Source organism: Pantherophis guttatus, chromosome 1 (genome assembly GCF_059756535.1).
Source record: "Pantherophis guttatus breed Tessera chromosome 1, ASM5975653v1, whole genome shotgun sequence".
In the NCBI taxonomy this organism is placed as follows: Eukaryota; Metazoa; Chordata; class Lepidosauria; order Squamata; family Colubridae; genus Pantherophis; species Pantherophis guttatus.
The window spans coordinates 301070162-301358519 of NC_142063.1; the positions used below are offsets into that span (position 1 = coordinate 301070162).

At 38.1% G+C, this 288358-nt stretch overlaps 7 protein-coding genes and 3 long non-coding RNA genes across 28 annotated transcripts; 4 read left to right on the forward strand and 6 right to left on the reverse strand.

Annotated features, from left to right (window-relative positions):
* Positions 1-22487: 22487 nt before the first annotated feature.
* Positions 22488-37002, reverse strand: UTP25 (UTP25 small subunit processome component). Its single transcript, XM_034427720.2, has 12 exons — positions 36785-37002; positions 34682-34721; positions 33518-33752; positions 31895-32086; positions 30623-30711; positions 29726-30136; positions 29227-29446; positions 28023-28225; positions 27057-27239; positions 25387-25499; positions 24417-24662; positions 22488-22752 (listed from the first exon to the last, which is right to left on the reverse strand). Exons 1-12 carry the CDS (start codon positions 36892-36894, stop codon positions 22506-22508), a joined length of 2289 nt encoding a protein of 762 aa, XP_034283611.2. The 5' UTR covers positions 36895-37002; the 3' UTR covers positions 22488-22505.
* LOC117671667 (uncharacterized) lies at positions 28413-35572 on the forward strand. Its single transcript, XR_004592968.2, has 3 exons — positions 28413-28450; positions 32323-32387; positions 35493-35572. It is a non-coding gene; the product is annotated as an uncharacterized LOC117671667 (long non-coding RNA).
* Positions 37003-39623: 2621 nt separating the features above from the next.
* Positions 39624-50088, reverse strand: MRPS10 (mitochondrial ribosomal protein S10). Of its 3 annotated transcripts, none has more exons than XM_087883214.1 (7): positions 49344-50088; positions 46965-47023; positions 46785-46857; positions 44892-45031; positions 41758-41866; positions 41341-41430; positions 39624-40336 (listed from the first exon to the last, which is right to left on the reverse strand). In XM_087883214.1, the coding sequence occupies exons 3-7, from the start codon at positions 46842-46844 to the stop codon at positions 40250-40252; spliced, it is 486 nt and encodes a 161-aa protein (XP_087739340.1). In that variant the 5' UTR covers positions 46845-46857; positions 46965-47023; positions 49344-50088; the 3' UTR covers positions 39624-40249. The 3 variants fall into 3 exon arrangements, with proteins under 3 accessions (XP_087739340.1, XP_034283610.1, XP_087739339.1); XM_034427719.3 differs by lacking the exon at positions 49344-50088 and adding an exon at positions 48597-48720; XM_087883213.1 differs by lacking the exon at positions 49344-50088 and adding an exon at positions 48483-48656.
* Positions 50089-52366: 2278 nt separating this feature from the next.
* On the reverse strand, positions 52367-145606 carry TRERF1 (transcriptional regulating factor 1). Of its 12 annotated transcripts, none has more exons than XM_034427709.3 (16): positions 145427-145606; positions 78562-80143; positions 77408-77457; positions 74564-74717; positions 73686-73937; positions 71787-71831; positions 70648-71017; positions 69527-69593; positions 68183-68322; positions 65777-65880; positions 65188-65263; positions 64959-65047; positions 64234-64347; positions 62841-63041; positions 59807-60015; positions 52367-58204 (listed from the first exon to the last, which is right to left on the reverse strand). In XM_034427709.3, the coding sequence occupies exons 2-16, from the start codon at positions 79933-79935 to the stop codon at positions 57883-57885; spliced, it is 3567 nt and encodes a 1188-aa protein (XP_034283600.2). In that variant the 5' UTR covers positions 79936-80143; positions 145427-145606; the 3' UTR covers positions 52367-57882. The 12 variants fall into 12 exon arrangements, with proteins under 12 accessions (XP_034283600.2, XP_034283599.2, XP_087739341.1 ...); XM_034427708.3 differs by lacking the exon at positions 145427-145606 and adding an exon at positions 145042-145251; XM_087883215.1 differs by lacking the exon at positions 145427-145606 and adding an exon at positions 145042-145195 and having other exon boundaries at positions 77408-77454.
* Positions 145607-146380: 774 nt separating this feature from the next.
* On the forward strand, positions 146381-157858 carry LOC117671664 (uncharacterized). The gene is made up of 2 exons (XR_004592967.2): positions 146381-146650; positions 157657-157858. It is a non-coding gene; the product is annotated as an uncharacterized LOC117671664 (long non-coding RNA).
* A 7690-nt stretch (positions 157859-165548) lies between these two features.
* On the forward strand, positions 165549-230995 carry UBR2 (ubiquitin protein ligase E3 component n-recognin 2). 3 transcript variants are annotated; one of them, XM_034427700.3, is made up of 47 exons: positions 165549-165951; positions 171315-171574; positions 173556-173634; positions 174644-174757; positions 181784-181914; positions 182881-183019; positions 187452-187514; positions 187969-188089; positions 188876-188983; positions 190922-191010; positions 191950-192048; positions 194399-194562; positions 194648-194747; positions 195175-195303; positions 196728-196911; positions 200224-200285; positions 200520-200630; positions 203299-203364; positions 203802-203924; positions 204061-204124; positions 204471-204595; positions 205618-205670; positions 207413-207515; positions 208401-208449; positions 208935-209089; positions 209180-209282; positions 210158-210267; positions 210361-210441; positions 211806-211987; positions 212345-212544; positions 212940-213033; positions 214334-214495; positions 215771-215868; positions 216111-216189; positions 217486-217634; positions 217732-217787; positions 218369-218465; positions 220210-220277; positions 220569-220704; positions 221497-221584; positions 224199-224329; positions 224886-224994; positions 225503-225559; positions 226842-226919; positions 227231-227401; positions 227953-228054; positions 228656-230995. In XM_034427700.3, exons 1-47 carry the CDS (start codon positions 165874-165876, stop codon positions 228795-228797), a joined length of 5262 nt encoding a protein of 1753 aa, XP_034283591.1. In that variant the 5' UTR covers positions 165549-165873; the 3' UTR covers positions 228798-230995. The 3 variants fall into 3 exon arrangements, with proteins under 3 accessions (XP_034283591.1, XP_034283590.1, XP_087739350.1); XM_034427699.3 differs by lacking the exon at positions 191950-192048 and adding an exon at positions 192118-192216; XM_087883224.1 differs by lacking the exons at positions 165549-165951; positions 171315-171574; positions 173556-173634; ... (1 more) ...; positions 181784-181914; positions 191950-192048 and adding exons at positions 182566-182680; positions 192118-192216.
* A 2007-nt stretch (positions 230996-233002) lies between these two features.
* On the reverse strand, positions 233003-245394 carry PRPH2 (peripherin 2). The gene is made up of 3 exons (XM_034427705.2): positions 244663-245394; positions 238786-239032; positions 233003-235131 (listed from the first exon to the last, which is right to left on the reverse strand). Exons 1-3 carry the CDS (start codon positions 245241-245243, stop codon positions 234907-234909), a joined length of 1053 nt encoding a protein of 350 aa, XP_034283596.1. The 5' UTR covers positions 245244-245394; the 3' UTR covers positions 233003-234906.
* Positions 245395-248977: 3583 nt separating this feature from the next.
* Positions 248978-254411, reverse strand: TBCC (tubulin folding cofactor C). The gene has a single exon (XM_034427706.3). The coding sequence runs from the start codon at positions 251569-251571 to the stop codon at positions 250519-250521; it is 1053 nt and encodes a 350-aa protein (XP_034283597.2). The 5' UTR covers positions 251572-254411; the 3' UTR covers positions 248978-250518.
* Positions 254412-254687: 276 nt separating this feature from the next.
* Positions 254688-263258, reverse strand: LOC117671661 (uncharacterized). Its single transcript, XR_015731537.1, has 5 exons — positions 263142-263258; positions 260212-260304; positions 258071-258145; positions 257531-257592; positions 254688-254825 (listed from the first exon to the last, which is right to left on the reverse strand). It is a non-coding gene; the product is annotated as an uncharacterized LOC117671661 (long non-coding RNA).
* On the forward strand, positions 262930-288147 carry BICRAL (BICRA like chromatin remodeling complex associated protein). Of its 4 annotated transcripts, XM_087883225.1 has the most exons (13): positions 263461-263523; positions 271319-271367; positions 273082-273130; positions 273582-273650; positions 274386-274467; positions 275321-277012; positions 278134-278224; positions 279815-279915; positions 280739-280800; positions 280905-281050; positions 281224-281318; positions 282843-282945; positions 284234-288147. In XM_087883225.1, exons 6-13 carry the CDS (start codon positions 275735-275737, stop codon positions 285037-285039), a joined length of 2682 nt encoding a protein of 893 aa, XP_087739351.1. In that variant the 5' UTR covers positions 263461-263523; positions 271319-271367; positions 273082-273130; positions 273582-273650; positions 274386-274467; positions 275321-275734; the 3' UTR covers positions 285040-288147. The 4 variants fall into 4 exon arrangements, with proteins under 4 accessions (XP_034283592.2, XP_087739351.1, XP_034283593.2 ...); XM_034427701.3 differs by lacking the exon at positions 274386-274467 and having other exon boundaries at positions 262930-263523; XM_034427702.3 differs by lacking the exons at positions 263461-263523; positions 274386-274467 and adding an exon at positions 269944-271217.
* Positions 288148-288358: the final 211 nt, after the last annotated feature.

The window sequence follows — 288358 nt, forward strand, 5'->3', positions numbered from 1 at the left end:
GGGATGCTATGCATTTGATCTCATATAATCAATTCTAAAAGAACAATAATAGTCACATTTCTATGTCAGTCATCCATTCAAATTTATGAAAAGTATGCTGTAGTGGCAAGTAATCTTGATGAATATAACTTTTTCAGAATAGAGAGTTAGCTGTCTTTTCATGTACAAATATCTGCATTCTTTGCACTAATCTTCTATATATATAAAAGCCAAATACCACTCACTCTTCACGAAATCTCCAAAACGGTAAAGCCTACAAACTTGAAATTTGGCATGTATGTTCCTCTTGGCTTCTACGTGCTCTCTGAGAAAGGATTTTTTGAAATGACCATCAGATCATTACTATTTCATATACAATATTATATTCACACACTCTGATGCTAAGGAGTTAGACGTTCTACTCTCCCTCCCCACCTGAAAGAAACTCTGTCCCAACTGCCAATTGCCTTATATTAACATGCTCTGATGCTACCCCTTCGGTAAACCGGCGTTGGTGTGGCCAGCACGTGACTCATCCGGCCTAATGGGCTGGGACATTCTACTCCCCCTCCCCCTCTGTTCCAGCTGCCAGTTGCCTTATATTAACACGTTCTGATGCTATGGAGTTACATATTCTACATTATGTTTCAGCTTTAAGTGTCAATTTATGACACCCGATCACATAGTTTTGTAGTGAAGCACGGGCGTCCAGCTAGTAAAGTATATAAGAAATACAGAAAGCTACACAAACAGCAAGTTTCTTGTCCATATAATTTGACCTTCTCCAACCTGGCCTAACCTTAACTGCTACATTTCAGCTACTATCTGTTGGAAGATGACAGTAGCCTAATATACAGTATAGTAATTCTAGATACCCAGATAGAAATAATTTCTGTCAATTATAGTTGATCTTTTACGCCCATTACTATAGACTCATTTGAAATTTATGTTTTATTAAAGGCAATGGCATTACAGGTGCAGAACTCTCATAGAGAAATACATTCTAGCCTTAACCATTTCCATAAACATTGCAATCTGAATTTTATCTACCAAGAAATACATTATAACAGATTACACAAACCCTACTGTAAAGAAGTAGTTCTGGTAGTTTGCTTTGCACTTTCTTTATCTACTACAATTGAAATCAACCTGAAACAACCGGCCAGATATGAGACTAGTTCTCCTGAATTTACATTCACTTCCCTCCTCCGCTTCTTTTTTTACTGGATTTTGAGGCTATGGTCAAAAATGGTTTCATTATTTGTAGGTTGATAAAGTATAAATAATAATAGTGGATTATAATATTTCAAATAAAAAGTAAAGTTTTATAAGAACAGGAACAAAATTGCATGAAATTTTATGCTGGAGAGATACTTCGTCCATTTCTTGTTCATGTCTATTTAATTTGGAAAACATTGAAAATAATTCCAAAAACGTTTTCCATAAATAAGAAACACACAATTTCTGATCTTCCAAACTAATTTCATCTTAATAGTAAGCAATATCATGCTAGCCTTAGCACTAGGCTTATTAAGTGAGCAGAGGCTGTTACATCATTAGCGGAGTGCATTCAAACTTAATGCATAACAAGCATTTTTTTGATGTTTAAAGAAAGATGGAGAAATGATAAGTTCTCCACACACTTTCTGTTGATTACCCTCCATTATTAAATTGGTTATTTCATTAATTCATCACTTTTATGCAAATTATTTTCTTCAAACTCAATTAGCTTAATACTGGAGTTATAGGCTAAAGTGGGAATTGAAAAGCATCTCATAAAGTAATGGCAAACTACTTGTATATTGTTATACAAATAGGCTAAATAATATCTCAAATCCAAACTCAGTTTAAGGGAGACTTTACATTTAAGTTAACATATGACATGGGGACATTGTAACTAAGGTTTCTAGAGCCATCCTCTTTCTGTTAACATGAGCATCTTTGTAAATTATTTAAAGCAATAGTTTGAATGTAAAGATGGTCTTAAGCAGTTTCACTGAGAAGCTGTGAAATGAATTGTGATAAAAATTGTGTTTAAATCTGATAAAATCTGATTTAAAAACCTCTCCAAAATCTTGCTCAAAAATTATTAGACTAGTAGTATGTGAACAAAACAAAAAATAGGTATTGCAATTTATTGCAAAACTGGATTCACAAATAGATATTTCTTGAAAGAAGCATTTTTCTAATAATTCTTCAGAAAACCTGGTACTGAAAAGCTTGACCCTAAAAAAAAGTTTAACATTTAAGAATCTACAGTATACCTTGTAGGGAATGTTTTCATTCCATATGTTGCCTAGAAACTGCTATATTATTTATAACATTTTTTTTTCCTTTTTGCACTATATTTATTTTCTAGAAGGGTAGCAATGACAGCTGGGCTCACAAAAAGGTGTTGTTCTGTTTTGTTTTTCCCAGAAAGTTAATTATTGTTTTCAACCTTTGAAAATTCTTCTGTTAAAGAGTTTGTCCTTTTTAAAATATCTTCCTTTACACTTAAATATTTTCCTTTTGATAACCAAAAAGAAAAAAAATAGATGAACGCAAACTTTTCCAATCTTTACAATATAAAGTGTGTTTGTCTGTGGGTGGGTGAATGTATTCACACACTTCTCCAGCTTTTACACTTTACCCAGAGAATTTCTCATGGCATTTGAGTGCCATGCAGTAGTTGTGGGAGGAAACATATTATTGTAGCTCTATAGGGGAGGGATTATGGTGCCTAAAAGTAAAGGTACTCTGTGGGGCTCCATTTCCATCCCACTGGAACTCTTTATTTAAGCATAGAGAGGGAAAAGTATTAAAAAGCACTAAGAGGAGTTCTGTCTTTACATCCCACTGAGCACGTAAAGAAAAGTAGACTTGTTTAATCAGCAGGCAAAGAAAAACATTATTTTTAATCAACAAAAATATACCCAATTTTTTTCTGCCTTTAAACTGATGGTTCCAAGACAGCAGTGGAATAATTATTAAATCTGCAAAAATTTTAACAAAGTGATCCTAAACAATATAAGTTGCCAAAACAGATATAATCATTGTCCTTCTTCAATATCCTTTTTTCATTTTATTCCAAACATGCCTTTGTTCTTAGGAGTCAGTTTTAAAATTTAAAATAGAAACATATAATCTGAGACCGCAAGGTTGCATGTGGCATAGCCACAAGATCCTTCTCAAAAATTACCAGTGAATTGTAATATATATAATGAGGTAGAAAGAAGGAATTATTCAATTTGTTTACAACAATCTAAACAATATTAACTAAATATTAACTAAAAATATTGAATTATATTTAAATATGATTTACTTTTTGAAGTAAATGTAGCTCAGTTTTGATCTGGCCTCATAGCTACTCATAAAACTACCCTTGAAAAGTTCTGATGTCTGTTCAATCTATCTAAGTGTCTTACCTTGCAATGGAAAATTCTAAATAATGCAGTCTCAATTTTGTATTGCTATTCATGTTTTTATGTTAGCTATTAATTCTACAGAAATATTTTTTTTCATGCTATTTCCTAACCTCTAACATGGAACCCCACTTTATTTCTTTCCTTGAAGATCACCCAAAAGCTGTTACTAGCTTTTCTGTGAAGTGATTATATTCAATTTTATCATACTTTTCACACCACTATCACCATCCCAGGTTTTTTTAATAGATTTTATTTCCAAAGTTCTCCTTATTTTATTAATTTTGTCAATTTTAATCAATTTTCTGATATACCCCCTAGACGTATGGCCTCTTTTAGTATAGAACACATTAATTTTTCTCATTTTAACTTTGAGATTTCTGGCATTTGGATATAAAGACATGTGCATTGCAGTTCTCTTCAGGTGCAGTTTTTGTTTTTGTTCAACGTAGAAAATCTTTAAAACATTAGAAAGATTAATAGTTTTAACCAAAATAAGACTAAAGAACATTTGTTTTCTTTATACATTTGTGTTTGTGCGCCTCCATTTTATATGTGTGTGTTGTTTGTTTGTTTGTGTTGTTTGTGTGTGTCTGTGTGTATGTACTAAGCAATTCCAATTAGTCAAATAAGTCATTCTGTTCTTAATATTTGGGAACAATTGCCAGAATATCAAAAGAGGAGGTGTTTCATTATTATTACTTTTGTTTTTTGCATTAGCTTACCTACCAATACATGAGCCTTGGTGGCGCAGCAGACTAAAGTGCTATTAAGTAGCACCAGCTGCCTGCAATTACTGCAAGTTCAAATCTCACCAGGCTCAAGGTTGACTCAGCCTTCCATCCTTTCGAGGTAGGTAAAATGAGGACCCGGATTGTGGGGGCAATAAGCTGACTTTGTATAAAAAAGAACACAGCTTAGGGGAGGGCGAAAGCCCTACTAAGCAGGTATATACCAAAGTATGAAGGCTATTGCTTAACGCATTGTAAGCCGCCCTGAGTCTCCGGAGAAGGGCAGCATATAAATCGAACCAATAAATAAATAAATGAGATGGTTGACTCAATCATTCTCATAACATGTACTGAAGCAAATACTGAACCTGCTAGCCTTCTCATTGGCTTTAGTCTGATTTAAATACCAGCCAATCTGTATGCCTTGTCAAAAACACAAAAATAGCAGCACATGAAAAGCAGAAAAACACTCTGACCCATACAATGATTTGAAAACAACATCTGTCAGTTACACAGGCTGACTCTCACATTGCCATGTGTATACATCTTTTCCCAAGCCTAGTTTTAGGATAACTTAATAACTTAAGACTTAATAATTAAGTCTTATTAAGACTTGTCATTTCCAGTAGATCTGCTAGTTCTATTCTAACCATAACTTGAATCTCTGGATACCACACATATGTTTATAGTGAGAGTAGTGAGAATATGGCTCTGGCTCAGTATTTCTGCTTCTTCTATTTCAAATACAGATTTTACATGAAATGCAGAATGATTGAAAAGTAGCTTTATCTTTTGGAAGCATGTTGAAATTCTAAGAGATGATCACTGACTCATAAATCTAATTCCAATGGCCACTCTACCAATAGCAAAATCACCGTACTAGCCAGGGGTGGGTTCTACTTACCTTAACTACCGGTTCGCAATGGGGCTGCATGCACGCTCTTCTGCACATGCGCAGAAGCGTTCTGATGACGTCAGGATCGGTCGGCCGAGCCTCCCTCCGGTTTTATTACCGGTTCTATAGAACCAGTCCGAACCGGGGGCGACCCACCACTGGTACTAACACTCCAGTTTCACTTTTTCTCTAGAAAACAAATTCTGGAAGAGAGGTATAGATTACAAGTAGTATCAATTTGATAGTTAAGGTTTAATTAAAAGAATAAAAGCTGTTGAAGTAATTGTCATATTAAAAGGCCAATGGAGCAGTTGTTTTTCCTCTTAGGTACATGTTTTACTTCACAATAACATTTCGTAGTTTATGGGAAAGGAAAGTTCTAATTTATTGACGTAATAAATCAGTAGGACTCAGAATTTTCTTTGGAAGACAAAAAAGCTATTTTGTTGGATGAAGCTAATACAATACAGAGAATTCTGGAGAGAAAGCATTACGCAGAACACTTCACCTAAATTATGTTACCCATAGCAAAAGTAATGATTTCTGGAGGCAAGTTGAATGGTGCCAAAATGAAAGGTGCCTCAAGGTAGACATATATTTTTTAAAAACAAAAATTCTGACTGTTATATAATGCCCATTTCCTCAGGTACATTATAAACACACCATATAACAAAAGAAAAAAAGGAGGGAAAGAGGAGAAAGGGAAGAGAGAATTTAATATGTGCGAATATAAATATTCAGTCTTTGCAAGCCACAATAGTCAATTAAATAAATAAAAATATTTTAGGTAGGAAAATATCATGCAGGTTATGGATTAATATAAAGAGTGTCCATATCCTACTGGATATTTCTCTGGCGTCATTTAAAAAGCTCTTTCAAGTTAGTTGGGCTATAGCTAAAATATTAAAGGCAAGGAGAGCATGAAAAGAAAGAAAAGGAATGCCCTATTAAAATTAATGTGATTAATAAAGCAGTAGCACTTTTGCTTAGCTCCTGTGAAGGCTGAAATATTGAACTGGTTTAATGTACAGCAGGGGGGTGCTGCACTTACATGGAGCAGGCAAAGTACTGTTATGCTGCCATCTCTTTGTGTACTTCATACTGCATATAATACTATCCTGGAGATATCCAAGGAGACTAATATTATAATTAATCCTGCCTGGGTAGTTAAGGGTCCAAATAAAGGAGATATGGTCCAGGGGTGGATTCTACTTACCTTTACTACTGGTTCACAAGGGGCTGCGTGCGCACGCTGTTCTGCGCAAGCGCAGAAGCTTCTGCACATGCGTAGAAGCATTTTGATGATGTCGGGGTTGGTGGGCGGAGTCTCCCACTGGTTTTACTACCAGTTCTATAGAACCGGTGTGAACTGGGGGCAACCCACCCCTGATATGGTCCTAGGTGATAATACCCTCTATAAATGAAAAACACAAAGATGGGGTGAGATTATTAAATCATTTTGTGTTAAAAGTGTAAAAAATTGTCATAACTCACTTTTTAAAGAGCTGTTGTAACTCTGAATGGTCATTTCCTTGTTTCCCTGAAAATAAGACATCCCCTGATAATAAGCCCAATCGGGCTTTTGAGGGCATGCACTAAAATAAGTCTCCCCCAAAAATAAGCCCTCCCCAAAAATATTTAAATGCAGAGCTGGAAATCAGGTAAGATGGCAAGAGGAACCCCATCTTGCTCCACACGCCCCAAAATAATAAGACCTCCCTGAAAATAAGACCAAGCACTTATTTCAGGGTTCAAAAAATATAAGACAGGGTCTTATTTTGGGGAAAACATGGTAAATGATCTGTTGTAAGTCGAGTGGTGGTGAGTGCACCATTGGAAATCTTGAAAGACCAGTTTAGAGATGGATCTTTATGGAGAATAATCTATTTAGGTGGTTGCTTAGAAGTTGTAAATATTTTGATGTACCACACTCATTAATTGCATGTTTGATAGAATAGAATTTGCTGATAAATCAAAGGACATACATTAGGATTAATAAAACTGATATAGAGTTAATATAAAAGGGAGATGAATGACAGTCTTCCTTCAACTTAAATTGAAACCTTAAATAATATAAAACAAAGGCTCAGTGGTAAGTAATGACATCATTCATCTTATTGAATAAGTTAATTCAGAAGTACAGTAATTCATGATGAAAGCTAGTAAAAAATAAATTTGATTTTATTTTCCATAGGAGGTTCTACATCCTATTAAAATACAAGGTATTCTAATGTGATTGTTTATTATTACCTAATCACTTCAAAAAATACTGTCTTTTTACAAATTTGCTCTTATTTTCCTATCTGATTTATACCATTTCTCTTGGCATTGATATAGCTAGATATCTATCATCAGAAAACATTTAGCTTTCAAATTTAATACAACTGAAATTAAGCAACTTATTGTACCATTACTTGTTTATATGAGTACATAATAGCTTATTTTCAAGATATAGGTAGTCCTCAACATACAGTAGTTCATTTAGTGACCATTCAAAGTTACAACAGAACTGAAAAAAAGTGACTTATGACCATTTTTTTACACTTACAACTGTTGCAGCATTCCCATGAACAAAATTCAGACAATGACAACTGGCTCATATTTATGGCTTAACAATTTTATTTGACTCATATTTATATTACTTAGGAAATAAATTCCTAAATACGTAGTCTTTTTTTAAGTAACAAAAGATAGAATTATTAAGGATTGTTCTATCCTTGATGCATGGTGGCACCATTAATAAGACTGTTACCTCTGAGAAGACTCACTGTCTCCCAATTTAACCACTGTTAATGTTCCACAGATAACCATAAGGATAAAACTGAAATTATAAAGGAATGAACAGTAAATACCCTCCTAAATTCCATGGAAACAGAGCAAGCGTTCAAACTACTGGGCATTTCATCATTTTATTTAACAGCATAAGGAATTTATTCATTTCACTGCATTACACTTTTTTTTTTGGATCTTTCACAGTTAGTGGTATATTTTTAAAAAGTTAGGATTTCACATAACTTATTTATAGCTGGCCTATTTTGAAAGCTTTTTGGCAATAATGTCATCAACTCAAAGAGTCTCCTAAAGGGGAATTCAGCATTGTTGTTTCCTTAGGTATTATTTTAAAAATCTCATGGATATTACAGAGTACTGCCATTAATTTAGTTATCTGTGAAGAAATTAATGAACTCTCTCAATAGCATCCAATGCTAATATCTGTGACACAGTATACAATTGCTGAATTGTAACTTTCACATACCATTGCTTCACACACCCTCTTAGCACAAAATCAAAACTGGTAGCTTTATTCAGGCAGATCTCCCATTCATTTTGTCAAACCTTGTGAAATGGCACTTTGAGCTTTCATATTCGGTTTTGAAATCTCATTATTCCTCTAATTAAGTTTAACAAGGTGCTACTAATTAAGTTGTGCCAGCACTATGGAAGAGCTGATTATAGATTGCATTTGGCTTTGTTATCCAAAACTGCTGAAGCTGAGCCCACATTAATTAGAATTGCAAAGTCAGCTGAAAGAAGGAATATCTGGAAGTATTTGAGGTCATGTAAAAATAAACCAAGCAAGCACTGAATTTAGCTCTAAAAAGCTAACATTGACAATTGTATTATCATTTGACTGGTTGATATTCATAATTTTTTCCAGCTAAGGCAGATCACAATTCACATATCATAGTCTAGATTCCAAACGCTTAATTCAGCAGTGATGGAAAGTATAGGCTTAAAAACAGTGACAAAGATGAGCCAATCCTTCCTTCCAACAAGGACTATACAACCTGACATTGAATCACTAGTTTAATCTTTTAAAAGCAGATCCTCATATATAACAAGAAACAACCAAATAATGAGGCCAACATGCAAATTTGACTCTCTAACAAACTCAGATGTCTAATTAATTAATTAATTAATTAATTAATTAATTATATTTCATCAAGCATGTATTTGATAACAGATGTAAGTATGAACATGATTATGAATACATGAAACGGATACGAATAAAAGGGAACATTAGGACAGGGATAGTAGGCACGCTGGTGCGCTTATGCACACCCTTTAAAGACCTCTTAGGAATCGGGTGAGGTCAACAGTAGACAGTCTAAGTTAAAGTTTTGGAGGTTTAGGGAAGAAACAACAGAGTCAGGTAGTGCATTCCAGGCATTGACAACTCTGTTACTGAAGTTGTATTTTTTGCAATCAAGTTGGAGGTATTCTGTTGTGAGCAGAGGAGTGGAGGACTCTTCTTGTGAAATATCTCTGGACTCGTTCGATTGTATTAATGTCCAATATGCAGTGCATGTTCCAGACAGATGAGCTGTATTCAATAATTGGTCTAGCAAAAGTTTTGTATGCCTTAGTTTGCATTTCAATATTACCGGAGAAGGAGCTACGCAAGATTAGATTAACAATTCTTAATGACTTTTTGGCAATGCTGTTACAGTGAGTTCTGGCACTTAGATCATTTGAGATGAGTACTCCAAGATCCTTGACAGAGTGATCTAGAGGCAAGAATACTTTAGAACATTACTATACAACACTAGAAGATGCTTATCGGTCTTTACCATGAGCAGCTGTGGGACACTCTGATCATTGCATGATTCACCTTGTACCTGCTTACAGGCAAAGACTTAAAACCATAAAACCAACAATTAAATCAGTGACGACCTGGACTGAGAAGGCAAAGTTAAAGCTACAGGCCTGCCTTGACTGCACTGATTGGAATGTTTTCGAAAATACCTCTGCAGACTTAGATGAACTCACAGAGACTGTAACATCATATGTCAGCTTCTCTGAAGACCTATGTGTACCGACCAGGAACTTGTGAATATACAGTAACAACAAACCTTGGTTCACAGCTAAACTTAAGCAGCTACTTCATTCCAAAGAGGAAGCCTGCAGAAAAGGTGATAAAATGCTGTAAAATCAGGCCAGAAATGTATTAACAAGGGAGATCAGATCCTCGGTAAACGAGGGAGCTTTCCTGGATCCACCGCCATGGAGAGGTCGCAAAGGTGCAATCTGGTCCAGTGCCCCAGATGCCGCCCTATTCCAGGCAGCCACCAGGGACTCAGCCGGACTGTGGACAAGGGAGTCAGGTATCTCCCCAAGCTCCTTCTGGAACCCTTCAGGGTCCATTAGGCGCCTGGGGCGGAACCACTTAATCGGTTCCGCCTCCCTGTGATGGAGGAGTAGCGTCCTGAAGTCTAACCTAAGCAGGAAATGATCTGACCACGACAAGGGAGAATCATCTATACCCCTTAATTCCAGATCATATCTCCACTGCCCCGAGAGAAACACCGGGTCAAGTGTGTCCCATCCCCCCATGAGTCGGACCCTGAACTACTTGGGTCAGGTCCATGGTTGTCATGGAAGCCATGAACTCCTGAGCCGCATCTGAGGATTCACCAAGTGACGGCAAATTGAAGTCTCCCAGTACCATAAGCCTGGGGAACTTCACCGCCAGCACAGGCAGGGCTGTTGTAACGCAGCTGGGAGGCAGGTACATCAGCAACAAGCCCAACTGAACCAGAGTCCAACCTCAAAAGGAGAAACTCACACCCAACAATCTCAGGGGCAGGGATCCTGAGAGGGCAAAGACTCTTCCAGACAATGGCTGCCACTCCTCCACCCCTTCCCTAGAGTCGTGGCTAATGCAATAGCTGGAACCCGTCTGGGCACATCTCTGAGAGGGGCACACCCCCCTCCTGGCCCAGCCAGGTCTCAGTTATGCATGCCAGGTCAGGCCCCTCCTCCAGGATTAAGTCCCGAACAAGGGGGCCTTGTTAACAACAGATCTGGCATTAAACAGCAGCAGCCTGAGGCCAGGGCCCTGACATCCCGAGTCACCAGTTATACGAGGCGAGCCTGGTGAACCAGAACCAGAGGGGCCGGAACAAGTAATCGCTTTGAGACAGCGAGTCCTAGTTCCCCGAGACTGGCCTACCCCTTGGCTCCCGCCATATCTACCTCTCCCGGTCATAACCGCAATACTCCGGCTCTCCAACACCCCAGTGATCCCCTCCCCCACCTCAATGGTCCCCCTCCTCCCCTGCAGGCAAGGCACCCCACTCATTCCGAGCCGAGGGTCATATCTGAGCCCCCATCTTCTTGGTTGTCCTTTCGATGCTCAAAATGATTGCTCATCCAATTCTTCCATAGGGGGCCATCTGGTGTTATTTGCCGACCAGTGGGAGGACACCACTTCGGATGCTTGGGTCAGGAAGATGGTGAGGTCAGGCCTCTCCCTAGAATTCCTCTCTACCACCACCACCCCACTGAGGCTCTTCATCTGCTGTCCTATGTCACAGGATCAGACAAAATGGCATCTCATTGAATTGACCATAAAATAACTCTTGGACATTCAGGTCATACAGCCGGTTCCAGAGGGATAACACGGACAGGGGTTTTATTCCCAAATGTTTGTGATACAGAAGCCCTTGGGGGGATGGAGGGCAATTCTCAATCTCAAGGCTCTGAACTGTCACATTGTTTACCGACGATTCAAAATGCAATCACTCCAGACCAACTTGGAGAGCGTCAGACAGGGCGACTTCCATCAGTGGACCTGATGGAAGCATACCTTCATGTCCCCATCCTGCTAGCCCACAGGCAGTTTCTCCGCTTCTGCTTGGGAAACATTACCAATATCGGGTATTACCGTTTGGCCTGTCCTCCACCCCCAGGGTGTTCACCAAGCTGATGGCCACACTAGCGGGCCATCTCCGAACTCTGCCTATAAGAATCCAGTTTTATCTGGAAAACATACTCATCCAGTCCAGTTCTCAATCCCTGGTGAGGCAGGACCTGGATACCACTATTTACTTCTTTAAAAATCACGGCTTTTCCATAAATCTGGCCAAAAGCCATCTGGTCCCCTCTATTCGATTGCTGCATCAGGGGGCAATCATAGATTTGGTGGAGTCCAAGGTATATCTTTCCCAGGAGCGCCAATCCAGTCTGAGGTAATTGGCAAGACGTGTCTGGACAGAACATTCAGCTTCTCTGCTGATGCTATCACAGCTCCTGGGAAAGATGGTGTCCTGCTTTGGGATCACACCTTGGGCTCGACTCCACAGCAGGGCTCTGCAGTGGTTTCTCCTTCTGTATCAGAGGACTCGCAAGAGTACAACCCCAACCAGAGTGCAGGTTCCACCAGAGGTCCTCGTCTCCCTCAAATGGTGGACGTCTGATGCCATCTCCAAGGGATGCAGGTTCTGAGAGCCTCATCGTCTAACTCTGACAACTGACGCCAGCCTCTTCAGCTGGGGAGCTCACCTCGGATCACACATGGTTCAAGATCAGTGGACTCAGGAGGATCTAAGCCACAACAGCATGGTTATGAGAACCTGTTTCTGAAGTTATCTCGCAACAGCAGTTGGATTGTTGCTGCTATAACAGCCTCCCTGCTTTGCAGCAATCTCAGGGTTTGGCCGTGGAGTTCCTCAGACTTCTAGTCCTGTGTTACTTCAACTTGCTGTCCCTGGAATGGGACTCTGAAACAGCTCAGGACTTCATGGCCTCCATGATAGCCTTGGGCCTCACCGAGGTCATCCATGGCTTGACTCAGGACAGTGGTCACACAGTAGATGTGGTTTTCTTGTTAAAGCAGTGGCAATGTGATCCGAGAGAGGAGCTTTTATTGGCTCCTCTGTCATGGTCAGATCCTGCTGTGGTGCCTTGAGATTCTCTTCTGCTAATTCCCTCCACAGAGAGACTGGACCCATTCAATTGGTCTGACCCTGGTGACTGATGGAACTAACTGGGTTTCAAAGGGAGCTGAGGGAAAAACATGATCTGCTGCATGGTCCTTCAGAGCTGATAATGGCTGCCTGGAATAAGAGGGCAGATAGAGCCTTGGACAGAATCACACCCATGTGGTCTCTCTTAGCCCATTGTTTCCATTACTCCCCATGGTTCACTGAAAAGGATCAAGAGATGCCTAGAGAACCCCTGGAGGAAAACAAATCTGACCTATCATGAGCTAGAGCCACTAGCAAGGCTTACATTGCAGATATAAGAGTGGCACCAATAATTTTCTACAGTCATTGTGTCTGCAGAATACTGACCGGTGACCCTATTTAAGGTTACCCAGATTCTCTGGGAGCCTAGAGGCCCAGGGCTGAAAAAAGGAATTTTCTGTGTATCCGGAGGATAAAGTTGGCTGGATTCATTCCCAGTTGGATGCCAAGAATGATGAAAGTCCTGTGGAGATACCTGGGGAATGGATTTACCCAATTAATCTGGGAACAATTTAATACTGTTGGTCATAAGAAAGTGAACAAGCCAAGAACTTGCTGAAGGAAATCAGTCAAGGAAAGCTCTTGAAAACAACAATGGTAAAGGCAGAGCATAGAAAAGAAACAATAGAAAATCAATTTGTTAATTGGGAGAACAAGCCAATACATGGTTAATACTTGAAGGATATACAAGCAAAAGCTGATAAAAACCTCACATGGAGCTCGTTAATGTCAGGCGTGCTAAAGAAAGAAACCGAAGGCTTTATTTTAGCCTTCAAAGGCAGGCTTTGCCAATTAATTCAATATGTAAAAAACAACAAATGTTCCTTTTGTAGAAAAAGGATGAAACAATTAACCATTTGATTAATGGCTGCAGTAAATTTTCAGACTACAAGCAGCATCATGGCCAAATTACCAAAACTGGAAACTTTGCCAGAATTTTGGATTTGAATGTAGTAAAAACTACTGGGACAATTAAGTTGAGAAGGCTTTGGAAAATGAGCAAGTTAAGATCTTATGTGGGACGCTGTGGCTCAGTGGCTAAGTTCAGTTCGAATCCCTAGTACCGTGTAACGGGGTGAGCTCCTGTTACTTGTCCCAGCTTCTGCCAACCTAGCAATTCGAAAGCACATAAGAAATGCAAGTAGAAAAATAGGGACCACCTTTGGTGGGAAGCTAACGGCGTTCTGTGCACCTTTGGCATTTAGTCATGCCAGCTGACCATGGAGACATCTTCGGACAGCACTGGCTCTTTGGCTTTGAAACAGAGATGAGCACCGCCCCCTAGAGTCAGGAACGACTAGCACATATGGGCAAGGGGAACCTTTACCTTTACTTTAAGATCTTATGGGATTTTTAAGATTCAAACAGTTGCCTTGTTCATAACATGCCTGATATAACAGTTATTGAAAAGAAGGCAGGCTGATCTATTGATGCTGTTATTCTGAGTGTTCCTAGAATTGAGAAATGATTTTTAAAAAATGAAGTATTGCAGCGTTCTACAACCTTTCCGGCTTTGCAGACTTGTGGGGAAGGGGATGGTTCCATGCAAGTGGCAGGCAAGCACACATAGCTCCATTTGCTTGCCCAAATGGAGCTGCATGCGCATTCTCGCCCACCACTTCTGCAGCCAGGTTCTGAACAGGCCACAGCCTGGTACTGGGTTCCAGTCTGGGGATTGGGGACCTCTGAAGTATTGGGAATCACCGATCAAAGTTGAACATCATTAAGTTTCACCAGAGTTAGATTGTAAATCTGTAAAACTACCCACACATAATAATTCCTGCTCACCAACTACTTTCAGATTGCTAACTGATATAAAAGCCAATGCAAATGTTGGAAGAAATGTCCCTGGATTGTTCCCAGTCACCGATGCTGAGAAGAAACAGACATGGAAGCAACTGCCAGAAAGGGGATCCTTTAATTCAGGAAGGCAAGAAAAGTAGTGACACAGCTCAAGCCATCCTGGCTTGCAAGCAAACTTGGAAGTGTGACTCTGAGCCATTTATGCTTAATTCCCCTTTGAAGCTCCTGCATCTTGATGTGTTTTGATGTGTTTTTGATTGCCCTGGGTTTTGTTTTCCTTGGTTAATCTTGGTCTCAGGGCTTTTGTTTTTCCTGTCCTAGGATTTAATCCTGTCAGGGAGGCAGGAAAAAGGGAGTTTCTGTTTACCTTGGAGAGTTTATTTTTAGCCTGATTCCCCTTATCTTAATGGCTCTACTTAAGTGTTCCTTTCAGCAGTTGCTTTTGCCTAGGGTTTTCTTAAAGGAGGAAGGGCTGGCTTGAGTCTCTTGGCACTGTTTTCTGAGGTTTCTGGTGCTATGAGGTTTCTGGCACTGTCCTTTTGGGGTATACTTCCCACACAGCCCAACAGCATCTAGTTAAAAACAAACTTTTTCCACCTGAGCAGAAAGGAAACTGCCAAACAGTTTCCAGGCACAAAGATTAATGGACAAGATGACTGGAAAACTGCAGAAGGAAGACCAACTTGATACCATGAAACATCTATCTATCGCAGGTCCTTGGAAAATTAATAGGTGGATGAAAATGCAAAATCCAGTCTAAACATCTGGCTGGAGTACAACTAATCATAATACCACATGTGAAAAGTATCAATAGTCACCAAGCTCTGTGACTATTTTTAGCATCCTTTGTTCCCCTAAAAACTTCAGCCAAACAAAACCAAAAAATAAAAGGTTGACTTAGCTTTTCATCATCTGTTAATCTGTGATTAATTGATCCATTCATTTTGAAGCCAAACAAAAGCATCTGGAATCTTTCCCTTTTTGGCTGCCAAGCAACTGAGCAGCTGGCAAGGACCACAGAGACAAAACCTTCTTGATGAAATCGCTGCCTCTCCCAGGAAAACAGAGGAGAAGCATAAAAGATTTAAAGCAAAATAGATCAGATTTATTTCTGGAACTCTTCAACGAAATACAGGGGTTGACTGATTGGTCGGTGATAATGGCAGACAACTCATTGCCCTAAAGATTGCAAGATAAGAAATGTTTTTATGCATTTTCTCTACTGGCCCATTTTGTGGCAAATCCATGTTCTTCCTCTAGTGAGTACAGAGATGCTTGATAAATGTTTGCAGGTAGCATAAGAATAATGGTCTATTTTATTAATTGTATTGGTTAATTTAGTTATGAAATTTATATCCCACCTTTTTTCCTCTTAAAATCATGTGATTTTAATAGCTATTAAAAATGGAAGCAATAGTCTTACAATATTACCCATCATGCTTCTACCTTTTGGAGCCAATAACATTAGGCAAAGCACAGAAAATAGTAAGCCAAATAAATTAAAGGATGAGTTAGAAAAAAAACCCCACAATGTTTTTTTTTCCTATTTAATTTCAACAAACATTTCAAAGCACAATCAAGAAGAAAAAGAAAACATCATACCAACCATCCTTGTTTGCAAAACCGTACAGCCAGCAGCATCCAGGGCAAACTGTGATGATGCTAATTACATATGTGCAGAATGTCATTATGTAAATGCTGCCAATACATTCTTGCAATCTGACATTCTGAAATTACAGGTAGTCCTCAATTTATGACAATTAGGACAAGAACTTTGTGGTTGTTAAGTGAATTGTGCCCAATTTTATCACCTTTTTTGCCATGGTTGCTAAGTGAGTCACTATAGTTGTTCAGTGAATCATATTTTCCTCCTTTCTTTGTCAGAACCCTACTGGGAAGGTCACATGACCCCAGGATGCTGAACCTGTTGGAAATACATGCTAGTTGTCAAATGCCTCAGTTTTGATCATGTGACTGTGGGGATGCTGTGATGGTTGTAAGTGGTAAATAGTCATAAGTCATTTTTTTGTGTGGTAACTTCAAGTGATTGCTAAACAAATGGTTGTAAGTTGAGGACTACCTGTATGGTATGCATACATTACTTTATATAGAATAGAATAGAATAGAATAGAATAGAATAGAATAGAATAGAATAGAATAGAATAGAATAGAATAGAATAACAGAGTTGGAAGGGACCTTGGAGATCGTCTAGTCCAACCACTGCTTAGGCAGGAAACCCTACACCACTTCAGACAAATGGTTATCCAATCTCTTCTTAAAAGCTTCCAGTGTTGGAGCATTCACAACCTCTGGAGCAGTGGTGGGTTTCAAAAACGTTTACTACTGATTCTGTGGGTGTGGCTTGGTGAGCGTCGCATTGCTTGGTGGGTGTGGCTTGGTGGGCATGGCAGGGGAAGGATACTGTAAAACCTGCATTCCCACCCCACTCCACGGGAAGGTTACTGCAAAATCCCCATTCCCTCCCAATCAGCTGGGACTCGGGAGGCAGAGAATAGATGGGGACGGGGCCAGTCAGAATCTTTACTACCAGTTCTCCAAACCACTCAAAATTTCCGCTACCAGTTCTCCAGAAGTGGTCAGAACCTGCTGAAACCCACCTTGGAGGCAAGTTGTTCCACTGATTAATTGTTCTAACTGTCAGGAAATTTTTCCTTAATTCTAAATTGCTTCTCTCCTTGATTAGTTTCCACCCATTGCTTCTTGTCCTATCCTCAGGTGCTTTGGAGAATAGCTTGACTCCCTCTTCTTTGTGGCAGCATTGGAACACTGCTATCATATCACCCCATGTCCTTCTTTTCATCAGACTTGACATATCCAGTTCCAGCAACTGTTCTTTGTATGCTTTAGCTTCCAGTCCCCCAATCATCTTTGTTGCTCTTCTCTGCACTCTTTCTAGAGTCTCAACATCTTTTTTACATCATGGCGACCAAAACTGGATGCAGTATTCCAAGTGTGGCCTTCTTCTTCTTCTTGTGCCATATCCGTCATCAGACGTTGGCGATCATGTTGGCAATCCTATTTTTGTCAACAGCCGTATGAAAAAGTGCTGCTGAGTGTGGCCTTACCAAGGCATTATAAAGTGGTATTAACACTTCATGTGATCTTAATTCTATCCCTCTGTTTATGCAACCTAGAACCGTGTTGGCTTTTTTGGCAGCTGCAGCACACTGCTAGCTCATATTTAAATGATTGTCCACTAGGATTCCAAGATCCTTCTCACAGTTACTTCTATTGAGCAAGGTACCACATATACTGTACTTGTGCATTTTGTTTTTCTTGCTTAAATATACAACCTTATATTGCCAGTTGGGTTTTTTAATCTCACATTTCTCTTTTTGAGGATGGGATAATTTCATCCAATCACAACTTCCTTGGTTTTCCCTTCCTCTTTACCATTTACTCTTTCTGCATATATATTTGTTCTGCAATTTGATCCTCATTCATTCTGTGTACTCTTTTTCTACTGATACTCATTTTTGTACTTCATTCATATATATGCAGCATCCATTCATTCTTAATCCTAATTCTCACTGTTTGTCACACACATTTCTTAAGTAGCTCATCCCTATTGCATCCAACTTGCTTCATTTCTTGGGAACATACCCAACTCTTACTTCACTGTAACAAAGTTGGTAATAATACACTCTTTTACTTAGCCATTTGTACTTCTTTTGAGAAACATTTATTCCTCAAAACAGACCGCATGCTGTCTGCTTTCTCTTTCTCTGAGCAATTGTGCCAACTTAAAATGCCTCTAGCTATTTTCTCATCTTTAATCATTTTACCAAAGTATATACATTAATTCATCCATTTGTTCTAATTTTTCATTTTCAATTCACTGCATTTCCATTGTCAAACACAATTACTGGTGTTTGATATATTAATTTTTAGACCCACGTACCTCGTTGCATTATTCACTCTAACATTTCCTGGAGATCATTTAGTTTCTCAGCCAACAGATGGCATCACCTGCATACAAAGTATAGGCACATTCATATCCTAACTTACATACTGTGTTTCCCCGAAAATAAGATCCTGTCGTATATTTTTTTGAACCGTGAAATAAGCGCTTGGCCTTATTGCCATGAGCTCAAAAGCCCGATTGGGCTTATTATCAAGGGATGTCTTATTTTGGGGGAATCAGAGTATCACTAATATCATTGCAAGTATCCCATATGCTGTATATTTATCCATAAGTTAAACAAGCAAAGGGACTTCATAAACCTTTGGTTTATTCCTGGCTCACTCCTGGGCTATTCACTACATTACATTTGACCATATTTTTGCTCGTAAGTCCTGTATTTCCAATGCATATAGCTCATACTGCATTTCAACATTCAAGTCCCATGTTTTTGCAAAACATTGCATAATTCAATAGGATGGAGATGTTTAACAGCTGAAATTTATATTTCTACTATATAATAATTTTTCCTTACCAGAAGTGATTCATCACAAACACATTACTCTGCACCTAACAGTATAGAACATTTCCTATCACCACTACAGATCTACTTCCGATCTGGCTCCAACATCATTCAATGAACAGTTCCTGAAACCAGAATCCTTTCAGGGATTTTATCTACCTCATGTAAGCTTATAAAGGTATTCTCTATGGATTTTGATCGTTTTTTTCATGGTGAATGTAATAAGAGAGAAACCTCAAGTGGGACATGTAATATTCACTCAGATCTGAATGACATGCTGTTATGTAGCTCTCTTCCCTGCTCTTAAATTACTGTTAGAATTAATGTTAGTTAGATTTGATAACTTTAAAGAAAGTTGGTCTCCCTCCTGTGCATTTCTTCCATTATGGCAATACCCCTTGTGGTTCACAGGAGAATAATTTCCGGATTCTTTAAAAATCTCAGCAATATTCCTTGTGATCATGGAGTAAAGATAAAGAATAAATGTAATGATTTAGATCGGATAAACAGACATCTGGAGTAAAATTTATGATCCTATGACACATGAATCAAATAAAAATATTCCAAAATGCAAAGCAATAAGAAGACAAAATATCTATTTGCTGATAAGCTTAAGAAGAAAGCAAGCAAAATAGCAAGAGATGAAAAATTGTTCATCTTAATGCTGATTTCCAGAGAAATTTTTTTTAAAAAGACAAGGATTTATATTTAAAGAAGCAGTGCAAAGAAATTTTGAGATCGCAATCGAATGGGAAGGACAAGATATTTATTTAGAAATTAAGAATGGGAAGAAAAAAGAAAGTAAAGCAAAGGTTTAATGGAAAAAATATAAAATGATGGTACAAATATATGGAATAACTGCACAGGTAATTCTTGAGTTACAATGGCAGCTGGGACCAGAATTTCTGTCGCTAAGTGATACAGTCATAAAGCAGTGTCATGTTAGCAACAACAGTCCCGGCAGTCCTGGTTGCCATAACTCTGGAACTGTGCAGATCACTAAACGGGAAGAGGCAGGAGCCCCAGGCAAGCAGGGCAGTGGGTGAGAGCTATGGGAAGAAGACTGCTGCAGGCCGGCGCTAGGGAGAATGGATGGGTTGCAAGTGGCACTCATAATTTGATCATGTGACTACAGGGATGTGACAACCACCAACTTTCAGGACCAGTCAATAGGTCTACTCTTTTAAGCACCATAACCTGTGAATGGTGTATGTGTGTATGTGTGGGTGCGTGTAAAAAAATGTTAAACAAATGGCACTTATAAAGGCTTGCTTACTGGAGTTGTCATATACATTCTGGTAAGTGAAAATACTGTAACAAAAAAAGCTGCAGGAGTTGATAAAATGCCAGCTGCTTAAAGCCTTGCAAGATAATGCAGATGGTTACTAGTGGTTTGTAAGCAGTTAAGGAAAACACAGCAGTGACTAAAGGGAACTCCATACTAAAGGAGTTCAGACTTCCAAACAATTGCACTTCTCCCATGCTAGAAAAATAACACTCAAGATTTCATAGAATCATAGGGTTGAAAGGGAACTTCTAGTCCAACTCTTTGCCCAAAGCATGCTATTTCGGACAAATGATTATCCAATCATTTCTTGAAAACCTCAGTCAGTGTCCATTGTTTAATAGTTCTCATTGTCAGGAAATTTGCTTCTTGTCCTACCTGAAGTGCTGTGGAGAATAAATCAATGTCTTCTTCTCTGTGGCAGCCCTTCAAGTTTTGGAAGGTTGCTATCATGACTCCCTTCAGTTTCTCTCCATTAAGATAAACATATCTTTTAGCCATTCTTCATTGACTTTAATCTCCAGACATCTTATAATCTTTGTTGCTCTTCTCTGCATACTTTCCAGGGTCTTTTTTTGTATTGTGGTGATAGACCTCCACACAGTATTCCAAAGGTGGCCTCACTGGTGTCAGCTATTATGGATTTCATACTTACTAATAAGAGTGTAGAGATTGTAGGAACTTTTGAGAGTTCCTATGACTATGTCATAGTAGGATTCACCAAAATGCAGGCAAGGGTAATTGAATAAAGACTACTGTTCTAGATTTTAAAAGAGCGGACATCAACAAATTTAAGAGAAAAAATAGGAAGGTTTCTATGGAATATGCCAGAAAATAACCCCCCAAAAGGGGTTTTCTTGAGGAGTAAAAGGAAACTCAACGAAATGGTTGGCCCACTAATGGGAGAAGATGGCAAGATAGCAGCCAGCAGGGAGGAAGCAGAATTGCTCAATTCCTTTTTTGCAGCTGTCTTTAATTTTTTTAAAAATAGTCCAATCTGTCAAAAACAGCACGGTGGGAGACAGAAGAGGAATTCAGGTTAAGACAGGTAAGGAATTGGTTAGAAAATTCCTAGCTGCTCTGAATGAGTTCAAATCTCCTGGACTGGATGGTTTATACCCCAGTATACTGAAGGGGCTGGCAGGTTCCTGACATCAATAGCTGACAACTTTTATTAAGAGCCGTGTTGCACAGTGGTTAGAAGGCAGTACTTCAGGCTACTTCTGCTGGCTGCCTGCAATTTGGCAGTTTGAATCTCACCAGGCTCAAGGTTGACTCAGCCTTCCATCCTTCCGAGGTCGGTAAAATGAGGATCCAGATTGTCGGGGGCAATGTGCTGATTCTGTAAACCACTTAGGGAAGGCTGGAAAGCACCGTGAAGCGGTATACAAGTCTAAGTGCTATTGCTATTATCCAAAAGGTGGAGGAGGAAACAAGTTGTCAGGAACCTGTTCAATCTCCCACTACAGAATTTGTTTCTTAGTTGATATCTAAAGTCCCCCATTACTATACTGGTTTTTCCTGGATGCAGCTGATTTACGAAAAGTTCATCTATTTCCTCTGCTTGGTTGTGTGGCCTGTAGTACACACCTATAGCAAGGTCCTCTCCTCCTCCTGTTATATTCATCCACATACTTTCAAGAAGGCTTTCATTGTTGGCATCGTGAATTTCTCTATAAATGTATCAATTCTTTGCACATAATATAATTCCTCTTCTGTTTCTTTTGAACAAATTCTATTCTTCTAGTCATTCAAACTAGCAATTCTTAAACTTATATTTAAGAATCACCCATCTCCCTTGCAGAGGAATCCTGTACAGTGTACAACAAAATATTAAAAACATAACAATAGTATATAAAATTTAAAAGAGGTAAGGAATGTTAAAATTGATTAAAATATGGTGAGAGGCCTTCAGGGCACTAACTAGCCCGATGACAGCATGTTCTTCTATGTTCCCCAAGCAAGCATGGCAGAGCCATGTTCTTTTGACTTTCCTGATTATCCTACAAAGCTGAAATTCTAAAAATGGTATTATGAATTTGGCATTACTACTGTAACATGAAGAAACTGACACTTTAATAACATTTTTTCATATGCTCTTTAAAACCAAAAGAAACTTGTTCATAATTTCTCCTTTCAACAGCTATTTTAAAGGAATGCAGCCTGATTATTAAACAGATCAGAAATTCACTTGAATTGGATTCATTGTTTATTTTATTCTGTTCCTCCTGTGACAAAAAGGTGCACATTCTTGGATGACTGAAGCATTTGTGCTGCCCGCTCAACACCCACCACAGCGGCCAACTTCTGGGCATCATATTTGGAGTAAAATGCAGTACAAGTCAAGGTAGCCTCTCCCTCCATGCCTGCTAATTTTACCATATTGCAGATCTCACTATAGAAATGTGGATAGGTTGGCAGTTCATAAAAAATAAGGTTCTTGATGCCTCTAATGGAATACCTGAATAAAAAAACAACATAATACATGATTCCTCAAAAATATAAGCAGTATTTTTTTCTAGAATTTAAAATAACTGCACCTTAAATTAAAAAGATCAGAGGTCACAATGCCAGAGCCAGCAATTCCAAAAACTACAAACTCTCCCTTCCTTCCTCATTCCTAGCTAATGTTTTGTTTACAATCCATTTTAGCATTAAGGAAGTTAAAGATACAACACTGAAAAATAGAACTACACTCTAAATATTGGCAGGATTGGGCACCCCATCTCCTGAAGACTGTGGAACTCTTGTCTTTTTACCCAGTTGAATCCTGCTGTCAAAATACACTAAAATATTGTCAATATGGCTACACATTTCATCATCTTTTTTCAAAATAAAAGCTAAATAACTACTCTAAGTCTACACTAGGCTTCACTTTACCACTTTGCTATTAGCTTCCTCAAACACATTCAAAATAGTCAAATTTGCCACTGCTTTCTGCAGAGACGAAACTACCGTTTTTTATAGTTCTGACAGCGATTGTTACCTCAACATGTTTTGGGTCCACATGGTCCTCATCTTTGCCATGTAATTTATTCCATGCCAGAACTGAGGTCTATATTCTGTGAGTAACACAGGCTTATATCAATATCAGTTTCTTCTCTTCCATCCAAATCTATTGGATATGCATAGCGTCCTCAACATTTCCTCAATTACCCATACTCTGAGATCCAACAAGAGAGTCATCTCTGGGTTCCATCCATAAGAGAGTGCCATCTAGCAGGACACAGGAGGAAGTACTTTTCTGCCATGGAGCCCATGTTTTAGAATATTTCCCTCTCCTCGTTGGTCACAAGGCATTAAAAACTTGCCTTTACTATCAAGTCTGGGTTCCTAATTCTGTGGATGAGCCTGCTGTCTGGTTATACTGATTGTGCAGTGTTTGATTATTCTCAGCTGTTATTTTATGGTGTCTAATGTTATTTATGTTTTAATTATTGGCTATGTTTTTATTTTGTTTTATTAGCTGCCTAGAAACATGCGTATGAGATGGCTGATCATATAAATATATTAAACAAATAAATAAACTAAAACTTGCTATGCTGTGTGGTCAAACAGTAAGGTTTCATTTCAATTTAGGAAAGAAAACAATTTTTAACTTATCATTGTATGTTTGCTACTAGAGAATTTAGGACTGAGAAATCCCCAGGATGTAATTAGTCTCAAACATGCTGTCCATGTGCTCTTCCACTTTCAGCAAACTGATTTAGAAAGTGACAAATACATAATATGTCACACCAATACTATAATCACAGAATAATCACTTATCATCTTTATGATTCACAAACCTCTTTAGGAAACTGACATCCATCTAATTTACAATGTTGGTTCAAGATATAAAAATGAATCACACAGTGTATTTTTATCATTGGGCAATAATTTCTAGACTATATTTTATTTAGCACTGAAAAAAAAGGAAGATTTATATCTAAGAAATATTAGCTTTTAACACATTAAGAATTGAAACTGACTGTAGAGCCTTTGGGAAGTTGTCTGTTCTTTATAAAATGCCATATAAATAAGATAGCGAGAAATAATATGACAATTTATTTGAAGTAAATATAACTATAATTTCCCACTTTCCTCTTATTCTGAAAGAATGGACACTATGTCAATGCAACTCACCTTTTATAAAAATGGAATCGCTCTGTGATAATTAGAAATTGTTTTTCTCCACTTAGGAATAAATGCCTTGCCCTACAAATGCCAGATTTACTGGAGTATTCACAAATGTGTGCAAAATTGAGTTCTTCCTTCTTGAAATAATTCCGAAGCCGCACATAATCAAAATAGGATGGAACATAGATGAGTGTGTGTGTCATGATTGCATCCCGATACTCAGGTAACACTTTGTCAATGAAAAAGTTAAACCTGATCAAGAAATACAAATGATAAACTGGTTGGTTTCAAAATTTAACTTCCCAACTTCTAATTCATATGTAATTTTCAGAATTCTCAGCTGGAAGTACCAAGGCAAATCTCAATTTAACTGGAAGGCATCAGACTGGAGAAAAAGCAGATCAAATATGGAACAAATGCCAAATATTTTAGTCTCCACTTATTGTTATACATCAGGCCTCTCACTTTTTCTCAAATGCAGTGCCATATATTTTGTCAAGCAGGATCAGGAAATTAAAACTTCAAGAGGTAACTGGGCAGAAAAAAATGCTCTGGTATAGGGGAATTCTGTTCAGGTTTCCTCCCATTCCCCAAATTGCATCAATTGGCATTCATTGTCCACTATGCAAGCCCCATTCTCATGAGTTCTGAAGGCAGAGGGATCACACTTTAGAACTTTTTAAATAGGTTATTTTTACTACTGCAAAATTGAAAACTCCATCCCCCACCCCACCCCCATATCTGCTAACACCCTCTTCAATATGTGAATGGCCTATTTTTTTGTGTTAGAAATCGTTCTTCCTGTACAGGACAATTTATTATTATGTAGCCTAGCAGCATTCAATGCAAGCAATCCAGACCTTTATATTATACAACATAACAATTATATTTTAAAGCATCAATATTTTCTTGCACAGTACACTCCAGCAAATGTGTAGCTGCTATCCATTGCTCAGAGCATTAAAGAAGTACATACCTCGCATCTATTACAGAAACAGAGCTGTCAGCTTCTAGCTTCCGAAAAACATGAGGAAGCTGTACTACAACATGACTAATTGACCCTGTCAAGGGTACGATCCTTACAGCTACCTGCAAGACACAATTGAATCTGTGAGATAAAAGTAACATTAGATTGGAATGTTACATCCAAATATTCGGTCAAGAAAATAAGAAATGGTTTGATAGAATAATCTAATTTAGAAACTGGCATCTAACAATGACTTGTTAGATGTCTTAGAAGCAAGCCAGCAAGATATGGTAAGGCTGATAGCCAGTTATCTGGTATTAAGGTTTACTACTGCTTATGAACATGGGAGTCTTTACTGAATTGCCATTAATATTAATTACTAAGTATTTATAATTCTCTGAGAATTTGTCAAATCTCTTTACAACCTTTTCAACTAGAGTGTAATGGTGAAGCATAGCATTCAAAAAACAGATCAATAATTATCTACTAGGTGGGAACTATAGGAACTGATGTCATTCACATCTGAAGATCATGAGGTAGGAAATACTGCTTTACATAATCCTCAATAGTAGGCATGGCTTCAGATTTTGTTACTTCTCCCTCCTAAGATAAGAGGAAAGAGATTTTCTTTGCAAACATTTCTATTTTGCTTGTAGTACTAAACTACTTGAAATATTATAGTAGTTAATGTTTTTTACATCTCTATTTAGCAGCTATTTTTCCACTGTGAGAAGATGCCAAAACAAATAAGTTATGTTGCGCAACATGTAAATGGAATTTATTGTTCTCAGATGTGGTGACAGCGATCAATTTAGTTGGTGTTAAAAGAGTTCTGATCAAATCAGGAAGAAATGATCTACTGTATATCATCAATCAGCACAGTGGCATTTGTTGAATATCAGACGTAGGGAGTAACGAAGAAAGTGGGCTATCACATATTTTATTCCTATGTGTGATCTGGCTGAATGTATATGAGTTACCATTATGGGATACAGAAATTCAATAGCAGGACTCTTCCCTGTCTCCCACAGCGAGCTGCTGCCACGTCTCAGAACTGCTTTTCTCTCCACAGATACTTTTGTTCTCTCCTTGTCAAATTTAGGTGGAAAAGTATAAATATGGTTGTCCTTGTAGAATAATTATTTGATCTCAAGGGCACTATTTGTGATCCTTATTTTACACAAAGGTTTGTTTTATATAAGAAAGTTGGGATGTTGAACCAGAATATTTGTGCTAAGAGAGGATATATAAAACCTACGTACAATATCTCTTTTATAGATAGTAAATCATAAACACAAAATTCAGTATCAGTTTAGCAACACTAAATAAAAGTAGCAATTCACAGAAAGTTCAGATTGTTTGGGAACATTAAACCACGTGAATACAATGCACACAAGTTTCTGCAGTTTTCTTGGCAAGTTTTCAGAAGTGGCTTGTGATTGTTTATTTCCTAGGTTGACTGGCCCAAGATCACCCAACTGGCTTTGTCCCTATGGTGGGACTAGAATTCATGGACATCCATTTCTAGCCTGGTGTTTTTTATCCACTACACCAAACAAGGTTTCAGAAAGTTTTATACTGGTCTGAACATTTCTTATTACTACTTCCACTTTTAACAATACTTAATGGTTATACTCTTCCAAACACTTCAATGGCTACTGTTACATCAGTGAACTAACCTGCCCCCTGTAATTGAAGCAATGCTTATTGAAGATAGAACTGATCTGAGGATGATGGAGGGCACTGAAGAGAAGTGTCTGCCGATAATACTTGGACCAATTATTCAGACTGAACATTCGTACTCGTGAAAAATCCACCCCATGAGATTCCAAAGGTAATAGATTCATGTGGTTAATCAGGTGCTGCAAGCAGAATAATGGTTAAAACATAGTAAGAATGTATCATTCTATTTCAGTGTACAGAAAAAGGAAAATGAAGAACCTCTCCCAAAGTCCATGTATTGCATGAAAGAGAAAAACAATCTGAATAGTTGTTTGGCACATTAAATTAGATAAGCACAACAACAGCTTTGATGGTTTAGACTTCACCTACTACTGCAAAATGTTTTAATTTTTTTTTCAGACTTCACTTAATCAACACTGAAGACGGCATCTAAAACATTAAAGACATCTATTTCTACAAAATATGCTAGTGTCCACAGTAGTGTTTCTCAACGTTGGCAATTTTTAAGATATGTGGATTTCAACTCCCATAATTCCTCAGATAGCAAGAAACACTAGGCTATATAAACATGATTTATGTTAATGCAGTTTTGGAAAGCGTAACAAAATACATTTTAGCTGGTGCTATTGATCCTCAACCAATCAACAAAAAAACAATCTAGAGTAAATAGGGAGAGTAAAAAGCTTTTTCTATTTTTCCATGTTTCCTATGATTTTCAGCAGTATTGTGCAGACCTCCTCTCAGTCCCCCATGAAAGCACTCCCTATAATTTTCTAGCACCAAAGCTTTCAGCAATGCTTATGATTACGAATATATACATTTTCAGAAAAATATTAAGGTGCATTTCATTCAAACGAAAAACAGTTAAAGATCTAAAATCTAGCCTCTGTGTGAGGCATTTCACATCTGGTTGTTATAGTTACACAGCATATTCTGGTTTTAAAAAAGTGAAAAGGGATTACCAAAACATGTTCCCAGTTTTGCATCAGGTAAATGTCAGCTTCATCAATTATAAGAATTTCTATTGAGGAGAGGAAATCATAGTCTCGCTTGTTCTCCCCTTCAGCTCCTATCACTGTTCTCAAGCCAAGGGGAGACGCAATGATAATGTCCGAGGAGTAAAACGGGGCATACAACCGCATGCTCTTCTGAAAAACTGCAACACCTGTTCAGATGCAATACAAACATATCAGCCAGTCTCTGATTATATATTTAACCACAGGATTCTTCCCTACAATATCCCATAAGAGTTAAGGCAAATTTCTGCATTTTGTGATGGGCCAAAGGGACTCCAAGAAGCTACCATAGGAACAGGCAATCTGAGGCCCTCCAAACATTCTGGAACAATTCCCATCTACACTGGTCAGAATGGCCTAATGAACTGAGGAAAGTATTTAAAATATCTGGAAGGTATCAGGTTATGAATCCAGTCCTCAAGAAGCTACTGATTTATCCAATTAATGCCCCTTTAGGAATTTTACAGTGGATGAGCCATCTTTAAGGCAAAATGTTAAAAAGAAGGTTATAATGAAACCCTTTTAAGAATGACACAAAGCTACCCTTTTCCCCTAAAATAAGACATCCCCTGATAAGCCCAATCGGGCTTTTGAGCACATACACTAAAATAACACACACCCCTGAAAATAAACTCCCAAAAATATTTAAACCCATGTGCAGCCAGCCCCCGCCATTTCCTCTGGTTTCCTCCATGCGCCCCAAAATAATAAGACCTCCCCAAAAATAAGGCCAAGTGCTTATTTCAGGGTTCAAAAAATATAAGACAGGGTTTTATTTTTGGGGAAATGCGGTAGATTCAAAGATTACTCCCTCAGAAAAATCCAACAAAAGAAAAAAAAACTGGATGTATTCAAACATTATTTTAAACCATAATAAAAGAAGTTGGTGCATGCCAGTCATTCCTCAAATAACTCAGTTATTTGAACCTGAGATCAGAAACCAGATTTCTAAAATCTTGTTTAAAATTACCTATGAATCTTGGCTTATATATTATTTATTAACATTTAACCAGATTTCATTTTAACTGTAACTTCTATTACTGTACCCAACAAACAGAATACAAAGTAGAAACAATCTGTACCGGCAGAGTACAAACTATAAAACTGCAACCACAGCAATATCGAAAGATATACAAATATTAAACATTACCTATTCTGAAATGGTCATCAATGTTTCCAGCAAAGGTGGCTTCATAATCTTCAGGCCTTTTCAGATTTGGCGGCTTCTCTTCTGGGTCTGAACCAAATTCCCCCTTAAACCGTTTTTTATTACTTACATCAATTTTCTTTTGACTTGCCGATTCAAGGAGGGCAATTAAAATATGTACTACACGTAAAGCAGATTCTCGGAAGGGGACCACCATCAACACCTTGTCAGGAAAATGCAAATTCAATTATTCTATTATTTAAATTCATGACATTTTCTTAACTTTGGGGATGGGGGCAGTTAGGGGAAACTGTAGAAATTCTTATCTATCACTTTCTTTTTAAAAAAGTGCTATATTCTTATTTAGTGTGGTCTGCAAGGATACTGCAAGTCTATTTAGTTGACTGCACTGTCAGCTATCTGCAGTGGAGACTCTCATTTTAAGATATTGATAAAGGTATGGTTTCCAGGTGATGAACATATATTAAGGGTATTTTTTCACCTTTGGTCTAGTGAGACCTTGATCCCTGAGGGCATCTTCATCCACTCCAGCTTCTTGGTCCCGTCGCTTGGCATTGTTGCCAAGCACCTGTGTATTAGCCTTCAAGACATGGTTCAAGGCATGGAGGCAATAGACATGCCGCAATTCTTCCCCATTTTTTAAAGCAGTCCTTCCTGGGTAAAACAAATCCTTGTATGAATTCATAATGCAGAAGAGCTCTTTTTGCAGCGGGCTAAATAGCTGGTCTTTTGATTTTGTCTGAGCAGAAAGCAATTGTCTGTTCACTTTTGGCCAAGTTGACTTTAATGGCTTGCAAAGATGAAGATGTTCCAGATCAACTTCTTTACTTGGATTAATCACTCCAAATTTTTCCAACTTGGAAGAAAAAACTAATTGACCCAGTACTGGCCACTGAAAGAAAAAAAAAAATAAGGCAACAGAACTTTAGCCTAGCCTCTCCTGAACGATGAAACCCTGAACTGTATATTCAGGGTATCCACAGGGAGTGGTCGAAGACATCAAGGGTGTCAACATAGTATCTACAACCAAGCATCCAAAGCCTCACCAACACATGTAAAAAGGGCGTTGTTTTTGATCCCCTCCCTGTAAGACACTCCTGAACCCATTCATCTCCTTGCAACCTCCTGCATGCCTCAAAAATAGAGTGCACACTCTGAGCCCCAAGGCTGCAAAAGATATTCAAAATAAGATTCCACGTTATAACAATGTGGAAGAACAGGGACATTCACAAATAATAAGGGCATTAATCATATCAGTTGTATTTAATACATTTTTCCCTCCATCCTGTCCCATCTATTTTTCTGGAACCAGCTTCAGCAGCTACTCAAAGAATAAGAGATCCTCTCCTGATTTTGAGAAGGTTCAAGGATATATTACCTCAACTTGGCTGGTCAATTTTGAGCACACAACACTTTTATCTATTTCTTCTTGTTCCAGCTCTTTATCCATGTGGCATTTAAATGGATCTGTGTCAAGAAATAAACATATGTTTCTGACTGACTATTTCAGAAACTGAAATTAGGATTTAGTTTGCAAGCACTCAAAAGAAGGTAGCAAGTGAAAAAGATGATTAGATGATTCTATCAATTATTCCAAACTATCAAACCGAAAATGCATTATATAGCTCAGGGTTTCATTATCCAACTAGGTAACATCATCAATGCGAGTGTGCCCTCCCCCACATACACTGGCAGGGCAAGCTAGTGTTTATAAACAGGCAGCAAACCCTGAGCTTGAAGGATTGGGTGGGATCCCTTGGACAGAAATCCTCAAATTAAAGGGAACACAAGAGAGTTGGGAATTTCTCAAAATAAGATACTAAAGTATAATTATACACCATTCCAAAGAGTAAAACAAATGAACAAGTGGCAGTTTAGCAAAATATGAGATGTTCAACTGAGCTAAGAGTTAAAAGGGATATGTAGAGAAAACAGAAGATGGGGATAATCATCAAGTAGGTGATTGTGGGTAGAACCACCAGCTGAAGGGAAGTGGAGTGGACCCACCAAGGTGAGTAAAGAGACATTCCAATTTAGAGCTGTTCATGCAGGGGAGGAAATCTTTGAGATTAAACCCTTAGGTCTCTGACTGCCATTTCTCAAGGGAAGACAGAAAGTCTGGCAAGATTCTTATAATGTAATGATCAACAATAAAATCTTTGTTTGGGTCTATCCATGAGTGGTTCTGGTTACTTGTGCTAAGCACTGTCTCAGTAAATAGCTATTGCAAATAGTTATGGAAAGGCTAACATACAAAGGGGGTTTAGACTCTCAAGTGAAGCTAAAAGCAACAAAAAGGAATTATTGGCTGTATCAGTAGTAAAAGAAAGAAGAGGTGGAACCACTGCTAGAAGATAATAGAATTTTGACAGGTGTCAACTCTTACTTTGCCTTTCCCAATTATATTAAAATAGAAATAAGCAGACAAACTGACAAAAACAGTAACCCAAGGTAAATAAAGGGATTGTAAAGGACTGTCTGGTTTATATGAAGAAGTTTAAGTCTCAAGGACTAGACCACTTAGCAAATGTTTAAGCTCCAATTCATAAATTGCAGAATCTTGGTTTAAAAAATACACAACTCAATTGACAAATAATCGTCTTTCCTTTGTGTTATTTTTTAAAAAAATCAAAGACAACTATGACATTACCATCTGTTACTTTTGCAGAAGGTGTTCTTTCTTTGACATTTGCAGCACACTCTTCATCGATAAAATTGGTTTCCAGATTAAACTCAAGTTCAAGTTGGACATCTGTACACTCTTCAGCAGCTTCACACTGTAAATCCTGAAGAGCATCCGAACCTGTAGGCTCCTCTTCGCTATTTTCCATTAGGGATGTTTCTTTATTTAGAACAAACAAAAAGAAAAAGAGAAACAGGTTGCATTTGTTCAAGAGCCAATGTCCATGATTGGTTTGAGATCAACAACTTGAGGTTCCTTTTAGAAAGTGTAAACTTCCATTTAATCTTAAATTACTAGTTGAGAGTGAATTACAATAAATTAATGCAACCGTGATAATTCTTAAGTCTTTTCCTCTAAGAAATTATCTTCCTCGTTTTCTGCCTTCTTCCCTTTAGACCAATGTTCATCAATGGAGACATGAAAAATGAATTGAACTACATCTCCCAGTATTCCAAACATTGTAAGTATTTCCCTTATAGGCTCTGGAAGGTAAGAACTATAGTCCAACGCAAAGAACCAGGCTATACAGATCGCCTTCATATTAACTAAAGTTAACAAGACTTGTCTATGGAGATTCTCAAGCAACCAGGTCATGATTGTCCCAAAGGTGCTTTTTCAAAAGGCAATAGGAAAAAACAAAGGAAGTCCAGTTGCCTTTGAAAAAGCACCTTTGGGTACCAGACTTTTGAGATGCAAAAGTCTAACTAATCACTGCACGGGATGAAAGAGTTAAAGTTTTCTGTATGCCTTAGCTGCCATCTAATGGATTTTAAAGCCCTAACAACTAGAACTAAACAGGGATTGAATCTGTTTTATTATTATTATTATATAGGGCTATCCAGTGATTATTACACAGGAATAAAAAATACTAAGAACTTATTTTTATCAAGTAATAGTCATCCATATTTTTGTACCACAGATCTCATAGTCCTATTATTACATATACCTCCTAAATAATATACCCAATTTCTCCCTTTCAAGCTATTTTAGTGATAGGCACAAATATTAAAAAGCAAACCTTATTGAAAAAAGTGCAATTTAAGTATAAATACGCACTATTTTGCAATGCTTGTCTTAAAATACTAATTTTCAATCCTCCAATTGGTGTATTGATAAGGAAGAAGCCAATTGTTGCCTGCCTATTGGAATTTCTTGGAAATAAGTGCCTCCTATTATTGAAATGAAGGAAAATGCCCTTTGTCAGATTTAATAAAGTTGATTTATTTGGAAAAAAATCACCATAGGAATCTAAGATACTTCGTTGTTCTCTATTCCATGGAGTTTCATATAATTAGCTGCAAGCAAACCCAGAATTTTCCTGTTTCTTGCAATATTTCATTTTTATCTTAGAACACATTGATCTATCCCCTCTGGGATGGTTAATCCCTTTACAGAAATAAATATGTTAAAATAGAAAGTGTTCTTATGCATCCATTTAGAATCCCTTAGAAACCACCATATATAATAAACCAAACCAAACCAAACCAAACCAAACCAAACCAAACCAAACCAAACCAAACCAAACCAAACCAAACCAAACCAAACCAAACCAAACCAAACCAAACCAAACCAAACCAAACCAAAGAATACCTGATTCTTGGTGAGGCACTTTTATTTTGTTGCCGTCATCCTCCATTTCTTTCTCATCCCCAAGCTCATCCACTTCTGGATCTTCTTGGGAACTATCTTCTGATTCATCTCCTTCATCCTCATTGTCTGAACAGACAGATGTTTTTAATGTGGCCAGTAGTTTGTGATACACTGGGATTTGTTCTGAATCACTTTCCACATCATTTTCTGAGCTAGACTGCTCAGAATTTTCATTCTAATAATGGAAATGGAAAAACATTCCAGTACATACATGAGACAATATAAACACAAGACATTCTACACAAGTTTCACAGGATTAGTAGCCTGTGAGAGGGATAACCTGTAGTGTTCCAGATGTTGATGAAATTCAGCTTTCAGCAGCAATACTTGCCAATAACCAATTATGAGAGATGCTGGGAAGCCATGTCTGGCCTTTTCAAGCAATTTCAAAACATTCTTGAGAGAGAATTTGCAGGTCAAATCAAAATTCTTTTGATTAACTATGATAATACTGATCCTAGACCATCATGCATAAGATCAACTCTCAGGAGTCCTAGGATCTATTGCTTATTCCTGGAATCCCTAGACAAGATAAGAATAATGGAGCTGTTCTCCAAGAAGGCACTTAGACAAAAATAGGCAAATCTATTTGTAACTATTATTTTTTAATTGTCATAGGCAAGCTCTACAATTAATAATTCAGCCACAAAGAACAGTTTTCTCCATTTAGTCAAAGTTATTTTCTCTGACATTAAAAATACAATTTTTAAAAATTGTTAGAATTTAAAATGATAAAAAATATACACTTCGAAGTGTTTAGACACATGTGATCCTGGAACCCCAGAATGTATAGCCCTGATTATAGCAAACGTTGCTGAGAGAAGAACGGAAATGCCCTTTGAAATTTCTGTATTATTAGTACAATAAAAATACAAAACTGTAAAAAAAAAAAAAGTGCAATTTATAATGAAAAAAAAAAGAGAGAAGATTTTGCCATCTGGCATGAAGACAAAAAAAGCAAAGATGGGAACCTTTTACTTTATTAATTGAAAATCTTATTTACAGAATTAGCCAAATAGTGTGCATTATAAGTTTCTTATTAATGCTATTCATTAGTAATATAATAAAACAGGCAAATATGATAAGAGATAGCAATATTCCTACCAGTTCACAAATCTGAGTTGGTTTTTCTTTCCCAGAAACCCTGAAAAGAAATAATTTAAATTAGTTCCATTTCATTATCTGATAAACCTAAAAATATTACAGGTCATAATAACTGAAATAACGAAGAGAATGCATATTTTAGCAAATTAAGGAATTAATAGCATTGAAATGCATAGTGCTGTATTATATGATTTTATCTTCTGACTGAACAACAATGGCCTTCAAAGTATGGGATGTCCACTATATGGTTCATTCACACATGCTGCTTCCTATGGAGCAAAGATGACCTACTAACCATTTGAAAGACATATTATCACAATATTATCACTAGCTCATCTCTAGCTGTTGCTGAATCAATCTGAAATTGGCTTCACATGTTCTGGTATGAAAGTGACACAAAACTTCTCAAGCAGACAATTCAGAGCACACTGAAAAGAAGCCTCAGGAAGACATGGTCAGGGTCAGCAACTTCCTAACTCCCACGTGGCCAGAACACTTGCTGCCCTATCCAATTTATCATATTTGTATAGAATATGAATTTGACTCTGGGCAGTGTACAATACTTAAAATAACCCAGTTCCTGATCATTGCACCTCAATGGTTATTTCATCAGTGTCAGTGAGCTTTATAAGTTTATTTCCTGGCAAGAACTCTTAGGATTAAGACAAACATAATGCTTCTAATGCTTTCTCGAAATGTTAGAAATGCCCAAAATTCCTGAACAAAATGATAGTGGAATGAATGCCCTATAACAAGAACCAATGCTTTGATCATACATTTTCAACAGCTTTAGATCAATCTACTTCTTTAGATCAATCTACTTCTGCAAAGATGAACCACTACTTGCCAACCCTCTCAACCGCCCTCAAGACAGAGCACAAGCTGAGACCCTGGGAAACCAGGGTTATATGGCCAGGGTTAGATGGTTCCTTAGTAGCCTGCAGCAGTCTGGCAATAGTGAGATAAGATTCAACTTCCAATGCAATTGGTTTTGGGGCAGAGAAGGAGTGGTGTATCTCCTCGTTACCAGAGTGCAGTAGGTGAGTGGTCTATGAAATTAAGGATATTGTAGCCATCATTTCATAGAGCAGTATTCTCAATTTTTTTCCACTATAAATATCACAAACTTTATTTAGAATATACTTGCAAGTATCATTCAACAATAAAAGGAATACCGTTTATTGTTTTGTAAACAAATACATTAAATAAAGTGCCCAGGGCTCTTTGGGGTTAGAATAGAATAGAATAGAATTTTTTATTGGCCAAGTGTGATTGACACACAAGGAATTTGTCTTGGTGCATATGCTCTCAGTGTACATAAAAGAAAAGACACTTCATCAAGAATCATAAGGTACAACACTTAATGATCGTCATAGGGTACAAATAAGCAATCAGGAAACAATATCAATATAAATCATAAGGACACAAGCAACAAAATTACAGTCATTAAGTGGAAGGAGATGGGTGGTGGGAACGATGAGAAGATTAATAGTAATGCAGACTTAGTAACTAGTTTGACAGTGTTGAGGGAATTATTTGTTTAGCAGAGTGATGGCGTTTGGGAAAAAACTGTTCTTGTGTCTAGTTATTCTGGTGTGCAGTGCTCTATAACGTCGTTTTGAGGGTAGGAGTTGAAACAGTTTATGTCCAGGATGTGAGGGGTCTGTAGATATTTCCAAAGCCCTCTTTTCGACTCGTGCAGTATACAGGTCCTCAATGGAAGGCAGGTTGGTAGCAATTAATAAAGTGCAGTTATGTTTTCCTTAGCCTACACAATATGCTGGCATTTTATGCCTACCTGAACTAAGCCATTCCTGGGTCCACAACTAGCAAAGACTTCTGCTGACAATGAGTCAGGGAAAAGGCAATGAAGACCAATAATGAAACAGGGAAGGAAAGGGTGTTCTCGTCCAGACGGGTATTTAATGCCTTGCTACTCGGAAGAAACTCATACAAACCCTGCCTGCTTCTTTGACAGAGGAGGATGCGGAGTGGAGAAAGGGAACGTATCTCAATGGGCACAAATAAAGACTCCGGGGAAATGATGCAATGGGCGCCGTCAGCTCTCGGCTCAGAGGCGATTTTAGAACCCGGCCGGCTTACCGATCATAAAAAGGGTGCTCCTCCCCAAAATCCTTGAGATGCTTCTTTTGCTTCTTGCTTAAGTGGCTGATCAGCTGCTGGCGCTGCTGGCGAGCTTTCCTCTTCCCCATCTCTGTAAACTTCCTACTCCGGCTCCCACGTGGTTCCCTTCCTGCAACCTTTTACGGCCCTAGCCACGCAGAGTCAGGTTCCTCTTGCGACAGACTCCTCCCCAGATTTGGTTGCCGTAGAAGTCAGGCTTGCTGGGGAATTCTGGGAGTTGAAGTCCACACGTGGTTAAGGTTGAGAAACACCGGCTCTTCTCCCACAACGACGACAGTGGGCGGAGTTTGACTTGGGTCTTTCTCCAACAAGAATTGGGGTTTTCTTTTCAAAATGCTGTCTTTTTTTAAACCCTTTTAATAACCTGTAATATGAATTGCCTATGCACACATATGGAAAAGCATGTATAGGGTTGTGTTGTAAGTGGATGTCTGGTCCGACCCAGCGGAGCTCTGAGACTAAAAAGCTGAATATTTCAGGGAATGCTGGCTATCTTATTACGAAGCTATAGATGTTCTGGGTGGGCAGAATATATTAATTATTGATCGATGTTTGTGAGGAATGAGCTTGTCCAAGAAGCTATCTAGAAGTTAATGCACTTCTGGAATAGTGAGTGATATCTTATATGATGTTATGTGTGCTATTATGAGTGCTATTTTATATGACATTATGGCTGAGACATATGATGGTGCGGGAACTGGTATGTCAAGTGTAACGAAGAGAAGGAGTAGTGGTGACATGATAGTGGTTTTCCAATATTTGAGAAGCTGTGACAAAGACGACGGGAATAACCTATTCTCCAAAGTACCTGTTGGCAAGATAAGTAGCAGATGGAATTTATCAAAGAGAGATCCAACTAGAATTTCCTTGACAATTATAACAATCAGTGGAACAGCTTGCCTTCAGAAATTGTGGGTTCTCCAACAGGGGAGGTTTCTAAGAATCATTTGTTTCTGTCTCCTGCTTGGGCAGGGGGTTGGACTAGAAAACCTCTAAGGTCCCTTCCAACTGTTATTCTGTATATTACAAACAAAAGAAAGTTAACTAGAAGTGGACTTCAAAGATAGTATATAGGTCAATGTTTTCCAGCCCCAGGTCTTGCAAGGTGCTGAACAGCAATTTCCATAATTCTAACCATTGTGATAGTAAATCTTGGTGCCTTTGAATTAGAATTGTATACCAGTGGTCTGAAGGGCATCAGAGCAGGCAGAACAATTAAAACAAATTAAGGATCTTTGTGGCATTCACCAGGTGCCAGGGAAATAGCAATCCAAGGATACGTAAGCCAAGTGTCCTGCAGGGGGTAGTGCTTGTGGTGGTAAGCCCCACCCTCTTTCTGGAATTGATGTGCTTTCAGAGACCAAGCACCATTTTGGAGTTTGGTTTGTAGGCTGAACTGCAGGAAAGGAAGTTTGCTTTCTCCTCCCACTTGTTGGCATATTTCTGGTAGTGCATTGTCTCCTTTGGCAAGTATAGTGATTGGTTTTCTGTCATTTGTATTCTTTTGTATTTGTTTGCTGCCCATGGCTTAAAGCTTATAAAATGGGAATTATTTTGCTGATAAATAGATCCTTTAAACTGAGTATCTTTTTCTGATATTTTACCATACATTGATTATTGAGCTGCTTTTATATCCTACTGCAATTAAAATCACTATTGGAGATTTACTATATAGAAAAAAATAGCCATCTAATAAAAAAGTACAACTGATATATCATAAAACACATTAACATACATCAAGAGCCAATTTTGAATTATACAAAATCAGCACAAAAAGCTGAGTTTATCCAGATGTGATCAGGGAACTATCATTTTCCTAAATGTGATCAGGGAACTACAATATTATAGTCAAGAATGTTCCCAAAGGTCAGCAGTGCTTCTAGTTTCATTCCCCCTTTTAATTCCTGGATGTGAAGGAGTATGAATTGATTTTCTTGGGATGATTTTGTACATTGCACCTAGATAGTTTTGTGGAGCAAGATTAGCTGACTGAAAGCCAGTACAAGGTTCAAGACACACTTCAACAACTAATATCAGTTAACACATGGCTTCTTGCATTCTGGATCAATGGTAGCTTCTGCGTGGTGTTTAAAGGCATCTCCACATAGAGTGCATCACTATTATCCTAACTGGGTGATAAAGCCATGAATTACTACATCATGTTGCATTTGGTGTTAGGTCATGACTTGTGCATCAGCCAAAGCTTGACAAAGGCTGTCCTGGCCACAGATTCCACTTGCTGCTCTGAACAAGAGCTGGGAGTCCAGAAAGATTCTCCAAGGTATATTAAGAGGCAGCACTAACACTGACAGAGAACTTTGATGGATAAGTGGCACCTCCATCTTGCTTGGTTTCAATGTCAATCTGTTCCATCCCCACTAGACTTTAACATTTCCAAGTACTGGAATAAGATATTAACAGCATTTCTAATCCAGGGCTCAAAGGATAATACAAGAGTAAAATAAAAATGGGTTCAAATATGCTATCTGACAATTCTGACACTATATGCTAGACTACGATTATTTCTTTATTTATTAGTTGAATTTAGGTTTCAGAGAAATCTATCAGCTTTCTATCATGGCTATTCTAAATGTACTTTATGTTCTGCTTCCAAAATTTACTTCCTACCGGTACTTCTTGTATGTGTAAAGGATGCGTGTACATTTTTAAAAATAAAATTTCAATCTTGCCTTTTGATTAATATCACTTAAAATAACTTTAAAATATTAAGATACAATAATGATACAAAAACATTATTCTGAATAAATTATCTAGAAACTAAGCAGCAAATTAAATATTTGTATAAAACCCCCGATTGTTTGGCTTTTAATGGCTGAATATAGAGGTTTAATGAATACAATCATGGGTACAGAAAGTATATATGGAACTTAAATGATTCAACATGTCAAATACATACAAATACTTCCATCCTCAGTTTCCTAACATTGTAAGTGAATTACAATTAATTCCCTATTGAAAATGCTCTAAATGTTTTCAAAAATATTACATAAAAATATTTCAGTGTTTATAGTTAGTGATACGAATATTACAAGTTTGATGGTTCTCTCCTCAAGGCATCTATATAGGAAACAACTGGAGCAAATTATCATTTCAAATGTTGATAAACAATTTGGTATAACATTTGTTTTAATAATATACAGGGACATGATCATTTTCAACATCTTCAGCCAAATTATGGTGCAGATGAAATGTCCACTTTTTTTTTTCTTTAATTGCTTCTGAACCAATAAGCTTTCATTGTAAAGTTCAAATACTTGTTTTGGTCAAGTAATAAAGATTCCCTGTAAGTACCCTGATACAGGGCTCTTTCAAAATCGGTTGATTTTATAAAACAATTATGGTATTTCATGTTGATTTCTTAATTAACCCATAGGGAAATTAAAACAAAAAGAGTCCAGGTTTTTATGAAGTAATTGTGGTTTCTTCTACTTCAGGCAGGACATCCCAAACAGGTTTCCGAATATGATCAGGAAGTTTCTCTAATTTGGTCTAAAAACAATGAGAAATATATAGTTACATGCTCATGTTGGAATAGTTCATAGGTTCTCTAGGTTAAATTCTGTAGGTATTTTTTAAAAGCCCAACACAATGTGTGAAGAAAGTAGCAAAAGACATCTGTTTTAGTAGCTGATTAATATTAAAACTTAAGAATTCAACATATTTTATATTACATAAACAAGGAGACTGTTTTGTTTCCAAATCCAAAGCAAATCGTCCTGTTTTAGAAATTGATAGATACTCCTCAATTTACGACAATTTGGACTGGAATTTCTGTCATAAGTTATTATGATCGTAAGTCAAGTCAGATCCCATTTTACAATGTTTGCAATGATTGTTAAGGGAATCCAGCTTCCCGAATGGACATTTTCCCCCGGAATTGGGAAAAAAAGGGTTGCGCTCATGTGACCGCAGGATGCTGCAACAGATTGTAAATGCAAGTTAGTTATCAGGCACTTGAATTTGTGATCATGTGACGGCAGGGGTGGTATGACACTTGTAAGCCCAAGTATAGATCATCAGTCACTTTTTACAAAGTCACTGTAATTTTGAACCATCAATGGTCATAAGTAGAAGACTACTTGTATGCACTGCCCCCCTCCCTGCAGCTCCTAGCCTAGTATAGTTTATCAATCTCCCAATCTTCCCACCATATTCCTGCCCCCCCACCCCGCTTGCTTCTGTTGTTGTCTCAGTGTGGCATTCTCCTATAGAAACACACAACTGCTCTTCCATCCCCTGCCTTTCCTCAGCTGCTGACAAACTTGTATTCCTCCCCCCACCTCACCATTTTTGCCCAAATCAAAACAGCTGTTTTTATTGTGTGCATTGTGCTTCCAACACAAAAGCAAGCAATTGTGTGCATGAAGGAAAACACTCAGAACAGGTATTTTTTTGGTTTGAGTCCAGGCCACTCTAAAATAACTGCTCCATGCATAGAATTTGTGTATGAAATATTTTGCATACCCCTATAAACAGAACAAAATTAGCAATACCTTTTTGACTTCCATGGCAACCCCTTCTGGTAGATTTCGCTGAATGTATTCCAAGTAAACATTGGCTGTGCTACCAGTTAAATTCTTTAACTGAAATAGAAAGCACTCTTATACTTTTTGGGTAACAATAATGGGGGGGGGGGAGAATCTGCATGTACAGGTAGCATTAGGTAGCAATTGTAAATAGTGTCTGACTTAATAAGAGATTTCTCCTAGCTTGAATCAACCTGTATTTTCTTTACATTTACTTAAATCCAGAAAATCAAAATATAAAGCCTAGATATGACTATAACTGCCTATCATAAGTTAACAAATATCTAACTTGTTGAGAGAAGGTATATACTTTTCCAAAACACTGTTTTCTGTGTGTTCTATGTACCTATTATTTTTTAGTTGAACATGCAACTGTTTACTTACCTCTATATACTGATAATGTGTTCTCATTTCATATTGAACTCTGTGCTTCTTATAAATGTGTACTGATTTCAGAAGTGTTAATCTTTCTATCTTTCTAGGAGGCTTTTCTCTAAAAAAATAATAACATTTTAATCATGTAGACATAATCTATTTCTGAAATTACAGCCAACAATATAAATAACCGCAATTATTTAGAAAGTTGGAAAAAGAAAAAACAAACAAAGATGAGCCTTCATCTGGAGTACAGATCTTGGAAGTAGGCAACATACAATGCATATAAATGAAAAGATAAAACTTCAAACACAGGTAGTCTTTAATTTATGGCCGCATCTGAGCCCAGAATTTTGGTCTTAAGTCATTGCAGTTGTAAGTCAAGTCCCCATGACTAGATTTGATGGTACAATCATTATTATCATTATGATGGTCGTTAAGCAGGCCACCATAACTGTTAGGTGAATCACATGGTCATTAAGCAAGCCATCTGATCTTAAGTTCTGAATCCAGCTTATCCAATAGGTGGAAAACAACAAAAAAGTCACAAAATGTGACCATGTGATTGTGGGACACTGCAACTGATCGTAAATGTGAACATAATTGCTGGGGTCATGTAGCAGTTATAACATTAAGAACAGGGTATAAATTGAGGATTACCTGTTATGTCAAGATACCTGGGCTGGCAAACATCAATTTTATTATTTATAAAATTCTATTTAACTCAATTGTGATAGAATGGAAGTTGACTTTGCTTAAAGTTTACTTTGAAACAATTACTCAAACCGCTTATATAACATCAAGACTTTTATTTTAGCTCATAAGCATGCAAACAAAAGTTCACATAGCTTAATTAGTCTTAAGACTCTTTCTAAGGCTCTTTCCTAAGACTTAAGAGGAGTTCAAATTGGCTCTACAACAGCATTGGTTGCTCTGGTCAATGACCTCTGTAGGGACTAAATGGGAGGACTGTCCCACTTTTAGGCCTCTCAACAGGGTTTAATATAATCAATCATTATATCTTTCTTATTGATGAAAGGAACTGGGAGTTGAGTGCACTGTTCTGTGGTGATTCTACTCCTGTTTAAGCAAGTGGTTTCTATCATGGGTTAGGATTCAGATTCCTGGGAACAGTAATGTAGAATACCTCAGGACATGGGGCTTTCCCCATATATTTTAAAACATCTACATGAAATTGCCAGTGGTTTGAGTTGAAATGTCATCAATATATGACATTAATTATGCCCACAGTCTGGGGTTCAATTCTGATGAGCTCAAGGTTGACTCAGCCTTCCATTCTTCCAAGGTCGATAAAATGAGGACGCAGATTGTTGGGGGCAATATATTGACATTGTAAACCACTCAGAGAGTGCTATCAAACACTATGAAGCAGTATACAGGTAGTCCTCAATTTACGACCACAATTGAGCCCCAAATTTATGCTACTGAGTTTTGCCCCATTTTATGATTTTTCTTGCCACATTTGTTAAGTGATTCATTGCAGTTGTTAAATTAGTAACACCGTTGTGAAGTGAATCTGGTTTCCCCTTTGACTTGGCTTGTCATAAGGTTTCAAAAGGTGATCACATGACCCCGGGACACTGCAACCGTCATATATGTGAATGTACATCCGAATGTAAATCACATGACCATGGAGATGCTGCAATGATCTTAAGTGTGAAAAATACTCATAGCTCACTTTTTTCAGCGATGTAACTTTGAATGATCATTAAGTGAACAGTTGTAAGGCAAGGACTATACATATAAGTCTAAGTGCTATTACTAATTATACATTTTTACTCTAGGCTAAGCTGGAGGTAATATAAAAGCCCTAAAGTGGTACCTGAAAGATCTGAATAGGAAGAAAATAAGCTGAGACTAAATCCTACCAAGTCAAATTTGCTAGTTGTCCATAAACATCTAGATAACGTAATAACACTGGCTCAGCAGTTGCACCTGATGGAACCACATTCATCCCAAAGGAGTTTGTTTGTGACTTGGGGGTTCCCCTGGACTTTCAGCTCCTGCCTATATAGTAGGTGATAAATGTAGTCAAAGCAGATTTCACTGAGCTCCAACTCTACTTAGACCAAGATGTCCTAGTAACAATAACCCATGCCCTGATCATTATTTGGTTGGATTACTGTAACAGAGTCTGTGTGGCTACCCTTGGGGATGACATAAGATATTATAACTAGTACAAAAGGCAGCTATTAAAACAAACACATCAAACCAAGGAGCCTTGGTAGTACAGTGGTTTAATGCACCCTGTAATTAACACAGCTGCCTGCAATTTCTGCAGGTTCGAATCTTACCAGGCTCAAGGTTGACTCAGCCTTCCATCCTTTCTAAGGTAGGTTAAATGAGGACCCAGTTTGTGGGGGCAATAAGCTGACTTTGTATAAATATACAAAAGTATGAAGGCTATTGCTTAACGCATTGTAAGCCGCCCTGAGTCTCCGGAGAAGGGCGGCATATAAATCAAATAAAAATAATAAAATAAAATAAAATAAAAATAAACTTGAAAACCCCTATTTTGAAGCCACTTTCCTTGCAAATTTCATGAAACATGGGTAGACAGCCGACCTTGTCAGTGGCTCTCTCATTTTATCAAATAGCTTTCCCCCAGAGATACAGGTAGCCCTGATTTTAAAGGGAGTACACAAGCAGAGCAATCTTTTTCCAATCCACGTTTCACTTCGTTTAGTTTACTTTTATAGGCATCCATGGTGCTTATTATTATTTAAAAAAACATTTTAATTTTGGTTATTGCTGTGACCTTCTATCTGCCTACAGTCTTACAAAGAATGAAGCGGGATATAAATATGAAATAAAAAGTAATTCATAGGAGCACTTTGCCCCAAGCTGATTCTGGAATCAATTACACTGACAGGTTGCAGGCTGTCCTTCACTGGACATGCTAGAAAATCATGTTAGTATTCTTTAATTTGGGAATCTCCAACTGAACATGGAATAATGGCTTAAATGGTCCATTACAATTGTGCTCTTCCAGTTTGATTTTTGTTCTTTGGACAACTAGTGGAATTAGTGAAAGATTTGGAAATACGTAATGCAGTGAGTTGGTCTATTTGAGAATAAAACTCTAGAAAGACTGAGTAAGTATAAAGATCAACAGTACTTACATTTTTTCAATGGAGAGACCAAGTTCTTTTGCAGCTAGAACCATGAAATATTCATAACTGTCCAACACAGCTCTATCATGCCCCTTAACTAAAATAGCCAGTCTTTTATATAATATATCTGGCTCATCAGAAACAGATACCTAGTTTGGAAGCAAAGAGAAATAATTTAGCATCAGCATTCTAAAGGTGTCACTCTGAATACAGTTATTATGGTTTAAATATAAATTATCCAATACATGTTAAAATTACTGTATTTTTCAGAGTATAAGATGCACCTTTTGCCCCCCTAAAAGGGGGTGAAAATTTAGGGCATCTTATACACCGAATGTACCCCGCCCATCCACTGCCCCCCACCCTTTGGCCTGTGCCTCGCAGCAGTTACCTCCTTGCAAGCAAACAGCAAGAAAAAACAGCTCCTTTCAGCTTCAGCATAGACTAATTAGCACAAGTTGATTAGATCGGCCTCCCGACTCTCAGCTGATTTGCTCTCAGCTGTTTTGTGCAGAACTCTGCTGCTTGCTGCAAAGAGGTAAATTGCTTGTGCAGATTTTTTTTTCCTTGTGCTAATCAAGCTATGCTGAAAACAAAACTGAAAGTAAAGCAGGCTGTTTGCTGCAACGAGGCAAAATTAGGCAGAGGGAGATTTCTTTTTCTTTTTTTTCCTCACCAAAAAAGGTAAGTGCAAGCAATGGGAAATTTAAGGCAAAAGAGGAGAATTCAAAATTTTAAACATAAAAGAAAAAAGGAGAAAGAAAAAGGCAAAAATAAAAATGGGAAGAGAGAAAAAGAAAAAGAAATGAAAGAGAAAAATCTTATACATGTTTACAATTGAAATATGAATGGTAGTAAGAAATAAATGAGAAATCATGATTGTAAAAATGAAATCAATAATAATTGGAATATTTGTCTTTGTATTTTTGAAATCTAGACAATGATTAGTTTTTATTTTTTTATTTTTTTTAGAAATATGAATAAGTATAGACTGTAACAATTGAAATACCTTTAATGGTATATGGTGGTGAAAGTAAAAAGGATTAAATTATAACTTGGATAACAGCTAGAAAATTTTTAAATTTAATTAGGGAAGTTGTAATGATTGAAATATTTTCAATTATATATTGTGAGGAAAGTAGAAATGATTAAGTTGTGATTTGGAGGATTATATGGGCAAAACTATGTGGGTTATTGGGAGAGTTTAAGATGTGAAAAAGAGTAACATAAGAGGAGAAAATTATTTGGTTTATTATTATTGGTAAATATAATTAATTTGTAAGAAATTGGATTGCATGGAAATGATTGGAATATTCATGTTCATATTGATTAATATACAAAAAGATAGTTATATAACTAATTGATTTATATTAAAATGTTGAATTTGTATTAAACAATTGTAATATTACATAATTAACCAATGTGAGGATGGATATAAAAATAGATGACAATGGGAAGGGGTATAATATAGAATAGAAGGGAAAAATTGAATTTGATTAAGATTAGAGATGAGGATGAAGGGTAATATTGGTTTTTTTAAAAAAATAGATGAGGAATAAATATGGCAAAAGGGAAATATAGAAATTGTAAATTTAATTGAAATGACTAAACACTGTTTAAATTTGTGAACCAGCCAAATACTCTGTTCAAAGAAAATACATTGTATGTTTGTGTGTGTGTGTGTGTCTAAATATTTTTTTAAAAACTTAAAAAAAAAACCCCAAAAGGTAGGTGCGTCTTATACTCCGATGCGTCTTATACTCCGAAAAATACAGTAAGTAATTGTCATTCTCCCACTTTTTTCTGGTTATACAAATATAACTCAGATCATAGTTTAGTTTTTTTCTTCCAAATCTTTTCTTAGTTGCTGAAAAATTATACACTGAAAATCATCACACATACCAACTGATTCGTTGCGGGCTGTTGAGTATTATTGTTGGCCCTTGAAGACTGAATCCACATCAAGTGATTATTTCTGAAAAGTAAAAGGGGAATCAGTTTGAGTTAGTTTGGAATTGTCATTGGTCATAAAATCTGAAACCACAGCTTTAATATAGCATTAACTCAATGTGGCAAACTTACTTAAGAAAGGTATGTTGCTTTAATGGAACTTTGCCTGCTACAAGAAATTTTTCTGGCCCCTAAAAAAAATAAAAAGTACATAGTTAATATATTAAGTGTACTTTGTCATTGGTAGTTTTCCAGAATTTGATCTGAAGCTACAGATTTTTTAAAAAGGCAAAAATGGAAAAGGGAAACAAGATTAGATTATTGATATTAAAGGCAATAAATATCTACAAACCGTCTCTTCACTTGATTATAGAATCTTTAATATATTTTGTTCATGGTCAACACTGCTTCAACAAAAGTTTAACTGAGATGGGTGGTGTAGAAATGTGATGAATAGATGAATAACTAAACAAGTCTGAAGTCTTGCATTTTGAGATCCAATGGGTCTCTCACCATCCATTCAGACCAAAAGATTTCCTTTTTCAGGAATACATGATTTGGCATCCATGTGTGCTTAGTTCCTTCTACAGTAATATAATTTTTCACTAGGAGTGAAACATTATTACTTCACACACAGTAACAATAGTTTTAGAGTTTATAGTTCTATTCATATAGAAGTCAGTCTTTAAGTAGTCATTTATAGAAGTGATCTCTTGATATGTGGTGTGTTATTACATAGCTTTGAAAAGCATAAGCATAATAAACAGATCATTTTTTTTAAAAAAAAAGTCAGCCTAAAGTCAATAAACAGATCTTTTAAAAAAAGTCAGCTAAATGTCAGCCAGGACTGATAAAAGCCACATTGAACTTGCTAGTAGGTAAGAGAGCATTAATTATGCATGTGTGTATATTTTATAAAAACATATAGCTAAGCTCAGTTTAATTTTGTTAAGTTGGATTGCAAAATTGTCTAAAAGGAATCTATGGACCTCTGAAAGAATAGTCCCTAGATTCCTTTAAACTATTTTGCAATCCAATCCAATCTAGTCCAATTCAAATAAATATAAACCATGTTTAAAATCAATCTAAAGGTTGGCAAGTTCAAAATTCTGCAGTAATTGCCAACAAAAGGTTGAAACATTTCAGTTGAAGATTCAAATCTATGAGCCCCTTTTATTATTATCACCAGATTTATAGGAGTTCAAGGTGATGCATATTGCACCTCTTCCCCCACTTTTTCCCACAACCACCACCCTGAGTGAGAACTGGGGTGAAAGAGGGAGACAAGCCCAAGTCACCCAGTCAACTTCCTTGTCTTGAGAGTAAATTAAATCTTGGATGTATCTCTGATGCTAATCTAGCAGTGTAACTACTGCACTCTTTTGACTTAATACAGCAGCATACAAGGTTTCCCCTTTGCTAATGTGCCTGTAGAACCAATCTAAGTTCGATTAGGCTAAATTTGCCCCATAAACAGCACCAAAGAGGTATTATTTAAAGCTCTTTAAGTGCCAGCACATTACAATTGCTTGTTTGAAATGTAAACACTCTATTTGGCGTTCTCTGCTTTTTGTGGTAGAAGCAGGGGCAATTACCCGGCCACTCTTTTCCAGCCAGATGCCGGTTCAGATGCACCGAACTACAACTCACCTTCCCAGCCGGTCGAGTAAGATTAATAATCTTAATCTTAAACCGCGTAGCCGGCAAAGGCTGGTATATAAATTTGCTCCCATCCGCGGAAACCCCCTCAAACGCCAAAATTACCTGCCATAGCCGGCTTAAAAGAGTCAACGCCGCCCGCGCCGCCATCTTGCCCGCCCTTCCACAACTTCCTCTTGCCAAGATACCACGGAGTTTCCCTACTCAGACAGCTAGAGCGGCGTTTTGCGCCAGAACTAGAGCGTCGGTTTCGGACCGCAGGAAGCTGATTTACAAAAGTGAAAGCAGGGGGCAGTAAGTCCTCCTGGTGGGCCGGAAAGGGTTTTTTTTTTTTCTAAGCCGTTTAGAAGCTCATCCCTTTCAAGAAAAAAGACGGTGTAAAAAAGATGATCATTGACGCAAAGAGCGCCAGTTACTGTATTTTCCAAAACCCCGGGGGGGGGGCGGGGGCGGCGACTATTCTTAATTTATTTATTTTTTGCAAATGCTTCCAGAAGAAATAAACCTGCGCTGCAGGGAGTGTCTCAACACAAACCTGCCTGGAATGGGGCGAGGCTTGAGAGACGCACCATTCGGTGACCAGGTTGAGCGACTGCCGCCTATAGACAGCGGGGCAGCGCTACTCAAGGTTGGATGACCGTCCTGGAGTCTATTCCAAGGAGTCTGTCCGAGAAGGGGACGCTAAGAGGAAAGGGGACGGGGGGGGATCTCCATTTTGCCACACGCAGAGACCAAATGCATAGTCTACTCGCCATGGGCGTGCATAAGTGCACCAGCGTGCCTACCGTCCCTGTCCTAATATTCCCTTTTACTTACTCTTTTCATGTATTCAAATTATGTTTATCGTTTTACCTGTTATCTTATATATGCTTGACAAAATAAATAATAAATGGGAGGGCAGCTCATGAGGTTAATACGTCCCAACGCCCGGACTCCGGGGCAAAGACGAGGCTGCCTGCCGTTTCCGATCGCGCTTGATAATGGTGAAGCAGCCGAAGGTCTCGTGTGAACATCTTCCACAGTGAAATCACCTTGTAGATCGGTCGCTCATCCCAACATCTTAATAAAAGGGTTGAAATTATCCCGTAATCGACCGTGATTGGCGAAATGTTTCTTATCAGGATTGTTGAACGCTGCTTTACAGTGCCGCCCTTGCATTTCCGCCCAGTATTGAACTCAAAAGCTTAACATTCAGGTTGCAGCGTTAAAAAGAAAAAAACTGGCTAAGCTGGCGCTTGTACAGCCTGCTTGCCACGGTCTTCCTCTCGCCGCTCGTGTTCAGCTGGTAACGCTTGGATTCAACTGTACTTCGTTCAATTGCGGGACGCGACCAATTGCTTTGTGCAAGCGATCGGTTTTAATCATGCGAACGCGCAACCAGATCACAAAACATGATCAACTATCTTTCTGTGTACGAGACGGGCGCCCACGTGGAGTTCGAGGACGCCGGAAGAAGGTGGAGCAGAAAGCCGCCAGCTGCGTTTATAGAACCTTTCCAGTAACTTCAGAAAAACACATCAAACGTTCAATGTTTTTCACGCTTAAACAACTTTAAGACGTGTGAATTATTGCTCTAGAATTCCCCAGCCAGCATTCTGGGAGTTGAAATTCCACACCTCTTAAGGCTGCAAGGTTTGAGAAACTCAGCTATACCAAGTCACTTAGCATAGGTTCCTTAAGTCATATAATCACGAGGACCTTCTTTACGTCTTAATTCATTAAAAATACTTTTGATCCTTTATTTTACTTTTTCAATTAACCAGCTCCCTCATTAAGCGCTATGTATATTACATATGTATATATCCCTATCCCAATACACACACACAGCTTTTTGAGGTGCACAGAATGGATTATACTAGGCCAAAACTGTTACATAATCCTATATAGATCTGTCCACAAATTGAAAGCAGTTGGTAAGGTGGTTTATGAGGGGCGTTTGTGAAAGAATGTTTGGGTTCCTTGGCCTTGGAAGTTTGAGGGTAGACGGAACTGGGATGCAGAGAGAAAAGAGGGCAGGAACTGAGGATATACATTGAGGGTGCAATTGGCAGTTGAAGTTACAAGCAACAATCTGTGGGTGGGTTGCATTAAAAAAAAAAGATGGGATTATTGATTGACAACTATCCTACCATCCAGTCCTTTGTATCTGCCCCTGAAGCCAGTTCACTGGGTGGTTGGTAGCCCTGGGTTCCTCCTGCTGCTGCTGCTGCTTCTGAACACAAGATTGGCTTGTAATAAACCTGATCCACACATACACATGATCTGTTAATGAATGAGACAGCTGACTTTATCTGAAGTGGTGTAGGGTTTCCTGCCTAAGCAGGGGGTTGGACTAGAAGATCTCCAAGGTCCCTTCCAACTCTCTTATTCTATATTCTCTGTTTTATGACTTGTATATATTGAGACCTAGTGGACCAAAGGGGAGAGGGTATGTGTTCACTTGGGCTTCATGACTTCAGTGATGGGGGTGGTTGTTGTCATCTGGGAGACCTCAGTGGCTTTTAGTGACTCTGCTTCAGAAACAATTGGATGTGAGATCCTTATGGCTGAAGCTGGGTTCAAAGGAACTATTGAGCTGCTGCACTGTCCTCCCTCCTATGCAGCCTCATCCCTGTCCAAACCATTGCACTTCCAGGGATGGGTTCCACTTACCTTTTGCTACCGGTTTGCAATGGGAGCGTGCGTGCGTGCTCACTTTGCTTGCGGCACTTCTGCGCCTACGCAGAGCGTTTGTGATGACATCTGGGCGGAGCCTCCCACTGCTGTTACTACTGGTTCACAAGATCCGGACTGAACCGGTAGCAACCCACCACTGCTGCATTCTAACCCTATGTTGTTGTTGTTAGTTGCGAAGTCGCAACCCCACAGACAACGTTCCTCCAGGCCTTCCTGTCCTCTACCATTCTCTGAAGTCCATTTAAGCTCACTCCTTTTGCTTCGGTGACTCCATCTATCCACCTCATTCTATGTCGTCCCATTCTTCTTTTGCTGTCAATCTTTCCCAGCATTAGGCTCTTCTCCAGTGAGTCCAACCCTCCTACATTGCCAGTGAAATCCCAAGGCTGTTAGTGCTTGGATACTTCAACTTCCTCCCAAGGGACCTGAAATCAGGAATAGCTCAGGAGTTCATGGCCACCCCTAACCTGACCCAATCATTGAAGGCACAACACAATTAAGGTTACACATTTTGTAACCTTGCCTATTTTGTTTTGAACAGTTGAAATGTGGAGGTGAAAGACATTACTATAGGAAAGGCTGATTTTTGTCTTGCTGGTGCTACTTTCCCTTCCCCGGCAAAGTAGGGCCTTTAGACTTGATCATCCCAGGTGCCTAAGTTTGGGGGAAGCTTGGGATTTTCCCTGAAGATCTGCTGGGTCATTTGGGTGTGGTTTTAAGTCTGGAATAGACAAATTATAGGGGCCTTGAATCAAATTCTTCTTATAGGGCCTCTCGCTGTACACTATAGCTTTGGTTCTCCAAGAAGCCATGGGAAATAAAGCCCAAGTGTGAGTTCTGTTGGCGAAATGCAAAGAGCAAGATGTAACAAATAAATTCTGGAATCCTTTTTGCTAACTTTACCAACAATGGCCATACTTCACTATGTATATGTGTTGGAATTTGAATCACATGACTGGAAGGAAGAGCGCTTAGATTGGTGTACAGTATTTAATAATTTTCTGAGTTTCTGCCCTATTGTCTCTTCCCTAAGGATGCAATAGGGATTTTTTCTTTTTCTAGCCAACTTCAAACTCTCTTTTGGGGGGGGGTAGTCTGCCCCTATTTGTATCAGAATTTGATCCTGTTCAGGTTCAGAAAAGTGCTGTTGACTCCCTTAATTTCACTATTCTGCAGTTTCAAAATATGAAACCAAACAATAAAATGCTGATTCATTTATTTAAAAGATTTTTTCCCATCACATGAACATTTTTTTAAACAAAGTATATCTTATCAAAAGTATAAAATACTGTTTCTCCCTGCAAACTCTTACAGAATCCCTTTGATTTTACAATTGCCTGTCAAAAAAAAAAAGCTGTATAATCTATACACAGTACTTGCTTTTAATTATGTACCAGGTACAATGCATGCCTCATTCTACCTCATCAGACAAAAAGGAAATTGCCCCCTCCCATGTAATATATTATGAAATTAAGCATTTAGTGCAAACCTGACCCAATTACATCCTGAAATTAAATCACATGCAACTCAGGTGTAATTAAGCCGTAACAGGCAAACATTTTAATATAAAACAAAATAAAAATGATGTTAAATGTTTTTAAACCAAATATTTTTACACTACACTATACCTCAGAAATGTACAACTTTTTTGTAACAATCAATCAGCAGTTAAATACTTCTGAAAATAAGATTTCTCCATTAAAATATATTTTCCTTTTTTCTTAGGTTATGTGCACTTTTTAACTAATTCGTTACTGAAATAGCTGTGATAAACACAAAATTTCAGTAAATAGAACCTCCCCCCACACAGATTTTCTGGCAAAATATTGAAGCATATTTCAACAACAACATTTTTATAGAAGTACCAATATTCTTTCTTTCAAGGATTCTTTTGCGATTCCGTTAGGTTAAAATGTGCATTTTATGACATCTCTGTATATCCAGAGTATGCTGGATAGAGGACGGAGTAATTGCTTTACATAATTTAAAATGAAACCATGCATTATCAGGTTCATCATGAATTAGTCCAATGATCAATTGCAATGCCGTCAATTTTACCAATACCTTCCAGTACATTGTAAGAATACAATCCAATGGCACTAGTGCTGTGGTTATAAATCTAAAGACATAATCAGGAACAATTTTATATTACGGACTTATTCTAAGGAAACTTAGAAATTTATAATATCCTGAAAGAGCCTCCAAGTATGCTGGATGAAAATTTTGAGACTCAGCCTCACCTCATCTGATGGACATAGCTTGAGGAATACTAAAACCTAATGTTATTTAGATGAATAATGGCCTGATGCTTAATGAAGGTAATGACCAGCTTCTTAATGAAGGTAAAAAAAAATCTGGCTTATAGTTTTATATGAAAATAATACAGATCAGTTTGGAATTATCTATTGTGAGTTTTGCACTGTTATCAAAGTGCAAAAAAATGGGCAGAACCATTTTGGGGGATTGGTTTACCTCACTCATGCTGGGTCAATGGCAGATCCCATCAGGCAATGAATTTCAGCTGGTGGGATCCAGAAGAGCCTTTTCTGCTATGGCCTCTGCTCTTTGGAACATCTTGCCATAGGACATAAGATCCAACCCTTCTTTTTAAGCCTTCAGGGAAAGCCTTAACACCTGACTATGCCAGCTGGCATGAGGTCCTGAAGATGGTTGATGCATCAAGAGGAAAGGCAAACCCACCTCTCCTCTCCAAATTCATGTTTTTCAATTTGTTTTAATGTTTGTAATTTTAATCTACTTTTATATTTATAATTGTCAGATATTTGTATATTTTATCTTACTTCCACTCATGAGTCACCTTGAATTGCAAGATGGGTGGCAAGTAAATTTGATAATAATAATATTTTAAAAATAGTAGACAAAGCAGATAATAATAAAATCTGGCAATGGTTAAGAGTAGGAAAGTTGAAGAAAGAGACCTAGAAGCTAATTCTAGCTGCACAAGACCAAACCTCAAGAACAGATACATACAACAAATGCATTCAAAGCCAAAGTTGGGAAGTCCTGCTTCTGCAAAGAAACTGAAGAAACAGTGGCTCCCATGGTTAGCTGCTGCAAGACGATTGCACAGGCTAACTACAAATAACCTCATGACAAAGTAGCAACAATGGTGCATTGGACGATCTGCAAAAAATACCATTTGCTTGTTTGCCTGCAAGCAAGAACTGATGGGACCATAAAAGAGAGAAAGTTATAGAAAATGATGAAGCTTTGGGACTTCAGAATTCAAACAAACAGACAAACGAACGAACAGAAAGAAATCTGAATTTCAATATTAGCAAAGTGAAAACTGTTAAAACATTAATTGTGGTTTTTATTTTGGTCATATAATTAAAATGAGAATCTTAGAACATAAACACAATATAGGTCTCCCAAACTTGGGTACGGATATTGGGCTTATTTTTATTTTCAAACCTGCCATACCCCAGACATAACAACTGTCTATAACAGAGATCCCCAACCTCTGGGCCGCACCCCACTAGTGGACCATGAGCTGTTTGCAACTGAGCCACGGAAATGGGTGAGCATGCACACACATCCCACTTGCGTGAGCAGCAGGCAAGCACATGCATGCATGCTCAATTTAAGTGAGCACATGTGCATGCTGCGAGCCTAAACAAAGCTGTATGCATAGCACGCGTGCTGTCTGTGCGCATGGGGAACCATCCCTCTCCCACTCACCAGTCTGCAAAGCCAGAAAGGTTGGGGAATTCTGATCTATAAGAAAGACGAAAAAAGTCTGGATAGTGGATGTGGCAATACCCGGAGACAACAGAATAGAAGAGAAAAACTGGAGAAGATGATAAAATACACAGACCTGCAAATAGAAACAGAACGACTGTGACAAAGGAAAGCAAAAGTAGTTCCAATAGCAATAGGCTCTTTGGGTCAATCCCAAAACAACTGGAGCACCACTTGAACACCATTGACAAAATTACCATTGGTCAATTGCAAAAGTAGCTTTAACTCAGGATAGCTTGCATCCTGCAACAATATCTTTATCACCATCAACCATCCACATCTGCCAATCCCAGGTTCTTGGGAAGGCCTTGATAGGTTAAAAAAAAAAAAGCCAAATCCAATATAAATATCTACCTGATTGTGCAATGAAGCATATTAAACAACTCTCTTCAATTTCTTTGTTAAAGAATGAATACATATCAGAAGAAGAAACCCAACAGATAGCTTGCACTTCACAGCCTACTGACTAGTTAAAGGAAACTTTTGGTGTTACTGATAATTTCAACTTGGCTACTTTTCATGTGGTGCATGTAATCTATAATTGGACACAGAACTGATTTGAACACAGTAATTGCCTCATCTAGAACAATTATCATTGGTGGCCATGGCTAACAAAGCTTTGAAGAGTAGGAACTTTAGGATTTGGCCATATAAAATTGACTTTCACAAAAAATATCTTTAAGACTTATCAAATTATCAAATACTATAAATCTGGCTCTCATGAAAATATCCATGACTATGCAAACAGAATAATTTCACATAACTTTGAGCTCTTTGTTCACTGATAAATTATGCTACAGAATTATATTAAAAACTGAACCCACTCCTGATGTTGAAAGAGTTGCTTAGCTAGGATATTCCAAATCTGACCAAACTGATCCATGTAATCATTCTCAAACACAACACGAGAGGAAGAGAGGGGGAAGATTTTGGTCATTATTGGTTTAGCGCAAGATTATCATGAAACACTACTCTGTGTATATTAGAAACTAATGTAACAAAATCAGGAAAGGGAAGAAACAACCACAATTACTGTACTGGATGAGATTAAATTTGTACTTAAATTTGCAGCCTCATGTATTGCTAAAATAGCAACATAAAAACAAAAATGAAAGAAATCTGAATTTCAAAATAGTTATCGAAGTGAAAACTATTAAAACATTAATTATGGCTCTGTATTTTGGTTGTACAATTAAAATGAGAAGCTTAACACATAAACACAATGTAGGTCTCTCAAACTTGTGTAATGTTATTGGGCTTATTTTTAGTTTCAAACCTGTGAGTCTATAAAAGACAATTTTGGGGGGCATAAAAAGTGCAATGTTCAATACGTTTACACTAACCTCACCAACAAATTATACACTTGGCAGTTTTAAACTCTTTGGCAATGACCAAAACCTGCATGGTTCCATCTAGGTTTTGCACACACTTTCATGATGATATATAATTCAGTTTACAAAAGTGAATGGAACTGCACCAAGGTTTGCGTATTCCAAGTTATGTGCATTCTGCATCCACAGAAGCCACATAAAATTTATGATCAGAGACCATAAAACCATTCTTTTCCATTTGGACGAATTTTAATAAATAGATATATATAAGCAGATTTATTCGAAGAGGACCTTTTTCTCCTCTTTTTTCTGTGAGAAAAATTTTGACTTGCATCTTTTCAGGAGAACACTGCCGTGAAGCTAAAGATAGCATATTATACCTATACTTTCAAAGACAACTGTTTAGTAACTGATTTCCTGTACAGATTGGCTATGCTTCCCTACATTAATCATTAATTTACATGCAATCCAGGAATCTTATATGAAAAAGTGGTGAGTTTGCTTCAGCCATTCTGTCACTGTAAAATCAAAAGTCTATCTATAATCTCTTAGATATTCCTACGTTCACTGACCTCACTGTTCCTTCTGAATCTCCTAAATTGGAAGCGCTGAAGTATGGATTATGACTACGGGAACTCTTGAAAAGAAACAATTGTATACATATTAGATTTGGTGATAATAAAAACTTTTGCTTGGAGAAATTATCTAGTTCAGAGGTGTCAAACACGTGGCCCACAATAGGCCGCAGAGTTAGTCTGCGGGCCATCATGGAGACAGTGAGGGACCGGCCCCTGCTGCCCCGGCCCCGGCTACACTCACCCAGTCAGCCGCAATAACCAGGCCATGCCCACTTCGGCCCACCAATGGCAAACAAAATCCCGACACAGCCGGCGGCAGGATCGAGTTTGACACCTCTGATCTAGTCATTCCTTCTGGTTTCATGGTTGTTTCTTCCTTCCAGATCCAAGTAAAGCAGAACAGGATATATTATCAAACTGCCATTTAAATCTTGTTAGGAAAGACAATCAAGACCTCCTCAGAATTTTCATTTGGTGTCAAAACTTTGGTGTGAGAGGAAATAATTGAATTAGATTATCTTGATTATAGGCCCAAGCAGAAGAACCATATTAGGATGCCCTAGTCCAAAATCGCCAGATACTAACAACTTATTCCATGTCCATCTTGGATTGAAGATGCTGGTATCACTGACTTGTTTTTGCCATCCCACAGTCCTATTGCAGGCTTTTTTGAAGCCAGAATTAACAGAGGTGAACAAAAGAAAGTCTCCTGCAGAATTGAAAGAATATGATGTTTCTTTTGAAAGTTTTAAGATATATGGATTTTTCAGAATATTTGATTCCAATATATTACACAAGATTCCTTTAGAAAACAACAATTCCCATCCACTTTTAAAAAAGAAAAAGAAAAGAAAAGAAAAAAGAAAAGAAAAGAAAAAAGAAGGAACATCACACAAGACAGATGTGTTCAGCCAGTTCTGGATTTAAAAGAATCTAGCTATAGAAATAGTTTGAAATAAAAGTGAACTAAGAAATATAGTCTTTTCACTGGAGGAAACTGATTTCATCTGGTATCTGTAATGTTACAGATGTGGCTCATTTTGTCTACAGCTCAACATCATCCTGAAGCAACTCTGATTCTTCTTCATCCAGTAAGAGGCTGGGGTTTATCACTTCAGCACTGTCAATTACTTCTCCCAGTTCCTGTACAACATCACTGCCAAGGTCGTTTCCCTGTTCGACTTGCTTTATCAAGTCTAAATGATCCAGGGGAATCAAGCTGTGTCCTGGTGATCCAGCAGTCCTTGCAATTGTGGCTGCCATTTCGGCTGCCACAGCAGCCTTCTGGGCTTTCTGCCTCTGTTGTTCTTCCTGCTGGCGGTGGGTCTTCATATGAGCATTGCGACTTTTGATTTTGAAAAATATCCTAATACAATATGAAAAGGGAGGGGAGAAAAGGGAATCTGTATAAATTACAGAAGTATATTACATTTTCTCCAAGAATTACACTTCCTCTGGGGAAGAAGGGGCTGATCCTTCACTGCCATTCAGATACAGGTAATCCCCGGGATATGAGCGTTCGAAGTTACACGATAAACACTCCCAGCCAGTGCTGAAATTCAAATTTTTTTACTACTGGTTCTGTTTGCAGATTAGTCAGCTGTTTCATAACATCCTGTGTGGGCGAGGTCCTAGCTGTGTGCCCATTAGTCTTTTGTGTTGTAACGACCTGGGTAATGGGTTGTGTGGTAGCATCCTGAGCTCTATTGTTGTGACATCCTGAGTCCTGTGCTGCAACATCCTGGGTAGTTGGCTAGGACCTCGCCCACACAGGATGTTACGAAACAGCCAACTAATCTGCAAACATCAATTCCATCAACTAATCAAGATGTAATAACACAACCAACCAACCCGCTTACAACAACAAAGCCAGCACTCCCCGCCTCCCCACCAGTATTTATAGAGAGAGAGCATCTCCGATCACGCTTTCCTCGCACAAACACGAAGCCGAAGACACCAGTCTGAAGATGACGAGTGGGACCTCGTCGAAACGTCGCCAAGATACTCTCAATCTTACACAGGAAAAGACCCGAATACGCCAAGACTTGCATACATGTACCTGTGAAAATCTACGAAAACAAATACATACATACATACATACATACATACACACACACACACACACACACACACACACACACACACACACACATATACACATACATATGTATACATATACACACACATGCACACATATCTATATCTATCTATACACACGCACACACAATAAATACATAAATACATTGACTCTGGTACTGGCATAAACAAAAAATTTCCGGCTAAGCATATACTCACAGATACATTCTCTTCATTCAAATCCTGTTGCCCAAATAGGGAGATCCTATACATTTGAAGTCTGTGAGGCTGAAAACTTTCAAGGGCATACTTTGTTTCTATTTATAGCTTTAAAAACAGAATGCTAAGGAGTTTTCTACAATATCACCCAATAGGGCTGTAAAACTAATGTCTCTTGCTCCGCTTCCTTAAGCTTCCTTTAGCAATCAGCTAAAGATGCAGATCTCAGGTTAAAGTAGCATAATCCTGAGCAAACCTCTGGTATGCAGTAAATAAAAATTGTGGTTTGGAAATAGCATTGGCTGGATTGACATGTCATGTTAAGCTAAAACCACATGATATACAGTATAAATTCCACCTCTATCTCAAGCCAAAAGAGGGTTAGGTTTGGTTTATGACATCTTAACACAGTCTAAATTGTACACATTATATTTTACCACTCTATTATACAGTGATTTGGAACAGTCTTCTGCATCCTTGTTGCTTTCTGGATACTTTAGAAGTACAATTCCCAGAGTTCCCAGCAAGTATGATTGGGTACCTGGCTAAGGCTGCATTAGGCTTAATCTTATTCATTAAGGCAACTTCCTTACTTTGTTGGGAAGTGATTTTCACTGAGCTTTCTACATAGAGAATCACGGATTCTAGTTTCTGTGTAGACATCTTTACTTACTTGCCACATTCTTTACAGGGGAAAATTGTAGGTGGATCTGTCTCACCACTTGTTGTGCTATGAGCTGGGGAACTCTTGACAGAGCAATAGTCATTCTGAGAATTCGACTTCTGTTTAGTGCCAGAGCCACCACAGCGGCTTTTGACCACAGGATTTGTACCACCGTGAATACGTGCATGGCCATTCAGGGCTTGTCTGGAAGTGAAGATCTAGAGGGCAAATAAGTCAAAAATAGGTTTTCTGAATTAAAGTTTTTTTAAAAATCTGTAACAGTGATACTGAGTTCCTCAAATGGTATCTTGCCTGTTTTCTTAATGAAAGATAATTTGTTTTGAACTTTTTATTTCTGACTGGCCAGTTATATGCATGAAGACAGCTTCACCATTCATCCTCAGCACAGCTTTTGAACGGATAGTCATTTAGCTATCTTGGCTAACAGCTATGATCAAAACCACATGCCTACAGAAATCACCCACTCACACCTTCGTCAAGCCAAATGGCCAACAATGTCTTTACAATTACTGTGAAAATTTCTAAACTAATATCCATGACAGAAGATATCAAAGTTATACTTCACTTTTATTATTCATAAGGTTAATCCCAGGCATAAGCTAAACCAGTCCTAAGCAACTTTTTTTAGTTGCTTGGAGCCACATTCAACTTTGGAGGAAAGAAGGAAGAACAGAGCAGTTGATGGGGGCTTTGCGGAATGAGAGAACTCGCCCTAGCCTACTTGCCATGGCCAATTCACCACAGTTAACTCACCATGGCGAATACGCAGCGGCCAATTCGCCATGGTCAATTCAATGTGGGAGAATTCGCCATGGCCAACTTGCCTCAGGACAACTCACTGTGAGACATTTCAACAATTCAATTTAATTATTTAAAATAATTAAACATTTATTTTAATTTTTGTCATTCACATTTTATTTTGTCCCTCCTTTGGCATCCTTGTTGTGGCCCTGCCCTCTGAGCCTGTCCCATCGGAGGAAGAAAGCTCCGAGCATGAGGAAGAGGAGTCAGCCAGGCCTCCCTCTCCAGGCCCCTCCCCTCTGGCACTGTCTCAGGTGCCGGCCGAGGGAGAGGAGATTAGCAGAGAGACAGGTGGCTCGGATGAGAGCGAGGGAGAGACATCATTCCTGGACGCACGCCTCCGAAGGCATGATAAACGATTGCAGCAGCTCAGGAGGCGTGCTAGGGATTAGAACTGAGTCACTGGACCACACCCCAGAGACTATATAATAGAGGGTGGTGACCAGTGATCCTTGTGACGAACAAAACTAACCTTGGATAGTCACTAAAGCCTCGTTCGGAACTGCTGGGAGGAATATTTATTGTTGTTGGACGTTTGGAAGCTGAGTATTTATCTTTCTGTTTTCTGTGGAAATAAAAGCACTTGGCAGACGGCGTGTATATCGCTGCCAAGTTGCAGATAAAGAGCTGGGTGTGTTCCAAGTGCTTCCTTAACCCTCGGCTGGCTGTGTTTGTGTGTGTGTGTGGACGGGGACAGATCAATCCTTTTAAAAATTATTTTGACTATTTCTTCAATGTTAGTGTAACTCTTGTCCTGCAGTGAGTTGTCCCATAGTGAGTTGGTCATGGCAAACTGTCCCGTGGCAAGTTGTCCGTGACAAGTTGACTAGAGTGATTTGACTGTGGCGAGTTGGCCATAGTGAGGTGTCGCCATAAGCTAAGCGGGGAGGACTGGGGAATGGGCAGGACCACCTTTGGGGGATTTGGTGGGGATTGGTTTATTTTTATTTTGTTTTGTATCTCATTCCCCTTATTCACAGCTCTATGTGAATAATATTACAGGATGAATGTAATAATTTAAATATGTTTCTATTACAAAATGGCAGGAAAGTCTCCTGCTGTTGAAATTTTGTTATGTAGTTAGATGAAGACACAAAAATGGAATTTAGAAGCCATAGGTCTAGCCTAATTACAGAGTAACTGAAGTCCTGGGAACCCCACAATATAGTTAAAGTACCATATTGGTTGAACATGAATTAATTAAAAAATTAATTCATTAGTCTTCTAGAACTACATGTTTTTCTTCCTTGTTGAAAATTATTGTGGAATTGGGATCGTAGAAACACCCAGGAGCATAGAAGAGTTCAGAGGCAGATGCATAAATAAATATCTTAAACGTATTTATTCATATGATAAATCATATTAACTATGTACAACAGAGATCAAGTCTCATGAGGAACAAACATAAGAAGAGAGAGATGGAGAGAGAGCAAGGTGGAAAAGGTTGGAGGGGGTTTTATACTCAGGGTAAGCCCCTCCTTTCCACATAGGGGTGGAGACACTCTCTGCCTCCACTGGTGTCTATATGACACATGTGCCAATGGCTTGCAAATACTTGACAGTTATACATCACATTTTCCTAAGAGTTTAGAGTGGCTTATATAAGGATCTTCCTTTATTTCATACACCCTCTGATACAAGTTGGATTGTATATGTGACTGGCTCAAAGACTCCCAATATGTTTCCATGGGTTTCTGGTGTCCTACATCTGATATCTTAAGGCCTATGCCACTCTGGGCATCAATGTAAGAGATTTTGCATCCAACATCAATTACTGAATGCATACTGTGAAGTCAGAGAACTGCAGAGATTAGCTGCATCTGTATCCACACACGTCTGCATGTGTGTATTAACATATTATTAATTTGATTGGCTGCAGTCCACCAGATGTTTAGCCTGAATTTGACAATTTTATCCACCTATCAAGTCCTTCCCAAGGACCTGGCATAGGCAGCTGATGTTGTTTGATGGTGTTAAATTTATCACTGCAGATTGTTAAGATGCTCCAAGAAAAGCTGCCTTTTGCAATTGACAGATGGTGATTTTGTCAATGCCTATGGTGTCCAAGTAGTACTCCAGATGTTTTGGGATTGCATCCAAGGCACTTGTTACTATTTGTGTTATCACTGCTTTCTTTAGCCACAATTGATTCCTTTCTATTTACAGGTCTTTTTATTCTGTTACCTTATGTGTGTATTACTGTATTAATAATTACACTTACAGCCCCACAGTCTGGCATTTCACAGATAAAAGAGGTTGCAGGTAGCCCAAGGCTTGGCAGAGAGGGAGAGTTAACGGGTGATGCAACAGCAATAGACGGTGGGTCAGGGGAATTCTGAATTTCTGTATCCTCTTCTTTTACAGATGCTTTTTCTTCCTCAGTTTGCTCTTCACCTTCCATTTCCTCATCTTCACCACTTGTCTAAAATTCAAAGACATGCTAGATGATAATGGAGTAACAGTATAAGAAACTCTTAACTGCCCACATATAGAGATGTTAAAAAAGGATTGAAGTAACTCATATGTACCTACAGATAATCCTTGATTTACCTCAATTTCGAACAGTCACTAAAACAAACTAAGTGACTTGTGGCCATTTTTCTCATTTATGACCTTTGTAGCATCCCATGACTCATGTTTATGATGGCTGCAGTGTCCTGGGGTCACGTAATCAATTTTTGTGACCTTCTGACAAACAAGGTCCATGGGGAATCCAGATTCACTTAACTGTGTTACTAACTTAATAACTGCAGTGATTCGCTTAACAATGGTGGCAAGAAAAGTTGCAAAACTCACTTAACAACTGTCTTGCTCAGCAACAGAAATTTTGGGCTCAATTGTGGGCCCAAAGTTGAGAGCTATCTGTTCTTTGTTTCAAGATCAACAGGTAGATCTAATAGATCTAATATTATTAATTACTAAATAAAGACAAATCTTCTCCAGGTCTGTTTTTTAAAAAATCTGTTTTGGAGGTGAGAGACAGGTTTCAAAACCATATTTAATTAGAGAGAAAATTAATTGACATCATTATTCCTTACAGAATGTATTATTCAGAATAACTAAATATGATGAGGTACTTTCAAGTTCCTCTTATTGCTCTAAAGGTGTTCTATATTATATAGAAAGGCAACTTCTCTGCACTGGAAGAATCAAGGTAAGATGCTTTATAGGAAGTTCAATTCCTTATTCATATATATTAATATTATTCCGACTAGCAATGGCTCTTAAGTAGAATTATTTGATTATCAGTTGCTTCGTGATTCTTTAAAACTAGAAGTCCCAGGTTCCTTCTGGATATATAAGGCAATCTATCAATCAAATATGGATCTCCCAAGAAAATGTTGGGAATTCCAAACTAGAAGCAGTAACACCAATTTCTATACCCAGAAAAACTCTATACTACTGTGGTGCTTGCTAAGAACTGCAATCAATTATTTTAGGATAAAACAACACACATTCTTGTAGCATGGACCAGGTTACAGCATATGTATAACTATCTTACTAAAATGTTTCTTCTCACAAGTGAGAGAAGTAATAATCAAATATATAAATATAAATATTATTATGGATAATGCAATTTTATGTACTTCAAAACTAAAGGAAGTGAGGCTTACTGGGCATTCAGCTTTTACTTCTGCCTGCCGAGTTCTGTGCCGTCGTCCTAAATGCATGATTTTCTTCCACGTATAATAGTATTCAACACACTGTGCGACTGTCTTAGACTTCACCTATAATCGTACAATAATTCAGACTCTGCATTAGCACATTGTCAGCTACCATACAACATGAACATGAACATGCAGCACACACACTACAAAAATTTCTCAACATATATTCATTAGTACTGTATATATAGTTTATTACAATTTCAAAATTTTGAAGCAGTATCAAAAATTTAGACTTTGGTTTTGGAGCTTACTAACATGATACATGCATGACTAAAGGGTTAAACCATTTTAAACCCGGGCTAATTCCTCTATTGAAACAGATTATACTGTGACAGACAGTAAATTGTTGAAAATCAAAGAGTGAACTTCAAAGCTGAGCAAGGGATTAAAACCCAAATCTCCACAAACTGAGATACATGGATGGATGGATAGATGATAGACAGACAGACAGACAGACAGACGAATGAACGAACGACAGACAGATTCATGAAATTAATTAATGGTCAAATTGTCAGGTATTTTAAAAATAACAAATTCTTGCAGTTGGGACTTCATCGAAGTCTAAACACACAAACTTTCACTTAAAAACTATGCCCACTGGAATTAGCCTAGCAGATAAGTAATAAGTGGTATTCAGAAGATCATGAAAACAAGAGAGAGGGACAGCTCACCATTTTCTGCACAAAAATGAAATCTTTGCCATATGTTGCCAGTGCTTTACTGAACAATTTTCTTTCAAAGGGTGTCCACTGATCGGAACCTGAAGTAAATGAACAGGTGAGAACCATTATACTTTTTACTGTCAAATGAGTGACTTTCTTTCTCAGTGCTCAGCCAACAGCACCTGCCCTGATAGAAGCTCCCATGTGGAATTGGCAGGCTCTCTATTTTAGTACTTACCGGCATAATGGTAATTGGCTAGAGGGTGTGATTTTGCTCTTTTTGGTTTCAAAAGAAGAAGCATTTCCAGAGCAGCCTGCAATATTAACAGAGACAAAGCAAATCAGGATTGTACGTGATTTGTAATTATTAGAATTGCACTCAATCTTTTCTCAATTAATTATTTTAATACATTTCCAATTTTCCTATTTCCTTTGCCTATGATATGCTACATTTTAAAACTGCAGAGCTCTTGCTGGACTTATTTATGCAGTGACTGGTTGAACTAGGTTGTTCCTTGCTTAACTTGCTATCCTCTGAACAGTTGGAATGGAAAGGAACTGGAATTTATTTCTGAGCGCATATAAAATATAAGATATTTTATTAGCTACTAGACATTTCTAGTCATAGGCTTCTTTTTCTTAAAGAACTGAATATGGGTTTTTAAAATAAAGAACCATATTCGAAAGCTTTCAGAAGTTGCACTAAAGAAAGAAAAATCTCTTTAATGGCAAGTGAGATTATTTCACAATTACTTATTCAAACATTTTCTTGATGTCCAATTACTTCATGAAATCTGTTACTATTTTTAACATGTTCTGTAACCTACCATAATATTTCCTTTAGCTTCAAAGAGCGAATGCAAACCATATTCTATGTTGGTTCCTCCACCAGTTAATATGCTCGAGCAGCACATATTTAAGAGATTGGTCACTGTAATAAGAAAACAAAATTAAATTTTTCAAACAATTCAGCTGCTGAATGCAGAAACATAACAAGAATGCATAAAGCCAGTGTAAAGACACTAATTCTAACAAGTATGAGTTCCTATTTTGAGACAGCTGGGGCACAATAGGAGGCAGTTTATTTTAATTACTTGCTGAGATTTCTCCTCCTCCAGATGTGATTGTTTTTCTATTCTTTGAAGTTTTCTCTGTGGTGGTTTTTAGCTTGCTTTATTGTTTGGTGTGTGTGTGTGAAGGACGCTTTTCTATTAAACATCATTCTGAAGTCTACAGGTTGTCCACGCTTTGCAATCTGAAAATGGGGAAGGGTTCCCTTTGGATGCTGCCCGCTGGATTTAACAGAAACACGGAAAGCCAAAACATTCACACACTCCACTTAATCACCTCAAATGCAGAAATACACATCCTTGGAACAGCATTAATTTGTTTAAAAGGGGTAGATGAACATAGGTGGAAAATATTATTTTTTAAAAATAAAACAAAAACAGGCAATGGTGACATAGATCAAGTATCAAAGTAGCAGAAGATTGAACATGATGTAAAAGATATAAGTTACTTGTTTGCACCAGTGCTTCCCAATTTGTGGCAAAGGTAAATTAACTACAGGTACATCTGTTGGAAAGACACCCAGTTGGAAAAAGAATGGGAAGATAGGGAAGCTAGCTTCAACTGTAGGAGGCAGGCAGAATGGTTCAGAAACGTTCCAGAAGATCGGACAGAAAATCCCAAAAGATTATAAGGAAGCAGATTTTGGCAAGAATCAGAAAATATTTCATAATGGTTAGAACAGTCAGGATTGCCTCCTACGGGCCATTTTCAGACTGGGCAGCATGGGCATTAGGAGTTTTAAATTGATGGAAAGATATGAAACAACAACCAATCTGGATTGGTCACGGGGACCAGAGGTTTAGTCTTCCGATCTTTCAAACTTGTGCTTGATATGAAACACATTGCCTAGTGAGATTATGAAGTCTCCTTTGTTGGAGATGTTTAAACAGGAGATGAATGATCACCTGTCAGGGATGTTATGGTGTTGGATTTCTGCACTGAAGACTGATGATTCTCAGCTCCCTTCTTATATAGTATGATTTTAAGATTAAGTACCGGTTTAAGAAAGCAATTAATTGTCACTCTACAAATCAGCCGAATCGAATGATAAACAAAGAAAGCATACGTAGTAGAAATGCACAGTTTGTGAAGTAGATTTGGGTATGAAGAGGATAAGAGAGAAATATTCTTAGGCCAGAAGGGCTAAAATGGAACCTGAAGCATTTATGATAATTTTAAAGCAAGGATGCAGACCTCATAAATAAAAAAGCCAGACACATTTTATGTGCTGCTGTATAATTATGAATTCTATTGTCCTGTGGTATATCAGTTTTTAGAAACACATACAGGAAGGATCAGGAAACCAATACATTCATATTAAAATGAAAAAGAAGGTAAAACAAATGAAAGTCTATTGTTTTCTCACACAGTTCTTAAAACAGGCTAAAGGGGAAAATAAGCATTTTTGTGATTATACCACTTCAAAACATCTGGAAGAGATTCTTTTCTTTTTGTAACTCTTTTCTTATTTATTCCTATGGTATTTCTCTGATGAACATGTATACAACAGCATGTTGTGAAAATGAGTGTTAATTCCCAACACAAAATATTGCAAAGGATTATAGAGGTATTCACTATTCTTAGTGAATAGAGTCTTTTGAAGAAAACCAGTTTAGGGAGTATAAGGCTAGCCCAATGAAGAATTTACATAAACAATGTAGGGTTCAATGTATACTGGAGGTTTTTATGTTATATTATATGTCAGGTCCAAGTATCCAATTGTTATATTATATGTCAGGTCCAAGTATCTTTTCTGTTTGAAAAGGATCTGATGGAGACTTACTTCTAAAGAAAATGGATAAATAAACCATTTTTCCTTGGTTCTCTTTCCTCCTCTGGTGTCTGACATTCACCTCCAGAAATTATGAGCGTAAGGAGATCAGAGTAAACTGTTATCTACTCCCATTCTTTAACAGTAGAATCTACTGAACATAGACTTGATTCAACTCTTATTTGTTCAGTGAAGTAACAAGAAAATCTAAATTTTTAAAGCTAACAGACAGCAATTCTGAAAAAGCTCACTTTTTTATTTCAAACTATGAGTTTGGACTAATCCCTATTACCTACCCAAAGTGACCTTGGTGAGTGGGTGGCGATATAGATAAAACATAGCAAAGCAAAAATTCACTCTTTTAGGTAGTACCGGTATAAAAATATAGTACCTCTTTGTTCAAAAGTTTTGTCCTCCAGTTCTGGCCATGGTTTCCAAACTAAAGTTGCCTTGTGATCCTCCTTCTCCACCATTGCTATATCTTTAAGTTCAGGGATATCAGCCTGAAATCTTGAGCCAATGTTGATACACCTCAAAGAAATAAAAATATTTAAAGCATTAAAAATGTAAGTCTATTGCAGAGCCTTCCTAAGTCCTTCTCTTCAGAGGAGCCTAAAGAGAAGGATTTAGGAAGAAAATAATGGCAGGAAAAAATATCACTCATGTAGCAAAAAAAAAAAAAAAAAAAAAAAAAAGACATTAAGGCAGAAAGCAGAAGTGGCAAAGATAAAACTAATGAAGCAGAAACTTCATATAAAGTGGATTATTTCCTTACAGAATCAAGCTGAATAGATGGCATACTGTGTTCTTCATCAAAATCATCCCAGAAGGAGCCAGGAAAACACAGTCTGTCAAGAGCAACACCTTCTGATCATGAATGAACAATATGACTTATTTCAGGGGTGTCAAACTTGATTTCATCGAGGGCCTCATCAGGGTTGTGTTTATCTCGGGGCGCCAGACTGGCGTGGCTGGGGTGGGCATGGCCAGCTCATCACTTGCGACAGACTCCTGCAGCCCTCTGCCAGCGAAAACAGAGCTGGGGGGGGCACATGCCCCTCCCAAGCTCCATTTTCACTGGCAGAGGCATCACGGGATCTGGCCCACAGGCCTTGAGTTTGAGTTTGACACTCTGATTTATTTGAAGGACCATCTCTTCTGGATTACATTTACCTGCCACATTAAATCTGGCAGGATTGCAGGTCCCATGTACAAAAGAGTTCCATCTGACAGTACCTAAGAGATGAGGCTTTTTGCCATGGCATTAGCCCTCTGGAACAACCAATTGCTGTGGTGGCACAGTGGTTAGAATGCAGTATTTCAGGCTGACTGTGGCCACTGCCAGGAGTTCAATCCTGACAGGCTCAAAGATCTTCCATCCTTCCAAGGTCAGTAAAATGAGGATCCAGAGCCATGTTGAGCTTTCATTTCCCAAAATGCCACTGATGGCCAATATTTGAGGTCATACTTCATGGTTTAGTTCAGGACTGCAGTTTTATAATACTTAAATATGTTGCTCTGAAAACCATTTAAAAGTAGCTTCCAATGTAACCAGTTGAGCATAAACAAAATAAGATAAGAAGCCTTGATGCATACACAGAAATCTGATAGATTCACAGGAATGATTTGTATCTCAACCATTTTTTAAAAAGAAACACACACACTCTCCCCTCCAACTCCCAATCAATACAATTTGTGTTGCATGGGATATTACAGCTCTCTACAAAAGACTTACGGTTCAATATGAATAGTCTGTTCTCCAGGTCTTGGGGTCATAGGAACACTATTTCCATCAATACTATCTGCAAGAAAAATGATAATATAATTTTCCCTTTTTGTCTTTGCTCACTAACCAAGTTTCTGAAGTCTGCCTTCTTTTCTTACAGAAAACAACATTATATTTAAATAAAGAATATTTCTCACCCTAATAATAGAGTGAATACCCATTTATATGCAGTTGACCTTTGGGCACAGTTTTGAAAGAAGTGTCATCAGGTCGTAAGAAAACTGCTCTAATGAAGGTATTTGTCAATCAAATGCCCTCCAAATATATTGAGTCAAGGCCTGGCTAGGGATACTGTGACTTCTCCATAACTGGAAGGGGTTGGAGTATGGAAGGTCACCCTATGGAGCTAGTACCAGTCCAAAAAAACAATTTATTAACCAGACCAACAGATCATGTAGAACCTACTTTTTACGTTTAATTGTATATTTACATATGCATTCCCCACTGTTTAGAAAACAATTACTATCAGGATTCTCACATGATATACTACTTTGTATTTTATTTTACACTCCCAAGACAATTATTCAAGACTGCAAGAATTTTTTTTATATCTGCAGTGATGAGATTAAAAAAAAATGTTTCCATGTGGTGTAGCAATGCTGTCAAATTTGCTAGTTTCAAGGACATGGTTGTTTTCATCAACTGATTCCAGTAAAAATGGAAAGTCCACGGTGATGAAAAATTAACATAATGACCTACCCTTGCATTTATGACCTTCACAGGTCTGTAAAGCAAAGCAAAGCAGAAGTAAGATTATAAGTACGGTCACAGTTTCACTGAGCAATCACTTTGCTTAATGACTGAATTGTGGTCACTGAACAAGCACTGCTGTAACTGAATTTCTGGGCCACATTTAGGAGATAAAGGAAGAAGCCCAAATCAGCATGCATGGATTTTCTGCATTTCTTCGTGAACCCATCTGAAACAAAGTAATTATATCTAGATGTGCAGGAACACTATAAGAAGTACAAAGCAGAATCAATTTAAGCTAACGTTATTATCATTCAGAAGTAAATAAAACTAGTAGTTCTTATGTGAGCAACGTCTATACTACACTACAACATACTTACTAGATTGACAGAGGAGAATCCGGGGAGTGGGTGTCAGGGGGGTAAGGGGCAGCTGGGGATGAGATGTACCATGAGAAGATATGATGACGCTGCTGAAGAGTCCAGATCCTTGCCGTATGGGGCTAAGCATGGGAGGTGGTGTATAAGGTGGGGGATTATGAGTCCTGTCAATTATATGGTCTCCTAAAACACGGGGAGAGCGAAGTTGGCTTTGGTACAGAGTAGCCCCTGAGTGAGATGCACTGAGATTGAAGGAGGGAGGTGGTATGAAGAGTGGTTCAGGTCTGTGGCGGTATTTTTTCCTGTCTTGAAAAGATTTGATATTTTCTTCAGAGTTGGTGATACTTTGGTGATGCTTTCTATTGGGCTCCTGAAAATACAAAAGTTGTTGTTTTAATAGTAAGCGTATTCAATCATACATCAGTTAGCCCAATACAATTTTTCAGTGAAACATCAAAACGTGGACTAAACAATGAATCTTCCAACTTACTGCCTTCTGACTTCAACAGAGCAATACATCTACTCTTATTTTACTATTGGGAATCAAGTTTAAAGAGGAATTTCCAAATTACTTCCTCTCATGACAGCCTGCCAGCATTTTAAGATCCAATGGAGAGGACTTTTTTATGCCAGAACTGTAGTGAAGACCAGTGACGAGAATGGCTTTATCTTCATGATGAAATTTCCTGACTCAGGAGACTAGATTGCCTAACTTTTAAATATCCTGCCTTAAGTTGCCATTTACTAAGGAAGGCATTTATAGGAATGGAGCATTTATTTATTTTCACTGCTGCATTTTAGTCCCTGCCCCTCTTTTTAATATTCTGAATCCACCATGAAAACCCTTAATGATTTTGGATTAGGAATCTACATCCTCATTTAGCTATTGAGCACTCTGGATGACTTAAGGCAATCTCTTTCTCTCAGAACAAACTAGCACATAGATTACAAAGATAAAATAAGGAATGACCCCACATCTTAGCAGAAGGCAGGATACAACAATAATAAATAAATAAAATATAATAACATTTGTCCCATCTTGTCCTAGTTTGTTCATGATATATCAAGGGAGGGATTTTTCAATTGGTGAGACACATTCACCAAATTAAACTTAGCGTGGACTGTGGTAAACCAGAGACCTTTCTGCTGACCTGGGATCCACTCTTTGGGTACATCAGCACAGCCTGAAAAATATAAAACTATTATTAAACTTGTACAGCTTCATCCGCTGGTTTAGTTTTGTAATAAACTTTCATTATTAAAAGTAGTCAGGCCTTTCTTACTGATGCATGACTTCCTGTATTTACATTTATGTCACTTTTTAAAAATAAGTCCTGTAGATTTTGCTTCCTGTTTATTTTGTTGATAGACTGTAATTATTTTTACTATTGCTCATATTTTACCCGTTTTTTTTACTTGTGAAATTGTATTTCACCAAACTCTTTACATATAAAAAGTAAAACAATAAAGTTATAGGGTGATTGGATAAAGGCACCATTTAATTTTCAAGAAATAAGGGCCTGGTGGCTCAGCAGACTAATAGCATTGTGATTAACACCAGCTGTCTGCAATTACTGTAAGTTCGAATCTCACCAGGCTCAAGGTTGACTCAGCCTTCCATCCTTCCTAGGGTAGGTAAATTGAGGACCCAGTTTGTGGGGGCAATAAGCTGACTTTGTATAAATATACAAAAGTATGAAGGCTATTGCTTAACGCATTGTAAGCCGCCCTGAGTCTCCGGAGAAGGGCGGCATATAAATCAAATTAAAAATAATAATAATAATAATAATAAAAATAATGATCAACCAGTAATTAAGTGAAGAATGATCCAGAAAATCTGTTAAAAACTTGTCCTACTATTTTAAAAGCAGTTGTATTAGGAACTCAGACATTGGTCTAATGGAATGTAATACTGTGAGGTTGCTCCTTCTCGGATCATCTCCCACAACTGTCCTTTCCTGGAGTGCATGTTCAATTTTCTTAGGAAAGTAATGCAAAAGGACCTCCCCCTTACAGATTTCTTTCCAAACTACTGTCTGAAGCTGCTGTTAAATTAAATAACAAAAAAGGAGCGAACCAATGCACTGCAGTTCTGTTAAACACTCCCTAGGTTGAACACTCTAGGAAGGGTAGAGATTTTAAAAGATCATCTGCTGTCTGCTTCTACTGTTTCAGACTGCACTTCCCCAAAAGTCGGTTATGTAGCATCAGTTTCCCAAAGAGGAATTATGGAAAAAAAACCAGTGGTAGACAAGTTCATGCATTATTCTTTCTGCTTTTATGAGATTATTTAATTGTTCCTCTGGATTCAATAAAACTGTACTGCTTTTTAGGACAAACCTATGCAGGATAGAATGAATGATGTAATTCTGGATAAGCATGTGTGATATCAGAACCAAGCTATCAGAACTAAGTCCATGCACAAGATGGTCTTTACCAATAATTCATGGGCAATTATTAATATGCGTTTTCCATAATCTCTCAGAGAACCTAACTGGAAAATTTAAACTGGCAGCTGGCTGGCATGGGAGATCCAAGGCAGAGGTCAGGCGTGCTTAGGTTTCAACAGCTTTAGTAGCAACTCCTGGACTTGCATGCTACATGACACAAATTTTACACTTAAGACAGCAGACAGTTATAACTGTGATTTATTGAAAAAAAAGTGATGCTTATCTGAGGAAAAGAAAGCATCAGTCTTAAGCCTTTTACAATGCTTATTATCTGGAAACAATCTCTGGCAAAATGCATGGGCACACAGGCATGCACACAAACACACAAGTAGACCATTTTCAAGAAGAAAACAAACTGGCTCTCAGCCAGCTGCAACAGTAAAATAAGCCAGCACAAAGAACATTAAAGATAACAAATCCCTTTGTTGTTTTCTATTGTGTTTGCTGCTTTGAAAAATTTGGACCATTATAGAAGAGTAATTAACACTGGCTTTGAAATAACTGGAAAAGTCCTCAAAGCATTGATGTAACGCAAAGGGATTTATTAGGCTCCTACGGCACAGTTAGTGGCAAGAAGAGAACACTCACAGAAGAGGTACACGGGCTGATGGCGTTAGGGGAATGTGCTGGAGAACAGATCATCCTCACAAGGACAGGCATCTCATCATCTGAGACAGGCTTGTCTTTGACCAGGGCACAGCCATCTCTGGCCTGCTTGCTGGGCTCAGGCGACAGAACCTTTACAGGGACAGACACAGGCATGACGATAGGCACAAAGCTATCCACTTCGGAGGGCAGCTGTTCCTGCTGGTGCTGCTGTGGCAGGTTCTCCCCATCCTCCTGTACAGACAATTATTAAAAGCTTTCACCCACAACTTCAAACGCCTGGTCATCATTAGAATACTCATAGGCAGCATGAACATTGGGGAAATTTTAGGGCATTTTAAAATAACTATTTTAAAAGAATTATTATCAGGGATTAAAGTTCCTGCTACCTTGGAATAAATGAATTAGCCTCAAGTATTGTTACTACAAAAGATTTAATATAATTCCTCTGTTACAAAAACATATCCTCACTGGAACCCTGTGTCCAAAAGGAACACAAGAAAACTGGACAGAAAGAAATAGAAAAAACATAGTTGTATTGAAAAGTTTCTTGTGCTTAAAACTGTTCAAGCAATAAAGAGGATTCTGAAATATACTCAGTGAGGAACCCTGTTCAACTGGAGGTCAGCCAAAGCCTATGCCCAGATGTAGTTCTTTTCTTATATATAACATCAGCTAACACATCAACAACAATGGAGAATTAATACACGTGGAAGCAAAGCTGGAAAAAGACATTTTTGGGGGGACAATAGCAAGCTCCAGAATATTTTTTTTTTAAAGAAGGACATAGTTAAGCGAGCAGCAAATTTTAGAAAAGGGAAAAGCCAAATATTCAAAAAGAAATACACAAGCATTGATACCTGTCTGAAGATAGGAGATGCCCTTATTCCTCCATGAGATCTCATGTGACCATTTAGAGCTGGTAAACTTTTAAACTCTTTGAAACATACAGAGCACGTCAGTTTGCTCTTTGGTTCGGATCTTTCAATGTATGTTTCTTTATCACAAGCATTGCTGTTACAAAAAACAGAGAAAGAAGGTGGTGTTTTAGAAAGAATGCTCCTAAATACATTATAATTAATATACACAGAACAGTTGGAAAGGGGGGATGGACTCTGAAATCTCAAATGGTTGAATCCAATAAAACACCCAAACAAAATATTCAGAGTTAATTCAGCCATCCCCTAATTCTTACGGTTCTTGCTGTCACATATTATATTAAAACAGTTGCTGGAGGTGTTTTCTGGAAGGGCTCAGTTACTATTAAGAAGATCAAGTTTCACTTCTGCAGAAATGTACTACTGCCTTTGCTGAAAAGTCAACAAAGTCAAAGTTAAGGTACCGTAAATGAATACACAAATAGGACCTAACTTATAACGATTACTGGTATAAACATCTACAGTATAGCAGGGTAAATATTCAGAGCGGTGTTCTCAAAATGCAGAGAAGACACAACAAGGTTAAAGTTTTATCCTTGGGAAGTAACTCCCACTAAGAGAGATACTGGGAGTAATTATATACAGGGTAATATTGAAAATATAGGAACACTCTTCATGTATTACTCAGTGGTCCATTAGATGACCTACCACTGCCTCATCTTTCAATCATCAACACTTGCTCAGATGTAAAAGCCTATGTAAGACCAGATGAGTGGCAGGTTTGATTGCCAGATGGAAGCCTCGGTATATATTTTGATAGTGCAGTCATTTATTCCAACTTGACATCCACTTGGCATCCATGACAAGTGGTATACTTGATGTCAGGGCCTATACTAGCAGTGTACTTGTGTATTCATCTAAAGGCTTTAGGAGAAACCATTTTAACCAAATGCATCTAAATTCAATTGAAATGTAACAAATAATGATTGAAAGCATGTAATACAACAGATATCGAAAAAGCTTTAAGTTATATTTAAACACAGCTATGAGTTTATGCCCTTATGTTAATCTTAGTAAGAATCAGTACTTGGATATTGAAGACTGTAAGAATGTGCCAGTGGGATGTTGACATTGTGATCAAGCTCAAAGCAGGCAATATTCACACATGGCAACAATATTGTAGAGTTCAAATGCTGTAAATATGGATAGTTAAAAAGGAAACAGAAAATAGTGTTGTAATAATTGCAATAATGTAGCAATCTCGGTTCTGTGTAATGAAAAGAAAATGGATGAAAAGCATCATTTTAATTACTTGTTTATATAAACAAAGTATTTAAATTAATTTGTAATGATTCAAGGACTGTTTTAAATTACTTGCTGTTCTCTAGCTTTACTTTTCTTTTGAACAATAGGCAAGATTTGATTTGTTAAAACTGGTAACATTGATAAGTTAATTACTCAATGTCAAGAATGAAACAATTTTACTGATTACACTGATTATGTAATGAGAAAATAAGATCTGATAAGTAACTTGAAAGTCATGACCATAATAAAGAAAGGGAAGTTTGTTAAATCAGATCCTTGAAGCAATTGGTAAGTCCTATTTAACAAAAAAGAAACAATAAAAATGTAAGGTCTAAATGCAAAAACATGCAGATAATTATATTTTATTTATAAAGGGCCTCATCAATTCACCAAATCTGAAACATCAAATTAGCAATAAGCTTTTTCTGTAATTCTTTGCTCTATGTAATGAAGGTAATTTTCCTATATGATTTTTTAATACATGAGCAACACAAATAGGTTGTGCATCTGCATAGGTACAACTTGGCGTTTTCTCTTTAATTATTTTTCCTGGATATGACAGACAGAAGTGCATCACAAAACACAATCCATTGAACTAGTCTGTCCACAAAAGTTTCTTTGCTGGCATCAACACCCATAGCATAGGGTAAATATCTGAAAGCAGATATTTATTTTGAGCAAAGGTGCTAAAGTTGTTGTTCTTTAGTAGAATAAACATACATCAATAGAAGATGTTTTGGGTCATGGTGTTCTAGCCATGAGCTATGAAGAGAAAGAGTGTGTTCTTGCCAGCTACCAGCTAAAGAGAAGACAATGGCTTCTAACTAGCATCCTGTATTTCAGGTAGGAATATTTAAAAAAGAAGCAGGAAAAAAAAACATCCACAGGTAAAATGAAATTTTGCTAATTTAAAAAGGACACCACCATCTAAGAATTAGGTATCAATTCTACTTTCAAAAAACATTCAATGAAAATGAAACTATAGCCTGACTTAAATTGGATCACCATTTCCAGTGGTGTTACAGCATCATCAGAAGACCTCTTGTAATTCCACAGATGGTCCTGCTTGAGGCCCCTCAAAGTTTGTCACACTTATCCATGATACAGTTCCTACAGTTGAAAGAAAAAGCTGAAGGCATAGCTTCAGAATAGAAAGGGGAGGACGAATGATCACAACTAAGATGACTGGAGGTAAATGGAATTTCCCTCCTGAATCTAAAATCACTTATGATCTTTAGATGGCTCCTGTGAAAGCTTGCCAGATAGGCTTTGACCTAGAATAGTTAAATGATTAGATGTAGAAGAAACCTAATTTACATGCCTTAAGGGTTAAGTTTTATATTCTTAACAATTGTCATATGGTCTTCTACCACAGAGTAATATAACGACCACCAACATTATTGCTATATTTCAATATAGCAGTCTAAAAGATTGCTTACAAGATTATTTGTACACTTTTTTGGATTTTTAGGCCATTATTTTGGATTTTTAGAAGACATCAATAATTAATCACAACTATACCTCTGTTCAGGAGAAACTGATGGAAGTCTGCCATCAAGTAACTGGATCTGCTATTAAAAAAGATAGGAGAAATTTAAGTAAACCAGTAAGTTGTTTAATTATAGTCTGCACCACTTTACCTAGTCTAGGTACCCTTCAAATGTACACATGCATACCTTGATCAAGAGGCAAAGCTCTAGAGATAGGAAATTGATTACAGTCAATTGAATGAGTTCTTTTTTTAATGTCCTTAGTTGTTTCTCATGGAACCTCATCAAAACATAGTTTGAAAAAAAAAAACTGGTCTAAAATATTGGGAAGATTGGGGAAGGCATTAAAGCTATCCACTAAGTCCACTAGGAGAAGGGCGGTATACAAATTGAATAAAATAAATAAAAATAAATAAAATAAATAAAGTATCACTCTGCTACCCTGCATAGTTCAGATCTGAACAGGAAGCAATATTGAACTCTTGGAGAAGAAACAAAAAGGCCTCCTGTTATTGTGTTTCTTAGCCAAATGGATGGTGAGGCCTTATCCAACAGACTCCATAGGAGGTAGGCCTCTAAGAATGCTCAATGCACAGTCATTTTTAAATTTCCAATGGAATCTCTACATTTATACAGATTCCCATAAGCAAACACTCTTTAATCATATCTAGAAGCATCTAACCTAGTTTCATTGGCTCATCATAGATGGGACAATTGGAATAAATGCTAAATATTAGGGATTCACAAAATGGCTCTGCCAATAGAAGCATCTGTTTGTCGCCATGGTTTCAAAGAACATAAATTTCGATGCCATAAAAGGCTTCTTCTATTTCACTGGACAACTATCGTTGATAAAAATGCAAAGTCTGAAACCCTGGGTCTGAAGCCACCTCTCCCAAAGCCTTCTAAAACCTGCTACTGAATTATCATTTTTAATGCAACAAAAGGGAAAGTATTAATTTTTTTAAACATAGTTTTACATTTAATTTCAATGGGAGTGATACTGAATGAAGTTTTTGTCCTGGCTCCACCTACTTTTCAGGGGTGTTGTCCCAGCATATTATTGAAATCCAAGTATACATTTCACAAACAATCATGCATGCCTGCCCTATGTTATAAGATGATACAGCTTGTTTCTATACTTAATTATCAGAAAGTACCAGTAAGATATAAAGTTCTACATACCTGTGGCCATACTGCACTGGGAGACAACTGCTGAGGTCTTTTGTTATTCATCTGAACACTTGTTGAAGGTCTAAGAGATTGTTGGGAGATTGTGCTGTCCACAGAATTCAGGCCCTGTGGTGCTGGATCTTCAGTCCCCTCTGCCATAGGGAGTGCCAGGTGCTCATCCATCAATGTCTGAGTGTTACCATCACCCTGGTAATGATCGGGCTGACTGGCATCACCAGGTGGCTGTTGCTGCTGCAGAACACCTTGTGGGTACAAATGTTTGAAGGACTGCTGCTGATCGTGATAGAAATACGGAGGGACTGCTCCTAGCTGTATAAGATGCATGGAATTACCTCGATCTTGGGAGTATTGCTGAGGTTCGTGCAGAGGCTTCTGGTTAGTATCCCTGTGATAGGGAGGAAGTTGTGTTTGTATCTGCTGCTGCTGCTGCTGTTGTAATTGTTGCATCATAGGCTGTATTGGATAATACTGAGCTGTTTGCATTGGGCACTGCCTCTGTTGCTGCTGCTGCTGAGGCTGCATCTCATGTACCAAGAGCCTGTGCTGTCCTTGATGGGGTTGCTGCTGCTGCAGATAGTATTGATCCTGCTGTAGCTGCGGTGGCAGCAAATGTTGAGAATGCATTTGCTGCAAGTGGGCCTGTCCCTGGTGCATGGCAGAGTGCATTGGGATGTGGGCAACATGTTGCTGGTTGTCATAATAAAGAGAGGACTGGTGTTGCATTAACTGCATCTGCTGCTTTTGCTGTGCACTTCCAAATCCTGGATGGACTTGCTGTGGCATCTGCTGGTATCTCGGCACAAGTTGTTGTTCCACAGCAGGTTTCTGAGACAGCAACTGTCGAAGTGCACTATCACCAGCATTCTCCATCACTGGAGGCTGTGACTGAATGTGCTGAGACACATTGTTCACTTGGATTCTTAAGTTTTGGCTAGCAAACACCTGGGCAAAAGAGTCTAATTTATGCAAAACTCCACTGGTAATTTTTTGTGATCGGAGATCATTGCTTTGGGAACAGAGATGGTCAAAGCCATCAACTGGTTCACTTTGAGCCATTGGGTTCCACATGACATGCTGACTGTTTCTTACTGGGAGGTGGTTTCCAGATGCCAAATGGGCCCAGTCTGCTTGCCTGGGAGAATCCATTAGCCCAAGGCCTTTGGGCCCAACATTCAAGGATATGTTTTCCCTGGCATCATGAGGGAACGAGGGAGAGAGAGGAGACTCTGGAGACGTATGCATGGCTGAAGTTCCATAGTTGTGGTTTGCAGATGCCAGGGGACTCAAGTGCTGCTGCTGCTGGTAATATACATTTTCGCTATTGTTAACTATGTGGTTTGTTTTATACGTCTGCTGATCCCCCATTTTCAGCACTTTTTCTCTCAGCAAGAACCATTTAAAAATCAAATACTGTAGTCCTGAGAGAACTTAAAAATAAAACACTGCAAACCTATTTTATTCTTTTGACCACTTGTTCTGGAGAACTGAATTTTTTTTTTACAGATGGTGAATTCTACTCCAGCCTGAAAAAAAGCCTTTACTGAAACCAAGATACTTGTTCGGCTTTAGTCACCTGTAAAGGAAAAAGAAAGGGCTATAACTATGGTTGACCTATACTCTCTCGAACACAACTGTTCAAAACTTTATTCCTATTAGGGAGTGCTGGGCTGTAGTGTCCAGTGAAAGAAGGTTTGTCACATGACTGACGAGGACAAAGGTTCTGGAAGGTGAGTTTTTTTTTTTCTTTCAAGGATGAAGATATCTTGTTGTTATGTGGTTCTTAAGCCTAAATATCTATTTCACAATGTTGCCTACTGAAAAATCTCAACAACGAATCTCATTTAGTGCTTAGTGCTTTGCCGATTTCTAGGTTCTAGGTTCTCTGACGACATAAAAGAGAAACCAGGGGTTATGTAAAATCTATAGACCACAGGTATCAAACTCGCAACATCACGTTGCTGTTCATGTGATGTTTCGCGAGGTTTTTTCCCTTTGCGGAGCTGCGGTGGGCGTGGCCTGCGTGTGATGCATCCGGCCCACGGGCCGCCAGTTTGACATCCCTGCTATAGACTATGTTGCCCACCCATTCAAAAGAATAAATTCATAGTTTACTATGTTCCTAGGTATATCTTTTGATTCTGGAAGTTTAAATAGCTTTAACAGCATGCAGCCTAATGGAAGGCTTGGTTATTCACAGATCATAGCCCTAATGCAGACTTCTTTATAATCCCATGGAGCCAAGGCCCAAAATCTTGAGTGCAAACTTCAAGAAACAGTGGATCAATTTCCTATTGATTTGGGGGGGGGGGAGACAAAGAAGAAAACAGTGCATCAGCCTTCTTTGAGAAATGACACGCCTCCTACCACCAAATGGAAAAAATGCTGTTTCAGCCACTGCAATCCTTACTTGTTCAATATATATGCACACTGTTCTGTCCCCGTCCCACATGCACACACACTAACAGACGTCCAAGAGTTAAAAACCAAACCAGCCGACAAAATCCTTTGCCTTATGATAACGGAACTTGGCAGCAACCTAGTGGCTGCCTGCCAAGAGTTTATTACTCACGAAGAGATAACTTCTCTCCGCTTCTGGTACATCAAAGTAAAATGTTCAATAATTACAGAGTAATTTAAGTCCAAATATAATCCAGCAATGTCTATAGCAAAAGTCCGGCAATGCAGAATGGCGTGGAAGCTTGCAGCTTTGTTCGTCACAAGGCCTGACTGGCCACCACGCTCCCTTTTATACCCTGTAGGGTGTGGTCCAGTAACTCAGCCTAATCTCGGGCACGCCTTTTCTTCTGTTGCGCGCGCTTATTTCTGCGGCGCTGGCGTGGATCCAGCCAAGACTCATTACCCTCATCACTGTCCACCTGTGGCTGCGTGGATGTGCTTGGCCCCGGCCCTATCTCTTGCCCTTCGGCGGACACCGAAGGCATTGCCAAAGAGGAGGGTCCTGGAGAGGGAGGCCTTGCCAACTCCTCTCCTTCACTCTCGGAGTCCTCTCCTGCCGATGACACAGGCTCAGGTAACGGAGCCACAACACACTCCATGTTTTTACCCACACTGAGCTGAATCTTCAGTATTAGCCAGAAAGCTGGCCTGTGATTAAACCTGGCTATATTGGCTATCTGTTTAGTAGCACATTTTAAAATGTTAAGTGTTGTGGCCCCACCCTCTGAGCCTATCTCATCGGAGGAAGAAGGCTCCGAACATGAGGGAGAGGAGTCAACCAGGCCTCCCTCTCTAGGCCCCTCCCCTCTGGCACTGCCTCAGGTGCCGGCTGAGGAAGGGGAGATTGGCCAGGAGCCAGGTGTCTCTGATGAGGGCGAGGAAGGAGAGCCGTCGTTCCTGGATGCACGCCAACGAAGGCGTGATAAACGGTTGCAGCAGTTAAGGAGGCGTGCTAGGGATTATAGCTGAGTCACTGGACCACACCCCAGAGACTATATAAGAGAGGGTGGTGGCTGGTAAAAATCTGTGACGAACAAAAACTAACTCTGGCTAGTCACTTGAACGTCTGAAGCTGCCGAAGGGATATTGTTTTGCTGGACTATTTGCAATGCGTATGTAATTTTATGTTATCTGTTGCAGTAAAACTCTTGGCAGACGGTGCTTATATTGTTGCCAAGTTTGAGATAACGACCTGTGTGCGTGCCAAGTACTTTCTTAACCCTCGGCTGGCTGTGTTTGTGTGTGTGTGTAGACGGGGACAGATCAGTTAATGTTACACTGCTTTGGACCTAACAGAAGGATCCAACAGGAGTCTCTCTTTATGTACAGCATTTTGAGAAGCGTTCCTGCCTCTGTTCTGAGAACAGTCACATAGAAAGAACACTTTCATGTATAGAAACAGAGTCTTATGGGATGTTCTACCAGAGGGAGGCTTAGCTGACACTTTGTTGTCTATGCAGGGCTAGGCAAAGACACATAGAAATCAGTGGTGGGAGTCAAAAATTTTTACTACCAGTTCTGTGGGCGTGGCTTGGTGGGTGTGGCATGGCAAGGATACTGTAAAATCTCCATTCCCTCCCCACTCCAGGGGAAGGTTACTGCAAAATCCCCATTTCTTCCTGATCAGCTGGGACTCGGGAGGCAGAGAATAGATGGGCGGGGCCAGTCAGAGGTGGTATTTACCAATTCTCTGAACTACTCAAAATTTCCGCTATTGGTTCTCCAGAACTGGTCAGAACTTGCTAAATACCACCTCTGATAGAGGTGGTAGAGGCCCGCGGGGGAGGGCCTTCTCTGTGGCTGCCCCAGCTCTCTGAAATCAGTTACCTCCTGAGGTCCAGACCATCCCCACCCTATTGGCCTTCCGAAAAGCGGTGAAGACCTGGCTTTTCCGGCAGGCCTGGGGCCATTGATCTCGCTCTTGCGATCCGGCGAGATCCAGCCGTGAATGGTGTGAATGAGTTTTAATGTTTTTAATGTTTTAAATTCTTAAATGTTTTTATAATGATTTTAATTGCATTGTGAGCCACCCTGAGTCTTTGGAGAGGGGCGGCATACAAATTGAATTAATAAATAATAAATAAATACACCATATTTACACACCAGTCTAAAGAGCTAAGGATACACAAGCTAAGGGAGAAATCAAAAGAGGAGAACATATCCTCTCCAACAGCCAGATAAAAAGGGATTAAAATCAGATAAACAATCAAACAGAAAACAATACCCTAATCAAGGAAAAACCAAGGAGAAAATCAAACACTCACGAACATTGGCAAGCCAAGATATTATATATAAACAGGGAACAAACCCCACACCCACTAGCACCGATGATGCTACCTGGTAGGATAATGAAATATCTGCAAGCAAACAACCAAGCTTAGAGAGCACCTTCAAAAACCTTTTAATTTTACAGGCTTTCAACAGGTTGACTTAATTTGTTGTTTTGAGCTACTGATATTTTCTACTGCTCTTTATACAATAATGTTTTTATTATTAAATATTTAGTGTTCTTTTGCTGATTGGTTTAAAAGGTATACATGAAAACAACTATAAGCCACTTCATAAGATAAATATATCAGACCTAAGTGGCACCCTAGAGGGCTGAATTGGTCAATACTAATGCATAGTTCAGCTTGCCAAAAACAATAGTAAATAAAAGACAGACTGTTCATCCAACAGAATGTTCTCTTACAGTACCTTTGATGAAGAACTTTCTTACTTCTCTATAGGTTTGCATGAGTACCTCAATATTTGGCTTTCAAGATCAGGAATGCTGAAGTGGTCACCCTCCTAATTTCTTACAGCCACAACCTCTTTTCATGAAGTTCCCTTCTCCCTCCTGCACCTCCTTCCCCTCCAGGAAACTCCTTAACCATCAAACACAGGAAATCTTCAACTAGGCAACTCCAGACAAGATTTAATTACTCCATCAAAACAATGTCATCTTCCATACTGCACACCATACACAGCTGACCCTCTATTGCAATTATCCATGCCTCTCCCAACCTATTTTCACCCAAAACACAGGAGACATAAAAGTCCAAACCTGGCTCTAGCCTGAAGGTTAATAGTTCATGCTCCCCTCCCTTCCCAATTTGGTGACATCTTCAGATTCTGGTGTGGGAATGGGGATGGAGAGCTTCTCTCTTGAAATCAGTGCAGTTATATTCTAATGGTCACATTGTCCCAAGTCACAATCCAGGAATGGGATAACAGGTTCTCTACATTTGTCTCTAAAGCAGGCAAGTCAGAACAAAAACTTCCCCTAACAATTTCAGACAGGAACGAATCCAAACTAAAGCAAGGCTTAATCCTAGTAGCCACTCTCCTGGACCTCCTACAATATATGCCATACCTTCGTGAGTGACTCAGTCTGCTTCATCCGCTGGTGAATTCAGGCTCTGGTGTATCTGGTGAAAAGGCTATCAATAATATAAAACTAATCCAGATCCAGGGATCATTAAATGCGGAGAAAGAACTATAATTATGGTTCCCATGTATTGATTAAATCCAATATTCAGGTTACATATTCAGAGATCTTTTACAGTGATTTAAAGTGAGAAGTACTGGTGTCACCTCCACTCAACAGGGGACTGGGCCAATGTCAGCTTTCTGATGCCCTATTTCAGTTGCTAAATGTTAGACAGCACCTGTCCTCAATCCATTATCCACAGTTGATTGAAAGAAAAAAATGCCATCATGAGAATTTTTGTTCATTTCTCTGTTAACCTCAAGGCTGGATTTATATCTGTGCAGAGTTTGCTTATAACAACTTTAGGCAAGAAAAACAAAATGCACAGGTACAATATATGTGGTACCTCACTCAATAGTAGTGATTGTGAGAGAGAGAGTCCTAGTGGACAACCATTTAAAAATGAGCCAGCAGTGTGCAGCAGCTGCCAAAAAAGCCAAGACAGTTCTAGGCTGCATAAACAGAGAGAAAGAATCAAGATCACATGAAATGTTAATACCACTTTATAATGCCTTGGTAAGGCCACACTTGGAATATTGCATTCAGTTTTGGTCGCCACGGTGTAAAAAAAATGTGGAGACTCTAGAAAGAGTACAGAGAAGAGCAACAAAGATGATTAGGGGACTGGAGGCTAAAACATATGAAGAAATGTTGCAGGAACTGGGCATGTCTAGCTTAATGAAAAGAAGGACATGGGGAGACATGATCGCAGTGTTCCAATATCTCAGGGGTTGCCACAAAAAAGAGGGAGTCAAGCTATTCTCCAAAGCACCTGAGGGTAGGACAAGAAGCAGGGGTGGAAACTAATCAAGGAGAGAAGCAACTTAGAACTAAGGAGAACTTTCCTGACAGTTAGAACAATTAATCAGTGGAACAACTTGCCTCCAGAAGTTGTGAATGCTCCAACCCTGGACATTTTAAAGAAGATGTTGGATAACCATGTCTGGAGTGGTGTAGGGTTTCCTGCCTAAGCAGGGAGTTGGATTAGAAGACCTCCAAGGTCCCTTCCAACTCTGTTATTCTATTCTAACTGTGTTAACACCCTAGCCTAGCTTTGTGAGCCCTATTAGGTAGACCACACCAAGAAATCAACTCCACAGGATGTCTACAAATATTTTTATTGGAACTGATTACTAAAATAGAATCGAGTCGGATTTTGCTGTGCAGTTCCTTCTCCTCCTTGTAATTCTGTGAATTAGGGAAGTGACTGAGTTGCTTCCAGATGTTATCTGGACATTCTGCACTTAAAAATGTTTTAGCTTTTGTTGTCTTGGCAACAGGTGAGTGTTTATTTGTCAAAGTCATCTTCTTTATTCTCTGCAACTGCCACCTTTTAAAACTCCATCCATCCATCCATCCATCCATCCATCCATCCATCCATCCAGTTTGTATGTCACCCAACATCTCTTACTATTCTTGCCTTTGCCCATCACAGAGGCCTCCTTCAGAACAGTTAGATTGTGTCAAAGCCCCCTATAAGCTCTGCTGCTTATCACTTCAGGAAAGGTTCCCCCATCATTGTCAAATAGCACAGACTTGGTGGCTCTTGGCCCTTTAATCAAAAATGAACAAATTGAAGCTGGTATGGGAACTAAAGAATGCTAATTACCAACTGCCAACTCAGTACCAAGTCCAAAAACTGCAAAGCAAGGTCAAAAAAGTTGTAAGAAAAAACAGGAAGACGGTGAAGGGAAAAAATGGATCATGCTCTCATTTTGAAGCTATCTAAGCAACTTCATTCTAGTCAGTAATAATGATTCTTATTTAACATGTCCGAGTAGTTTTTGCAGAGTTTGACAATTCAAAAATCAAGAAAGATCAAAGGATCTAGAAATGTTTGGCCCTGAGGAGATTTGGGTGGCCATGACAGTACTGTTCAAATATTTGAAAGAATATCACACAGAACAAGGTCAAGGTCTGTTTTCCATCATTTCAGGGTAAAGGATGTTGATTAATAACATTTAAGTTAAAGAGCAGCAGATTCCAATTTGAATGTTACAAAAAAACAAAACTAGCAGTACAAGAGCAGCTGTTCCTTGACAGAGGAGATCTGTTGTTTCTCATTGCCACTGCCCGTCTGCAGCCGATCGTCCTCTGCCTTCGTGAAGGCAGGCAGCTCCCTATCTGGATGACCACTTCCCCCAATGATGGAGGGGACTGGGACAGCATCAAGTTCAGCCTCTGGACTCTCCAGATGTTCCAGGGGAGATGTGCCATATCCGTCAGATTGTCCCAGTTCCAACTCCTTCTCCTCCTCCAAATTGGGATCTGACAGGGCCATGACAGGTACTGGTAAAGTGGCAGCATCATCCCTCTTGATGGACTTCACCGGGCAGCAGCTATTTACTTCAGCAAGTGGAGTGAAACAACACTGGGAGCAAGGTGTCTGTTTCCTTGCCTTGCATTCATCAACCTCTGTGCCTCTTGCCAAGAATCTTCTTCCCTGACTATATACCTTGGACCATGGCTCATGCCTTGACCTCTGGATTTCACCAGATTTTGCCTGTGCCTCGTGGATTTGTTTCTGCCTCACAAAATGCTCTAGCCTTGCCTCTGCCTTGTGGACTTGTCTTGTCCTGTGGATTCATGTTGGGTTTGTTCCTGGACTGAACTGTGAACTCCTGGGAGGTTGTGTGGTTGTTGGCATGGAGATTTCTGGGGAAGACTATTGGGGGCTTGGAAAGCCTCAGATAAAACCTTTACCCAGAGGTGTAATCCAGCAGGTACTGACAGGTTCTGGAGAAACAGTAGTGGAAATTTTGAGCAGTTCGGAGAACTGGCAAATACCACCTCTGGCTGGTCCCAGAATGGGGTGGGAATGGAGATTTTTTCAATATCCTTCCTCCAGGAGTGGGGAGGGAGTGGGGATTTTGCAGTATGTTCCCGTGCCACGCCCACCAAGCCACACTACACCCACCAATGCCCATGGAATCGGTAGTAAAAAAATTTGGATTTCATCACTGCCTTTACCCCACTTGTGACGTGTGTATGTGTGAGCGGGATCAGGCAAAGGGATGGTGGATTCTCTTTCTCTGGCTGTTTTCTAGTGAAGGTCTAGGCCCGTGATGGCAAACCTATGGCACACAGCGCCCTCTCTGTGGGCATGCGAGCCATTGCCCCAGTTCAGTTCTGCCGCGCTGGTCATCGGGTCTCTGCTGTGAATACACAGGGCATGTGCGGGGGGCCCCACACATGCATGGGGGATGGGGCGTGTACGGGGTGCCACATGCACATGCGGAGGGTGGGCACATGCAGGTACACATATGCATGCAGGGGGGGCACATGCGGGGGCACTCATGCATGCACAGGCTGCATGCATGGGGGCTGCACGCACATTGCGTTTTGGGAGTTCGGAGGCATGCACACGTATTTGTGTGTGTGCTTGCTTTGGGCACTTGGTCCAGAAAAGGTTAGCCATCACTGGTCTAGGCCAACTCATTGCAGCCAATTTGCCATGGGACAACTTGCCACGGAATGATTCAATGTGAGATAACTCAAGAGAGGACAACAGAATTGCAGCAGGCTTTGTTTTGCTTTACGTTTGAACCTTCTCAAGTTAGAAGTTTTCGAGGCTGGGGTGAGTTGCAATTTGCAAGTTATCCCACACTGAATTGTCCCATGGTGACTTGGCTGTGGCAAGATGGACGGGACAAGTCAGCTGTGGTGAGTCGGCTCTGGTGACTTGTCCCATTCCATTCTAGTGAAGACTAGGCAGCCATTTGTCAGGGATTATTTAATTTGGATTCTTTCATTTAACAATAGATTGGCCTCGATGGCAAAAATGCCCCCTTAAGAATCTAGGATTCCACCATTCTTCCTGCACACTAATATTTATTGTAAGCTATGGTGCAAACAACATTGTTTTGCAGCCATATTGTTTTCCAATAGATGCAACCATGGTTGTAGGCTATAGTGTAAACCTGTGTGCACGTGTGCATGGGTGTGCATGGGTGAGAAAATGCAATGGTTCACTTGAGCCCAGACACACGGAGATAGAGAGATAACAGTTCAGTGCACTTTGATTAAATCAAAAAGGAAAATCAAGATAGGAAGTATTTTTACAAAAGTTGTAAAACTCACTAAAAACGATTAGAAAGATTAGGATTGGGTTTGTATATTAAGTTGCCTGTAAAATTCACTAGATAATCTAGATTCAAAGGGTGGGAGGCAAGTGAGACAACAATTCCCACAAAGAAGAAAATGCTCATATAATTCTGCCACAGATCCAAGATCTCATTTTGTGATATATTTATTATTTTATTTATCTATATGCTGCCCACTTATCAAATTCTAGATCTGAGCTTTGTTGCAAACTATCTGGAAGAAAATCAGCTTCTTATCCAAGGAGGAAAAAAGACAAGATTACATTACAGTGATCACTGCTAATATGTCAGCAATCCTAGAATATGGTGTACCGTAGAATTGGCCTGTATTTTCAAGGGAATACATATCATACTTGACTGAGAATCATGATAGCTGAACAATACTGGAAGGCAGATAGTTGGGGAAAGATAGAGTTGGACTCTCAGTTGAACTGCAAAACTGGCAGTTGTAGACTGTGTTAACAACACTGCATCTCCAAGACACTTCTGCAGCAAATATAATTTATATCATACCTTTGGGAGCATGATTAATAAATAAACACACAGATTAAATTTATCATAAATACTCAAATTGTCTAATAAATAAAACCAGTTTGATACAGAAGGAGAGTGAATTCTAATCCTTAGGCATGGAAATTGGCTGGATGGCCTTGAGCCAATCACTATCTCTCAGCCCAGCCTACCACACAGGGTTACTATTGTGGGGCAAATAAGAAGGAGCACTATGTATACTGCCTCGAGTTGTACAGAAAGAAGGCAGGATATAAATAAATAAATTCAAACATAATAAATATATAAATAAATAAATTCAAGCATAAATCTGGTGTCCCAAAAGCACTTTTTCAAGAGGCAACTGGACTTTGTTTTTCTGAAGAAACTTCTTGGATGAGGAGCAAAACGTCTTCAAAGAAAAACCAGAAAGTCCAACTGCCACTTGAAAAAGCATCTTTGGGACAACCATGACTTGGATGACTGAGCATCTCCATAGACATAAATCTAGTGGAAAAGATACTGTATATGTTAAAAGATTTCCTACATACTGGGAGAATGGGGGTCCCACCTACAATTTCCAAGAAAATCTTTTCCACAATCTAGGAATTATGCAGGAGAAGGTCTTGCCAGCTTGCCAAAACACGGCCTTTGACAGCAGGAGTATATTCAGAATGGTTTCTGCTGCTAATCTTAAGAAGAAACCTTATGGGTTTGTAAGCAGAGAGATCATCCCTAAGATACTCAGGCCTCAAGCATTCAGAGCCTTAAACATAATACCTTGAATTGTTCTTGGTAAACAATTGGCAACCTATACAGAACTTTCAGTAGGACTTCTTACAGGCATCGTATGATCCATGTACCTAGACACAGTTAACTCTCTGAATTGCAACATTTTGTAGTAAGTTCATCTTCAAGATTTTTCTTCCTTAAGGACAGCTCTATACAGTATTGTAATCATCAGAATAGGATGTTGCTAAGGAGTGGATAAGTATAATCAAATCTGACTAGATCAAGAAGAAACACAGCTAGCATATCAGAAGCTATGAAAAGCACTCCTTGCTGTCGTATGTGAATCCAGTGTCAGCTAACCAATCAATAGCTTTCCCATTCAGGGTCCATAGGCTGTTCTTAAACTGATTTTAAAAATAGGCATCAAGGAAATAATAAAAGGAAAAGCTTCAAACATGTATTTTACCCAGGCCTTTGGCAAGGGAGAGTGAGACGCCTTGCTCCAACATTCTTGCCATCATGTATCTGTATTTTAATTGATATTATCATTAATAATAATAATAATAATAATAATAATAATAATAATAATAATAATATTTCTATGCCGCCTACTCTCCGAGGACTCTGGGCAGCTTACACCAAAGACAGTATACTAAATAGCATATTGCCCCCAACAATCTGGGTCCTCATTTTACCCACCTCAGAAGGATGGAAGGCTGAGTCAACCTTGAGCCGGTGAGATTTGATCCGCTGATCTGCTGAACTAGAACTTATAATTTCTTTCATTGCTGTGAACCAGCCAGAGTTGTTTGAGTTATTATTATAATAATAATATAATAATAGAAGAGAAAGGACTGGAAAAGATAACAAAATACAAAGTCCTGCAAATAGAAATTGAACAACTGTGGCAAAAGAAAGCAAAGGTAGTAACAACAGTGATAAATAAGCACCTTGGATGCAATCCCAAAATATGGCGCACCTTTTGAACACCACCGGTGACAAAATCCCCATCAGTCAATTGCAAAAGGCAACTTTATTCGGAACAACTTACATCCTGCGATTAATATCTGTAATGTCATCAAACATCCACATCTGTCTACCCGAGGTCCTTGGGAAGGACTTGATAAGTGGCCAAGAATGCCAAATTCACTCTGAACATCTGGCTGACTATGCAATCAACCATAACAATAACAATTGTTGCCTAAAGAAAAATCAATGTAAGAAACTTGAAAACAGTTTATTAAAAAGAGTAACAATATTTAAAATGTGATTGATTTAGAGAAGTACAAAAAGATCCAAGGACAAGAGAAAATTTTAAATATCATTTCTACTGAACATTTTTGAGGATTATGCTGTTCATCACCTCAGAAGAACCATTATGAAACCCAAACGGGGACGGGGGGGGGGGGAATATAAAAGAAATTAACATGTTATCAGATTCTTAACAGTTCAGCATTAAGTGTAAGGGTCTTTTTTCTCCCCAAAAAAACTTCATCATTATAATAAAACAGAAAGACTATATTAATTTCTAACTAATTATATTTATTTATTTATTTATTTATTTATTTATTTATTCGATTTAGTGCAAATACAGACTGTCCTGCAGTCATAACTATTCCCACATAAATCAAGAATCACTTTTGTAAATGTCAGCTATTATCTTTTAGCTAAGTTACTTTATTTTATTTAGACAACTTATATGGCCACTTACCTTATACATGGCAATGCTAAAGTGTTTGCCATGACTTTCAATAAAAACAGAACATTCCACTAATTCTACATTTGCTGTACTCAGTGTGTATAATAGCCTGGGCGAAGAGATAGGGCTTTATAGAGCCCTCTGAAGGCTAATAAGCTTGGGGCCCTCTAAATTTCATCGACTTGGAGCAATCACAGAAAAACATCTATTTCTGACCTCCCATCAAATGGCAACATGTAAGGGAAGGGACCTGGAGTGTGCCCAGCCTATCTAACCTAATAGAATAGGCAATTATCCTCAGGAAGAAGTGATCCTATAGATAATTTGGCCTCATGCCATTTAGGACTTTAAAAATGAAAACTGGCACATTGAATTACACTTATAAAACAACTGGGAGCCAGTGCAAAAGCAGTCTGATGTGGGAAAAACTTGAAGAGCCCACATGTGTCCTTGAAGACCAGATGTACCAGTGCACGCTTCTGAGTGGTCTTCAAGGACAGCCCCATTGAGGTAGAGCACATTGGGGTAAACCAATCAAGAGATGATTACGGCATCACTGAAAGTTAGTAAGGCCTCTTAGTTAAGGAAAGTGCACACCTGGTATACAAAGTGAACCTGTGCAAAGGTTCCTCCAGGCACAGCTACCACCTGCACTTTGAGAAGGAGCCATGATTCCAGGTCGACCTAAATTACGCACCAATTCTGACAGGGGGAGCGGTACCCTTTCAAGAGTCAAAGATGACCATTCACTCAACTTGGATTGCGGGGCAAAGCCCAAAGCCACTTCAAATAATTAATTGCTACATTAAAAGAAATAAAGTTAAAAGTGATACTCTGGCATGCTTAAATTAATTAAAAAAACAATTTCTGCCATGAAGCTATAATCTAATATTTCATGTTGCAGAAGTTTAGAGCTATCATCACAGCTTTACTGCTATAGTAGCTCTGATTTTACTACTCATATCAGGTAACAATGAACCCAATTCTCTCTTGAAACTGGATGTCCAGTTTTCTCATTCAGAACTATTTTCAAACCTCTTGGGAAGGACTCTTAACACACTCATCACCCAACTCAAGGGATGTCCTTGCAAATTATCAGACCTTCAACTATCATCTCCAGAAACAAAATGAAGGAGGTACAGTATAAATAGTCCTCTATTACAACTGTTTGTTTAGTGACTGTTCAAAGTTACAACGGCACTGAAAAAAGTAACTTATGATCAGTTTTCACTTACCAGCATCCGCATGGTTGCATGATCAGAATTTGGGCACTTGTAACTGGCATGTATTTATGACCGTTGTACTGTCCTATGGTCATGTGATCCCCGTTTATAACTTTTCCAGCCGGCTTCCGACAAGCAAAATCAATGGGGGAAGCCAGTATTCACTTAATAACTGGATGATTCACTTAACAACTACAGGGATTAATTTAACCACTGTTGCAAAGGTCACAAAATGGGGCAAAACTCACTTAACAACTGCCTTGCTTAGCAATGAAAATTCTGAGCTCTGTTGTGGTCATAAATTAAGGACTACCTGTAATACATAACCCTGCAAGAAAAGATATTCTGCAGAAATCTAGTTAGATGTGAAGCAAAACTCAAAACAAATGTTACATGTTCGACACTGATGTCTATGCATGTTTCTCAAACACTTGAATCAATTCACTATATCAAAAATACAAGATATAATTGTGCTATTAGGCTTCTTGAACTGAAAGTCCCATTTTAAAAAAGCAGGCTAATCTTGCTTCCACACTTAGGTTTGATCCAGTGGTGGGTTGCTCCCGGTTCGGCCGAGCCGGTAGTGGTGACGATGTGATGTCACCGAACCGGTTCTCTGTGACTGGGAGCTAGGCCCTCCCGCCTACCCCCACTTTATTCCTACCTTTATTCCTTCATTTTTAGCTCAGCTGATAGGCGCGGCAGAGTGGATTGCACGCAAAGCGTGTGCGCAAAGAGAACCAGTAGTAACCACTGGTTTGATGGAATTATACACAATATATCTATATTTCTTTGAAGACTTTTATATACTGCGTTTCTATTCTTGAACAGACTACAAAAATAAAAATAGTTATGGTCTGTACTAAAAGACAAGAAAAATGAGCTTAAAACCCTTTATCATTTACAAGCAAAGGAAATTATTGAAACCAATGTAAGCAACAAAATAAACAATACTCAGGCATTTAAAAGATTGAAATCAAGCACGTAATAGGCTTTCTAGTGGTTCAAAGGTCATCCACCTTTATCTACACCGAGCAGTACAAATCTAGATTTTCCCACAATCTCTCCCCAACATGAGATTGCCACCCAAAGTCTCTAGAATATGCTGCTTTGAATAATGTACTTCAGCTTCTAATATGTGTTCTATTTTCCACTAAGAAGAAAATGCTAGTCCAGTGTAAGATGCATTAAAAACGAAGAATGGAATAATTTTGGGCAACTGTATACAGCAGTTGGATGGGGACACGGTGGCTCAGCGGCTAAGACGCTGAGCTTGTCAATCAGAAAGGTCGGCAGTTCGAATCCCTAGTGCCGCGTAATGGGGTGAGCTCCTGTTACTTGTCCCAGCTTCTGCCAACCTAGCAGTTCGGAAGCATGTAAAAAATGCAAGTAGAAAAATAGAGACCACTTTGTTGGGAAGGTAACAGTGCTCTGTGCACCTTTGGCGTTTAGTCATGCCAGCCACATGACCATGGAGATGTCTTCGGACAGCGCTGGCTGTTCGGCTTAGAAATGGAGATGAGCACCTCCCCCTAAGTTGGGAATGACTAGCACATATGTGCGAGGGGAACCTTTTCCTTTACCTTATACAGACAGTCAGTGTAAGGCATTTTTGTCACTATACACAAATGCAATAAACAGACACTTTAAGCCTGAGGACTGGAATAACAGAAACAGAGAATAATTGTAACTATGGTTTAGTGAAATTAACAAAAGGTTAATCAAGACATTAATTCATATATTATTCTTAGACCCAGCAAAATGTCAAGGGCAGATAAGAGCTAGATGCTCCATTTCTCCTATTAGCTTTTATTGGAAATAAAAGATTTTTTTTAAAAAAGAGGCTGATCATACAACTTCAAGATGTAGTTTTTCCAAAGAAATGTATTTTTCTTAGATATAATAGAAAAAGGCAGACTTTTTTTTCCTCCTTATTCTCCAGAAATGTCCTTCCTCTTTTAGAAAGGAACAGTGTGGTTTTATCGAGAATGTTTGTCATATAATGTTTTTTATTAGGAGAATTCCAGGAAGTTTGAGCGCATATTTTCTATCCTTCTGCATATCAGGATTACATGCATGGACATGTTTCAGAGGGAGCCACAGGCCAAAATGTAGCCCACCTTCCAATTTCTTCACTTCTCTTTCAGAAGCAAACACAAGACCTGCCCAGAATTGGTATTCAGTCCTTCTTATTCTTTAGTATCCTGTTCTCTTCTACTGGAGACACACAAATACCCAACAAATATTAACATATATGTTAAATACATACATGAACTAACTTTGCCAAGCCTCAAGTTTGTACATTTACCCATTCTGATTATAAACAATCATTTCCTGTGATGTTCAGTGCTAGGGAGGTGTATTTTATTTCAATTATAAATGGAAACAAGTAATCCAAAACTATGATATCATTTTGATTTTCTCTCAAAAGCTATTGCCAATGGAAAAATCAATAGAACTAAATCAATTCCCAAGGAGCATCTGTTCAAAGGCAGATCACAAAAACAAAGCAGAATAACATCGGCTTTCACCTACATTCACAGCTCATTTCATTCAAACATATTACTAATAAATTACAACACATACCGAACAATCATGTTGAACAGGGTGAAAAGTCCTTACTTACATAAACCACCCAACTTGAACCAGACTCTCACGTGAACTAACGGATCATCTATGATAAAATAAGGAACCAGGTCAGGCAACAAACCCAGATATCTGAATCTGCAAAGGTTCTATTAGTCTCTTTTAAACTACTTCACAGGATCCCTGAAAAAGTTTCCCATGACGTTGTAGTAGTCACTCATCCCACCAGGTTCCTAGTGATAGCCTTTCCCAATTTACTGGAGAAGATGCTTTGACTTCTGTGCTCAAATGCTAATTGACAGACCACTGGCCCTGGGAGGTGAATGAGGCATATGACTTGGTTGCTCAAACATTTCCCTGGGAACTGAAGTGCCAGATGTGTGCCTGGATTGTTGGTGGAAAAAGCCAAAAAGCAAATTTGACTGATCTCAGGTGCCTACTCCATGGCAACAAGAAAGGTGAATGAATTTATTTCTCATATTGCATTAGTCGACTATCACCCAGAGCCTCAGAGCCATGAAGCTCTATGGGCTGCTTGACATGAATCAATTTAGATACAAACTATAAAGCCTATGAGACCGCCTCCTCTTTTGGATGGTTCAGTCTGTTAGACGTAGGGAGGACTCCTTATTGTCCCATGCTAAGAGGATGTCAGGGGAGCCGAAGCTAGAAGGTGCTGTTTCTCTATACAATGAGCTCCCCTCTTAGACTGGCCCCCTTCTTGAAAGCTTTTAGGAAGTTATTAAAAATAAAGCTTTTTCAAAGAGACTTTCTGTAATGTTACCCATGCCTCGTCTTTCTCACTGCTTTTATCTCCTACTTTGGTTTTGTTTTTGCAACTTGGCTTAAAAGTTATTTTAATTCTGATGTGACCTTGTAACAGTTGAGGGTTGCAAGATTGTAAACGTGGAATGAATAAATAGTAATTTTATAATTCTTAAAAATAAGGAACAAACTGCAATTCTCAAATGCCCTTTATTTCAACCCTAGGAGCTCATGTTTGCCAAAAACTGACTACACAGTTCTCCATTTTGAGGTTCGAAACAATTAAGAGTGAACCCCAAATTAGGCATATAATAGTTCAAAAATCACTAAAATAAACTTCAAAATCATTAGTCTTCCACTGCTGTGATATAGCTCCACTTACTTTGCAGGCCTCTGATCCCAGGTGTGGTCCCTGACCACTCCAACTATACAATATTATGTAGCGTTGTATGGCAATTCAATCATAATTGACAAATTGTATTTATGCATCCTTGATGACTAAATGCCTGCATTTACAAATTTCCTGAAATTAAAGACTTGTCATTTTCTGATTTTATTAAAAAAAAAAAAAAGCTGTACCGGAATCTGGATGCTTTACTCAGTTGTTTTAATTAATAAGCATTAATAGTTTCTCTTTAATTAGTTCTAATTCTGTTGAAGTTGAAGTTAACTTAACTTCAAGTTAACAAAAGTCATTCTATTTTTGAGCTTTAGCCAGGCTTCAGTATTACTGAGACACTGTTCTTTGTGGTTTCTTATATTTCCTATTTCAGAAGATGATTACAAGCAGTTCCTAACTAGCTATAGTTTCTTTAGAAATTTTTAGTAGCAGCATCGCTGGTGATGTAATCTTTTATTTTGTTTCTTCATTGTAACATTATCTTAAGGATTAAAAAAAATAATCACACTTCCTGTTTAGCATTACTACTCAACCAAGAAAACTATTTTACTAATAGAACTCTTAGTAGTTGAAATGCTGACAAACATTTCAATAGACAAGACAGCTTATATTTCCAGTTTAGATTCAGAAATTAAGGCTGAAAAATATAACTTGCTGAAGGAGCAGCCTCAGCTATATCCCATGCTACATATCCAACTTCCATTTTCTCATGTATGATTCTGTCTCAATTATTTGTGACAAATAAGAATTACCTTCCATTAAGTAAGTAGGCAAAGAGTTTGTATAAACTTGTTTTTCAAGACCATAAATTATTAACATGACTAACTTGCTTGCAAGGTTAAGTTAAATCAATTTACAATTAGGTCTCATATTTGGCCTTTATTCAGAAGTCAGTCATTATTCATTCAATGCCCCAAGGTGATTGATGGGTCTCAAACTATGGTGTTTTAGAAAAACGGAGTGCAGTCTTACTTACTTTACTTACTTTATTCAAATTTCTATACCGCCCTTCTCCTTTCGGACTCAGGGCGGTGAACAGCCAAGATAAAAACATCTATACAAAACATCACAATTAAAAATAAAGTTAAAATAATTTATAAATTTGGCCCATAATTTAAAACTTGTCAATTAAAATCAATATTAAAATTTTAAAACTAACCCTAAAATCAAGACAGACCGGCTAACTGGAAAAAATGAGTTTTTAGGGCCCGATGAAAAATCCGAAGGTCGGAGATCACTCGTATCTCTGGGGGTAGATTGTTCCATAGGGTAGGTGCCACCACAGAGAAGGCTCTCCTCCTGGGGGTCGTCAGCCGGCATTGTCTGGCCGACGGCACCCTGAGGAGGCCCTCTCTGTGGGAGCGAACCGGCCGGTGGGAGGCTATTGGTGGCAGAAGGCGGTCCCGTAAGTACCCTGGCCCTAAGCCATGGAGCGCTTTAAAGGTGATCACCAACACCTTGAAGCGCACCCGGAGGTCCACCGGAAGCCAATGCAGCTCGCGCAGGAGAGGAGTCACATGGGAGCGCCCCGTCGCTCCCATAATCCCCCGCGCAGCCGCATTCTGCACCAGTTGGAGCCTCCGGATGTACCCCAAGGGGAGCCCCATGTAGAGAGCGTTACAATAGTCCAGACGAGAAGTGACGAGTGCTTGAGTGACCGTGCATAGGGAGTCCCGGTCCAGAAAGGGGCGCAACTGGCATATCAGGCGAACCTGACAAAAAGCCCCCCTGGCCACGGCTGTCATATGCCCTTCTAAAGACAGCCGCGCATCCAGGAGGACACCCAAGTTGCGGGCCCTCTCCGTGGGGGCCAATGATTCGCCCCCAATAACCAGCGATGGCGTCAGCTGGCTATACCGGGACGCCGGCAGCCACAGCCACTCGGTCTTGGAAGGGTTGAGTCGAAGCCTGTTTCTCCCCATCCAGACCCGCACGGCGTCCAGGCACTGGGACATCACTTCCTAGGCATCATTGGGATGGTCTGGGGTGGAAATGTACAGCTGAGTATCATCAGCGTACTGATGGAACTCCACCCCAAAACCACGGATGATCTCACCCAGCGGCTTCACATAAATGTTGAACAGGAGGGGCGAGAGGACCGACCCTTGCGGCACCCCACAAACAAGGCACCTTGGGGTCGACCGCTGCCCCCGTCAACACGGATTGCGACCGGTCGGAGAGATAGGAGGAGAACCACTGCAAAACGGTGCCCCCCACTCCCAGTCCCTCCAGCCGGCGCAACATGATACCATGGTCGATGGTATCAAAAGCCGCTGAGAGGTCTAATAGGATCAGGATAGAGGAAGAACCCCTATCCCGGGCCCTCCAGAGATCATCCACCAATGCGACCAATGCCGTTTCCGTGCTGTACCCAGGTCTGAAGCCAGACTGGAGCGGATCCAGATAGACAGCTTCATCCAGGTACTGGGGAAGCTGTCGCGCCACCACACTCTCAACAACCTTCGCAATAAAGCGAAGGTTGGAGACTGGACGATAGTTAGCCAAAACAGCCGGATCCAGGGATGGCTTCTTGAGGAGAGGCCTCACCACCGCCTCTTTCAAGGCGGCCGGCAGGACACCCTCGCTCAAAGAAGCGTTAATAATCCCCTGGAGCCAGCCTCGTGTAACCTCCCGGGAAGCCAGCACCAACCAGGAGGGACACGGGTCCAATAAACATGTGGTTGCGTTCAGCCGCCCCAAGATCCTGTCCATGTCCTCGGGAGCCACAGGATCGAACTCCTCCCAGATAACACTCTCAAGGCCTGCCTCAGTCGTCTCGTCTGAACTAACCCAGTCGGCGGCCAAGTCTTCCCGAATCTGAGTTATTTTATCATCCAGATACTGTACAAAATCCTCAGCTCGGCCCTGCAAGGGGTCCTCCCGCGCTCCCAGATGGAGGAGGGAGCGGGTCACCCTAAACAGGGCGGCTGGGCGGTTATCTGATGACGCGATAAGAGCGGCAAAATAGCTAGATTTCGCCGCTTTTATCGCCACTAGGTAGGTCTTAATATGAGACCTTACCAGTGTCAAGTCAGACTCGGAACGACTGGCCCTCCAACCGCTCTCTAGGCGTCTTTTCCGGCACTTCATCACCCTCAGCTCCTCGGAAAACCAAGGAGCTAAGTGAGTTCGGTGCCGGGTCAGAGGCCGCAAAGGCACGACCCGGTCCAAAGCCCCGGCAGCCGCCCTATCCCAGGCGGCCACCAGGTCATCAGCCGAGTCATGAGCTAGAGTCTCAGGAAATGGCCCAAGCTCCATCTGGAACCTATCAGGGTCCATCAGGCGCCTGGGGCGGAACCACCTGGTCGGTTCCGCCTCCCTGCGATGGGGTACGGCGGTCAGAAAGTCAAGTCGAAGGAGCGAGTGGTCAGACCATGACAAGGGTTCAATATCTACATCCCCTATATCAAGGCCACTCAACCACTGACCAGAGATAAAAACTAAGTCCAGAGTGTGTCCCCCCATATGAGTAGGGCCGTGAATTACTTGGGTCAGGTCCATGGCCGTCATGGAAGCCATGAACTCCCGAGCTACCTCAGATGTCTCACCGATGGATGGCAGGTTGAAATCCCCCATGACCACAAGTCTGGGGGTATCAGCCGCCACCTCGGCTATAACATTTAGGAGTTCGGGCAGGGTCGTTGCCACGTGGCAGGGAGCCAGGTACGTGATCAACAGACCCATCTGCACCCCACGACCCCACTTCACAAAAAGAGACTCACATCCGGCTATCTGAGGTACAGTGGTCTCCCTCGGATCAAGACCTTCTTTTAAAATGACCGCCACCCCCCCGCCCCTGCCCTGAGCTCTCGGCTGATGAAATGCACGGAAGCCTGATGGGCACACCTCCACGAGGGGAACTCCCCCCTCATGGCCCAACCAGGTCTCCGTGATACCTGCCAGGTCCGCTCCCCCCTCCTGAATAAGATCACAAATGAGGGGGGCTTTATTTACTACGGACCTGGCATTACATAACATCAGCCGGAGACTCGGGCGCTGAGACTCTAAGCAGCCTGGGGAACGGGAAGAGCTAAGAAGAGTCCTATATGTCTCCTCAAAATCAAGTCCCATTGAGTTCAATGGAACTTTCTCCCAGATGAGTCCAATATTTCAGCATAAACCATCCCCCCCCCAAAACAAATCAGTCCTGTAAGACTGATTCTAGAGCAGTGGTGGCTAACCTTTTTGCTGTTGTGTGCCAAAAGCAGGGAGTGTGGAGGGGTCACACGCATACGTGCTCACACACATAATTCAATGTGTCCCGGGCCATTTCCAGCCTCGGGGGGGGGGGTTGGAGAAGGCTGTTTTCGCCCTCCCCAGGCTCCTAGAAAGCCTCTGGAGCCTGGGGAGGGCAAAAAAAAACAGGCCTTCCTCACTCCCCCAGAGGCCCTCTGGAGGCCGGAAACAGCCTGTTTCCCGACTTCCAGTGGGTGCAAAAGGTCTGAAAATCAAGTGGCCGGTGCACGCATTTGCACTGCAGCTGAACTAGAGCAATGCTCGCGTGCCCACCGATATGGCTCTGCGTGCTACCTGTGGCACGCGTGCCATAGGTTCGTCATCACGGTTCTAGAGCAATCTCTTCCAAACACAATCTCCCAGATCTCATAGTCAGTGGCAGTTCTTGAAGACTGGTTTCTGGCTTCTGAAAATGACCATAGAGGCTGGAGTAGAGCCTGAGTTAGCATTCCAATGGCGCCCTTAGTTCTGCTATCTACTACTTGTCAGAGAGTGGCTAGAGTAAATTTTTATTAAAAGAGATGATCTGGTGTGATGATCTGTGATCCTCAGTACAGAAACGAATATTACACTACATGAGGGAAATCTTTTCTTTCCATGCACCATGGCAATTGTAGCAGGATTTGGAACTGCCTCTCACAAACATCCTGTTTATGTATGATGTACTCTCTGTAACCTTTTCACTTGTGATTGGCTATCTCAGCTTCGAAAAAGAAGGGCAGCAGAGGCGTGACTCAAAAACTTCATTATATGAAGAACCGTTTCTGCATGCAGCTGGGCCCATATGGATTCAGAAGAAGCAGCCAACCCAACCACTGCCAGCTAATCTGTTGCGGTTAGTATGTAACAAAGTTTCTGTTTTAGGAACTAATGTGAATATATGCCAGGCAGTCCCCTACTGAGAGTAGATAGCATGCAGTCTCTACCTCTAGCTGGTCTAAAAATGAAGAACAAGAAGAAATCAATGTCAAAACAATACAGCAGTCTGTACATTTCAACACCCTCTCCATAAAGAAGCTGTTGTATGCAAGAAGACAAAATAAATAAAATAAAACAGGACCATCAAAATCAATTTCTTCTGTATTGTGCCCCATTTCTTATTTGTAGGTCCTTCTAATGAAGACTCCTTGAAAGCAAGTTGGTTCACATAATATCTTTACACTATAATGTTTCCTTATGACCAAGTTGGGAAACCCATCCTGCCTTTTCTCACCCTTTGACCTTACCAGCTAATAAATTGCTGTTTTCATATTGTTTTTGGCAACTGAAAGTCTGGGCAACACCTGGGCAGGTTGGAAGACTGAGAGGAATTAGAGTATCATTTGAAAGGGGAAAATGTAATGATACTACATTTAGGGAGGAAAAAGTTAAGATGCATAGACAAAATGGGAGGATTCATGGATTGGAAACACTAGTTGAAAGATTTGGATATGACCATTAAAAACAAGATGAAGATGAATCAGAAATGAGAGATAGTAATTAAAAGCAGAACACAATACTGGGCTGCAGAGGAAGCAACACAGTATCAAAGACATGTGAAGTCATTACTATATTCCTTTCTACTTGACACTAATGAGATCACTCCTACACTACTGAATGACTCTGAGCACCCCATTTCCAGAAACATATTGACAGAAGCATATTGAAGTCAATAAAAATTATACAGAGATATTGGGACATTCCTTAAAAGCATAGTCGACAGAACTTGGGATATTCAGTTTGAAGAAAAGACAATTTGTGTTCAGGAACTTAAAAGGACAGTACAGGAAAGGTGATCCTGAACTATTTCCATGGTTATAGAAACTAGGATAAACAATAATGGTTACAACTTGCAACTACTAGGCTTTATTTAACGAAAAATTCGGACAGTAAGATCAATACATCAGTGGAACAATCTATCAATTTGTGGATTCTCCATCTTTGGAGGATTTTAATAAGAGGTTGGATAACCACCTCTCAAGATGGTTTAAATAGTTCTTCTGCACAGTGCAAATGGCAGGTCTGACTAGTCTTTCCAACTACAATTCTACACAGATACAAAAGTGAGCATAAAAATGAACATGAACAAATGGACAAATGAATTGAAGAATACCCACAGGATGTCATTAAACATAAATTTAATAGATGAATACACTTTATTGTGAAACAAATCAGAGCTGCAAAACAGCCATTTCCTTTTCACTTTTTAACCTGTAGTCTTTCCATTAACCAGAGCAACAGTATTCAGGTTTATTAATGGGATGATGTTATCTTTCATGATCTCATCTGGAATGATGTAACTAGGAAATCCATCTCATTGAGATCTGTCAAATTCCCACTTTTCCTTTTCTTCTCTCTCCTTGAACAAAGAAATATTTTTTTTCCTTTTGGTACTTTCTTGTCCCCTGCCCTATTCTTCTCTTTCCTTGCTTGGATCAGTCCTTCCTACCTAATTAGAAAAATATCATGAAGCATTTGAAACAAGGTAACTGTTAGAAGTTAGCATTTTTTTTACAAAGAGCATGACAACTACATACTGCTTTTTGGATAGAATTATTAGATGTAGTAGATCTGTGGAAGATTGAGGATGTGGTGAATTTAACCACAAGACATTCTATCAAGTTGACCATTCCTCTCTTTTTGATAAAATGCAATAATGTGTGATGCATGGTCCCATTATCAGATGGGTTTACAAGCAGTGCTGTGGAGTCGGAGGAAATTTTGGGTACCTGGAGTCGGAGTCGGAGTTTACAAATGGTTGTCCAACCATAATCAATATGTGATCCACAACGTCTATATCAACATGGAGGGATCAGATGCTCAACATCTTTATGAATGGCAGACAATGGGATATGAAGGTTGATCATCACCCAGCTTGAAAATCACAAAAAAGAGCGGGTTTGCTAACACTGCAGATGACAGGCACAAAGTGCAAGAGGGTTTTGATAGATATCACAGATTGTTTAATGGTAAGGAATGTAGAGTTTGGAATTCTGCATTTAGGTTGAGATCTTTCTCTGTAATATATAGACTACAGATTAAGGATGAGCCAATAGTATGCTTCAGCTGCAAAAACAGTTAATGCATCAGTATAGATCAAAATCACAGGAAGTGACGGTTCCACTTTCTAGTGCACTGATCGGACTGACCTGGAATACTGTGTCAGGTTCTGGTTGTCCCAATACAAGAAGGATGCTGAGAAACTAAAAAAAAAAAAACTCCAAAGAAAGGTAATGAGGAGAAGGTGAGGAGCTTGAACTAAATCCTATGAAATATAGTGAAGGGAACTAGGTATGTTTGGTCCAAAGCAAAGAAGGCTAAAGAGAAACATGATAGTAGTTAAATACTGAAACTGTGAGCGCTCCATCACTAGAAGTTTTCAGCAGAGGGGGGACAACAATTTGTCTGAAATAGTATGAGGATTTCTGCCCAGCCAAGAACACCTCCAAAATCCCTTCCAATTCTATGATTCTGTGGCTTGCTTGTCCTCTTTCCCACCCTTGGTCCCCCTTGGTTGCTGCTTCCTTTTCTTCCTTGTGGAGCACCAGCCTCCCAGTCAAGGCTCCGTTTCCCCAATGACTCAATTCAGAAAAGCTTGTGCCACCTCAGAAGTAGCACCTGCCACAAGCTGTGTGGCAATTCTGTAAAAGCTCAGTGCTCTTCAGCCTGAGAAGCCTCTGTGCCCTGTCTCTGCAGCCAAACCAACCGGGCCCCACTGCTGTTGATGAGTTGTTAAACTATACTCTCCATGGAGCAGTATTCTCAACTTTAGCAACTCTAAATTGTGTGGACTTCAACTCCCAGAATTCCCCAGCAAGCATGACCACTTGAACAGAAAACCTAGACTCGTAAATTTGAATCTAAGAAATAAGAATTCGATGGAAATCCATTTTTATAACTTGTCAAAGGCTTTTTCATTTTTATGAAGTCACTCGAGATGTTTCATAATTCTCTAAATACACGACTCAGTCCTGCGAATATAACGACGGAGGGCCCTGCGCACGTCAAGGGTGTGCCAATCCTTCTCACGTTGGTGCGCGGGCGACGGGCAGAAATCAGGAAGGATTAATTCCTGAGCACGGTGAAAATATGAGTTCACTTTCGGCAAAAAAGCCGGGTCCAGGCGAAGAACAACAGTATTAGCGTGGAAAATACACAAATCCTTCCTGATTGACAGAGCTGAAAGTTCGGATACCCTCCTGGCCGATGTGATCGCCAAGAGGAAGGCGACCTTATATGACAAATCCTTAAGAGAGATGGAGCCCAGCGGTTCGAAAGGGGGACACATAAGCGCTTGGAGCACAAGAGAAAGGTCCCAGGTCGGATATCGACGAACCGGAGGTGGACGTAAGTTCATAGCTCCATGCAAGAATTCTCTGAGTTGAGGATGGTGAGACAGAGACGAATAAGGCGGACAGCGAACTACAGTGGATAAAGCAGCAGTTTGTCTACGAAGAGTGGACGGCGACAGGCCCTTCTCCAGGCCGGATTGTAAGAAGCAGAGGATGTCAACGACCTGAGCTGACGTAGGGTCTACCAAGTTGTCAGCACACCAGGCGCAAAAGGCCCGCCACGAGGCCTCGTATATACGCGATGTAGAGGGCCTACGAGATGCCTGAATAGTGGTTATGACGGAATCGGGGAGACGGTCCTTGCGCAGGATGACCCGCTCAAACGCCAAACGACCAATTGGAGCCATCCTGGATCTGGGTGGTACACTGCTCCTTGGCGCAGAGAGCGACGGGTCGGTGGAATCTCCCATGGGGGAAGCATGGCCAGAGCCACCAGGTCGCCATACCACGGCCGACGAGGCCAATTTGGCACAACCAGCAGAAGTTCCGCACGTTCTTCCAACAACTTCCGAATTACCTGGGGGATCAAGGGAAAGGGAGGAAAGGCATACAACAGGCCGGGAGGCCAGCGGCACCGTAGAGTGTTGTGATCTTCTGCCAACTGAGATGGGTAACGCGTCACAAATCTGGGAAGTTGTGCGTTCACCGGACTGGCGAACAGGTCCACAACCGGGAGGCCAAAGATGGAAATAGCCTCCTGGAAAATCTCTGGATCCAGCTGCCATTCTGACTGGTCTATCGTCTGCCTGCTGAGCCAATCTGCCCTGACGTTGTCCACGCCCGAGATGTGATCGGCCTTCAGAGACAGAACATGACCTTCGGCCCAAGCGAAGAGTTTCTCTGCTTCCAGCATCAGGTCCCTCGACCTCGTGCCCCCTTCTTTGTTTATATGGGCCTTTGCGGAGATATTGTCCGTGAGGACGAGGACATGTTGGCCCTGAAGCAGGGACTGAAAATGACAGAGGGCCAGGCGAATTGCCCTCAGCTCCAAGATGTTGATGCTTAACGTTTGCTCCGAAGGTGACCAGCGGCCCTGTACCATCTGATCATCGAGATGAGCTCCCCAGCCCAGGAGACTGGCATCCGAGGTCAGAGTCAGCCGGTCCGGAAGGAGGAACTGCGTGCCGAGACGGAGGTTGGGACCCATCCACCAGTTGAGGGACATGGAAATCTGAGGGGGAAGAGAGACTTTGTGGAGAGAGTCGCTGCGACCCGTGCGTTGAAAGGGCAGTAGGAACCACTGCAACTGCCTCGTGTGCCTGCGCGCCCATGATACTATCGAGAAGCACGAGACCATTTTCCCCAACAACTGGGACAGATGTAGTAGAGGAACAGTCCGTTTGGAGAGAATGAGCCGAATCAAGTTGCGAATGCTCTCTACCCTGTCCTGGGATAGGGAGACCTGGCCCTGAACAGAGTCGAGCACCGCCCCCAAGTGTTGGAGAACGGTGGACGGGTGTAGATGACTCTTCTGGAAATTTATCGAAAACCCGTGGTCCTGAAAGGACGCGATGACAAGAGCCAGGTCCCGAGGTGCTTGGCTTCTGGAAGATGACAGGACTAGAATGTCGTCCAGATAGCACATCACTCTCACAGGTAACATTCGAAGAGCGGCCGCCACCACCGCCACCAGTTTTGTGAAGGTCCTTGGTGCAGATAACAAGCCGAAGGGCATTGCACAGTATTGATAATGGTCCTCCCCAAGTTGGAAGCGCAAGTATTGGCGGTGGGCCGGGAGAACCGGAACATGCAGATATGCCTCCCTGAGATCGACAGACTGGAGGAGGTCGCCCCGTCGCACTCCAGCGAGAATGGATCCCAGGGAGTGCATCTTGAATCTGCGGTAGCGAACCGACAGATTCAGCTGCTTCAAATTTAAGATGGCTCTCCAACCCCCCGAATGTTTTGGGACCAAAAAGAGAGTCGAATAGAAGCCCTTGCCATGCTGATCCAGTGGAACAGGTTCTATTGCACGGATAAAGAGCAGGTGTAGAACTTCCTTCCGCAAAAGGGCCTCCTTGTCGGGGGACAAGTGGGACGGACAGCGGACATAGCGAACTGGAGGACGACCCAGAAACTCGATGGCTAGGCCTTGGGATACTGTCCGGAGAATCCAGGCGTCCTTGGTCGAGCGTTCCCATTGGTGACCGAAGAGTTGAAGGCGCCCACCAAAGGGATCCTGTAACAGGTAGTCATTTGCCTCGACGGGGCTGGCGGAAGCCCGCTCCACGGAAGGGGCATCTAGAGCTGCTGGCCCTGGACCTGTCTCGGAAACGCTGCCTGTCCGATGATCGGTCGGTCCCAGGAAAGAAAGTGCGCTGAGAATAGGGGCCCCCCGACCCCGACGATGCTCGAAAGGGCTGACGTTGAGAATAGGGTGCGTAACGTCGCTCTGGTCTGCGGTACGAATATGTGGGCATCACCTTCCTTTTGTCCTTGTCTTCGACAAGGACGGGATCTAGGGCAGGGCCAAAAAGGTGCAGGGCTTTAAAGGGGGCCGCCGCCAACTTCCACTTTGCCTTGGCATCCGCTCTCCAATTTCTGAGCCAAAACAGTCTGCGAGAAGTCACAGACGAGGCCAAGGCCCTCGAGGCGAACTTCACCGAATTTAACGAGGCATCCGCCGAATATTCGGTGGCAGCTACAATTTTATTTATATCTTGGTGAAGACGTGTGTCTTCTGGCGGTAACCGCTCTTGAAGTTGTCTTAGCCAAAGCAACGTGGCTCTGTTAAAGAACGACGTAGCAGTCGCCGTCTTAATTGTCCAGGCAAGGGATTGATGTTCCTTGCGAAAGGAAAGTTCAGTCTTTCTGTCCTCTGACTTAAGGACGTCCAAAGCTTCAGAAGACAAGAGCGAAGAAGAAGAGAGACTTGCAATCGGAGGGTCAACCACAGGTAAGGCTAACAAAGAGTCCAATTCTGGGGCCCCACAGTATAATTTCTTGTCCAGACTGGTGGGACCCATCAGAGAACCAGGTTGGGACCAGGGCGATTGAAGAACATCGGAAAAAAGTTGAGGACAGGGAATAAAATCCCTCCCGGGCTTGGATGACGAAAACAAGGCCTCATGAGGAGCTGAGGCTGCAGAAGGTTCGGCAGGCGGGGCTCCCATATTGGTGATCTGTCGAGCTTTATGCAGCAAAGACTTAAACAAAGAGGGCCGGAAAAGGCCGGAGAAAGCTGTAGTGTCCGGTGCAAGACCCTCGTCTTCAGAGAATTCTAATTCCTCCGGTGGCTCCTCCTCCTGTTCAGAGTCTTCAGACGAGATGTGAGCCAATCTAGATGGAGACTTGGAACGACCAGGAGCAGAGGGATGAGAAGTACAGTGCTGAACTGGAGTTGGTTGTTGTAGGACAGATTGGTGAAGTCCCGCAGCCAATATGGAGGAAAGAGCATTGGACGCCGCCTGGAGATCCACCTGTGGAGTCAGTAACTGCCCCTCTGGACCCCTCAGTCCCGCCGCGGTCGGGGTAAAGGTTGCCTCAGCTCGACGGGAAGATGTAGCATGGGGCTCTGCAAGGCCCACGGACGAAACATCAGGCAAGGACAATGAGGTCCTCTTAGTGAGGCCACTAGAAGGGCCAGCCGGAGCCTGAGATGTAGAGGCATCACGATCCTCTCCGAGCCCCGGAACAGCATCCGATGTCAAGGCAAGGTGACCCTGTGGGGATAACTGCTGGCCAGGAGCGAAGACAGAAGCTGAAGTGGCCAGTATGGCTCTATCATATTGTTTTTCAAGCGCTCTATGTCGGCGCTGGGCGTCATTTTCCGCCGCTGATGATGGTCTATGCTGGTGAGACTCAGAAGAAACAGCAGTAGACCTGCCACGAGACTTTGAATTGTGCTTGGACGGGGCCCTAGGTGGACTTGGCTCCTGCTCTGAGTCCGAGGACAAGTAGACATCCGCCATTTTAAGAAGGTAAGAAATATATATATATATATATATATATATATATATATATATATATATATATACAGATTTTCTTTTTTTTTTTTTTTTAGAAGGTAATAACTATATACAGGAGGCGCCCGTAGCCTGGAATGACAGGGTTCCGAAGTCAGTCAGCCAAAAGGCGCAGGAAAAAAAGACCTAAAAGTCCCCAGAGACAGAGAAATAACGTGGCTCAGTAAAAGCAAAGGCTAGCCTCTGGTCCCAGTCCACAGGGGCAGCAATGAGGCTAAAAATGGGCAAATCAGCGTCCAAAAGTAAATAAACGTGCTCGAGAGAACAAACAAGGTGTGGCTGTCAAGGGAAGGAGGAGACGGGCTGGGAATTCGGCAGAAAATGGCCGCCGGAACAACGACAGCCCCAAAATGGTGCCCGCAAGGTTCGGGACAGCGTGGCCAATTGCGGTTAGCTCAGGGCGTGCTCGGACACACAGTAATGGCGCCACAAGAAAACACACCTCAGTCCCGGCTATATAGATCAAAAAAGGCGCCGCCCGAAGGACGGGCGCCTCACTCCCTCACCACCTGCAGCGGGACACAGCGCGAAGCTCTGGAGTCCGACGACCAAAGGTTCTCCTCAGCGCTGGAAGCTCGGCATGAAAGGGGAGACCCGGCTACGCTAATTCCCCTCCGCAGCAACAAACGGGTGCTGAATACACATCAGAGCCTGCAGGGCAAACCGTGCAAGGCTCCGGAGCCGCTTCTACGAGAGCCGAAATCAAGGCGAAAAACACAAATTGAAAGGGTGGAATGGGGGGGGTGATAACGGAGCTCCGTGACACCCACACTCACACCAGCGGCTATAATAAGAAGGAGGGAACAGCCCTGAAGGGTCGGAAAGCCCCAGCTGCGGTCCGACGGCCGTCGGAGGCCCCGCGGGAGAGCGGACTGGAGCCCCAGCTCCGATTCTTACTCCCTGCAGCTGCTGATATAGGCTCTCACCGATAAGGAAAAAAACTACACAAAAATAAATAAAAGCCTAACGCCAAAAACCTAATTTAGACAAAGTTAAACACGAAGAGAGAAAAACACACCAGTCTTTAGTGACTGAGTGAAAAGACTGGTGCATTATGGGAGGAAGGGGCGTGGCCACAGGACGAAGAGAGATATAATTGAAATTTCACCCAGTCAAAAGGAACTGATAATGAAGAAACCCAGCTATGGACTGCAGGAGCAGTACTCTGGAAAATACTTATCCTATATCTCTAAATAGTATAGTATAGTAAGAGTTAAGACCTCCTGTGTTTTTTTCTCCCAGTATTCTATGGCCCAGGGAGCCTCCTGGATGCTATGGATTTAATTATATCAAATGGTTCCCTCAGCATTAGAAGCACAGTTAAATGCTTTGAATGAAGAGGAGAAATCTTTGCTTCTTTTCAAAAATTATTCAGCTGCTCTATACCCTGTTTCCCCCAAAATAAGACATCCCCTGATAATAAGCCCAATCGAGCTTTTGAGTGCATGGCAATAATGCCAAGCGCTTATTTCAGGCTTCAAAAAAATATAAGACAGGGTTTTATTTTGGGGGAAACACGGTAGATATTGCCACACTTGTAGTATACAAATATACATTACACCATTTTAACTGTTTCAATTGAGAACCCAATGATTAACCTGTTTTCCCTATTGTCTTCAATTTGTCTGCATAATTCTTATTTATATGTATTTTGTGTATTTAATCAATTCATATAACTGCCCATTTCACATGTGACTCTGGTTTAAAATAATAAAAATATATTCAAAAATATAAAACCAATAGCAGCCAAAAAAAATCAGAAAGCCAACTTAAACATTCAACATAACCAATCAAAAGGTTTGAACACAGAGTGACATATTTGGAGCCTAAAAATAGGCGAATAGGGCCAATCATTCCAAAAGGCGGGTATTGCAACACAAAAGGCTCTCCCTCTTAATTACTATATTAATATATTTTCCAAGTAATCCTATTTGTTGATCACCTATTTAAAAAAATATTGTTTTGCTGTTGATCAATAAACTTAGAATCCTCTTAAGAATTATTAAAATACCTCTTAACATGAATTTAATCTTTCCTATAAAACTCCCAACCAGGATATAACTGGCTCTTGTAATGACGGTAGAAAATATATATATATATATATAGGGTTGATTCACAGAATCATTTTTAATAGAATTACTAGGAGATTGAGATATTTAAAATTATACAAATGAGAACATATATAGTGCAAGTTATGAAAGGAATGTATATCCTTGTTAAATTTCTGAAGAATATGTGGATAATTTCATTCTTTGTAAATGATTTTTTTTGGGGAGGGGGCAAAATTGTATTTTGATCAACTGATGGTTCCAAAACAACATTAAAATATATAGGCGCTATTAGTGGTTTATTGGTAAATTAAAAATATTTTCATTAAAAAAGGAACAATGGGTGTATAAAAAGAATACGCTTCTGCTCAGTGGTGAAATCCAAATGTTTTTACTACCGGTTCGTGGGCATGGCTTGGTGGGCGTGGCAGGGGAAGGATATTGCAAAATCCCCATTCCCTCCTCACTCCTGGGGGAAGGATATTGCAAAATCTCCATTCCCACCCCACTCCTGGGGGATATTGCAAAATCTCCATTCCCACCCCACTCTGGGGCCAACCAGAGGTGGTATTTGCTGGTTCTCCGAACTACTCAAGAACCTGTCAGAACCTGCTGGATTTCACCCCTGCTTCTGCTCATTTTATTTATGTGTATGGGAACTGGGTTGGTCAGGAGACAGAGGAAATAAGTTTTCCTCTATCAAAACATGACAAGAAGATACAGCATCAAGAATAAATAGGTGTCAAATGAATGTGGCTTAAATAAAAAAGGAGTAATCAGGACAAAGTAAGCATATCCAGGAAGGGAAACATTGAAGAGACTGATTTGATGGAGTTTAAAAAGGTAAAAGGTAAAGGTTCCTCCTCGCACATATGAGCTAGTCGTTCCCAACTTTAAGGGGTGGTGCTCATCTCCTTTTCAAAGCCGAAGAGCCAGCGCTGTCCGAAGACGTCCCTGTGGTCATGTGGCTGGCATGACTCAATGCCGAAGGGGCATGGAATGCTGTTACCTTCCCACCAAAGGTGGTCCCTATTTTTCTACTTGCATTTTTAACGTGCTTTCAAACTGCTAGGTTGGCAGAAGCTGGGACAAGTAAGGGGAGCTCACCCTGTTATGCGGCACTAGGGATTCGAACCACCGAACTGCTGACCTTTCGATCAACAAGTTCAGCGTCATAGCCACTGAGCCACTGCATCCCTTTTGATGGAGTTTATTACATGCTAAAAAAGAAGGAAGTAGGAAATGTAAAAAATCAGAGACAATGTATTAGTATGATGGAAATTATCCGATAGTTTACTAGAAAGGTATGAAGAGTTACGGTGAATGAGTTAGTGTAAATGAGATTTAAGTGTTTTTCCTTTTTAAAAATGTGTGCCTCTTTTTCTTAGCTCACTTTTTCTCACTGATGTTTAACCTGTAATGGTCAAGTACGATGGGTTTGAAAGGATGCAAATGAATGTTCCAATAATGTGGTAGGAATGACTGAAACATTGTATTCTCAAAAGTGAGCTATCTTTCCCAAAGAGATTTTCATCATAGAGAATGTAATGTAATTTTTAAAAATTTCTTCCTTTCTCTCTCAATAATAAAGATGGTGCGGTGGCTCAGCGGTTAAGACACTGGATTTGTTGGCTAGAAAGCTGGCAGCCCAGGTTTGAAACCCGGGCTCCATGTGACAGGGTGAGCTCCCGTTCTGGCCCCAGCTCCTGCCAATCTAGTAGTTTGAAACCATATTCAAATGAAAGTAGATAGATACTACTTCAGTGGGAAGCTAACAGAGCTCCATGACCTTACGCAGGCCACATGACCATGGATATGTCTTCGGACAACTGTTGGCTCAATGGCCTTGAAACAGAGATCAGAACTGTCCCCTATAGTTGCCAATGACTAACAAAGTAAAATCCGCAGGGGGACTTTCCTCTCAAGAATAGGTAGTCCATTGTAACTGGACTACAGCAAAACCCATGGCCTGTATCTTGTGCAACCCCTGATCTTTTAATGGACACTAGATCTTTGCTGAACTTTGACAGCATGTTACTAATATCAATGGCAAACATTCCTAACTTTTCCATGAAAATACAACTGAAGTAAAGTGTATAACACCTATGGATAGGCTTAGTGTACTTTTTTTTTTAAAAAAAATTTGATTTATATGCCGCCCTTCTCCGGAGACTCAGGGCGGCTTACAATGTGCTAAGCAATAGCCTTCATCCTTTTTTGTATATTTATACAAAGTCAGCTTATTGCCCCCACAACTGGGTCCTCAATTTACCTACCTTAGAAAGGATGGAAGGCTGAGTCAACCTTGAGCCTGGCGAGATTCGAACCAGCAGTAATTGCAGGCAGCTGGTCTTAATAACAGGGTGCTTTAGACCACTGTACTACCAAGGCTCTTAAAGGAAGAACTAAATAATTTTTAAAAATCTCAGAAAGTTAAGTTTGTCCATTTGTGTGCTGTTGCTTGGCAGTCATTGAATAGTGTCTGAATGCATACTGACTCTGGCTAGACACATCAACATTACAAGAAAAATATTCTTTGGACTATCATAGTAGCTATAGGTAATCTTTCCTATTCTTCTTTCTTCATTTGCATATAGATAAAAAAGGATATATTATGATCAACTTTCCTTCACTTTAAGGAAAATATAATTGCAAAGATGTCCTAATTTTATAAATCTCCCAATCAATCCCTAAAATTTAACTTTAAAAATACTCATGTATGTAGACTGTTTACTTGCTTAATCTAAAATAATAGACTTACTATATTTTTCAGATTATAAAACGCTCCAGACTATAAAATGCACCTAGTTTTTGGGGAGGAAAACAAGAAAAAAAAAATCTGCCTCTGCCTCCCAGCATCCATCTGATATTCATCTGGCCCATTTGCTGCAGCAAATTTTGGGGGATTCTGGGAGTTGAAGTCTACCCATCTTCAAGCTACCAAGGTTGAGAAACACTGGTTTAGAAGATTTACAAGGTCTCTTCCAACTTCTATATTCTGTTCTGTTCTGTTTGTTCTGTTGAAAATTACCTGTACGTATAGACACATAACAACTGTGCATGCCACAAAAGACTATATAGAAAAATAGATTTAATCATTTTTTTCTTCTTTCAATATTAGTGACTGAATATACAATCCAGTCCATATTTCATGTCACCTGTCTTCAGAGAAGCTGAGCTGATTTTTAACCTTAGCCTGCTTTATTTTAAACTGCCAGATTTAAAGACCTAAACTGAATTGCTCCATTTCTTCAAACCTTGTGACCAACCCAAGAGCAGGAGCCTGCTTTACTTCCTAATTCACTGTTCAAACCAGCCATGATTCTCTCTCCCCTTTCAAATGTCCAGCATCTGTTTTCTAACTCTTTACTCCTCAAAGATATCAAGGCAGTTTAGATATCAAAACACAAGCATTTAGCCTTCACATTTCAGAAGGGCTTTTAAATGCAACAGAAGAATACTGCAAAATGGCTGGGGAGTCTTCAGAGGATTTCTTTAATGTGTATTTGTTTACAATTGTTCTTCCTTGTGTAGCCTCCCACTGTGGTAACACTACCCAGTCTATGAAAAGAATGGTAGTGGCCCTCTATTTCCTTAGTATTCATAAAATCCAGAGAGGCCTCTCTTTTGCCAAGGTTTCAATTGTTAAATGATTTTTAATATCCATTTTATTTTTTATTTTAATCTGTGTTTTAAACTTTTGTTGCTGAATTTTCTTAGCCACTAAGAATAAGTGTCAGTATAGAAAGTTGGTGTGCAAATATATAGATCCATGATGGCGAATCTTGGCACAAGGAGCCATGTCACCTGGCACGCCAGCTTAGCTTCGGGAGTCTCTGGAGGCTGGGGACAGCAAAAAAATCACTTTCTATCCAACTGGAAGTTGGGAAATGGGCCGTTTCGGGCCTCTGGAGGGCCTCCGAGGGGGTGGGGAAGGCTGTTTTCGCCCTCCCCAGATGCATAGAGAGGATCTGGAGCCAGGTGGGCCATCACGTGCCAAGAGCGGGGGAGGGTGGGGTGGGGGTCGCACATGAATGCACAGCGCATAGAATTATGGGTGTGGGCACGTGTGAGTGCGAACCTCCCCTGCCCCCCCCTTCCTGGCATGTGATGGCAAAAAGGTTAGCTATCACTGATATAGATCTTTCAGATTTTTTAAAGCAAATCCTCAGACAAAGGCATAAAAATACTGACAAATATGGATGCAAGAAATTTTATAGCACAAACATTTCCTTTTTGTGTGGGGAAGGGTTTAAGAGATTTTTTTGTTGCACCAGGAGTTACCAATGGTCAAAATGTGGCACTGGTTGAACTATATTTTTATTCTTACTGGTAAACTGTAGGATGAGTAACCACTGGCTTTAGATGTTTCCTTGCACATTCGGTGAATTTTGAGACTGGAGGAAAAGAAGATTTGAACTATTTATGTTTGCTAATTGTATATTTCAAAATATATGAGTGACCCATGACAGTATGAAACTGTAGCAGAACTAAGGTACATGGAGTCCTTGTGAAGCATATACTTAATGGCAGTTGTAGATTCTGCTCCTTTGTCTGTTATATTGATATCCCACTGCAATCAATCAATCAGAATAGAGCTGGAAGGGACACTGGAGGTATTCCAGTCCAACCCTCTGCTCAAGCAGGAGATGCCAGTGATGGCTAACCTTTTTGCCATTGCGTGCCAGGAGTGGGGGTCACGTGGGGGGGTGTCGCGTGCGCATATGCCCACACCCATAATTCTATGCGCCCAGTCCCCAGCGCATGCGTGCGACACACACACACACACACTCCCAGCATGTGATGGCCTGGTAGGCCCGTTTTTCTCTCTCCCCAGGCTCCAGAGTCTTTCTAGGAGTCTCAAGAGGGCGAAAACAGCCTTCCCCACACACACCCTGGAGGCCCTCCAGAGGCCAGAAACGGCCCGTTTGCCAACTTCCGGTGGGACTGGAAGGCCCATTTTTTGCTCTCCCAGGCTCCAGAGCCTTTCTAAGAGTCTGGGGAGGGTGAAAACAGTCTTCCCCCCCCACCCCGAGGCCCTCTGGAGGCTGGAAACGGACTGTTTGCCAACTTCTGGTGGGCCCAGAAGGCCCGAAAATCAGCTGGCTGGCGCACACATGTGCCCACCAATATGGCCATGTGTGCCACCTTTCGCACATGTGCCATTGGTTCGCCACCACGGCCCTATACCATTTCAGATAGATGGCTATCCATCTATCTGTCTTCTTAGATGGCTGTCTTCTCAGAAACCTCCAGTGATGAAGCACTCACAACTTCTGAAGGCAAGCTGTTCCACTGGTTAATTGTCCTCACTGTTAGGAAGTTTCTCCATAATTCCAAGTTGCTTCTCTCCTTGATTTTAGTTTTCATCCATTGTCTCTTGTCCTGCCCTCTGGTGCTTTGGAAAAAAAGTTGACCCCCTCCTCTTTTTGGTAAAGACTCTCAGAAGTTCAATATCCAGGTAAAGACATCCAGAAGTTCAGACACTGACATATGCAGCTAAAATGTCCACAGTAAAAATGGAAAATTTAGAAATAAAACATAGAAAACAATAAGAAAACAATAATATGGTAGTCCCCAAATGCTCTGGCAGATCTGTTTTTCACTGTTTGTAGAAGACAGGAAGACATTCTAATTTCAATCAGGAAATTATTACAAAAGACCTGAACTTTCTAACCAGGAAAAGACCATGCAGGTCAAACCAATTGTAGCTGGAGAAAGGAGTCCTGGAGATAACTTTATGTCAAGCCATAGAAGACTTTACACATTGAAAGAAGATCTTTAAATTGCACTTGGAAGCTTATTAATAGCCAATACAATAGAGGTTATAGCATAGGTGAAATGTACCAACAGTTATTACAGATAACTGTTTTAGACTGTATATAATTTCCTAGTGTTCTTAATACAGCCCCAAGTAGAACATGCTACAACAGTCCAAACTAGTAGCGATAAGAGAATTAACCATGGTAGCAAAGTCTTCCCCACCCATGTATCTGTATCTGCAGTTTCAGCCAAAGCAGGCAAAGCACCCTGTGGTTTCAACCTACATCTGCTATTCAAGCAGGAGCCATGATTCCAACTCATGCATCTGTTCCTTCAGGAGTAATAACTCTCCATCAACAGACAGCACTGGAGGAAGCAGAATCCTGATCGAGAAACTATAGCGCTGCCTTGCTTGGGTTCAACTTTAGTTTGTTCCATGTTATCCAGACCCTCACAGCCTCTACATAGAACAGGACTTCAGTGGCACTTCCAACCTGGCTCAGGGTAATGATGTAAAGCATACTCATGATACTGAAACTCTACATGTCAAATGTCCTACTTCAATGGCTTCATGTAGATATTTAAAAAAAAAAAAAAACAAGGGAGAAAAGTGACTCTACAACACTCCATGGAGGACTGAGAAAGGATAAGGTCCAGTAGGATACCATTGCCAACGGAACCATAAGCTATAGTCTTAGAGTCTCAGGATACACACACACTCACTGCATTGGTCTTCCACTTCAATGCCCAATCCCAAAGGTGAATCATCCTATTCATTTCAGTCAGGTTATAGTCCAAGAGATCCAGGTAACATGGCAAGACAGTAGCCCACTCAATGCCTTGGAATCTAGCACTGTGGAGTCAAAATTGGAATGAATACAAGCAACTTTGTTCATTAAAGTGCTGGCTTAAATGGTGATCATGGCCAGATAGCAATTCTTAACATTGAGCTCCACCTGAAAAGAAAATCATTTGCCCTAAGCGAGGTTCCTATTGATGCAATAAGGGAGGAGATATAAAGACCTTTTGCCTCTTTTTCTTGTCCCTTCGTGTTCACATTTCTAACATACTGTAGATTTGAAGTACTTTTATACATTCTAGATAATTTTTCTAGTGTCATACCAATTTATTCAGGTCTGTCTGTTTGTCCACCACCAAGTCATAGATCAGTAATGGCTAACCTTTTTGCCATCGTGTGCCAAAAGTGGGGGGAGCGCAGGGGGATCGCGCACACATGTCCACATCCATAATTCAATGGACCCCCCACGCATGCACGTGGGACCCCCGTTGCTTCCCCCCGCTTTTGGCATGTGATGGCACAGTGGGTCCGGTAGGCCTGTTTTTCGTCCACTCCAGAGGCTTTCTTGGAGCCTGGGGAGGGCGAAAACAGCCTCTCCCCCCCCCCCAGGCCCTCCAGAGGCTGGAAATGGCTCGTTTCTTGACTTCCGGTGGGCCCGGAAGACCCGAAAATTAGCTGGCGAGCACACGCATGCGCACTGGAACTAAGCTAGGACAACACTTGCGTGCCCACAAATATGGCTCCAGGTGCCACCTGTGGCACATGTGCTATAGGTTTGCCATCATGGTCATAGATGGTCAAAGATTTGTTACAGATAGACCTGGCATTGAAGTTAGGGAAGATTAGGCACACTGACAATCTGGCTACAGGCTGTAATAGCCTTGTGTGAATTATGTGTGAATTGTTGCTGCACAAGATATTATTTGTCATGTCACATGCAACTGTTATTTCTCTTTGATCAGGATAGAAGAAAAAACATGCATAAATGAATGGAAGTTGCTTCAACCTGGAAAATAGGCTTGGACATACTTTTATATAATACATTTAAATTAATGGTTTCAAAATAAATAGGATGAAACATTTCTGTCTTTTTTTGAATTAATAAAAATTCGTCCTTCTCAGTTCTGCTATGTAACTGATATGCCAAGTTCTAAATCAGGATATTGTAATATATATTCTTGCAGCATTAATCTCATTTTACACATTGCTACTGTCAAATAATTTAATAAGCTATAAATTTATCTGTTCCTTGTTTTTAAAAAAAGAGTCAGAAATAGGCATGAAACTTAAAGCCTGCTTTCCATCTGTCTGTTTATTTAGAAATATGTGAGTTTTTAATAACAAAAAAATATGAAGACTCAAAGTCGGTTAAATAATTTTTATGTTTTATGTTTTTCAAACCATAAAAAAGAAACAATACTTCAAATGCTTTTCACCATACACTTAACAGAGGATCCTAATCATGGACTAAGACACAGCTAAAATCAGAAAGAACCTGATCATTGCATGACATCCATCAAGCACTGTCTGAAGAAAAGGAAGTTATTTCTCCTTCAGTGGTAGTCCAGATTGTTATCCTATAAAACTCAGAATTATTAAAAATCAGGTCATCTCCTAGGAAAAAGCCATTCCTTATTGGTGTTATTGTTAGACTGTCACACCAAGGTTAAAGTTATAGAAATAGCTTTAATGTCTATTCTCTTGGAATGCTGATTCTTATTTATGTGGTACATGTAGTATGAAAGGAAATGTCCTGTAACATCATGTGTTCCATCCAACATACATATTGAGCCTGAACTATATAATCTTGATAATTCCTTTTCCACTTATGTATATATTTCTGTACCAATTTTTTATTTTTATTTTATTTTTTCCTAATTGTCCTTGTTTGTAAAAGTATCAATTTTCTTTTTTTTAAAAAAAAATGCTATTTTTAAAGTACAGGCACTGGCACTAAGACAATGCTTCATAATTGTATTTGCTTTGATTTGTAAAATTAAAAAGTATCAACACCTCTAATATTTATTTATTTATTGGTTCGATTTATATGCCGCCCTTCTCCGGAGACTCAGGGCGGCTTACAATGCGTTAAACAATAGCCTTCATACTTTTGTATATACCTGCTTAGTAGGGCTTTCAGCCCCCCACAAGCGGTGTTCTTTTTTATACAAAGTCAGCTTATTGCCCCCACAATCCGGGTCCTCATTTTACCTACCTCGAAAGGATGGAAGGCTGAGTCAACCTTGAGCCTGGTGAAATTTGAACTTGCAGTAATTGCAGGCAGCTGGTGCTATTTAACAGCACTTTAATCTGCTGCGCCACCAAGGCTCAATATTAAGCTTATTGCTAAACAAAAATATGTATTTACTTATGTCTTTGAAAACATTCAACTGCATTCATATCTGAATATTGAAAACTATTGGATTAGATGTTATAGGAATTAAGGCCCTTAACTATTACTACGTACTACATACTATACATTACAGCAGTTCAACCAGTCAAAATGCAACTCTTCACAAAAACTAGACCAGAACTGTCATCAAATTAATCATAAAACATGGGATGCAACAGCCTGCTGAGGCTTTGAAACAGCAACAAGAATAAATAACGTTTTACATATGTAAATGAATGACCTACAGAAAGGAGGAAAAGGGGGTTAGACATCAGGAAAATTATTATTAATATTTAGGGAATTTATATTGCCACCTATTCGCACATGGCGACTCAAGGTGGCTTACAGAATATAAAACCTCATATAAAAATGCTGAAGGGAAAACAAAATCTGCACTTTACCCATCGAAAAAATGGTCACTAACTATTAAGATTCATTACAGGTATTCCTTGACTTACGACCACAATTGAGCCCAAAATTTTATGTTGTTAAGTGAAACGTTTGTTAATCGAGTTTGCCCAATTTTATGACCTTTCTTGCCATAGTTGTTAAGTGAATTCCTGCAGTTGATAAGTTAGTAACCCGGTTGTTAAGTGAATCTGAATTCCCCGTTGACTTTGCTCATCAGGAGGTCACAAAAGATAATCACATGACTTTGGGACACAGCCAATGGTCATAAATATGAACCAGCTGCCAAGTATCTGAATTTTGATCACATGATCATGGGGATGCTGCCAAGGTCATAACTATGAAAACTGGTCATAAGTCACTTTTTTCAGTGCTGTTGTAACTTTGAACAGTCACTAAACAATTGTAAGTTGAGGACTACCTGTACTTTAAGAAACATCTCACAAAATGAGACACTTTATAGCAATTCAGTCTTTGAGTGGCTTGGAGGGGAAAAAGAAACGTTTACTGGTTAAGAAATAAAGCCATATTTTGACCTTTCTCAATGCTAGCTAATGGTTGTTATGTGAATTATATGGTCCTTAAGTGAATCTGACTCCTCCACTGACTTTGTCAGAGGCCAATTAGCAAGATTGCAAATCACATGACCCCAGGATTCTACAAACCATCATAAATATATGCTAGTTAGCCACATTTTGATCATGTGGCCATGGGGATACTGTGAGAGTTGCAAGTTCGAGGACCAATTGCAAACCAGTTTTTTCAATGCCTTTGAATGGTCGCTGAATGAATGATTGTATGTCAAAGACCATCTGCAGTTTAGTAAGATACGGTTCTGTTGACATTTTTCCTGAGGGAAGGCAGAGAGAAGGCATGAATTTCTGCAGATCCTCTGATGGGTTGGAATGGAATAGGAGAAACCAGTCTCTGAAAATCTCATAAAATACAGCTTCATTCATTCAACTGTCTTCAGGAAATAACCATCTATGGTGGAATCTTCCACATTTTCAAGAATCTTGATAGATTACCTCTCTAACTATGGAGTCCATTTGAAAGTAGATAGGTTGTGTTAGCATTTTTCTCGACATTTGTAATGATAAACTGAGCTTGGGCTTGGAGTCTTTTTATAGACTAGCTCCTTACTTACAGGAAAGCCTACTTTTCTTAAAATGATGTTATCGAAAATAAAGCTAAAAGAATAACAAGAAAATTAAGTAGATTTGTAATTCTTCCTTGAAGTTTCTGAGAATAAAAACACATGCAATTTGTAATCCAATATAGGTTTTATGCTTGGTGCTGCCGTTATCAAAACTGGAACAGTTTTAGGGAAAAGCTATTCTGCTATTCTGATTTGGTCTGATATTAGTAACATAACATGACTGTCTTATTTTGCCTCCTACCTTTTTTGCCCCTATGTCTTATAAATGATTCAATTGTGTTCAATGTTTTTCAACTGTCTTGTGTACCAGTTGCGCCCTTTCCTAGACCGAAATGCCCTCACCACGGTCACCCACGCCCTTGTTACTTCTTGGTTGGATTACTGCAACGTCCTCTACATGGGGCTGCCCTTGGAATGCATCTGGAGGCTCCAGCTGGCCCAGAATGCAGCCGCGCGGGTAGTTACGGGAGTTCCTCGTTACTTCCGTGCAACACCTCTCCTGCGCGAGCTGCACTGGCTGCCGGTTGCTCTCCGGGTCCGTTTCAAGGTGCTGGTGCTTACCTATAAAGCCCTACATGGCTTAGGCCCGGGGTACTTGCAGGACCATCTTCTGCCTTCCTCCCACCGTCCCGTGCGCTCCCACAGAGCAGGCCTCCTCAGGGTGCTGGCGGCCAAACAATGTCGACTGGCGGCCCCCAGGGGGAGAGCATTCTCTGTCGGAGCGCCGACCCTCTGGAATGATTTGCCCACCGAGCTCAGGATAGCCCCGGACCTCCTCTCCTTTCGCCGTGAACTGAAGACGTGGCTCTTCCGTCAAATAACTTGATCTGCTTAGGGTTGCACAAACTGTAATAATTTTAAAAATGGTTTTTAAGGGGTTTTTAACTTGTTTTGTTATTTTGTGATTTGTATTATTGATTGTTGTTGTAAGCCGCCCTGAGTCCTTCGGGAGAATGGCAGCATATAAATCGCAAATATATATATATATCAAAAAAACCGAAATAGTGCTATCCCAGTCTCCCATAAGTCTCAGATTAAACAACACAAAATGTCTGACAGGCCTGAAAGTGATGATTGGAGATTTCATCCCACCATGGCCATTTAACAACTTTATCTACATAGGAAAAAACCCTGTTTACAAAAATATCACACATTTAAACCTATGAATTAAAAAGAATAAATATGTGTGTGTGTGTGTGTGTGTGTGTGTGTGTGTGTGTGTGTGTGTATACAGTTAATAACTCGGGTTTCTTCCCGTGTAATTGTAAACATATCCTTAAAAGGGTAGTAGCGACGTTTCGACAAAATCGCTACTACCCTTTTAAGGATATGTTTACAATTACACGGGAAGAAACCCGAGATATTAACTGTACACACATATATACCTGTGAAAACTTACATAGACAAATATATATGTGTGTGTGTGTGTGTGTGTGCGTGCTTTAGTTATATTTCATTATGTGTCCTACATTATTTCTTGCACTATTAGTTGTCTTGTTCATGAAGCACTTCAGCAGAGTGTACAGATCATTCGGAACCCGTGAGTTTATGTCTACTCTTCCCACGGCAATTAATGTGCCACAGCATAAGATGAACTTTCTGAGAAAGATCTCATTTTTAAAGTTGGAAGACCTCAGAGATAAACTATTTCTAAAGAACCTGAAGGAAAGTACTCAGCTAAATGGAAAGAACATAATGCACGATCAGCATGTGTAATATATATATGTTTAAAGTCTTAGAGAAAGAGCATATTACGTCAACTGCTTGCTTTAAGCCCTAGGCTAGTTAGAAACCAGGAAACTGTGAGTTCTAGTCCTGCCTTAGGCACAGAGCCAGCTGGGTCACTTCAAGCCAGTCACTCTTTCTCTCAGCCCAACTCAACTCACATGGTTGTTATTGTGGGGATAATAGGAGGAGGAAGGAGTATTAGATACATTCACTGCCTTGAGCTATTTATAAGAATAATAAAGGAAGGATTTAAAAAAAACATTTAGAAGCATGAGCAATTAAAACTAAATTAACAAGACTGACAGTCACATACAAAGCTGTTATTGCTTTTGAAAGTTTTTTATATAAATTAACTCCCTACACACCTTTTTAAAAATGACAGCAGAGTATTTAGCTTAGTCTTCCTTCCGATCATTATTGGAAGACCTGAAAGACCAAGTAATGGACAGATTATCATGGAGAAACTCCTCTACAGGTGCCTATGGAGATTCTCAGTCATCCAGGATGACGGATGACTGATGCTTTTTTCATGAGGCAACTGGACTTTCTGTTTTTTCCTTGAAGATGTTTCACTTCTCATCCAAGAAGCTTCTTCAAGTGAATTGAAGAATTTGGGAAATCCATCTACAAGTGTTTATAGAGATTCTCAATCATCCAAGTCATGGTTGTCCCAAAGATGCTTTTTCAAGAGGCAACTGGACTTTCTGGAGACATCCATCTACAGGTATTGCAGCAGTTTTCAACTATTGACTCACATCATATTTGTGTGCTGTAAAAGGTTTGCAGGTGCACTGCAGCAGTGACCCAAAGTAAATGTCAGGAAATGCTACATAGTCAAAACCCTGCCTCAGTGACATCACCAGGGGAAGACTGCCTCCATTTCTTCTTCCATGACCCAGATACCTGTGATACAACGGGACTTCTGGTTTTATAACCTGGACATCCTGCCTGTGAGATGTGTGAATTGAGATGAATGGTTGAAAGCCATTGATCTATGGTTGCTAGGAGTCGACATTCACTTATGGCATATAATCAATTAATCAAAAATCAATTCTTCCCTCCAATATTATAGGATGTATGTGAAGAAGCAGAACTCAGTAAACTACATAATATCATACATATAATCTGATTTACAGAAATACTGTATCATCTTCCAACCAAAATTATTCTACTATCTTCAGATAACAGTGATTGCTTTCACAGTGTAATTTTTATACATTAACCGCTGAGGTCTTCCAACTTCAAAAATGCAGCTATGTAATTGCCAGATCCCATCCATTTTCTTCCTTCTTTTTCTCATTATTTCTCACTGCAATAGAGTTCAATTTCAATTTCAGTTCTGTACAGAATTTCAGAAAGGCTCAATTCTAGAAGCCAAGGGGCAAATAAGGCATTTTTGTTTACATGTTCGGTACAACATTGGAGAAAAGCTGAAAAACAGAACTCGTTTTCTCTCCAGATCTTTCACAAAGTATAAGTAGTCCTCAACTTACGACCACAATTGAGCCCCAAATTTATGTTGGGGCAACATTTGTTTTATGACTTTTCTTGCCACAGTTGTTAAATGAATCAGTGTAATTGTTAAATTAGTAACACAGTTGTTAAATGAATCTGGTTTCCACACTGACTTTGCTTGTCAGAAGGTCTCAAAATGGAATCACATGGTCCCAAGAAGGTGCAACCATCATAAATGTGAGTCAGTTATCAAACATCTGAATGTAAATCACATGACCATGGGGATACTGCAACCGTCATAAGTGTGAAAAATGATCATAACTCACTTTTTTCAGTGCAATTGTAACGGTCACTCAGCAAACTGTTGTTGTAAATTGAGGACTATCTGTAATATGATCCCTTTGTGGGCCAATGTTATGATCTCTTCCTCACTCCTATTTATGAAAAAGATTTATTAATATGTTTTTTTAGTGTGGACAGAGAAAGGGTTGCACTCTTAGTGGAGACTAACTTTTCAGAAAGCCAATAAAACATTTGATTGCCGATTGATTATTATTTTATACTTTAAATCTATTATCTACAGAAGTTCGGTTTCATTATAAACTTTTTTAAACATAGGTTAAATTGCTAATTTAGATTCATTTCTATTTTATTGCATTTCATTTCATTTATGTATTGCTTTTTTGTGCATAAGCATACCCAATGCTCCTATCCCCCACCCCCAAATAACCCTGGGAGGTAGATTAGGTCAAGAGGGAATGGTTGGCTCAAAGTGAGCTTCTGTAGCTGAGAGTGGAATAGGACTTGCATCTTCCTATTTCTTTTCTAGCACCTTAACCGCTACATCACCAGACAGTTAATGTATGCATACTTTTATACAGTACTGCAGAGGGAGGTATGGTCTAGTTCAGTGATGGCTAACCTATTCCTGACTGAGTGCCAAAGGGCGTGTGTGCGAATGTGCGCCCGAACCCCCAAAATGTAATGTGCGTCTGGCCCCACAAACGCCCCCCATGCATGCGCAGCAGAGACCTGAAGAACAGCTGGCCGGCAGGAGGCGCCATGCATGAGCAGTGGAGCTGAACTAGGGCGACAGCTTGTGTGCCATCAGAGGGGGCGCTGTGTGCCACCTCCAGCACACATGCCATAGGTTCGCAATCACGGGTCTAGTTTGTCTAAAGTTAACTAGTGAATTCACGGCTGGCATCACAATTGATTTAAACACTGCTTTAAATGTGATGCTAAGCAACTTGAACAGGGAACATGGCATCTTATGCACCCTCCGGGATGCTTTTCTTTGGCATTTATTGAGCTTCTTACCCAAAACTGATGTTTTAAAAAAATTAAAACAAACACACATTAAATTAAAAAAAGTTCCTGTTCTGCCAAGTAAAATACTAAGCAATGGGCTGCATCATTCCCTAAGGCTTTTTTTTTTTTAAATAAGCATAGTAACTAAATGCAGTTCGATGTACTTTGTAAATGTTACTTGCCATGAATCCTGTTCTCTATGCATTAAATAAAAATTGATAAAAGTGCAGTTCCTAGGAATTATGCAAACTTGTGGTATCCACATATGCAGTGCTAGCATTCTAGCTTCCTATGTTCCCTAGGCCGGAGATCAATATGCACACAAAGACCACACACACCTGGTTTAAATGTACATAAAATAAGGTTTCTTAAAGATGCCAAACATGTCACTGAAACCAGACCTGATTAAATAAACTGAGGTCTCTGGTTCTCATCCAGTCATAGAGAAACTAAATTGCCAGGCTGGTGAGTAACTGTGAGCCTTTCTAGTGTCTGCATTGTTCCAAAAGTGACAAAGACAATGTAGACCAAAACAACACTTCAGAATTAATAGTAAAAGAGAATTTTAACTTTTTGATACAATTAAGATAATTGTAGGCAAGGTTGAAACCACGCTCACTCTTATTACCATTCATTTTTCTAGTTTTAATATCTTTATGCATTACCCATACCTACATGTCTTCCCATTCTTACTACTGCACGATTGAGCGTTATTATATTTTTAAAAATTAAATAAATACTAAGTATGCAATTGTATCTATACACTTTTCAATGCATTTTATGCCCTGGTGAGCTGGAAGACAAAATGGCTCACCCAATTCAGAGATGAGGATGTCAGTTCCTCCACTCTTAAAAGAGAAGTCGATGTTGTAAAAATAGTTGCAAATATATTGCCCAAAATAGCATTACTTACATCAGTTCCACCTTATTCATACTCTTCAGATTGAGTTCATACTTCAGATCAAGTTGATACTATAATAGCACAAGAAATAGCAGCATACAATGTAACAATATAATGCATGAAAATAATTTTTATGGGATGAAAATGCCATTGTTAAATAAAGGACAAATGAGAATAATAATATAAAGATATATATTAGATTGATAATATGAGAAATTAGAAAATTAGTAAATTATGAATATGGGATGAAGCACAAAAGATTTGTAACCGACCGACACACTGTTTGCAATTGTAATGGATGATGGATGTTTTATGTTTTGTTTAAAAATAAAAAAAAAATTCAAAAAAAGAGAGAGAAAGAAATAGCAGCATAAACCCATTTCACTGACTATTAATTGTATCTGATGTTAGCTTCTGATCTTTCTTTGGAAAAAAGGTGGTGAAAGAAGTAATAATGCATGAATGTCACACTTGTGGCATCACGTTGCCATCACGTGACATATTGTGTTGTTTTCCTGCTTCATGGAGCTGGGATGGGCCTGGCCTGTGTGTGACGCATCTGGCCTGTGGATTGCCATTTTGACACCCCTGTAATAATATGAAAGCATTCTGTGCATAATCAGACATACATGTGAAATACCTAATTTTAACCCCCAAGGTTATGAATTTGTTTATATTTCTAGTTTCATTGATTTTTTCTAACATTTTTCCTAAATAAGTCTACCTCTACCACTAATGGGAAAGAAAACCATACATTATCTATTTATGCAACATTGTTATTTACCGTATCTAGATCACTTAAATTACAATAAACAAGGTTTACCAAAATTAACTCTCTTTCTCAAATAATGATGTTATGCTTTAAAATTCTGCCCAGAACAACAAAATCCTCTTTGTCTTCTATCACAGACTTGTCTTCTTTCCCTAGCAGCCACATAAGTATCAAGATTCAAGAAAGCAATATATAATCTGTATAGTGTAAGTTAAATCTTCCAATTTAATTGTCTCCTTTCTCAGTAACATGAGAAAAACCTTCTATGATCAGATCAAAGACCTGTCTAATCCAGCACTCTGCTTCATTCAGCTGGCAACTAGATGTACGTGAAAACCTACAAATAAACAACAAGGATAATAATAATAATCTCTTAGTGATGAATATGCATTCAACATTGGAGACAATCATAGAGTATTGACACTTTTGAAATTTGGTGTTGGAGAAGACTTTTGAAAATACCATGGCAGACAAATAGTTCATTGAACAACCAATCCAGAGTTCTCACTTTGTTTACATTTGGGCCTGGCTCTCTGGAGAAGGCTATAATGCTAGGCAAGGTAGATGGTAACAGTTGAAGAGGACAACCAACAGCAAAGTAGATGGACTCGTCTTACAATGGCAATGAGTGCTCTATTGGAAGACCTGAAAGACCATCATGGAGACAATCTATTTCTCTGGTTGCTAGGAGTTGAAAACAATTTGATGTCCCATAATGAGTCAATCAATCCATTTCCATCAACAGTGCTATGCAACATTAACTTATTCAAATCCCTTTAAATCGAGCTAGGTTGATAATCATCACAATTCACTAACGAAGAACTTTATTTTGTCCATCCTTTAGCTCCTACCATTCAATTTAATCTACTAACTCCACATTTTATTACTGGTTATTTTTTAATCTCCTCTTTCTCTATCATACACCAAACACTATATGCCTCCTTTTCTTAACAGTTCTTAATTTCAAACATGCTTTTTCTCCCACTATTGTTTCACTGAGATACGTTTTTAAACTAATATTATTAACGATAAGATTATTCAGATAAAATACAAACTGCAAAAGATAAAAATATGGTAAAATAAAAATAAAAAAATGCAGAAAAATGCAGAAAAAGAAATGACCTTCCCCTTCTTCCATCAACTTTAACAACTTATCACCATCTCTTAAAAGTACAGAAACCATATCTACATCTCACAGCCCACTCCATTCTCTATAAAGAGCTTCATCATTTTATCCTAATCAAAGTCAATTAAGGGTTATCGGAAACAACAAGATTTCTATTACAAGCTAAATCTAATAAACACACTTAAAGGCCTTCCTTTTACAGTTGCATCTTATTTTCTATCTTTAAAGAAAGTCCCCAAACCTCATCATTCAAACACAGTCAGTAATGAGATATTCAATAATCTCTTCTATTCTTAGTCAGGTCTATCACATTAGTACATATGTCACCAATGGGCATTCTAACACCATTATGCCATGCCAACAGCTTGCCAGCCGATTTCTTGCACATACACTATAGAGCTACGTATTAAGCCAGTTGTCTGCATTCTTCGACAAAGGTTCATCAACAAAAGTTTCCACAAGTATAGCACCTGTGTAATTTTTCCTTCAAAAAGAGCAGAATTATTTTCCATCTCTGTCTCATTGGTGAGTTCTATATTAAAACAAGTTATTTAAGAAAGAGAGGGTAAACATTTAATTTGTAAAGTTTTGTATGCTGTTTTCAAAATAAACACATTTAGGACAGGTTTTTAATATATTTAAAAAATCAAACATAAATGGGGCAGCTGTTAAATAATACTTTCAAAACCAAATAAAAAGGAAAAGATAGAGACTGAGAAGTCTAAATTCAGAGCCGTTCACCTGTCAACATCTTGGCTCTGTTCTCCCATTTATAGGAGATATTGGAAACAGAATAGCCATATATTCTCTTCTCTCTCTTCAACTTTTAATAAAGTGCAACCAAACCCAATAATAATTTCACTGGATCATCATAAGTTACAATAAACAGCCACAACACAAGACAGCTGCATGTTTGCCTCTTCTCGTCTTCAGAAGTCTGTATGTCTCAACATACTTCCAATTTTGAGTCACTGTAGAAAAAGTTACAATAAATTGTTTCCCAGAATGCATAACCATATAGTTTGATTGAGCCATATGTCTGCCAAGCATCGTAAAGATTTACAGTAAATGATGAGCAATTTACAACATTCAGAGTGATGTGCCAGCAACTCAGATAAAAAGCATACCGTAATTCATTCAGACAAAATAATGTGCTCAACTCCAAACTTGTGCATTTTTATTTCAACAATGTAGAAGAAACTATAATTGAATTTTTATCCTAACTAATCAGAAAAATATGATGCATATTCTCTGTTTGGCATCCCCCTGTATTGTATTAAAAGGCTGTGCAACATTTCACATAACATTTCACATATGCATTCTTTGACGCACGTTTATGCCTGTGCACAGATTGAAAGGGGCACATAAACATGACAATTCCTTTTGAAATATGAATAGTAAAGAGAGAAAGGAACGGATTGTACTTTATTATTTGGGAAATGATGATATAATGCTGTTATTGGAAATGGTAATTTTTAGACTAATTTTTCTCCCATTTCAGCACTTTTTTTTCAACTTTTAAAATTAGATTAAATCTATCATAAATGTAACACATTTTTTTTTACTTTCCTGCCAAAATTTACCAGGAACCCACACTGCAGTTTTTTTAAATTATAAACATCACAGATCTCAAAGCATAAAAAAGCAATCTCAGATGGCTGAATGAGCCTGCTTATTCACCCTCCCATAAAATAATACATTCACTTTGGAGTAACCATTTGGTAGTTATTAGTTAAATATATCCTCCATGGCAGATCAAAGATATACAGGTAGTCCTCAACTTATGACCACAATTGAGCCCAAAATTTCTGTTACTAAATGAGACATTTGTTAAGTGAATTCTGTCCCATTTTACGACCTTTCTTGCCACAGTTGTTAAGTGAATCTGGCTTCCCCATTGACTTTGCTTGCCAGAAGGTGATCACATGACCCTGAGACACTGCAACCATCATAGATACGTACATGCCATCCAAATTTTGATCATGTGACTGTGGGGTTGCTGTAACAACAGTCGTAAGTCACTTTTCAGTGCTGTTGTAACTTCAAATGGTAACTAAACGAACTGTTGTAAGTCAAGGACTACCTGTACAAAGTATAATATAGCCTTATATCCCTTTCTTCTGAGTTAAGAGAGTTACTGTTAAGTAACTCACATGAAACTCTCTGAGGCATCCTTTTCTGGCTTCAATCTCATCCAGAATGTAGTTTCAACAGTGCTACCTATCACTGTCCTCTCAACCATTGTCTCAGCTACCAAATGTCTGCGTTCAGAAATTGCCAAGAAAAGTCAGGGCTTTTATAATTTGTATCAAGCATGAGCAACCTTTTCATGGCCAAGGACTGCATTTAAGATGGCGGGGAAGGCCTGAGAGGCAGAAAGGGCAGGGTTTTTTTAAATTTAAAAATGCCTATTTTAAGGCTTACACTACTCTTTTCATGTGTTTTGACTCTCTAAGTGGCAGTTTCCAAAAATCATGATCAGAAGAAATTCCAAGAGCTGCGAAATGATGGTGGTGTGTGTGTGTGTGTGTGTGTGAGAGAGAGAGAGAGAGAGAGAGTGGGGGGGAAGAGAGGGAGAGAGAATGAGAATATAGCCCTTGACTATTTACACCATTCTTGCTCAAAAACAATTAAGCACAAGTATCTTGGAGCTTTAGTTTTAAACTAATTTTAGTCATACAATAAACATATTCCATGCAAGTGAATTTTCAACTATTAAATCATGCACATACTGATTTGCATTTTACAATGCCTAAAATAAATTGCATATGTTCTTTGTCTGGTTTTTCATTTCTCGTGACTTAAAGGATTACAACTGGAAGGATCCCTGAAAGCATACAGAAATTTAATTTGATATGCAACAAAAGCTACTATGGTTAAATAAGGCATAAGGCTTACTGCTGACAATTGTTCTTGGCAAATTACAATGTACTTGCATACTTAATTACAAAGTGAATGTTATTTCTTCTCTAGATAAAGAAATCACAATTCTAATTATTTTCTTATATAATAATAGATCTGGAATATGCAGATAATTCTGCAAACATTTAACCTTCGGCCACATGGTAGCCTTCTTTACAATCTCATCTCTACAAATTTAGTACTGCAACATGTATGGAAACTGAAGAAAAACATGCTCAAGGAAAACATACAAATTATTTTATTTTGGTTTTGATGGTGCAAATATCACCTGCACTAATTAATTCATGGTCTACAGCAGGGGTGGGTTCTAAAAATTTTTACTACCGGTTCTGTGGGCGTGGCTTATTTTGTGGACATGGCTTGATGGTCATGTGACAATTCTTTAGGATTTAGCAGAGGTACTGGTCTACCAGGCTTTTAACTGCTTGCAGAGCTGTACCGGTCTACTCGTTTATTTTGCAGGCACTGGTCTACCCATTTATTTTTGCAGGCACTGGTCTACTCATGTATTTTTGCAGGCACCGGTCTACTCATGTATTTTTGCAGGCACTGGTTTTCTCATTTGTTTTTGCAAGCACCGGTCTACCACCAAACTGCCTTTTACCACTGATCAGCTGTAGGGCGGCCCTTTGAAGCCCCATGGCAAGAGTTTAAATGGTTTTTTTCTTTATAGCCCATCAGCTGGGACTCAGGAGGCAGCAATAGATTGGGGGTGGGGCCAAATAAAAGATAAGAATAACGTGGGGGAGTGGGGGTAGGGTAAAACCGGTTCGGTGACGTCATATCGACACCGCTACCGGCTCGATGGAACCGGGAGGAACCCACCACTGGTCTACAGTACTATACATGACTTGATTTGAATGAGACAGACAGAGAGAGAGACAGACAGACAGACAGACAGAATCAGAAGGTATCCCCTACAAAGCAGGGGGAAAAAATCTGCACAATAACCACGTCCAAAACATAACTCCAAGAATTCAAAGTTAGAAACCACATGCTGCAGATCTATGCACTCTCATTTAAATATAGTTTGTAAGGACATTCATAGACTTAAGTGTAAGATCACAAATACCAAAATGATAAATTTAAGAAACATAAGCAAGACAATGAATCGGCAATAAAGATATTAAAAATGTGTGAAACAAGTATCAGAGTGTTTTAATCATTCTGTTGGTATAAAAAGAAAATAAAAAATATTTATAAAAGAAAAATAATCTGATAATGCAACGATCACTAGATAACTTCATGATCTTTTTTTAAGTCAAAGCAAAATCTTGATATATTTCCAAGGGGCTTTATTTTATTAATTATCAGAGTATATGAATTAAATGTATATGATACAGGGAACATGCACAGAGAACACAAATCAAACTGTTACTGTAACTTTAATCAGAATGCAAACTTCACAAAAAAGCTAACATCACTCTGCCTACTGAAGCAAAATTTCAGAAGTCTGGGAGAAAAAATACCCCCCCCCCATTTACCTACAATTGAAGAAAACTTGAAACTTTCCTGGAGGAGGGAATATATAGCAACAACCCTCAGAATCTCAAGTTGTCAAGAAGGGCATATATAGTATTGGATTCAGGAGGCAAATAAAAGTAATAATGCAGAAAAAACAAAATATTGAAATCATAAAGTAATGATTCTCTATTAGTTAACTATGTATAGAAAAATTAAGACTCTCTTCCAATTAAAGGTTGCCAGTCAATTTTCAAGCAAGTTGTCCATGGGCGGGTAGGAAAAATCTCTAATGTGGCTAGGTATGGATATGGAATGTTTAGTTCAGCTGTTATGTTTCGTCACCAAAAAAGGCACTTTCACAAAAACATGCAGGCTCAGTAATCCCCACGTACACAGTAATTTATGTAGTTTGGAGTGTGGTTATTAAATGACCAAGTTTCCTATGAATTGTAGCCCTTGCTGAGTGCATCTAAGGAACATTAAAACTCAGTTAATAGCCGTACTATTATGAGTGTTTTAACCAGGGGTGAAATGTAAAATTTGTTACTACCAGTTCTGTAGGCGTGGCTTGGTGGAGGGGGGGTGTTAATGTGACAGGGTGGGCATGGCCAACTTTTTTTTTTTTTTTTAACTTTTCAAAGCATTTTTGCTAATGCTTTGTAAAGCCTCTGCCGATTAGGCAACTCAGCTGGGATCGTCAGAGAGGCTTTGCAAAAAATGCCTCTCTGCCGATCAGGCAACTCAGCTGGGATCGTCAGAGACTTTTCAAAGCATTTTTTTACCACTTCTTCGACCAAGAGGTTGCAGAAAAAAATGCTTTGAAAAGCCTCTGACGATCCCAGCTGAGCCGCAAGATCATCAGAGGCTTTTTTTTTAACTTTTAAAAGCATTTTTTCGTTGGAAGAGGTTGTAGAAAAAATGCTTTTAAAAGTAAAAAAAAAAAAAAGCCTCTGATGATTGTGCGGCTCAGTTGGGCATGCTGGGGGGGCGGGGGGACAGGGATTTTTGCTACCGGTTCTCCGAACCACCCGCCTCCATCGCTACCGGATCAGGTGATCCGATCCAAACCGGGAGAACTTCACCCCTGGTTTTAACCTCTTTTTGTAGGGCTGTATAACTAAGCTGATAACAAAGTAGAAGCCTGGCTCAAGGTATCAAACTAAAACTAGGACATCCAGTTGGAAATCCCCATTCTGGCACAAATATCTCAGGATGACCATGCCAGTCTGTATAATCCTCTTCAAAAATTTTAAAAGCATTCTCATGTGTAACTGTTTCTTCTTCCACTCCTATCTCCCTATGTTAACAAAATGACATCGTATCTCTATTTGACAAAAAAACAAAAACAAAAAACACCATCCTATCATAATTGTACTCAGCCAGATATATTAAGAGGACTAGAAAACTTGCAACAAAGTTCATGATCCCATCTGTTCTTCACATATACAAGACTTTAACACCTGAAGAGTCATAGCCATTTTTTAAACGTCACTCAAACTAGCTAAACTAAAAAAAAAAAAAAAGTAATCTAACCTTTTAATTTTTATTTATTACCGATTAATTCTTTGGATTCTAAGACAACTTCATTTCCATTAAAGATGACACACCACTGGCAGAAGATCAGAGCTGGGGTCACAGCTACACTAAGATGTATGAAATTTGGGGTAAGGAGGTCCACGTGTCACAATATTTAGGGTTCTGATATAAAGACCCGTACTTAAGAGTAGATGTTTTTTAATTTAATAGCATGTTATTTCTGAGTAAACAAATTTAATATTAGACCACATGCAATATTTGTAATATTTTAATGAGCTGGAATAAAAATAATTAAGTGGTTTAAGGAGCATAATTAGCAGACTGAACAAAAATGAAAATATTTAATTTGTCATCAGCCCACAAATATGCCAATGGCAAAGTTAACAAGTCATAATTTGAATTTACATAAGCAACTTTCAAATCCTGAAACATTTAATTTCAACCTGCCATTCAAATTTAAAAGGGGAGAAATGCAGTTACCTGTGTGCTTTTAATTATTTTTAAACTGTGTTATCTTGGTTTCTTAAGTTGTACTGAGAAATGATTTGGTTGGTAAGAGCTTAGAAGTTTTACAAGTAAATCCTAATTCCAATTACTTTGTTCTAGATGGAACTCCTTCTAACCTTACTAATAAGACTTTTTACATATGCAAAAAAGACTATGATGCAAAACAAAACAACTCTTTTTGAAGTCACCACCACTCAAAAAATAACAGCAAACTAGCTGCCACTTCTGTATTCCTCTTGCAACTTCAGTTTTCAACTGAAACATGGCAAGTCAACACTTCAGAGGTGACAAAAATCTACACAGAACAGAGTGTAGAATGCATCTGTCTTTTCTTTCTGAGATAGTAAAAATGAAAGTTAACAACAAATTATTTGAACACAATTCCAAGTTTAAAAAATGGAAATGGATTGCAAGAGATCCAAAGAAACAAGATGGCACCAAGAATTCATAGTGACAGAAAAATTCGGATGGCAGGGCATTTCAAAGCACACACAAAAAAGTGACCTCTTTTCATCTCAAGCATGCATAATTATCCCTTGACTTAAATCTACAGGGTTTCTCATGTAATTGTTTGGTCAAGATTAGCGGAATTTAACATGCGAGCTACATGTTCCTCTGTACTGGGGACCTTCTCAATTAACTCACAAAGTTGCAGAATGGATCAATATCAGACATGAGCTGCATTCTCACATGTACCAGTCTAATCTATCACATGGCCTTTCTAGCAATGTTGCAAATCTGGCCTTAAAAACACTGTATCCAAGTTTTGCTTCTAGTCTTCTATATGTTTTTCTATTGATTCCCCAACTCTGGATAGAAAAGCAGGCTCTAAATTGCATCAATAATACCTGCTCTTCTGTCAGTTTCCTTATTTAGATAACTAAATTGTTTGAACCAACTCTATTTCAATATTGATCCTATCACTATTCTGCCCTACTTTATCCAGCTCCAATCCAATTGCTTTAAGAAAATGGACTTCAACTTCAAATGGAGTTCAGGACTGATATTTATGTTTAAACAATAGTTGTAAGGGCGAGGAAAACTGCTTTGTTTGTAAGATATTAAGATAATAACAGATGACACAGCTGGCCCTATTAGTAAGCAGTTTAAAACAATTACCCTCAACATCTAATATTAGGTGCTTTGGGTATCATGAGACTGGTTCAAACTCTTTAATGTTTAATTCATTATGGTTGCATTATTCCTCTCAAGGAGAAATGCTTTTCTGCCTGGCCACAGATAGCAAGGCATGGCAAAATATCTCCAAGCAGCCATCTTGGAAGTGCCAATTGCTATCATTTCCAGGGGTGCCAGAGTTGCTTTAGATAGCAAGAGGGGCAGGATATAAATGTAATAAATAATGTTCTGAATTTGATGGTTCTGATCTACCAGGGAATGAGGCTGGTTCTATGCCACTAATTGCAGTGCAGGGTTTAAATCATCTTAGATTATGCACTGGATCAGAATCAAAAGGTTCCCAGTCAAGATTGACAGTTTAACAAATTTAACAAATTCTACATAATCCGCTGGCTTAGATTTGTTCGAGGTATAGAATCATGTTCAAGCATATATTTGTAAATAAAGTAATGGATATGCGGATTAAGTGTGGGGCTGAAATAAGGGGAAGGTAAGATAAGGAAGAGTTTCTCCTGAAAGTAAATGTTAACTTTAATCTCCCAGGATATTTCTGTTGCGACCCAGGCCCAAGTAGGTATTATCAGATGCAATCAGTTCGAAACAAACAGGCTTTATTAGAACAGCTGAGAACTCATTCTCAGCTTAGTCCAAACTAATTCAAAAACCAATTCTTAAGAACACAATTCTTCAGCCTTATCACCAGCCTTGGTCTAATTAGGCAACCTGCCAACCTTTTCTTGGCAAAAGTTCAGAAGCAGAAGACGCTGACAAGAAAAAAATGAAATTTGGTGAAGATTAGAGCTACGATGAATGGGCAATACGGATTCCAAAAAAAAAGGAGGGGGGGAGAAGGAAAAAGAAGGGAAAATATTATGACAAAAGGGAATATATAAATTGTATTGAAAAATTGTTTAAATTTATGATCTGCCCAATACTCTGTTCAGAAAAAATACATTGTTTGTGTGTTTGTCTGTGTGTTAAAAAATAAAAAAAACTTTTTATAAAAAAAATTAATAAATGCAGCAAGACAAGAAACAAATCTATCAATGTTGTTTCCCAACAAAGAGCCCAAGAGCCGTTGTTGGTCTTTTAAGCCTTATGGAAGGGGCCAATCATCTCTTGGCCTTACTCCCGAGTCGTCTTTTTTGCTTTAGCTGCTCTTGCCTTCTGGCAGCTCTTCTCATGCATGCACTAGGAACAGGCTCCTCCTGTTCCTCTGCCTCTCTGCTGTCAGCCTCTGGAGGTTCAGGAGTCCGCACATCACTCCCAGATGGCCCTGTCCCCCTGTCTGCCTCTGATGCAGAGTCCTCATCTGGGCCTTCCTCAGCCTCCAAGACTGGCACATGTTCTTCCTCAGCCTCCTCACTGTCTGACTCCACTGCCAGGACCACAACAACTTCTAACTACAGCTCCCATCACTTTGAGAGTGGTTTGCTATGAATTTCAACTAATAATTAATCAGCTTGGTTGCAGTTTGAGCCTCAATAAATAACAGCTTAGGTGTCACTGCTGCAAAGTACAACTGACTTTTATTTCAACTTCAAACCTTTTGGAACTCAATGCTGTGGCAAAAAACAACAGTAGCACCATTTTTCATTAGGGTAAACTCTCTGTGCAACTCAATGAAAGGAAATGTTTCTTTCAAACTGTCGAAGTATAATACAGAATAAAACTATGCAGTGCTTCTGATTCAAAACCAAAACAAGTATTTTCACCCCATGCTAGGGTACAAAACTCTGTACCAGAAACAAATTTTCAGACTGCTACACAAAACTTAAAATGCAATAAATTTCTACCAAGTCAGCACATCTACTGTAAGTCACTGTGATACAAGAAGGTAACATTGTATTAATATATTTATTTTATGTGTGGGGCTGGGGTGAGTGAGTGAGTGAACAAGCACTAAATTACTTGGTTTCTCTTGTGAACCAACTTGCCAAACAAAAATGAATTTTAAATGAATTTTTAGAAAGCCCTTCAAAACAAGAGTTAGGAAGTATTCTTAGTATCTAACCATATAGACTTCCTAAAATTCCCATTTTAGTAACAGGAAGGACAGATATATTTTTAAGCTGAATAGGAAAGACAAAGTTCTTAGGTGCTAAAAACTTAAGTAAATCTCACCAAGATTAATGAAAAATGTCTACAAGGCTGTAACCTTAATGATTTTACGGACAGTTTATCCCAACATGCAAATATAAGCAACGTGAATAACTCATCAATTCAGAAATGGATGTTCTGAAAAACTCTGGAACATTCTGTTTCCATTCCAGACCACATCAACCTTCTCTTGGCCCATGGCATTCTGAGAGCAGTTCAGTGATTTATTCACATAAATATTGCAAACTGGAAATATTTTTCCCAAAATGATTTATAGAAAGGCAGGATCCAGAAGATTTGGCATGTGGGGGGGGGAGGGAATGTTCAGTTTCCAAATAGTTTGAGTTTTGTGCATTCCTAGAATGCGTATACCATTGTATGGTTCAAATTCAATGCTAAATTATGGTTTTAATATTACCGGAACAGTTTTCACACTGAAGCTGAGTAAAAGCAATGGTTTACTCTGAAACGGTCTGTTAAGAAGTTTAAAAAGGAGTACCTATGAATCAGACAGGTGCTGCTGTAATGCCAGAACATTATACTACATCCAGATCAGGCTGATGACATGCATACAGGCTAACAGTGAAAGATGAACTGGCTGATTTTGTTCACATTTTGTATCTTCCAATTCTGGCAAAGAGTTAAGAGCTGACAAATACTGCTACAGTCTGTAAAATTCAGTCATTCTTTTCTTCTTAAGAGATCCTTCCCGTTGATTTCAGCTTCAATATGATCAATTGAACATTGCTACTATGTTTTCCCAAAAATAAGACCCTGTCTTATATTTTTTTGAACCCTGAAATAAGCGCTTGGCCTTATTGCCATGTGCTCAAAAGCCCGATTGGGCTTAATATCAGGAGATGTCTTATTTTGGGGAAAACAGGGTATTTTAAATCTTCATGCATTTAAAAGAACATGCTAATGAACAGGAACAATATCTTCCTACAATAAATATGTATCAACTCTATTAATTAAAGTCCTTTAGGCTAAAGCTGAAGCGGCATCATATATACTGTAGCTGCATTTTTATATATAAAACCTAATTTTATAATTTCATAAATAGACACTTTTGCCTATGCACGCTCCAATAATGCTCATGTAAATTCAGACACAATATGCCTATGGTAGTGACATCTGATTACCATGACACTGAATCCACTGAACTGAATCATTGAGACTGAAATTTATCAAGAAGCCAACAAGACTACCATCACAACATACCTTCACAATTTTAAAAAGTACATTTTTAATATTACTGGAACAGGTCTCAGTCTTCACACCGAAGCAGTGCAAAAGCTATGGTTTGCTTGAAATAGTTTATACAATTCAGTACTGTAAAATAAATGAAGTATGAGGCACAATGGCAAAATCACAGAGTTGGAAATAACTAAGTCATTGAGTCCAAATTGCTGAGATCCATTTTAAGACATCTCTCTGACAGATGGTTTGTCCAGCTGCTGCTTGGACCTATTTTAGGGAGCACAACTCTGTCCTAGATTGGTAGTCCCCAAAGGGAGCAGCATGCACCCGAGGGATGCATAAAAAAAAAAATCCACTGGGGTACAGGAAAGAAAGTATTAGAATACTGTTGTTTTACCTTTGTCTCATTATTTTTATATTTCTATTTTGGAGTGTTTCACAATGTGTATAATCATATGAGAGTACATACATATGCTTACTAACCATTGGGGGGGGGGTTCTACTTACCTTTACTACCAGTTCACAACGGGAGCAAGGATGCGCGCTTCTGCACAGAAGCATGCGAGATCATCATTAATGACGTCTGGGCGGGTGGGCGGAACCTCCCGCACTATCAAAAGGTTTGAAGACCACTGCTCTAGAAAACTGGTGGTACTATTAAACTGCTCCTACCACTAGACCATTTCTTAATATTCAATAGAAACTTAACTTCCTGCAACTTAACTTGATGTGCATTCCCTTCCACTTTGGACAAAACAAAACAGCACTTCATCATCTTCCATGTGATATGCATTTTAGATTGCTAACAAATAATTTTTATGGCTGTAACTTTCCTGACAATAAGAGGGCCTTACAGCCTATCCAGTCTGTCATTCTCATTGACACATAATATTCAAAGCTACTGCATCTCCAAAACACTGTATAACAATCCAATCTCTGTTTGAAATCTTTCAATAAGGGAGATCCACAGGACTTGTCTCTTAAAAGTATTATATTAAATCCTGCTTTTCAGAAGGCAAAGAACAAAATCTGTTCTCCTATAAGAAAACTATCCCATAGTTGAAAGGTGTTACCATATTCATTCTGGGCTACTTATGTCAACCATCTATTATGGAATATATTTCCACTGCTCTCTTCCAGACCTATTCCAGTTTTTTCTACAGTACACCTTTATTAAAGATCTAGTACACACATCACATCAAAAATAATGCAGTTTATTTAGCTGTGGCATTAACCATGTAGTTAGTTTGTAAACCATGGTTTTATGACTAAGCATGCTGTGCAAACTCAATTGTGATTTATGAATAACTCAGGCTTAAGCATATAATGGCTTCTTATGTCAGTACAACATGAGGTAACCAATGATTTTTTTAAAAATCTTATTAGCTGGAGAATTCACACACACTGAATTCAGCTCCCAAATCTGCTTTGTCAAAATGCATTAAATTGCAGAGATATACTAGAAGATAAAAGGGTGTTTGTGATTCTGCCAAAAGCACAGGATTTCATAAAATCAAGCACTTCACTCTTGTCTGATTTCAAAGTGAAACTCTGGCTCATGACAAATTCCTTTTAAAGGCCCTGGTAACAATATGATTATTTATAAGCTTTTCTTACCATAAACCCAAGTTCATAAACCAAAATCATCACAGATAACATTCTATTTAAACACACACACACATACATACACACTGACATACATTTACATACAGACACACAAACATATCTATTCTATAAATTTTACAGAGCTTTCTTCAAAATGGAAATAAAAAATGGAAATTACACATCTTCGTGTAATACATGAACCTGAAAATAACAAGGAGCTGAAATAGTCATTTTCTGAGGAAGAGAGGGAGAAAGCCATGGGTATATTTGTAAAAAGCACATTAAAAACTTACTAATACTAACTGGCTGTGTTGCTAAAAAGTGAGTTATAGTCAATTAGGAACAGTCAGACCAAAATTCTGAACTCCATTTGTTAATGAATTACAAATTAGCCTCATATAGATGTTAGATGCAAACAGGACTGCAATCTTTAAGGATGACTTCTGTGCAGGTCTATTTCGAAATCAGTTTCATTTTAATTCAGTAGAGCTTATTCACAGATATAAGACTGCAGCAATCCCACACTGATGCTTACCTGGAAAGGAAGCACCATTGATCTGAGCTCCCACGTGAACAGGCACATAGGACTGTATTGTCAGGAAATTCAAAAGGCTTCAGTAATCAAGCAAGCAAAATGCAATTTAATGCATGTTAATTACTTTTAAATTAGTATTCATTTAAAAGCAAAAGGTACAGTTATCACAAAAAGGTCATTTAAAATCTATTCATGTAGCCTTTGTCTTCAGATGTGAGATATGGCAGTGGAGAGCATCTGTCAATGTGAGGAAAATCTTCTGTGACAATCCATTCTGGCTGGTTTTTTTAAACTCATGAATCAAATAAAATTATGGTTCAGCACAATGTCTACACTACCAATTCATTATTATCATGATGCTTATATTAGCATTATGTCTATTCACATTATAGAACATATTTTGCATAATTGGGGCTTAGCATATGTTAAAATAGCCACAGCGAGCTGTTATTGTGTATGGATACTACTGTACAAAAATGCATGGGCATACACAGAAGTAGCTGAGAAGAGCATCCAAACTGGGGCCATACTATATAGATCAATCTTAAGGCTGAATATATAAAATGCATTTATGTACAACTTCAGGCTACTTTCCCTTAAGTCCTGATTGTTGAAATTAACTTTCCCCAACTCTGGCTAGGGACAGTGTAAACTGCAGGTGAATACATTTGGAGGTTACCAGGCTGAGAAAAACTGATTTAGATTTAAAAAAAAGAAAAAAGGTGTATCAACTTCAACTTCCTTGTTCACATACAGGTAGTCCTTGACCTACAACTGCAATTGAGCACGAAATTTATTTTGCTAAGCGAGACAGTTAAGCAAATTGTGCCCTATTTTATGACCTTTCCTGCCACAGTTGTTTAAGTGAATCACCTCAGTTGTTAAGTGAGCATCACTGCTGTTAATGCAATCTGGCTTCCCCATTGACTTTGCTTGTCAGAAGGTTGCAAAATGTAATCCATGACCCCAGGGCACTGAAACCGTCATAAATATGAACCAGTTGCCAAGAATCTTTGTATTTTGATCATGATTGGTGCAGTGGTTCTAAATGCAAAAAACTGTCATAAGCCACTTTTTTCAGTGCAGTTGTAACTTTGAACTGTCGCTCAACAAATGGCTGTAGGTCAAGGACTACCTATAGTGCACGGGTATCAAACTCGCAAGTCACGTTGTTGTCATGTGACATACTGTGACTTCCCCCCCTTCACTAAACCGGGGTGGGCGTGGCCAGCATGTGATGCATCCAGCCCGAGGGCCGAGCGTGGCTAACAGGGGCCTCTAGGAAGCTCATAACCAGAAGACAACAGTTGTTGTCATCTCCACAGTTGGCCTAAAGAAGTATGGCCCAGAGCAATGTTTTTCAACCTCCACATTTTTAACTGTGAACCTTGAGTTCCAGAACACCCCAGCCAGCAACACTGGGGATGGGTTCCGAAACTCTTGGGAATAAAGCAATGGCTTGTTGTTTAAGTAAAAAGGTATCCAATTCCTCCAATCACCATAGATTGCTTTAGCATATTGTCATTAGTACAGAATATTGTTTTTATATCAACTACTAGGCTATAATTTAGCTAGAATTATTCAAATCAGTAAGGGCAAATTAATAGCGACTCTGCTTTACTGTAATAGTAAAAGCAAAGCCTAGATTCAGCTCTGTTATCTATCATCAGTTTATGAAACTGACCAATGGATGAAAATAAAATGTTTCTCAAGGAAAAAGGAAATGTTTTCCATAAGCACTGGGGGAAGGGGGGGTGGGCTTTTGTGCAGGAAAACAAAAAACGCTAATACAGTAGGAAGGCCAGCTGCCACATGTTTAGAACTATCTGTATTACAAAAAAAAAAGGAAACCCAAAAAATAAAAAAAACAAAAAACAAAAAAAAAAACCCAGTGGAACCATTTTTAAAAATTTTGTGACTTCACACCACAATACTTTTCAGCAATTATCGGCCAAAAGTTGCATAAAACATATCCTCTTGATAGTATGTTGGGAATCATTGCATTACAATACTCAGAACTACACACAGTCTTTTGATTCTATTGATGCCACGCACAGAAGAAGGATCTTGAATCAAACTTCCCAGTCTCTCGAAACAAGGCATACTGTAGCCTCGGGGCTGACATTTCATATTCCTCTTTTATTTAAAAAACAAAACAAAAAACCTCAACCATATTATCTTCTCAATTTTCAGGGACTGAATCTGACTCATGTCTCCGGGAAGAAGAAAAAAGTGCATCCATCTTACTTTAAGTGTCTCTTTGCTTGGTCGAATACGAAGCAGCAGACGCCATAGGGAAAAGAAGCATGGGTGTGCGGGAGTTAGGGAGTGGCCAAGATGCAAATCTCTAGCTTTCCAATTTCCCACCGATTGCAAGCAGGTACAGCAGCGCGTTATCAAGTGTCAGATCCACGCAGATGGGTACCTTGCCAGCCCGCACACAAACTTAAGAGCTTGCACATACATAGACACGCACTATATTTAAAATATGACACACGGTCGTTTCAGTTTTAATCGCCGTCCTTCGAGACATTCGCCTGCACACGATTTCAGTTTTAAGCAACTAACCGCCCAAGGAAATTCTAAGCAATAAGGACATTTTTTTTTTTTAAACTGCCAACCTTGGTGCTCTGCTCTTTTCCTACTGGGATATCTTGCAGCAAGGAGGAGGAGGAGGAGGAGGAGGCAGGGAGGGCCTCGCCTACTTAACCGTACACACCGAAAGTAACTAAACTGCAAACTTAAAAAAAAAAAAAAAGTTGAGCTTGTAGGTTAATGAAAGAATGGAAGTTCTTAAGCGTTTGCCTACCTGGTGCAACTCTGCAACAAGTGCATGCAGGTCCAAGATCACTGTAGGGCGCAATTTTTTTTCCCTTAATTTGTTTTGCACCGATAAGGCAATTGCAATTTTAATTTACTACAGTGCTATTTACTGGGGTCCTACTTTGCTTACATTACAGCTCATCCTGTAAACAAATATCGCTCCGCCAGGAAATATACTCAACCTACCCCCCCCCCTTCGCTTCTTCCCTCCAAGAGCAGCGCGCGATGTACCCTCCCCTTGGCGATTGCATCTGGGGAGGGTGGAATAACTAATTGCAAGATCACGCGGGGGGGAGGGGGCACTCAAGGGAGTTAGACTTACCTTTTCAAGAAATTCCATGCGTGCTTCGTATAATGGAGCTCTGCCCCCTCCCCCCCATCCCGGGTACAAAATTCCAGTGTCAGCAAAACGCTGTCAAATTATTTTCGTGCAAAAAAAAAAGGGGGGGGAGAGCAGAAGCAAAAAAAAAAAAAAAGGGGGAGGAGGCTAGAAGAGAAAATTGAATCCCTCCGCCGAGATGGGTTTGGTCCTGAGTTTGCAAACCCGGAAGTAAGGTATCAGCAGCGGTTGCTGCTGTAGTAATAGCTCTAGTAATAATAATAGCTTGGAACCCCTCGGTGGAGTACTGTATCCTACGTAAGGTGCCGTTTCCTATTATAGCTATTACAGGACCCGGTGCTAGGTAGCTTCTAGTAGAGTCCCTTACCAGGGAATCGCATTGGTAATCCTAAAGGATTAGGGGTGCGGTTCCGTTACCCCATATCTCGCTCCTTCCTAAAAGCTGTAGATCCACCACACGAAATTAAGCCTGCTTTCTGGAGCTCTCCCGACCTGTAAGCGGCCCCGGCTCGGCGTGCTACACCGAGAAGGATCTCGGGCTAATTCCGGGCTCGCAAGAGTCAAAAAGAACTGCGTGGATGTCGCACCGCTTCCTCCTTTGGCAGCTCGTAACTAGATTTTAGAGGGGCCCTTAGAAGCTTTCTTGAATCCGACCGGTTGGGGTTGCTTTCATGTAAAGGTCTACTCTAAAGCACATGCCGGGAGGGGTTGGGACGAGGGGGGGGTGGATTTGACTAGATCCCGGTGTTATCCTGTGCACGTTACTCGAAAGTAAACCCCGTCCATGCTGCACAGGGCGCAGTCTCGGATGAATTTATATTTGACTGCAGCAAAAAAGAAAATAAAAGGGGCCTTTTCTCCCCATAATGCACCACAAGCTGGGCTGGAGGATCTCCAGGCACCTGAAAGTAAGTCCCATAGATTACCCCGAAGCTTTACTCGCTAGTAAGCGAAATTCAAATCAAATCATAGAAAGGCCGGACTCGGATATGTGCTTAGTTTTTCCCTTTCACTCCCAAGTAGTAACGTGTGAGCCTAAGAAGGGTGCTCTCCTGTGCTGCACGCTTTTTTTTTTCCTTTCTTTCTTTTCACAACGCCATGACTGCAAAACGTGTGGAAGGAGGAGGAGGGGAGTGAAATACGTAGCTGGGACCGCTCCTGGGAGCGCCCCCAACCGGCTTGTAGTTGGCGCTGCGTTTCCCGGTTTCTTGCTCCCTCTCTCCCCAAGCCCTTCTCAAAGGCGGCGAAAGAAAAGTTGTATTAATTATAGCCAATCGCCTTTCTCGTGGTTCTTTTTTTTTTCCTTCCCGTCCGCTATGCTGCAGTAAAAGGAAGTCCACTTCTCGCTAAATGTGGTCGGATAGAGTGGAACTGAAAGCCTTCGAGGCGGCTCGTTTTCAGACGTGATGTGCTTTTTCTCCTCGTAAGATTCCCGTGCTTTAATTTCAGAGCAGAACAAGTATCGTTTTAGTAGCCGAAGAATTAATTTGTACATGTCCGGTCACGGTGGCGGTCAAAAGTACGGAATTTGCTGTCAAATTGCAGTCAAACTATGACAGCCGTGTGGTGTGTTTAACTCCTTTCATCACTGGTAGGTAGCATCAACTTCTCTAGAATTTGAACAGAATTAGGGGTAACTTGGATCTAACTCAAACGTGTGCCTCCACTATATATACTTAAATATTGGCTACCAGTACAACATCATCTCATGGTATGTTTTACAACAGTCTTTGAAAATAAATTCCCAAGTTCCTTGCCTGCATAAGGTTGTATTAGTTTGACTCAGACCAGTACAGGAGGGGGAAGGAAACCCCCCAGCCTTGACCTTCCCTCGATAATACTATGTAAGAGCGTCTGTACTGAATGCTGAAGACCAACCAATGATCCCTACGATAGGTCACTTCCCTGCATGTAGTTCCCTGTGGCTGGAGATATTTCTCACAGGGAGGGACTACTCAGGGTACCATCAGCCAAATTATGTCGACTGGCGACTCCCAGGGGGAGGGCCTTCTCTGTGGGGGCTCCAACCCTTTGGAATGAACTGCCCCCGGAGATACGGAATATCCCTGATCTCCGTGCTTTCCGCCGTGCCCTCAAGACCCTGATGTTCCAACAGGCAGGGCTAAACATACAAACATACGAATGATTTTTTAAATGTTATCTAATTCTGGGTTTTATTTAATTGACCAAACTAAGTGGCAATTTTAATTAGCAATTTTGTGGTGTTTGTGTGTCTATGTTTTTCTTGACTGTACACCGCCTTGAGTCCTACGGGAGAAAGGCAGTATAGAAATTAATAAATAAATAAATAAATAAATAAATAAATAAATAAATAAATAAATAATAAATAAATAAATATTGGGCAGGTGGTCCATCAAGGCATATAGCTCTGATTATGAGAAATTGGCAGCTGGGATAATTTTTTTTGTGTTCACAAAAACGCTCTTCAATTAGTCATTGAGATGGAGGTTGTTGTGCAAACACCACAAGGTGTTCCAGTAACCCCAAAAAAACGGTCTCTCTATCCTCAGTTATCTCTTCAAACCAGTGACAAGGGTTAAGAAAATCTTGCAAATCTGTAGCTTTCCTAAGTGCTCCATCTCTGTTACCTTTTTTTAAACTTTCCTTACCCCCATGGGAAAGACTGTGTGTGATTCTTAATGTTTCTGACCTCAACTGGCATACTGAAGAATTTTCTTAAAGTTAACTAGGGGTGGAAAGGTTCAGATGTACTCTATGGTGGCTGGAGGCCTTTAAAGATAGTTGTTGCACTTTCTGTTTGGGTATAAAGTGAGTTAATTGTCATAGTTGACTCTGTCATGTTTTCCTATTTGCAGTAGGAAATAGGAGATCTAGACAATATTTTTGATCATCAATAATCAAAGGCTGATATCCAAAGAAGGTGTTCAAGTCTTAAAACAATTCCTGATATCAGTTATGGACTTGATAAAGGAAGGCAAATTGATACTTGATTCAGATTGAACAAAGATGTTCTCAGTCAGGAGAAAGAGCAAGGAATAATTAGATTCTTGATTACCATTTAGAGGGAAAGGCAGGATATACAGCATACATTTTTCCCTGGCTTCCTTCAACTATCTAGTACCACTTTGTTTAGTTCATAGCTCACCCAAGAAACTTGTTACAGAAACATAGCTTGAGATGGAGAGAACCCAAACAGGAAGAAAAAGAAGAAAACTTGCTGCCTTGTATAATTTTGTATCCCATCCTCCTGCAATCCGTAATAAATTGCTCTGCTTATACAGCCCTCTTCTACTTTTTGTTTAAATATAGCAGGAAATGCCCATTACATCAGAAGATTGGGTAACACTGGGCTTAATTGATTGGAATATTGTGATCTATTACTTATATGCCCCCCTCATACCTAATACAAGATTAATGGAATAACTAGGGATGTGTAGAGTTTCAAATCTGGAATGAAAAACTGCATCATAGCAACTGTGGCAATATTATAGTGTTGGCAAATGTAACACGACCTTAGAAAGAAAGTAGGAGAAGCAAAATAGTTATTAAGTCCTGGGAAAGTAGAAGCATGAGAAAAAAGACTAGGGACTCAACTTGAACACGTTGACCTCAAAAAGGTACTAGCGAAGGTTTTGAACACACTTTCAAGTTTCTGTTAAAAGATGCTATAAGAATAAAGTAGCATTTCTGAAAATCCAGCAGCATCTGTTTTTTTGATGTGGACTATCTGGAAAGTCTTATAGTCATTTATTTTGTGACCAAAATGTGACCAAAAGAAAAAACAGGAAGGACTTCCAGTGGCTCCGCGCTCCCCGAATGGATCCTCCTTTAGGAGCTCCAGCCCCGTGATTCTGTTTGCCTCTAGAACAGCGAAAATCAGCTGTTCTAGCTACTCGAAACTCTCCCCAAGGGAAAAAGGGGGAGAGAAGAGCAGAAGGGTCTGGTAAAGCTCCCCTAGACCCCCAGGCTTTTTTTTTTAAGCCTGGGGTTTGCAGGGTGAGAGCTCCCTGAAAGCCCTTCAGTGCTCCGGATCCAGGACGATTCTGCTCTAAGCAGAACAAGGGGTCGGGACCACACCAGCAGCGCAATTTTAAGGACTATGAGAAAATTCGAACCTGGATGCTGGCAGAGCAAATCAGGAGAACAGAAAATGCAAGTATTAAACTTTAACTCCATTTAAAAGAAAAAGGAAAAAAGATGGCGCTTAAGGGCGTTTAAAATGAAACTTACAAGTGAAAGTGATCGTTAAAGCTGCAACATTGTAAAAGCCACCGGATTACGCGGCAAGAAAAAGATTTAAAGTGCTAGTGAAATGAAAAAGACTATGGTATTGACCTTAACTACTTTATACTTCTAAATTGTGTGGAAAATTATTGGATTTATTGACCTGATAGCTGAACAAACTTAAACTGGGAATTGAAATATGGTTGACATCAAGGATGGAGGATTATTACTATATGAGCTAGCAAATTTATAAGTTGTGACTCCAGAGGTTTTACAAGAACTTTTAAATTTCTATACTTCTGCTATACTGGAATCAATTGAAAGGACTATTCAAAATTATAATCTGGAGAACAAAAATGATTGCTGGCTGGAAAAGAGGAAGAAAATCAAACTAACTTGTCTTTGGAGCAGGGAAAAGAGACTGTCAGGAACACAATGGAAGTTCCCACATTGAAAACAGAGGTTTTGGCAGAGGCTTCTATGCAGTTAATTGAAAAGCAGCAAATAGACTCTTTCTTGCAGACTGATAAACTTTATTGTGACAATTCTTGGTTTTATAGACAGAATCAACTTTTAAGAGAGGAAGTGACTGATTATATAAGCAGGAAGAGTCAAAATGGAGGTTTCAAAATGAAGGAGATAACTTTTAGGAGAGAGCGATCTTCAAAGATGCATCAGTCTCAAATCTACATTCAAAAATTTTCGAAAATAAAAGCGGGGAGGAGCAATGCTGAAGGAGAAAGTATTATTGAAGATGAAGGATTGGAAAAAATATAGAAAGAAAGGGAGAATTGAAGATTAATTTCTTTTGGGGAGGATTTTAATAATAAATTTGAAAAGTCTATTGAAATTAGCATTTTTTTTTAAGTTTAAGTAAAAATGTTTAACTAAAAATGGATAGCTTTTTTAAAAAATGACTGGTATTAAAATGGTTAACTTTAAAGGGAATGGATAGTTTTCTGAAAGTTTTGAAATTGATATTTTAAAGAATGAATTTAAGAGTTAGAAATAATTAAACTCAATGGATTAATAGTATCTTTAAGGTTATATTTTGAAGTATATTCTATTGAAGTATTTTTTTGAGAGAGAAAGAAAAGAAAAAAGAAAAAGAACTAAACGAAGTACTAAAATGGTTAATTTAAAATTGAATGGATGCAAAATATTTTCTTTTTTTTCTTTTTCTTAAAGAGATATGCTTTAAAGAAAGTTTTAAAATGTTTAAATTAGAATTTTAAAAGGGGAGGCTGATGAACAATTTTTAAAAGAGGAGTTAAAGAAGGTGAGGGAGTTTTGAATCTTGTAGCAAGTTAGCATATTTTAGCTTATGTTTAGTTTAATGCTATACCTGTTTTTGCTTTGGGAAATTGGGGGTGGGGGTGGGGAGGGGGGGTTGAAGGTTGTGTGGGGATAAAATGGTTGTCTAATTTTTAATATAATTAAGAAATAGATTAAGGTATTAATAGAGAAGTAAGAAAAATGGGGGAATGTTATAATAAAGGGAATGACAATATTAAGATATGATAAATATTGGAGGAGTAAAAAGAAAATTTAAAAGATGTATTCAGAAGATATATTGAATGATTGATTATGTATTTGTTTGTTTACAATATTAAGATATGATAAATATTGGAGGAGCAAAAAGAAGATTTAAAAGATCTATTCAGAAGATATATTGAATGATTGATTATGTATTGTTTGTTATAAAATAAAAAAAACTTTGTTTAAAAAAAAAAAGAAAAAACAGGAAAAAGACCCATGTCAGACTTCATAACAATATAAAGTTAATTCAGTTCTTAAGGTTATCAATAAATCTAGTCTACATCACAACATATTGGGTTATATTCTCAGTTTTATGAAAGATACTTTTAAAAAATAGATAATAAATGTGTATCCTGAATCCATGCAATAACATCAGGGAAATAAGTTTCTTTCCAATTATATAAATCTTTCATCTGTACCTCCAGCTAGATACAGTCAAAATTCTTGATGAGATTACATTTGCCATGTTTTGAGAATATAGTTCATCATACTGTACACTAATAGGCAGAAGGAAGAAATAACCTCAAGAAACAAAGAGGAGTAGCCACAACCAAGACAGCAGTCAGATAAAAAAAAAAATCCAGGCCAGAACTATAACCTGAAAATAAACATCTCAGTCAAGACCCTCTGTATTCTCACAGACATAAAAAAAAGTGGGGGGGGAGGCTGGGAAGATTTTGTTACCTTATAATGAAAGTAGTATTAGCATGCATGACCTTGGTTTCCTAATCTGGCCTGACACATAATGAAATCCTTAAGTATATTTCTGGTCAAAATATTGACATATGCAGTAATTTGAAACCAAAACAAAATAGTAGTTAGATAAGACTGTATCATATGAGTTAAAATCCTTTATATCTTTTTTATAATGCTAACATGAACAATTCAATCTCCATCCATCCCTTTTTAAATTTTCTTCAAGAGGTCAGATTAACATGAAGTAATATTTTATTACTTCACGTATTAATGTTTAATAATGATGAATTAATGTTTAAATTGTATACAAATTTTACATTTCTTAACACCTGTATCCATTGATTCTTCGAAACTAGATATTCCAGTTCTTTATTTCACAATTCAGGTGTACAACTGCAGTAATACTAACTTTCTTTTTACTTTTTAATTCCATATAAAATCAAATTCTTGGTTTCTATTACAGCATTGCATTTCTTAAGGAACCTGAAATTGCAGGTGCTTTATAGATTGCTAAGGCATCTAGTCACACTGTTTCATTAGTACATGTTTCAATTGTATAATTTGTTAAGCAAATATTCTTGGTTAGTCATATTTAACAGGCAATCTCTCCAAGTCTTTAAAATTACTGTTAGAAACCAACTGCTTCAAAGTATTGATTCCAAGCATTCCAAAGAAACGTCTTTCCCACTATGTTCAAGCATGGGTTATTCCTCATCATCAGTTTCTATCAACAATGAAATGTGTCTGGCAGCTTTTGAAGAGGAAAATGAAGATCCCAGCTTACCTGAACCCTAAAACTTGCCAGTATTTCAAGGGTATTACACTATACATTTGTTCTCAAATAGGGCAATAGAGGAGCATAATCATAAAAAAAAAAATCATTCCTCCCAAAATATACTGTGCTTTCCCAAAAATAAGACCCTGTCTTATATTTTTTTGAACTGAAATAAGTGCTTGGCCTTATTGCAATGTGCTCAAAAGCCCGATTGGGCTTATTATCAGGGGATGTCTTATTTTGGGGGAAACAGGGTAGATGTTAAAATGAAAGGCTGTAAATTAAAGCTGCCATCATCATAAGGTAGCTTTATGCTAGCCAGAGATATCCTAAGGATTTAGCCTGCCATACGGTTTTTTCCCATTAGCTTATCTCCGTAAAATATCTATCGGGGTTTAACATGATGATCTCTCTTAAAATTTATATTAGACTTAGTGGCAATTTTAACCATTGAGTTATATCTACTGAAATTGCATCTGCACATTTAATTTAACATACTGAGATATATTTCAGGAAATAAATACTGTAAACCCAAGTTCATACCAATTATAAATTTTGGTCTTTTACGTTAATCTATTGATATCATGGATTCCAAAGGCAATAAGTTAGACTTGTTCCACTTAATGAAATAACCAGAATTTACCAGAATACCCATGTACAGTAATTGTATAAATTCAACAAGCTTGGTAATTACATTGCATAATGGTCAAGGATAAGATATTTTTGAAGATGCACACAGTTTTTGCTCAGGACTCTGTCTTTCAGAAGAATAATTCTCTAAAAACAGAATGGGGGGAAAAATTGATGCTGGTAAAATACTGGCCAATGAAAGATCTACTTTAAAAATGGTCCAAATGTGGCTGTGGCCTGCAGAGAAAAATACTCCAGGAAAATTCCCCAGTGCAACACAATGGGTGAGGCAGTTGGGAATTAGCTTGGATTATGGCAGACCACTCCATTTTAAGCACCTCTCTCACCTCCCTCCTGGTCACATGATAGAGCATTAGATGCAGACTGTCCCAGGTTTTCTAGTGAATGCACAGATACACAAGATTCAGCACAGAATAGGATAGCACGCCACACAGATAGTCTTCGAGTTATGATGGTAGTTGGGATAGGAATTATTGCCCCTAAGCAATGTACTGTAGTTTTTAGGCAAAATATCACATTGTGGAAAACCTTCAGAAAGTTTTTGATGCCTTCTGAAGCATCCCAAGAATGGCATGCCCACCCTTATCCAAACTCTGCATTTTGTCCTCATAATGCTTTGGAAAGTCCAGAAAGCTGCTGAGGCTCTGAAGCATCGCAAGTATGGGGTTTGCTATTTGGAGAATGGTACAAGCGGCCTCAGAAAGAAGGACTGGGGTAGCCAGCAGCTATCTCAGCAGCCAGGCCAGGTGTGCCTTAGCAGCAGCACAAGGAAGATGGCCATGGTCAATTGGGCAAGTCAGGAGTCATGGAACATAGGGCAGCAGGGGCTAAACAACCAAATTTTGATCACGTGACCATAGAAGTGCTGCAACAACTATAACTTGGGGGTGGGGATTTGTCCTGTTGCTGAATCATAATTTGAGGACTACCTGTACATTACTTTGTTACACTGAAGAAAATATAGCACTACCTAATGCCTACTGTTGTAAAAAGGCTTAGAAAGAATTCTAGAAATTATGCTGTGCACACTTTATCTTATTCAAGTTAAGCTTTTGTTGTACCTTCGTTCTTGGTTTTTTGTTTTTTTTTAATGCTGTTTGTAAGCCTCCCAGAGTTTCTTGACAGTGAAATGGATGGCAGGACATTTAAAATATTTTGGTGGAGCAAACTAGAGTTGTTTCGTTCAGGTTGGTATTTTTTTCCTCATGAATGAAAGCCTATATATTTCTCCCAAGATAATGTTGCAGAATCCAATCTGGGTTGGTCATGGGGACCAGAGATTTAGTCTTCCAAGCTTTCGGACTCATCCAGAAGCCTATCCTCAGGGAACTTCTCTCTAGCAGCATGTGTGCTCTGGGCTATTTTGTGTGTGGTATTTATATGGTCTCGGATTGTGTGTGGCTTTTTAGTTGTTGATTGGAGTGTTGATGGTTATTGACTTGTTCTTGGCTGTTGTTTCCTTATGCTGCCAAGCCCTCACCTCCTAATTACTTGATTTTTTTCTGTTGTGTGCACAGCCTCATCTACTAGAACTCAAGTTTGTTAGTATATGCTATATAATCTCTCTATATCTTCATATTCAGTGACTGAATATAAGCAAGATAAAATTATAAAGAAGACATTCTGTATAAATTATAAAGAAGACAATCTGAAACCTTTCAGTAGTACACAAAAGATGTTTTAGTGTTTTGGAAACTTTCTGGCAGAAGACAGATAAGTGAGAAACTCTGTGCTGCAGACAGGAGAGGAAGGAAGAGAAAACTAATACCCCCACCACAGGTTTTAATTAAAATTGGAATTTGTAGCAAGAAAAAAAATATTCTAGGTAAACACACTGAACGAAGGAAACATTTGTTCTAAGTGTTGTTTAGAAGAATAGGGGGAAAAGTGCTAACTTTTTTCTATGTTTTTAAGTTTAATATTTGTAGTTATTATTGTATCTTTATACACTCAGATTTTGTGTGCTTTATGCAAATTGGCATCTCTCTACATCAAAGTTGCTTCCACATAGGACAAGATCAGCGTCATTTTGGTATCTATTCAGAGTCTTATCTTTTCCTGTACATTTGTCTATTGTAGGTTCTTTTAAGATATTTGTCAGTGATTTGAATAGCAATATATCTTTGTCTTCTCTACCATTTGATGATTTTGGTATGATAATATCTAAAGTTAAAAGTACATATATATTATTTTTTTAAAAAAAAAAGACGTTTAATTCTACTTATCTCTTGTGAAATTGGCCTACCTCCCCACAAAGGAGGATGGGCTGATTTGCCTAGTCACGCACTTCAAGATTGCAGGAGCAGAGGCCGTGCTTTAGAACTGATTTCATTTTTCATTTTTTTCCCTTTTTGCCAATGTTTAGACTGTGAAAATCCTGCCTTTTTCATAAAGCAGGTTTAATGGAATTACACCAGAAAGAGGTATCCACTTGAAAAATAAGATGGCAGCAGTAATTTCCAAGCTACACAGCAAGAGGAAATGGAGCTAGGTGTATAGTCTCAAAAGGTCTCTGGGGTTTGAGACTTCCAGCCTTTCATTCTATAGACTTAATCATGATGATCCCACAACAGTTTAAAAAAAGAAGAGTAGTAGTATATGTTTCTTATGGAGGGAAGTTCACATTTTAACCATCTGGACATTCCTCTGTTATCTGTTTATAGAACAGCCTCTCCTACACAGGAGCAATGAATAACTAAGAAAGCCTTAAAGGCTTGGGTGATGAACTGAATTCTAAAGAATCTTCTAAACAAAATAATCCATTTGCTTAGATTTCTGTAACTTTGTATTCTTTTTAAAAATGTTAGCTTTTTAAAAATGGTGGAAGAATCTTTCTTTCTGTGGAGGTGGGATGGTGAAGGACTCTTATCAAGACAATCTGTCAAGTGTTTGAGTATCTTCTGCTGATTTTGAAACTAGTATTTTAGAAAAATTGAGTAAAGTTTGCAGTTGGTGATTAATGATATGTCTTTATCAGGAGAGCCTGACATTAAAGGCTTCCAAGTTCCATTCCCATACTAATTCTCTCCCCCCCATCCAAAAAAAAACAAGATATAAAAACTTGGTCCAGCAAATCAGCAGATTAAGAGGCAGGCCCCTTTATTTCAAAAACTGTGCACTTCTTGACTAGGTGATTCACTATATTACTTCTGATGGTATGATTCTTTTAAGATTTCTGTTGTAAATTATTCCCTACATTCATAGCTAGTAAGGTTGAGTATCCTTGGAAAATGAATAAGAAGTTCAGATGGCTTTCATGTGACACAGCACCTCTAGAAGCTCACTGCTTCAAGGAGCTGGTTAATTTAGGTTTTGCAACTTTTAAAACAGTTACAGCTGTATTTTACCTATAAAAAGGGTAATGGATGCATGAACAGTTGCTCACCTATGAAGGGGACAGTCTTCCTTTGAAATGTCCTTTTGGAATTTTTAAATAAGACATTTAAAAACATCCAAAACTACAGCTTGCCCTCATATCTAACTCTTTAATGCTTTAAATATCAGAACCGAGCAACACTTCTATTAAATTTAAGATTGGCACTGTCCTAGTCACTAGAAGCTGATTTTAAAAATGACAGAGTTCATTCTTTCAGCCATTTTTCTCCAAGTAGCTGAAATATCTCCCGATTACCAACTGCCAGTTTAGAGATGAGTTATCTACCTTTGGATTAGCTGCCTTTGACAAGTGTAAGGCAGCATACAAATAAAATAGTTATAACTATATAAAATAGAGAGTATCAAGCAAATGAACAAATCGTAACTGAAATCTATTTGACGGAAAAGCATTTTGCAATCCTCCTAGAAAGACACTACAAAGAGAAATGAGATTTGTAGAATAACTGAAACGTTACAACCATGCAGTTGTTGTAGTTGATACACTGCTATACAGTAGCATTCATAACAAACTATGGTGAGATGATGCTGCAGGTTTTCCAATTCTGTTTGAAGCTCGCTATACAATAAGACTACTCCAGAACAAGGTAATTGGTTTCTACTGTTGGAGTAGATACTTTGAGGAGTAGATACTGCAGAGAAAAAGAATTGGATGTGTATATAATGTTCATATAATGGGCACATGTTCTGATGTAACTTTACCGTTTCATCCCACAAGGGAAGTGGTTGCAACAGAGGGTAAAGTATTTCAGCATAGATACATATTTTAAACTCTGTGTCTATTGTTAGTGAATTGACTCAGTAAACCACCTCCTCTAGATTTATATGACCAAAATAAGGTCAGAAGGCTTTGATAACTACTTTGAGTCATCAGGACTCAGTGTGGAAAGTAATAGTTAGTGTGTTGGATTAAACTGGGTGAATTTTAAGAACTGAGGCTTGCACCTTTTGAGATAACTTTAAACTAATTACTGTCTCTCAGCCTAACCCACCTCGTAGGGTTTTGTTTTATCATGGTAAACTAGAGAAAGCCAAGCAGACCATCCTGAGCTGCTGATGTGGTGAATTAAAATTTATATCAAAATAGCACTAGTGCTATTAAATAGTACTAGTAATCGTCATCAGCATCTGGCTCATGCTAAAAGAACGGATGTGTGAAGTCTCCATAACAGGAAGAGTGTATTAACTAATTTTGGAGTTTGTTGAAGAGCCTACTGATGCATTTTCTATAGAATAAGACAGTGCACACCCTTTGAAAAAAGTGTTTTGTAATACAGGGGAATGTGTCCAAAGCAACTTCTGAATAAATAAAGAAGCTGTGAATTTTTTTTTTTAAGATTTGCCCCATTGCTTCATAAGCTGTTTCTAGCTGTCTTCATGTGTTCGTGTGTGCACAGCCATTTTACTTCACTGGGAAGAAAGGAAGGAAGGACCAGAATGCTGCTCTTGTTTCCACCTTGAGTCTTCTAATCGGACATGCATAAAATTGCATTGTAATACTATTTGCAGTTGAAAAAAATAATAAAACTGAGTTAAAAGTCTTTGAGCCATTTCCTAAAATGTAAGAAGCAAGCAAGGAAGCCTCAACTTGTTATATTATGTTCCACAATATACAGTAGATGGTTAAAAATGAATACACTAAAATCCCTAATAGAAAACAAGTGAAGAAAAACTCTTGAAAGCACATATAACACATATATTTTCAACAGTGTATGCAAACCATCCCCTAGCCAGGAGCATCGTGGCCTAGCGAGGCCTTCAGGGTTCTCTTGAAGGCCCGCAGAATTGGAGCTAACCATACTTCACAAGTTGTTCCTGTTCCAAAGGACACAGAATGTATACCTTGTGGATCCAATAAGATGGTATTGTTTATTGGACTAAAATACACCAATCCTGTTGTATCTTATGGGTCAATGAGCTAGAGATGGTTCCTATACTAGACCCTATACAGGTAGTCCTCAACCACAAGTCCTCAACCTTACTACCACAATTGAGTCCCAAATTGATGTTGCTAAGTGGGAAATTTGTTAAGTGAGTTTTGCCCCATTTTATGACTTTTCTTGTTAAGTGATTCACTGCAGTTGTTAAATTAGTAACATAATTGTTAAGTGAATCTGGTTTCCCCATTGATTTTGCTTGTCAGAAGGTTTGCAAAAGGTGATCACATGAACCCGGGACACTGCAACCATCATAAATGTGAGTCAACTGTCAAGCATACAAATGTAAATCACATGACCATGTTGTAACTTTGAACTGTCACTAAGTGAACTGTTGTAAGTTGAGGACTACTTGTACCATAAAAGGCTTTATAGATGGTAGATTAGACAGAACCTAATTTGAGTATCGGAAAACTATTCTGACATTTCTATGTTAAGGGTGTAATTTAGCTTGATTCTTTATGGATATATTGGATTATAACCACCTGTGCCCCCACTGTGCAGTGTTTTGAATTTGGTTCCAAAAAGTGCTTCAGAATAAACATGGGATCAACCTGCAAATCTTTAAAGCAAATGCATCTTTTCCTGGACGTGCATAATTGCTGTCTATAGTTGCTGAATAAATAGTCTCAATTGGTTTTGAGAAAAGTTGCAATTGCTTTAAGTGGAAGGATACCACAGAAGACATCTTTGTGCTCTGAGACTCTTTTTGTCGAATCAGTCCCTTCCCCCAAATCAGTATATGTGATGGTTGGGAGGAATGGGAGTTGTGGTCTATTATTTCTCTTGGGAACCAGATTAAGGAAGGCTACCAGTAAGTAAACGACATGAACACCAGCCAATCTTACTTTTCTTTTTGCTTTGCTTACTATTTTACTTCATCTATGGAGAACTGAAAATTATAGTCCATTTTGTATCAGAGATCTAGCCTAATAAAAATATTTCTCTAATCAATGTGTCTATTTTGGGCTGTGTGCGTATGTGTGTTTGTCCTTGTTATTCTACTAAAACATTTGGGAATGAATATATCTGGAGTAGTGAAGCTGTCATTTTAAACCGATACTAGAGTACAATTTCTGTCAGGATTATGAGAACTCCATTCAGCAACATCTAGAAAAACATTGTATCCTATCTCTCAAATGTATTTATTTATTGTATTCTTTGGGGCAGCAGAAAGCAAGTCTTTGTGTCATTTCTATTAGAGCTTTTCAGATATTTGGAAAATGTTATTATATCCCTACTCAGACTTCTTTTATCCAATTCCACATATTTTCCTATAACAATTATATGCAGTAATAACACAGAGAATGTATAATGTTTACATAGGAATGCTCCATAAAGTGGGCCACATTTAATACGATTATTAAAGGCTTTAATTCTTGGCACAGTGAAATGTCTGGGGACTATTTCAGTTTCTGATTATGCAAAATCAGCCTTTGGAAAGAACACTTTTATACGTTGAAATTGTTAAAACACTTTTATTACTTTCATTTGCAATATCAACTCTTCTAGCCATGACAACATATGGGACAATTTTTCTAGGAGTTTAGCTTGGTACAACTTACTTTATGAAATTTTTCCTCTCTCTCCCTGCCTCTTTCAAAATAAATGAGAGGACCTACTGTATACTATGCGGTCATTGGCTCTGCAGTCTAGAAGCCTTTCAGGAAAGGTGGAACTTTGGATCCAGTAGGAGCCTCACACCCAAAGAGAATCTATATCTGCAGTGGTTTCCATGGGTTTAGAAACTGACTGGCAAGGCTCTTTTCATCTGTAGAGGAGCTTCAGGTAAAATCCAATTCCTTGCACTAACCAAATCCATTTCCTGCAATACAATCCTGTCCTAATAATTTTTAGGTTTAGATTTGTCATGAGAACATTGTATATATTAAAGCATCATGTACTAAAATGGGTCACCAACCTTTTGGACCTCAAGGACCACTAATTTGTAATTTTAAATCCCCCAGACCACTAATATGAATCCAGAGAATCTCAATGTCGTCCTAATGTGAATATTTTTTTTTTCAATTAGCAATCTACCTGAAGGATATATGTACCTTTTGGAAGAGAAAGGGGAAGTTCAGATAGAAACCCCTTTTCTGTTCCCTTAAAAGCAGAACTAGAAAAAAGGAATTTTGTAATTAACTTTATTATCTTTACCAATCCCTCTAACTGGTCTATTAAATTGTGCCCTTTCTATATTTATAATATGCTTGTTTTAGATCAGGGGTGTCAAACTCAAGGCCTGCAGGCCAGATTCATCCCAAGGGGTGCTTAAATCTGGCCCCAGCCTGAAAATAGCAAAGGTCTGGCCTGCGATGCCTCTGGCAAACAAAACAAGGTGTAGGGGTGAAACGGGTGTCAAACTGGATTTCTTCAAGGGCTGGATCAGCACTGTAGTTCTCCACAGGCCAGCTGGGGTGGGGGGAAGGGAGAGGGGGGATGGACACTTCCTGCAGCACCTGCCAGCCAAAACAGGGCATGGGAGGGGCTGCGTGAGGTTCCTCGTGCCCCATTTTGACTGGAAAAGTGCTGCAGGAGGCTGTCTAGGCCGAAAATGAGGCACAGGGGGCCTCACGCAGCCCCTCCCATGCCCTGTTTTGGCTGGCAGGTGCTGCAGGAAGTGTCCATCCCCCCTCTCCCTTCCCCCCACCCCAGCCGGCCTGTGGAGAACTACAGTGCTGATCCAGCCCTTGAAGAAATCCAGTTTGACACCCCTGTTTCAGACAATACTGGAATTTATGTTTAATTTTTCAAAGAATCATGTCATCCTTTATAATGGTTCAATGCATTTTTAAAGTCTTATTTTTGTGATCTTGTACATCCTCATTGTACTACTCTATTGAAATAAGAAGTCAATGGCAATCATAATCGACTAAATAAATAAATAAAAATAAATCTAGGAGTCTCCTACAGCTTTCGGGGTCCCTTCTCTATGAGTCTCCAGCTGTGAGACTCTGTTCATTAAATTGGGTTCTAAGGGTCAGTTGGGATTGCCGTTGTTGTACTAGCCATCCTGCTGCATAACCACCTCCCTACCTGAACTCCTTGCCTCCATTTCTGGGTTGGCAATGAAGTTACCTCGATTTATGATTCTGGGGGATTTCAATCAACCTTCCCTAAGAATGGGATCTGAAGTAGCTCAAAAACTCATGGCTTCCGTGACAGCCCAGGTCATCCAGAGCCTAACTTGGAACAGTAATCACACTCTGGATTTGGGACTTCTGTTGGAATAATGGCAGTGTGATCTGAAATTGGGGAAGCTTTCAGTTTCCCCTTTGTCATGGTCAAATAATGCCCTGATTTCTTTGGGACTTTCTAGTGCCATTGTTAACTGGATTGGCTCAGAGCATTGGGGGTAAGTGGCATGGTGTTGTGCTAGTTCACTTCCTTCCTTCAGGGATAATTCCAGGCAGTGATGATTAGGGAGGAGAGGTCCTGCCTCCACCCCTACCTTTGTGAAGTGCCATGGAGTTCAGTTCTTTCTCCTCTCCTTTTTTAACATCTACTATGAGACCACTGGCTGAACTTATTCATTGCCATGGGGAAAGGTATCATCTGTATGATACCTCTTCACATCCTCACATTTAGCAAATTAAGCTGATCATCACATCCTGGTGTTAGAAGCAGTGGAGGTCTGGATGGGGAACAAGGGTTCAGCTGGACCCTGGCAAAGCCTGAGTGGCTTTGGATTTTGGGCCTCACTGGTTCCAGGACACTGCTGGAGATACACTGCCCCAGACAGACCCAGTGTGCAATCTGGGGTTCTTTCTAGACTTACAATACCTGCTTGATGACTAAGTGGCACTTGTGGCTAGGAGGGTCTTTGCACAGCTTCTTCTTGTTTGCCAGCAGCTATAGAAATTTAATAAGTATATAAATAACCACTAGTTGCTTAGTTATTACATTTGTATAGCCACCCATCTCACATAGTAAATCATTTGGTCTTGCAAAATGGTAGCAGGTTCTTACCACACTCTTATCAATCTTAAGTTTTGTCCATCCCCCACGCCTGCCCTGCCCCGTCCGATCAGTCACGTTACCAAAGGCTTTTTCCCTTTTCTGGGAGAAAAAAGATACAAAGATACAAAGAAAGTGTTAAGCAATTCCACCATCTCCTTATTGTTGTCATTATTTCATGGCCTACATTGAGCAACCGATTCATAGTTTCCCTGAGTTTTATTTTAGACATATACATTTTTCCAATTATGGAGTCCTTGGTGCTCTCTGAGCTCAATTGCTTGCTTGCAAATGTTTCCTTATCCAACTAGGTGACATCAGTGCTAGTGATAGAGATGAGTTACACTTACACACTATTCAAAAGAGACAATAAAAAACTTAGAAGGAATACATTCTCCCCAGCAGCCAACACCCATATAAGCAGAATGAATAGCACACAAATAATCAAGCAGAAAACAATACTGTAATCAAGGAACTACCCTGGAGAAAACCACACCCCCACCAGCTCTGACAGGGCAACCTACTGTAAATAAACAGGAAGCAAACTAGCACTGATGATGTTATCTAGTCAGGTAATGAAATGTTTGCAAGCAAATAAACCAAACTCAGACAGCATCAAGAACTCCCAGTTCAAACCTGAGCTATATATATTCTCTTCTATTGAATTGTTTTACATACTTTGCTAATTTAATCTCATTCTGAACATTTGGTTTCTTGACATCCTTACAGTCTTTTGTTACCAGTTGGGATTCCATTTTAGTAAATTAGTCTATTTTCATTTTTTATATACAGTATTTTCTTTTTGCTTCTACTTTTTTCACTGAGCTTTTTGTTCATTCATAGGCAAGCAGATAGATGGACAGACACTGTGCCTTCAAGTCAGTCTTGACTCCTGAGTACTGCCCGGAGAAGTCAACACAGTTCTCATGGCAAGAGTTTTGGAAGTTTTTTCATTCTTCCAAATGCTACGTTTTATGCCTAAGGCAGGATTAAAATTTATAGTCTCCTAGTTTCTAATTTAGTGCCTTTAACCATTATATTAAACTGGCCCTTTGTTCATTTTTCCTCTTCCATTTAATCCTCTCTTTCTCAGAAAGTGCTAGGACATTTATACCTACATATATAGTCTACAGTTTTCTTGGTAGGGTTTTTCAGAAGAGATTTGCCATTGCCTCCAACCTAGGGCTTAGAGAAAGTGACTAACCCAAGGTCACTCTCTGTGCCTAAGATGGAACTAGCATTTACAGTCTCCCAGTTTGCAGCCTGATGCCTTAGCTCAGTGGCCCCTACCCTTTTGGGTGCCAGGGACCGGTTCCATGGATGAGGGAAGGGGGGCTTGGTTTCATGTACTGCCTGGATCTTACATGTATGCAGATGGGGCTTTGCTCGCTTGCATTTTCTTGGTGGGCTGTGGACCGGTGTGGTCTGTGGCCTGGGGGATGGGACCCCTGCCTTAACTACTACACCACCATAAAGACCTTTAAGGGATTGTTCCTGCCTGTTTTTTTCCTATCTCATTTTTTAGGATCTTCCAATCCTCTTCAACTAGTTTATTCTTTATCATTTTACATCATTTTACATCATGATACATTTTACTCAGATTAACTAAAGTCTACCTTCCTGAAGCTCAAGGTATGCCGGCATATACTCTCAGCTCTTCCCTTCTCCCTTAGGTGCTTTCTTGACATTGTAATTGATTCAATCAATTCCACATTATTATTCAGTATTGGGCGAGACTGGGGATCTCTTTGTTTCTTCTTCAACTTTTTACAAAATGCAAGTACTAGCAAAAGAGATATCTGTTGGATAGGTGACTCAGCTTTCCAGCAGATATAAGAGCTGAAGTCTCATTGAGGTGATCCTGCACTCCTGAGAACTTGGTAAGTTAATTTAGAGATATATTTCGGGTACAGTGTAGAAATCTCCCACAACTATAGCACTGTTCTTTTTAACTCCCTTTAATTTTACCCCGATTCTTTCAGCAATTTCCTGGAAGGAAAAAATGCACATGAATAAAGTCTCCTAGACATCTATCATTCCTATATAAGCATTACATTATTTATATTCTGCCTTAGTATAGATACATAAAAGTAAATCATGTAGGTCATATATACACAGTAATATGTGATGCTTATGTAATTCTGCATGTGCCTACTTAAAATACTTGTACGCTGATGCCCCCTACAGGATAAAAGAGCAAACTGGTATTTTCATATGTAATAAGATTGCAAAAATCGGTGATGCGCAAGAAGGCAAAGAAGAAAAAGACTAAGGGGCGAACAGCTCCAAATAGATCTAGTGTCAGATCTCGTCTCCTCCTTTTTATGGCAGCATCAGAATGCTGACATCTAGCATATCAACTTGTAATGAAATAGAATATCTTGAAAAAGGGAGTGCTGAATAATTGGCCAAGTGTACTAGAAGCGCCATATGCTCTTGAGTAATATTGTAGTAATATAAAGTGTAGCAGAACTTAAGTTCCCTATTTTATACCCGTAACAGTGTTGGAAGGGATCTTGGAGGTCATCTAGTCCAACCCCCTTCTCACGCAGGAGACCTGCACTAGGGATTCGAACCGCCGACCTTTCTGACTGACAAGCTCAGTGTCTTAGCCGCTGAGCCATCTAGTCCGAAGTCTAAAGGCGCTTCCATTTATTATTCCCAAATATACTTTTCTTGTTTGAGAAATGAGGACGGTGAGCCTTGGAAGCCGCTCCGAAGTGGGAGCTGTATGAGGTGGGAACGGCACTATTTGCCCAAGGGCACTATTTGTCCAAGGAGCCCTGGTAGCGCAGCAGACTAAAGCACTGTTATTAACATCAGCTGCCTGCAATTACGGCAAGTTCAAATCTCACCAGGCTCAAGGTTGACTCAGCCTTCCATCCTTTCTAAGGTAGGTAAAATGAGGACCCCGATTGTGGGGGCAATAAGCTGACTTTGTATAAATATACAAAAAGTATGATGGCTATTGCTTAACGCATTGAAAGCCGCCCTGAGTCTTTGGAGAAGGGTGGCATATAAATCAAATCCCCCCTCCAAAAAAAAAGGGCAACTTGACATCTGGGCTACGTTATACAGGACAGGTTGAAAGTGGGAAGACGTCACCTCCCTGGATGACAGAGCAGCTTTCATCTTGCATGGCTGAATCGGGGGCACTGCGAAAAATCCGGACAGCGTTCAGATGTCAGCACAAAAAGCCGTGGCCTTCCGAAGTTCCGCAGCCCTTACAGCCCATAGCCCAGTGTTTCTCAACCTTGGAAGCTTGAAGATGGGTGGACTTCAACTCCCAGAATCCCCCAGCCAGCGCTGCTGGCTGGGGGATTCTGGGAGTTGAAGTCCACCCATCTTCAAGCTTCCAAGGTTGAGAAACACTGCCATAGCCGTACCTGCCTTTCCTCAGAGCAACTACATCTCCCGAAGTGCCCCGCGCGATCCTAAAATGGATTCCCTTCCGGCAGGGAGGCGACACTAAGAACAAGGGTGATTCCCCGACCTGGAGGGCGTTTGAGTAAGGAAGGGAATTGAAGCGGAGAGCTAAAACGGAAACGGGTTCTCCTGATAAGAGCGGCTGGCGAGGGCCGGTTCCGGGTGTCACTTACTTGGCGACGGAGGTGGAAAAAGAGCAGGGGGGAGGGGGTGGGAAAGGAGGAGAAGAAGATGGCGTCCGACATGGAGACAGAAGTGCAGGCCCTTGAGAGAAGCTTGCTCGAATGTTCCTCCGAGGAGATTGCCCGGGTAAGGCCCGCTCTCTAGAAAACAGCGGGCGGAACCTGCCTCTGCCCGCGGGGCTCCAAGCGACGCGGGAGCCGGGCGAGGAGAAGCGAAAAACGGACGGAGACGCTAGACAGGTGGTGTCGGAACTGGGTTGAAGCAAAGGATGGTAGAGGAGCGCCGAAAGGAACAGGGCTGCCTGTGGTTAGAAGAAATAGGCGGGTGGAGGGGAGGAGATGGCGGGGGTCTCCTCTCACCTGGAGAGGTGAGCTCATCCAGGGAGCTTCTGAGCGTGAACAGCTCGCATCGAGAGAGGGAGACATTCAGTAGAGAGGTGGCAGAAAAGAGGGCTGTATCCCTAACCACCAAGGTAAGGAAAGCGGTGACTTCCCTTTGGGAAGAGAATGAGGCGGCAAAATTGGTTACAAAAGAGACGATTTGGAGGACGGAGGGAGATGGTTTCGACTCCTTAAGCGTTGATCTGCTAAGGAGATCGTAAAATAAAATAAAAAAATAAAAATCATTTGGTGAACCTAGGCTGTGGCTCAGTATATCCTAAATATAATCTAGTCCTGGTTGGGCCGCTTGGGTTGAAGAGTTGACTGAGAACTGAGCCCTCTCAACGAATTGATAAACGTAGGTTGTTGCCTACAAGCAGAGAATTGAATGCAGTGTTTTGCTTGCTTTATTTTGGAGCGGCAGCAGATTTCAGTTACTGGTCAAGATTTCTCCCCCCCCAAAAAAACCCCCCACCCTATAATATTACTACAGCTGATGACAGTAAATATGGATACAAGGAGAAATAGTCTTTTAACATAGTTGTTTTGGGGTCTTAGTATATGTTGCCCTAGGACAGTGTTTCTCAACCTTGGTAGCTTGAAGATGGGGGATTCTGGGAGTTGAAGTCCACCCATCTTCAAGCTTCCAAGATTGAGAAACATTGCTCTAGGAAGTGGGGAGTGTGAACCAAACATGATTTGAAGTGAGCTCCATTTAGCCTACTTCAAGTCTTACCCCATGTTTTCATTTTCCCACAGTAGAATTTGATTCATTTGATCAACATTTATACTTAATTAACTATGTAGATTATTCCATAAACAGATTCTGCAAGGATTGCTGTATTCGTGTATTATGGAAAATAATAAGCGTTATAATTGAAAGATTAAAATTTAATTACAGTATATTTTTTCATAAATGATACCCTACTTATCCTTTTCAAAGACAGATTATTTCAGTTTACTTCAAAATGTTAAGCATTTAATGGTCTGATACTTTTGATTTGAAAACATTTGAGGAAATGTTAGAAATTGGCTGTTCACCAGCTATATTCCAGTGAGTATAACCTGTGTCATATTGTAGGATTGTAACCTCAATTCATATAGGAAGTGTCAGTTTGGGGAATGCTGATGTAACACAGATCCATAGCACTGTCTAGTGGCAGATTGAATAACCTTTTGTTCTGAATAACCAGAACACAATCTTCTTTTATAACAGTGCCAATGCTGGTTACTTGGCCTATCTTTGGTTATGTGACCAGCCCTAAAGGGCAGATTGGTTGGTTAAATGCCAATTACAAATTTACTGTTTGCCCTGTATTGAAGGATGATTGCTCCCAGATCAATAAACTACTGCACTCATCTTAAATACAGGTAGTCCTCGATTTACGACTACAATTGAGCCCAAAATTTCTGTTGTTAAGTGAGTTTTGCTCCATTTTATGTCCTTTCTTGTCACAGTGGTTAAGTTCACTGCAGTTGATAAGTTAGTAACCCGGTTGTTAAGTGAATCTGGCTTCCCCATTGATTTTGCTTGTCAAAAGGTTGCAAAAGGTGATTCCATGACCTTGGGACACAGCAACAGTCATAAGTAGGAACCAGTTTGCCAAACAACTGAATTTTGATAACCTGGGGATAATACAAAGGTTGTAAGTGTGAGAAATGGTCATAAGTCACTTTTTTCAGTGCCGTTGTAACTTTGAAGTGTCACTAAATGAACTGTTGTAAGTTGAGGACTACCTGTATTGCTATAATGTATGGGCAAATAAATAAAATTCTGCCCTTCCTTAATTTGCTAATATGTATATAGATTGAGAATTGTCCTAATGTGATGGGGTATTATTTTTTGATATCAATCTTTTAAACTATAGATAGTCAAGAAGATTTATATGTTTAAAATAATCAAGAGTTGGTAAATTCTGTTTTGGTTGCTCCATAATTTACTTATTGAGGCATCTGGTTCCAGTTTATTCAGAGTTAAATATTCAGCTATTTGTAAAGGTAATGTTTTAAATATTAGAAATGTGTTAGTGATTATTATGTATACATATGTGTGTGTGTATCTAAAGAGAGAGACAGACAGAAACTAAAGAGGAAGGAGGGGGTTGATTTTCTATGGTCATAGTCAGGTGAATCCTGTTTGCACTGTATCTGTTAGAATACTTGTGGAAACTCTTACTCATAGCGACCAATCAACATTGTTTATTGTTCCTCTAGCATACAAATATTAAATAATATATGGTTGAATATGTATTGTGAAATTTTATGTTTTAAAACATGAAAACATGAAAGTATGAATTAAAGTGTGAAAATATTTTGTATCTTTTACAAACACACACGATGTTGAGTGGAAAATTAAAATTTTGGTATTATAATATTTATTTGGGAGTCTACAACATTAAATCCTTAAGTAAACTTCCATTGCCAAGATTTTTTGAGTAAAATACATACAGTTAACAATAATTAATGTCACACATTAAGCTCCAATGTATTGTCCAATGTAGGACTTATTCTAAATAATGTACAGCATTTCAATATTACATTAACATAAAGCTGAGAAATATTTTAAAAGTGTGTTTTCTGATATATTAATTTTTAAAAAGCATTAAGTATAGGATTACAATGGGATAGCTCAGTTTTCCTGAAATGTATTCTGCAGTTGCTCTTACAGACCTTAGAATGCTTTTATAGCTTTACCTAGTTTTTAAAAAGTGTTAGGTATCCGGTATGCATTATCTAAAAGAAAATGATGACTTGGCATGTTTTTAAGAAGATTTCTCTCATGCTACATATGTAATAAATTTTTCCCCTATGGTCAAGGATTGCGCATGTACTCGTGCACGTTTGTGCATGTTTGCACGCACGCAAAAACACACATGTGCGCGCGCGCGCACACACACACACACACACACACACACTGAAGGCAGCCAAAGACTGCAAAAAGGACAGTGGTCGTACGGTAATAGTAAAGGAGTTGGGAAGGCTAGAATATTCAGTCATTTTTAAATTTTATTTTGGAATTATAGAAATTATTTTAATAATTATATTAATATTCCAGAAGATTTACACACCAATTTCCTTAGTCCTGAATTTCCTGTTAAAACCTAGTGAGAAATCATCCTGCTGTTATTACTAACATTTGCCAACATTTGAGAATAAAAAGGAACTTAGAGTACTTGTAGTCTTTTCTTGGTACTAAGACAAATCCAATTTATTTTATGACTGAACAAGAATCTTTTAATTATATAATTATTATATAAAAAGAGAATCTGAATTTGGCAAAAACATAGTAGAGGAGAGCTGTGTATATAAATAAAAAATAAAGTTAAACTACCAAAATAACCAGACATCAATTAGTATATTGGAAAAATCATGTTCTGTAATTAGATAGGATGAGATTGTAATAAATGTACATAGATTGAAATAGCATTTTTATGAATGTAGGTCACTTTAATCATCCTTATCTCAATTATACAAAAGTTGCAGTGTTGTGCTACTGAAAGATCAAGGAGTGACAGCAGCATTATTTTTGTGTTTTATCATGATATTCCATAACTTGGTGCTTTATCCTGTTATCCTTCGGATTTTTGGGTTTCACTGAAGTAGTTCACAAGCAGAAACATAGGCAAGGTACACTATTTTATTTTATTTGCATAGAAAGAATAGAATGAATGAGCTGGAAAGGACCTTGGAGGTCTTCTAGTCCAGCCCCCTGCTCAAGCAGGAGAACCTATACCATTTTATATAAGTGACTGTCTAGACTCTTCTTAAAAACATCTGGTGATGGAGCACCCACGATTTCTGGAAGCAACTATTCCACTGGTTAATTGTCCTCACTATTAGGAAGTTTCTCCTTAATTCCAGGTTGCTGCTACTTTGATTACTGCCATTTTTTTTTGTCCTGCCCTCTGGTGCTTTGGAGAATAATTTGTGGCAGCCCTTCAAATACTGGAATACTGCTATCATGTCACCCCTAATTCTTCTTTTCTTTAGACTAGCCAAACCCAAATCCTGCAGCTGTTCTTCATATGTTTTAGTCTCCAGGCCTTCGAACATCTTAGTTGGTTTTCTCTGAACTTTTTCCAAAGTCTCAACATCTTTTTTGTAGTATGGTGACCAAATTGGTTGCAGTAGTCCAGGTGTGGTCTTATCAGGGTTTTATAAAGCAGTACTAATACTTCACGTGATCTATGCCTCTGTTTATACAACCCAGGATTGTATTATCTTTTTTTGCCTGCTGCTGCACACTGCTGGCTCATATTCAAGTGATCATCCACTAAGACTCCATTTCTTTCTCTTACCGTATTTACATTTTCATTCTTCTTTCTTATTCAAGCTAAATGCAAGTGATGCCTTTATAGGAGAAGGATAAGGGAGATGACCTTGCACAATTTTAAAAGGTTTAAAATAGTTTTAATTTTAATAGGCATCTATTAGCTACCAATTTGTATGGTTGATCTGTGGTAGAGCAATATTTTTTTGTTTACAGACTATTTTAGTTGCAATAAAAACATAGGAAAAGGTCCAGATGTAAGTTTTGAGAATCTTTTGATTTTGAGCATATAATATTGGAAAATATCTGATGAAAATGTCTGCAAATTACATATATGATCATCATCATTATGACAGCTTGTGACCAGCTCCAAAGACATACGAGTAGTTGCTAAAAGGAAGTATTTACAGAAATGTTGGAGTACCTGGTAATTATCTTGATTTTTAAGGCAATTCTTATGCATTTCTGCTTTTAGCTTTATGATAGATTTAACAAGTTTTGTTAAATCCTTAGGAAGATTAAAAAAATAAGTCTGAATTCCCTTTGCTTCAGATTTCTGCTTTTAAATAACATTTATACAATGTATATAATTTAAGGTAAACACACAATTTCTTTGACATTCTTGAAATACAAGAATGTACATAGGTGAGGTGATATCAATTTATGGGTGTGCTGAGCACTTCAGTATGTTCAAAATGTTCCTGTGAATTTTGGCAATTAAAGTCAGCTTTAATGTTGAGTTTAACATTTTACAATCCATCAGTAGCTTTTATTACTAAAACTTTTGGTTAGCTGTATCTTATTTTAATGTTACTTTTTCCCCCATTTTTTTCTTAAAGAACTGGCTACAAGCATCTGATCTTCCTAAAGAAATATACAAGCACCTAGCCTATTATGTGCCCCAAATTTACTGCAGGGGTCCCAATCCAGCTCCTGAAAGAGAAGATATGCTTGCACAACATGTTCTTCTGGGCCCAATGGAATGGTATCTTTGTGGTGAAGATCCTACTTATGGCTTTCAAAAACTTGAGCAAACAAACAAACCTTCACATCTTTGTGGCCGGGTTTTTAAAGTTGGAGAACCTACCTATTCTTGCAGGTAACTACTAATAATTTATTTTAAACTGTCCTTTAAAATTATCATGTTTACATTGGCATGTTACTAAAATCAGTTAAGTGGTTGTCATGTGTAATATGATTGAAACCATCTTGATAGTATCTTGATAATTAGAGAATAAATTATTGGTATTCTAATAAAGTTGTATTTTGGAACCTAATAACTATTAGTGGAGAGCACTATGAAAATGGTAATAAAATTAGATCAAATAATTTTTCATGTTGTGCTTCATGGAACATAGAATCTTACATCCTCCTTTTATCAAGCTTCTGACCCATGAGATTCTATGACTGTCAGTGTAGAAGGAGCTAACATTTTCTATTGTTTTAAACTCATTTTAACATGAAAAGAAATTAATTGCAGGTTTAAAAGCAGTCATCACCCTACAGGAACAGAATATTTTTATTTGTTAGATAAATAATGGCAAGTGTCATTGAGTTTCCAAAATATTCTATAGCAACAGGTAACTCTGGCTTATGGTATGTAATTTGTCCAAAATGTTAAAAAGATATTGAATTTTGGAAGTAGCGATAGCATCAGGACCAAAAAGACCAAATAACAATGCATAGTTGAATATAGGGTATGGTAAGTCAAATCAAATGTTAGATTATTCAGAAGTTTGTAAAACTTCTTCATGAGTTTGTCCAAGACAGTAAAATATATGGCAGGGGTGTCAAACTCGTGGCCCACGGGCCAGATGCGTCACGTGCTGGTCCCACTCGCGCCCAGTTTAGCAAAGAGGGAAAAAGTCCCGATAGTCACGTGACAATGCCGTGACAACGTGGGTGTGACACCCCTAATGATGATCTTGATGGTACAATAATAACTTAATGGTTTTAAGAAATTGCTATAGGTTTGGAAAACTCAAAGTCATTCATATAATGATAATATTTCAGGAGTTTTAGATAACATCCAGGCCAAATTGAAATTCAAGAAATGTTTTTAATTGAGTATATGTCATTTTCCAGTTTCACAGAGTTTAAACTCTTCCTGTAATAAACATCTTATTTAAAGTATTTCAGGTAGTCCTTGATTTATGACCATTTCTTTAGTGACAATTCAAAGTTACAACAGGACTGAAAAATTGACTTATGACCATTTTTCACAATTACAACTTGCCACATAGTCTGGTGGTCAAAATTTGTACACTTGGCAATATAGTTATGATGGTTGCAGTGTCCCAGGGTCATGTGATCATATTTTACGACCCTCTGATGAGCAAAGTCGCATTAATTTAACCGTGTTACTAATGTTAACAACTTAATAATTGTGGCAAGAAAGGTTATAAAATGGGGCAAAATTGACTTAACAATTGTCTTGCTTAGCAATGGAAATTGTTGGGCTCAATTTTGGTCATAATTTTTTTTTTTAATTTGATTTATATGCCGCCCTTCTCCGGAGACTCAGGGCGGCTTACAATGCGCTAAGCAATAGCCTTCATTCTTTTGTATATTTATACAAAGTCAGCTTATTGCCCCCACAACTGGGTCCTCAATTTACCTACCTTAGAAAGGATGGAAGGCTGAGTCAACCTTGAGCCTTGGCGAGATTCAAACCTGCAGTAATTGCAGGCAGCTGGTCTTAATAACAGGGTGCTTTAGACCACTGTACTACCAATTTGTAATAATGTTTTATGTTTTTTTAAAAATCTGTTTGTTATTACCTAAAATATTACCTAAAATATGCCAGATTTTTTCATAATTTCATGACATAAATAGTTAAAAGTACTGCTGCTTATTCTTAGAAATAGATGACTGAAGGACAAAAATCATTAGTGCAAATATATATTCAATATGTCTAATCCCCTCTCCTCATTCTTTCTCCTTTACTTCTATTTTGTTACCCTTAGCTAATGAACAGGATTTCCATGGATATAGAATGGCCTGAATTACTTCCATTGTATTTATTTTCTTGAGCATTTGAAGTATTTTTGTGCATTTCCTTTTCTTTTTTCCTCCTTCAGAGACTGTGCAGTTGATTCAACTTGTGTATTATGCATGGAATGCTTTCTGGGAAGTGTTCACAGGGAGCATCGATATAGGGTTAGTAAGTTTGTCTATTTAGTGTTGTTCTTTTTTACTTTTGCTTTTGCTTTACTTTGCTTTATAGGGCTGTGCAAATCATTGCTAGACATTACCAGTAAAACCAAAAAAATACTACCCTAAATACACTGAAATACTTGTAACTTCCAAAAGGCTCACTGAGGCTATTTTGAAAACTAGAAGTGTGTAGTATTTGACTCTTAAGAGTACAAGGATCATGCATGACCACCTTCACTATACCATAAGCTGCTTTTTAAATAAGATGTTGCAAGGCATGAGAAAGGTGGCATTCTTTTAAAGAGTAACTGACAGGTATAATGAGGGTGCCCCTGCCAGATCTGAAAAATCCTTTTGCACATCAGATTCAAATTCTGCACATCTGTCAAAGCCCTTCTGAGATCAACTACATATAATGCTCATACACTGAAGACATTTCTATGAGTACTTCTGTTTTGCTTTGCTGTCAGTTGTGGCAAAAATGTTTTCTGGAATCTATCTACAGATGACCTGAGAAGGCCCCTTAAATAATTGAGCAGAACTTTCTGGAGGACACTGCTGCCTCAGTGTTTCAAGACATGGCATTTAACTTGTGATACTGTGTGACTAAACAGTCCTCCAACAAATGATTTGTCCAGCTATTGTATCATAATTCATAATTTCAGCAAATAAAATAACTAGAAATTAGGTGGAACTCACTTAATACTGCCTTGCTTAGCAATCAAAATTCTGGTCCCAATTGTGGTCGTAAGTCAAGTTAAGAACGACTGTTAATGTGAAGAAAATGGGTAGGAAAGATCCCCTTCCCCTCTTTCCCATAACATTAATGTTCAACTTCTGCTCCATGAATTTAAGCTTGGATTCTTCACACAGCAGTTATCTTACAATTCTTCCCTAGGGAATGATAGGGCTAAGGAACTGTAAATAGTTATTAATTGTTGAACCAATGTTTATTTGTGTTTTCATTTGACCAGTATTTTTCCATTCTTGCACATTTTAAATAATACTTTAGATGACAACTTCAGGTGGAGGTGGGTTCTGTGACTGTGGTGACACTGAAGCTTGGAAAGAAGGCTCTTACTGCCAGAAGCATGAACACAGTACTTCAGAAACAGAGGAGGATGAGGTAACAAGATGTGTTATCTAAATCAGGGGTTGCCAACCTTTCGGGCCTCAGGGACCACTAAATTCATAATTTTAAATCCCACAGACCACTAATATGAACTTTTAAAAAAGATAAATAGTATTTAGTGAAATATAAAAAATGCAAATGATTTGGGGGGACTTTTTAATAATACTTTTATTAAACATTTCAATTAAAAAAGTTTTAGAAACTGAAAAAGTGTACAGAAAATAAAAAAGAAAAAGGAAAATAGGAAAGAAAAAAATAAGAATAGAGTAAAAGAAAAGAAATATGCAAAGAAATAACTTCCCCTTTCATCATGTGTAAACAATTATAGTAACTTATCATCATCTCTTAAAATATAGCAAATGATTTCTTTTCCCCATATCCTATCTCTTATCTATAAACAAATCAATAAAACATCATTTCAATTCTGAGGTCAGCAAAAGTCCAGTGATGGTCTTAAAATAAATACCTATTTTAACCTTGATCAAATAAATCCACATTACATTCCTCCCTTTTTACTTTTAATAATTTTATCCATAATCTCTTCATATAATTTGATTTCTTTTCATTTTTTTTCTTTGTACTTACAAAATCCTTCAAAATTTTAACAAGTTTCTTTTCTAAATCCAATATAGGAAAGCTATCCAGGTCACTCTTGATTTGCCATTTGTATATTCCTTTTAATTTTTAATATATCAACCAGTTTAATTTGTATACTCAATGTAGAATCTTTTTCTGTACCATTATTGTAGCCTATCATTTTTAAATCCACTTTCAAATTATTGCTCATTTGCACCCTAATCCAGTAAAACTTGTTCATCTTCTATAGCAACTTTTAAAAACAGTCTCTAATATGGTAGACATAATCTTAAGGTTAAGATTTACTCATAAAGTTGGGTCTACGGTTCACAAATATTATTCACTATGTCTAGTGTCAAAGTATTTTGCTCCAGTCTGTATTAGTAAGTCAAATTTAACTATACTTCTCATTTAATTGAAAAGTACAAAGAACTAATCTTTAGTTTCCTCTTGTATCCAATTTTTCCAAGTCCTATCCTGTTACTTTTATTTAAGAATTCAAAACAAAAGCATTTTTCCATAGGAAGGATTCTTATAATTAATTTAAAAATCTGATATCCATGTCGATTTTTAATCCATTTTTAATTTTCCAGAATCACACTTTTGTTGTTTATTCTAAAAAACATGTTTAAATCTTTAAACTTGTATTTAAAACTTCTTTCATTAAGGATTGAAGTAAACTCACCCAGTGTTTTAAAACCTGTCAATCCAAGGGTTACTACTAATAGATGAAAAGCAGTTAAGCAAATTTCTAAAAGTGATTAACAAAAGAGGCTTGATGAACTTTATGCTCATATAGGCTGCATTACAGCTGTGAGCTTGATTGAAATTCCGCAACTCCCAGTGCTCGACTCAAGAGTCAATCACAAAAACCCCGTTCCTGCAGTCCACTCACAAGGGCAACCTCACAATGTCTCCAGGATATAGCTTTCTGCGCATGCTCCAAGATGGCGGCGACCAAATAAGCTCCGTTTCGGAGATGGGAGAGTTGCCGGTTGTCAGGGTCTTCAGGAGCCCTCTTGTCCATCTTCGGCTCCAGTCCCAGTGAGGGGAGCATCCGCCCTGCCTGTTGAGGGCTTTTTCGCCCTCCGGAACATCAGGGCAGGGCTGGACGGCTCCACGGGAGATGGGGCGATGGGCCTGGCTGCAACAGTTGTTTCCGGTGTCGGGGGAAATGGAGGCCAAGGCATCCGGCGGCGGGCGGCGTTTATTTGGCGGCGGCTTGAGGTGGCCCCCCCCGCTCCCTATAGCCCTCTAGATCCCTGGGGCGCTCTTTTCCGGCGTTTTCGGGGCTCCGGTATGCCTTGGAAGCTTGGGGTGCCTGATTACGGGCTGACGACGGCGGCGGCGGTGGCAGTGGCTGACATGGACTGGCCGGCCAGAGGAACATCCAGGCAGCAGGTTGATGGGGGAGAAGCTGACAGCCTCACCCCTAGAATTACCATCTGGCTCACAGTTGATTTTTTACTGTGATGGGGTGTTTTAGAACAAAGCTGTGTCTGGGGGTTGTGGAGATTGGGGCTGGAGAGGCAGGAGGCTGACCATGGTTTGGTTGGTTGGTCGCCTCGGGTGGCCTCTCCTCCCCCCCCCTTTCCCCCCAGGTATGGGTGGGTGTTGGCCTCTATGGCCAACCACCCCCGGATTGGACTTTCCTGTCTTGCTACTCCTACTCTCACCTCAAAGAAGATCTTGTGCCCATGGGTCTATTATCATCTTTATTAACATCTTTATTATTACCATCGTTATTAACATCTACACTTTGGACACTTTGGACCACTTATTATTCTCCACTCACGCCCTCACTGCTAGGAGAGACTGTGCACCATTTGAGAGAGCTGAGGGATTTTCCACATCCCAACGGAGAGGATAGAACTTTGCTCCCATTAACTTTCTAACGGGACCGGCCGTCGTGAGAGGATGGTTGGCCATTAGCCTCTGTTGGAGAAAAAGAACTTTGGACCTTCTCCCTGTCGTGAGAGGACAGTGGAGTCCAGCCCTATAAATGGATATTTTATGACCTTTATGCTCAGTTATCCCTTGGACTATGACAGATTCCTGGACTGGCTTTTCTTTTCCCATCTTTGGTTCGGTTGATGCTCCAAAAAACCGACATTCTTGCGCTGCGAGACTCCCCCCTCTCGCAGGCCTGGCCCTCCACGTTATCGAGGGCCTATCTTGATGACGGGCTTTGGGACCCCGAGAGATGGCATGCAGCAAAGAGGGGGCTGAGGGGTTTTTTAGCTAAATTTTTAAGGAAAATTTTAAGGGGACCCGGGAGGGAGGGAGGGGGTTGTAAAAGTGGACCTGGGGGGGGTCCAGATAGCGACTGCACGGGATGATGGGTTAATTAGCTGCAGCAGAGGGGTCGCGAAAGGAAATTTAACCGGGGGGCAGGGGGACGATAGAAAGGGCTGTGTAATTGAAATCATGAGTGGGAGGGGCAGGTATGACGGGCGCAGGGGGTCATATCAAGTGTCGGGGGTGCGCACACGCTGTCTCCGAGCGATTGCGCACTCCGGCCCCCAATGTGTGACTCGTGTCCTGGGTTGTATAGAGCCTCATGCCCAGGGTCTGCGGCTGATGTTATGTAATGCCAGGTCAGTGGTTAATAAGGCCTCCCTCATCTGTGATCTTATTTCGGAGGGGGGTGCAGACCTGGCAGGTATTACGGAGACCTGGTTGGGCCAAGAGGGGGGGGTCCCCCTCGTAGAGATGTGCCCGCCAGGTTTCCGTGCATTTCATCAGCCAAGGGCCCAGGGGAGGGGTGGGGGAGTGGCGGTGATCATTAGGGAGAGTCTTTATCCGAGGGAGACCACTGTTCCTCAGATAGCCGGATGTGAGTCCCTTTGTGTGAAGTGGGGCCGTGGGGTGCAGATGGGTCTGCTGACTACGTACCTGGCTCCCTGCCACGTGGCAGCAACCCTGCCCGAGCTACTCGACGTCATTGCCGGGGTGGCGGTCGATACCCCCAGACTTATTGTCATGGGGGATTTCAACCTCCCATCCACAGGTGGGGCGTCAGAGGTGGCTCGGGAGTTCATGGCTTCCATGACGGCCTTGGACCTGACCCAGTTAGTTCAAGGCCCCACTCACATAGGGGGACACACTCTGGACCTGATTTTTATCTCTGGTCAGTGGTTGAATGATCTTGGTAGAGGGGACCTAGACATCAAACCCTTGTCATGGACAGATCATTCGCTCCTTCACTTAGACTTTCCTACCGCTTTCCCCCGCCGCAGGGAGACGGAACCAACCAGATGGTTCCGTCCCAGGCGCCTGATGGATCCCGAAAGGTTCCTGACGGAGCTTGGGCCGTTTCCTGAGACTCTAACACACGACTCGACTGAAGAACTGGTGGCCGCCTGGGAAAGGGCGGCCGCTGGAGCTTTGGACCACGTCGTGCCTTTGCGGCCTCTGACCCGATGCCGATCTCAATTAGCTCCTTGGTTCTCTGAGGAGCTGAGAGAGATGAAGCGTCGGAAAAGACGCCTAGAGAGCATTTGGAGGACTAGTCAATCCAATTCTGACCGGACACAGGTGAGGTCTTATATCAAGACCTACCTAGTGGCGATAAAAGCGTCAAAATCTAACCATTTTTCCGCTCTTATCGCATCTGCAGAGAACCGCCCAGCTGCCCTGTTTAGGGTGACCCACTCCCTTCTTCGGGGGGGAGTACGGGAAGATCCCTTGCAGGGTCGTGCTGAGGATTTTGTGCAATTCCTGCATGATAAAGTCGCTCGGATTCGGGATGGCTTGAACTCCGATTGGATGAGTCCACGGGAGGAGACCGGGGCAGGTCTTGAGAATGTTATCTGGGAGGAGTTTGATCCTGTGACTCCCGAGGATGTGGACAGAGTTCTGGGTAAGATTAGTGCCGCCACGTGTTTATTGGACCCGTGCCCCTCCTGGTTGGTACTGGCCTCCCGGGAGGTTACACGAGGCTGGCTCCAGGGGATTATAGGTGCTTCTCTGAGTGAGGGTGCCTTTCCTGCCGCCTTGAAAGAGGCGGTGGTGAGGCCCCTCCTCAAGAAGCCTTCCCTGGACCCGGCTGAATTAGCTAACTATCGTCCAGTCTCCAACCTTCGTTTTGTGGCGAAGGTTGTTGAGAGCGTGGTGGCACGACAACTTTCCCGACACCTGGATGAAGCTATCTATCTAGACCCGTACCAGTTGGGCTTCAGGCGGGGGTACAGCACAGAAACGGCATTGGTCGCGTTGGTGGATGATCTCTGGAAGGCTCGGGACAGGGGTTGCTCCTCTGTCCTAGTCCTATTAGATCTCTCAGCGGCTTTTGATACCATCGACCATGGTATCATGCTGCAGCGGTTGAGGGGGTTAGGAATAGGGGGCACCGTTTTGCGGTGGTTCTCCTCCTTCCTCTCCGACCGCTCGCAGTTTGTGTTGGCAGGGGGACAGAGGTCGACCTCGAGGCGTCTCACATGGGGGGTGCCGCAAGGGTCAGTCCTCTCGCCCCTCCTGTTCAATATTTATGTGAAGCCGCTGGGTGAGATCATCCGTGGTTTTGGGGTGAAGTGCCATCTGTACGCTGATGATACTCAGCTGTACATCTCCACCCCAGACCACCCCAACGATGCCCTTGATGTGATGTCTCGCTGCCTGGAGGCCGTGCGGGTCTGGATGGGGAAGAACTTGCTCAGACTCAACCCCTCCAAGACCGAGTGGCTATGGCTTCCGGCGCCCCGATATAGTCAGCAGGTGCCATCGCTAACTATTGGGGGTGAATCTCTGCCCCCCACAGAGAGGGCTCGCAATCTGGGTGTCCTTCTGGATGCACGGCTGTCTTTAGAAGAGCATATGATGGCCGTGGCCAGGGGGGCCTTTTATCAGGTTCGCCTGATTCACCAGTTGCAGCCCTTTCTGGATCGGGACGCCCTACGCACGGTCACTCATGCCCTTGTTACTTCCCGGTTGGACTATTGTAATGCTCTCTACATGGGGCTCCCTTTGAAGAGCACTCTGAGGCTCCAACTGGTCCAGAATGCGGCCGCGCGGGTGGTTATGGGCGCAACTCGTTGTGCCCATGTGACACCCCTCCTGCGCGAGCTGCACTGGCTCCCAGTGGTCTTCCGGGTGCGATTCAAGGTGTTAGTTGCCACCTTTAAAGCACTCCATGGCATAGGACCCAGGTACCTCCGAGACCGTCTTCTGCCACCAATAGCCTCCCACCGACCAGTCCGTTCCCACAGGGAGGGTCTCCTCAGGGTGCCGTCAACCAAGTTATGTCGACTGGCGGCGCCCAGGGGGAAGGGCCTTCTCTGTGGGAGCCCCAGCCCTGTGGAACGAACTGCCCCCGGAAATTCGTAAGATCTCCGACCTCCGGGCGTTTCGCTGCGCACTGAAGACCCTATTATTCCGCCAGGCCGGACTAACAACACAATAGTTTTTAAATTGGGATATTTAAATTTATTGGGGTTTTAAATCTGAGCCACTTTATTTAATTATTTTAAATTTTATATTGTTGTTTTGTTTGTGTTTTTAAACAGGCTGTACACCGCCCTGAGTCCTTCGGGAGAAGGGCGGTATAGAAATAAAATTATTATTATTATTATTATTATTATTATTATTATTATTATTATTATTATTATTATTATTATTATTATTATTATTATTATTATTTTCTGGAGATCTGTCTGATCACTGATTTCCACAATTCTGTTGCTGCTCCTTCAGAGATGTCTAAGTTTACTTTGAATCCTCAGGAGAAAGTCTTGTTTTTTGTATTTTTAATTTCAACAGATTCCCCTTTTGTGGAAATGATCCATAATAATTCTGTCTTGGTAAGAGTATTCAATTAATGCAGGCCTGTCAAATTGGTGGCCCGCGGGCCAGATGTGTCATGCTCAGGCCACTCCCACCCTGGCTCTGCAAAGGCAAAAAAGTCACTATACGTCACATGACGCAATCGAGTTTGACACCCATGAATTAATGGAAGCTAGAGAAAGACCAGGGGAAATGTTTGCAAGATTCTTATTTAGCATGTCACCACTATGTTTTCATACCTATGAAAAAAATTGTCCTAAGATTAAAAATTCCAGTTAGTTTATCCTGAAACATCTAGAAATACACATTGATTAATATGAATCATAAAAATAGTACCAGAGCTGTTTTATTTTGCCTAAGGTAATAGTTGTGTTTCCTATCTTTCTCTTCCCTATTTTTTATCGGTTTATCTAAATCTTGTTATTAACATATCTGAATTCTTTTATATCTTATTTGATTCTGAAAGATAGAAAAGGAATAAAGAAAGCATAGTGAATGTTACATAAATATTCAGAAAACCATGAAATGAAATATTCAAATTCATTTGAGTATATTCACAGTCAATATTAATAAGTCCCCAAAGATAATTCCTGTAGAATATCACGGTAGAAAAAACAAAGAAAATTTCATGGTATAATAATATTTTCACTGTTTTTATTTTAGGATCCTATTGTGCGCTTGCCAGAAGATATGATAACGAAAGTGTATGGTATTTTTGCAGTCATGTTTCAGTATGCTGTAGATATATTAACATGGGAAAAGGAAAATGAACTGCCACCAGATTTAGAAACGACGTAAGTAGGAAACCAAATTCCAGCATTTGATTCCTAGTTTTACTAAAACATTATTATGATTGTTCTTTTAAATAGTAAAAGAAAAATGTAATTATACAGGAGTTATTTGTAAAAAGTGACTTGAATTGTAGTGACTTCATGAATGGCATGAATTTACCTCAGAATTATACATTCAGCTTCTTATGTCACCATAAAAGACTTACTGAGTGACTGGGTCCAAACAAGCAGGTAACCAAATCAAATTCCAAGAAGGTCTTTTCAGCTAGAGTCCGGATTTGATAGCAGTCTTCATGACCGGGCATTGTCTTTACTATTATTGCTCCTTAATTACCAGCGGTCCCTTAACCTGCCAGCATCCAGGATTTATCAGCTCTGTTGTTGTTTTTCAAGAATTTACTCTTGAGTCTTGTCAAGTTTAGAATTATATTTTATACTATCAACATATAGCAGAATCAGGCTGGCTTTATCTAGGCTTAAAAGTCAGAATTGGGCTTAGCTAGTCATTTGATGGGAGACCACCCAAGCTTTCTTAGCTGGAGGGTAGCCTAAACAGTTAAAAAAAAAAACCTAGGAAGAAAACAATAGCACTTCTTTATTGTTGGTAGGAAAGTTTAGTCTCTGTACTCAAACCTACATTTTCACTTTTGTCAGTATTTTATTCTGCTTCAGTTTGAACACTGAAGACAGCTAACAGTAAATGAAATGCAGAAACACGTGAATAGCAAAGAGATTTGTCCAGATAAAAAGCCAATACAATTTGTAATGGGTAAGTGTTTTATTGGTATTGCTATATTATATTAATAATAAAAAGCTTTTAATTGTTGTCTTTAATCAACAAGTTGTACTTGTTCTTACTGCATACTTTCTATACAGTACAAATTGCAATGAATAATGGAAAAATGATACCAAAAATACTTTAACTGACTGAAATGACTGAATGTATGGTTTGTGATACTGTCTTTACAGCAAGAAAAATGATACTTATTACTGCATGCTTTTTAATGATGAAGTCCACACATATGAGCAAGTTATTTATACACTTCAAAAAGCAGTCAATTGCACACAGAAGGAGGCCATTGGATTTGCAACAACTGTGGATAGAGATGTAAGTAATTTATTTAAGCTTATTAACTTTTTACTTAGAAACTTATTAATCTTTATCTTATAAATTCCTTGGTATTGATTAAAGAAAACTAGAAGAATATGGGAGTGTAACAATTTCCAGAACAATATTAGAGCATGGTTCAGTGCTTGAGTATTTTTTATTAATGTCCCATTAATAAAAAAATTAAATAATGCAGAGTCTCCCCTGTCTCTTGTGCAGTACAGTATATACTGTACAACCTGGAGAAATTTGTACTGGATGCCTTCCCAGCCTGAGAAATGTTTGCGGTATACCAAGCCATCATAACTGTGATTTGGGGAAAGCAGGTTTTTTTTTTTAATTTCAGCATACCAAGACATTTGCTTAAGTTTATACTTTATCAAGCACATCAAATGATTTAAAGTGACTTTTGCATATATAGCATATCTTTGATCTAGTACAAGTAATCTATACATTTATTATAGCCCCCATTCTACTATCATACTATCACCCAACAATTCTATCCTTTTAATTTATCAATCTTTATCTATATTGGCATGTATTTGTGGTTCCTGGAAAAATCCATAGTTTTATTCATTCTCTTCTATATTTGCAGTTTAAACTATGGAATGTATGTAATTTTCAAATTACAATCATTTGTTTAGCAAGTGTTTGATGGTGATGAAAACAATGACTTCTGGCAGTCTTTGACTTATATCATTGCAGCATCCTCACAGTCATGTGATCTGATTTGGGCACTTGGCAACTGGCATGGATTTATACAATAGTTACAATAACCTGGGGTCGCAATGTCAATGAGGGAAGCCATATTTGCTTAATGATGACACAGTTCACTTACAGACAATTGTGAGTCGCTTAACAAGTGTTCCCAAAAAAGTTATAAAATCAGACACAACTGACTTAAATGACCAGATCACTTAGCAATGGAAGTTCTGGCCCCAGTCGTGGTTGTATGTTGAGGACTACACATATATGGATTTATATTGTATATAGAAATACACGCGTTTTCATCACTTTGAAACCTACCTGCCATATTTTCCATTATGAAAAAGTTCAATGGTCCTTATGATGTTTTCCTTTGAGATTTATGAGCATTTACAGATCGAGTGAGGGAAAGAGGGACAATAAGATTGTAATTGATTGTGAAAAGAAGGTTGGAAGTGATTTATATATATATATTATCTTTAATGTTTTATTTTAATTTTCTTAAACTTTATTTTTATTTTGTTCTTTTGTCTATGATATGAAAATTCGTAATAAATAGAAGTTTAAAAGATTTATTTATTTTATTTATTTTATTAAATTTCTATACCGCCCTTCTCCCGAAGGACTCAGGGCAGTGAACAGTCACAAGATAAAACACATAAATACAAAAAATTTAAAATGAATTAAAAACGAATTAAATAATTTGGCTGAATTTAAAATACCCCATAATTTAAAACAAATTAAAATTTACATTTAAAAAGGGAGAAGATTTAGGCCAGGCCAGCTTGATGGAATAGGAAAGTCTTAAGCGCGCGACGGAAGGTGCGCAGATCTGGGATCCTCCGTATCTCCTGGGGGAGCTCGTTCCAGATCGTAGGTGCCCCCACAGAGAAGGCTCTCCCCCTAGGGGCCGCCAGCTGACATTGTTTGGCCGATGGCACCCGGAGGAGCCCCTCTCTATGGGAGCGTACTGGCCTGTGGGAGGTTATTGGTGGTAGCAGGCGGTCCCATAGATAACCAGGTCCTAAGCCATGGAGCGCTTTAAAGGTGATAACCAGAACCTTGAAGCGCAGTCGGAAGACCACCGGGAGCCAGTGCAGCTCGCGCAGGAGAGGTGTTACATGGGAGCTCCACGTGGCTCCCATAACCACCTGCGCGGCCGCACTCTGCGCCAGTTGGAACCTCCGAGTGCACCTTAAGGGGAGCCCCATGTAGAGAGCGTTACAATAGTCCAGACAAGAGGTGACGAGGGCGTGAGTGACTGTGTGTAGAGAGTCCCAATCTAGAAAGGGACGCAACTGGTGGATCAGGCGAACCTGATGAAAAATCCTCCCGGTCACGGCTGTCAAATGCTCTTCTAAGGACAGCCGTGAATCCATGAGGACACCCAAGTTGCGAGCCCTTTCCGTGGGGGCCAATGATTCTCACCCAATAGGCAGCGATGGCACCAGCTGACTATATCGGGACGTCGGAAACCACAGCCACTCAGTCTTGGATGGGTTGAGTCTGAGCCTGTTTCTCCCCAACCAGATCCGTACGGCCTCCAGGCACCGGGACATCACTTCAAGGGCATTGTTGGGGTGGTCCGGGGTGGAGATGTACAGCTGGGTGTCGTCAGCGTACTGATGGTATTTCACCCCGAAACCACGGATGATCTCGCCCAGCGGCTTTACATAAATGTTGAACAAAAGGGGCGAGAGGACCGATCCCTGCGGCACCCCACATATGAGGGGCCTCGGGGTCGACCTCTGCCCCCCAGTCAACACAGATTGTGACTGTGCTGTACCCAGGCCTGAAACCCGACTGGAACGGATCTAGATACGACGTTTCATCCAGGTACTGGGGAAGCTGTCGCGCAACCATACTCTCAACAACCTTCGCGACAAAGAGAAGGTTGGAGACTGGACGATAATTAGCCAATACTGGCGGGTCCAGGGAGGGCTTTTTGAGGACAGGCCTCATCACCGCCTCCTTCAAGGCGGCGGGGAAGGCACCCTCACCCAATGAAGCATTTATAATCCCCTGGAGCCAGCCTCGCGTCACCTCCCGGGAAGCCAGCGCTAACCAGGAGGGACACGGGTCCAACAAACATGTGGTCGCGTTCAATCTGCCCAGAATCCTGTCCACGGCATTTGGGGTCACAGGATCAAACTCATCCCAGATAACATTCTCAGGACCTGCCTCCGTCACCCTCGCTGGACCTACCCAATCGGAGTCCAGACCTTCCCGAATCTGAGTGATTTTGTCATGCAGATATTGAACAAAATCCTCGGCTCTTCCCTCCAAGGGGTCCTCCCGCGCTTCCTGGTGGAGCAGGGAGCGGGTCACCCTAAACAGGGCGGCCGGGCGATTATCTGATGACGCAATAAGAGCAGCAAAATGATTACATTTTGCTGCTTTTATCGCCACTAGATAATTCTTAATATGAGATCTTACCAGTGTCCGGTCCGATTCAGAAAGACTAGCCCTCCAACTACTCTCTAGGCGTCTTTTTCGGCGCTTCATCTCCCTCAGCTCCTCGGTGAACCAAGGAGCCAGGTGAGATCGGCGCCGGGTCAGAGGCCGCAAAGGCATGACTCGGTCCAGAGCTCCAGCGGCCGCCCTATCCCAGGCGGCCACTAGGTCTCCAGTCAAGGCGTGAGCAAGATCCTCAGGGATTGGCCCAAGCTCCATCTGGAACCTATCAGGTTCCATCAGGCACCTGGGGCGGTACCATCTTACTCGTTCCACCTCCCTGCGGCGGGGTACCGCGGTTCAAAGGTCAAGGTGAAGGAGAGAGTGATCCGACCATGACAAGGGCTCGGTGACTATGTCCCCTATCTCAAGATCATTCAACCACTGTCCAGAGACAAAAACTAAGTCCAGTGTGTTTCCCCCCATGTGCGTAGGGCCATGAATTAACTGGGTCAGGTCCATAGCTGTCATGGAAGCCATGAACTCCCGAGCCACCTCAGACGCCCCACCCACGGACGGCAGGTTAAAATCCCCCATGACCATAAATCTGGGAGTATCAATCTCATCAAATTATGAGAATTTGTTTGACATATTTTCCTTTTGAAAGAAATTTCAAAAGCAAATCCTTTTTCATCGTATTGAATAAAACTGGTAGGAAAAAAATACAAAGTTATTCTTGTGTACAGCTTTAATTTTACCATTAACGTACATAGCCATGTTAGGTATCCATGTATATACCCACTGTAAATATAACATTCCATAGGTTCACTTACTGAATATGCAGTCCTTCAATTTTGTGTATGACTAAATCTATAATCATATAATTAACACAAGTCATTATTGATGTTTGGCAGACATAATATAATTCAAGAACAGACAATATAGTTGACTTCAGTCTTAAACTATATGGCACCCAAAGGATTTATTAGTTAGCCATTTTGAAACTATTCAGTGTGCCATTAAAATGCATTATACAGTCTTTTTTCTGTTAAGAGTCTATGTCATGTCATTTTTAGAGGCTATATGGAAGTGGAAATTGATATGGAATTAAATAGTTGGTAGTGAAGCTTTTTCTCTCTACAGTAATGCTTTACCTTTCTGGATTACCTTTTTTCTCTTGCATAGAAGACTATGTGAGAAATGATGTGTAATTATTAAGAGATCTTTAATGATAGTTTACAAGAAAGCTTCTGAATTTAGGTCAACTAATCCCTATTATAAACTTTGAATTATCTTTGAATGACTTGTTAATTGCCATGTGATTTTTTAATAGGGGCGCAGATCAGTTCGCTATGGAGATTTTCAGTACTGTGACCAAGCCAAATCTGTGATAGTAGTAAGTTACATAGTTTAACTTTCCTTAATTAATAATAAATTATTGGTTCAGTATTACTATCTCACAATTGTAGCCTATCTGTACTTATAACAAAATGCATGTTTAAAGTTGCAAAGAAGAAAATAATTATTCAATATTGGAAAGACAATGACTATACACAGGCAAACAGGAATGAAATATGTTTCATTGGTCCTTTTCCAATTAAGTATATTGGAATAAAAATTATATAAGAATTTAAATTGACATATGATGCTATTCTTTTATCAGTTTGTAAAATAATTCAAAAGAACTTACTGAATTAAAATTGTTCACATCTTGTATTAAAAATTACATCTTGCAAATAATATTTTCCTTAAGTTTTTTTAATGTTTAAGTGAATACATCTTACACAAGGCTTTTTGTATGAAAATGAAACATTTGACTTTTGCACCTTTCTTCTCTTACTCATCTTAAGAGAAGTACTACTCGCCAGACTCGGCCATTGAAAGTTCAAGTTATGCGTTCATCTATTGTTGCCCATCAAAGCTTTGCTCTGAAGCTTCTCACTTGGCTGAGTAACATTATTGGATATTCAGGTACTGGAGTTAAAATATGATTTTAAAAAAAGATCTGTGGTAAAATGTATATGAATGAAAAACAAGAAAATATTTTCTGGCTACTCCAAGATAAGTGTAAATATAAACAAACTGTTCTGATTAATTACAGATTTCTTTTACTCAAAATTATAGAAACCAAAATATTTTAAATTGGAAGAAGTATATAATTGGATTTCTTAATATTATTTTTCTAAAAGAAGCTGCAAGAATATTTTGCTTTGAAATTTTATTGTGGAGGGTATTCTTTCTTGACTATTTGGTGTTCAAAATCATCTTGCAGAAGGAAAATGTTAAACGCACAATTGTGCCTCATTCATGCCAAATCAGAAATTGTTGACTTGACTTTGACTTCTCTTGTTTATATTATGTGGGGAGAAACTGTGTCCCTTTTTTGCTATTTGATGTAAAGGAAACCAGCAAATATAGTTCAACAGTAGTTGGAAGGCAGCTGATCTCTCCATTTCAGCTATGTAATCTAAAAGCAAATTTAGTAGTATTTCACTTTGAAAATTCTATTGCAAGGCCCATTTTCTTGTTTTGAGATAGGAATCTCTGCTATGCTTTTTTAAACTCTTAGAAATTTGAAGTGTAATTATTATTATATATTGATAGTTTTAATTTAAATAGGCAATGTAAATACTTCCAGTGCTAAGATTCTAACTATTAGTGATTAAGTCATAAGTATAACAGAATTAAGTGTATATGAAACTTGATTATGGAAGCAGACCAATACCCCCTTTTGACTCTTCTCTCTTTTTTAATTAGATGGTCTTCGTAGAATATTGTGCCAAGTTGGTTTACAAGAAGGACCGGAAGGAGAAAATTCTTCCCTTGTTGATAAATTGATGCTTTCTGATTCTAAACTTTGGAAAGGTGAATTATTTGTTCATAATATGTGTCAAGTATCAGGCTATTTTTAAGCATTTTCTTAACAAGGTTTCTATTAACAGTTTCAATATCTGTTCCGAATAAACATGCATAGATTATACTGCAATCCTCTTATAATTAGTAGAACTAACTTTACAGGGTTGATTAGTTTCTGGTCAGGGTTTGGGAGCACAGTTTGAAGTTCATTCTGATAAAACAATATCTTTTTCCTTGGAATTTATAAATATTTATTATTTAAATATTTATTAATATTTATTAATTTATAAATATGTATTGTAAATATTGAGACAGCCTCTCAAATATCAGAATTTGAGGGATGCCACAAAGAAGAGAGGGTCAATCTATTTTCCAAAGCACCAGAAGGCAAGACAAAAAACAATGGATAGAAATTTCTTAACAGTGAGAACAATTAACCAGTGGAATAGCTTCCCTTCAAAAGTTGTGGGTGCTCCATCACTGGAGGTTTTTAAGAAGAGACTGGATAGCTACTTGTCTGGAATGGTATGGGGTAGCAATAGCAATAGCACTTAGACTTATATACCACTTCACAGTGCTTTACAGCCCTTTCTAAGCGATTTACAGAGTCAGCATATTGCCCCCAACAATCATTTTACCGACCTTGGAAGGATGGAAGGCTGAGTCAACCTTGAACTTCTGGCAGTCGGCACAGTTAGCTTGCAATACTGCATTCTAACACTGAGCTACCACGGCTCCTGCTTTTGCAGTGGGTGGACTAGAAGACTTCCATAGTGCCTTCCAATCTGTTACTCTGTTAAATATATGCTCATCATCTAAATAAGCAACATAAAGCACAGAAAAAAGTAAGAAGTAATTCAGTAAACAAAAATAAGGTGGGAGATAAAAAGAAACCTAAAACTTTATTATACCTACATTATTTGCTATACCTCTCCATATCTTTCTGTGCTTACCAAACATCCTTGCTTCCACCATGTTCTGAAATTAATTCATATATATACTTTACTTCTTGCTCTTTAAATCTCTTTCTGTGAAACCCTTTAACGTCATACAAGCACAACTCTTCCTTTCAACCCAGTCACTCTTCTTTCATATAACTGTTTAGATTTTCAATAATTATTTTTCTCATTATGACCAGACCACTTCAATGAACTTTCTTCATAGTGATTGTACATTTAATATTAATTTATTCATTCATAACCCTTTTCTTGTTTTAGCTACACAACGTTCTTAGGTAACTCATTCCCACTGCTTCTTTTATGCTTCTTCTGACACACAGAATTAATCATAGGATTAGAGGAACCTTTCAGGTTTTCTTATCTAACACCCTGCTGAGTGTAGAAATTCTCATACCTTCCTGTCAAATATTTGACCACTGTTCCATTGCCAAGTAACATATTACAAAATGGGCAGAAATATTTTCATATATACAGCCATTTTCACTCATTTTGACAAATATTCATTTTCCACAATAATCCACATACTATCTACAACCTCTTGCCAACATTTCTTATTTTAAGATGTCTCCATTGTTTTCCATATTGCCAGGATGCATTAATGTGTTGTTTTAAAGCAGGGATCCCCAACCCCCATTCTGTGGACCAGCACTGGACCGTGGCATGTCAGAAACTGAGCTGCGCAAACAAGTGAAGCCCCATCTATGGGATGCAGCCAGTACACAACCCACCTCCTCCAGGCTGCGTGGGATGCAGCCAGTACACAACCCACCTCCTCCAGGCTGCGTAAAAACCTCTCCACAGAACTGGCCCCTGGTGCCCAAAAGATTGGGGGCTGCTATTTTAGAGGGCCATCTGTTACATAATAGTTCCATAGTGTAAAAATGTTTAGTGTTATTTAGGATTTACTATTATTTTTTAATAGACTGTTCTCATGCAAGTTCACATTTAATATGTATTTTTTCCTGATGGTTCCCTTCTTCACCCCCAGGAGCTAGAAGTGTGTATCATCAGTTATTCATGAGCAGCCTACTTATGGATTTGAAATACAAGAAACTGTTTGCTTTCCGATTTGCCAGAGTGAGTAATTTTCAGTTACAAATTCTTTATAATAATATTGATTTGGCTTGGTTCCAGTTCCAACTCTGACTCTGGGTGAAGTTGCACTTCCCCTATAGAAAACCATCCTTGGTTTGGGAGTCCCTTAAGACTTACAGCACCTGCAGGGAAAAGCCAGCTGTGGGCCTTTTAGAATCAGGAGACCCTTGCAACAATGACTTGTAAGCTTCCACAAGTTCCAAATGCAGCAACCAGTCCACTAACTAGAAGTAACAAATAAATTAGTGTTACATATCTGTTGTGATTACTGCAATGATTACAAATATGACTCTAGATCAGATTCAAAGTGCTCTGCATAATTTGACCCCCAAATGTGTATAGAATAGTTTTCCATTTAGTTTGAAATCACCCTTGTGGTCTCTGAAGGATCACCATCCCAGATGAAGTAAATGGTGGTTCTTCTCAGTAGCTATTTCTCCTTTTAGAATAACTTGCCTCCTAAGATATAGAATGCCCCTAACTTAGTAGAATAAATAATGATTCAATTTTTATGAGGCATTTTTGATACACAATTAATTGGTTGAATTATTATGCAACTTCTCTTAATAAATACCATGTTATTTAAGTGGCCTTGAATTGAATTGAACTAATAATTTTCAATTTTCCATTAACTCATAAGTATTCTAGTTATATATGGTAAGAAAGATTTCTATATATTGCACAACTCCATCAATTTACTTTAAATATTGATTGAATCCAGAAATGTTTCCTATAACAATGGATACATTTGGTATTTGTATTTAATTTCCTATTGTTACAGGTATCCTCTTAGCCATAGTTTAGTAATTTGAGATATAAACAGTTGCCAGTTTTAGGACATAGTTTTCCATCACAAATATGAAACTTAGACAAAACATCCAATCAGTGCAGATTAGAGGTGAATTTCCCCTTGTTGTTTAGAATTATCGGCAGTTGCAGAGAGATTTTATGGAGGATGATCACGAGCGGCCAGTGTCGGTGACTGCTCTCTCTGTTCAGCTCTTCACTGTACCTACTCTGGTGAGTAGTGCTATCTTTTTTTAAAACTGATAGTTGGCACTTTTTGCCTTTTTGCCTTCTTCTTAATAGAATTATGAGCGATTGCAGAATGATTATGTGAAAGATGACCACGACAGAGAGTATTCAATTGCTGACCTCTCGGTGCAGATATTCACAGTACCTTCTCTTGTAAGTATTTAAATGTTGAATGAATGAAACCTTCTGTTTGCTCTGAAGGCCACTTAAATCTAATACAGGTATAATGAATTATTATGTTTGGAATTCTAAATAGTGATTGTTATATCTTATATCATTGTATGATTAAAGAAGACAAAATCGGTAACAAAATCATAATCTGTGGAATGGAAAAAGAAAAAGAGCCAGTATGTGGTGGTAGTGGTTAAGGCACTAAACTAGAAACTAAGAGGCTATGAGTTCTGGTCCTGTATTAGGCACAAAGCCAGATGCCCAGAAGAAGATATCATCTTTAACTCCAAAATATGAGTCCAATAAATGGGTCATCTGGGTACATACAGCATACTAAAACTTCTGAATCTTTTCTCCCCTCCCCCAGCTCACATCCTGTTATGTTTTTCTGATTGTTCACCATGTTTTATCTTTACTTTTATCTTTCTCTCTATATTTTGTGCCCAACTTCATTACCCAACTTTGTCCAATCCAACTTCCTCACTGCGTTTCCTTCATATTTTTATAGATATGATCCTTTCATTTCTTAAATTCTAGTGAGCTTTAACCATTTCCATTTGTTCCTTAATACGCCCTCATATTCTGAATATAGCCGGATAATCACTGGTCCCCCTAATTTTATTTATTATTGAAACATCAAATTTAGTGTGTTTCATTTCCAATTTGATCATTTTGAATTTTATTTAGTATGTGCTTCTCACATCTGTGGTATAAATAAATTTGTATTTGTAATATGAGGAATTCCTTTCTTTAAATAAAACCTTCTGAATTTGATTTTCGAATTCCATCTCCTAAATTTCTCAGCTTCACTCATATCTTCAGAGCCCATGTGTCCACCTTAATAGTGGATTTAATCTAAGAATTGTCCTTCTCCCTTTGACCTTACCAATCAAATCACTTTCTCTACTGGCATAACTAATCCATTGAAGCTATAAATACTTTCCACTATGTCTTGTAGGGGTTTCCCATCCTCCCTTCCCCCCTTCAATTTTTCCAATCTGTTATCCCCCCCATTTTTCTCTATTGCTTCTCTCTATCTTCCATTTAAAAAAAAAAATCAATACTATGACTGGAGAAAGGGAAATTGTTTTTTATTACAATATTAGTAATGTAATAATATATTTTTTAAAATTAACAAAATGAAATAAATAAAACTTGCAGTTGGAGCCTACAGCCATACCACGTTTAGAGTGTGATCTTTGATTTGCTATACCATTGAGTCTCAAAGTGTGATTTATGGACCTCTTGGGAGGTCTCAGGTCAGGAGGTCTGTGAAGTCAAATAAAAATATTTTTAATTTCTAATATGGTAAATATTGATAGATATAGTCCATATAAACAAAAGCCATTTGGGGTCCTCAATCGTTAAGAAAGGGGAACATTTGGGAACCATTGTACTATACAAAACGAAGAACAACCTTTGAGTGAAGGAAGTGCATACATACCCTGTCTTAGTCTATAGAACACAAATAGTCATTTGAAGTTACATAAAAGTAAATTCTGCTTGACTGATCTACTGTTTACTCCACTAATATAAAAGCTGTTCAGTAGTGAAACCATTTATCTAAGGAGATGGATGTGTCAAACCGGAGGTTAAACATCTGCCTGAGGCACTTTGATTTTTGTACCTGCATTGGCTAGGGATGGAACTCAATAGTAGAAAGCTGCTTTGCAACTTGATTCTATTCATATTTTGGAGAAATAAGGGTGGATATTTTGGAGAAATAAGGGAGGATCCTCTGAAATTATCTCAACAGCACACTTTGTAAAAATGTGCGCTGTTGAGATAATTTCAATGCCACATAGCTTCAGCAAATTTGTATGTTGTTCATGTTATAAGCAATTCTAAAAAATGAATGTGATCACTATTCATGAGATTAGAGTACTTAACTCATAGATGTTCGTTCTTAATGGATGATTTTAACTATGATGCAAAGTTTCAGAATAATGGTATCTTTATTTAAAAGTAAAATTTTTATAAGCATGGTCTCTAACAATTTATCCAATCCTTCCTTTAATTATCTTGGAACATGATGATTCCGCTGGTTTCCCATTCAGGAACTATTTGCCGTTTAGTGCTGAAAAGGACTGCATTTGACGTACAAATAATTGTTTCTGCAGTTTCTGATTAAAACACACTTTCAAATGTTTTGCTTTTGCTATAGGCAAGAATGTTAATTGTAGAAGAGAATCTCCTGACTACTATAATCTCAACATTTATGGATCATTTACGACATAGAGATATACAGGGGAGATTTCAGTTTGAACGGTATACTGCACTACAGGCATTCAAATTCCGACGAGTCCAAAGCCTGATTCTGGATTTAAAGTAAGTAAGTTTTTTTTAAATCACACAAATATATTTTTATGTAAATACAAAAATCAGCCTGCAAATTTATTTCTGCTGTATGTAGGTATGTGTTGATAAGCAAGCCAACTGAATGGTCAGATCAACTGAGACAAAAATTTCTAGATGGCTTTGATGTCTTCTTGGAATTGCTGAGGTGTATGCAAGTAAGTAATTTACAAAAATTGTATCATATTAATTGCATGATTACAAACGAGATAGTGAAAGTTGTTTTTCATATAATTGTTACATTTCCAGTGCCTTTTACATTAGGTTTCTTTGTTCTTGGGGATAGAGTAGAGTTTCAGTAAAGCTAATTTTTCTACAATCCTCTTTATTAATCAAGATTTTCTTGTGAAGAATTGTTGAACCTTATGAAGTCAGATGCTAGTAGCTATGAGGTGGTGAACCAGAATTGCAATGGATATAATTTTTCAGCATTGCAGGTTTGCCTAGTTCTTCCATCACAAATGAAATTAGAATGAGCAAACTACAGGCAGTCATTTTTCTATCTTGGCTATAGACAGTCACTAGGCAAAGACTTGCTGGGTTTTAGCATTAATACTTCTTTGTTGTTTTCATCTGTATCTGAAGGGTATGGATCCAATAACTCGCCAAGTAGGACAGCATATTGAAATGGAACCAGAGTGGGAAGCTGCATTCACACTGCAGATGAAATTAACACATGTTATCTCAATGATGCAAGATTGGTGTGCTTTAGATGTAAGTTGTTAAAATGTTTCAAATATATTTGAATGAGGGCAATAAAGAACCCTCAAGATTTCTTTATATGACTTGTATCAGTAAGATTGGGTTGTTTAAAATGGAAACTCAAATGCCCATGATTTTTAAGCAGGAAACATTGGAGTAAAATACGGTAAATTAACACACAATCTTCAGATCTGGGCTATGCTGTATTTCAAAAGGAATAAAAAGAAAAGGGGGTGCTCATTAGCATGAGATTAATTATTTGATGCAAAAATTACTGTGAGTTATACCTATTTGTAGCTGCAGTTTTGTGCTCCCTCTCTAATTTTCTTTGGATAATTTAGAGGTTCTTCAGAACGGAATAAATTAAAGGGGAAATTCCCCCTATTGTACTAATTGAAAACTTAGGCAGTAAAAAAAAATCTGTCATTAGCACAGAGGCACAAATGTATCCATTGAATCAGAGATGGACAGAATGGATTGGATGAAATTCATACTATTGTACATGATTCTGTGGATAACAAATGATCAATTATTTAGAAATATATATGTGGGTAAGGTAAATCTTAGTATTTGAGCAAATTGATACAATGAAAGGTAGTTTGAAAAATAATCTAGTTTCACTTTTTTTGTCTACCTCTTAAAATGGTAGTCTGTGAATATGGCTGGATGCATTTTTTTAAAGAAACAAGAATAGTTTTGATAGCTTCAGACATGGCAGGAAATCACTGTATGTGAGGAAAAGATCTAAAATTCATAATCACTAGATTTTTTTTTAGAAAAATCCATATACTTCAATCTTATACTTCAGTCTTCTTGCAGGTACCATTGTTTATATAGCCATACATGGAATGGTGATAGCACATATGAAGAACCACAAGATTTACGGGTATAATGTATAAGGAAAGGTAGAGTGCAATTCAGAAAATTAATTGTACTAATGAGGACTCACTTAATTGGGATGTAGACGAAGTCTAGTGAGCTCTCTGTCAAGGCCATCTTCTCTACTCCCTAGAAGTCTGCTCTAGAGTGAAATGATAAAAAATATCCTAGAAGAAAGTACTATAAATACCACAGCTGGCATTGCAAAGCAGACCCTGGAGGCTAAAATAGAAAACTTTCCCTCACCAGTACTTTTTTCTCTTATTTGGAGATAAATAAAATCAGAATTTAAAGTGTCTTATATGCGCTTCCTATATTCTTATTTCTGCCACTAAAGTTTTCTTCATAAGATGGAATTGTATACCTCCTGCTACCTACTGTGATACAGTTCCAACAGTTATTGAAACAGCATTGGCAAATACGCTTTAAATAGGTTAGATAAATTTTACCTTGATGCAATTTTTCACCTATTTATTTTGATTACAAAGGCATGATAATTTTGTTACAATTTTAAGAGCTGTGTTTTCTGTAAATATAATTACTTTTAATCTTTATAGGAAAAAGTGCTTATTGAAGCATATAAGAAATCTTTGACTGCTTTGATGCAATGCCACTGTGGTTTTACTGATGGAGAACAGCCTATTGAACTCAGCATGTGTGGACATTCAGTTGAAACTATTAGATACTGTGTTTCTCAGGAAAAAGTTAGCATTCATCTTCCTGTTTCCCGTTTACTTGCAGGTAAGACCTAAATTGTTTAGTTGATTTGGTGGTTAATTTTTAATATGGTTTGTTTTCATAACTATAACACAAATGTTGTCTTTTGCTTGCTATCTTTGTGGGCGAGAAATGAAGTGAATTCACTTTACAACAAAAACAAGAGCTAGTAAGCTGTATGAACCTGTGTTTCTTTGATATTATCAGGTTCAAACTCAACTATTAACATAGCAACTTATCACTGTTGTATAAACATATATACACACATATGCATACAGATATATTTGCATATATATATATATATACATATTTGCATATACATATATACACATACACATAATAGATAGCTCTATATTTTAGATGTAATTAAATCTTATGTACTATAAGGAGTACTATCCACTTCTATTGGTTCAAGGGCCACAAAAAGTTTTGGGTAGCAGTTCAAATCCATACTTTAAAAATAGACATCTATTCTTTGTGAGATAAATTGGCTTGGTTAAGCAATTATAGTTTCCCCCTAAAATGCAAAAACTTTTCCCAAAATTTTTATTCCATCCACTTTGTGGATGTGGGAAATATTGAAGCCACAAAAGTGTTTGCATGGTTCCCAGGCTATATTTTTTGTAATCTTGGTATGAGGCTTGCCCAGAAATTATGTTGCTTATCATGCCCTAGCAAGACCAAGATTCAGTCTGTAGTATGTCAGTAGTATGTCAGTTGGTTAGTTTTGTATTCATAGGCAAGCCATAAACTGGTTGCTTCTCAAGCACACCATGCACTATAAATGCATACTGTAATTGTCTTTGATTGTAAAGGTTGAAGTTCTCACAAGCTGAGTCTAAAAGCAATGTTATAACATTCCAATAATGGGGTGTAAGTTTTCATCCTCATAAAAGTAATTTAAGTTCATATAATACTTGGCTAGTGTTCTGCCCAGTCTGCTTGTAATATCTGGAGTAAGAATGTAGCACCTATCTGCCACTCTTTAAACAGATATGACTTTTCCTAGGACCCACACCTGTGCCAGTTTTGAAAATAACTTATTCTGGTAATGTAATTGCTCTTCCTGATTACTTTTTTGGACCTGAATTGGGGGAATGCTCCTTTCTTGGTTGTTTTAAATTTGTCATCAGCCTTATTTACCATTTATTATAGCCTTCTGGGTAGCTTAAGAATATTGATAATTGTATCACTATATTACAATGTTTCAGCATTTCACTAAGAAGGCAATTTTAATTTGTGATTGTGGGAGAGGAGAAGTTGATCTGGCATTTGCTTACATGCGTGGTGCTGAAAGATTCATCCCTCTTTCCCGTGCTCTTCAACAGCTATATGAAAACTGAAAGAGGTCATCTGCTCATCACCACTCCGGTGATGCTGTAGAAGCCTTGATCCAGTGTCTGGAGACTATGAGAAACTGGATGGCAAAGAACAAACTGAAATTGAATCTCTCCAAGTCAATGTTGATGAATGTCCAGAAATGAACTGGCTTTCTGTCATTTCTGGCTGTGACTCTGGACAGAGTCACACTCCTTTGAAGAAGCAAGTCTGCAATTTGGTGATAGTCCTAGTCTCATGGTTACTCACTCATGGTTAAGTGATGTCCTGGTGCCTGGAGGCCGTGCGGATCTGGATGGGGAGAAACAGGCTCAGGCTCAACCCATCCAAGACCGAGTGGCTGTGGTTTCCGGCGTCCCAATATAGTCAATTGGTGCCATCACTGACTATTGGCGAGTCGTTGGCCCCCATGGAGAGGGCTCGCAACTTGAGTGTCCTCCTGGACTCATGGCTGTCTTTAGAAGAGCATCTGACGGCTGTGGCCGGGAGGACTTTTCGTCAGGTCCGCCTGATTCGCCAGTTGCATCCCTTTCTGGATCGGGACCCCTTACGCACGGTCACTCATGCCCTCATCACTTCCCGCCTGGACTACTACAATGCTCTCTACATGGGGCTCCCCTTGAGGAGCACCCGGAGGCTCCAACTGGTGCAGAGTGCAGCCGCGCGGGTGGTTATGGAAGCGACGTGGCGCTCCCATGTAACACCTCTCCTGCGCAAACTGCACTGGCTTCCAGTGGTCTTCTGGGTGCGCTTCAAGGTTTTGGTTACCACCTTTAGAGCACTCCATGGCTTAGGACCTGGATACTTACAGGACCGCCTGCTGCCACCAATAGCCTCTCACCGGCCAGTACGCTCTCATAGAGAGGGGCTCCTCAGGGTGCCGTCAGCCAAACAGTGTCGGCTGGAGGCCCCCAGGGGAAGAGCCTTCTCTGTGGGGGCACCTGTTATTTGGAATGAGCTCCCCCCAGAGATACGGAGGATCCTGGATTTACGCACCTTTGGCCACGCCCTCAAGACCTTTTTATTCCAACAGGCTGGCGTGGCCTAACTTTCCCTTTTAATGAGTTTTAATTCCCATTTAATATGAGAAATTTTAAATTTGTTTTAAATATGGGGATGTTTTTTAATTCGTCTTGGGCCAAATTGTTTAATACGTTTTTATACTGTTTTAAATTTTATAATCTGTGTGTTTTATCTTTTTGGCTGTTCACCACCCTGAGTCCTTCGGGAGTAGGGCGGTATATAAATCTAATAAAATATAAAATATAATATAAATATTACTTAATCAGCAGGTGGAGGCTGCAACTAGTGCACCAGTTGCAACCTTTTTTGAAATTGGAAACCACCTTATGGCTCACATTGTAATAATCTCTGTGCCCTTTAAAATTGGCTGCTATTGAAAACCACCTTTGAAACTATGTTTGCTATAAAATATAGCAGCTTCCTTACCGATAAGTGAGCAGCTTCTTTACTGATAATTACAGTTATGTGACATTGATTCTTTGGATGCCACACTGCCCACCAACAGACTTACAAAAGCTGTCCAAAATGATGGCTTTTAATTTATAAAGCTTTCATGGCTCAGTACTAGATATTTCCAGGACAGTCTTCTTTTGTCCCAAGCAGAGTTGTTGCAGATCCCATTTTATGTTAAATGCATATGGAAGAATATAATGTTTTTCCATTATGGTTTCAGTCTTGTGGAATTGTCTTCACAAGAAGATCCAGTTGGCACCTTCTCTCATAGTATTTAGAAAGATAGTGAAGACCAGCGTTTCATAGATATTTAACCCATAATCTGTAATTTAAACATAACATTGTTTTTAATTAATTAAAGTGGCAGATATTTTGTGGTTTTTACATTTCATACTACATTACATTATTTTATTGATCAAATTTCAAAACATCAGAAGTGTTTTGGGGATTCTGGTACTATCTAGATATAATAAATAAATACTGTAATATAATCAATAGAATGCATTTTTGTATTAAATATAGGTCTGCATGGACTTTTGAGCAAAACAGAAGTAGCATACAAGTTTCCAGAACAACTACCAATGGTGAGTAATATTATATTAATAAACCTCTATGACTAGGGTATTTTAGTTTAAAACAAAACAAAACTGAACAGTTAATTGGGGAGATCCAGAGGTGACAGTGCCTAGAATCCAGTGAACCATTAGGGGTAATAGCTATAACTTCCTATATTTTAAGTCATGGAAATGAATTTTTGGATGCTCTTTAAAACATAAAACAAATACATTGAGTTTTGTGTTTATCTTCAACCAATACAGAGTGAACTTAGTCCTCCTATGTTAATAGAACATCCCCTGCGATGTCTAGTTCTATGCGCCCAAGTTCATGCTGGAATGTGGCGGAGAAATGGATTTTCACTTGTTAATCAGGTAAGTCCTGAATGAGAAAAATTTATTTAATCTTTTTCTTTCACCTGAGAACCATAGAACAGTTTGATTTCCTTATTGCTAAAGATTAAAGTGCTCTGCATAAATGATTAATTTTAAATCTGTGATTTGATTATTTTATATGTTTTCCTAAATGTGTTTATCAAGGGTAGTTTTCTTGAACTCAAAACGCTTGTTTATTTATTTGTATGTATGTCACATTCAATATGTGTGACACTGAATTTTGATAATAAATATATGAAGTTTTAATCACCTCTGGAAGCTGTGGTACATTTTTTTTATCTCAACTTTATTATTTTTTATAAATAATTCAAGATGACAAACATCCCTAATACTCCTTTCCCCTCCTATTTTCCCCACAACAACAACAACTCTGTGTGGTGAGGTGAGAAAGCATGACTGACCCAAAGCCACCCAGCTGGCTTTCATACCCAAGGCAGAGCTGAAGCTCACAAATTCCTGGTTTCTAGCCTATGGCCTTTACCATAGACCAAATGGATTTAATCTATAAGGTCACCATGAGGAATATGCTGTGTACTTTGCAGAAGTCTCTTGCATTTGTTCTACATTGGACTCTAGTTTTAGGCCAGTGCCAGTGGAGGTTACAGGGCTAAATCTTGCAAGGTTATCTGAGGGAAGTTTGATCCCATTGCACCTGAGGATGTGAACAGGGCTTTTGCAGCTGCTAGTTTGACCATCTCAGTGTTCCATGTGTCTCCTGGCTGGCTAAGGTTGCTCGGAGGAGAATAATTGGGTTTGGAAGGTGGTTACTAATTCCTTAAGCAAGGGGTGATCCCATTGGTTTTCAAGGAGGTAGTGGTGCACCCTCTCCTGAAGGGGCCATTGCTCGACCCAACCAGTCTGGACAGCTTTTGAGTCTGTCAGTCTTTAACCTCTCATTTTTGGGTATGGTTATGTAAAAGGTGGTTGCATGGCAGCTGCAGAGGACCGCGGATGAAGTGGATTACCGTATTTTTCGGACTGTAAAACGCACTGGATTATAAAACGCACCTAAATTTACAGGTTGTTGCCCTCCTGGGTCCCCAGAAGCACTGTGCATTTTTCTGCATGGCCCGTTTTCGCCAAAAATGGGCCTGTTTTTGGGCTCCCAAGCCCTTTGTGCATCGCATTTTTGCCCCGGCCCCCAGAAACACTCTGCAGGCCAAAATGGGCGTGTTTTTGGCAAAAACAGGCATTACAACTGTTTTCTGCAAGAGAAAACCGTACCTTCAGGCCTCAGTTCCTCTCATTTCATGAAAGGGAGGCTATAATTAAGAGCTTTTCCAAAGATAAATGTATTGGATCTAAAGATAAATGTACTTATTCTATGGGAAGAGGTGACACTGTAGATACATACAAGGCATTATAGGTAAAAACCAGATCGCATCTGGAAATTTATTGGAATGATGGACCTAAAACTCAGGTGTAAGCTGTGCATTCTTTATCAATTTCTAAATGATCTTCAATTTAGAGTGCATTATAACATATGATGACAGCATGAGTTTTACTGTGAAAATATTAAGTCCTTATAGGACCCCAAATGGCACAATGTCCAAGGCTTGGAAGTAGCACTCCAGGCCATGGCTTCCGTCTTCCAATCCAGTAGTCATGAGTCCAAGAGACTTCCAACTGGTAGACCTTCTCCTTTAGATATTTTGAGAGAGAGTACTGGAGTTGACCAATGTTGTCAATGAACAAACAATAACTTTCTCTTGCATGGATGCATTTTCAATCTGTTTCCTTGTGTCCTCAGCCTCTAGACACAGGTTCAAGACTTTCACAACTTCATTAGTACGGCCTGGAGTGGCAGTGTACAATTTTGAGCATCATGAGCATATTGATGGTACTACAAGCCAATGGACTACCTCTCCAATGGTATTATGTAGATTGAGGTAATGGGGCAAAGGACCAAGCTGTGAGGCACCCCACAAAAATGAAACCACCAAGTCAATCTCACCTACCACTACTCAATTACCACTGAGCAGAACAGCTCACAAGAAGAAACAGAATTACCGTAGAACAGTTGTTACTTCCAATCTTCAAGAGTGGTCCATCAAAATTTCATGATTGATGGTACTGAAAGTTGCTGACAGATCTAAGAGGATCGGGGGGTTGGGGAGTCTAGGTCCTGATAAAAGTCATCCACTAGTACCATTTCTGTTGCATGCCAATCCTTGAATTATGACTGAAAGAGAGGTAATAGTAACAGATTATAAATACATTAAGTAGATAATCCATTTCCTCCACTGCATTCTGTAGCTGAACTCCCATGATTCTCTTAGTAACTGTAGTGAAGGTTGGAGACAGAAAAATAGTTGTAAAAAATGGCTGAATTCTTCAGGACTACAGGCATCATCTTCTCACACAGAGAGACATTGACAATCTCCTAAGGTTGCCTCCACTTGCCTCCAAAAGTGCAGAATGCAGCTGGTGAGAATCATGTGAGAAAACCCCCTTTTTACTTTATCAGAGTCTGCAAGTCAAGAAGATTCCCAGGTTATATGGTAAATCACTTCAACTGTTCTTGTTTTTGTGAAGTCAAGATTTTGATGAATCTGAGAAATTTTGTCAGCAAAATGGAATGTAAAGTAGTTTTAGATCAGAATCCAAATTGAAACATATATCAAACTCTGAAAACTTTCTCTTTCAGATATACTACTATCATAATGTAAAGTGCAGAAGAGAAATGTTTGATAAAGACATTGTAATGCTCCAGGTAATATATATATTTTAATAATCCTTATATGTACCTTGAGATGTCACTAAGACACCTGCATTCTTTAAAAGTTTTAAAAAAATATTATGTAGTCAAGGTTTTTTTCAATGTACCTTCCCTTTTGAGACCATGGAAAAGTTATATGTTAATATATTCCGATAAAACCAATATTTTTTAAAAGTACAAAACTTTGGAAAACAAATATTCAATATGCTGTTTGTGCTTGAAAGGGATATTATAGTTAAAAGGTTTAGAAAGGGCTATAATATGAAGACTCAATATGAAGACTCATGCTGCTTCGTATGCAACTATTGTATGACGTATTTATATTTATAAAAGAAGACAAATTTTATATGTGAGTATGGCCAATAGTGCAATGTTTCCAAATAAATTTATATCATTCTGCTCTCTTTATCTAAACTTCCTTTTTTTTATAGACAGGTGTGTCTATGATGGATCCAAACCACTTTTTGATGATGATGCTGTGTCGCTTTGAACTTTATCAGATATTTAGTACTCCGGATTATGGCAAAAGGTTCAGTTCCGAAAATACCAATAAGGTACAACATGAGCATTTGAAGATAACAGTTTCAAATCTTTAAGAAATGCATTACAAATAAATTACAAACTCCTATATCTTAATGTGAAAATATCTGTAAGTGCTTTCTAACACATTTTAGTCCTTGTTTCTTTCAGGATATGGTTCAGCAAAATAATACTCTCATTGAAGAAATGTTACACCTAATTATAATTATTGTTGGTGAGTTTATGCTTTTTCAGTTAATACCTACTGATTTTATGGATTAATTCTAATTATAGTTAGAAGTCCTATTTATAGATGTTGTTTAGATTAGTTCATTAATATACTGTATCTACAACTTTAAATATTAAAGAGTACAGTTATTTCCACTTATGCTGCTTGATAAAATAAAATTATTTTGGGGATGTTTATGATCATGACATTATCCTTACATCTTGTCATATGACAATATGAATATCTCTTCAGATGTTGTGCTGGAAAAAATAGTCACTTCTCTGGCTTCGTTCAGCATATGCATAAAATGAAATTGATCAGTGCTTACTGAAATTATTGATTTGTTTTATAGGAGAGAGATTTACTCCAGGAATTGGGCAGATTAATGCTACAGATGAAATAAAACGAGAGATTATTCACCAGTTGAGCATCAGACCCATGGCTCATAGTGAATTAGTAAAAGCATTGCCAGAAGATGTGAGTCTTATTAAAAATATTTTCACTTGTACTTTTTAAATTGGTGGATGATCATTGGGGGATTTCTAATATGTTGGAATTGATGATGAAGATTCCTTCAGATAGCAAGGAATTAAAAGTTTTTTTTATAGAAGATGATTTCCCAGCAGGCTTTAATGGATTATATTAAATATTTTCCCCACAATTTTATACTCCCTAGAAATTAGTAGATATGTTGAATTTTTCAACTCATCCAGAGTACTTTATTTTGTTGCAATTTAATCACAGTGACTGTTATTAATACAGTTATAAACAGGAAGGTGACGTATGGGAAATATTTTAAAAACATAAAAAAAAATCATTATTTCAAATTTTTTTGCATTAAACTTGTAAGATTGTAGAACTGTGTATAAAAAAATATAATGACTCAGTCACAATAACTAATGTTAAGATAGCACAGTCCTAAAGACCCTTAAATTTTTAATACTTCCAGATTGCCAATAAAGAATATTTGTAGCTCCGGGTTGAAATGAACTCGGTTGTTTTCTTGAAGATGTTTCATTACCCAAACTAGGTAACATCATCAATGCTGGTAAGGAGTGGGGTTCACTCTCAATTTATATTCTACTGGTTTGCCCTAATAGTGTTGGTGGGAGTGGTTATTGGAGGCTCTTCTCCAAGTGGACTTGGAGAATAGATTAACTCCAAGATTAACATCAAGTCAACAATCAAGAAGTAAACAATAATCCAATCAAGGAACTGTCAAACAAGCTAACAATAAACAGCCCAAACAAAGAACTTCCAAGACTACTCCCACCAATATTGGCGAGCCATTGGAATATAAACTGAAGGAAACCCCACTCCTCACTAGCACTGATAATATTAGCTAGCTTGGATAATGAAACATCTGCAAGAAAACAGCCAAGCTCAGAGAGCACAAAGAACCCCCTATTTCCAGATTTATCTAGTTGATTATTACCTTAGGGAATATACTTGTAAAGTATGTACACATATAATAACATATTTTTCCTTTGATTTTATAGGAAAACAAAGAGACCGGAATGGAAACTGTCATTGAAGCAGTTGCCTGTTTCAAGTAATGGCTTCCCTGCAACAAACCTCTTTAAATGTGTAAAATAGTATATATTGTGACCCAGAAAATACTGTTTAGGACTGATTTATACTTCATTCTTAAATCCTACTTTATGATTATTTTAATTGAAAGTAGTCTAGACATTTTACAAATTTAAGAATTGACAGCTGTTAGAGATAATGTAAGAAGTAAGATTCTGAATGTTTTGAGGAATTTTTTTTGTTAAAAGTACTAACAAAGCAAACTTTATTTTTTATTGTGATGAAAAATACTACATGGAAAAAATCTTTTATATTAGCAGGAAAAATATCTGTTGTTCCTCATCCTCCCAAATAAATCAAACATGTATATGAAGAACAATTTAAAAATATAGATTTAGCCATTTCCTTTTTTCAAAGGATGGTCTTGCCCCAACAGGAAGTTGCTATTGCCCCAAAGCAAAATGTTTAGTGGAGAAGCAAGGCAGAAGCCAACAACCTTGATGGTTATTCTCAGGGCAGTGCAGCTCAGGAGAAAGTGGGGTTTGCTTTCCCATCTTATTCTGTAGGTTTAGGTAGCAACAAGAACACGTTTCTTTACAATTAATACCTTGACTATAAGTATGGTATCAATTGCTTGTGTACCATATCTCATATTCACACATCTGTCATTTAAGAAGCTACACATTTATCTTAGGTGATGGTAAATTGAAGGGCTGTCAGTGGACCCCATTGATAACCTATATGAAGGGAAGTCTTGTTTACCTGGTGTCATTCAGCCAACCTTCCAGTCAGTCAGAGGCTCTGAGTCTCATTTTTGCCAAAGTAGAGTCTGTGCTTGTAGACAAACAAGCTTTGTACGGTCATTAATAGTGATACACAGTTAAAAGTATAAGATGTCATTCATATTGAAGTGTTAGTGTTCTTATTGTTTCATGGATTATGGTATTTTTTGCATTATAAAACGCTCCAGATCATAAGACGCACCTAGTTTTTGGGGAGGAAAACAAAACAAAAAATTGTTTTCTTTTGGCCACGAAAATCTTGCATGGCTTTGTCTAAACCTTTTAAGACTTATCTTTGGTTGCCTCTTGTAACATGCTGTTATACAGAATAACAGCTGGAAGGGATCTTGAAGATCTTCTAGTCTAACCCCCTGCTCAGGCAGGAAACCCTTTATCGTTTCAGCCAAAAGCTCTTGAAGCTAGGGAAGAAATTTGCCGTAGGTGAGGCTGTCCCCACAATGGATTTTTTCTCCTGGGACCTGGGTCTATTGTGTTGCTGCTGCCACCTATTGCCGTCGCCTTTCATCACCCTTCACCACCGCTCACTGCCACCTATCGGCGGTTGGATTGGCTTCCTGGAATACTGCCGATCAGTAGTTCCAGGCGGCAGGGATCACTACCACCTGTTGCCACCGCTGATCGCAGCAGGTGGTGGCGATTCCTGCCGCTGGCACAGCTGATTGGCGGTATTCCGGGAGGCTAATCCAACTGCCGATAGGTGGCAAGTGGCGGTGATTGGCAGTGGCGACATTTGCCGCTGCTGCCACTGCGCCAAGCCCTCCCTGCCGCCGCGGTCCAGTCTGTGACGCAATATTCGCTCCATAAGACACACAAACATTTCCACACTTTTGGGTGGGAAAAGTGCGTCCTATAGTGCAAAAAATATGGTAGTTTAGAAAAATATGGTAGTTTAGAATGTTCAATTATTACAGTGCTGATTAATTATTACAATACTGATTATATGTTTCCAATTATCTTTTAGGAAACCAGGATTAACAGGAAGAGGTTTATATGAGTTAAAGCCAGAATGTGCTAAAGATTTCAATTTATATTTTTACCATTTTTCAAGGGCAGAACAGTCTAAGGTAATTATGCAAGATTAAAACTTTTATATAATTATATAATTATAGATAATTATGAAGCTTTGTATTTACAGATAACAATTAAAATAATGACCTATATTTGGATTCTCTTTAGTCAATACATTGCAATGTAATAAGTGCACCCTGAAATAAATGCATTATAGATTCAGATTGAATTTATAACAGTACAGTATATCTTAGAAAGAAATAAAGTAGACTGGTTGTTTTGGTAGTTTAATTTTGAGTAAAGAGAAACAAAAAAAATGTTGCATGGATAGTTTCATGAAGGAATTAGAAGTAGAAATTCTTTGCATGAAGACAATAGCAGATTCAGTTACAGTAGGAGAAAACAGTTCATTGAGAAACATAAAGAGAGTTTACAAATCTCTGAAAGAAGTAATATGGGCAAGAAATTCGAGGGAATTGGTGAGGTATTTATACAGGATACAGGTAATAATATATTACTAATAAGAAGGAAACAAATAAGCAAAATTATTGATGTTATAGTAGAGGAAATATATGTCTCTTTTCCCCCCCATAAATTTTATTAATTTTCTATTAATTACATTTCTTAGTGCTTAATAAACATTGTGTTGTCTGGGTATTTAATTTGCTTAGCAATACAGATTCCGTTCTTAATCTCACAGTTTGATAACTCTTGAAGTGTCTAGGGGCTGCCTTTGGCGATTGCATTTTGGGCCTTCAGGTTTGTTTATGGTATAACATCTAATTTATGCTGATAACAAATATAAACAATAGAGATAAATGTTTTTGAGCTTAAGTAATATAAGAAATTGGAACATGAAATAAATGTCAAGAAATAAATTAGTTATCCAGAAGTGACGCTGTTGTCTTTAATCTTTGAATTGCTTTTCATTTTTTTTTAAGGCAGAGGAAGCCCAAAGAAAACTAAGACGACAAAACCGGGAAGACACAGGTACCTATGTTTCTAGTTTGTATTGGTCTCTCCATGTCTGTTGCTCTCATTTTTTTAATATACTGGAGGTCTTCGAAAATCATATTGACTTTAAACTAGATGAACAGATATTGTGAATTAAAACAGCTATTTTTCTTTTTTTTCCAATAAAAAAATAATGCTGCCATTAAAGCAAAAATCTTGAGTATGCCATAAATGACTACATTATTTACCTCACTACATTTGTATATGTGACATATTAGGCTGCTTCAAAATTTAGTATCAGCTATGAATTGTACCTCAAACTATACACATTGTTCTTCAGATTATTCTTGCCCAATTTGGGATTCATGAAATGAATGTAGTCACTCTCTACATAATGCCTCTAGTGTAGTGTATTCTAGTTGTTTTACTAACCATTTGTATTTTTTCAAGTAACTCAAGAAACGTCTGTTAAGTGCCATACATTGTAATTAGTGTTTATGTTGATTTGCAATCTGTTTCAGCACTCCCACCTCCTGTATTACCGCCATTTTGCCCTCTGTTTGAAAGCCTGATTAATATTCTACAGTGTGATGTCATGTTATGCCTTATGAGAACAATCCTTCAGTGGGCAGTAGAGCATAATGGATATGCCTGGTCAGAGTCCATGCTACAAAGGGTGTGTAAAGTTTCCATTAATTCAAGCATACAAATTATGTAGAATATACAGTACTTCTGAAAAGGAAATTTTTGTCATTTTTTTCTCTAGATTCTCCACTTGATTGGAATGGCACTACAAGAAGAAAAACAACATATTGAGAATGCTAGTGAAGATAATCTTGTGACTTTTACATTTAGTCAGAAAATTTCAAGTAGGTTGCTACTTCTGCACAAATTGCAATCTCTTCATATTTCTTTTACCTGTAGTAAGATGTATTATTCAGAATGTATTGGTTATATTTTAAAAAATACTTTTATTAAACTACTAGAAATAATAAGTGTCTTCTTATTCTCAGTCATCCAGGTCATAGTTGTCCCAAGATGTTTTTTTTCAGAAGACAGCTGGATTGTTTTTTTCCTTGAGAAGAAGACAATATTTCACTTCTCATCCAAGAAGCTTCATTGCTTAGGCAGGATGGTGGGGGCGGGGTTGGAAGGATCATATTTCTTTGCAATCATCTGGTCGTTAGCATTCTCCCGGAGATCTCTTGAGGCCACTTGGGAGTTTAACTGGCCTCAGAGTCAGCTGTATCAGAGTTCAAATGGGGGTAGAATCTTCTTGGAATTGCTGAAAGGACTACGTTGTAGACAGGAGATAAGTGGTGTCTTATCCCTCCCCTGCTCAATGTTATATAAATAGGCTCTGTTACCCCTCTTTCAAACCAGTGGTCCTCTCTATCCAGAATGTGGACTTTGCTGCCTTCAAAAGAATGACCTTTATATATATATATCAAACATATATCAACTATAAATTGGGGGAGGGGGGGACATTACAATAAATCTAAACTACATGGAGATAAATCTATTATTTTCTATGATGAATATAGGTAAGATAGATAGATAGATAGATAGATAGATAGATAGATAGATAGATAGATGATAGATATGCATATTGTATTATATTGAAAAATATATATAGAACAAGAAACAGTAAAAAAAATGAAAAGAAGCACCCATTGGATTTTTGTTCCTCTGTGTTAAATTTATACAGCCAAAATAGATGCAAATCCTTTCTTTCTTGAAACAGGGCCTGGTGAGACACCCCGCAATTCCCCAAGTATATTAGCCATGCTAGAAACTTTGCAAAATGCACCTCACCTAGAAGTGCATAAAGACATGATTAGATGGATACTAAAGGTAAATTGTACCATACCCTACTATAAACTTTATAGTTTTGTGGCCAAAATAAACATTTTAAGTAGCGAATACTAACATAGTTTTTTGTTCCAGACTTTTAATACTGTTAAGAAACTCCGAGAGAGATCTTCTACAAGTCCTGTTTTGGAGACTGAAGGAAATTTTATGGAAGAGGTAATATCAATGCAACGGAAAAGCAACACAATTTGGGTAGTACGTGTGTCCAAAAACAGATTCCAAATATAGTATGACAATCTAGCCAGCAAGTTATTTTACAAATTATTTTATATTACTATGCAACATCTAATATTTGTGTTGAGTTTTCTAATTAAAAACATTTTTAATCACCAATAGAGTGGTGATAGTCACAATAGGCAACTAATGGTGCAGAGTAAAAGCTTTATTATTAACTGATAATGATTGACTGAGCTCTCTTTACCAAAGAGAAATTAATTTAATTCTGTGGCTTTATTTTAATGTTTAATTGGGTGAAACACGAAGGAAAATATTTAATAGAATAGTGACTATCATTCCTTTCTTCATAAAATGAAAGAAAAACAAATCCTGTCAATTTCAAGTGTTTACTAGGTTTTATAATGACCTGGATGAGAGTGAACAAGCTGAAATTTAATTCCAGATAGGGTAGAGTACAATTATCTGAGTTGAGGATAAGTATACAATTTTTGTGAACAGGTTGGCTTCCTCTGAAAAAATAAATCCATTGTCGGGGAGTGTATTTTCAAATTCTGTATGGTAGTGGCTGCAAAGAGCACACTTGCACAATTGCATTTAGCAAATATTCCTGAGCTGAATAAATCTGGCAAGAGTAATCCATAATTTGCTAGCATTGTCATTATCTTATTTCAATATGCTCTAAATGGACCCTCAAAGGTCCTCAGAAATTTACAAAATGTAACTACTAGACCATTACCTTCTGCACATTTTTGTGATCACATTGTACTAATACTGAAAGAGAAGAATTGAATGCCATTTGTTACTTGCTTAGTAGAAATAGTACATTTAAAAACCTTGTGTAACTAAGGGTTTGACTCTTGTTATGAGCTAGCTTGAATATTGAGATCTGCAAGAGAAGCCTTACTTACAGGAGCCATTGATTAGGCATCTGATAAAGGGCCTTCTATTGTGTCATTCCCATCTTGTGAAACATACACTCTTTGAAATTGTGATTGGTCTCACTTTCTCTTCTTTCAGAAAAGGCGTCAATAGATCACCATCTTTTGGATTGTTTAATATTACCTTTGTACATTATTTGAAATGTTAAAAAATATAATGCATCCATAAAATGGTTTTATGGAGAAACATGCTATAACTTTAGTTAATAAAAATAATTTAAGAAAGATTTCCTTTAATAAATGTTAGCATTCTTAAACAGGAGAAAAGTGGCAAATATTAGTGTGTAGGAATGCTTGACTTACTTTGACTAATACTAATCTAACGTGCATTAAATACATAAATTACACATCTGCAAAGACTTACATTATTAATTGTATACCATTGCTGACATATTAACTTAATAGAGCTCACGAGATAAAGAAAAGGCTGAGAGGAAACGAAAAGCAGAGATTGCTAGATTGCGAAGGGAGAAGATCATGGCACAAATGTCTGAGATGCAGCGGCATTTCATTGATGAGAACAAAGAACTCTTCCAGCAAACTATAGATGAACTTGAAACTTCTACCTCCAGAGTGCATGATCACAGGTAAGATAAAAGTGTCAATAAGCTTTGGCAACCTTTAGAACAATTAATCAGTGGAACAACTTGCCTCCAGAAGTTGTGAATGCTCCAACACTGGAAGTTTTTAAGAAGAAATTGGAGAACCATTTGTCTCAAATGGTATAGGGTTTCCTGCCTGAGCAGGGAGTTGGATTTGAAGATCTCCAAAGCAGGGGTGGGTTCTACTTACCTTTATTACCGGTTTGCAACGGGATCGCTGTAGAACATTTCTGGAGAGGAAAATACAGCATAAGATGATTTGGATAAAAATATTTGCATTCAGTTATACATTGCTTCAGTAAATATTCCAACTAAATGCTTACTAATATCATTTCATCCTAGTCCTTCAGTTTCAGATACCAGGCTTATTGCCTTGGGTCCTGAGCAGACTAAAGTGTGTGAACAAAGACAGATAGTTACTTGTATCTTATGCCAAGAAGAACAGGAGGTCAAGATGGATAACAGAGCAATGGTGCTGGCAGCATTTGTTCAGAGATCAACAGTCTTGTCCAAAAATAGGAATAAAGTGATTTCAGATCCTGGTGAGTAGTTTATATACCATTTTGAAGGACCATATAATTATAATATTCAAATGCACAATATTCTGTTTTGAATTATACGGGAATGAATAATATAATTATTCATTATATTATAAAACAGTGTTTCTCATATTTGGCAGTTTTAAGATGTGTGGACAACATGCTGGTTGGGGAATTCTGGGACTTGAAGTCCACTCATCTTAAAGTTACAAATGATGAGAAACTGCTATAAAATAATAATTAAGTCAGCCCATTCACAAGTATCCTAATGCTAGCTTAGTGTATTGGCCTTAGGAGTAAACAGTTATATGGTTTGCAAAACTTTTCAGTTATGTGGCTATATAAGGAATGTGAATAATCTGTTTGTGACTATTATCTCTGTTATTTTTCATATACAGAAAAATATGATCCATTATTTATGCATCCAGACCTGTCATGTGGAACACACACTGGTAGTTGTGGACATATTATGCATGCACATTGCTGGCAAAGGTAATTTTTAAAAAATATTAACAGGTGTTAAGGATGCTGTGTCAAAGCAGCTAAGATACATTTTTTTTCCTACTGTCTACTATGCTTGGCCAGTCATGTAACGCATTTTGGTGTATTATTGCCAAGAAAGTTGTTTCCTTCTTGCTCAGGCTTTCTACTACATGCTTGATGAAACTTAGCTCTCTTGGCTTCTCACAGTGCATTTGACTGATTTTTTACACATTTGAGGTACAAGAATGCTACTGAGAAAGCAAATATCTAAAAATTTCTTTGCTGTCTTATTCTGTTTAGGACTTACTGCTTAGGAGGACAATGTCATACCTATTCCATATGTGCAAATGTCCATCTGGCAAATAAAATTGCAACTTGTTTCTTAAAATGAATACTCCCTTTTCAAGTAGACTTTCTCATTTTGTCAAACCATGGAACAACAACAATGCTTTAGGTGTTGAATTAAATTTATAAGAAGAAAGTTGTTCAGAAAAATTCTTCAGAATGATAAGAAAATATTATAATATTTTTCTTTACAATAAATCAGTTATTTTCTTACTTACCTTTTAAATAAGATAAACTACTATTCAGTTTCTATTTCAATTGGCCATGATATAGTCCAAGTCTGGGATGAATATGAGATAGGATTAGGAGTCCCAGTGCTGCTTAGAACATGGTGATCATCATGGGTGGTGCTGTTATGATAAGATATGTGAAGGATGACATCAGAAAGTTTATCTTTTTGTGATGGCCCTAGAACAAAATAGTTAACTATCCTTTTCTTTTAAAAAAATGGAAAAAATAATGTAATTTGATAGATAGGCAGGCAGGCAGGCAGTATTTATGAAGACAGCATATATATTGCATGGGTCAGAAAGAAAGCTGAGAAAATATCCACAGACCCCTCACATCCTGGACATAATCTGTTTTAACTCCTTCCTTTGGGATGCCACTGTAGGGCATTGCATGCCAAAACAACAGTTTTTTCCCCAGATGCCATGACTCTGCTGAACACCTAATTCCCATAATACTACCTTATGTCTAAGTATATGGTATGGCTGTAGTATTATTATTATCCTTCTCATCTTCTCTACTACCTCCTCTTATTGGTATCATTATTATGATTATTATTACTCTTTTGTGTTGCATATACACCGAGAGCTTCTGCACTGGAGACAAATTCCTTGTGGGTCTAATCACATTTGGCCAAAAAATATATATTCTAATTCTAATAAAGTATTCTAGTATCCAACAAATACTTTAGAACTAATATTATAATATTATGCTTAAGTTATGTTGCTTTCTAAAGGTATTTTGATGCTGTGCAAGCAAAAGAACAAAGACGACAACAAAGATTACGAGTGCATACAAGTTACGATGTAGAAAATGGTGAATTCCTTTGTCCTCTCTGTGAATGCTTAAGCAATACCGTCATTCCTCTTCTTCCTCCTCCAAGGACTTTGTTTAGCAGGTTAGTAATTTCATAAAATACTTTGTTAATTAATAATTATTTATGTACAGGTAATCCTTGATTTACAATCAGGCAATTGGCAACCATTCAAAGTTACAATGGGCCCCCAAAATTATGCAAACTGGATTCAAAGTTCTGATGGACATAGGCATGGACAAACACACACACACGCACACACACACACACACAGAGAGAGAGAGAGAGAGAGAGAGAGAGAGAGCGCCATGTGATTGCAATTTGAGTGCTGTGCATCCAGCCCACATTTATGGTTGTTTGTAGCATCCTGCAGTCGCACGACCATGATTTATGATATTTTTTGCCGTAAACTGGCATCTACTTCTAGTTTCCGGCAAAAGATGCCCATTGCAGACAATGGGTTTGCTTAATGACCTTCATATTCGCTTAATGACCACTGCAAAAAAAATCATAAAATCACGTGCAGACATTTGCTGACCTACTTAATGACTGGCATGACTTACAGCTGTAATTTTAAGCCCAATTACAGTCGTAAATTGAGGACTATTTGTATATGATAGATGCGGATAGTAGAATGCTTCAGTTTGGCAAGACTTTGTTTATACATGTGGAAACAGTAAAGAACTCAGCTTGAAAGAATACCCTTGTATCATTCTTGGTTTTTGGGCCTACTTACTGTTTGCCTTCCCTGTTGACTTCCCCACAAAGTCAATGGGGAAACTGGCAGGGAAGGTCACAAGTCGCTGGGGTTAGTCTCCCTTACCTGCATGCCCAATCCCAGCCTCTTTGCAGTTGTGCCACACAAACCACTCATAGCTCCCCCTGTGTATCTTTCCTGACCCTTGCCAGACCTCCCTGGCACACTCATATGCACCTTATGCATATTCCTGACCTGTGTGATGCCTCTTGTACACAGTCTCATACTCATCCTGTACCCATCTCGACTTGTGCTGCACCTTTTATGCATTGTCTCAAATCTTCCTGTCTCATGGCAACCATTCCCTGCCTCCCTGCACAATCCCTCGTTCTCTGACCTGATAACAGCCACTTACCTGACTTCGTTTGTTGGAAGCCACCTGGAAGTTTCCTTACCTAATTGCTCTGGGATTCAATGAACAGCAGCAATGGGACTGAAAGATTGCTGTTGCTAAGTGATGCATTTGCATTTTAGACCCCATCGCTTATCAATGGAAATTCCATTCCCAATTGCTATTGAAAGTCAAAGACTACTTATAAAAAGCACCTATAGGTAATGTTTTAACATTTAAGCAATATTTTACATTTGTTCATTTTTGATAGATTAGACTTTGCAAAAGAACAAAATCTAGTTCAGTGGATAAGAAGAATATCTCAGCAAATCAAAGCATTGCTTATGCTTCAAGATCAGGAAAGTGCCAGTAAGTGTAAATTTTTAATTTATACTGCACATATTTCTTGAAAGATGCTGAATACAGTAATGTCTTTTGGGTTTTTTTTCTTTTTTTCTTTGGGGGAGGCATTTTTCCTTAGTATTAATACTGAGATTGTTCTGATCTTCAAGACTGAATTAAACTGCTACCTCATCCTATGTAAAGATTTCAGGCATTATGAATAATAATGATGATTTATTTTTAAAATAATATATTGTTGTTATTTTTAGATAATCTTCCTTGTAATAACTCAGAAAAAATGGATGAAGCACATCTACCTGAAGGATTTAGGCCAGAGGTTCAACCAAAGTATGTATTGGTTGCATTGATTATCAATTACTAATGTATACAATATAAGTAGAAGAATTTATGACATTAGCTTTTCAGGTAATGCTATACTATATTTGTATTTATATTTATCCATGTAGTATTCATCTTATGGATACAGACATACTGAGGATACTTGGCTCCCTTCCTTTCATTCTGGGATAAAGAGTTGTGTCAGAATCAACCTACTTGTTATATTTATGCTGTTTAGAAGTCTGATACTTTACTTAGGATTTGCTTTATTGTTACAGTATGATTCAGTGGCTAGTTTGAATATTCAAAATCTAATCATAGAATGTCCAGGCCACAGCATTCAGGGGTAATTAGAACATTCTGTGGTTTTTTTTAGGCGTATTAAAAAAAGAGTTGCCATCTGTGATTATGTTAATTGGATGGGTTGGATCCAATTATTCATTTTTCTGGCTGATATATTACCAGCAGAAAAGATTCCTAATATTTATACAAACTCCCAACTTCGCTCTGAGTGTTGGGAAAGGAAACCCCATCACAATAGATTTGTAAGCCAAAAAGCATTTTAGAATAAATGTATATTCATAAACTGCTATAAAAGTATTTTTGATTATATTGCTATTTAAAACATAACCAAGATTACTTGAAATAATGATATGAAATTACTTCTTTGATATCTGTAAATACATCACCAAATCAGTAGAATATTTATTCCCCTTTTTGAATGTCAAAAGCCATGATATATAAATGGGAATTTCAATGGAAGCATTACCATGGATGGGATAAATGAAGTAAAAGATACTAATGACAAGGCCATTAATGTTAAACATTTCTTCATTTAGTCACTGATAGTTGCCACTAAATCAGGTTCAGCTGTTGGTGACTATATGGACAAATATTTGCTATGTTGGTCTTTGATTGTCTCTTCTGTCTCTTTGATTTCATCCATATACCTTATTCTTTGCCTTCCCTTTCTTTTACTTCCTTCTCAACCTTGCTTGTCTGAGACAGGATGTGCTGCCATGACACTGGTATAAACAGTTTTTCTAAACTATCATCCATTCCCATCATATGCTCAACATCAATTTTTGCTTGCTGATCATTGTCTGAAAGGAGCCTTAAATCTTATTTGGTCCAGGACTGATTCACTGGTTATTCCTGCAATATTCTCAGTAACAATAAAAGTGTGTTAGCCCAGCCCAGTTAAAGTTTTATTCCTTGCCATTTTGGGCAAGCAAATGAAGTTTAGCTTCTAAATATCATGTCATAACTGTTGTAGATAATGGTGTCTATTTTCAATTAATTAAGGAATCCATATTCTGAAAGCATCAAAGAAATGCTGAAAACATTTGGTACTGCAACATATAAAGTTGGTCTGAAAGTTCATCCCAATGAAGAAGATCCACGTGTACCTATAATGTGCTGGGGCAGTTGTGCATTTACAATCCAAGCAATAGGTAATATTTATTCATTAAAATGTTGGCAATCACTGGACGGTGATCAAGTTTAGATTCTGTATTCCTCTCATTTAATTATGATTTTTATATTCTGCAGAACAAATTTTAGCTGATGAAGAAAAACCATTATTTGGTCAATTGTCTTGCAGACAGGTAAGAGTAACAACTATCATAGTGTAAATTATTGAGGGATAGGGATACAGTAGGTGATGAGGTTATAACACTTATGATTCTACTGTAATGTTAGAAAATAACATTTTATAACATAAACAGTAAGTTGTGAGGAACACTGTGACATTGTTTCCTCATACCAAAGGCCCCTGTATATTAATTACTCTAGAATTTCAGTATGGCCAATAATAATAAATTTATGTATACATGCATGCATGTATTTATTTATTTATCCATCCTTCCTGCCCTTATTATTTTACAAATAACTCAAGGCAGTGAACATATCCAACACACCTTTCTCCTCCTATTTTCCCCACAAAAACAACTCTGAGGTGGGTTGGGCTAAGAGCATGACTGGCCAAGGTCATCCTGCCAGGTTTCATGGCTAAGGCAGCACTAGAACTCACCGTTTCCTGATTTCTAGCCTGGTGCCTTCTTGTTTTTTTAATTATTAATTAATAAGTTACTAATTATTAACAATCCACAAATTTTAATTTTCATTATAACAGTATGAAGGAATGAATTTGGCTATTTGTGTACCATTGTTATTATGTTCTATTTAGGATGACTGTCTTACTTCATTAACACGATTTGCGGCTGCACAGTGGACAGTTTCTTCACTATTAGCAGTACAGGGTCACTTTTGTATGCTTTTACCATGTAAGTACAACGTTAGGATGATTTATTTAATTTCCGTTATAAAGACAGATTTTGAGCACATGAAACAGCTTGAGTAAATTTCATATGAGGCATCAACTGATACCATGTTTTCCCAAAAATACGACCTACCCCGAAAACAAGCCCCAGCCTGATTTTCACGCCTATATAAGTCCTACCCCCAAAATAAGCCCAAGTTAAGCGCAGCACACCGTTTGGTTATATGAGGTGGGCTGAGGTGCATGCGTAAAAATCAAGCTGGGGGGGGTGTGTGGAGCTGCCCCATGCGCTGCACATCTGTTTATGTTAGGACTGCTACAGACAGGCTTCCCAAGCCCTGACACCTGTCATGCCAGTGCTGTCGGCCACAGGAGGCCATGTGGCATGTTGCACCGTTGCTGTTGCTCATGGCAGGAGACTGCATGGTACATTGCGCCTGGGCCGCTCCTCACGGCAGGAGGCCGCTCATGGCCACAGAACAGTTGAGCAGCAGCACAACAGGTGTTGGGACATGGGAGGCCTGAATGTCATGGTCCTAAGGTAAGCGGGTAAGATATCCCTTGAAAATAAGATCTGGTGCTTATTTTGGGGTCAAAAAAAAAAAAAAAGACCAGGTCTTATTTTTGGGGAAAACATGGTACTTTTGTACAGATTGTTGCTGACAAACGTTTTGTGTGCATTAAGAGTACATTTCCATATGAGTTGTGTCATTTATCAACATGGAATACAACGAACAGGATACATATTTCAGATTTAACAGAACTCTGGCAGTGGCTTATGCTTTATATAGAGTCTTCAATTTGGGGCAAAATGTGCTTTAAATAATGTGTTTTACTAAACATAATTATGATTGTTGCTAATAAGAGTAATTCTGCTTGCCCTAGAAGAATGTGAGTTTCAAAAGTTATTCTTCTCAAAGCATAACAAAAGACTTAAAACGTTGGTTTGCCCTTTGTTCAGGTAGTCCTCAACTTAACAACCACAATGGAGCCCAAAATTTCTTTTGCTAAGTGAGACAGTTTTAAGTTAATTTTGCCCCATGTTATTACCTTTCTTGCCACAGTTGTTAAGTGAATTACTGCAGTTGTTAAGTTAGTAACATGGTGGTTAAGCGGATCTGTCAGTAACAGTTTTCTAGCATCTTCAGTAGAAGTTTTTCCTACCTTTGATAGCTAACAGTTCTCATTGGAAGTGACAGACTCCAAATTTGAGAATGAAAATAATGGATATAATTTTTTTTTTTTAATTTGATTTACATGCCGCCCTTCTCCGGAGACTCAGGGCGGCTTACAATGTGCTAAGCAATAGCCTTCATCCTTTTGTATATTTATACAAAGTCAGCTTATTGCCCCCACAACGGGTCCTCAATTTACCTACCTTAGAAAGGATGGAAGGCTGAGTCAACCTTGAGCCTGGCGAGATTCGAACCTGCAGTAATTGCAGGCAGCTGGTCTTAATAACAGCGTGCTTTAGACCACTGTACTACCAAGGCTCCTAATTATTTTCTGTTTCTAAGTTGTGGGCTTTTATCCTATAAATCAGTAATTTTGTAACCCTGTTTTAAAAAATCTATCAAATATATTCTGAAGCTCATGAAATTTCAAAACCTAATCATGTTGTTTTGTTCTGTTGTTTTATAAGTACGTTGAATGCTTCTGTACCAAATTCCTTGTGTGTCTAACCACACTTGGCCAAGTAAAGTAAAGTTAAAGTTATTAAACTTTTTTTTTATATTTTAAACATCCAGCACTGGTGCCTTATGAAAAAAGTGGAAATCTTCCATGCATTCTTGACATCGACATGTTTCATTTATTGGTAAGTGATTAAAAATTCTAATAGTACTGCTGCAGAAAATAGTATTAGCAAGATGTTTTGCTAAATATAAATTGGTTTAGCAAATTATTTTATTAAGCATACAGCTCACAAAAATTTTTCAAGGTAGATCACCATTTATATATGGTCCAGAACTTCTGGAGTATCAAATTTCCTTTTTTTGTAGTAGCAGTTCAAAACTGTTCCTATTATGCTTAATGCTAAGGAGGTTTGTCTTGCAAAAACATACTTATTTTCCCTTTCATCACCTACCATTTTCTCCTTTATCTGCAGGTATGCCTGGTATTCTCTTTCCCTGCTGTACACTGTCAGGACTTTTCAGGAGTCAGTCTTGGTACAGGAGATATTCATATCTTCCACCTTGTCACTATGGCACATATTGTACAAATAATACTTACCTCATCCACAGGTAAAGTATACTGTCTAGGCTATGCTGAATTTTGTGTAGGAAAATTAGGATTTCAGTGACTTTAATGGGAAATGTATATGGAAGTCTGGTTTAGGTTTTATTTTAGGGCAACTGAATATTTTTGAACAAAGAAAATACTAATCATTGCAATGCAATAATATATAGGTATATGAAAATTGAGGGTTGAGGTTTACTTTTCTTTTTATTTGCATATTTTCATCCCATATTTCACTGTTGTAAAATATCTGCAATTGTTTACAAATGGAAATGGTTGTATAAATTATTTAAATTCTAAATTTAAAATTTTTGCAAAGTATAAATAATATAGTGTAATGTAGCATTCAAAGTATTTCAGCAAATGTACTTGAATCAAAAGTAAATTTGAATGAAGGGCTTTTTGAGTGTTACTGGAGAAATCTGTCAATTTAATGGGCAAGGGTAAACTATATAAGGAAAGCAATGGGAATAGGAGTTGACAAAAGCTGTAATCATTGTGTATTGAAATTACACCATATGAAATAGGACAGATATAAATATATCAAGTTTCATTGATTGTTGAAATTCTACTGATAAAATTGGTTTAGAATAGGGGTAGGTAAGTTATTTGACTTTTGAATGTTCATTTCAACCTTTCTAAAAGTTCTCCAATGCTTTTCTGATTATTTGAAGAGTTTGAACTGAAAACACTGTTTAAAGTTCAAAATAAAGTGGTTTTCAGCTTAGTTAGAATAGTTCTATCAGAATAGAGCAGTTTGTGCTTTGCTAGTTTACATTTTGTGTTTGCTTTTTCAGAAGAAAATGGTATGGACCAAGGAAACTCTACTGTTGAAGAAGCTGCTGTTCTTGCTTTGCATAAGCATATTGGCCAGTGTGTGGGCAGGTAAAACAGATTGCTTGAATCCTAGATTTTTCTATGTATTGTTTTCTTTCCCTTGTATTGAGATTCTCAGATTATTTTACAGAATGGAAGCAGATTCTTACAATTTAGCAATGTTGCAGGTATTTTAGTTCTAGATTATTTGGACTTTAAAGACCAAAGAAAGCTGTTTTACCATATTTGATATTACTGGAAGGTAGTGTTGAATAACCATGCTGTAAATTTGAGCCTTGGTAGTACGGTGGTCTAAAGCACCCTGTTATTAAGACCAGCTGCCTGCAATTACTGCAGGTTCGAATCTCGCCAGGCTCAAGGTTGACTCAGCCTTCCATCCTTTCTAAGGTAGGTAAATTGAGGACCCAGTTGTGGGGGCAATAAGCTGACTTTGTATAAATATACAAAAGGATGAAGGCTATTGCTTAGCGCATTGTAAGCCGCCCTGAGTCTCCGGAGAAGGGCGGCATATAAATCAAATTTTAAAAAAAAATTGGTTCTTATAGAACCAAATTTAGCTGACCAAATGGCTGATATATTTTGGAGCAATCAGTGTTTCCAAGTGTCTTTAAAAACTAGTTTAAGCATTTATGTGGTAGGAAAATTTTTTATCTAAATAAAAATGCTAATTTTTGTATATTATAATGAATCAGCTGTCTGTTGTTTTCAGTGTAACAATAACATTGCTCTGCTGTGGAATTATAAAAGGAGATTAGGAGTTAGTACCTTTATTTCAGAACTAGTAAAATGGAAATGGCTAGCAAGCCTGGAAGATTGTTATCTGATTGTTTAGAGTCTCAATCTATCCCATTGGCAATCATTTTTAATACAAGTTTTGTATGGAAAGAAGCAGGCAGAGAGAAATATTTCTTCTTATTTTCCCCCCTTTACATTAATGGCTATGATTCTAAACTAATCAAATAAAGCAGAGGGACAAGATTATGCTGCCTGTGTATTTGTACTTAAAGTAGATTACCGTATTTTTCGGAGTATAAAATGCACCAGAGTATAAGACACTCCTGCCTTTTTTGGTGAGGAAAAGAAGAAAAAGAAATCTCCCTCTGTCTCTGCGCAATTTTGCCTTGTTGCAGCAAACAGCAAACAGCCTGCTTTACTTTCATTTTCTTTTTCAGCATAGCTAGATTAACCCAAGGGAAAAAAAATATGCTCCAGCATATTTATGCTCCAGCAAAATATGCTCTGCTGCTTGCTACAAAGAGCAAGCAGCAGAGCCCTGCGCAAAACAGCTGAGAGAAAATTAGCTGAGAGTCAGGAGGCCGATCCAATCAACTTGTGCTAATTAGGCTGTGCTGAAGTTGAAAGGAGCTGTTTTTTCTTGCTGTTTGCTTGCAAGGAGGTAACTGCTTGCAAGCAAACAGGCAGAGGCCAAAGGGTGGGGGCCAGTGGGTGGGCAGAGCTACATTCAGTGTATAAGATGCACCTAAATTTTCACCCCCTTTTAGGGGGAAAAAAGGTGCGTCTTATACTCCGAAAAATATGGTAACTAGCTCACATTCTAAGTATTCATGTACAAATATTAAGAAACCTAGCCTACTTACCCATTTTATTTGGGAAAATAAATTTACCTATATAAATTTATTTTAGATTATGTTTTTACTACTCAGTTACCTGAATGGTTGAATATATGTTCAGCAGGTGGCTGTACCTAGCCAAATTTGACTCATCTCAAAAAACAACAACAACTAATTAGGTTTAGACTTAGTATATCTATAAAAGAATACCAGCAAATTGAATCTTCCTCAGTTCCACCGCATTCAAGTGTGATATTTATGAGATAGAAAGCAGACTAGTTCTTTAGAAGTTAACAAATGATTGTCTCCTTATTGTTGGAGGGATATGAAGCACAATGTTTTCTCAAAAAATATGGGAATTGAATGTCCATATTTGATAAGTATTAAGATTTTTCATAGTTTATATAATGCTTTATCATAGGGGTGTCAAGCTCAATTTCATTTAGGGCCGCATCAGGGCTCTAGTTGACATCGGGGGCATGGCTGACTGGGTGGGAGTGGCCAGCTTGACACCACTCCTCAAACTGCTGGCATGTTTCCTCTTCGCACCCGGTAGGCTGGGCCAAAGCCACCCTGGCCTGATGTTTCTTCTTCGCATTGGACAGACTGGGCTGAAGCGACACGGGCCGATCCCTTGTGTTTGACACCCCTGCTTTATCATGTTACTTATCCTTATTTAATGCTGTATCTTGATACAAAGATACAATTCAGGTGGCGCTTAGAAGTCATGAAGTACCATTTTGCTAATCTGGCTACCTTGATTAAAAAGCTTAGGCAGAAGCTTCTATTTGCATTTCTGCATCAAAGAAACATTTATATCCATATGTTTCCTTTCATCATGAATGCATATGATAACAATACTCCACTTTCACCATTCTGCAGTTCTGTTGATTTTATGTATATAAACATTTCTTACCCATGTAGGGTTTTGACTTTGTAAGATAACAAAATAGTTTTTAAAAACAGGCTCAACAATTTTTTTAAAAAATCCTGTATTTGCCTTTTAGCTGATAGAGTAAAATGTAGATTAAATGCATAATTTTTAAACATGAAATTTTCTTTGGTGAAAAGCAAAATGATTTTATTTGTAGTGCCTTGAAAGAAATTTCTTCTGGATGGCACCTATGGAAAAGTATAAAAACTGGGATCATGCCTTTTCTGAGGTGCTCTGCTATGTTCTTCCACTATTTAAATGGAGTTCCCATACCACCAGAATTAAAAGGTAATTTTTAGTTGGCTATATTGGTTTGAATTCTAATAATGCTTCCTGAATAGAATAGCTTCAAACTACTCAGGTGAAGAAATGCAAACATCCAATTTCACTGCCTCAATGTACATCCAGCCTTCTGAAACTGATTTTCAGGTGTACAGATGTCTGCTTAGGGTAATAAAACTATTGAAACATGTAATTCACTTGAAAACTGATATAGACAGTTGGACCAGTGATACATTCTCAGCACAACTCATCTCACAGGGTTGTTATTGTGGGGAAACTAGGAGGAGGAAGGAGTATGTTTGCCATCTTGAGATATTTTTAAAAATAATCAAAACAAGATAAAATAAATAGAATATAAATGATGTGAGTGTGAATACATTTTCTGCCTTAATTTAATGAAGAAGTAGGGAAACTAAAGTAGATTATATGTTTCCACTATACTTCTTTGTTGTGATTTATGCATATAATTATTGTATGTTATTTAGCATGTAACAATAGAATTCTTTGCAAATATATCAATATTAATTGTAGCTAATTATAAATATACTTTTTTTATGTACAGCCAATGGGGCAAACCAGTTTGAATACTTATGTAGCTATCTCTCCTTGCCAAGCAACCTAATTTGCCTTTTTCAAGAGAACAGCAAAATTACAAATACATTAATAGAAAGGTAGGAACAATATGTTATCCATTTAAATACACAAATGTCTATTTAAAACTACAAATCTTGCATGGTGTTTATGAAGTAGACTTTTAAGAGGGAAAACCAAGAAAGAGCAGTGCAATTAATTGAGGAAAGAATTAAGGATAAAGAATTCTTGTGAACTGATGTGCTAGGTCATAAATGTGTAGTATTTGAAATGCCTTTCAAATACTTGAACAGTCATTACAGGCTTACTCATCATCAGTATTCACCATTTGATCATTTGGAGAGGATCTGGATGGTGACGAAGAATATAACTATATGTTTACACAAATCAAATAAATAAGTAAATGATTCTGCTATGTTATTTTCACTGAAATAAAATAAATTCTCCTTTTAAGAATATTTGTATTATACTGGATTATATTCATAATTGGCTACCTATAAACATGTGTTGTAGATTAAGGAAAGCAAAGTATGATTCTTCGATTATTTCAGAGGAAATAAAAACGTTTTTTTCACCCTTTTTTTAAAGCTGGTGTAATAACAGTGAAGTAAAAAGATGCCTGCAAGGTCAGCGACAAGCCATAAGGTGAGGATTTCTTAACTATTGAAGTTTCTGTGACAGTTGAAAAATAGGAACACAAAGCTTGTAGTTATTGAAACTAAGCAGTACAGGTAGTTCTTGACTTACAACAGTTCATTTAGTGACTCTTTGAAGTTATAACAGCACTGAAAAAAGTGACTTATGATCATTTTTCACATTTATGACCATTTCAGCATCCTGATGGTCATGTGGTCAAAATTCAGATGCCTAGCAATTTACTCATATTTATGAAGGTTACAGTGACCTGGGCTGTGACCTGTTACAGAACCTTTTGCAAGCTTCTGACAAGCAAAGTCAATGGGGAAGCTAGAGTAATTTAAGAACCATGTTACTAACTTTCCTGCAGTGATTCACTTAGCAACTATGGCACTTAAAATGGAACAAAATTCACTTAACAAATGTCTCACTTAACAACAGAAATTTTGGGCTCAGAGAGACAGACAGACAGACAGACAAAGAGGGAGAGAGAGATAAACAAGTGCTGCATTTATATATCTCTAAATATTGGGAGAACGATATTTAATAAATAGATTACAAGAATAATACAACAATATTTATTCCAAAAATGCTAAACATCTAAACACCGAACAACTAAAAAACTAAATGGTACTTCTCTCTGCATCTTTTGTTACTCTCTCATTATATTATGATATACCTACCCTGTTTCCCTGAAAATAAAACATCCCCTGATAATAAGCCCAATCGGGCTTATTTGAGCGCATGCGCTGAAATACGCCTTCCCAGAAAATAAGCCCTTGCCAAAAATATTTAATCGCATGTGCAGCTGGTCCCCGCCATTTCCTCTGGTTAGGGTTAGGGAAACAGCTGGAAATCAGGTGAAACGGCAAGAGGAGCCCCATCTTGCTCCAGGCACCCAAAATAATAAGACCTCCCTGAAAATAAGGCCAAGCGCTTATTTCGGGGTTCAAAAAATATAAGACAGGGTCTTATTTTCGGGGAAACACGATATCATACTTACTGCCAAACTAGTTGTTTGTGTTTGGAAGCAGCATCTCAACATTTGTAATATGAACTGTGGTCCAGATGGGGCATGGGAGAATGTATAACAGAATTGTTTGTTATAAAAAATTACTATATTATCCTACTAACTTATAGGTAATATTGTCATACTTTTTAAAGATTTTTCTCAGGTAAAGCTACTATATAGCTAATAGTTAATTTCTGCAATAGATCAAACTATTTATATACTGAGCTTCATAAGCAGTTTCAAATTTTTATGACATACTTTGCATTTATATGATTTCAGCTATCCACGAGAGTCTAATAAATTAATAGAACTTCCAGAAGATTACAGCTGCCTAATCAATCAAGCATCTAATTTTTCGTAAGTGAAGCAGAAAGCATAAGATGTGTCCTGATCCTCTGGTTCCTACTACTTTTCTCCATTCTGCTGCTCTGTTCTCTTTTCCACATTCTGCATTCCATATCACAACCAGAAACAAATTTTGTGGATGGGGGTAACACAATGAGGTTACATGAGGGAGAAAATGTGGAGTAATCTCTGTTGTAGCAGGGCATTTTCACTTGCAATACTTTGAATCTAAGCCGTAGTCTTTTAACTGGAGAATGTATATTTAGTACGTCATGATAACAAATGTTTCATTATATTAACCAAATGTTTTGTTTCTTTCAAAGGTGTCCAAAGTCAGGTGGTGATAAAAGTAGAGCACCAACATTATGCCTTGTCTGTGGAACTATGTTGTGTTCTCAGAGTTACTGTTGTCAAACAGAACTAGAGGGAGAAGATGTAGGAGCATGTACTGCACATACATATACATGTGGCTCTGGAGTTGGAATCTTCCTCAGGTAATCATATGATTTTAAATTTGGATTTGGTCAATTTTGCTAAATTGTCACACTGTAAGAAAAGAGCAAATAATGACAAAAGATTCAGCAGCAAAATCAATTTATTTCTTTATGTAATTTGCAAGGCTGTCCATCTCATTATGACATTAACATCTAAAAACAAAAACAAATAGCAAATAACATAACCATCTTATAGATTCTCATGCCCAGGAATTTAACCATGTCTTTAATGCCTTGCAAATGGCCAGCAGGATTGGGGCCAATCTGATCTCCAGAGGAATGCTATTCCAAAGGAGATGCACCACTATGGAAATGGTTTATATCTTGGATCTCATAAAATGTCCCACTTTAATTGACAGGGCACATAGGACACTCCCCTGAAGGTCTGATAGGATGAGTAAAATTAATCACGGAGACATAGTACCAAAAAAGGTCTCATTACTCCTGCTTACTCTGATGTGATGAATTCTATTCTCTAGAAATTGATGGAATAATTTATTGGACAATATTAGGAGATTGCATACCATCTTTATTCTGTCTTTTTTTTTCAGAGTACGTGAATGTCACGTGCTATTTCTAGCTGGAAAAACAAAAGGTTGTTTCTATGCTCCTCCCTATTTAGATGACTATGGAGAGACTGATCAAGGACTCAAGTAAGTTTTTCATATGAAGACTGATACTATATGCAAATTTCATTCATCCTGCTTTGAGAATTTTTCCAAAAATGAAGAAATGAACTGCATAAATAGACTATTTTTGTTGCAATAGTCCAAATGGCCACTGTACTCATTCCATATCCAGTATAGCCAGTATATAATTGCAGACTTAAAAGAAACAAAATATTTTAAAAAGTAGGATAAATCTAATAGTAATAATTATAATAATTTTAAAGAAATTGAATTGAATATCTATGAAGGAATTATTTCAGAGTGAATCTTCTGGTTTTATAAAATGGACGTACTGTATATCCAAAGCCAGGGGCATTGGTTAATACATAAATTGAAGTATTTGAGTAGGGGGGAGCTTCATAGAAACTTTATTTTGTTCACCTGACTCTTTTCACACACACTAGCAATCTCAGGTAAGAGTAAAATCCATATGCAAAATCATTATAAGCATTTCTAGCCACTGAACTACAGTATTTCAAGGTGTATATGGGCTATTTGGAGTATTTGGAGAAAATTCATACATATAAAATTTCATATTATTATTTCATATTCCTAATTTATATGTTCTTTTTCTTCCCTTGTCTAGGCGTGGCAATCCTTTACATCTGTGCAGAGAAAGATTTAAAAAGATTCAAAAACTCTGGCAACAACACAGTATCACAGAGGAAATAGGACATGCACAAGAAGCAAATCAAACTTTAGTAGGCATTGACTGGCAGCATTTATAACTTATTTTCTGCGTTCTAGAACTCAATAATTCTTTCGTAATCCATCATAATGCGCCAAGCAAAAAAGAAATAGGAAACGATGGAAAATAATAAAGAGAGGAATTAATTTTTTTCCATTTTTGTTTTATACATTTATTGGTTACCATAACCATATAACTTTACTGTGTAGCATATTTAATTAATAGTATTATTTGCACTGAGCTTCCCTCACAATCTTTGTTGATTTCTCTAACTTGGCTGAGTGAATTTGTACAAAGTTATACTAGGCATCTACTGAAACCTCCTTTGATAACTGATGGAAGAAGAAAAATTTGGCTGAAATAGCATCTTAATCAAGCACAATGCTGAAGCACTGTGGTCTCCTTTTTGTAGTAAATCTGAGCCATTTTACATTTTAGTACTTAAACTGTTCTATACTTGGAATTAGCTGAAAACAGGTGCAAAAAATGTAGCAATGGATTTATTTACAAGAGTGCTAAATAACACTCATTGAAAATGACTTTGTAATCTGCAGTTTTGCATGGCTCCTCGGCATTAGTCCTTTTAACTAAAAGAGAACAACTTCATAAGGGAAACTAATTTAATTATCTTCTTGAAGTCATGCACACTTTAGGAGTATTTTGTGTGGATTGTGATATTGACATAGTAAGCAAGGACTGTTTTCCACAATATGATTGGTAAGACTTTGATATTACATTTTTTTCCTTAGAATGTAACATAGCAACTTCATCCCTTGGAGGAGTCATGTAAATCTTGATTTGATCTCAAATTGAAGAAGCTGAGAATAAGAATTTTTTAAATATTTATTCCAGTTTTCAAGATTCTGGATATATTAGCCTTTTTACAATTCTTATGATGAAATAGAGGAACCCAGTATCTGTGGGGGTCCAGTTGCAAAACTTAATAGTTACTAATTTCCTTCGCAGGCATCAACAAACACATGAATTTGCACTTGGCTGGCATTCAGTAGAGAAGTTTGTCAATAGTATACTTTATAAGTATATTGAAAACTGCACAGATTTTGCACATGGATGCCTGAAGGCAGTGAATTTTCTAAATACTGAACTTTCTGGAGAGTTGTCATCTATCCTTTAAAATACAATTTTTTTAAAAAAATTGCTTTATTACATAATCATAATCTAATATTGATAAAGTAGGGAAATTTTATCACCAGTACGCTGCTGAAAAGCCATCCTTTTAACATGCATTTTCATGTTATTGTAAATTAATTTTTTTAAACAACATGATGCATACTTAATGCTGTCTTGTCAGAATAGTTGCTATTAATATATCAGACACATAAAAAGTTAGATGAATTTGGCTGCCTTTTATTAGAGTGAAATTGAGCAGCCTGATTACAGTCTTCCTAATGCATTAGTAGTAACCAAGCCTCTTTTTCCTCTATATGTTGAGTATCTGGCAGTAGTCTTCGTTTTCCTTCTTCCTTTAGGTTGTAGATAATTGGTGCGACTGATACATTTAATTTGCTAATTCTCCTCTAACACAATTTACTTAATATAAAATTTGTTTTAAGATATACACAGTAACAATGCATTCGATTCTGTGGAGTCACCCCCCCCCCCCCCCCGTGACTGCATAGATAAATCAGAAACAAGAATAAAAACAGTTCTGCTTTTTAAAAAAGAGAATTGTACAAATTAAATATTGGGAGACATGCCCCCTCCAGGTACTACAGATGAAATGAAGGTTAAATAGGTTGATGGTTTTAAGGTCATGACACATAAAGTGTGTAATTTATCCTGGTTTTTGGCAAGGTTGCTCCTTCAATTGCCCATTTTCTTGTTTGTTTTTCTTTCAGCATGTATTTATGTTAATTATAGAAATATTTATATAACAAGCTTTCACTATCAGGGAATTCATACCTGTAATGAATGACTTTCATATCTGTGAACAACTTGTAAAAATTAAACTGTATCATATGTATAAAATATAAGAATAAATGCTTTAGGTGTTGTTGATATTTAATTAATGCTTGAATCTTGCTCACTTTTTAAAGAGACTGTTCCGTTGAATACTTTAATTGCTAACTTGTTAAAAATGCCTTGGATACATAGCATCTCTGGTTCCCATTAAAAAAAAAAGTTTTAAATATTGCAGTCAGCCACATCATTCTACTATGCTTCTCAGGGTTGAGCTGAAACAATTCAACATTAATAAAATTAGTACCTCAGAAGTTACTTTTAAGTAGTTTTTATGACTGTATTGTACTGTATCACATGATTTATACATATCTAAAAATAATAACTTCAGTAATTTGATGATTTAATAATAATATTTTTTACATTTTCCAACATTATTCCTGAACAATCTTATGTGTTTTTCTATAATCTCTTCAATATGACTCAGGTATGGAAAGATTATTTTGTAGGATAATCTTTCAGTTCTAGGAAGCAGGCAATGGCAAACCACTTCCAAAATGTTGCCAAGAAAACTGCAGGGACTTCTCCAGGTAGTTGCCAGGAGTTGGGACCAAAAAAAAGAAAGAAAGAAAGAAAGAAAGAAGACAACATCTAAATCCCTCATAACTGTAACATGAGAAAAGTTTGTATTTTAGTATTTCTGGAATACTTTTTAAAAATTACTTTATCACTTATATTCTGGCTTATTAATTCAGCAAGAGAATACCATTAGAATAAAGATGCTTCTGTAGTCTTCTTTTGCTCCGGCTAAGCAGTGTATGCTTAAGGAAGCAACTGTTGTCAAGCATTAGGTGCCCAGAACAGAAGAATGTGTGAAGGTTAATCTTGTAAATTGTATTAAGGTTACTTAGGAATAATTAGCTCTTAGAAAGCCGTGTATATTTTCCACTCCTGGAATGTTTCATTAAGTATTAATGTCTTAGAAAAAGAGGAAAACGTTTACTTGCTTTCTTTAGTACACATTTCTAAATTTAAGCAGAAATGGAATTGCTACACATCTTAACAGGAGAAATAGTATACAATAAACTGTTGTACAAACTCAGCACAATATGTGCTTTTTACAATCACAAATCGTTCGTACTTTCCGTACTTTGGCATAACTTTTGAAGTTGATATGGATGTTTGAAAAAAGTTGGGCTGCCTAAGTGAATAATTGAGAGGTACTAAAGCATTTCTTCCAAATAATTTTCAAGGATGAAGAGCCTTTCTGCTTTTACTGTTCTACCATATTTTTTCACTATTTTGTATATTAAGAAATTGTAATTGAAAATAACCCAAATCCTTTGTTAGAAAAAGATAGTGGTAATCAAAAATCTTACAATTTTTTGTAATAGTACCTACAGTATACTCACATTTGGAAAATCATATCTATAACCTCTTTTATTTGACAGGACAATTACAAGCTGATTAATAGAATATGATGGTGTCAAAAGACCCTGATAAATTGGAATTCTTCTACATCTTCTACAATAGTTCTTTTATGATTTTTAGAAATATTGTTGATCAATTTTTCTCTTCCTTTGAAATAAGTAATTTTCATACTAGGACACCTTACTGAAAAACATTTAACTAAATCAAATGGAATATATTTCCACTCTTACTTCTCAATTCAAAGAAAGCAACATAATAATTGAGATTATGCTACTTCAAGGGAAAAGAGAACAAGAATAAATTCTCATACAAAAAATATACATAATTGTTGTGTGGGATACAAATCTGATTCTGCTCTGTTTACTGATTACAATGAATATCCTTGATCAGTTGTGATCATTGGCAACTGGAAATAAATTAAAATTTTCTGATATGGCAATAAAAGAAAGTACTGAGTAAAAAAATAAAACTAGATAAAACCCCCATCAATGAGAAATGATAGTTTGAGTTGATTATGTTTAGACTTGAGGTAAATTTTAATGCAATACAATAAAAGTCTGGAATATTTACAGAACATTTGTATAACATACAAAGAATTAGCACAGTGAAATAGCCCCAATGAGATTTCTGAAACCTTCCTAATTAAACCTTTTAGTAATTGCTTTATATGAATACTTGACTCATATTGATCTAATTAGATCCATGCTAAACCAGGATTATACAAAAACTAAGGCTTCTGTCAGCATATTATGTTCATATTGAGTCTTGCAAATATAGGAAATAGATTCCCATTTCCCTACTTTTCATCTCTGGTTTAGAAAACTATCGTCATGGAACAATCACAAAACTCAGCAAAGACTTAGAGGACTGTCCTAATACTTTAAAATATACCAGCATATATTGTAGGATTTGGATGTTATTTGAGGAAACCCCCAAAATGTCATTACGAAAAATACAAGCAAAATGACCGCTTCAGAAGAAAGGTAGCATATGCAGAATTGAATAAAGATATAAAATTTTTCTCACTCTTCATATTCAAGCAATTATCAAACGGTGATAGTTCTTCAACTTCAACACTTGACATAACTGCTGTTATTAAAATCCTTGCCTGAACATTATCACCACTTATTGGGACTACTGCAGTATAATTCCTTGTGGCATTTCTACCTTCTCATCTCTCCTCCCCTACTTTTTTTTTTTTATTGCTAAACTCCCTTCCTTGATCATACAAGCTTTCAACCTTATTCCATTTCATATCACCTTCAGTATCACATTTTTTAATTTCAAAAGTTTTGCTATTCTCTTCAGGACTGCAGCTTCATGATTAGGAAAGAACTACCAACCACTTGCTGATTTTCCATTTTCTGCACCATTACAATGCCATCAGTCAGGCAAAGGTGCTAGTTTGAGCTGCTGCCTCTTCCAAATAAATGGAACCCAGGGCCCAAAACTGGAGAAATGAGCACCAGTGAAAACATCTGCCAAGGTGGACTTTTGATCTTTAATATAATTTAACTTAGACCTCAGAAGAGTCTTTGTCAACAAGCACCTCCTGTCTGTAACTGCTGCCACTTGTCTCGTTGAACAACTTTATTTTGCTTTTTATTGATCATAATAACATTAACTCTTCCTTCATTACTCTTATCAAAGGCTACAAGACTCTTGGCTAAATTCCACAACTAGGCTGCTGATTAATAGGCAGACTTCTCTGCTTTCTCTTGGGAAAGGCTAACCTGGCAAAGATGTGTTTATGTAGTGCCTGTGTGAGTGCTTCATATAAGACAAAGATATTTATTTAACTCCCCATGCTTCACTCCAGCTTATAAACTTTAAAAGATACCTGCAGAATAATACAACACTAGACAATCTTAGTGAATAAATTTTGTATTAAAATGCATTGAAACAATAATCTGTATATTACCATAATAGGCAACTCCAAGTCTTTCTACATAGCATCTAATTCACTAAATTAATGTGCAAATCTTTTTAGTTGCTTCTCAGTGCCAGGAAAAATCCTTAACCCCATTTACTGAATGTGGTAACTTTATTTTGATGAGAGTTACAAATAGGACTTCATGATTCCTTCTTAAAAAAACAGCTTAGTTTTTGCACCAGATTTACAGGTGAGCCAATGTCAGCAATTTAGGTTAAAAGTTATACTGGTTTACAAAACTCTGTACTGTAATCTTGCTTCTATAAAATTATCCATTTCTGTCCAGTGCACAAAAAATCAGTGCAACTAACTTTGTTATTGCTATATAGTCAATAAACATGACTGAATACAGTTCTTCAATTGCAATTTTAAATATCTGTTTTTGTCCCCCAAAAAAAGGAAAGTTAAAATGTATTTTTCTATATACCTTTCCAATTTTCCAGTCAGTATTTTTTTGTTGTCCTATCATAAGTATGCATAATCCAGCATACACATTTTTCCAAATATTTGTAAATTTAAAATATAAAAATAATTACATTTCCTCTTTGGTTTCCAGTTCCAGTGATCCACAACAAAATGCACAGTACCAGAATACCAAAATAGAAGTCTGCTTGAATTTTAATATGAAAGACCCTAATGCCTTATATACTTGCTTTAAGATAATAGTTAACCATTTCCAATAAAAGTAGTCATCTTAATATATACATATAATATTGGTTATATCAAGATGCTTTGTAATGTTCTTGCTGTAAGTGCAAATGTTAAGTGTTATTAATAAATATGTACTGTAGCTGTGATGGCTCATTTTTCAAGTTAGAATTCACAATTTTCAGTCTTTAGGTACAGTCATTTTTAGCTGGGAAACTCAGCTGACGGTTGCAACAGCTTGGGTTTTTGCACCTTCCTCGTCATCTTCAGCATTCACTTGGTTTCCCTTACCAATATTTTTCAAATTTTCCAGGGTGGATTTGAAAGTATCTTTCAGGCTCTTCTCCAGGACCCATCCTTCACTTTCACATTCAGGATCTTCTGGATTAGTGATGCTTTCCAGAGAGGTATGCAACAGACGCAGCCCTATCATTACTAACATCTAAGTGAGATACAAAATGAACTATCAGTCAACTTGACTAAAGGTTGGTTTATTTCACAGCCTATATATATTGTAAATAATCTTAATTATAAATGAACAATCAAAAGTTACCAAATCTACAGATAGAAGAAAAATTGGGAATATGTAATATTAGCTTAATTTTCAAATTACCCATTTATAACTTGAACAGTACATACAGGTAGTCCTTGCTTAATGGTGGTAACTGGAATCGGCATCTCTGTCACTACGTGATGCCGTCGTGTGATGTCACATGATAGTGCTGATTTACAACTGTAGCTCTGGCACTTCCAGTGGCATCCATTAAGAAAATCCCACGCAGCTGTTAAATGCAATGTGACCTGGTGATGTCATGCAGGTTTTGCTTTTCAGAAGCCAGCAGTAAAGGTTGCAAATGGTTATCATGTGACTGCAGGATGTTGCAACTTTCATAATTGTATGTTAGTTGCCAAGTTCCTGAATTTTGACTATGGGGACACTGCAACATCTGGAATTTCAAGGACTGGTGTTAAGTTCTACTCATTCAGTGCCATCACAATTTAAAACAGCTACCAAAAAATGATAGTTAAGTGAGGACTACCTGTACTGATTCTTGTGCTCTATACCACCATAATCATACTGGTTGAAACTTAACTTCTTCCAACTGGGGCTACTACCATAGATTTTAATGATTATGACTGGTTATGGACCCAACTCTAGGAAATAAATTAAAGACCACTACCTTATTGTATTTCTGCTGACTGACCAGGCTAAAAGGGTGCTATATCAAAACCTGGAGAATGTATAACCATTTAGCTCTGCAACACAGAGCTTACAATGTTCATTATTGGGATTAACTGGCAACTTGTAAACTCCCTAAGCATCCTAACTTCCATTGATTCCCAGCTAAAACAGATAAGTTTTATATCAAATTGCTACCATCGTACACTAATAAAGATATAACAAGGAGTGTAACTATCTATTATCAGGCCTTAGTGAAGATACAACAGCTGGCTTCTCCAACTAATTTGAAATTTCATTTTGTAATTGTAAATTTTCCTTCTATTAAACTCTTTCTTGTAAACAGAAAGTTATTACACCTACATGTTTCTTTGTGCATAACTTCTGCTTTTTTCATAAACATTTGATATGAAGCTCATAGGGAATTGTCTACCGTGAAGGCAGTCAAGATTAAAACTACTTAAGTATGTAAAAACAAGAATCAGTGCTTCAAATTGAGGCAGGAAAAATAGATTTGTATCCCACAATAAGGAAGCATATAGTAACTACTTAGGTTTCCCAAGAAAAACTCTTGGAATAATCTGGATGGTCAGAGAGTATTTCATTTTCGTGTATATAATATATTTTAGGAGTGTGCATGGATTGCAACATTATCTTTTATTTTTAATATTCCTAGATTTTCCTAACACAGAGTTATGGTAGCTATGCAATACGTGATTTAGGGAATTTAGAGAAGAAAGCTGTGACTGCATCTGTCTCCCTGTTTGTGAGAATGCATAGCTTTGGATTCAATTTTCTTAGATCATACTGCAAACTTTCTCAAGGGTCAGCTATAAGTGATAACATTCTAGAACAATGCATCTACAGATAAAATGTAAATAATGTATTATGACCTTATTTTTTTCTTTATTCTAATAAAACTAATTTTGAACTAGAATAAACAGAGTATAAGTAAAAATCAATCATAAAAATTAAATCGAAATCATAAAAGAAATAAAAAGAAAAACATATATATAGAAAATTTGGGAACCCTGTTGCAAATGCAGACATGTAATCTTAAGGAGAAATACAAAGACTCTACATAAATTTTTCATGTTTTACAAATCCTGAAGACAGTTCAATTTGTAGACAATTTATCAGATGTTCTGATCCTAAATTCAGCTTCCCATTGTAATTTTGAAGAAGTCCAATTCTGATGATTTTTTTAAAAAAAATCAATTTGTAACCTACTTTGGCAAATCTTTTAATGGCATCTGGAGACAGCAAGTTAAGTAGAGGTTAGTTAGTAAGTTTTAGCATAGTATCTTACAGTTAATACCCTTCTAACTGAATCAGCAATGTCGTTTTTAGAGATAAATCCAGATTCTTGCTGTTTACAAATGTGTTTAACCTATTAGTCAATAAAGGGACAATTTTAAATAAATTGTTAACAGTAAAAAAAAAAACATGTTAGGGATATGTATTTGTTTTTTAGAGGGCAATCAGGAAAAACATATATTTTCAAGAGTCACAATTTGTAGTACTTGTGAATATACTTTGGCATATACATGGTTTTAAGTCTATTTAAAATATTTCATAGCATTCAAGTCCCAAACCATCCATATCAATTAGAATGAATACTTTGTCTTTTGTTACACCTTAAGGTAATCTTTATATTCACTGATTAATACAATGAGGTTGGAATGTATTAATAATATCAGAATAATTACAATTATATCATATATATGTAGAAGAAAAATATTTTATTGACTTTAAAGCCTCTTAGATCTCAGTCTTCTCATTCAGGCACATGACCTATTATACTGTGGAAGACATTTGAGAGACCATCTTTCTCCAATTGCTTTTGCCTAATCATCCATTTTGAGGGGATTGTTGTTGTGCTTTGGATCCTCTCTATTAAGCAGCACCATCTTATAGTACCCAGAGGTCAGAGGTTATTCATCTTTATTATGGAGTAGCATCTCTTCCACAAAGGAAGGCTTTCAAGAAAATTTGAAGACCTGGCTTTTTCCACAGGGTATCCACTATGGAAGATTGGGTTCTCTCCCAATATGACCTCTTGTTATTTGTTGTGTTAAAGTATTGTTTACTCTGTTTTTAACTTTTGTACATTGGCCAGAGCCATTGGCTGAATGGGCTCTCCTAGAAACTTAAATAATAAATGAATAAACATTTCCCAAATATTCAGAAATGCATACTTTTGTTTAATATTCACATAAGTAACATGAGGCCCAGTCAATAATGGAGAGTTGAAGGAAAAATGGGAACTGGGGCTATGTCATCAAGTTGGCAAATGGAGCTCTAGAAGAAGGTATGGATCTATGTGTATTCCAAGAAATCTGAACATACATCAGGTTTTTTTCATAAGAAAAAAATCCACTTCAGCAAGGACCTTTCATCCTACAGGACCAAAGCAAGGTAGATGAATTCTGACTGAGGAAAGAAAGAAAGGAAGGAGAGAGAATGGCCTGCATAAATCTAAAACACTTCTAATATTGTAGAGGAGAGGGGATTAGGATCAATAAAGTATTTTCAACCCAATTAAAATATCTTTACCACACTAAAGGAAATTCCTCCCCACTCCTGTTATGAAGCAAAACAGAATCGGATTTAACATGGCAACTATGTCAAACCTGATGTCCATACATTATAGTTCAGATGGGGGAAGGGGAGAATATCTGTTTGTTTTCCTTCTGAAAACTCTCTTTCCCTCAAAAAAAATCTAAACAAGGCTGGTACCTGTATAACCCTGCAATATTTTCTACAAAATGGCAATTATTCTACACAATAAAATCTAATCATGGCTGGTACCTGTATAACCCTGCAATATTTTCCACAAAAAATGATAATTGCCGTGAGAAATACTCATTATGATTCTGAACACTGAGAGAGAAATTAGCTTGCCAATTGCATTACCTCAAAAAGCCAGACAAAGAGGACAACCACTCCCATGGAGGTCATTATGCCGCTGTAGTAATTAAGCAGAGCCTCTCTGCAGCCACGAGTCCATAGATTGAGTTCTTCTGTTTGGTAGTCGTAACTGTAGTGAGCTGAATTATTAGAAACCTGGTACTGGATGCATGGCCGTGGAGAACTTGGATTGCAGCAGCTGAAGGGAACGCTGTCCACCAAGTATTTGCCATCCACGTTACTTTTAATGCGACTGTAAATGAATAAGAGCAAATCTGTACTTAGGAACAGCCACTAAGAAGGATGGAGCAACATTACCTCCACTGGTTTCATCTGCAGCATGTGAATTACTTTGCATTTTCCTCAGAACATCTGGATATGATCTTTCTCATTTAAAACACCTGGTTGTTGTTGTTTTTTGAGCTAGATTGAGAACAGCCTTCTGGTTTTGGACGTATGTTACCAGCAAGCCTCAAATGAAAAAATGGGGAACTGTTTGGCACATTTATATGCTAATGAGGAATTAATTTGTGTTAAAAGGGAATGCAATATTAAGATGTTGGACTAGGACCAAGAAGGCCAGGGTCAAATCCTCACGGGATTACTTTGAGCAAATTGCTTTCTCTTTGCCTTGCCTCACAGGGTTTTAGTATTGTGGTGGAAAATGGAAGAGAAGAGACCTATGTACACTGCCTTGAGCTCCTGCATGAAAAGCAGAATGTAAACCTCACACAAAAATATCTTTTTTTAAAAAAAATGTAGTTTTTTTTTTAAATAGTTAAAAGAAAGTGCTCAATTTACTGTGGAAAATTGTTAATTGCATATTAATACAAGAATTAAGGGCTACTTGCCAGTCCCATCATATTGATCCCCCAACGTTGAAGAATATTTTGCTTCAAGATAAATTTTTATTCAAATTCAAATACTATTGATTAATAACCAACTTAAACTTGAAGACTTGGAGCTAAAGAACTGTCAACAAATGTCTACTCCCCTTCCTCCTGCAAACTTTTCCTGAGAATCCAAAAATGTTCTGGCAAAGAATATCACCACTGAAAATGGGACTGAACATTGATCAATGCTACAGTTCTGCATTGTTTTATTGGCAGTAATGGGAGTGTGAGGCAATGGGAGTACACTGTTGAATAATAAATACTGAAATGTAGATTATAAAAGGAGGGGAGTTAAGGAAAGATTTCAGTAATCATCAAAGAATGATATACAGTAGCCCTCGACTTAACAATCTTTCATTTAGTGTCTGTTTGAGGTTACAACAGCATTGAATAAAGTCACTTATATCTTATTTTTAACATGAACGACTATTGCAGCATGCCCCTGGTCACTTGATCAAAATTCAGACACTTGGCAACAAGCTCATATTTATGACTATTGCAGTGTCTGATCATGTGATCACCTTTTGAGACCTTTTGACAAGCAAAATCAATGGGAAGGCCAGATTCACTTCACAATTATGTTACTAACTGAACAACTGCAGCAATTCACTTAATAACTGTGACAAGAAAGGTCATAATCCTGGCCAAAACTCATTTAACCTTCTTGTTCAGCAGCAGAAATTTTCAGCTCCATTGTGATTGTAAGTTGAGGACTATCTGTAAAAATTATACAATTATTTGTACTACTTTTCTGGTGATTGGAGGAGATAACTATCCTGTGAGTTTGGCAACAATCTAGAAGTCGTTTCCCATTGTCATTTTCCAGGAGATTTATACTCCTAAATTTGGTCTATAGATCGGGATTTCTTCTCCAACTACTAACTAGTTCTTCCAACACTACTGAGCTTTCTCAGGATTCAAGGTGGACTAGGTAGAAGTAATTAATAAAACGTCAGAGAAAAACCCAAGGCAGTAAAGGTATTTGGTATTTGTTCATTTTAAACAAGGCTGGGATGTAATTGTTGATATACAAGAGAAAAATTATAATGATTTTATATATCATGTAGGAACAAAAAGTATGATCAAATAATTTTTATAATGTTAATTCTTTATTAGTCTGATGAAATCACTAGAGTTTTGTTCAAATTGGAAGACTGATTATTTCAGGTATGCCCACCATTGAAAAGCCTTTAATGATTGTACCATACGATAAAGGATATTAACAGGTTTAGATGTTTTGTCCAGTTTAAAATACCTTTAAACATTGGGAAATATTTTGGGTACATAAGAAATTATTGGAGTAAATGCAAAAAGCTCATCAATTAAATTCTGAATCAAGTCAACTTCTTTGATAATCTCTCTGCCTACTGGTGGAAGGAAATTCAAATGAAACTGCAATGGCTCAATTAGATGAAAAATACACATGCTGGAAAGAGCCACAGAGAAGTTTCTATCTTACTAATAAAGGAGAATGTTTGTAGCTCAGTACTTCTAGCACTGATGATGTTATCTAGTTTGGATAAGATAATGAAATGTCTGCAAGAAAATAAGCTAAGTGAGCACCAAGGATATTTCAGGTTTCTGTCTAGAATTTTTAAAACAGAATGAAGATCTCTTAAATGTCTTTGGAGTATCTGAACATTCAGGAAAACATTGTAGAAGAAAATTGGATAAAAAAAGGAATAGAGAATGAGTGAATCAGGTTTGAATAAAAATGACTGTGGTTTGATCATACAGAGAGAATGAATGATAATCAAATTACAAAATAACTATACAAAGAGTAAATGGGTAGTTAGAAGGACCAACAAAGTCTTATGGATGGATGGAATTTATGAGACACTCAAAAAGAGATTGTCAAGAACAAAAGGCAATGTATGAATAGATGTATGGACATGATGGAAACAAGGGTGGACCTACTACTGAATAGTGTTAGTGTAAACTAGTTTTAAGTTTGTTTTATTTTCTCATGCTTCTTTTGCTTACTACCTTTTACACTTTTTCTGCATAATTTTGCAAACCCCAAAACCGAATAGTAATGTTGGATAGCATTTACTAATATCTGTACAATTGGACTAATTTTAGTTAATTGGCCACTTTGAAAAATGGGACACAAATTAGAATCTGAAGGAGAGATGATCTTACCCTTCTTCACTTTTAGGCATAATGCCTAAGTAAGGCAAGTGTTACATTAGAGAAATGGAATTGTATTTGGGCATGACATAATCATTTCCTGTTTCATGAGTGATATATGAAATATAAAACAAATTGAGTACTAATGAAACAAATTGCAATTCCATTTACAAGGGACAGCCTCTTGAATTATGTTGTATGGATCATGGCCAGCAGCAATCCTTTTTACATCTTTAAAGGCATGTCTCTAATCTGGGTCTTCAGCTTGACCATCACAGATGGAGAATTAGGTCCCTTAGTTCAATGTGCTTGCCATTTTTTTCTTTTTCTTTTTTATATTTTATTGATTTTATTGTAATTTCTTTCATTGTTGTGAGACACTTGGGGTTGTAGAAAGTTGATAGCATGCAAGTTTAATAAATTACTATTATGACTGGTTGCAAAGTTAGCCAGATGTTTAGATTGGATTTGGCAGTGTTATCCACCTATTGAGTGCTTGCAGAGGTATTGAAGGTATTGTTGCAGGATGTTAGCTGTTCCAAATAAAGCTGCTTTTTGCAATTGACTAATTGTGATTTTGTCAATACCAAATGATGTTCAAGTGGTGCTCCAGATGTTTTGGAGTTGCACCCAAGGCACCTATTACTATTGGTACTATCCTTGCTTTCTTTTGTCACAGTCATCCTACTTTTATTGGCAGGTCTTTGTATTTTGTTATTTTTCTCCAATTCTTTCTCTTCTCTTCTGCTATCTCCAAATATCCCTACTTTTTGGTCTTTTGTCTTAACAATTGTTAAGTCTGTGGCAAGTGCTTGTCTGTTGAATTGTAAATTATTATTATCACCTGAGGAATCTGAAAGTGATTAAAAGACCTCTTTTCCTAAAGATAATCCTGACTATTTATAATCTCCAAAGTATTATACACTAATTAGATATCCTTATCTCCACTCAGACTCCTGCTGATTTCAGTATGAACTGGATAATGTCCCTGGGACATTCAATTACATTCGGTACTTGATAATGCAAGCACTGTATGTATATCCAAACTAAAATGAGCAATCACTTTGTATTCCTGGGAATTGAATTTAAGTAGCTAGACTACTTTTATACCTGAAATTCTATCACCATTTTTAAAAATAGTACAGTATTACACATCTGTCTGACAATGTAATCTCATTTTATTTCTCACGTACTGTCCTCCTGTGGATGGATTAAACTCAAGCTCCAAATCTTCAGATAATGCCAGCATAGTGGACATCTCATTATACTTTTCCATGTAGTTATTTATATCAGGACATAATTTGAATGGTTCCCATTCATATATTTGTTCAGCAAAAAATATCAAAATACAAATAAAATTGGTAGTTATTTAATTGGACTACATTAAGACTACAATATGTGAGTGAAAAATTGCCACAAGCAAAACCAAAAGGGTTTTTTTGTATGCATCTTGAATAGTTCATATTTGTTACTAAAGAAGAAATTATGAGAAGGTACTCAAACATACAATGACATACAACGGATGAAAGCTAATCAAAGAGAGATGCAACCTAGAAATAAGGAGAAATTTCCTGACAGAACAATTAACAGTGGAATGACTTGCTTCTAGAAGTTGTGGATGCTCCAACACTGGAAGTTTTTAAGAAGAGATTGGACAACCCTTTGTTAGAAATGGTGAAGGGTTTCCTGCCTAAACAGGGGGTTGGACAAGAAGATCTCCAAGGTACCTTCTAACTCTGTTATTCTGTTAAATGTATTTAAGTATATTTCAGTGAGGATTTATCTATTAAATTCAGAACTTCAGCACTGGATCTCTATAACCCATCCATATCCACATATTTAAGTGCTATTGGAACTAATGGGATTTGCATTAATCACAATGAAGTTCTCCAAGTTGCCTATAATGCAACTAACAGTGAAATTCTATGTATTTCTTATATATCTATTTAATCATAAATCCCACTGAATTCAGTGCAAACAAAACCACTGATGCAGTTCACTATTAAGATACTTTAGAAATGTGAAAGCTGCTTATTCATAACAATCAAGATCATTAAAAATCTTAACCATTTGAAGACTAGCAATTTCTTCTTAGCATAATTATTTACTGGGGGGTGGGGGGAACTGAATCTTTTCCTAGGATAAGAAAGCAATGACAGAATATTTTCAAAAAATATCTATAGTAGAAGTCACCTGGTAGGACGAAAGCATATCCAGCCATACTTTCAAGACGGAGAAATAATTAGAATCCCTGAAAATAGTGTGGATTCAATTTTATGCATTCAAGGGCAAAACAAGTATGTATTGAGCATGTGTACATTTGTAGTGCTCTATAAATCCATTTATCCACCTAGAGGAGAAAGCCAAGAATAGCTACAGAGTGATTTAACAGAGGTCAAGATAAATGTCAATGTACAAAGAAGAAGTTTCCCTGCATAATCCATATCAAATAAAAGTGAGTGGTATGTGTTTTTTTTTACTGAATTTTGATGCATTTATTCAATTACTTTGTTTTTAGGGGAAAAAGAAGGCATGATGGCTAAACAACAATATAGTAACTGGATGAACCATAAGCTAGAAAGGAGTAGTTAAATACTCCTAAAATGATTCATTGGTAAAGTTATAATGCTATGGTACAAGACAATATACTGGGAAAAGAAAATTAATCAGTTAAGTTATATATCTGAAAGTCTGAAATGGTGGCTTCTTTAATTAAAATAATAATTTATATTACTCTTTATTGCTGATCTTAGTTTGCCATTCACAATAGTACTTCTAAAAAATAATCTGAATGACATGTAAACACAAGATTGAAAGACAAAAATTATACGCCAAAATTAATTTTCTTTCAACTACTTACTCTTTCACTTCCTTGGAACCAAAGTCTAAATATCGGTTGCTGATCCACTGAATCTCAAACCAGTCTCTGTAACCATTATTTCCACAACATTTGAACTCAATCTGGAGCATATCAATTGTCTTCTTCATGAAGCACCTTCCTGGAGTATCTGTGTCACGGTAGAATTTCAAACTATTTTTTAACCCTTCTGCCAGTGTATTGTCAAGAGAACCCCTCATCAGAAAGCAAATAAAAGCAATTAAAAAAATGAAGACATTAAAAATTACACATATGATTAAATAGAATTTCAAGAAAAATTTCCATTTTTCAAATTTAGCAGGATCCAGGGAATCGTAGCATATCTTGCCAGCAAGAGCGTTGGATGCACAGGCAAGTAGACCTACCAATATTAAAGAGTTGGGCACAAAGTGGCTTTCAGAATTGTCCATCATTTCACTTCGCTTCCTGAGTTCAATTTTCAGGAAAAGTCCCATAGAAAAAACAACAATTCCAGCAAACACTGAAAACCAATTCATGAGCCATAATCCTTGTGCTAGTTTTACTCTTTTCTTCTGGTTAAACTTGATTTTCATCACTGCCATCTTTTTCACAACGCTGGTGGTACCAAGCTTTTCCTCAAACCACCCCTTCTTTGAAAAGGGTTAAGAGTAGAATTGGAAAGATACGCCACCACTCAGGCCTTGAAGATTCAAAGGGGCATCCCTCTGGTTGGGACATTATTTAGTTCTTCCATCTTCCTCAGCCCAAAATTGAAGAAGTGCAGATACATTTTTCAAATCAGCAAGATTTGTTTTTGTAAAAATCACATTAATAAAAGATTATTGATAAATAAGATATGCAACTATTTGTGGTCGTCCCTTCTATACAAAGGAGAAACTGTTTCAATTTCAAATAATTAAAGCTGGATCTCTACTACGTCATTCCAATACTAATTAGTGTAATCCAATTTAAGAAATCTCTGTCCACCGATAAGACAAGAAAATAATCCTTTCATTTTACTATTCAGTGGGTTTGTGCTTTCACATGATATAACTGAAAACAAAGATATAAAAAGTTTCCCTGTTCCTAGATTTCCTTCTCCTCAGGAAATTAGTTTTGAAACCTATATCAGATGCTTTTCATACACTGACCTACAAATAAGCCAGTGAATGATACTACTTATCCTTATGTCACTCACCTTGAATGACATGCTCTGGGACTTAGGCATTTTGGGGATGGAATTAGGTCATGTTTTCAATGATTTTCAATCTAAGCATTTTAAAGATAAAAAGTAGAATTACCAGCTTAATTGTGACAATCTTACTAAATCATCACAGAAGCTATGTCAAACTGCCAAGACATTTGAGCCCAAAATAGAGCAGTTTACAGATTAATCACAAACAGCCAACGATGGTCTTGCTGAGAAAGGAACTTCATGTACAATGGAAAAGGGCGCAATTATCTCACTGTTAAGGGGAATCTAACTCCATAGTTGCTATTTAAGTTAGAAAAGAGTCTTTTATTGTGCTAGAAAATGTTAGTAGGGCATTCTAATGGAACTAACAGTCCTGTATGACAAGAGGTGAGCCAGCGTGGTATTGGAACGGCAATGAGGAGACCCAAGTTCAAGCCCACAATTAGTCATTGGACTTAAGTGGTTTTGGAGCAATCACTTTCTCAGTCCAATCAACCTCACCAAGTTGTTGGAGGAAAAAGGGGGTAAAAGAGTGCTGCTATTTTGAGCTGATGGACAAATGGTGGAATAGAATTCTAATAATAGATGTTGTAAATTTGTGGACCTGTATGGACTATGTTTAGCTCTTATTGAATATTAGCACTAGGGACATGCTTGGTTCATTTTTAAATGTGAGCTGTGCAGAGATTGTAAACAACCTATTGTGTCTTCCACGAACGTGTTCATCTTGTCCTTATTTTTGCAATAATGAACTACTTATCACCAAGATACTTAAAATCTTTGCAATATACCCAAGTATACTTAACATACACAAAATTAAAGAGAAGATGAAAGTCTCACTTTAAACAACAAATACCTAATCTTTGTGAAATGAGTTACTGAAAAATGAATCTTGCATTATTTGATCTGAATCTTCCCAGAAAGATGATAAAAATATAAGCTTAGAGGAATAGATACGCATCACCAAAAGGTAACACATAATATTGTTGGGCTAGGCACACTTCATACAACCAAGTACTCTACTGTTAAATTGTGTGTAAACAAATTAAGGAAAACAGGATAACATAGATTTTTCTCAGAAAATATTGCAATTGCAGCATTTCATGTTAAAAATGCAAAGAAACTGGAGCAGAAACCCGATTATGTTACAAAGCAACCCATATTGATAGATTTCCATAATAAGATGTCATGGTGGTTGATGAAATATCATAGTGAGTAGATCTAAGTTTGTTTTTTTTCTTGTTCAATTGTATCCAATTTTTGGATACTGCCTAGACAATTTCCTGTAGTTTTCTTAGCAAAGTTTTTCAGAAGGCTGAAGATGACTGGCCCCAGCTTATCCAGCTGGTTTCATCCTAAAAATGGGTGCAGAACTCAGTGTCCCATTTTCTAGCCTGATGCCTCAATCGCTACACCAAACTGGCGCTAACAACTCAGTAGAAGCCATTTTAGAATAAATATACCCATCTTCTAACTTGAAGAGTATCAGTCCCTCTATCTTTCTTTCAGCTTTGCTCCTATTGTGTACATTAGGTTTCCTTCACTGCGACTGCATCACATGCTACTGCAAGTAGTCCTTGCCTTATGACTGTAATTGAGCCTGGAATTATGGCAATAAGTTGTGGCAATCATTAAGCAGGTCATCATGTGCTGCACCTGTTTTTACTTTTGTGGCAATTGTTAAGTGAACACTATGGTCATTAAACCAATCCTTTTTCCCCCAATGACTGTTTTTCTGGAAAAGGAAGTAAATACTGGAAACTAGCAAAAAACACTGAAAATTGCAGTGATCATGGAATGCTGTAGTCCTAAATGTGAGCTGGTTACCAAGCACCCAATATGCAATCAAGTAAGTGAAAGAATGCAGACATCAGATCTTCAAAACCAAGTTGCAAGTAGTACTGGGGAGATACATCATAACTCTGAATGGGTTGCTAGATGACAGGTCATTGAGGACTACCTGTATTTAGTTACATTTTGCAAAATATAACTTTTCTTTTAAAAGGTAAAATAGCAGCCAGGCTTTGTTCATCAAAACAATCACCTCAACCTCTAAGGACAGAGGTATAAGGTTCCTATCTCCTCCGAGAAGTTTGTAGTTTTCCTTTAATAAAATCATAATGGGGCTATTTTAAAAAAAGCACTGAAAATTGATTTTTTTGGAACACAAGTAATAGGAAACTTAATTGAAGTCCTCAGCTTACAACCGGCAATTTAACAACTGTTCAGTTACAATAGCCACGTAAAACACTTCTGGGTGTCATGAAACGTTACTCCGCCCTCCCTCTAGCTCACATGACCGCATTTCAGGAGTTTGGCAACCTATTCACATTTATGAGTTGCCAAACATTTATGAGTTGCCAATCTTAAATGCCAATTGCCATTTAAGATTTCTGGGAACAGAGGAGACAACGGATTTAGACTTCTTCCTTCAGGGTGCGGTGGGGTTTCCTTTCTGCTCAGTGCAGGGAAGGGAACTTCAAATCTGACAAAACATTAACACAGCTGATATTCTAAAAGGCTCTGAGCAGATGCCAGCTTGACTAGCATTTTCTCCTCTGGAGAGGAGGATATTGGTGAAAGAAGTAGATTCTGGAGGAGAAAACGCTAAAGGCTCCATGTCTCAAGCATTCTGAAATACTGAGATTCAGAGCCTTTCAGAATGCTGGATTTGCATTTTCTTTTCTGAAGGAGAAATTGCTATCATTCTCATGATGGTTTGGAGAAGAAGCCTTCTGAGCCATCACAAGAATGGAACTCATGTGCAGGATGGAGTGAAGTGATGGAAAGATAAGTGGACCAGTATGGTAAGGCAGGGATAGGGTCTGTGTGCTGGTGGCCTAGTCAATGCCTCCCAATGCCTCCCAACCCTAGGCAGGTTTCCACTTGCTGGTGGGTACTGGGCCTCCCAGTGCTTCCCTCACCCTGAGCACCCCCACATAATTGTTTAATGAGTGCAATGGGGAGAGCTTGGATTGTGATTGCTGAGCAAGGTGGTCACAGGGGCACTTTGCTTAATGACAGCAATCATATACAACCAAAATTCTGGGCACAACTGTGGTTCTAAGTCGAGGACTACCTCTATAACTTCAAGACATCAGTTACCCTCTTTATTAGACACAAAAATGCAGACAACTATAGTACGGCAACTGAATTTTAATCTATCGAGGAACATATTCAACACTTCTTTCCAAATGGTCAAACTGTTAAGACTCTTGTGGCTATTTTCATGAGTACTGAGACAGATAAAAACAATATCTGAAGCAGCCCCCACAAAGCTTGCCAACAATACAGTTGCTTTGGTATTTCAAAGCCAAGGGTTTTATATGAACTCTTGTGCAATGTTCAGCACTTCTTGCAGAAGCTTTGAACAGTTCTATCTTTAGAATACTTTGCAGGTTCTATATATTTTGATTTACTTTAGTATAATATTAAGAAAAAATAATGGATGCAGTAACAAAATTGTTGATAAACAACAGTCAAAATAACTGAGAAATTTTCAATCAAGGTATTGTAAAAATAAAGTGGAAATAAAACAAAAATCTTAAAAATGTTCATATTGTGAAATATTTCTGAAATGTACATAAAGTTATATTAAATGTTACATCATATTATTGTGAAAATAAATATTTTATACAAAATGTAGGAGAAGGTATAATGCAAACTTGACTTTATCCTTTTGTAGTTTATTAATTTCAGAAGGACACTTAAGCAAGTGTCCTTCCACTTAAAGTGCTTATCTATGGTAAGATAATTCCCAGGGCCTGTATATTTTTTGGGTGTGTCCTTTTAGATATGTTATCTTTATAATTTTTACAGGCACACAAAAGTGCACATGCCCTTTGGAATCCAAAATTAAGCATTTTTGCAAACTCAACAATCTGCGTGATGTTTTGTAAAAGTGAACTAATGCTAACTGACATAGTTTCTGAATAACCTTCAAAATGCTTTGTAAATTTTGTAGAATTCTCTGGCTTGGTACTAGTAGTACTGGTACCAAGTAGTACCAGTACTAGTACTAGTAGTACTTGGTACTACTCAGTACTTGGTACTGAAGATGCATCCCAGAAAGAATTTTGCTTCCAATACAAAGCATAATTTAAACTATTTTAACAAATGAAAATGCTAATAGTAGTTCTGAAACTATGCATCTCTAAATTATTTCTTATATAGCTGTCAAAAAAATATGCAGTACCTTTACCATTCCTAAATTTAAATACCTCCTATCACTCTTCAGGAAGACAATCTTTTTAATCCACATATATCACAAACACATCTCAGAGATAAAAATAGCCAATGTCTAAATTAATAGTAATTTTATTCAGCATTTAAGTGAGCAAGTTACTAATTGGGTAACATTTTAGAAGAAGTTAAAATCTTCAGCCCCAGCAGTTTTCTTCCTAAGAGGACAAAAACATAATTTTACAGATACAATTGCAGATCTGTAGAAAGAACCCAGCACACACAACACTAAACCTTAGTAGTACCAGGACACATAATCAGATAGCAGGTAAACAGTGAAAGGCTATCAGGACAAGTATTTTGGCAACCCAGTCATACTCCTTAAAGAGATTCCAAACGTCATTCAGGACTATTTAGTGCAGCTTTAATTCTGCCTTTCCAAAAGTCATCCCTCTTTTTCAAGAGGGCTGTTTTGAAAGTCCTCTACAAACGCAAGGCTGTTAATTCCAATCCGTGATCCGCTCCTTTTCCGGGATCACGCACCAATTCGGGGAGGCCTGGTCCTTGGCCAGCCAATTAAAGTCGTCCACCAGATCCCAGTTGTTCTTGCTTCTGTCAAGCCCAGCGGTCTTGAAATCGGCCTCCATGCCCGGGTAATCCCACGAGTAGGGGGCGAAGCGGACGGCGCTACAGTCCTCCAGCATCGCTCGGCTAGTCACTTGCACGTAGAAGGTCATCTCCGTAACGCGGTGGGTCCGGAGCTGCTGGCAGGCGAGGGCCACGAGGCAACCGCTACACCCATCCACCCGCGCCGAGGTCGAGACGGGTCCGCAGAGGACCGTGCAGTCGTGACAGTCGAGCATCAGCAGCGTGTTGGGGTTGCCGCGTAACAGCACCCGGCAGCGCCTGAGCTGGGACAGCACCACGTCCTGCTGCAGCAGGTCGCTCGGGCCGAGCTCGAGGGTTCGTCCCTCGGCCCGGCTGAAGCCGCAACTTGGGTTCAGCGGCGCGGAGGTTGCCGCTTCCTTCTGGTCTTTGGCGGAGCTTTCCGGGGGAGGATGCTGAGCGGGAGGCTTGGACGGAGCCGAGGCCGGGTCCTTTTTGAGGGCTTTGGTAAAGGCGAACCGCTTCTTCGGCTTCAGCTGGAGGCGCCTCTCCGACAGCTCGCCCTGCAGCTTGCTCAGCGCCGCCTGGGCCTGCCGCACCTCATACGGAGCCAAGAAACGCACCGAATCCGTCAGCAGCCGCTGCAGATCCTGCAACCGCCGAGCCGCCTCGGACACGGCTTCGGCATCCGCTTCGGCATCCTGAGCCGGCTCCGACCGCAGCAGCGCTTCGATGGTCTCCCGCTCGCGGGCAAAGGAGGCGGTGAAAAAATCGCTCTGCTCTTCCAACACCGACTGCGCCTCCCGTTCTCGCCGCCTCTTCTCCGCCTCCTCTCGCCGTTCCGCTTCTCGCTGATGCAGCCTGTCGGGAACCAGGGCGGAGAGGCCGGCAGCGAGAGGCACCCGATCGCCCTCCACCGGCGCCGCGCCCTCCGAAAAAGCCTCCATCTTTCTCTCTCTCTCTGCAGCGGCTTCAATCACCTCGTACTAAGACGGAGACCGATTGGCTCCTTCCCTGACCCCCGCCTAGGATTTGTGAAGTGACTTCCCGGAGGACGTGGGCGTGTCTTATCCACCTTTTAAAGGGCCCCTAATTCAAAGGCTGGCGAGAAAATTGTGTAACGCGGGGCCTGTTTTTCTTTAAGAGGCAATGTGAGCATCAATGAGAGCAACCAACCGTCTTTTAGGTGAAAGGTAGCGCGGTAAATTTGAACTAAATAAATAAATAAACTCAGTTTTCGTCCAAATAGCTAACGATTCCGTCTTCCTACTGACGTGCAGAGAACGAGTTTTCTGATATAAATTGCAAAACAGTAGTTTAGATGTAGAGGTACTCCTCTACGTATGACCACAATTGAGCCCAAAATTTCTGTTGAGACATTTGTTAAGCGAGTTTTGCCCCATTTTACAACCTTTCTTGCCACAGTTGTTAAGTGGATCACTGCAGTTTTTTAGTAACCCGGTTGTTGAGAATCTGATTTCCCCATTGACTTTGCTTGTCAGAAGATCACAAAAGATGATCCCATGATCTTGGGACACAGCAATGGTCATAAATGATTCAGGCGCCAAGTGTCCAAATTTTGATCATGTGACCATGGGGATGCTGCAAAGGTCATAACTCTGAAAAATGGTTGTAAGTCCCTTTTTTCAGTGCATTGTAACTTTGAATGGTCACTAAATGAACTGTTGTAAGTCAAGGACTACCTATGCATGTATATCACATACCCAGCAGGTTCCATTTTTTGGGTAAGCAACATGCAAATTGTGAAAAGGACTAAGATACAGCAAGCCAAAAATATTCAAGGCAGGGCTTCCGAGAAAGGAACTAGAACTATAAGTGTAATTTCCACCACCAATATTTATTACACTTTCTCTCCATACCTTTCTATCTTGACAAGCAATCCTTGCTTTCACCACATTCACACACTAACTCTTACAAATTTTCCACTTTTTTCTTTTTGAGAATGGTATGGACTTAGAAGAAATATATGTTGTTTTCATCCAGGTTTTTGTTGGACTTCTAGAATTGGAGAAAAATGCAGATTTGGAATGCAGTTGGGTTCTATCAACAATATGCGAAAATTGTTCTGGAAAAGCTTGGATCATTGCTGCCACTCATTGCAGAATTCTGATCTACCATAGAAATCCATTTTAATGCAAAGCTTCGCTTATTCATTCCATACTGGCTTTGCCAGCCTTGAAAATTCTGCATGTTTGGTATAGAAATTATATATATAGAATTATATATGATAGGCTCACATTTTTGGAGTTAATCTGAAATATTTTTGCTATTCTAGTTTCTTTAATTTATAAATTTGTATTTATGCAGGTATGTTGCTGGTTGTCTATCCCTGGATTATTTAATCAAGGTCTTATTAAAATTGGAGGAAGAAGTGCTTCAGACCCTGGTGGAAAAGTGTGATATAAATATCATAAACAGAAATTAAATAAAAATATTAACTATTAAGTATTCTGTTTGAATGATTCAGAGTGATTTTCAGTTGCTACTTTGGAAAAACTCACAAAAAACAAAAAGTGGAATTGCTTTTTTTTTGCTTCAGATGAGCAAAAATAGATACCATTTGCATACTAATACAGATACCATTTGCATACTAATAAATATTTGAATCAAATTTGCCTTTTTATCTACCTGACCCCCTTGTTAAACTGGCTTATTGAATCAGCTGCAAGTAGCGAGGTTCAGAAAATATGTTAAGCCATGGCTTAATAAATTACATGTATCCAGCTACTGTATACATTAGTTGCCAAATTAAAGTGTAGATCTTTTTGGTTAAAAAAAAAGCAAAAGCTGGAGATCATGGCAATGGTAACAGCTATGCATATTTCTCCGCCTTCTGAAACTTTAGTCTGATGCCAATCACTCAAGCTGATGGTCCCAACTTATCCCTCCAAGACTTTCCAAAAGAATTGTTTTTAACAGTTTGTAGAATCCAAGTACAATTGGGGGAGGAGGGCTTTTCCAAAGTATAGGCAGTTAGAGAAAATATACCTATAAACCTCCAACTTTTACTTCACAAAAGTGGACAATCATAAGCAAGTTCCCCCAAAGTATTCAAGATAGGAGGGTAGAAACTAGGCAGAGAAAGTGGTCTGAAATGTATGTACTCTGGTGTCAAAACATGTAGGCTTTAATTGTAAAACTAGAATCTTGATTTACAACCAGAAGCCAATAGGAAACCAGTGCAGGGCTAAAGCACAAATGTAATGTACACACATCAGCACATTGCAGTAGTCCCAATGAGAGGTAACAAGACTTGAGTTAATAATTACTATTAGAAGGATTTTATACAATATTAAATGTGATTCTTTGATTTCAAATTATGTAACATTGTGAATGCTTTTGAAAAAATCTTAGTGGTGAAAATGGGTTTGCTTTATTTGTGATGCAAATATGCTGTCCTTGGTTCCAAAGTTTCTTTGATATCTCTTTGAGCAAAAAATAGAGAAAGTAGTTTTGAACAAGGATTAGCTGAAGGTACAGGCAGAGAATGGCCTGCGCACCATTGTTTTTCTATGTGAAAAGTTACTTCCTGAAAAATTTTCTTAACAGCAGTATTTATTTTTTTCCTAACAGATAATATGAAAGAATGAGAAAAATGACGAGAGAAGCAAACTTTTGCTTATGAGGTAAGATTTTATAATCATAAAGGAAATAAAATAATCCCAAATGTCTACATTCTTTTAATCAATTTCTCTTCTAAACCGTTCAATGCATATATGAAAATTGCATTCTGTTCTTATTACTATAAAATAAAGGTACATTGTATTCCACAGAAGTCCTTTGGGTCTGCCTATTTTTTTAGCTTGGACTTGCTTCATTAATTTCTCTATTATGACATTTGTCCACAAGATAATTCCTCATAAGCACAACATAAATCTATGCATCTCTTTCATCCTTGAGCGAGCAAAACAATGATGATGTTATCCATTCAGTCGAGTCCTGCTCTTGGCAATTCTATGGCCAGGTGTCTCCACATCTTCCGCTCTTGCGTTAGCAAAACAATATATCAACATAAATTGCACTGTCCCAGGCCCGAGAGAGAGCTAATTTGGTCTAGTGGTTAAGGAACAGGCTAGAAACTGGGACAGCATGAATTCTAGTCCTGCCTTAGCCATGAAAGACAGCTGGGTGACTCTGGGCCAGTGACTCTCTCAACCCGACTCATCTTACTGGATTGTTGCTGTAGGAAAAATAGGAGGAAGAAAGAATTTTAGATATGTTTGCCGCCTTGAGTTATTTATAAAAAAATCAAGGCGGGATATAAACAAACAAGCAAATAAATGAGTCAGAGATTCATGGTGCCAACCCTCATGCTTCATGAGGGACAGTTTCAAGGCAAGCTTCATGGACTCCCTGGCATCTTTACATCCCTATCCAGCATCACCCATGAGTAGAGAAAAAACTGATTATTCTTCCTTCATAACCTCACAGCAATCTTGGAGAACTTAAATGCTCCTTTCATCTTTATCTTCTGGGTATTCAACCCTTTCTCTCTCTCTCTGTTATGTGCCATAGGACTATCAATCTGTAAAAAAACCCTAACCTACAAACTGCCCAGTGATCACATGCACATTGGTACCATCCCCTCTATCAGACTTTCCTCCTAGTAAACAGGAGAGTATTCATTTAATAAACAAACTCCTCAGAACCTTGTTAAATAATCTATATGCTATTAAAACTCTGTTACCTTTAACTGGTGGAAATGGTGTATCACAAGGCAAAATCTTTTCAGCCAAGGTACTTCAAATAAACTAACTTACAGAATGCTAGGACCCATTGCTTCCTAGGAAAATAAATTTGGAAAAGTTGTGGCTGCTTTACCACTGCTGGGCTGTTGCTGCTTCAGCCCTGCCACTGCCATGCTGCTGTAGTCACATGATCCTCATTTTCAACATTCCTGAACAAATTCCTGGCCTTTCCTGCAATCCCCTGTTCCCTCCCCCACCAACCAGCAGCTCTCTGCTGGGAAGGGAAGGAAGGATAAAGGGAGAAATGAAGAAATGGAAGGAAGAGAGAGGGATGAAAGAAAGATGAAAGGAAAAAGGGGAGAAGGGGAAGGGAGGAAGCAGCAAAACAAAGAGGGAAAGCAAGCAAGATAGGAAGGAACAAAGGAAAGGGGAGGTAGGTAGGAAAGAGGTGGGAGAACCTGAAGAAGCCAAATTCTTCCCCTCTTCAATGTCCACTTTTCACTAGTTATACATAAAATTATGATTTGACATTCCATAGGCTTGGTAATCCATCAGCCATAAATCCTTGAGCTATTATTATTATTATTATTACTTTAAAGTCTTTCAGTTTAGAAAATAATATACTTCTGTAAACAATATGGTAAGAAGGGGAAGTATGTCTTAATTAAACCTGTTTCCCCCAGCATCCCATTCCTAGAAGTTAAGCATAAAAGTTCTAGATGAACATAAAAGTTCATCTAGACCAGGGGTGTCAAACTCAAGCCCCACGGGCCTGAGGGGTCCTTAAATCTGGCCCGTGGGGCCAGCCTGGAAATATTAAAGGACTGGCCTGCAGTCCATTTAATCTACAATCAACGATCTATAATTGACAGCCATTTCTATTTACTATCTTGGAAATTTACCTCTACTGTAAGTTCTTGTATTATCATGTTGTTTATGCTATTGTATTTTTATTATTAGTTGAATAATAAAAATACAATAGTATAAATAGCTTTTCTGCCAGGAAAAGCAATTTACTATTAAACAATGGGGTATAAATTTAGAAATAAAAAGTTTAGTGGAGTATGAATAATAAGTAATAAATGTTTGCCCATAATATCTGATAGAAGAGATACGAAAATGGTTATAGTAAAGAACTGCGGAAAGAAAGAATGGAAAAAAACACATCTTGAGCCTGTGTCAAACGCCCACCATGGACATGCCCACCCAGCCACACCCACCATGGACACGCCCAGCACCGGCCACACAGACACACATGGCCTCTGAGGTCAAACACAATCCTGATGTGGCCCTCAATGAAATCAAGTTTGACGTCCCTGATCTAGACAGCAATCCAGATACAATTAATAGAGTTGGAAGGTCTTCTAGTCCAACCCTCTGTTAAGGCAGGAGACCTTATGCCATTCCAGACAAATGGCTGTCCAGTCTCTTCTTAAAAGCTTCCAGTGATGGAGCACCCACAACTTCTGAATACAAGTCATTCCACTGGTTAATTGTTCTCACTGTTAGGAAATTTCTCCTTAACTCTAGGTTGCTTCTCTCTTTGATTAGTTTCCATTGTTTCTTGTCTTGCCTTTTAGTGCTCTGGAGAATAGGTTGACCCTCTCTTCTTCGTGGCAGCCCCTCAAATTAGGAGATTTTTATTTCAGATCCTTCAGATCAGCTTACAATTGAATTTATATATACTGGATTTGAAAGAGAGGGAGGGAAATGAAACATTTACTTTTTTCTTTCCTTATCTTTCTGGATATTTTTCACTGAAGTAAATGGCTTAAATTCATAGTTAGCTGCCAATTCAGAACCTCAGTTCTAGACAATAATGTATAAGGCAAGAAGAAAGCATTGGAGAGAATTCCATTTTACCCTGCACAAATTTCCTGAAATAGCAGGAAAAAATAGTACCTTTTCAGCATAATAAAAACTAGCTATTCCCTAGTAGGACATTTCCATGCTATAGTTTTCCTACCTCCCTGTCTCTCATAAAGCAATTTAAAATTGACTGGCAATTACATTGACCTTGAAATGTAAAGACAACATAATCCAATCAGTGCTCTGTTTCACCTCTTCCCCTTCCGGCTGATTAATGGAAGAATGCAAAGAAAATAAAATCTGTGCCTAGTGCTTAAGTTACCACATGTCATGGAGTAAAATCACTCCCAATCACAATGAAATGAAATACATTTCTAATGTCTCTCACCTATATTTTTCAATACGTTTTGGGGTAGATTTACTTGATTGTTTAAAAGAAAACCCGAGAATCTGGGAATGAAGTTAAAAAGCTATGTGAGAAATCGCAATTACTGAGAATGTAAACAAACAAACAAACAAACAAACACAATGACATAATTCTGCAGGTTTCTATTCTAAAGTGTAAAATTCTGCTTGCAAGATCTTTTTTCCCAGAATTCCCCAATCAGAAATAATTATAGTATGTTGCCACTATAACCTGCTATCCTCTAGGTTGTCTGGGTGAGGAGTTCTTAAATGTTCTATCTAGGACTCATTTTGTCCCAGTTCCAGGTAATTTCTTATTACTTCTTTGAATAGATTCTTGGGATTCAGCACATATTTATTTAAAATGGAGAAAGATTATCTGGGCATTCTGTTTGGATGTCCATAAGCAAGCCTCCCCCCCCCCCAAAGATTCACAGAATAGGACTCTGACTTGCTTTGCCCAAAATAAACTTCCATCTATGACGTCTGAGATTTAGCTAACAAATTAGATATTATCCATTACCAACTGGTTCTTGGTGGAACTAAAGGTCCAATCTGGCTTTCTTCAGTTCTTCCTTTGAATTGCATAGGAGAAACTCTTTTTGGGAAACAAAAGTAGAGGTCAGTTAATAAAGTGCTTTAGAGTACATTGAAGTGCATACCAAAAGCAGAGTTTTGTCTCAATTACTCCGATGCCTTGTCACCATTCTGCTATTACATCTAAAAGGCCCTATAACCATGATGGTTCGCCAGAACCCTCTTCCGGGTCTGGCGTGTGAACGGGCGAACGGAATCCGGAAGTGCATGCGCACAGCGGCTAGCTGCTCTCTTCCAGGTCCCTGTGCTCCAGCACATGGCTGGGGGCGGATTCACGAGCGTGTGCTCCAGGTTCAGTACTTGGTGCCGAAAAGGTTAACCATCACTGCCCTATAGGTTTTGAAGGTGAAAGGTTAACATGACAGCAACTATCAGATGCCTGACCCCAGTTGCATATTTCTGTGACTGAATTGGTAGATGTAGTTTCAAATAAATCTGAGCAGAGACAGAAATAAATATATCAGTTATCTAAATAAAAATGAAAACACATCAGCGATCTTAGAATACACTAAGTTCAGAAAGCTTAGTGTTTAGTGAAAGCTCAGAGTTTAAGAAAGCTCTGTAAATTATGAAGTACACTTAATTTAGGACTTATGATGGTTTATACCTAAAATAAATAAAACTAAATCTAAGTCTGAAGAACTTTGTTGTTACCTATGTTGTTACCATTTAAGATAGTTAAAATATTCTTGATCCTTAACTCAGAGGAATGTTAAAATGTCTTGACTCTGTAGTTTAGCTTGCATACATGCAATGCAATCCAATGATATAAATTCTTCTCTTAAAGTATAACTGAACTCAATAAGGTTTACATTTGAAATATATAATGGGAAAGATCTCAATAAATTATTTCTCAGCAATCAGACATCACACTCTTAAGCTATGTCTATGTTTTGAAGTGCATGTATATAGGTACTTGAAGAAAAGCATAGCTTAAACTTCTTTCTAAAAATAGTGGAAGCAATAGTAACAAGGATGGGGGATTAGAGTTTTCCCAACAGTTATGAAATTAGCAATTTTTCCTTCAAGAAAGTTTTTTGCTGAATAGCACACAAAAGAAAATAGAGCAGGGATGTCAAACTCAAGGCCCGCGGCCCAGATGCAGCCCATGGAGTGCTTAGATCTGGTCCACAGGGCCACCCTGGAAACAGTGAAGGACTGGCCCACAGTGCCTCTGCCAGTGAAAACAGAGGTTGGGGGATGCATGCGACCCCTCCAAGCCCCATTTTTGCTGGCAGAGGGCTGCAGGAAGCAGTTGCGGCCAAAAACGGAGCTCAGGAGAGCGCTCGGGCCACCACAGGTGGCCACCACATGCTCATATAGCCTCTTTTTAAATACTTCAAATGGAAAGTCTACCAGTCTTGGATGGTCTCGGTGAACTGCTCTTACTATTAGCAGTTTTTTCCTGATGGCCAAATAAAATTATTTTCTTGTAAAATGCTCAGTTTGTGATACATCAAGATCCTTTTGGCATTTGGCTTTTGCTCAATGTTTCTGTTTGACAAGATTCTGTTGAATCTTAATACTTCCTATAAGCTGGAAGAATTTCATGAAATACATCATTGAATGCTTTGAAGTTGGGATACTGTATCCATACTCCTGTGATCAATTAAACTGGTATTCTCTCAGAAAAGAAGATTAATTTGGCTTGCCATTACTTGTTCATTGTGGTTCTTGCCAAGCAATGCCTTATTTTCTAAATCCTGACAAACTGACTACTCAATAATTTGTCCCTTGATCTGTGTCAACATCAAGCTGTCCTGCCTTAATTATTTAGCTCATGGTTTTCTCCTCTTTTGAAGACAGGAAAACATTAGGTCTACTTCACTACACCTATCCTTTATGATCTTCAAAGGTCCTAAGAGAGATCTTGAGATTATGTCTGCAGATTGTTAATGGTCGCTAGGTACATCTTATTTATTTATTTTGAGTTGCTGTACCATACTTTCACATATTGTTTTAATGCAGCGGTTCTCAACCTGGGGGCCGCGACCCCTTTGGGGGTCAAATGGCCATTTCACAGGGGTCGCCAAAGCCCTCTCTCGCCCCCCCCACGCCTTCACTCACCCTCACCCTCTGCCTCTGTTGGATCGCCCGGTCGCCGTTCGCTTACCCCGCCCACTCCCAATCTATTGCTGGCTCCGGAGTCCCAGCTGATGGCTAGACGGGAAAAAAAACTTTAAATTCTTGCCGCGGGGCTTCAAAGAGCTAGCTGCAAAGAGGTAAATTCCTGGAGCAAGTTTTTTTCCCCCTAGCTATGCAGAAAAGAGAAAGCGAAAGCAGGGTCTTAGCTGCAACGTGACAAAATGAGGCAGAGAGATTTCTTTTTCTTTTTCCTCACCAAAAAAGGTAGGTACAAAACTGCAAACAATGGGAAATTTAGGGCAAGAGGAGGTTCAAGATTTTAAAACACAAAAGAAAAAAAGCTCTATTTAACTAGGGAATTGTAATAATTGAGATACTATTAATTGTATATTGTGTTGAAAGCAGAAATGGTTAAGTTGTGGTTTGGAGGAATATATGGGGGAAATTATTTGGTTTATTATTATTGGTAAATATAATTAATTGATTTGTAAGAAATTGGATTGCATGGAAATAATTGGAATATTCATGTTCATATTGATTAATATACAAAAAAGATAGTTATATAACTAATTGATTTATATTAAAATGTTGAATTTGTATTAAACAACTGTATTACATAATTAACCAATGTGAGGATGGATATAAAAATAGATGACAATGCGAAGGGGTATAATATAGAATAGAAGGGAAAAATTGAATTTGATTAAGATTAGAGATGAGGATGAAGGGTAATATTGGTTTTTTTTAAAAAATAGATGAGGAATAAATATGGTAAAAAGGAAATATAGAAATTGTAAATTTAATTGAAATGACTAAATACTGTGTTGGAAGAAATATCCTTCTGGGTTCTGCTCCAAGTGGGGAAAAAGACACTGGAAACATGGAGACTGCTTGGAAAGATGGTTTAATGGTGGACAGGATCACATGGCTTGATATGGCCCATTGTGTTAGTTTCTGTTGCTATTGTGTTGCAAATGTCCTTTGACAAAGGATTGACTTTCTGCCTCTGGCCCATTAACAAAGGGTGGGGGGCAGGAAGGTGGGAGCTGCTTTGTCTGTAAAATATGCTTCTCCATTTCTCATCCAGGTAGGGAAATATAATATTCTGCCTTTTTAATATTTCCCAAAATATTTCATTCTTCTAGGAAAGGGGTGGGTGCTAACCTCCTACAACTGTTTAAATTTGTGAACCGGCCAAATACTCTGTTCAAAGAAAATACATTGTATGTTTGTATGTGTGTTTCTAATTATTGCTATTTATTGCTATTTGTTCTCTTTTATTCTTTAAAGTTTAACAATTAATTCTTTATCTTAATATCTTAATATTTGTTTGGGGTTGGCTTTCTTCCCTTTCATCTTTTTTATTGTACAGCAATCTTTCTCCTCAAACCTACCACCTCTGTCTTTTCTTTCTTACTTACTTTCTCTTCCCCCCTCTTCTTCTTCTCCCTACTTCCTCTTTCTTTCTCTTTCTCCTCCTCTCTTCCTCCCTCTCCTTCACTCCTACTCTAATTTCCCTTCCCTTCCTTCATCCCTCTCTATTGCTGTATCCTTTTATGCATATGGACTACTCAGAGGGCTGAAAAAGTTATTTTTGACTGGTCCTCGCACTTTTGACCAGTCCTCGAATTTACGACTGTCCTCACATTTTACGTTTTTTGCCCTATCTTATACCATGTTGAAGAGAAGCAGTTGTGAAATGAGTGACATGGTTGTTAAGAATGCTGCATGGGCATAAATGTGAGGATGGTCATAAGTGTGAGGATCAGTCAAAAGTGCGAGGACCTGTCAGAAATGACTTTTTTCAGCCCTCTGAGTAGTCCCTATACATATAGCCATGACCACCCGGTCACATGACCAGCTAGCCACGCCCACCCAGTCACATGACTTCCAAGCCATGCCCACAAAATAAGCCATGCCCACAGAACCGGTAGTAAAAAAAATTAGAACCCACCCTTGGTTGGGGGTCACCACAACATGAGGAACTGTATTAAAGGGTCGCGGCATTAGGAAGGTTGAGAACCACTGTTTTAATGGGAACATTTCAACACAATTCCTCCTGGTGCTGAAGACAGAAGCAAAGTAAGATCTGAGATCTGCTCTTTCCCTTTCACCTCTTACTATTCTGCCAACCTCTTAACAGCTGGTTCATACCTTCCTTTTTCCTACTGACAAATGAACTCTTTTTTTTTTGCAGTTAACTTTCCTTTGCAAGTCTAAATTCCTTTTGCAATTCAGCCTTTCTTACTTTTGTTTCTAAATTGACCCAAAAGAAACAACTAAGTTTATATCTTTTTCTTAGTATTCTGAAACATTTATGAAGCCCATTAAAACGAACCAATCCATGGTAGTTTTAAATATTTCAGTGCACAATGAAAAAAAAAAACCCTTTAAATCAAAATAATGAATATATTTCCATTTCTATATTTATCTTTGTATTTGGATAGCATTAACTATATATATTATTTTGAAGGTCTGGGGGACTAAAAAAGATGCATTATATACTCTAAACTTAAATTTGCTGTGTTGCAACTGGCAACTCTATTTTGACAGCATGTTGACAAGCATAGCAATAATAATGAGAAAGAAGTCAGGACCGAATAAAGTTGGTAGGACTGTGCATGGGCAGCTTTCATTTTTTGTTTTACCTCTAACATGCAGTTCCGTTTAAAATAATCCCAAACCGTTTCCACTTCCTTTGTTTACGTCATTTGAGGGAGGGAAGAAAAGGGGAGAATTTAAGTTAAAGCAGTGTTTTTCTTGTTTTCTCAAAAAAAAAAAAAAAATGCAGCGGCGGACCAAAGGGGTTGGTAAATCGCAACGTTGGTTCCACTAGACGAGGACACTCAGTCATTTCCCGATTAACTAAAAGTAAAGTTTTTGCTTTCCTGCGAAGGGTCAAGAGATTATACCTTTCAAGCCTCAAACTCAGCTTCTTTTTTTTTCAAAGCAAACCCAATCTTTCGAAAGTGTCTTCTTTGCCCAGCGTAAAGGCAGGCAGGCAGGCAGGCAGCAGCAGCAGCAGCAGCGAGCGATAGTTCAGTACCGCCGCTCCTAATAATGTATGTGAATGCGGTAGCGGCGTCCCCGCAGCCTCTGAGCCTCTCTCCTCGCCTTGTAGCTGGAACTCCCGCACTGGGCTCTCGCTATCCTCGCTCTCTCTTCCTTGCTCGCTCGCTCGCTCGCTCCCTCTCTCCCCCCTCCCTTTCTCGCTCTCTCGCTCTCTCTTACACTGCCAGCCCCTGATGTGATGGCGAAGAAACCCCGTTGACAAGGCACTGCTTTTTCATGACGGTGAGTTTCCCTTTGAGTGTATTATAATTTTGTGATAAAAATTTCAAGGAAGAAAAAAAACACACAACCTCCTTCCTCCCTTCCTTCGGGGAGGGAAAAGAGAGGGGGGGAAATCTATCTCCAGACAGACAGAAAAGAAAGAGGAGCAAATTAACAACCAGGAGTTGCCAAAACCAGGATATTAGGTTTCAGCCCAGAGAGCTATTGGCTCTGGGGCTAGGTATATAAATATATATCTGGAGAGAGAGGAGAGGAGAGGAGAGAGAGGGAGAGAGAGAGAAGGGGGGGGACATAGGGAGGAAGAAGAAGGAGAAGAGAAAAGAAGAAGAGGAGGAGGAAGAGAGGAAAGGAGGAGGAGGAGGAGGGCGATTTTGCGCGGGTGGTGCTTGGTGGGCAGATGTTAATTCACATGGAAATGAAATATTTATTTCTTTTGCAGGAAGAGGCTGTGGTGGTGGCTACTGAGGGCACCTCCAAAATGTGATTCTTAAAGGGGGAGAGGCAAACAAGGAGGGAGAGAGAGCGAGAAGAGAGAGAGGGGGGGGAGAGAGAGAGGACAGATAAGGTTTCAGGGCTAGGCTGATAGCTGCAAGGTGGGCGGCGGGAGAGGATGGGGGGGCTGCCCCTCTCTCGCGGAGGCCATGCAAATGTAGAGAGGAGGAAGAAAAGCCCCTCTTTTAATGACTCACTGATTGAGCCGGTTTAAAATTAGTTATTGTTTTGTTTGGGCTTTTTTTTTTCTCCTGGCCACCCCCTTGGCCGTCGAGAGAGGGAGAGAAAGTGTGCCTGTGTGTGTGTGTGTATGTGTCTGCCAGTGTGACTGAGGGTGTGTGTGTCTGAGGAAGAGGGGAATCAAGTGTGTATGTGTGTGTGTGAGAGGGAGAGGGAGAAAGAAAAATAATCTTTTCAAATCTCCTCCCTCTTTTTTTCCCCCCTCGTTTCTTTGCTTTTCTCTAAAGCTCTCTGGTCTGTGGAACACTTTTTCTTCCTCCTCCTCAGGAAAATGGAGACGCTCCGTCTTCTCGCTCCTGGGCGGGAGGCTGCCGAGGATTTTTCTTTTCTTTTGCCTCCCCGGCTGGATTTGTTTTCAGCGACCATCTCTTACCATCTCCTACTCATTTTCACCGCCTTTCTAGCATGGGTTGCGCTTTTTGACGGGGATTCTTTTTTTTCCTTCTTAATTTCGTTTCTTATTACTATTTTTTTGTCTCCAGTTTCCTCCGATTTCTTGTCTTTGCGTCATTGTTTCAAGGAATGGAAATGGTGATTTGTTTCGGTGTATGTAATTCTGGGTCGGTAGGATTTAAAATCCTTTTCGGTTGTAATTTATGTTTTTTTTTTTAAAAGCTGCAAGTATAATAAATATTCTACATCTATAACAATGCTTTCGTTTTTGCCTTTCGAAGACTCCGTTATCTGTATCTGGCATGAGATTAACCTTCCAAAAAATGATAAGTGAATTGGTTTTGGTTAAACCTGGAGGGGAGGGAGAGAAATATATAAAGAATGGATTGAAAATCCGTTGGATCATTTTTGATGCGTTTTTTTCTTTTTAATCGAAACGAAGAAGTTGAGGAGTGGGCAATACTCTTAATAGGGAATGCAAGTACAGTAGATTTACAGAAATGGTCGAATTTTGGTGAGGGAAGGACGAAGGAAACTCAGGCCTTTGTGTTTTTATCAGGCTTAATTTCATCCTCCCTAAATTGTATAATCTAGGAGATTTTCCGAATTGAACATGGTTTTCCAAAACTCAGTCGACGGAGCCAATTTTTCCTCACAAGAGTCCCTTTTCTCCGTGCCGGTCTCGTGTTTCGCCGGCTGGAGGGTCAGGGAGAAGGGAAGATGGCGCTGCCTGGCCATCGGCCAGGATTTGTGGCGCAGTTCCTTCTCTTTCGTTCCCTGCCGCCGCCATTTTGAAATGCTTTTAATACGAGGCTTTCCCCTTCGGCTGGGGCGTCGTCTTCCTCTACTTCGTGGAGTTGCTTTCCATCTCTCAAAGTAGAGCAAAAATGGAAACGGGGACCTTCTTCACCTTTATGAAATGGATTTCCCAAAGGGTGAAATATCTTCTGAGACAAATTTAATTTGTCTGGAGAGAAAATCGTACGGAGGTTGAGGGTGCCACGTATTTTAATGCTTTTAACAATTACAAGCCCGATTTCTTCTTGTATAGGACAACTAGCATTCGTTTTAAAAAGTTCTTCCGTCTTTATTTTCATTTATAAACTATCTTCTTACGAAGAATACTAGTGGTTATGGGGACAAATGGCAATTATCACTTCTGTTAAATGATGTGAACTCCTTTTATAGAAATTACCATCTTGTGTTCCCCACCAGATTGGGCTGTAAATCCTTGAAATAGTTCAGCTTCGAATGTATAAATCACATAGAGAAAAATATCTATGTGATGCAAGTAACTTTAAAGACAAGCAGCGTGTGATCTGTGGATTAAAAATGGAGGACCTTGGGAAATTGGATGGCCTTTCAAATTTTTTTATAATTACACAATTTTACATGTGTCAGTGAGGTCCTTTTCCAGAAAACCTAGTAAGGGAGCATAATAAAACTTGACTACAGTTTTTCCTACCTTCCACTGTCATTAGATTTCTGTTTTTGAAGGCTTCGTAAAGAAGTAAAATATATTTATTTAAAATACAAGTAGTCTTAAATTCTGTCATCTCAAAATACTTAATTGAAGTGGTGGCAAGTGTTAATATAACTGGTCTTTTGTTTATTTTTTTAGATATTCAATTTCACAGGAAACAAAATGGGCAAACAGTAGTAGATATATTGCATTTTCCAGTAATTTTCTACTATTAAGTCTTTCTTTGATCTTCTAATTTTTCAGAATTAATTAAAACCTTTTGAATAAATGTAAGAAACGATTAATATTAGGAAACAATTGGCTTGATTAAATTTAATGTGACAGCAATGAAGTTAATTCCATCTATTTGTAGAGCCATTAATTTCCTCAATGGAAAAAAGATGATTTGGACTTGGTTTATTATTATGTTTCCTAATAAATAACTGATGCAATAAATAAATAAGAGTAGTTCTTCAGCAAAGTTCTAAGTGTTAGTGTTGATCATTAGGCTACATCTTTCATTGCTTTTTGGCATTCTAAACTGGAGAGTGCAGTTACCATTGCACCTAGGCAATTCTTTAAAAGAGGTTTGTCTAGCACATTGGTTTAGTAGTTGTCTTAATATATTTGGTGTAAAATATATCGAGAAATCAAGGAAAAAGATTAAATTAAAAAATTCAGATACATTGTTTAGTAACATTTCAGTTTTCCTTCCAGGAATTATTGTACATTTTTCTGTGTAATCCCCCTCCCCCACCCATTTAAAATATTTAATAGCAGTTTAGTAAATATATAGTAAATTCAATAAAATACCTGACTTCATTAAGTCTCATGAAAGAAAAGGAGTTCTTATTTGGCAAGTAATTTAAATGGCATCAAAGAAACTAACTTTGAAAGGAGACATTGTGAAAAATTGTATTTTAATTGGGCATATACCTGGCATATACTTCATTTTAGTTAAATATGTTTTGTTAGGCCTAGATTTATGCAGCATGCATATTTTTCAAACACTGAAAAGATGAGCTTCTGGGTATATTTATCATTTCCAGCAGCAGATCTTACCACATAGAAATCCCAGGACACAGTATTTATGTTCAAAGGGTGACATTGATTTCTATTAATGTTTCCTCGTGCTAGAAACCACCTTAAATCTAAAAGCAAACCATACTTTCAACCAGAAATGTTTCTTTTTTCTAAGATACGTAAAAAAGCTTTACATCATGTATAAAACACATATAGAAAGAAATTATGGGAATTGGCAAGTAATGAGAATACCAGTTTATAACATATATAAATTTTGTCCATTTGATAATTGGCCCAGACTACTAAAACTAATTTACATAAAAGCTTATTTAGCTTTTATGAGATAGTGCTTATTTGTTCTGCCAATCTTAGGAGTGCTGCTTCTTATTCATATACAGGTAAAGTTAACATTTACTCATATTCTCAATCATGGTTATAATTCATATGTAGCACAGGTGGTGTTCACAGTTTAGACATTCACAATCTTTTATTATGTCATTTTGATAAAATAAAAAAACTTTTGAAGAACTTAGTTTATCAATTCTTTGGGAAAGTCTAACTATTAGAATAATAGCACAACAGAAAAAAACCATTTTCAACCAGTTGTCTAATTTTAGATTTATTTCTGAATAGTGTAATTTGTATTAAAGAAATTACAAAATTAAAAACTGAAAACATCCTGTTTTGACACTGCAATTGGGCTACCCAGTAGTGCTTCATATTCAAATCTAAAGAAGTTCCTTGATGTGTAGGAGAGGCCCATACAGCTACCTTTTGGTATCAGATCTAAAGTTTTATACTGTGCAGCCCTAATCTGTTAGTCATAAATCTTGGTTTACAGCAGTCACTTTTTCATAGATGGATTCCCCACCAGTAAACCGTGGCAAATTTGAAATTTGGTATAATGGGAAGCAGGCATCTATACTTCTATAATGTAATCATTTCTGTTTCTAACAATTTTAATTGCTTTGTTTCAAGTAGAATAAAAGATTGCTTGTTCTATTTTTATTCTTTTTAACTAGAATTTATAACTGATAAATGATTACATTTGTTTTACTTTGTTACAAAACACAAAGGATGGTATGAAAGATTCAGTGTACGTATATGCATTTGTAGATTATGCAAATACACATAATGAGCATGTGCAGATTTTTTAATTTTTTATTCTGAATCTAAAGAATAATGTGGCAGTTGTTAACTGATAACCAATCTTCAATTTATTTATATGTCCCTATTCCAGTATGTGAGCTGGACATACACTGGGAAACATATAAGGCCGATGATACTGTCTAGCTTTAAGCTCACAATCTAGAGAAGCTATAGATACACTGCCACACTACCAGAAGTATAAATGCAAACTAATGAATAACTTGACAACTTCTCACAAATAAATTGTCAGGAGTAAAATTAATGTGCAAGAGGAAACAATATGTTTCCAATTTCCTGCATTCCAGTAGAAATTACCAAAACGTATACAAGCACATTTAATATGTAGTAGAACCTTTTATACATGGACATTCTGCAACTTCTGAGGGGCAAAAAGCATTGTATTATAGTATATGAACAATCCAGTGAGTGGAAATCTGATTAGGGAGTGCTTTCTCTACCTTTCATTTGATTAAAGGAACACATACTCGGTGTATATAGGGAATTACACATTCTTACTCCATAGACGTTGGTTGTGTCATTTGTGTTCATGTCTCCTCCCATCTATCTATCCAAGTAAGAAAATAGTAATATTTGATACTTTATTTTATATTTAAGCCAATGCTTGAAAATATACATATTAAAAAAGCTTACATATATTCTTCATAACAATGGGAGACAAATGATAGACAACGTGTTTGTAATAATACTAATTTATCCTTGAAATACTACTATGCAATAAGCTATCGAGATGCTGAATCTAATGCAATGTCCATTGCTTAACATAATTTTATCAAAATAATATCAAACAATTTCAAACTGCTGTAAGTAACATAGAATATAGTAACATTCTTATACTTCAAATAATAATTTGGCATATGGATATAGATGTATGGAATTACTGTCTAGAAAAAGATTGGATTCTACTAAGCTATGTTTTTTTAAAAACATGTTTTCTTTAATAAAATTTGGTTGAGTTTACAATGTGCTAAAGAAACAATTTCATGGTTTTAAATAAAATGTGAAAATATATAGAGAGAATACAGTTGATCAGATTAAACATCCCTAAAGGATGTATACAAAAACCTACAGAGATAAAATAAATTTGAGGAAGGAAAGAAAAAAAAGAAAGAAAGAAAGAAAAAAGAGAGCCAGTTTAGTGTAGTGGTTAAGGTGCTGATCTAGAAACCCGGAAACAGAGATCCAGGCTTGCTTTAGGCATGAAAAACCATTTACTTTCTCTTAGCCCAGCTCATAGGGTTGTTGAGGGGAAAGTAGAAGAAGGAAAGAGTATTGGTATGTTAGCCACCTTGAGTTGTATATGAAAAAAAGTGGGATAAATAAAAAAAAAAATGGAATGGGGTGGATAGAACAGAAGGAACAAGTTGCATTTTGTGTTAAATGTCAATTACACTGTGTTCTTTTGCAGCACTTTACTTTGCCTTGCAAAGGTGATGGCAGGAAAACAAGGCCAATTAAAACTATGAGGTGTAGTTCTTCCTTAAATCATTTATCTGTTATGCAGCCATTATATTCCAGAACAAAATCCTAATTGTCACAAGATCCAGGCACATGAAATAGTTGAGCTGTGCAGGAAGATAGATTAGATATCTCTTTGCTTTGGCTTTCCTATGCCTTTAAGAGCACTTTAGGTAATAAAGTCAGTACATGAGATATGAAGATGAAATGTTTTATTGGTTATGTTCTCTACATGCTTATATCCTTCATAATATATCACAATATCTAGCATATAAAGAGAATTTGAAATATAAGATTTCAGCTTCACAGAGGATATTTTTGAAAATCATAGTCTCTGAACCACATGTTGATATGTCCAACTCGGAGAGCTTTTGTACCTTTAAAATACATGTTCCACCTTGTCACTGTCTGCTCTTGTACTTCATAATTCACATCTATTGGAAAGATTTCATGAGAAAAAAATCGCAACAGTGATCAAAGTTGAAGCTATAAGATTCTTGATTGGAAGATGGAAAGCATGTTTGAAAATGTGGAGTGTGCAACTAGGAGACAGTTGTAGAATTCTCTGAACAAAGCATCTGGATGCACTTCAGGTGATTTAGGATCAGTCACGGACATACTATGGCACAATGAGCATGAATCAGCAGAAAGTCAGTATTTTCATTCATTTGGATGAAATAGAAAAATATGTTAGTAAATAATGCAATACATATCTGAATTTGGCAAATCTCTTGAGTTAGAAGAATAGAATGGGCAAATACACTCAGATTTGGGAATTATTTGTTGTGAGCCATCTAATAAACCTAACTGGTGCACCAAATAGCACAAACAATTCATCTCGTAAAACTGGAAACACTCTTAAACACACACACAGCTCTGCACTATTTATAATATTGTGTGTGACAAAAATCAATTAACAGTATAGAGTTGTGAATTAGCTAAAATGCAGTAAAAATAAGCCATTCACAGGCTAAACAAACAAATGGAACACACAAAAATAGATCAATGTGTGGAACATCATTCAATTTAGGTCCACATTGATTATACAAGACAAATAGGTAAATATTTTGGGGATGGTAGCAACATTATATTTTGACTTTTCCATGACAATACTTTGGGGAAGAAAAATTGAAAGATAGTACCAATACAAATTGGGATTTGGGTCTTCATTTCTGTTTTTAGGCTGTGGTCCAGAAATGCCTATACCTAGCTTGGATTACAGATACAGATTAGTAGTAGAAGTAAGCATGTATACTAATTTTAACTCTGCATTCATCAGCACACCTCAGATATCTGAGGGATTGGGAGGATTTTTGGAACAGATCTAAATCGTTCTTCAGAGGTGTGGTGGAGGAGGGCAACAATAAATAAGGAAAATTAGATTCCATATTACTGGATGTAGCCTACTACATAGTCACCTTCCAGTACAATAAACTAATATGGTAAAAACACTTTCATGGTAAATATATTTTGTAATTTCTTACATAAAACAGTCTTTCAGAAAAAGATAGTTTGAAATGTGTTGTATGTTACAATATGAATACTTTATTTTCTTCTTAGTTGTCATGGATGATGATGATGATGAAGCCTGTCTCTTTGATCTTATCGGGTAAGATTTTATTTTAGACACCTGTCCTTGAAAAATATTCAAAATTCATTTTAAAAGGAAAGCAAGTTAGATAAGCAACTTCAGTTTTAATATTTTATCCTCTGAAGCTTAATTTTATTTCACAATAAATAAATGATTTCCCCTCCAGGAAACTGGATTTAAAATTTTCAAAAAGAAGTAGGGAAGATTGATTTTTGTAATTTCCCTTTATTTCCTGCAGCTTCCAGTTTTTCTTGCCATTCTTCATTGTGCCAGATGAGTTTTTTAGGGGCACATTAAGCTGTAGAAGCAGAACTGGTGAAAATTCATTTTATTATGAGACCAGTGTTCTTTCTGCAGAGCATTTACCTCTGCTTCTCATATATGATGAAAAGGAAATAAAATTTGTATGCATAAATATCCAAAAAAGAAAAAGGAGAAAAAAAGGAAAGAAAATAGTAAAAAGATAAAAAAGATAGTTGCAGTAGGAAGGATACGGAACAAAACTGTATGGAGAGATGGCAAGGGAACTGACAGCATGGGAAAGTAGAATGATGCAAACCCTGTTTAGACATTAAACATAAAAATTCACTAGGGAAGCTCCTCTCAAGAAACAACTAATTTTTCAGACTAATTTTTATAGGCTTCTATGATTTTTATCAGCAAAATCTGCATCTGTATATATTGTCACCCATTAATTTGTTTCTGTTCTCAGATCATGTAAAACAAACATAATGTAGAACAAGCCCTTCCTTCTTCTAATTTAATATTATTTAAGAAAAGTCACTTTCATATTGGAAAATATTTTCATATACATTTACATATTTGCATCCCATTTTATTTTCATCTATATTAAATATAAAAAGAAAAAGTGAAATCTAAGTTCTTTTAAACCTAGGGCATGACTTAAAGTATGATAATACAATAGCATTATAAAAATTATGCAGATATTGGATAGAAGATTGTTGGGGATTGTTTATCTCATGCAGAATTTCATGGAACAGAAAAACAAATACAAGGAAGTAAATAAGTTGAGAATCTCCTCAAATTGTTTGTATGTGAGTTTAAATAATAGCCACCTAGTGAATCTTTCTTTTTGAGCATCTAGCAGGCAATAGATAGTCACCTGAATTTAGTTAATGATTTGGAGGTTGCAACTTTTTTGCTCTAGCAGATTTCATTTATAGAAGACTGGCAACCAATGAAATATATTTGGGTGAAAAATTAACTTGAAAAAATTCACCATATAAAATAGTAGTTTTTACTACTGATTATAATTTGCTGTATTATTTATACAAATACTGTATAAAAATTCTCTTGGTCGTATGAAATATTAACATAAACCAAGAGATGAAAAAGATAAATGTAAACAAATAGTTTCTGTTTATAAGCCAATTTATTTTTAAAATATAAATATGTCCTCAGGTCAACTTCATCTCTGGGTGGTTACAAAATCACAACCATGCATTTTGTGGGGGTAGTGGTGGTGGTAACAATATAAAAGCTTTCTGGGATGTTACTTGATTTCCCAGTTTAGCCTACAGTCCTGTCATTCCTTGGTAGTTCCCATCCAAATGCTAACCTGGTCCAAATCTGCTAGCCTTCCAAGTCTATAAGAGAAATACCATGTGCTGCTACCTATTGAAACAATTTAAATTTTAGCAACATTTATGTTTTAAAATGCTTTAATGTTTAAAATGGACCATCTCACTTTTTTTGTTTATATATATTTTAGAGATCCACAGGCACTGAATTACTTTCTACACGGAGGGGGTAGTAAATCTGTAAGTTATTTATGTTATCTTATTGTACATTTAATTTTTTTAACCATTTTTCAGGGTTGCTAGAAGTGTGCCCACAGAATCTTAAAGCAAATTCAATGCATACAAGGATTATCACAGCAAACTAGAAATGTGGGGTTGCAGTTCTGCATTTTTTTTCTTTCCATATAAAAGAAATCTTATGTGCCCAATGAGTGGTGATGTAAAAGAGGTAGTCTACATTTTAGCACTTTTCAAGTTTATGTGGCAGAGAACTGTCTTTGAATTTTTCTGAGGCTAAAAAGTTTACTGAAGTTGGAAAGAATAACCACAATTGTTGATGGAAAGATAGTGGGAGGAAAAATGTAATGTTGGATTTTAGCACTTAAGGATCAGACTCTTATTATACAATGAGGAAAGTTGTGCTCTAAATGTATTACTCTTAGTTTAAAACTATTTATTTGTGTTGTCACAGAACAGTGAAGACTTGAGTAACATAGGATATTCTGCAGCCAACTCAAATTCCATTTTTGCCAATACCAGTGTAAGTACAAAGAAAAAAATATACAGTATTATTTGCTTTGTTTATATTAAATGGAATTGAATGGAATAAAAATAGTAATTGATTATCTTATAAGATCAAATACCTATGTTGTCCGTATATATACTATTATTTTTATTAGTGATATTAATGAATAGTTATTCTCTCAGATTTTGATTTCACAATATTTATACACCTGAAATAAATTGCATTTGGAAGCTATTCCTTTCCCAAAGTATTTAGTTTTGTGAATTCTATTCAGCCCACATATGCAGATTGTTGGAATTCAGAAACTGAGCAGATATCTAGTTAGAGCAAGCTACAGTACAAGAAAATTTTACCAAGAAAAGTGGTAAATGTGTTACTAAAATTTCTGCTACTTCCTCTCTCTATTAGAAAGAATTATGAGACAGATAGAAGTGATCCAGAATTACCTCTTAATATACCCTAATTACCTGTTAATATACCCTGATCTGTTATAGCAGGATTTGTAATTCAGTTGAACTCATAATATATTGTTTTTTTCTTTATCACTTCTAGTTTTGTAATTCAGACATAGCAGATTCTAACAAAGAATAAAGATTGTGATGACTGACCTTCTATTCTCTGGACATGCTAGCTAAATAGTACAGGTTGAGATGGTGTGTAGCAGGGCTGTAGAGTGCTTTACACTTCAAAGGTGTTTCAGACTGCATTTAGGCACCCACATAGCACCTAAACAAAACATATATTTTCCAGAGCTTATGCTGCAGTTGCAGAGGGCAGCTGAGTGGTCCTTGGAGAAGACCAAGCTGCTTTAAGGAGTTGCCATAAAATTCCTGTACGTACTCTGGAGTAGTTCTTTCCTTCAGATCCAAAGTGTGATTTCATGACATGGCAAAGCCCTAATGTTTAATGTCATGTCATGATAGATTTGCAATTAGATAAAAGTTTAACATTTATAGAGTGTCTTTGTTACTGGTGATAAATAGATATATATAATATTTATAGTGTGCATATTATTAGGATGTTTTAGATCTGGACTTCTGGCAATAGTTTGATCAGCTCTACACTACTTCAGTCTGATCTGATTTGATCCCGAATCAACTTTACATTTTTCTTTAAAAAAATATATAAAATGTAAACAGCTGTAGCTTTTTAATGTTCATATAAAGTAGATAATATGCTGCCAGTGCCTTAAATAATTACAAACTGTAGTTGTAAATGTGCTGCAACATTCAAATGATTGAACAGAGGGTTAAAAAAGAAGAGAATGTTCCACTCATTTACATTAAGCTCTTGCCATCAGTTTATACATTTTGTATACCAGAATCTTTATCCTGTTGTCAAATGGGGTAATTAAAAGCAGACTTGTTGGATTTGGCATTAGAGTTTCTTGTTTGGATTCAGAACTCTCAGGCTACTTCTAACTAATCCTTCACAGGACCGTTGTGGGATTTAAATGATACCCACAGAGGTATCACCCATCAATGCTGTCTGAGAACCTTGGTGAAAAAATGTTAGGATTATTTCACAGTGTTTCACAACAGTAATGTTTCTTGTTCTAATAATAAACCTGAGAAGAGGAAAATAATTATAGTGAACTATGCTATACATTATAGTGAACTATGCTTATACACTGGGCACTTTTAAAAAAAGATTGAAGAAATTTTATTGTATTTTTTTCCTTTCAGAGCTCTGACCCTAAGTCATCAATCAAAGGTGTTGGTGGTCAGCTTGGAGAAGGGTCTAATGATGGACTACAATTGCCAAGTACTCTTCAGTTTCTTGATGATGAACTTGAATCATCTCCATTGCCTGATCTTAGTGAAGATCAGCCTTTTGATATCCTCCAGAAATCTTTGCAAGAAGCTAATATTACTGAGCAGACTTTGGCAGAAGAGGCTTATTTGGATGCCAACATAGGCTCCAATCAACAGTTTGCACAAACACAGCTTCATCCTTCCTCATCAGCATCTTTTACTCAGGCTTCTAATGTTTCTAATTACTCAGGTCAAACGCTGCAACCTATTGGAGTTACTCAAGTAGTACAGCCACCCGTTGGAGCATCTTTTACAAGCAATACAGTTGGTGTGCAACATGGCTTTATGCAACATGTGGGGATCAGTGTTCCCAGTCAGCATTTGTCAAACAGTCAGATTGGTAATTCTGGACAAATACAACTAATTGGTTCATTTAGTAATCAACCTTCTATGATGGCCATAAATAATCTTGAAGCATCTCATATTATATTGAAGGGTGGCGGACAACAAGCACCTGCAAATATGAGTGGTGGACTTTTGGTTCATAGACAAACTCCTAATGGCAACTCATTATTTGGCAATTCAAATTCAAGCCCAGTAGCACAACCTGTAACTGTTCCATTTAATAGTACAAATTTTCAGGCTTCTTTGCCTGTACACAACATCATTATACAGAGGGGTCTTGCTCCAAATTCTAACAAAATTCCCATCAATATTCAACCCAAACCAATTCAGATGGGACAGCAAGCCACTTACAATGTAAATAGTTTAGGAATACAGCAGCATCATGTACAACAAGGGATTCCATTTGCTTCATCAAATTCTCCTCAGAATTCAGTAGTTGGTCCACATATGTCTGTTAATATTGTTAGTCAACAAAATTCAAGAAAACCAGTTACTCCCCAAACAGTAAGTAATGCCAGTGGTAGCATTGTTATCCATTCTCCAATGGGACAACCTCACACGTCTCAGAATCAGTTTCTTATACCCACAAGTCTGTCTGTAAATCCCAGTCCAGTTCATCATGTCCAGACTGTAAATGGACAGCTGCTTCAGAATCAGTCTTCACAACTTGTTTCCAGCCAAGTATCAACTGAGCATGTTATGTTAAATAGAAACTCTACGAATATGCTCAGAAGTAACCAAGCATATTCAGGACAAATGCTGAATAATCAGAATGCTGTACAGTTAGTTTCTGGTCAGACATTTGCTCCTTCAGGAAACCAAGTTATAGTCAACCATGGAACTTCTCAAATTGTTGGTGGTCAGATTCCATTACAACAATCCTCTTCCGCTGTATTACATTTATCTCCAAACCAAGGAAACCTTTCCCAAGGCAGAACAGGATTTTCAGCAGCATCTCCTGGACAGGCAACTGGTTCAAATATATCTTCAAGTAATCGTTTTACTGTTGTGAGTTCCTCTGCTACGGTACATCCAAACATTGGCTCATCAGTTCAGTCTGTAGCTTCAAGTGGAAGCTTTGCTGGAGATCAACTTACACAGCAAAATAGAACTCAGTTGTCAGTCAGTGTATCACATCGACTTCCAGTTTCTTCGTCAAAACCTGTCAGCACTTTCAGTCATGCATCAATAACCCAGCCACCATTTTCGTTTGGACAGGTATGATTCACAAGATCAAAAATATTCCATAAATTTAGTTTCTTTAATGATGCAGGATTGGATATGATCATGCAGCCGGTGCTTCTAAGTATTAAGCAGTATTTTGAAATAACTGCTGTTTTATGACACGATAATACCAACTTTCTCCCCCCCTTTTACATGGAATTATTATTTTGATTAAAATGTGGTTTCATAGAAATAAGGTTCATTACTGGGTTAGATGTGTTTCATGTGATAAGAATGAAATACAGTGAATGTCAGAATTCGATGAACTTCTCACTTCTATTTTAAATTTAATTGCAGTTTATGAATTGCTTTATTTTCATTAATCAAAGGCAAGATTAACCACAGTTTGGGATTTCAGCATAATGATATTTTATGTTGAAAATGGAATTTAAATGGATATTTCCAAGTTACTCTCACATACTTAATAAAAAAGGCATAGAGGGGAGTAGATAATTCCAGACTTACTGTGGCTTGCTTTCATTATGCTAAGTAATAGTTTAGTCACAAACTTTGTGATATCCGAACCAACTACTGAAGCTAACAATTAAATGTCATTTGTAGTAATTTGTATATAAAGAATGAATAAAGCATTTATATAACAAATGATAGATGAGAAATAAGGATTTTATCCATACTTTGCTCCAATTCAATTATGAAGATTTAGGATGTAAGTTGAATATCATTAATTGAAGTTCAACTCTATGAATGAAGGTGAGTCAGTCTTCAGTTAACTAATACCAGAATCAATAGCCTTAATTCTAATTACATCAGAAATAGTTTGGAAGTCTAGCACTCAAAGAATTGATCACACATAATGATTTGAAGCCCTTCCAAAAAAAGTCTGAAAACATTTTTACTTTATCCCAGTCCCATCCCCAGTGATGTCACTACATTATTGGACATACATCTCTCACTGAAAAATATGTTAGGTGTTCCTGGTTTATGGTTTAGTATGATGCCTAAATGAAGTTATTGTTGTACATCCAATAACTGGTTAAAACTAAGTAAATCATGTAGAACTCAGCTACTTATGTATTTTTTATGCGGATTATTTCTTTTTAAATATCTATTTTCTTTAATTATATGTGTGACATGTCTGTGTTGTGTCTTTGCAGATTCAAAAAAAAGCAACCAACCTGGCATCTTCAGTTGCATCATCAAAATCACAGGACAACTTGAGACAACCACAGTCAACAAATCTTTTAGGTAATCTAGTTTATTAGATTTTAATTTCTTTCTAATCTCTCATGAATGAATTACTTCATTCTAATGTGATCTTACGTATCAGTTGAAAAGTTCGGATTGTAAGTAGATATTAGTATGTATACTACTGATATACAATAGACAAGATATAAATTAAATTGTATATATAATTTATATTTAATTATAAATTAAAATCTAAAAGTGCATTTGTCAAGTTTCTTTGGCTAGTATCAGTGATTCAGTAACTTTATAAACATATGGCAATGTTTTATAAAATACCAGTTATTTGATCATATATATGTGAACACAGTGTTAGAACTTGCCACTATTAAGTATACAAAGGATTTGATTTAGAACTCAGCAAACTCAGAGAGCACCAAGGATCCATCATTTCAACCCTGAGCTCCAAATATTCTCCTTTATTGGTAAAACATTTCAAGTGAAAGTCAATCCCCATGTTATGGGTTCATGTCCAGAAATGAATGATGTACTTTGTTCTGGGGATGGACCATTCCAAAGTGGTTGTTCTACGCATGGAATGTTTTGCCCATTCCTTATTATAAGCTCCCCAAGATAGTTGTAACCTGCTCCTAGTTTTGAAGGAAAAGAAATTCATATTGCAACATTTGAAGGATAAATCTATGGCCCCATTTATTCAATGAATTGCTTGCTTCTTATTGCATATAGATATAAATTTTGTATGGATAAATACAGTGAAATGTGGGATGGCATGCAAAATATAGAAGGTTAAAAATACTATAGCTATATAAGTGAATTGTAAATGAACACAAATACATTATATATAATATATAATAGGTCTTTTTATATATAATTATATATAATAGGTCTACATTAAATAACTATATATAGAATTATAACTATTATACAGGTAGACCTTGACTTATAACCGAGTCTGGAAGTTAGGTCATAAATCATTGAGTTATTAAAGGAGACACCTACAGGCTGCCTGCTCAATGACCATAATCCTAGCTTTCTGTCAGGTACAAAGGATCAGAATCATATGTTAAGTAGTAGTTCACAATATTTACTGCTCAAGTCTATTCATAAGGATCTAGTCAACTGATGGCCAGTACTAAATTAGTGCTGGATAAGAGTTAATAGAATTTGGGGAGGGGGGGGGGCTGGATTTGAATCGCTTGTGGCAATGTAACAACTCCAGATGGATTATTCTTTTAACTCCCCCACCCCTTTTCTGCCTCTTTCTCTATACTCTATTGCTAGATGGCTGAGGCATTCTAGCCTACAGCAGAGTTCCTGGGGGGATGGGACAAGAGAGGACAATCTTCTCGAGAATGGTGGGAAAATAGAGAAGGCAACAACTTACAACTAAAATTCTGGGCTTAGTTATGGTCATAAATCAAGGACTATTTGTATTTTATAGCACCATTTCCTCATCCCCGTGCTGGACCCCACGCCAGAAAGTTTGGGGACCGCTAGTCTAGAATAGTTACAGAAAAACATTCCCGGTGACAATTTATTTAATATCTTTCAGTGATGTATATTTAGGTGGAAGATTCAAAATATGTTTGCTTTGTGTAATGTCAAGAAACTTCACAGTGAGTATATTTACAGGACAAGATGCTGGAGCCAAAGTCATACAACAACCTATAGGAACAGTGTTACCACACCAGGAAAAAACAGCAGGGTCATCGCTTGCTCAAACAAATGTGCAGGTAGGGGGGGGGAAATCACCTGCTTTTTTTCTGTAAATAATTTCCCATTTTGCCACTGAAAATAATTTTGAGAAGGGAGATTTGTGAAGAAATCTGTAGTAGTACATTTGTAAATCTCTTATCAATATATCTCAATCACTTTAAATATTATATGAAGCTAAACAATACTGTAATACATAATACATAATCCTGTCTATTTCAAACACCTTACCATTTATTTGTTTACCAACAGAACTTACTTTGTGCTTGTGTTTATAAAAAATGAAAGAGGTTGTTTATTGGCATAATCTTGCTTAAAGGAACAATAAAAGATTGTGTCATGGAACACTGCATTAGCATATTTGTTGTCATTTGCTTCAATTCAATAATCTTGAAAAGGGAAATTTGTGAGGAAATCTATGATAGTGTATTGGAAAATCTCTTTAGAGAAATTGTATGAAACTAAACAATAATGTAGATATTTGGTGGCATTTGCCATTTTAAATACTTTAGTAATTCTTGGATCACACTATAAAAAGTACACCCTGATTTTATGCTTGATTATACAGGCATATTCTATTGATAAGGAGGATTATTTTTGAAAAATTTAAAAGGCAAGTATGTCTAAGATTGTAATTGTTACCTTCAATGACATATAAACCATTTTATTTATTTTCATATGTGACACATAAAAAGTTCAAATTCATATTAATGCAGTTTATAGAAAGTAGTTCAACGGATTTTTTACAACATTTTTAGATGTACAAAACATTTACAACTACAAAATGTAGTTTCTTTTACTAAAAGTTTATCCTAATGTAACAGAAATGTATTTTGGACCTAGGTGGATGGTCATATAGTAGGACAAAAAAGACCTGCTGCTAAACAATTAACCAAAGGAGCCTTGTAAGTTATTTTTCTTTCAATATACATTTTAGCTTTTTTAAAATTTTGCAAAATTGTTCCAGATGTCATTGTAAACTGACTGATGGTTACCTTCTTTCCACTAGCATTCTACAGCAATTACAGAAGGACCAGGCACAGGCTGTAACTCCTGACAAAAGTCAGTTCAGATCTTTAAGGGATGCAGTCCAGAGACTTCTTTCATATCATGTGTGCCAGGGATCACCGCCAACTGAAGAGGATTTAAGGAAAGGTATTTTTCCCTTTCTACTATTTTGAAAAAGATGTGTGTATGTATGGTAGTGGTGGTAGTGGGGCGCTTATAAGTTACATGTTATACATATAATGGAAAATGGAAGAAAAGGTTTATTATAAATATTTTAGGGTTTAAAACTACTATCTAAATATATTTTAATGCCTTTTCAGTGGATAATGAATTTGAATCTGCGGCAACACAGCTTCTGAAAAGAACACAGTCAATGCTAAATAAATACAGATGTCTTCTGTTGGAAGATGCAATGGTAAGACAAATGAAAAATAATTATATATGTTTTTTCAGGCCAAATTACCGTGGTTGTAACATTAACCATGTGATTAATACTGGCATGTAAATATAATAGGTCGAGGGAAGCAAAGTTGATTAATTTCCAAGATATAAGATAGCTTCAAAGTGTCTCATTTGTAAGTAACATGGGGACCCAGTTTTTAATTGAGGTTACTACAAAGGTTTGAAATTCTTAGCTGTAGAACATAGTCCTCATTTGCTACAGTCACCCATGTCGAACTACAGTTAGTCCTTGACCTACAGCCGTTTGTTCAGCAACTGTTCAGAGTTACAGTGGTGTTGAATGAATGGTGATTCTGACTAATCCTCGGAGTTCCAGCAGACTCAGCACTCTTGCCGTCATGCTATCGCAGTCAGGAAACTTGGCAACCAGTTCACCCTACAAACAGTGGCAACCTCATTCAATCACATGATTCCCATTTGCAACCTTCCCTGGTGGCTTCCCTGGAAAGTCAGTTGGGAAAGTCTCCCCCACCCGTGCATCGTCCCCAGCGTCTCTGAAGTTTTTCCACGTTGGCTGCTTACACCCTTCCCAACTTGTATTGTGCTCTTGCACATCCTCTGACCATTGCCACATTTCCTTGCTCCCTCCTTTGGTCGTAAGTTGTTGCAGTTGTTAAGTGGATCACTACATGATTTTATGACAATTTTTATGATGGTTGTAAAGGAAATCACCATGATGGTTAAAGAACTCACGTGATTGTTAAGTGAACCATATGGCTGTTAAGAAAATCCATTTTGCTGGAAACTGATTGTGGGATACTGCAGCTGATTGTAAATGCGAGCCAGTTGCCAAGTGTCTGAAAGGCAATTCTGTGACCACTGGAGGAGCATTGGGTGCAGCAATCACTGGAACTGTTATGCTATTTATTTGTTAGATTTATATGCCAAATGTCTCGCCACAGGGCTACTCTAGGCAACTTAACAACAATAAAAAGGAAGAAATGAAAAGAATGAATAGAATAGAAGTAAGATAAAAGAACAATAAAATAAACAATGAAAGAGACCATAATGAGAAATACAACCGTATGATTAAAAAAAAAGATGGCTGGGTAGAGAGCAGAGAACAAGGGAAAGGAGGAGGAGTCTGCCATCAATCCAGCACCCACCTCCAGCATTGAGCTATCCCCTATTTGGACCCAGGACATTAAGCAGAGACAGATCTTTAGGTTGTTGTGAAAGGATAGGAAGGTGGGGGAAGATTTTACCTTAGAGGGTCAGATGTTCCAAAGGGCAAGCAGTGCAGCAGAGAAGTGCAGCAGAGAAGGTTTTTCTGGATCCCAACAGACAGAGTTCTGTTTTTATGTATTGCACTGCACTGCATTGAATACAATACAAAAGAATATAACTTTTGTTCTGTGGTTTGATATGATATTAAAATGGTTCTCATATAATTTCAACAATTGGCTAGAAAACAGGAGCATAACATTTTTTGTTTGTAATATGGTCGCTGATTTTGTTTGCTTGTTTTCTTTTCCAGAGGATAAATCCTTCAGCAGAAATGGTAATGATTGACAGGATGTTTAACCAGGAAGAAAGACAATCTCTGTCCCGGGATAAACGTCTTGCAATAGTTGATCCTGGTAAGAAACTAAGATTCCTTCTAGATATGAGACTTCTTTTGTTTATTTCACTGCTTTTTCATTTTGTTTTACTTGCCAATTGAATGCAACATAGTCTCAGTATAATTCTTGATGGATATGTGGCTGTTAAAATCCATAATGATCCTTATTCACACTAATAAGTAAATAATAGTATAATGCAGTAGGCTATATTATTGTACTATTAATCTTAATTCTTCCCTCTCCCACCACCTGTTTGTCTCTTCTTCACTTTCCCAAACAGTATGTTTGTTGGAAGGATGCAGATACAATATGTGATTTTGATACACCTGCATCATGTATTCAAAAATTTGCTTTGCTAAATGCCAATATTTAAATCACTTTCACTTGTAAAATATGATGTAATTTGTTTTAAAAGGAACTATGTTTGCAAGTATATTTCTTACCTCTATACTTATTCTGAGTATATTCTGAACAGAAATGTTGTAAGCTACAAAGACTAATGAAGGCAATTGAGAACAAATTTCAACATGAAATTTAAATACTTTGAAATTCTTAAATATTAGTTTATTTTATAAAAATGTGCATGTAGGTACAGAAGGCATTCGTTAGTTTTCAGTGAAACAACAGTTAATAAGTCCAGCAATAATTAATAGGTCAGGTAATTTTAACTTAATGTTATTTATTTATTTATTTATTTGTATCCTACCTTTATTATTTGTATAAATAACACAAGACAGCAAACATATCCAATGTATCTTCCCCTCCTATTTTCCCCATAACAACCACCCTGTGAGGTAAGTTGGACTGAGAAAAAGTTACCAGTTGGCTTCATGCCTAAAATAGGAGTAGAAGTTATAGTCTCCAGCTTATAGTCTAGTGCCTTAACCACTAGACCAAACAGATTTCGTAGGTCTTTTTTTCCCACTCTGACTTCTTTTTAAAGGATATTCTGTTACAACACTTTTCATTGTAATTCACACTGAACACTGAACTAACCAGAATTCCACTTAAGCTACAATCCGAAACCTAAAAACATATTTTAAAATGTACAATAGTTCATTGTATGTTTTTATTTAGCAGATCACTTATTTTTTATGTCTTGGTTGTGGCTTAATGTAAATGGGGCTTACAGTAGTATTTGTTCCTACAGATCCATGACAAAAAAAAAAATATTAAGAAGTTGGTCCCAAAATTCCACTTTGGGCAAAATATCAGTATCCCAGGTCTGAAAACACTGAAGAATATTTCTTATGTCTTGCTGTTGTACAACAGTGTAATATTAAAATACTTTTCTTCCAATTTTCAGATGGTTTTCTGGCAGATTTTTGTTGCTCATCCACACAATTTGACAAGAGTGCTGATGACACACAGCTTCATGGAAGTGATCATCAAACTAGCAAATCTTTAACTTTTCCAAACCAGACTGCTAATACCCAAATGAGAGACAAGTCAAGCACAGCAGAGTCTTTAATGTGCAACAAACTTCATGTAGTGCCTAACAATATTGTGAGTCCACCACAAGAAAACACTTCTGTTAAAAAGGCAGATCTTGCAAAAGCTTTAACATTTGAGAAATGCTCTTCTGAAAGCTGCTCTCCTGAAAGCCAACATACGGCTCCTTCTGAACAAAAAATCGCTCTTAAGGGTCTTGACAAGTTGAATGAAAATTCTTTAGCTTCTAAAGATCATTCATCTAAAATCTTATCAAATGCAGATCGTGGTATGCATAATAAAACTTGTTGGAATACAGTTGATTCTCATTCAGAAACAGCATATAATCATTCCCTCCAAGATAAAACTCCTCGGAGTTCTCCAAAGAATGTGGATTTGCCACAAGACAACTGGAAAGTTTCTGGAAAACCCCAAAAGGATTTGCTTGTCAATAAGAGTTTAGAAACTACATTCAAAAATATATTAGAACTGAAAAAGACTGAAAGGCAGCCACAAAGTGAGGCAGCTGCTAGTGGCTCTCTACAGTTAGAGTATCCTAACTGTTCACATATTGCTCCGCAGGAAAACTGCCTGGAGAAGTTTATTCCAGACCACAGTGAAAGCATTGTAGAAACTGACTCTCTTTTAGAAGCTGCTGTAAATAGTATCTTAGAGTGTTAATAGTTACAGTACTGTGGACAAATCTCCCTTAGAAACAAATGTGAAAAGATACCACAAGTACAGCCTGACGTGTACTTTCTAAAGTAGGTTCTGTTCTTTGTTTGAGAGCAATACTCATTGTGGTTACAGTGAGGTATCCAGTAATGTAAAACCTTAAGAGAAAGCTGTTTGGTAAGGCCTATTCATTGGCTGTGATTGAATGTAATTCTCAACCATGTTCTTTACCATTTCAAGAATGATTCTCAGTGAGCCTTTCCCTTCCCTCTCTTTTTCCAATTCAATTGCACTGGTAAGATCAGAAGCTTTTGTTTCTATTTTAGACTATAGTTTAATGTGTTGCCTGAGGTTGAACCTATAATTAATAACTAAACCAGATTCATGAACTGTGATTGACAATTGTTGGCTTTTCAATAGCTACAATTAGGGTTGTATAATCCAGAGTTGGCAACATGACAAAACTGGTTAATAAAATACGGAACAGAAAATTCCCAACATCTTTATCATGATCTGTGGCTAAGTGTTACACTCTAACCACCGGATTACATTGTTGTATAAACAGTTTTAATGTTGTAGCTTAATGAAACATTAATTTACTAAACCCTACATAATGTAGTATACCGGTATTGACAATCACAGTTTAATAAGAGGTGTATTAAATACCGTCAATAATTTACATTTAATAAGGAAATTGTTCTCTATATCTCCTGTCAAGATTTAAATTTCTGTGGTTAAAAATTCTACAGTTTACCTCTTTGCAGAAATGTCTTTGTTAGGTTTACAAGAAATAGAGAAAAAATTGTAAACTGAGAAATTATAAGCAGAGTTTACAGAGCTTTATACTTCAAGTGCTATTCAGCTGCTCCATAAGCAGAAACCAATATAATTTAGAGGAATGACATTGTAGAGTTTAAGTTACAATGTGGTATGGAACAATAAACATAAAGTTTAGAAAAGCTAATAGATGGGAACTTTTAAAAAGAGGCTGTAAAGTAGTCATGCACATACCATACACATACACAAAAACACATTTTTGATTGACACATTGATTCTTCAGCAAAAGCTTTTGTATTTTATAATTGGATATAATCAACTAAATATTTCTGGTATAATGTTTTTCTAAACCAAGTATGACAAGCATTTTTACTTAAAAATTGTGTTGTTATAGTAGATGTTTATAGTTTAAGGAGTACTAGCCTTAATCTGAACAAATTAAAGAACAGTGTTATTTTGGTTGTTTCTGATTCTGATTGTTCAGAATGTTAATCCATTTGCAGCAGTGGTCATATTACCAAAACACATACAAACCAAAGTTAGATTTCTATACACTAACAAATTTACATGTAAAAGCATATATCTCATAAACTAGAGCCAAAAGAACCTCATGCGTGGTTTGCATTTGGCTGGTGATCATATTGATAATGTAAATTTCTTTATTATTTAAATCTACAAATTTCTCCTTTTAGGTTGCCAGGCTTAAGGAAAAAAGTATACAAGCTTTCTTTAATACTGTTTCATACAATTATGCCTGCTCAAAAGGACAGAGAACTGTGATTTATAAGACACTTTGTCTGCAGCTTCTCTTTACAGGAATATTTAAAATTTATTGAGGACTCTTTGATCCTGATCTGATGGGGATCTTTCTCTTCCATTCAGCTGTAAAGCCCCATGTAGTTTTGCTACGGAGCAATGATGAACTGGTTGTCAGTCAGATTGCCAGAATTGTTCAGAAAGAGTCATATTTTCCTTTTTTTATTCCAAATAATGTAATGCAAAACTGTATTCTGTTATATTATTCAACACAGAACACACTACCATCCTTGTATTGTGGCCATATTGCCATGGATTAATAAAATATCATTTAATTCAGCAAAAGAGTAACAACAGTTAATGTACAATCCACATATAATAGGAATAGAAACATGGAGTTTAGTTTTATTGCCTCCTTTTTTTTAAAAAAAAGTGTGATTTTAAAGTCACAGGCTTATGATTTTGTACACTTCATGGCAACCATAATTTAAATAACTATAATTTTCACAAATTTATTTTTTGCGAGGATGGCTTTAATTATTTCTTTTAAGTAATATAAAGAGAGTAGAAGGTGGTTTTCCCTCAAGGTTTTGTGAAGGAAACATAATTGAACTGTAACCATAATGAGGTAATTTGGAAAGCAGGGTGTATATTGCACCAGTCACATAAATTAGTTTAACTAGTATCTGATTGGAAATGTAAAACAAAAATATTCACATTTGTACAACTTCTTATTTTGGTTTTACCTGCTAGTGTAAAGTTCCCATTGTATGTACAGACTATTCTGAACCTAAATACCAAAATAAAGTGTATATGTTTTGAATCTTAGGTGAGAGTTTAATTTTAGATAACGTCTTAGCCAAGACATCTGAAATGCACTTCATCAATGTGGATTAAATCATACCTATATTTATCCCAGGATTTTGTGCTGGGAACCCACTGAACAAAGTTCAGCTGAATTAACCTGGGATAGCTAATGTATTTTATTTATTAAACTGAACTTGGTTTTAGAGTTCTGAATATTTTAAATGGTAATGCAGTAAAAATATTTTTGTTCATTGTAAAGAAACAAAGTGTGAATTTGTTATGCAGCCCATGGTCCTGAATCCAGTGAAGGCCATTTATTTGTGCTTACCTGCTTTGTAGATTTGGTCTCTTGACTACCTGATGTCTTTCCACATTGTCTAAACTTAAAACATTTTTAGCTGGCAACTATAAAAAAAATCTGATTCAACAAGGTCAGCATAACTGATCTGTTAGATTTGGGAGGCCTTACAGACTGACTTTACCGAAAGAGGATGTGTCACTTTTTGTCAATGTAATATGAACTTCATTTGCTTAAAAACTTTCATTTGTATAGTATGTCTCACTTGAAATTGCTTTGTATACATTTTGTAAAAATATTTATAAAATGTTTTGTAAAAAATATAACAAATTGCAGTTTATTTTGTTATGTTGGATAAATACTGTTAAAATACACATATTGGTAAAAATATATTGTTAACCCATGAATAGGAAATGTTTAGCTGGATACTACAAATTGAAACAACCATTGCAATACAGCCAAAGATTTGGGAAAAATCATTATCTGTGATTGTCTTGATTTAACCAAGATAAATAATTAGGCTTTGAAGGGGTTTCTTTTTTATTTTACATAGTCTAAAAATATTTTTGTTACATTTATGTTCAACCTTTCTTCCAAGATTGCACCAAAGGCAAGTACACAGGATTTTGAAATGGTATCCTGTTTAGGCACTGGTGAGGCCAAGAACTGCATAGCTGTATGAAGATT

Coding starts and splice junctions, on each gene's coding strand:
- UTP25 (XM_034427720.2), bottom strand. CDS start 36,894: ATGGGGAAGAGGAAAGCTCGCCAGCAGCGCCAGCAGCTGATCAGCCAC. Junction 29,447..29,725: donor AAGGTCTCACTAGACCAAAG/GTGAAAAAATAC, acceptor TTTCCTGACAAG/GTGTTGATGGTGGTCCCCTT. Junction 22,753..24,416: donor CGATTCCATTTTTATAAAAG/GTGAGTTGCATT, acceptor TTTTTTATTCAG/GTATTCCATTAGAGGCATCA.
- TBCC (XM_034427706.3), bottom strand. CDS start 251,571: ATGGAGGCTTTTTCGGAGGGCGCGGCGCCGGTGGAGGGCGATCGGGTG.
- PRPH2 (XM_034427705.2), bottom strand. CDS start 245,243: ATGGCAGTGATGAAAATCAAGTTTAACCAGAAGAAAAGAGTAAAACTA. Junction 239,033..244,662: donor GGTTCCAAGGAAGTGAAAGA/GTAAGTAGTTGA, acceptor ATTCATTTACAG/TCGCATTAAAAGTAACGTGG. Junction 235,132..238,785: donor TCTTTGTCTGGCTTTTTGAG/GTAATGCAATTG, acceptor TATCTCACTTAG/ATGTTAGTAATGATAGGGCT.
- UBR2 (XM_034427700.3), top strand. CDS start 165,874: ATGGCGTCCGACATGGAGACAGAAGTGCAGGCCCTTGAGAGAAGCTTG. Junction 203,925..204,060: donor GTTCCGAAAATACCAATAAG/GTACAACATGAG, acceptor TGTTTCTTTCAG/GATATGGTTCAGCAAAATAA. Junction 209,090..209,179: donor CAGAGTCCATGCTACAAAGG/GTGTGTAAAGTT, acceptor TTTTTTCTCTAG/ATTCTCCACTTGATTGGAAT.
- BICRAL (XM_034427701.3), top strand. CDS start 271,324: ATGGATGATGATGATGATGAAGCCTGTCTCTTTGATCTTATCGG. Junction 273,651..275,320: donor CCATTTTTGCCAATACCAGT/GTAAGTACAAAG, acceptor TTTTCCTTTCAG/AGCTCTGACCCTAAGTCATC. Junction 282,946..284,233: donor TCTTGCAATAGTTGATCCTG/GTAAGAAACTAA, acceptor TCCAATTTTCAG/ATGGTTTTCTGGCAGATTTT.
- TRERF1 (XM_034427709.3), bottom strand. CDS start 79,935: ATGGGGGATCAGCAGACGTATAAAACAAACCACATAGTTAACAATAGC. Junction 71,832..73,685: donor TCAGCCCGTGTACCTCTTCT/GTGAGTGTTCTC, acceptor TATATTTTTCAG/GCTGTGCTGATGTACCCAAA. Junction 65,264..65,776: donor AAGCTAAAGGAAATATTATG/GTAGGTTACAGA, acceptor TTAATATTGCAG/GCTGCTCTGGAAATGCTTCT.
- MRPS10 (XM_087883213.1), bottom strand. CDS start 48,641: ATGGCGGCGCGGGCGGCGTTGACTCTTTTAAGCCGGCTATGGCAGGTA. Junction 41,867..44,891: donor GGTCTCTCCATTGAAAAAAT/GTAAGTACTGTT, acceptor TTATTTTTTTAG/AGAAAAGCCTCCTAGAAAGA. Junction 41,431..41,757: donor CACATTATCAGTATATAGAG/GTAAGTAAACAG, acceptor TTTCTATTTCAG/TTAAAGAATTTAACTGGTAG.